Here is a 288,358-nt window from a genome sequence, read left to right as displayed (position 1 = left end):
TATCTGTCTGTGAATTACATTTTTTTTTTTTTTAAAGAATGAGTTGGTAAGGGAGTGGCTTTTTCCTGCACCCAGGAAAATGTGTCCTCCTTCTTGTGATTAACATGCAGCTGAGTGGAATTGCCTAGAGTGTTTCATTAGCAACACATACAGTAGTGTTTCAACACCACAGGGCTAATTGCCTGTCTAATTCAACTGCTTCAGGGAAATCTTGTTTTCTTCCTAAGCAAACCTGAAGATGAATAATAAAAATATTAATATTAATTTCTAAAATTAAAAAAAATCTATTTATTGACATTAGGGTAATGATTGTCTGATAGCCATAACTTCTTCCATACCTCTCAGTAAATGCCAAATCTTACCTCAGTAGCCTGTTTTTTCAAATGTTCCTCTAATAAGGAATAGACTCATACTAATCTCTTTTTTTTTTGAGATGGAGTTTTGCTCTTGTTGCCCAGGCTGGAGCGCAATGGCAAGATCTTGGCTCGCTGCAACCTCTGCCTCCTGGGTTCAAACGATTCTCCTGCCTCAGCCCCCCAAGTAGCTGGGATTACAGGCATGCACCACCATGCCTGGCTAACTTTGTATTTTTAGTAGTGACAGGGTTTCTCCATGTTGGTCAGGTTGGTCTCCAACTCCTGACCTCAGGTGATCTGCCCACCTCGGCCTCCCAAAGTGCTGGGATTACAGGCGTCAGCCACCGCGCCTGGCCTAAATCTCTTATCTAATAATAATAAAACCTAACTTTTGTTGAGCAATTAATATGTACTTTCACAAACACATGTGTATAGTATCTCATCTAATCCTCACTACTACTCTGTGAGGTAGGTACTGTCAATAATTCATTCTACAGGTGAGTAGATTGAGACACAAAGCGGCTAAATGACAGCTTGAGGTTACATAACCAATAAAAAATGGAGATGGAGAATATATTAAAAGCCAGATAGAGAGATGACTGTCACTTCGCAAGGAAGAAAAGCTTAGTCTTATAAAGCAAACAGAAAATGAAAGCGCTTCCTTTCTGCCAAATGAAGACTATAATGAATTTTTTCCTGAAAAATTATTTTAGAAAGCAGGAGTTGCACCAAAACATTATAAGTACTAAATTTGGAAGGGAGGGGAATTCCTTCAGGCAGTGACCTTTATTACTAAGGCTTGATTTGGAAATCAACTTTTTTTTTTTTTTGAGACGGAGTCTCGCTGTCGCCCAGGCTGGGGTGCAGTGGCGCGATTTCAGCTCACTGCAGGCTCCGCCCCACGGGGTTCACGCCATTCTCCTGCCTCAGCCTCCGGAGTAGCTGGGACCACAGGCGCTCGCCACCTCGCCCGGCTAATTTTTTGTATTTTTAGTAGAGACGGGGTTTCACCGTGTTAGCCAGGATGGTCTCAATCTCCTGACCTCGTGATCTGCCCACCTCGGCCTCCCAAAGTGCTGGGATTACAGGCGTGAGCCACCGCGCCCGGCCTGGAAGCCAACTTTTATAACTCAGTTAAAAACTGCTAAACCCAAGCACTTATATAATAGAAATGCTGACATGACCTTAATTCCAGAGGTGCAAAGGGTATAATTGAGTTTAAGAACAAAGCATCTTACCCATTAAGTCATTAAATAGATTGTAATAACCTGACACATTTGGTAAGTACTACATGAAAGTGATTAACAATGATATGCAAGTAAAATGAGCTTGCACTATTAGCTACTGTATTTTAGGTTGTGTTTGCCAAATATAACATTAAATTATAATACAGTCATTTAGAAAATGTTATGGTAGTATGTTTTAAATGTTCCTGAACATGATGCCAACATAGAGAGAGGGGCTGTTAGAATCTACAGAATATTGCCAAATGCTTATGTATTCAGAGAGCTTATATTTACAGTTTTTAGAATTAAACCTAATCAGAAATACACATCCTTTTTGACCCAAATTTCTGGAGTTCCTCAGGTGACATGGTACGTCCGGTTGAAGAGTGTATATAAGGATGCCAAGTAAATGCCAAAACTGGAACATTCCTCCACACAGTTATATATTTGGCACTAGAGAAAAAGCATCCAGATGTTTGGCATTATACGACTAAATGCCTAAATCCAAGTGAAATCATGAGTTAAACACACAGTCATGGAATTTAATCAATGTAGTCATCCAGTTGGGTTTATTCTAGCTCAAACAAAATAAAACAAAGCCAAAATTCTTCTCTTCATTTTCTTTTTTTTTTTTTTTTTTTTTGAGACAGAGTCTCGCTCTTTCACCCAGGCCAGAGTGCAGTGGCTCTATCTCGGCTCACTGCAAGCTCCGCCTCCCACGTTCACGCCATTCTTCTGCCTCAGCCTCCCAAGTAGCTGGGACTACAGGTGCCCACCACCGTGCCCGGCTAATTTTTTGTATTTTTAGTAGAGACGGGATTTCACCATGTTAGCCAGGATGATCTCGATCTCCTGACCTCATTCTCTTCATTTTCAAGGGCAGGGCTGAAGACCTGGATTTTCTATTTATATTGTCTCTCTATTTAATCTTACTGCTTATAGGATCAGTAGTGAAATGAAATGCACTAATCGTTTCAGTGCAACAGAGAATCTACTAGTGGAAAACGCGTTAGCCCTCAGAATTCCAACACTTATTTTGATTGGACCTCCTGCTTGTTTTATTTCCCTATGTAAATGCTAATATAGCAAATGCGAGTTAATACATAAATGAGAATACATCTAATAGCTTTTCCAGGTAAGAGCTGGTCACAATAATTGCAAATATATTCAAATGTTTTATTTTAGGTTTATGTGTAAGCAGTAAGCTATGGATATGAATATGTGCATATATGTTAAAACATATATAACTCAGCGACCTAAAAATTGCAAATTTCAAAAAAAAACTCACTGCATAGTAAAATAGATTTTTAAAAATCAAGGGCTTAAATTGAATATAAGTGACTCAATTAGTGTAGCAGATCATGGCAAAATGGCTCCTCTTTTTCCTACTCCTTACAATGTGTATATGCAGCTCTTCCCATCAAGATGTGAAATTCATTAGTCCTCATGCCCACCCCTTGAATCAGGCTGTCTTGTAGATTGCGTTGGTCACTACAATGTGGTGGACATGATGGGATCCCATTCATAGCCAAGGCCTCAAGAGGTGTTATACGCACTCACTCACTTGCTTCTCTTCCTTTGCCACGAGAACAGCTCTGGGCTAGCTGCTAAAGAATGAGAGACCACATGAAAGAGGGCCAAATCATCCCAGCTGGGGCCATCCTAGACCAGCCAGCACCACCCCACCCCCCGCTGACCCACCAGCTGATCACAGAAACATAAGCAAGACCAACTAACAATATCTGAGCCTGACGCAGACCAATGAACTCATCTGGCTGACTTGTAGGCTTATAAGAGAGAAATAATAAATGGTTGCTTTAAGTCAATAAGTTTAGAGGGTAGTTTCTTATGCCACAATAGATTACTGATACATTTAGTGTCAGACAATATTTTTATAGCAAAATAATGAAAATATCACAGTTATCTCTAATATTAATGATCCTTGAATTTACATACATTTAATATTTTTTAATGTACTGTCACAGACTTGGCCTGTAGGCAAGACAAATGTGATTATCCTCATTTTAAAGATGAGATAGGCCAGGCGCAGTGGCTCACGCCTGTAATCTCAGCACTTTGGGAGGTCGAGGCAGGTGGATCACGAGGTCAAGAGATCGAGACCATCCTGGCCAACATGGTGAAACCCCGTCTCTATTAAAAATACAAAAATTAACTTGGCGTGGTGCCACGCACCTGTAGTCCCAGCTACTCAGGAGGCTGAGGCAGGAGAATCGCTTGAATCCAGGAGGTGGAGCTTGCAGTGAGCCGAGATCGCGCCACTGCACTCCAGCCTGGCAACAGAGCAAGACTCCGTCTCAAAAAAAAAAAAAAAGAAAAGAAAAAAAATCTGCATCCTGGCCGGACGCAGTGGCTGACGCCTGTGATCCCAGCACTTTGGGAGGCTGAGGTGGGCGGATTACAAGATCAGGAGTTCAAGACCAGCCTGGCCAACATGGTGAAACCCCATCTCTACTAAAAATACAAAAATTAGCCAGGCATGGTGGCGGGTGCCTGTAATCCAAGCTACTTGGGAGACTGAGGCAGGAGAATCACTTGAACCCAGGAGGCGGAGGTTGCAGTCAGCCAAGATTGTGCCACTGCACTCCAGCCTGGCTGACAGAGCAAGATTCCGTCTCAAAAACAAACAAAAAATCTGCATCCTGGTACTGAGATAGCTAATAAAGCAAGCTCTGTCCCCACCACTAGGAAAACTAGGGTATCACTCCTCCAATAAACCCCCTAAAATCAAAAAAGAGAAAATCTCCTGAAATCCTACACATAATTTAATATTAATTGCTGTTGTTTTGTTGTTGCTGTTTTTGTTGTTGACTATCTTAGGCTTCCAAGGAAGGTGTTTACTTTCATTGAGAAGATAAGAGAGCAGGGGAAAAATTCACCTGTCTCACTTTGGTGCCAACCTTTAGGCTACTTAATAAACCAATTAAATTAAAGATTTAGAATGTACAAATCTTTACACCGAGATAACTACTGAGCAATCAATGATAATTAAAAAAATCAATTGGTCTTCTGTAGTAATTAAATTTGTCCACTTAGATATAATTGATATTGTTTGCAACTAATTATCCAAGAAAGGGCTCTGAGGGACTTTTTAGAGACTAGAGGAATTGAGCCAAAGAATCTTCCTAATTTGAAATTGGACTGAATGCCATGTTTTCTCAAAAACTGATTAAGTCTTCCCTAGAAACACAGTATTGAACAAACTGAAATACAGTCAGGAAATCAGTATTTCATTAGAGGCAGTTTAGCATAGTAGCTAGTACTCTGTGTGACCATGGGTGAATGACTTAATGTCTGTGTTTCAGTTCTCTCATCCATAAAATGGAGATAATAACTATATCTACTTCACAAGTTGTTGTAAGCACTAAGTTCATATTAGTAAAACATTTAGAACAGTGACTGCCTTGTAATAAGCCTCATGTTAATATCATTATTATTAGTTGTCTCTTGGCACTATTTTTAGAAAGAAGGATAAGATTGTCACCAATTACAAGTTCATTTTATTGTTTTATTCTCACTTGTACCTAATTCCTATAAGCATTTTATATTCAAGGGTGACTATACCACCCTTTCCCACATTATGAGATTCTACTGTTCTTGGGAAGAAAGAGGGCTAAAATAAGGACATGGGAAGTTCACATCGCTGCATGGAATATCTGGTTACAAGTTATTAAGCCATACCTCTTTCCATCTCATAAGCAATTCATTTCTCAGCACCAGAGGGGAAAAGTAATAATATAATAAAACACAGGATCATCTTATCACTAATGCTCAGCATTTGTATATTCACTTAAAAATGTGACAGAGCAATTTACTGCAGCCCTCAGGCAGCCTAAATGACATGTTAGCAAGTTATATGGATATGCTATTACCTATTTATTCTGATATTCCATGCAAAAATGTCAGGGAGATTCCTACTTAAGTACACTAAATTACTGACTCCTGGGGCTGGAAAATACACTAAGAAGCTATTAGCTATTGAACCCACCCCTCGATAAGAATCTATGGCCCGAATAAAGGCAAACCTTTCCAAATTCTGAAGAAAGCTATTAAACTATCCTCTGCATTAAGCTCCTCAGTCTTCCAGGAAATTCTTTTTAAGGTATTCTGGCTTCAGCTTAAGTACATGTGCATTTGTGCTGTCATTTGATGAAATGAAAACAGCTGGTGAACCTTCTGCCCCATGCAGCATTCCTTGAATTATCGTCTTAGTCCCAGACTTATATTTCCCAGTTTTAAGCAGACAGATTTATTTGAAAGTCATCCACTTATTCCATAACCTGTTTTTCCATGTGAGATTAAATTAAGAATATCCTGACTGGGTGTGGTGGCTCATGCCTGTAATCCCAGCGCTTTGGGAGGCTGAGACGGGCGGATCACGAGGTCGGGAGATGGAGACCATCCCAGCTAACACGGTGAAACCCCGTCTCTACTGAAAATACAAAAACTTAGACGGCCGTGGTGGCCAACACCTGTAGTCCCAGCCACTCAGGAGGCTGAGGCAGGAGAATCGCTTGAACACAGGAGGCGGAGGTTGCAGTGAGCCGAGATCGCACCACTGCACTCCAGCCTGCGCGACAGAGCGAGACTCCGTCACCAAAAAAAAAAAAGAAGAAAAGAAAAGAATATCCTATGCCCTTTCAGAAAACACAGGAATAATCAGTTGAGCTTTGCAGTCCAGATATGCCTTCTCCAGCCTTCTAAAATACCCATCAGTCAAATAAGGGTTAAGGAAAAAGAATAGCCCCGAAGTTAGACACTTCTCTATTGTTATTGCCAATGGTAGGTTAGGCTATTTAGCCAAAACTAAGAATATGAGCCAGAAGACCACCAGCAAATCATAGTACAGTTCATGACATATTGTAGATCCTAATAAATATAGAATTAAAAACTGTTTTAAAACAATAATAAAATAACAAATAAGTGTATGAATTACACTCAAATACAAGCGCTGGTTTTTACTTTTTTTTTATTTCATTTTTTATTTTATTTATTTATTTTTTTCTTGAGACGGAGTCTCGCTCTGTCGCCCAGGCCCGAGTGCAGTGGCGCAATGTCAGCTCACTGCAAGCTCCGCCTTCCTGTTCACGCCATTCTCCTGCCTGGGACTACAGGTAGTCTCCTGGGACTACAGGTGCCAGCCAGCAGGCCCGACTAATTTTTTGTATTTTTAGTAAAGACAGGGTTTCACCGTGTTAGTCAGGATGGTCTCGGTCACCTGACCTCGTGATCCGCCTGCCTCGGCCTCCTAAAGTGCTAAGATTACAGGCGTGAACCACGGCGCCCAGCATTTTTTTTTTTTTTTTTTTTTTTTGAGTTGGAGTCTCGCTCTGTCGCCAGGTTGGAGTGCAGTGGCACGATCTTGGCTCACTGCAACCTCTGCCTCCCGGATTCAAGCAATTCTCCTGCCTTAGCCTCCGGAGTAGCTGGGATTACAGGTGCCCGCCACCACGCCCGGCTGATTTTTGTATTTTTAGTAGAGGCAGGTTTCATTATGTTGGCCAGGATAGTCTCCATCTCTTGATCTCGTGATCTGCCCGCCTGGGCCTCCCAATGTGCTGGAATTACAGGCCTGAGCCACCGCGTCCGGCCTAATTTTTATTTATTTTATTTTATTTTTTATTTTTCTTGAGACAAAGTCTCACTCTATTGCTCAGGCTGGATTGCAGTGGAGCAATCATGGCTCACTGTAACCTTCTGGGTTCAAGCCATTCTCCTGCCTCAGCCTCCCAAGTAGCTGAGATTATAGGTGCACACCATCATGCCTGGCTGGGTTTTTTTGTTTTTGTTTTTGTATTTTTAGTAGAGACAGGGTTTCACCACGTTAGCCAGGTTGGTCTTGAACTCCTGAACTCAAGTGATCCACCCACCTCAGCCTCCCAAAGTGCTGGGATTACAGGCATGAGCCACTGTGCCCAGCCGAGCTCTGACATTTGTAAATCTACTTCTTAACTAAGGACTTCCAGTATAAAACAGTTGTGAATGCCTGATGTCTTTTTTTTTTTTTTTTCAGACGGAGTCTCGCTCTGTCGCCCAGGCTGGAGTGCAGTGGCGTGATCTTTGCTCACTGCAACCTCCACCTCCTGGGTTCAAGCGATTCTCCTGCCTCAGCCTCCTGAGTAGCTGGGATTACAGGCACACACCACCACACCCAGATAATTTTTGTGTTTTTAGTAGAGACAGGGTTTCACCATGTTGGTCAGGCTGGTCTCAAACTCCTGACCTCGTGATGCACCCGCCTCAGCCTCCCAAAGTTCTGGGATTACAGGTGTGAGCCACCTTGCCCGGCCACCCTGATGTCTTATATAAGAAATTAGATTTTGGCCAGGTGTAGTGGTTCATTCCTGTAATCCTAGCACTTTGGGAGGTCGTGATGAGAGGATTGCTTGAGAGCAGGAGTTAGAGACCAGCCTGGTCAACATAGCAAGACCCAATCTCTGAAAAAAAAAAATTTTTTTTAAGAAATTAGATTTTTATTTTTGACTTTAAGGGCTGGGCGCGATGGCTCATGCCTGTAATCCCAGGACTTTGGGAGGCTGAGGCAGATAGATCACCTGAGGTCAGGAGTGCAAGACCAGCCTGGCCAACATGGTGAAACCCCCGGGCGTGGTGGTTCGTGCCTGTAATCCCAGCTACTTGGGAGGCTGAGGCAATCTGCTTGAACCTGGGAGGCAGAGGTTGCAGTGAGCCGAGAGCACACCACAGCACTCCAGCCTGGGAGACAGAGCGAGACCTCATCTCAAAAAAAAAAAAAAAAAAGACATTAGGAAGCATCCATTTCGAAATGACAGACCAAGCACAGTACCACCACCACAATTTTTATCCCAATGTCACTAAAATTCCTATTTATTAATATACATTGTGCTAAAAAACAAGAAAAATGAACTAGTAACTGACAAGAAAGTTGAAAGAAATAGAGAAAAAAGGATAAGACTAATGGAGACTAATGGAGAAAACAGAAAATCTATAGCCCAAATCACCAAAAGGTAAGGAAAGAACTTTCCTAGCAAGCTCTGGAGAAGACCTAATTTGGACATCAAAATTGAGCTTTCAGACACTAATCAAGGCCATTAATTAAAAAATTTTTTTCAGAAAAATAAGGCAGGTTGGATCTCTTTTCCCACTTCCATAAAAGCAAAATATGTAAGAATAGCATCTGGTTTTTGTCCCAATAAAAAAAATCCCACAACTTTCAAGATATCACTCTACCTTTCTAAAGTAGAAAGGCAATTCAGGCAACAAAAAATATTTTTAAAAAATCTAGGCCTGGCGTGGTGGCTCACACCTGTAATCCCAGCACTTTGGCAGGCCGAGGTGGGCGGATCATGAGGTCAGGAGTTCAAGACCAGTCTGGCAAGCATACTGAAACCCCATCTCTATCAAAAATACAAAAAATCAGCTGGGTGTGGTGGCACGCACCTGTAATCCCAGCTACTTGGGAGGCTGAGGCAGGAGAATCACGTGAACCTGGAAGGCAGAGGTTGCAGTGAGCCGAGATCATGCCACTGCACTCCAGCCTGGGCAACAAAGCAAGACTCCGACTCAAAAAAAAAAAAAAAAGATGTTATTTGATGTTAATATATTAATGTTTTACATGCATATGAGAGTCTCATGGAAAAGGAAGTAACCCAAAGAAGCAGTGAGGCCTGAGAGCTTATATGCCATTTTAACAATGAACAACAAATTTGTGGAAAAGTGACAAGACAAAGAAAAAGAGCTCGGGTTTCTAGGGGTGGTAAATATACGCAGGAAAGTAAGTGGAAGATAACAGCTATTTTAGTGAGGTTTGTTTATGCAGATTCAAGCTGGTGCCATCTCTAGTGATAAGAGTCACCTCCTTCTGGTATGGGAGAGGGGTTGGGGGAAACCTTCACGAAGAGAAAATTTATTCCCTGCTTTTAGACAGAAAAGAGAAGGGTAGAGAGCTTTTCCTGTATGTGCTCTTTCTCAATTGCCTTCAGCTCAAAATCATCCTCACACCAAAGTGGCATATTTTGAGCTAGCGTGTTCTGATCCCCTTCAGAATCAACTCATCAACTCAACTCATGATTCCTTTCTTTCTTTTTTTTTTTTTTTGAGACGGAGTTTCACTCTTGTTGCCCACGCTGGAGTGCAATGGCGTGATCTCAGCTCACCGAAACCCTCGCCTCCTGGGTTCAAGCACTTCTCCTGTCTCAGCCTCCCGAGTAGCTGGGATTACAGGCATGTACCACTGCGCTTGGCTAATTTTGTATTTTTAGTAGAGATGGGGTTTTTCCACTTTAGTCAGGCTGGTCTCAAACTCCCAATCTCAGGTGATCCACCCGCCTCGGCCTCCCAAAGTGCTGGGATTACAGGCATAAGCCACCGTGCCTGGCCCATGATTCTTGAATCTGGTAAAAAAGAGAAGTAATCAACCATTTAACTTGTCCTTTTGTATTTGATACTTAAGTGCACCACTCAGATAGGCCCCTTCGCAACTGAGATGCTCGTTCAGTCCCCAGGAGCCTCCACTGCTAAAGTTCCTCAGCTGAGCCACTCCCAGGAATTGTTATTGGGTAAAGGGAGCTGTCTTACTCAAGATTACACCCTCAACCCAAGGGCAACCCACAGTGATTAGTCAATGCATGGGCGGGGTGGAGGGTATAAAGGCACAGCCTTAACTTTGAGGAGCTATCCCGGCTTTAAAGCTCACTGTAGGATTGTCTGGGTTCTTTAAAATTCCATCACAGTTCAACTTCTTTCTCACTCTGTCCCCCACTTTCCTCACTTTCTTACAGGTGTTGTTCCCTAGGGCTTCCTGCTTTAAACCTCTGACATGCAATTTTCATCTCAGAGTCTGTTCCCCTGGAAACTGAGCTATGATACTTTCCCACATGAAATACACCTCAGGGTAACAAAATAGTTGATGAGGGAAGATTCTCTCAAGAATAAATAGAGACTACTCTGGGCACACTGCCTATGGGTTATCCCTGCTCCACAAGGAGCAATACCAAAAAGGAAAATAATAATTAAAAAATAAATTTGTAATGAAAAAAGAATCAATAATGGCAGAGCACGGAGGCTCATGCCTGTAATCCCAGCACTTTGGAGGCCAAGGCTGGCGGATCAGTTGAGTCCAGGAGTTCAAGACCAGCCTGGCAACATAGCAAAACCCTGTCTCTACTAAACACACACACACACACACACACACATACACACACACACGAAAGAAAAAGAATAAATAGAGAAACAACGATATAAGAATAACACCACTGGCCGGGTGTGGTGGCTGGCTCACACCTGTAATCCCAGCACTTTCGGAGGCCGAGGTGGGTGGATCACGAGGTCAGCAGATCAAGACCATCCTGGCTAACACAGTGAAATCCCGTCTCTACTAAAACTACAAAAAATTAGCTAGGAGTGGTGACATGCACCTGTAGTCCCAGCTACTCAGGAGGCTGAGGCAGGAGAATCATTTGAACCCAGGAGGCAGAGGTTGCAGTGAGCTGAGATCATGCCACTGCACTCCAACCTGGGCGACAGAGCGAGACTCCGTGTCAAAAAAAAAAAAAAAAAAAAAAGAATAACACTACTTTGCAAATTTCTAATTACATACTCTAGGCAATGATCATCAGTGGCTGCTAATATCACAAAAAGAGAGACAGCTGGATATTATGTGCCTTCTGATGGAACTACACACCACCACCTAGAAGGTATTCTTGCAAAAAATTTTAACCTCAATCAGACTAAATCTCTAAATCCAGCTAAGAGTTTATAAGAGACACAAATATGCAGAGGATACAATCAGAAAAATCCAGAATATAAGAGACTCAACTGGACAACCAAATTTCTTCAACATATAGCTTGCAAGGGAAAAGAGAAAGGAGGGAAGGAGAAACCTATGAACAAATTACAAACAAAGGGACTTTATTTGGTTTGTGATTTTTTTAAAAAGCAAAAACTATTAAAAATTTTTTAGACAATCAGAAATTTGACCCCTCATTAGGTATTTGATAATATTAAAGAAATACCAGCCGCGCATGGTTCAAGCGATTCTCCTGCCTCAGCCTCCCAAGTAGCTGGGATTACAGGCGCCTGCCACCACATCCAGCTAATTTTGTATTTTTAGTACAGATGGGGTTTCACCATGTTGGCCAGGCTGGTGTTGAACTCCTGGCCTCAGGTGATCCGCCTGCCTCGGCCTCCTAAAGTGCTGGGATTACAGGTGTGAGCCATCATGCCTGGCCAACAATTAATAATTTTTTAGTGCAATTATTTCTCAAATATTTTTACTTGCTAAATCTGGCAACCCTACTTCAAATTCTTTTTCTTGTTTTTGTAGTTAATCATTTTTTGTTTTTTTTATCACAATTTGACTGCCTGCCCTAAAATGTTATCCATATGGTCCTTCATTAAGGCAGCTAATATTTATAACCTCTCATGTTAAGAAGCCGAGGGAGATTTCTAGTATTGTCACCTTAGAGATGGCAGTTCTGGCACAGGTATTTACTTTTGAGATCTCAAAATACCAGCAGAAAAATTATCCCCTAGAGAATGAGGAATCTGGAAAGTGTTTTTGACAGATCTACCACATTCTTATACCACAAATGCTGCCACGTTGTTCTCTCTCCTCCTTCCCTTTCCTTTGCAATAACACAAACTGTATTAATCAGCCAGATAATGGCAGTGGTGAGTGGAGTTGAGGAGAGTCTCTACTGTACTGACTGTGCTTACCCTCCCAGAGGTATGGCTTGAGGTGGGAAAAATGGAAACCAGAAAGTAGTCCCTTTAAAGATGACACATCTCTTCTATGTCTCCACAAAAGGGGACTCATATTTGTATTGTTTCAAAGCACTGTACTTTCCTACAGTTTGCTACTCAGAAAAGCTAGGAGAGGTTGAAGAGGTTAAACAACTGGCAAAAGTTTACACACCTGGCTGGATCTTATATTTCTGATTTGCTTCCCAGGATTCTTGGCACCATAATTTGGATAAGGTTGAGCTTTGGTAAAGTTAGAGAATCTATACACTGGAGTTCCTGTGAACTGACCACAGTTCCAGTCCCAGCTTTTAATCCTTCTAAGTAAGGGGCTCACTATGTACATAGCCTCAGACTCTCGGCTCATTCAATCACTCAGTACAGATTTCATGAACGTTGGACTAGCTATGAAGAAACAGAGATGGACAAAACAACAAAAGTCCTGTCTTCAGAGAGCTCACAGTTTAGGGGGAAACAGATAATTGAATATGTAATAACGACGAAATGTGATGAGTGTGGTGATAGGTGTCAGAACATACACTAAGAGTCTCTAACCTCTATGTTGAGGGCTCCCAGAGAAAGCAAAGTTTAAGCCTAGACCTCAAAGATGAATAAGAATGAGATAGGTGTAGAGAGAGTGAGCAGGCAGAAGAGTGTTCCAGGTAGTGGGAATGGTGTGCAAAGGCCTGGAGGAGAACAGAGGTAATGCAGGCATGGGATGAGACAGAGCAGAACTAAAATGCAGGGATGCATGAGACAGGTCAGTAATTTTGTGCCTCTTTTTGACATATCTTTGTGTGTGTGTGTGTGTGTGATGGAGTCTCGCTCTAACACCCAGGCTGGAGCGCAGTGGCAGGATCTCCGCTCACTGCAAGCTCCGCCTCCCACCTCCCAGGTTCAAGCCATTCTCCTGCCTCAGCCTCCCGAGTAGCTGGGACTACAGGCGCCTGCCACCACGCCTGGCTAATTTTTTGTATTTTTTTAGTAGAGACGGGGCTTCACCGTATTAGCCAGGATGGTCTCGATCTCCTGACCTTGTGATCCACCCGCCTCAGCCTCCCAAAGTGCTGGGATTACAGGTGCGAGCCACTGTGCCCGGCTCTTTTTGACATATCTTAAAAATATTTATTTAAAGGAAAGGTTTATTAAGTCTGGAGAAGATGTGAAATGTAGCGGAGAGAGTGCTGGTGGCTCCCCAGTGACTCCTTTGTGATCCTAAACAGTGGCATTTGCATGCCTTGGACCTAAATCTGTAAAGCAAATCAGCCAAACAAAAGGCCTGCACCTAAGAAGACCTGCCCTCCTTAGAAGCAGTTAAATGACCATTGATTGTGACTGAAGCAACTCCACGGGGTGCTTGTCCCCTCCTCCCAGTCACCACCCTAAGAAGCTTCTTTCTTTTTTTTTTTTTTCTGAGATAGAGTCTCACACTGTTGCCCGGGCTGGAGTGCAGTGGCGCAATCTCGGCTCACTGCAACCTCTGCCTCCCAGGTTCAAGCGATTCTCTTTGCCTTAACCTCCCAAGTAGCTGAGATTACAGGAGCCTGCCACCACCCCTGGCTAATTTTTTTGTATTTTTAGTAGAGATGGGGTTTCACTATGTTGGCCAGGCTGGTCTTGAACTCCTGACCTCGTGATCTGCCCACCTCGGCCTCCCAAAGTGTTGGGATTACAGGTGTGAGCCACCTCACCTGGTCGAAGCTTCATTATTTCTATCTCATTGTATTTATATTTTTTGTTTTAGCACTCTTCCTGACTGGCTGGCTTTCCCAAATTCTGACTTGGTGGGAGGGAGATATGAGGCTGAGGAACTGGCAGGGGCCAAGAGTGTGAAGTTCACACATAGCTCACTCACTGGGCTGAGTCTTCAGGCCCATGCACAAGAACACCTCTTGACTAATTGCTGATGTGGGAGCAGCAATGTGGAAAACAGCTGCAGTCCTCGAACCTCCTTAATGCCATACAGATCCTTGGTCCCATTCCTGACATAATTAAAATCAGAATTTCTAGGGATGGAATTTGGAATTTGTATTTTCAAATTTCTTTCTGGGTGAATCTGGTATTAAACAACTCTGGAGCTCACCAGACTCTGTTGTAAAAAGTACACATTTCAGAGTCACTAAAACCTCAATTCAAACTCTGGCTCCAGCATTTACCTGTGTGATCTTGGCAAGCGGTTTTTTGTTTCATTTTGTTTTGTTTTGCCTGAGCTTCAGTTACTCCAGTTGGAGGAGGAGGAGGAGCAGGAGGAGGAGGAGAAGAAGGAGGAGGAGGAGAAAAAGGAGGAGGAGGAGGAAGGGGAGGAAGAAATAACCTGGCAAGTGTTTTTTTATTTCATTTTGTTTTGTTTTACCTGAGCTTCAGTTACTCCAGTTGGAGGAGGAGGAGAAAGGGTGGCGGGGGGGAAGGAAGATATAACATGGCTAACTTCATATTATTAAAGGGTTAAATGAGATCATTAATAGCTAGTACTTGACCCAGTAGTCTATAATAGTAGTAGTCCCTATCTTACCTGACCTCACCTTCCCAGGATGCCAAGCTCAATTTTGGCACTAGCTCCTCCTGCAGCCCTACTTGCCCTCTGCTTTTATTTCCCAAGAACTTGTATTTTAACCTTTTTTCATCTTATAAGCAGCTTCTGTGGGGAATGACACAGACAGTGGTCACTGCCTGCTGAGAAGAGGGACTGAAATTGAAGCCATGAGAAAAGGAGTCTGTTTAAACATTTCCCACCCCTGTCTGAGGCCCCACCTCAGGCACGAAAATCTTCCCAAAGAGCTGGTCATCCCTCCTAGTGAATGGCTAAAGTTGCTGTAGGCTGATGAGGGTCAATTTGACTTTTTCTTGAACACCAGGCTCAGCACACAGAAATAGTTCTGAGGTAGTGGTGGCACATACACTGTGTTCCCCTAATGATTGGGGGAATCACTTCCAAGCACATCCATTCTTTATTTATCTATTTATTTATTTATTTATTTTATTTATTTATTTTTGAGACGGAGTCTCGCTCTGTCGCCCAGGCTGGAGTGCAGTGGCGCGATCTCGGCTCACTGCAAGCTCCACCTCCCGGGTTCATGCCATTCTCCTGCCTCAGCCTCCCAAGTAGCTGCGACTACAGGCTCCCACCACCACGCCCGGCTAATTTTTTTGTACTTTTAGTAGAGACGGGGTTTCATCGTGTTAGCCAGGATGGTCTCGATCTCCTGACCTCGGGATCCGCCCACCTCTGCCTTCCAAAGCGCTGGGATTACACGCGTGAGCTACAGCGCCGGGCCTACATCCATTCCTTACTAAGAAAAAAACTGTCTATGGAAACAAACATCAGAATTCCCTTTAAAGGCTGGGTGCAGTGGCTCACGCCTGTAATCCCAGCACTTTGGGAGGCTGAGGCGGGTGGATTGCCTGAGCTCAGGAGTTCATGACCAGCCTGGAGAACGTGGTGAAACCCTGTCTCTACTAAAAATACAAAAATTAGCTGGGCATGGTGGTGCATGCCTGTAATCCCAGCTACTTGGGAGGCTGAGGCAGGAGAATCACTTGAACCCGGGAGGCAGAGGTTGCAGTGAGCCGAGATCACGCTCCTGCACTCTAGCCTGGGCGACAGAGTAATCTCAAAAAAAAAAAAAATTAAAAATAAAACAAAAAATTCCGTTTAACATAAGTACTGGGATTGCTTAGCACATTTTTGTCAGAATAGAGAGTATTCAAACTTGTTTCCATTTTCCTCTAAACATCCTTATAACCTAAGCTAAAGCACATTGTTTTATTAAAAACAACATGTTTTCTGATGGTAAAATTGGTATGTGTTCATTAAACACAATTGAGAAAATAACAAATACACTATGTAAAGAAGAAAACTTAAACCATCTCTAATCTCCACCATGAAATAATAAAATTAACATTTTGATTTATTTCTTTCAAGTATTTTATATGCTTGAAAGAATATTTAGTAAAATTAGCATAATTCAATAGACAGTTTCTAAATCATGTTTTTTCACAGTATTATATTGTGAATCTTTAATATATTGCTAACAATTTTCAAAACTAAATTTTTAATGTTAACAGTACTCTAGCATATAAATATTCTATAATTTATTTCCCCGTTGTTGGACTTTTGAGGGTGTTTTTTTTTTTTCATTTTTTCTGCCATAAATATTAAGAGCTAAGTTTCTTGTTTACACTTTATCTTTGGGAAAACTGACTTAAAGAGGTTAAATGGCTTGCTGCAGGGCTGGAACTGGAATACAAATTCTATACTACAGTCTAATTCCCTTTTTCATAGACCACAATATTAATTTGTTGTAACACTATTAATCAATGCTTAGAGCATATTTGCCACTTCAATACATTTTGTTTCCTGGCCTTTATTTTATTTTTTTTTTATTCATTTTTTTGAGATGGAGTCTCGCTCTGTCACCCAGGCAGGAATGCAGTGGCACGATCTCAATTCACTGCAACATCCGCCTCCTGGGTTCAAGCAATTCTCTTGCCTCAGCCTCCCACATAGCTGGAATTACAGGCTGCACCACCATGCCCAGCTAATTTTTGTATTTTTAGTAGAGATGGGGTTTCACCATGTTGGCCAGTCCAGTCTCAAATGCCTGACCTCAGGTGATCCACCTGCCTCAGCCTCCCAAAGTGCTGGGATTACAGGCATGAGCCACCACACCTGACCCTGGCCTTTATTTTAAAAGTAAGCATTGGCTGGGCGCAGTGGCTCATGCCTGTAATCCCAACACTTTGGGAGGCAGAGGCAGGTGGATCACCTGAGGTCAGGCATTTGAGACTAGCCTGACCAACATGGTGAAACCCCATCTCTACTAAAAAAAATAAATAAATAAATAAATAAACTACAAAAAAAAGCCAGGCATGGTGGCGTGTACCTGTAATCTCAGCTACCTGGGAGGCTGAGGCAGGAAAATCGCTTGAACCTGGGAGGTGGAGGCTGCAGTGAGCTGAGATTGCACCACTGCACTCCAGCCTGGGCAACAAGAGTGAAACTCTGTCTCAAATAAATAAATAAATAATAAAAGCAAGCATTACCAAGAATGTGGGAGAATATGAGTGGAGTATATATGTGGTCCCAAAGCGGGGGGTAAGTGGGAGGGAGGAACCCCTGTAACTCCCATCTTCATTTCTGCCTCTTCTCATTGCACCAACTTCCCCAACTGAAACACCTTAGACTGATAATATCCTTTCCTGGTTTGATTCATAAAACAAAATAAAGTTTCTCCAGTGCTTGGCATATTCATCAAGACATCAGCCCCAGCATTTACATTTTAGTGCTTCCCTCCGTTTCTTTACTTGATTTCCAGTCTGTCTCTCCCCCTCTGTCTCTCTCTCTCTCTCTCTGTCTCTCTCTCTCTCACACACACACACACACGCAAGCTGATTGGTCTTTGATTTTCAGTAGAAATTGTTGGTATTTGTAGCTGTGCTTGATCACATAGGTGAAAAGATACACTTACAGAATAAGAACTACCCTATGACCGTCCTTCTTTCATGTTGCTTAAAGCTATACTTCAAAGGAATGCAGCACCACGTTAAGGAAAGACCCAGGCCTGAGGACCTAGAAGCCCAATTTCCAAGTTTTGGGGCTGAGCTCTGTTACTCACTTCAGTCTGATCTTGGACAAGTTTCTTGTCTTTGTGATCACATTCCATCTTTATTAGAGGATTTTGAGGATTACTTTTATTTCTGACATGAAATACTTTTAAACAGACTTGTTCCTCAGATGCTCTTTTAGAACATCTCTGAACCTTCTCAATTTAAAAAAATAACTTGTTTGAGGTGGCTTCTCTGTGTTCATCAAACATCTTTGCTTCCATTCCTTATATAGGTCCAACCCAAGAGACAACACCTGTAGGAGGGCCTCGTCCCACAGTTTTCTTGTCACCAGCACTGCTTTTGATCCAGCCAACTTGACTGGGATTTCTTTCCTGGGTTCTGTGCTTTAGAGGACCCTACTCTGGATCCCCTCTGGTACCCACTCTCCCCACAGAGTAATAGGTCTGTATGGCCAAGGGAATTGTTCCACCTGGAACCTTCTTCCCTCTTCTAAATAAAGTTCCCTTTACTCAGGAAACCCACAATTCCCTTGCTGTGAAGTCTGAACCTGCTTCCAGGGGTTGCTTGAGCTTCTGCCCCTCTCTTGTCTTTTTAGAGGTGGATTATACTGCCCAAAGTGTGGTCAAGGGGCAGCTGCGTATGGTGGTTGGAATTGTGGATAGAGCCTGGATATGTGGGGTAGAGTCTGAGCACTTACAAGTCTCTGTGAGGTCAGTATGGACAGAAGGGTCGGTGGTCCATTGGAGCAGGGTGAGAAACATCCATTCGCACATTCCCATTAAGCTCACAAATGTTGAGAATGAGCCTACTTGTGAGATACACAATTTTGCAAAGAGAGATATAGAGCAGTCAAGAAAAGTGGCTCTTCAAAGATTCTGTGAGTTACTTGTGGCCACATAGGAGGACCCCTCTGTCTGAAGTGAGTGGGCAGTAAAAAGAGGATGGCTCATCTTTGGCTCTAGCTAGATTAAAATTCTGGACACAAAGGTAATTTATAATTTCTTATCTGGACTTCATACTGCCAAGCTAGAGTCATGGTGTTATGCACACAAAGTATGATATTATATTAACAGTAATAATAATGACAATAGATTATTGAGCCCTAACGTCATTCCCATGCTGACATTATGTCTCTCTGTTTGTGTTGGTCCATTTTCTTTCAACTGCCCCTGCCCTCCACCATAAAGGTCATTAGGTAAAGCAAAGCAATCTCTTTAGGTTGATTTAGCCAACCTTCAGTTAACTAGTAAATCTGAGACCAGAGTTTTAATACATGGCCTATTAAAAAGCATGTAAATCACAAACCTCATTTAGCCATTTCTTACATCACAGTGTTTTTCAGGATTAAAAGTGGTGATTTTATAAATTTGGTTCTAAATTATATTATTATATTTCAAAAGGATCAAGATGGAAAAGTATGTGCTCTTTAAAATGGTTTCATTTGTAGTTCTGTTCAAGTCAAAAAATTAGCTTGGGAAAATACTACCCAGTCTACAAATTAGCTGGATGACTCTGAACAAGTTATTTACCCTCTTGAGAACTCAATTTCTTTAACTGTAAAATGAGGGGGTAAGATTAGATGGTCTCTAAGGTTCCTTCCAAATCTAAGGTTTTATGATGGTCTATGATTTTATAAGCAGTAATGCCTAGAGCTATTTAGCAGAGAAAATTGCAGAATGTAAAAACCTTTAGGTCTTAGCAAAGAAATGAAAAGACCATTCATCAGGAAATGGGGTCAAGTTAGAGAGCAAAGAGTGTAGTTGCCTGAGCAACTCAAGTTTGAAAAGAAATTATTACAGAGCTAAACACAGGCGTTTGCAGGCCAAGGAGAAAGAAAAGAAACAAGAGCTTCATATTTTCCTGATGCTGTCTTGGAAGAGAAATAATAAGATAGCTTTGCTTCACTTTCTGGAACAAGGTGAGAAATAAAAGAAACAAACAAATACATAAAATACCCAACTGTAAGTTGGCTACAGTTGTATCTGCTGTAGTATCTTTTCTTAGTATATTAATCATAGTCTAAAAGTTTGAAAGCTAACTGTCCATGGGTACATCAGTGGCTACCCACAGCATTCTAATTTTCCCTCCCTCTTTCAGCATCGAAATTCCCCATCTTAGATGGTTTGGGCTGCTGTAATAAAATACCATAAACTGGGTGGCTTATAAACAAAAGAAATGTATTTCTCACAATTCCAGAGGCAGAGAAGTCCAAGATCAACATACCAGCAGGTGCTGTTTCCGGTGAGCACCTGTTTTCTGGTTCATAGAGGGTGCCATCTGGCTAAGTCTTCACATGGTAGAAGAGGCAAGGACCTGTCTCTCTTGGGCCTCTTTTATAAGGACACTAAACTCTGTCCTCATGTCCTAATAGCTTCCCAAACGCTCCACTTCCCAACACCATCACCTTGAAGGTTGGGATTTCAACATATGAATGAGGAAGGGGGTAACACAAACATTTAGACCATAACATACTCCCTAAGTCCTACAATTTGGATTCAACGAGGTTGAAAGCCAGTGTCAAGCCCTCAAATCTTTTTAGTGATGATATGAGGAAATGAGACATTCAAGATTCTTGTGAAATTAAATCATGATGTACAGCCAACCAAACCACGTGTTTAACTCAAGACTATAGTCAAAATACTCCAGAGAATGTGGATGCCCCCCAGATGGAGTGACCCATTAGTCCTCCTTTAGAGGAAGTCAGGTACCGTACAGTTTGCCTTAGAAGTCTAACCATATTGAGAGAAAAAAATTTCACACCTGACTCCACATGCTTTGTAATTGATGAAAATACAGGAGATTGCAGGGATGGTGTAGGAAGAAAATAATAATAAAAGATATGTAAGGCCAGGTGCAATGGCCACGCCTGTAATCCCAGCACTTTGGGAGGCCAAGGCAGGTGGATCACAAGGTCAGGAGTTTGAGACCAGCCTGACCAACATTGTGAAACACTGTCTCTACTAAAAATTCAAAAATTAGCTGGGCGTGGTGGCACGCACCTGTAATCCCAGCTACTCGGGAGTCTGAGGCAGGAGAATCGCTTGAACCCAGGAGGCAGAGGTTGCAGTGAGCTGAGATTGTGCCACTGCACTCCAGCCTGGCAGCAGAGCAAGATTCCGTATCAAATAAAAATAAGAAAAAAGAAAAAGAAATATATAAAATCTCAGATCTGGATAATCAGCTCTTCAATAAATAAAATGTGGCATTATTTCTGACAGTTATAATATTAACATTTGAAAATATAGGATATAAATATATCTTGTCAATGAATTTTCTCTTATTTTCTATTCCTAAAATTTTCTGTTATGTTCAGAAAATCAAACATTTCCTGAGAATCCAGATAATTTTCTTTTTTTTCTTTTCTTTTTTTTTTTTTTTTTTTGAGATGGAGTCTTGCTCTGTCACCCAGGCTGAAGTGCAATGGCGCGATCTTGGTTGGCTCACTGCAACTTCTGCCTCCCGGGTTCGAACGATTCTTGGGTCTCAGCCTCCCATATTACAGGCACCTGCCACCACACCTGGCCAATTTTTGTATTTTTAGTAGAGACGGGGTTTTGCCATGTTGCCCAGGCTGGTCTTGAGCTCCTGACCTCAGGTGATCCACCCACCTTGGCCTCCCAAAGTGCTGGGATTACAGGCATGAGCCACATGTCTGGCCAGAATCCAGATAATTTTCATTGTACTTGTGGTTCCTAATCAATTTCTTTCTTTCTTTTTTTTTTTTGACAGAGTTTCTCTCTTGATGCCCAGGCTGGAGTGCAGTGGTGCAATCTTGCCTCATTGCAACCTCCACCGCCTAGGTTCAAGTGATTCTCCTGCCTCAGCCTCCCAAGTAGCTGGGATTGCAGGTATGCACTACCATGCCCGGCTAATTTTGTATTTTTAGTAGAGATGGGGTTTCACCATGTTGGTCAGGCTGGTCTCCTGACCTCAAGTGATCCACTCACCTTAGCCTCCCAAAGTGCTGGGATTACAGGTGCGGGCCACCATGCCCGGCCAGAATCCAGATAATTTTCACTGTACTTATGTGTCTTAATCAATTTCTTCTATGTGTTTTTACAAATCTTCTCTTCTTATTAGAATGTTTTGTTGAACACAAAGAATGTGCTAACAACTGTCTGGGAATCAGACACCCAGTATCTGTCCATTTTTTTTTAATGTAAATAAAATATCACCTCTTCTTCATCTTTTTTTTTTTTTTTTTTTTTGAGACAGAGTTTTGCTCTGGCTCTGTTGCCCAGGCTGGAGTGCAATGGTGCGATCTTGGCTCATTGCAACCTCCACCTCCAGGATTCAAGCGATTCTCCTGCCTCAGCCTCCCAAATAGCTGGGATTACAGGCATGTGCCACCACTCCCGGCTAAGTTTTTTTTGTATTTAGTAGAGACGGGGTTTCACCATCTTGGTCAGACTGGTCTCTAACTCCTGACCTCAAATGATCCATCTGCCTCGGCTTCCCAAAGTGCTAAGATTACAGGCGTGAGCCACTGCGCCGGGCCCCATAAAATATCACTTGTTATGAGAAGTTTAGACATCCAGAACAGACCACTGAAATATAGGGCTTCTGTGAGCACAAAGAAGCCTCTACAGTGGAGGGGCTGGTGAAGAGGAGGGATTTTCCCATGATATTTTGAGCAACTTCAGCTATATTTGAGTTTGGGAAGGTTTCAGAAACAACTGCTTCTTTAGGAGACTAGGAAGAACAACCACAGTGCCTATGCCATTGTATATTATTTTATTTAACAAACACCCACACAGCACTTATTATGTGCCAGACCCTGTAAGTGATTTACAAATATTAACTCTTGATTTTTCATAACAATCCTACACAGCAGGTGATATCATCTTCATTATCGTTATCTTCATTTTAACAGATGGAGCAACTGAGGCACAGAGAGGTTAAGTTCTTAGCTTAAGGCCCACAGCTAACAAGCAACAGATCCCAGGATATCTGGCTGCCGAGTCCATACTCCTAACCACCATGCTGTACTCCTCTAAGAGTAGGTCATATGTAAGGAGGGGTTGGGGGTTAGGAAATGTCTGGATGCCAGGTTCCTTTAGCATGTCACTTCTCCATTGTGGAGACATTGCTTTTAACTTCCGCCAACTTCTACCTCTTCAACCTGGGGATTGTTTCTCAGGTCTGTGCCTCTCAGACGTTCTTAGGAGAAAAGATATGATCCAATGAAGATCAAAGAAATTTAAAAGTAATCACCAGAATGACCTAGCTTAAGACACTGAGACTGGTGAGCTAAAGGTGAAAATAGCAAGATATTAGTGGTTTTGATTGGATCTGAATCCCCTTGGTTACTTTCATAATTTGCATAAAAATTAATAAAATGTTTTTGTTGCTGTATTTATAGGTCAACATGAATGACTTCTTTTTGGTTTAAGTGAGAAAAGATATTCGTTCCTACAAAATGTAACCTTAGCCAAGGACCTTAGAGAGTAAGGTTCTGTAAGTACTAATAGAAAGTAGCACAAGAGCCGGGCGCAGTGGCTCATGCCTGTAATCCCAGCACTTTTGGAGGCTGAGGCAGGCGGATCACGAGGTCAGGAGATCGAGACCATCCTGGTTAACACGGTGAAACCCCATCTCTACTAAAAATACAAAAAATTAGCCGGGCATGGTGGTGGGCACCTGTAGTCCCAGCTGCTTGGGAGGCTGAGGCAGGAGAATGGCATGAACCGGGGAGGCAGAGGTTGCAGTGAGCCGAGACGGCGCCACTGCACTCCAGCCTGGGTGACAAAGCAAGACTCCGTCTCAAAAAAAAAAAAGAAAAAAAAAGAAAGTAGCACAAGAAGGTTAATTTGAATGATCATTTGCCATTAAAAAAAAACGTAAAAGGAATCTATTTACCCATCAGTAAGGGAATGGCTAAAATTAAAGAACATCCATGCAATCAATGGAACCCAATCATTAAAACAAATAAGGGCTGAGCACAGCATCTCACATCTGTAATCCTAGTGCTTGGGAGGCCAAGGCAGAAGGACCCAGGAGTTTGAGGTTACAGTGAGCTATGACTGTGTCACCAGACTCTGAGTTAGGTGACAGAGCAAGACCCTGTCTCTAAAAAATAAAAAATAAAAATAAATAAGATCAATCTATACATACTTACCTGAAAAATATGTAAATGTATGTATGTAACACATTATTGTATGTAATACATACATACATATTAAAATTGTATACATGCATACACATTAAAATATGTATGTAACATACTTACCCGAAAAATATGTATGTAACATATTATTAAGTGAAAAAGAACATTCTCCTTAAATTTAAAAAATTAATAACTGATGGCTTAAATTTTAAAAAATTAAAAAATTTAAAAAAAAACCGGGCTGGGTGTGGTGGCTCACACCTGTAATCCCAGCACTTTGGGAGGCTGAGGTGGGTGGATCATGAGGTCAGGAGTTCAAGACCAGCCTGGTCAAGATGGTGAAACCCCATCTCTACTAAAAATACAAAAAATTAGCCGGGCGTGGTGGCAGGTGCCTGTAGTCCCAGCTACTCAGGAGGCTGAGGAAGGAGAATCATTTGAACCCGGAGGGTGGAGGTTGCAGTGAGCTGAGATCGTGCCACTGCACTCCAGCCTGGGTGACAGAGTGAAACTCCATCTCAAAAAAAAAAAAAAAACAAAAAACAAGGCCAGGTGCGGTGGCTCACACCTGTAATCCCAGCACTTTGGGAGGCCAAGGTGGGCATATCATCTGAGGTCGGGAGTTCAAGACCAGCCTGACCAACATGGTGAAACCCCATCTCTCCTAAAAATACAAAATTATCAGGGCATGGTGGTGCCCGCCTGTAATCCCAGCTACTTGGGATGCTGAGACAGGAGAATCACTTGAACCCAGGAGGCGAAGGTTGCAGTGAGCCGAGATCTCACCATTGCACTCCAGCCTGGGCAACAAGAGTGAAACTCTGTCTCAAAAATAAATAAATAAATAAAAATAAAAAAGAACGGCCAGGCGTGGTGGCTCACGCCTGTAATTTCAGCACTTTGGGAGGCCGAGGTGAGTGGATCACTTGAAGTCAGGAGTTCGAGAACAGCCTGGCCAACATGGTGAAACCCTGTCTCCACTAAAAATACAAAAATTAACCAGGTGTGGTGGTGGGTGCCTGTAATTCCAGCTACTTGGGAGGCTGAGGCAGGAGAATCACTTGAACTCGGGAGGCAGAGGTTGCAGTGAGCCTAGGTTGTGCCACTGCACTCCAGCCTGGGCCACAGAGTGAGAGTCTATCTTTAAAAAAAAAAAATTATCATAGCATTACACCATTTTTACAGAAAAAGCACCCAATAACATTTGTTTTTGAAGGTCTATAACACACAGGCATGTGGATATAAATAGAAAAAGTCTAAAAGAGTACATACAAACCTCTTAAGAGTAGTTATCTCTGGAGAATTACCTGAACAAGGCTGGTGATGGTGAAAAGGAAATAAATTTTCACTTTCCAGACTTCCTGTTTGTGGTAGGTAAGATTCACCAAGTGCATACAAGCTAAAGCACAAGCAAGCATATGGAAACCATTAAACAATTGGAGGGAGATTAAGAAATAATTAATTATAAATAAGCTGTGTATAAAATTTGACCAACTAACTCATGAGACAGATCATATAACCACTTAACGCACCAGTTATTTTATAATTATGCATAAATTATTCTGCTCGCTTTACCAGACTTCTATTCCATGATGCTATGAATTTTAGGGTTTTATTTTTATTAAAACTTGAAGAAGGGAGAAAAATGCCTTGCAAGGACTGTTAAGTCAATAGTCACTGCATTGGTCTTTTATTCCTCTATATTCTTTTTAGGAACTGACACAGATATTCATATGAACTATCACCATATTTCACACCATTAAAAACAACAACAACAACAACTTTAGTCCAGGCATGGTGGTTCACACCTGTAATCCCAGCACTTTGGGAGGCTGAAGCAGGCAGATCACTTGAGGCCAGGAGTTCGAGACCAGCTTGGGCAGTATGGTGAAACCCCATCTCTACTAAAAATACAAACATTAGCCAGGCGTGGTGGTGTAGGCACCTGTAATCCCAGCTACTCAGAAGGCTGAGGAAGGAGAATCACCTGAACCCGGGAGGGAGGCAGAGGTTGCAGCGAGCCAAGATCACACCATTGTACTCCAGCCTGGCAACAGAGTGAGACTCTGTCTCGAACAAAAAAAAAGGAGACAAATTAAATTTAGCAGAGTTTATTTGAGCAAAGCAGTGTGAGCAACAAGCTTTTATAGGCCAAACATAGAAGCAAAGTAGAAAAATCACCTGACTGGCTACAGTTAAGTGGCTGCCTTATTTGGGGATGGTCTGATCACTTGGCTGCCTATCATTGGCTGAAGCTTGGCTGTTACAAAATATACTCCTAAGTTAGGCCTTCCATTTGTTTTGCACCAAGTTAGGTTACAGTTTGTTAAGTATATAGGAACTCAAAGTACGGAGACAGCCTCAAGCTAGTGGCTCCTGCTTATTTAATTTAACATCACTGATCGAATGGCAGTGTGGTATGGTGAAAACAACATGACATAGCGTTAGGGGACCAGTCCAGATTCTTTTGCTGAGTCTCTGGGTAACTCCTGCTGCTTAATATCTGCAGGTTCCTATTTAATCCTATTTAATCTTAAAAATAAAATCTATGATTCAAGAAGCAAGAGAACAGTATCTCTTGGTGGACATGCATCTCAGATGCTGGCAAAAGCTTTGTTAATCAGCTTACTAAGCAGAGCTGAAGATGACATCTGAAAGAGTGTCCTCTCCCTGCCTCTAGTATGTGTTGCCTCTGCTTCCTCCATGATCCATTCAAGTTGGTCACACTGTGCAGTCATGGGAATCACTAGGGCCAGTCTCTCATACCTCTCCGCCTCCCCTCCTCTTTCTCCACGCTCAGGAATGAGAGAAATCCCAAACCCAGGACTTCCTGGGCTCTGTTGCCCAGGAGAGTCCAACCTGCACATTACAGCCAGCATGATCTTCCTAAAACATGTGTCTAATCATGTCATCCCAGTTTAAAATCCCTTATTACAATTCCTCACCATTTACAGCCAAGTCCATCCTCTTTGCTTGGCATAAAAGCCTTAATGCTGTGGCTCCAGTACACCTTTTCACCTCCTCTCTTGCCTTCGATATTGAACTGCTGCCAACTGCCTACCCCATTCCCCATGTGCAAAATCTTTGAGACATATAAAAATGTCTCCAGTTTACTATATGCAGGCACATATTCTCTTAGCAAAACTCCCAGAGGCCAGAGGTATTTCCAAATTCATAATTTTTTTCAGGTTTTTGACAAGTAACCCCATGCTTATATCATATAGTACACAACACCCAGCATGGTCTAAGACATCAATTCGTCATTACAAATATAAATATCTCTGCCAGAAACCTAAATATTCACATTAAGTGTGACACATTTGCAAATGACCTTAGGTCAGTTCAGGTCTGGTTTTGCACTTAGCCAGGTATCTTCCTTTGGCCCCTCTAGATCTATTTTCTATCCTTTTCCACCTGCTCTGTGCCATGGGAAACTGACCTATCTGGACTTCAGCTTCACCCTCTGTTGCCCTCAGGCTACTGTTGGAGTATAACCAACGAGGAGCCCATCAAGCTCCCCAGGAAGGTTGGGGTATTTCCCTTGCCTGAAGAACTTTCTGAGACTCACTGTTGCTCTTAGGCAGTCATCTTCCCATGACTCTTTCCTTCTGAGTTCTAAGAAGCACTCTCTCTTCTCATCTCATTGCATCTAGGAGTCATAACAGTTCTGTTCTTTCTAGTGCTAGGGTACTGTCTCACTTTCACACCACTATCCCTTGTGCCAACACTATCCCCCGTGGTTTTTTTTTTTTTTTCTTTTTTGAGACAGAGTCTTGCGCTGTCTGTCACCCAGGCTGGAGTACAGTGGCACAATCTCCGCTCACTGCAACCTCTGCCTCCCTGGTTCAAGCGATTCTCCTGCCTCAGCCTCCCATGTAGCTAAGGCCCCTGTCACCATGCCTGACTAATTTTTGTATTTTCAGTAGGGACGGGGTCTCACCATATTGGCCAGGCTAGTCTTGAACTCCTGATCTCAAGTGATCCACCCACCTCAGCCTCCCAAAGAGCTGGGATTACAGGTGTGAGCGCCCGCCACCCTTCCTGTGGTTTTTCTGCACCTCACCCACACCTGTATACAAAATCTCTTTATTAAGTCTTCTTCAAGTGATCCCAATTTGAGAATGCCACTGTGTCCTGATGGGTCCCCGACAAATGCAGCACACCCATGAGTTCAAATTGAGTCGGGTCTGGTTTTCCTGACAAATAGGTTAAGAAAAGCTTTCAGCTTTTTGAACTTTTGGGATTTCAGAATGAAAGATAAGATATTATGAATCCATACACTATACTGTCTTTTTCTTCTGTTTACACACACTGTTCTCTCCACTTGGAATGTCCTTCCTTTTCTTGTCCACCTGGCTAACTTTTATTTAGCCTTTAAACATCATCTGTCCAATGAACATCAAGGGTAAATTACCACGGACCAATCCTCTGTAGACAACCCACCATCCAACAGTCCTGGGCATGTGTAAATGCAACAGCCTTGGAAAACTTGTGTGAGAATGGGGCTTGGAGCCTCCACCTCTCGGTTCAAGCGATTCTCCTGCCTCAGCCTCCCAAGTAGCTGGGATTTACAGTCATGCACCACCACACCAAGTCCCGCTAATTCTTTTTTTTTTTTTTTTTGGGACAGAGTCTGACTCTGTCACCCAGGCTGGAGTGCAGTGGTGCTATCTCAGCTCATTGCAACCTCTGTCTCCCAGATTCAAGCAATTCTCCTGCCTCAGCCTCCAGAGTAGCTGAGATTACAGGCATGTGCCACCACGCCCGGCTAATTTTTTTTTGCATTTTCTTTTTAGTAGAGACGGGGTTTCACCATATTGGCCAGGCTGGTCTCGAACTCCTGACCTTGTGATCCACCTGCCTCGACCTCCCAAAGTGCTGGGATTACAGGCGTGAGCCACCGCACCCAGCTCATTCTTGTATTTTTAGTGGAGACGGGGTTTCACCATGTTGGCCAAGCTGGTCTCAAACTTTTGACCTCAAGAGATCCGCCTACCTCAGCCTCCCAAAGTGCTGGCATTACAGGCATCAGCCACTGCACCAGGCCCACATCACTTTTTAAGAATATTGGCTGGGTGCGGTGGCTCATGCCTGTAATCCCAGCATTTTGGGAGGCCGAGGCGGGTGGATCATGAGGTCAGGAGTTCGAGACCAATCTGGCCAACATGGTGAAATCCCATCTCTACTAAAAGTACAAAAATTAGCTGGGCCTGGTGGCATGCACTTGTAATCCCGGCTACTGGGGGACTGAGACAGGAGAATCACTTACACCCAGGAGGCAGAGGTTGCAGTGAGCCGAGATTGTGCCACTGCACTCCAGCCTGGGCGACAGAGTGAGACTCTGTTTAGAAAAAAAAAAAAAAAAAGAATATTATAATCACACCCCAGAAATGGGTTACCATGCACAGTGTGGAATACATAAAACTAAACAAGATTCATTGACAAATGTTTTCAAACTTTGTTGAACAATGAACCAAATTGTTAACTAAAATTTTAAATGCAGCTTCATTCGTTTTTTGCCATTTCCACTTTTCTTACTGTTTCTTCCCATTTTCAGTGGCTTGCTCTCCTGAGCAGGGACAGGAATTCCTGTCCTAAAGTTGGATGACAACTGGCTGGAACCATAAGATGTGTGCTGCGACAGAAACCAGAGCAGCTGGCAATCTGGGAACTGGAACTGTCTTCGTCGATTTTGAATATTTGGTCACCTTATCTGAGATTACACATAAACTCACTTTTTTTAAGTCTCTCTGAAGGCAGCTTTTATTGTGTAATTTAAAAATAATTTTTTTATGTTTTTTAATGATCTGGGTTAATTTTAAACAAGGATTTATGAAATGTGAGCTGGTGCCAGGAAAACATGGATGAATTGTTGCTTCCCTAGAGGAAATAGCGGTCTTTTAATAATAGATCGTAATAAAGTGTCTATATTTCTTTTAGGACTTAAAAAATAGACAAAGCAAAATATGGGTTAAGTAAGGTTTTGTGGTTTGTATGAAAACTAAATCGTACATGGCCTGAATAAGAAAAAAAAGTTCTAATTAGACTCTTGGTTCTAGCAAGTAGATACTCATTTAGATGTCCTTAAGAAAAGGTGTTAATTATATGAGTATCATATCATTTAGGATTAACATTGGCTATATGTGACAGACATCCAAAACAGTGGTGGCTTAAATTAGATAGTACTTATCTTTCTTGTAAAACTCCAGAGATAGGCAGTCCGGAACTGGCCTGGCTCCACGTCAATGGACCAGGATCCTTTTCTGCTGCAGACTACTAGGATTTCGGTCAATACATAGAAAATCTAGCCAATGGAAAGGAAAGGGGAGGATAAATGGAATTTCCCCTTCCTTTAAAGATGTGTCTAGGAAATCCCATACTCCACTTCCTCTGACAGCGCATTAAACAGAATATAATCAAATGGCAGAGCTTACCTGAATGGAAGGTTGAGCAGTGTAGTTCTCATACCAGAAATCTATGTCCCTGGCTAAAAAGTGAAAGGTTCCTTAGATAGGAAGATGGCAAAGACAGATATTGGAGAAAATGAGTAGTTCTTTTAAACTTAAAGAATTATCCATCCCATCTGATAAGCCATTAGGCTCAATTTCTGCAGCCTTTGCCTTTCCTTCTTAAATAGCCAGCCATCTCCTTGTTCTTTAATCTAGGGGTAAACAGAATTACAAAAAGAATTAGTCTTCTATGTTTACTTGACACTTTGCCCCTGTAGGGCACAGCCTGCCATGTCAGGACAGTTTGTGGATGGCTGGAGCTGGAACCAATTAAACCGTAACCACGAGCCTGGAAAACAAGGTCTAGTTAGGAATCAGGAAGAGAAAAACGAATGCTGCGGAAGCCATCAACAAATATCACAATGTCTAAGAGGCAGCTCTTAGTTAACATGTTCAAATCAGAATTCTTCATTTCTCTTCCAAATTGTACCTCAAAGTGCCCTACCACCCACCCAGTTGTTTAAGCCAAGAATTTAAGTGTAACAACTTTAGCCTCTTTTCCTTCACTCCTTATATTCAATCTGGACCAGTTACATAATTTGCAGGTCCAGTGAAAAATGAAAAAACACAGAGCTCCTTGTTAAAAAATTATTAAGAATTTCAAGACAGCAATAGTAGAGCATTAAACCAACTGTGGGGTCCTTCTAAGTGTGAGGCCCAGTGCAACTACATAGGAAGGCAGCCCTGCATCCAATATATATATCCATATGTTTTGCAAGTTCTACCTCTGTTACGGTAAATTTTGTGTGTCCACTTGACTGGGCCATGGTGTGCCTAGACTTTTGATCAAATATCATTCTGGATGTGTCTGTGAAGGTGGTTCTGGATGAGATTAACATGGGAATAGGTAGAGACAAAGTAAAGCAAATTGTGTTCCCTTAATGTGTGTCAGTCCCATCCAATCATTTGAAGGCCTGAATAGAACAAAAGGCTGACCTTCCTGTGAAACAGAAGGAACCCCTTCTGCCTGACCGTGCTGGGTCATTAGTCTTTTCCTACTTGCAGACTCAAACTGAAACATCAGCTCTTTTTGAGTCTTGAGCCAGGCGGCATTCAGACTGGGACTTTCACTGTCTGTTCTCTTGGTTCTCAAGCCTTCAGACTCAGGCTAGAACTGCACCATCAGCTATCCTGGGTCTTCAGCTTGCCAACTGCAGATCTTGAGCCTTCTTAGCCTCCATAATTGCATGAATCAATTCCTTATAATACTCTTTCTCTCTCTCCTTCCTTCCTTCATTCCTTTTCTTCTTCTTTTTTTTTTTTGAGACGGAGTTTCAAAAAAAACCTCCAGGCTGGAGTGCAATGTTGCAATCTCGGCTCACCGCAACCTCTGCCTCCCAGGTTCAAGTGATTCTCCTGCCTCAGCCTCCTGAGTAGCTGGGACTACAGGCATCTGCCACCACGCCTGGCTACTTTTGTATTTTTAGTAGAGAAGGGGTTTCTCTATGTTGGTCAGGCTGGTCTCGAACTCCCGACCTAAGGTGATCCACCCGACTCGGCCTCCCAAAGTGCTGGGATTACAGGCGTGAGCCACCGTGCCCAGCCCTTCCTTTCTTTCTTTCTTTTGTTCGTTCTTTCTTTCTTTTCTTTCTTTCTCTCTCTTCGCATATACCTATATATAGATATAAATATATATAGATAGATCAAATACATCCATTTTATACATACATATATATGTGTGTATATATATGTATATATGTGTGTATATATATGTGTGTGTATATATGTGTGTGTATATATATGTGTGTGTATATATGTGTGTATATATATATATATAAAACATCCTATTGGTTTATTTCTCTGGAAAACTCTAATACAACCTCCAAAACATTTCTTAAATTGGTACACTTCTCCCCATCTCCATGACAATGTCTCTGGATCTCTGGTTCTGGACTAAGTTCCCAGTACCTGCTTTCACTTTTGCCTCTTCTTCAATGGTGTTCAATGAGAGAAGAAAACCACAAGGATAGGCCGGGCGCAGTGGCTCACACCTGTAATCCCAGCACTTTGGGAGGCCGAGGCGGGCGGATTACCTGAGGTCAGGAGTTCAAGATCGGCCTGGGCAACACGGTGAAACCCAGTCTCTACTAAAAATACAAAATTAGCCGGGCGTGGTGACACGTGCCTATAATCCCAGCTACTCTGGAGGCTGAAGCAGGAGAATCGCTTGAACCTGGGAGGCAGAGGATGTGGTGAGCCGAGATCGCGCCATTGCACTCCAGCCTGGGCAACAAGAGTAAATCTCTGTCTCACCAAAAAAAAAAAAAAGCCACAAGGATGGAGATAGATAGATATATACATACACACACATATACATACATATGTAACAAAACAAATATATAAAAATCACGTTTTATGCATAAAAATGTAAATATATAATATATAACATTTTATAGAAAATCTATTTATGTATATAAATATATTTAAAATACAAATATTGATAAAATTTTAACTGTAAATTATATATAAATACACTTATATAAAATATAAATAAATTGATATATATATACACTTATTGTAGGACTTTGATCTTAGGAAACTGTGGGAGCTGATTAAACACTATATGTGCCTGGTGCCAGAGGTTGGGGCTGGTACTTAGAAGGGATGATGAATGCAAAGTGAGGACATAAGGATCAACTAGCATCTGGAAAGAGAAACATGATCCTACAAGGCAGACCTCTCAGTACCTCCAAGCTTCCACAGATACTCTAATGCTCTGCCCTTAGTCATGGAGCTAAACATGTTTCTGGCCCGGGACTTAGAGAAGCTAAAGGAGAACATCTGGCAGGAGTTGAAGGAACTGTGGGCTGGATGTTGCCCAAGGCCAGCAAGGTGAGTCAGCAGATTACAACAACATAGGTGAGCTGGGATGGGTGCCTGTGCCCTGTGCAGAAGTTTCAAGTGTAAAAACAAGCTACTGCTTCCTTCCCACCTTTCAAATACCATGCAAAATGCCTCCCATGAGGCTTGCTAATCCTGAGTCAGGTAGCAAAGGAAATTCTTGAAAAAAAATAAAAGGCCGGGCGCCGTGGCTCATGCTTGTAATCCCAGCATTTTGGGAGGCCAAGGCACGTGGATCTGGAGGTCAAGAGATCAAGACCATCCTGGCCAACATGGTGAAACTCTGTCTCTACTAAAAATACAAAAATTAGCTGGGCATTCTGGTGGGCGCTTGTAGTCCCAGCTACTCAGGAGGCTGAGGCAGGAGAATCGCTTGAACCAGGGAGGTGGAGGTTGCAGTGAGCCGAGATCACACCACTGCATTCCAGCCTGGTGACAGAGCGAGACTCCATCTCAAAAAAAAAACACACAAAAAAACAAAAAAACAAAAAAATCTCGGTTTAGCTAAACTGATACAATACAACCCCACACTCCTTCAACTAACTCCAACATGGCAGCAGTAGGGTTCATTTAAAAATACGAATCAGGCTGGGAAAGATGACTCTAGCCTGTAATTCTGGGAGGCCAAGGAGGGAGGATCACTTGAGGCCAGGAGTTCAAGATCAGCCTGTGCCACGCAGCAAAACCCCATCTCTACAAAAAAATTTAAAAACTAGCCATGTGTGGTGGGTGACATGTGCCTATAGTCTTAGAAACTCGGAGGCTGAGGCAGGAGGATCACTCGAGCTCAGAAGTTGGAGGCTGCAGTGAGCTATAATCACGCCACTGTACTCCACCCTGAACAACATAGCAAGACCTTGTTTCTAGAAAAAAAAATATATATATTTTACATGTATATATACCCACACACATAAATCAGACCACTTTTCTTTCCTAAAGTCTTCCAAATGCTTCCCATTGCATTTAGAATAAAATCTAAACTCTTTACTGTAGTTTACAACACTGCATAGGATCTGACCCCTACCACTTCTCAGAGCTCCTTGCATTTTGTACCACTTTCTCCTTGCCCACCATTCCTGAGCCATTGGCCTTCTTTTTTTTTTTTTTTTTTTTTTTTTGGAGAGGGAGTCTCGCTCTGTTGCTCAGGCTGGAGTGCAATAGCACGATCTTGGCTCACTGCAACCTCTGCCTCTCGGGTTCAAGTGATTCTCCTGCCTCAACCTCCCGAGTAGCTGGGATTACAGGCACCCGCCATCATGCTCAGCTAATTTTTTTTTGTTTTGTATTTTTGTAGAGACCAGGCTGGTCTTGAACTCCTGACCTCAGGTGATTGCACGCCTTGGCCTCCCAAAGTGCTGGGATTACAGGCTTGAGCCACCACGCCTGGCCGCCATTGGCCTTCTACCTGTTCTTCAGTCACTGAGGTGATTCCTGCCTGAGAGCCTTTGCACCAGCTGTAACATCTGCCTGCAACATTCTTCCCATTGATTGATCTTCAGGTCACCAGCTCTTTCTTTTTATTCAGATTTCAGCTTAAACATCATCTCCTCAGAGACCTTCCTCCCTGATCACTTAATCTAAAGAAGCCCACCATACCTCAATATTCTCTGTCACATCACTCTGTCTTAATAGTCGTTTTCACCATTAGAAATTATCTTATTTACTGTTTGCTTGTTTATTTTCTCTTTCCCACCACCATCACTATCAGAATGTAGGCTCTATAAGAACAAGGATTTTCTTGTTTCTCTGCTTGGCACATGATAGTGCTCAATAAATGTTTGTTGAGGCAACTGTAAACCAAAAACGAAATTCTAAGCCCCCCAACCAACTGACTGGATCCTTCATCTCTTAGCCAAGGGCATTCCAAAGTTAACCTCTAAACTAGTTAAGGCTATGATAGGAAGGGGGAGTTGGACATGCCTCATCATACTCTTCTCCCCCTGGAATTCAGGCACAGCTGACCAGCATTAACATTAAAACAGAGGCTTTAAGACTGACAAAACAGACTGTAGCAATAAGATACCAACATGACAGATGGTAGGTCCTGAAGAAAATAGAAGTATTTTACCCCCAAATATATTTCATTGATGTATTTTGAAATGGCCCTACAAAGTTGTCTCTTGTGGGGGAAATCTACATTCTGTAGAGAATCTACTTCCTTTTCTAGGTCTTTTCCCTGATCCAGGAGACGATTAACTAAGAGCATGACACCTTTCTAAGTCTGATAAGGAACATCTACAACAAGTTTGTTCAATCCACGCACCAAAACAGCTATGAATGTGGTCCAACACAAATTTGTAAACTTTCTTAAAACATTATGAGATTTCTTTGCAATTTTTATTTTTATTTTTGTTTTTTTTGAGAAGGAGTCTGGCTCTATTGCCTAGGCTAGAGTGCAGTGGCGCGATCTCGGTTCACTGCAACCTCCGCCTCCCGGGTTCAAGCGATTCTCCTGCCTCAGCCTCCCGAGTAGCTAGGACTACAGGCATGCACCACCATGCCCAGCTAATTTTGTATTTTTAGTAGAGACGAGGTTTCACTGTGTCAACCAGGCTGGTCTTGAACTCCTGACCTCAAGCAATCTGTCCATCTCGGCCTCCCAAAGTGCTGGGATTACAGGCATGAGCCACTGTGCTGGGCCTTGCAATTTTTTTTTTGTATATTCTATGTGTGACCCAAGGCAATTCTTCTTCCATTGTGGCCCAGGGAACCCAAAAGATTGAACACCCCTGATCTACAATGTATTCTCGCTAAAGCCTGCTTACCTGGAGGCTTCATCCACATAGTAAGAACCTCGGTCTCCACAATCCCTAATTCTAACCAAGATACTCCCTTCTATTAATTCCAGGTCTTTAGATAATAGCTTAACTCTTTCAACCAACTGCCAATCAGAAAATATTTGAATTCACCTATAACCTGGAAACCCCCACTCCGAGTTGTCCCACCTTTCCAGACAGAACCAGAACAATGTGCACCTGACATGTATTGCTTGATGTCTTATGTCTCCCTAAAACATATAAAACATGCTAGGCATGGTGGCTCACACCTGTAATCCCAGCACTTTGGGAGGCCGAGATGGGCGGATCACCTGAGGTCAGGAGTTCGAGACCAGCCTGGCTAACACAGAGAAACCTCGTCTCTACTAAAAATACAAAAAATTAGCCAGGCATGGTGGCGGGTGCCTGTAGTCCCAGTTACTCGGGAGGCTGAGGCAGGAGAACTGCTTGAACCTGGGAGGTGGAGGTTGCAGTGAGCCGAGATGGTGCCACTGCACTCCAGCCTGGGCGACAGAGCGAGACTCTGTCTCAAAAACAAACAAACAAACAAAAACCAAGCTGTAGCCTGACCATCTCGAGCACATGTTCTTAGGACCTGTTAAGACTGTATCTCGGGCCATTGTCAGTCATATTGGGGCTCAAGATGAATCTCTTCAAATATTTTACAGAGTTTGACTCTTTTCACTGGCAGAATGAAAAAAAAATTGGGTTGATATGAGTTTATAGGGCTGCCATAACAAAGTACCATAAAATGGGTGGTTTAAAATAACAGAAATTGGGCCAGGCATGGTGGCGTATGCCTGTAATCTCAGCACTTTGGGAGGCTGAGGCGGGTAGATCACTTGAGGCCAGCCTGGCCAACATGGTGAAACCCCATCTCTACTAAAACAAACAAACGAAAAAATAAGCCAGGTGTGGTGGCTCATGCTAGTAATACCAGCTACTCAGTAGGCTGAGGTAGGAGAACTGCTTGAACCTGGGAGGCAGAGGTTGTAGTGAGCCGAGACTGCACCACTGCACTCCAGCCTGGGGGACAGAGCAAGACTCTGTCTCAAAAAAAAAAGTAGGGCCAGGCGCAGTGGCTCACGCCTGTAATCCCAGCACTTTGGGAGGCCGAGTCGGGCGGATCACGAGGTCAGGAGATCGAGACCATTCTGGCTAACATGGAGAAACCTGGTCTCTACTAAAAACACAAAAAATTAGCCGGGTGTGGTGGTGGGCACCTGTAGTCCCAGCTACTCGGGAGGCCGAGGCAGCAGAATGGCGTGAACCCGGGAGGCGGAGCTTGCTGTGAGCTGAGATCACGCCACTGCACTCCAGCCTGGGCGACAGAGTGAGACTCCGTCTCAAAAAATAAATAAATAAATTAATTAATTAATTAAAATAAAATAACAGAAATTGGCAAGGTGCAGTGGCTCACACCTGTAATCTTGGTACTTTGGGGGCCGAGGCAAGCGGATCACCTGAGGTCGGGAGTTCGGGACCAACCTGACCAACATGGAGAAACCCCATCTTTACTAAAACTACGAAATTAGCCAGGCATGGTGGCACATGTCTGTAATCCCAGCTACTCCGGAGGCTGAGGCAAGAGAATTGTTTGAACCCGGGATGCTGAGGTTGTGGTGAGCCGAGATCGCACCATTGCACTCCAGCCTAGACAACAAGAGCAAAACTCCTTTAAAAAAAAAATCCACATCTACCATCTTCAAGTCATTCATGCGACCTCATTCCTCCTGGATGTCAGACAAGAATTTGGGTGCCATGAGTGCAGGTGCAAAAGGCTGTCACACTGACCCTCCACTGACCTGTTAACACTCAAGCTGTCCACAGACTGCAAAGCTAAAAGGGCACTGAAACACTCCTTCTGCAGCTCCATAGGTCACGGGCAACCCCCCAGCCACTGCCATGGGGGCTGCATGGAGTTTTGCTCCTGCTGGTGCCCAAAAATGCTCACGCCAGCTCCTGAAACTATGCATCTGTGCTTCCCCTCCAGCAAGGGGTAGAACACGGAGGGACCAAGTTAATTGAGTCTGCCCCTGCTGGCACCAAAGCGGCCAGCTGGTTCTAGTCCCTGTGTACTCCAGTTTCTGCCCATGAATGGGTCAGGGAAATATCCTGCTTTACATAAGGACAACAGTCATTGGATTTAGGGTTCATTCTAAAACCTAGATGATTTCACACTGAAAATCCTTAATTACATCTGCAAAGTCTCTTATCCAAATAAAGCCACATTCAAAGCTACTCAGGGTTAGAACTGGAACATATCTTTTTAAGGGACACAGGACAGATTTCAACTCATTACAGGGCGATTAAAGGTTTCTATCATGCTTGCTTCTTCAACTGAGACAGAGTCCCTTATATTATAAGGCTTATAGATTAGACTCTAAACTTGAAACTGCCTATTAAGACTACTAGTGAATGCTTTATGCCACAAGAAATACAGACATTTTTAGGTAATGAAGAAAGGAAGATTTTTCTGTTCCCCTAAAATATTAATATTACAGGGGCGTCACTGGGGGTGTGAACAATAATTAATAATTAATTGAATTAATTAATTCCAGAATTAGGAATTTATTTGATTGCAAACCTGTCAATGCACCTCTCAGGGTACGCTGAGTACCTGAATGCTTAACAATACTTGGCAATGTGATAAATTGCCTGGATTTGTAAGTAAAGTTTCTGACAATGTAACAGCTGGAAGGAGAAATGACCTTTGTTTTGCATTTGTGTTAACATTTAAGAGGCTTTAGAAACAAACCATTCTACATTGCTGTTGGGAAGCCATTTGGAAAAATCAGGCTTGTTGGAACAAGTTGCTATGGGAGGAACTTAAAGCAAAGCATTGCTGGATAAGCTCAAAACTTCCTGTGAAAACTTGAGATATCCTCCCCACCTCTTGTTCTTCAAGAAGTCATTAAAGGGGAGGGAGAGAGAAGACTGAATATTAAGAGAACTGTTCAGGCCGGGCGCAGTGGCTCACGCCTGTAATCCCAGCACTTTGGGAGGCCAAGGCAGGTGGATCACGAGGTCAAGAGTTGGAGACCAGTCTTGCCAACACGATGAAACCCCGTCTCTACTGAAAACACAGAAATTAGCCGGGCATGGTGGCGTGTGCCTGTAATCCCAGCTACTCGGGAGGCTGAGGCAGGAGAATTGGTTGAACCTGGGAGGCAGAGGTTGCAGTGAGCCGAGATTGCACCATTGCACTCCAGTCTGGGCGACACAGCGAGATACTGTCTCAAAAAAAACAAAAAACAAAACTGTTCAGTGTTAGAGGCACCAGTTCAGCCATACAGAGCTGTCAATGAGGAGGATTACCTTTAGCCACCTGAGTTCAGATTTCTAACTATTAAAACCCTTGATCATAAGGTAAGTAAGTTCTTACTTTGGGTCAGAGAACACAACAAAAAAGCCCGGAAACTTAAATAAAAATCATGCTTACCAAGTATTTACCTAATTGGGAAGCCAGAAGACATCAGTAACATCTCATATATTTACTCCTAGAATCTGGCAGACACCAGAGACAGACTTAAAGCCCACAACACTACTTGCAGATGGGGACTGAGAAAGGAGATGCTTAGTCTGTTCTGGCTTTTGTGAAGAAGGGCATTTTTTTTTTTTTTGGTAGACTCTACCTGTGAGAACTCTTATCACCGCCCTCCAGAAAGTAAGATCCAGAAACAGGAGAAAGTCACAATGTCAAGCTCACTTGACTCCATAAGCAAAAACCATCGTTTCTCCCACCCTCCTTGGTTGGCTCAGACCCTTGTCCTAAGAGTCAGAGTGAAAACACCTTTGCAAAAATTATAACTGAGAAAATTGTGACTGACCTAATCGACTCCATCTTCCTTTTAAACCTTCAAGTTGTGCTTGTTGATTCTTGGGTGTCGGCCCAACGAACTTTGGAAGGAACTTAGTTTATAGTTTAGCTTTGAAACAAAGACAATAAGAGCCCTTTCCCAAAATAAACACCCTTCCTGCCTGGGGGCTAGACTGCTTTTTTTTTTAAGGACTAACAAATTAGCTACAGGATTAGAAATTATGGTTTAGGAGTCATGCAGCTGGAGGTGGCAAGATTCTGAACCTCCTTAAATTGTTCCTGGGAATAACATCACTATTGTAGAACCTAAGATCAGTGCTTGACGTATTTTGCAGACCCCACACTTGATGGATCACCTGGCACCACCCAGATCAATAAACTGGCTCATCTGGTCTTGTGGCCTCCACCCAGGAAATGACTCAGTATAAGAGGACAGCTTCAACTCCCTATGAGTTCAGCTGTGAGTCAACCAGTCAGCACTCCCGATTCACTGCCCCTGCCCCAACCAAATTATCCTTAAAAACTCTGATCCCCGAATTCTCGGGGAGGTTGATTTGAGTAATAATAAAACTCCAGTCTCCTGTGCAACCAGTTCTGTGTGAATTAAACTCTTCGCTACTGCAATTCCCCTGTCTTGATAAATTAGCTCTGTCTAGGCAGTGGGCAAGGTGGACCCTTTGAGTGGTTACAAGGGGTGCATTCAGTGGGGTCGAGAGGTTGGTCCTGACTCTAAGGATGAACAATTATGGTCAAAACCCTATGGGGGATTTCTGCCTGCTTCCAGGTAACTCTGGAACCTCAGTACTACTGAATTCGAACTAACACATGGGAAGTGAGGAAGTGGGGCAGGAGTCGGGGTGTGGAACAATGCAATACCTAACCAGACCCAGAAATCCAATAGGTATTATCATCAATGGAGCTTTAGAGATTTCCAGCAATCCTTTAGGAGACTGGGGCTAGCCTGTGAGCTGTAGATGGTCCAACTGCCCTAAGTAAAATACAGTACAGCCGTATTGTGCTTCATCTTTTGATCTCAACTTATCCCCCACCCTCTCCCTGCTCCCAGCGCCCCCACTCCTACGCCACAATGCTCTCAGAAGTTGTGTAGCACAATGTACAAGAAGTTGCAAGTATTATTCTCAAGAAAGTACAGTATATGATGGGAAGGAGAGGGTTCTATTCACCAAAAATCATCTTAAGAAATAAGGATTTCTACTTTGGGAGGCCAAGGTGGGCAGATAACCTCAGGTCCGGAGTTCGAGACCAGCCTGACCAACATGGTGAAACCCCGTCTCTACTAAAAATACAAAATTAGCTGGGCATAATGGCGCATGCCTGTAATCCCAGCTAATCCGGAGGCTGAGGGAGGAGAATCGCTTGAACCTGGGAGGCAGAGGTTGCGGTGAGTCGAGATCACGCCATTGCAGTCCAGCCTGGGCAACAAGAGCAAAACTCCATTTCCAAAAAGAAAAAAAGAAAGAAAGAAGGATTTCTTTGTTGAAAAAAATTCTTTGACAGTTGCTTGGGGGTAGAAACTGACACCTGAGGGGTACAGATTTGGGTGGACTATCTGCAGAAGGCAAGCAGATGACTTTGTAGGTTGTTCCACAGAGGGAATGGGAGGAGGAGAAAGGAAAGATAAGAGAGATGGGATGGAACCAGGAGATGTGAGCTCCTTGCCAGCCTGTCACTTAGGGCAGGAGGCAGCTTTAACACCATTAAAAGTCAATTTCAAAAATGTCTGTTTTTTAGCCGGGTATGGTGGCTCATGCCTGTAATTCCAGCACTTTGGGAGGCCGAGGCAGGCGGATCACCTGAGGTCAGGAGTTTGAGACCAGCCTGGCTAACATGGTGAAACTACGTTTCTACTAAAAATACAAAAAAAAAAAAAAAAAAAAAAAAAAAAAAAAAAAAAAAAAAAAATTAGCCAGGCGTGGAGGCGCGTGCCTATAATCCCAGTTACTCGGGAGGCCGAGGCAGGAGAATCGCTTGAACCCAGGAGCCGGAGGGTGTAGTGAGCCGAGATCATGCCATTGCACTCCAGGTTGGGCAACAAGAGCAGAACTCCGTCTCAAAAAAAAAAAAAAAAAAAAAAAGTTTAAAAAAAGTCTATTTTTAAAATATTCCAAAAAACATACAAAATATCCTAAAATTATGGACTCCTTTCAAGTACAATTATTTTGGTAAAAGATGAAAGATTTATAGGATCTGAAGAGAAACTAGAGAATCAAGTACAATTATTTGGATAAAAGAAGAAGAAGAAAATTTTTAAAAAGAAAACATTTGCATATAACAACTTTCTGAGCTTCTTGTTAAGAACCTGGTGAGCAGTAGGTGCTCCAAATTATTTCCTGCATGAGTGACTCTCCTGCCACTCCCCTTTTCCCAACCTGTACTTCACACTCCAGCAACTACTTGTATTTCCTGTTTGCCATGCCTTTTCTCACTCTGTGTCTTTTGTGGTTGGAATATTCTCTGCCTATCTTTCCTTTCCCCACCCTCCTCCAAAAGCACACTCCCTTGTCCACTAAGCAAGTTGCTACTCATTTTTCTCCCTGCCTCCTACTGTCTCCCATGGGCAAGACAGTCTCTCATTTCCACCAGGTTTCAATTCAAAAATCACAGAACTAGGCTGAGTGCAGTGGCTCACGCCTGTAATCCCAGCACTTTGGGAGGCCGAGGTGGGCGAATCACCTGAGATCAGGAGCTCAAGACCAGCCTGGCCAACATGGTGCTAAAAATGCGAAATACTAAAAATGCGAAAATTAGCCGGGCATGACGGCAGGCACCTATAGTCCCAGCTACTTGGGAGGCTGAGGCAGGAGCATCACTTGAATGCAGAGGTTGCAGTGAGCTGAGATCGTGCCAATGCACTGCAGCCTGAGTGACAGAACAAGACTCTGTATTAAAAAAAAATCACAGAACTTCTCATTAAGGCCATCTCTGGCCATCTACTAAAATGCCAGCATCCCCACCCACACCCCCAAATCTTCACAGCCCTCTTCTGTGCTTTTTCTCCTCAGTTCTTACTAATATTTAACATATTATATATTTTAACTTATTTGATTTGTTGTCTGTCTCCCTCAGTAGAATATAAAATCTATGAAGACATGGATTTTTGACTTTTTGTCTGCCACTCTATCCGCCTTGCCTAGAACAGGATTTGATACACAGCAAGTGCTTAATATATGCAGAATGGATGGATGGATAGATGGCTGATTGAAGCTGCAGCTCAGGGACCATCGGCACCTGGAACTCCCAGGCAGATTTAGATGTTCTTTCCTCCTATATATATCTGCTCTTATCATATTGTGTTAATACTTGTTTGTATGTTATTTTCCCCTCTGGGCTAGAAACTAATTTAAGGTTCAGGGCCTAACTGCTTCATCTTTATATAATTAGAAGTGAATATTTAGAGCTTGGTACATGATATGTCGTTTCTTTTCTTCTTTTTTTTTTTTTGAGACAGAGTCTCGCTCTGTCGCCCAGGCTAGAGTGCAGTGGCACATCTTTTCTATTTTTATTATTACTTATTTATTTAAGACAGAGTCTTGCTCTGTCATCCAGGCTAGAGTGCAGTGGCACATCTTTTCTATTTTTATTATTACTTATTTATTTAAGACAGAGTCTTGCTCTGTCATCCAGGCTAGAGTGCAGTGGCATGAACATGGCTCACTGCAGCCTTGACCTCCTGGGCTAAAGCAATCCTCCCACCTCAGCCTCCTGAGTAGCTGGGACTACAGGCACGTGCCACCACTCCCGGGTAATTTTTCTATTTTTAGTAGAGACAGGGTTTCACAATGTTGGCCAGGCTGGTCTCGAACTCCTGACTTCATGATCTACCCGCCTAGGCCTCCCTAAGTGCTGGGATTACAGGTGTGAGCCACTGCGCCCGGTTAAATAACTAGTTATTTTAACTAGTAAGCTGCAGCATTAAGATACTAACTCAAACATATATCATGCACCCCTTTTATTTTTCATTCTCATACTATCTTTTCTTCACCCTGCCACCTCTGCCCTACCATGCTCTGTCCTGCCCCCACATTTTTTATTTATTCATAGTCTACCCACTACTGCTAGTTCAAATTTCACATATTCAATGAAATCTTCCTTGATTACTCTTATTCATGTTAATTTCTCTTTTTTTCCAGAAGGCTCCTGAGATAGCTCTCAGGGTAAATGGGGGAGGTTATGACATGGTGCATGTGGCCTTGGAGAATAGCCTATTCACGTCCTAACTGCTTTCACACTCTATTCAGACTCTCCATGCAAAGGCCAATTTGTTTTGCAGGTAATGGATAAAGAACGAATCTCACCCTCCAGTGGTCCCCAATTTCAGGTAGTGTTTTCTCATGATATGGATGTATCTCCTAAGGCTGATGTGGCTGATGATGGATGCAATTGTTTGCATTATTTGTCTGAGCTAAGTTTCCCAGGAATAGCTGCAGCATGGAGCAGATTTACAAGGGTTATCCGGACAAACACCATCTCCACTTTGGGATTAGCATTTAGGACACCAGAAGTCTTTCCTTTCCCTTCTCCACCCCTGCTTCTGTTGGAAGCCGACTTCAACCCCTCCCAAATCTGATTCCTTCAGGGTTCCTACATGAGAAGCAAAAGCTCATTTCCTATTCGCCATTTCCTCATGCTAACACATCCCAAACAGAGACTTTTTGTTGGCTCAACTGCTTTTATTTTTTTGGTAGTGGAAAATATATTAACATTAGAAACCATTGATTTTTGTTGTTGATGGTCCTCAGAAAGTAATGCAAAAAGTTGCTTAGAGTTAAAAAGTATGCCTGATAATCTGCTTTCATTTCCTCCTTTCTCAAGGTGATACAACTACAATCAGAACCTGCAAAAAATCCACAATAAATTCTTCTCTAATGCCTTTTGCACTTAAAATCTTTAGTAGATACCTTAGCATCTTATTCAGTAATAACGTGCCACCTTAGTCTGTAACTATATATTTGGTCTTCAACTGTGACTACATAAAATGCTGAAATATCTATAACTTGGGAAGTAGCAGTTATAAATGCAGGTCTGGTATCAGACAACCTGTGTTCAAATCGCACCTCTATCGTTTATTAACTGTGTGACATTAAGTTCCTTAACGTCTCTGATAGCCTCATTTTCCTCATCTTAAAATGGGATCCTATCATTTCATAAAGTTGTATTCAATATGAGTGATTAATAACGATAATAGTTCTTTGAAGGCCTATTACACTAGGAATTATGTTGAGCACTTCACACTCATTTTATCTAATTGTGAGAACAGGGCTTCGTACACTGTAGACAACCAAAACATACTGAATGACTGAGGCGGGGCTAATGAGGTCCGCAGCTGGCATGCCATTAGAGTCGCCGCGAATGGAGCTCAGTCATGTCTGCCCACAAAGCGCCTGCGCTTGACCTCTACGTTATATTTACTTTGGCAGTGTACAAAGTGGTGAGGGCAGTCCTAGCCCGGAGGGCCCCTAATACATTGTCGTCTTCTTATCCCCGGCCCTCTGCGTTAGAGAGGGCTGCCCCGAATCGGCTTTGAACGCTGACTCGCCCTTTTCCAGTCGGCCCTTGAACCCACTAGTCCGGGCTACCGCGTTTTCCTAACCGAGGTTTAGAGGTGAGATGGAAAATGTACGCGTCTTTATTCTATTCTCTCCCCCGCAATGACAGGGTGAATGGCGGCGGGGTTGGCGGCGCGTCTCTAGAGTCCCAGTCCCCGCGGGGCCGGCGGGCCGCGCGGAGGCGACAACGGCCCTGAAATTGGGGGGAGCTTGTTTCCAGCCGGACCGTGTCCCTGGGCGCGCCAGAGCGCCGCGCCTGCGCGCTCAGCCCGTTGCCGCGCCGGCCCTGCGGACGTGCGCGCGTTGCCTTCGCGGCACCTGGGCCTGAGGTGCGTGCCTCCCGCGCCCTCGCCAGCTCCAGATGCGTGAGGAGGACTTTAGAAACCCGACTGAGAAGTGGCGCGACCCCCAGGGAGCGTCGGACCTGCCTCAATACCGCCAAGGTGCCTGGGGACCCAAGAACGGGGGCTCCACAACCTCAGTTCCTGAGCTCCTTTTGCTTTCTCACTTCCCCACCTATTGAGTGCGTCTCACGCGGAGCAGAAATTTGAGAGGAAGGCGTAAAGGGATTTTTTTTTTTCTTGCTGTGGGTTGTATTACATATGGCGTTTTCAACTTGGCTGCAGCCAAAGCAGTTTTTACCCTTGCCCTTCCTTTCCTGGCGTGGGATTTTGTGGTTTCTGGACTCGGCTCGACCATTACGTGCTTATTATTGGTTGTGGGCCCTTAGAACGAGGACTGTGTGTCAGTGTCCTTTGTCCAGTGTAGTCCACTGGGAGGGAGAGGTGAGGGTTCAAGGCCAAGCGAATGGGCCCGGGGCGAGTGGGGCAGAAGCAGCCGCCGGAGGTTATTCCCCAACTGAAAGTTGTGTGTGTTTCTCTTAGGTCTTTCATTTCTTGTTCGCTTACTTTCGTGAAATCCTCACATCGTTTTAATGGTACTAGTCAAGACAAGAAAATCAACAGGCTTTCAGCCTTGAGGCAACATTGGATATTACTGAGGTCAGTTTTTACAGTTTTTACAGTCTTCACATAGAGTATCTTCTTGTCAGGATAAATTCTGGATTGAACTACTAAGCAGATTTACTATTCTTTTATTTCAGTTTAAGATAAGAAAAATTACAGTCTTTTTTATTTTTATGTTAACAAAAAAAAAAAATCGGTTGAAATGGGATTTGGAGCTCCATGAGTGCGTGAGGTGAGGATCCCTAACCTGACTCTCATAAACAGGAGATACGATCACCACTTGCCACTAATGGTTCTAACAATCTAGGGCTCCCAGTAAGTGCTTTTCCACGTGGTGGGAGGCAAGTGACAACAGTTATCCAATCTTAGTGCTAACAATGGATGATTAACGATAGCTCCTTTTTGGTACAGGAGCTGTAGGTAGCCAATCCCTGTTTTAATCAGAGGTGGTTGTGGTGTGTGATTTTTTCTTTTAGGCGTGTTCCACGAAAGCATTTATTAAAGGGAAGAAGAAACATACAAAAGGAATTGAATCTGGTTCTATACCAAAATCCTCTGTGTGATCATTCAGTCCTGACATTGGACAATTACCAGGCTTTGCCTGACTGGCCTCAAGGGCCAAGCTGCCCTCCCACACCATACTCGATATGGGCCAGTGCATTGCAGTTTTCTGGAGGGGGTTGCAGTCAAGGACTCGCCCTGCCCCTCCTGCTAGATATGCAAATCCCATAACTTCTTTCCTAGCCGGGGTACCTCCATTTGGAGGCCCTCCTAGGAAGGACCATGGCTAAGACACTTTTCTCCATTTTTGACCCAGCTTCTTTCACTCCTAGTACCTTCCCCTCCCTTTCCTATTCTAAAGTTCCATAAGAGGCGGGAGATTTCTGTTAGGGGCTCCTTTCAGTGAGAGGATTACCTCATATGCACTGCATCAACTGACCCTCACCCAGTGTCCTTGTATTTAGTAGACCACTGGGGAGCCAGTGCCTCTTTTTACCACTTGCTTGCAGTGTCACAGTGAATGAATAAAGGCTTGATTACTTTTGGTTTGACTCATTGTCCTGATTGACTGCCTTGGCACCTAATTGCTGCCAAGTTCTTTGCAGTTCACTGGATTCATGACTTAATTTTAATTATCATGACTGTTGCTCTGTATCGGCATGTTTAGAGATTTTGGAGCTTGTTCACCTGTAATTTCTCTAATTCAAGCTACTGAAAATGCATATTCATAGCACCAAGAGTTGATTGTTGGTTAACATTGATATCTGGGTTATATGATATATTTTACTACTATACTGGCTACAGTCAGATTATTTTATTTTGCATGGATTTATGTGGCATTTTCCATTTGGCCTGTAATTAGATGATTTTTATTTAAAATAAATATTTTGAAATAATATGGGTCAAGTGAAGAAAACCAGACACTTGCTTTCTTTAGTAATCTTGTCTCATACTATGGGCCCCTATCTTTCTCACCTTAATAGATCACTTGGCCACTTTGAATAAAGTGGTTGATTTGTTGTAGGTTCCTTTGTCTAGTATGAAGAGTCATGTTAAGAGCAGCTTTCATAAACTTTTTTACTTCTTCCTACAGAAGTTTCACAAAACAATATTTATCCTTGCTATTATAGTATGCAGTCTGATACATTCTACTATTATTTGTCCCCTATTTTTATTTATTTATTTATTTTTAAATTTTTTTTGAGAGTCTTGCTCTGTCTCCCAGGCTGGAGTGCAGTGGTGCGATCTTGGTGGCTCACTGCAACCTCTGTCTCCTGGGTTCAAGCAATTCTCCTGACTCAGCCTCCCAAGTAGCTGAGATTACAGGCATGTACCACCACACTCAGCTGATTTTTGTATTTTTAGTAGAGACAGGGTTTCACCATGTTGGCCAGGCTGGCCTCGAATTCCTGACCTCAGGTGATCCCCGCCTCGGCCTCACAAAGTGCTGGGATTACAGGCATGAGCCACTATGCCAGCCTCCGCTCTTATTTTAAATAACAAAGTGCTGATCATGATCTGCTAAGTTGAATTCACAATCCATTAATGAGTAATATCCTGCAGTTTGAAAAACACTGTGATAAAGTAACTAAAGATATTTGTTAAGTAATTTTTTTTTTTCTGTTTCTGATTCATATTGCTAAAGAACCACAGTGGGTATGTTTGTGATTTGGGGTTGAAGGTATCTTCTAGGAGAAAATAGTAACACTGTATTTGTTGGATGTTTGCCAGATCAGCTGACAAAAGAACTCCAGACTTTAGAACTCTCTGATCTAGAAGATACATTATATTGAAAGAGCTAGCACAGCTTTTAATTTTTTTTTGAAAAAATCTGACTCCTTTATTTAAGGGCAATGCCATAGTAAAGTAATAATGAAAAGAAAATTGGCTTCTCTGATAGAAGATAGAGTATAAGATAGTTATGAAAGTGCTTGCTAAATTTTTTTTTTTTTTTTTTTTTTTTTTTTTGAGACAGAGTCTCACTCTGTTGCCCAAGCTGGAGTGCAGTGGTGCAATCTTGGCTTAGTGCAACCTCCGCCTCCCCGGTTCAAGCAATTCTCGTGCTGCAGCCTCCCAAGTAGCTGGAATTAACAGATGTGCACTACCACGCCTGGCTAATTTTTGTATTTTTAGTCGAGACAGGGTTTCGCCACGTTGTTCAGGCAGGTCTTAAACTCCTGGCCTCATGTGATCTCCCTGCCTCGGCCTCCCAAAGTGCTGGGATTACAGGTGTGAGCCACTGCACTGGGCCAGTTTTTTAAATCTTTATATTAATGCTTAAGACCAAAATGACCCTTTTACTATATTGCCTGATGGGCAAAGCACACTCAACTTTCAATTACTTAGTCATAGATAACTATATAAGTAACCAGTTTGTCGATCTTATTACCTCTATGCTTGTCTTTTGGGAATTTCACAACAAAGTGAAAAGGAGAATTTTTTTTTTTTTGACACGGATTCTCACCCAGGCTGGGTTGCAATGGCACGATCTCGGCTCACTGTAACCTTTGCCTCCTGGTTTCAAGTGATTCTCCTGCCTCAGCCTCCTGAGTAGCTGGGATTACAGGTGTGCACTACCACACCCGGCTAATTTTTGTGTTATTACTAGAGACGGGGTTTCACCATGTTGGCCAGGCTGGTCTCAAAATTCCTGACCTCAGGTGATCCACCAGCCTCAGCCTCCCAAAGTGTGGGATTACAGGCGTGAGCCACGGCGCCGGGCGAGAAATTTTTAAAACCTGTTAATTTAGTCAGTGGGTTTATCTCTTATTGAGAAACGCTTAAAAATGTTACTAAGACGATAAGGATAACATTTTAAAATTTGATTAGCATTGAGCCAAATAGTTCCTTAGATTTATGTATTGCTTCACTGTTTTTTAGCACATTCATGTGCATTATCTCCATTGATTTTTGACAACAGCATGTGGTGGTAGACAATCCAGGAGACCTTTTCCCCATTTTACAGATAAGAACTCTGTATTTCCTTCTTCCTACCACCAAGATCATATAGTGGCAAATCCAGGACTAGAACCCAGGTCTTCTGTGAATTTTCTCCTAGTCCACACTGTCCTTGTTGGTCTAAAGAAGTAATTGAGAATAAGTCATGTTAAATTTGTGGCTAAGAAATCCAACTATGATAAGTGAAATGTTCTGTTCTAAGAGCATATTTACAATGTGCTATAATTGAATGCAAGTATATCTTATTTTTAGTATCATGTTTTAATTTGTTACCTTTCTAGCCCATTTTTTAAAATGATGGCAACTAAATACTGGCAAATCTACCTAATAATGAAATAGGAAAATTGGAATTAAATTATCTATTTCATGTTAAGAAATTCAGCCTAGTCCTCATTTAATGTAGCATCTCAATTAGAAAAATAGCTTAAAATTGTATTGATTTTTAGATATTTCTTTTAAAGACCCATATCTCTGTATGTATAAAATTAGTATTATTATTCTAAAGTATTACTTAAAATGATTATTAACTTGTAAACACTAAGTCCACATTCTCCTTTGCCTTTAATATCTTCAGCCAAAGAACAACTTAAGTTACTTTTCATATGAATGAATAAATTTAAAATTAATACTTTTTTTCCTTTAATTTTTAGACATCTGTGGAATTTAAGAACAGTATGGAGCTCATCAGAGTATATCATTGAAGAATATGATGGCTGAAAACAATTTAAAAATGCTAAAGATTCAACAGTGTGTGGTAGCCAACAAACTACCTAGAAACAGGCCATATGTTTGCAATATTTGCTTTAAGCACTTTGAAACACCATCAAAATTAGCTAGGCACTATCTCATTCATACTGGCCAAAAGCCATTTGAATGTGATGTGTGTCATAAAACCTTTAGACAACTAGTTCATTTGGAGAGGCATCAACTAACTCATAGTCTGCCTTTTAAATGTAGTATTTGTCAGCGCCACTTTAAAAATCTGAAGACATTTGTGAAGCACCAACAACTTCACAATGAAACCTATCAGAATAATGTTAAACAGGTCAGAAGATTGCTGGAGGCCAAGCAAGAAAAGTCAATGTATGGAGTGTATAATACTTTTACCACAGAGGAAAGATGGGCATTACACCCGTGCTCTAAGTCCGATCCCATGTATAGCATGAAAAGAAGAAAGAATATTCATGCATGTACAATCTGTGGCAAGATGTTTCCATCACAGTCAAAACTTGATAGGCATGTACTTATTCATACTGGTCAGAGGCCTTTTAAATGTGTCTTGTGTACTAAATCTTTTCGACAGTCAACTCACTTAAAAATCCACCAACTTACACATTCAGAAGAAAGACCTTTTCAATGTTGTTTTTGTCAAAAAGGATTTAAGATTCAAAGCAAACTTCTGAAGCATAAACAAATCCATACTAGGAATAAGGCTTTTCGGGCTCTTTTATTAAAGAAGAGGCGTACAGAATCTTGCCCCATGCCTAATAAGTTAAATGCAAATCAGGGTGGTTTTGAAAATGGTGAGATTGGTGAATCTGAGGAAAATAATCCACTCGATGTCCACTCAATTTATATTGTCCCTTTTCAATGTCCAAAGTGTGAAAAGTGTTTTGAATCAGAGCAGATTCTCAATGAACACAGCTGTTTTCCTGCTAGAGGTGGCAAAATTCCAAGCAGGTTCAAAAGAAGCTACAACTATAAAACCATTGTTAAAAAAATCTTGGCCAAGCTTAAACGTGCTAGGAGTAAAAAATTAGATAACTTTCAATCTGAGAAAAAAGTATTTAAAAAGAGTTTCTTGAGAAATTATGATCTTATTTCTGGTGAGCAGAGCTCTGAACAAACCCAGAGAACATTTGTGAGTTCTCTTGGCAAACATGGAACATATAAAACAACTGGCAATAGAAAGAAGAAAACATTGACTTTGCCATTTTCTTGGCAAAATATGGGAAAAAATTTGAAAGGCATCCTTACAACAGAAAACATATTAAGCATTGACAATTCAGTGAATAAGAAAGACTTGTCAATCTGTGGTTCATCAGGTGAGGAATTCTTTAATAACTGTGAGGTACTTCAGTGTGGTTTTTCAGTTCCAAGGGAAAACATACGTACTAGACATAAGATATGTCCTTGTGACAAATGTGAGAAGGTATTTCCTTCTATATCCAAACTAAAAAGACACTATTTAATTCATACTGGACAGAGGCCCTTTGGCTGTAATATTTGTGGGAAATCTTTTAGACAGTCAGCTCACTTAAAAAGACATGAACAGACTCATAATGAAAAGAGTCCTTATGCATCTCTTTGCCAAGTAGAATTTGGAAACTTCAACAATCTTTCTAATCATCCAGATAATAATGTTAACTATAATGCTTCTCAACAATGTCAGGCTCCTGGTGTTCAAAAATACGAGGTCTCAGAGTCAGATCAAATGTCAGGAGTTAAGGCAGAGTCACAGGATTTTATTCCTGGTAGCACCGGGCAACCCTGTCTTCCTAATGTACTTTTGGAATCAGAGCAAAGCAATCCTTTTTGCAGTTATTCAGAGCATCAGGAGAAAAATGATGTCTTCCTGTACCGATGCAGTGTTTGTGCTAAAAGTTTCCGATCTCCATCTAAACTGGAAAGACACTACCTAATTCATGCAGGGCAGAAACCATTTGAATGCTCAGTTTGTGGCAAAACATTCAGACAGGCTCCTCACTGGAAGAGACATCAACTTACTCACTTTAAAGAACGACCACAAGGGAAAGTGGTTGCCTTAGATTCGGTTATGTAAATTGTCGCAACCACTAACAATTGTGGTCTCTGGTGATCTTATTTTTAAAGCCTGTATTATTTAAAATGCGTTTTTATTGAAAGGCCTGCATTAAATTGAATGGTTTCACAGGCATTTGCTTGTCCTGCGTAGTAAGGAGGTAGAATACAGAAAATTAATACAATGTTTTAGAAACAGCCAAGTTAATTTTTAGAGGCAAGAACATGATTTGATGCTATAAAGTAGGCATTTTAATATTGTAAACATATGCTTTGGCTGTATTGAAAAATATAAATCCATGATGGCTGTACAAATAATTTAGCCTCATTCATTTTTTAAAGGAATTATTCCTTAAGACATGCCATCTCTTTTTAGATATACTCAAAAGACTGAGAGGCAAAACTTGGCTTTTAGCTGCAGCACATAGCCCTGTTATATTTGATTTATTTTACATTTCATATGAAAGCATAATTTTGTCCACATGTGACTCCAATTGCATTGGGAATTTTTTTTTTTTTTTGTAAATTTAAAAAACTACAGAGACACTAAAGGTGAAAATAGATGAGAAAATTATAGTATTTTCACTGGTCTTTTTTTTTTGAGATAGTCTCACTCTTTCGCCAGGCTAGAGTGCAGTGGCGCCCTCTAGGCTCACTGCAACTTCCGCATCCCGGATTCCAGCGATTCTCCTGCCTCAGCCTCCTGAGTAGCTGGGATTACAGGTGCCTGCCATCACGCCGGGCTAATTTTTGTATTTTTAGTAGAGACGGGGTTTCACCAAGTTGGCCAGGATGGTCTCGATCTCTTGACCTCGTGATTCGTCCGCCTCGGCCTCCCGAAGTGCTGGGATTACAGGCGTGAGCCACCGCACCCAATGGTCTTTTCAAAGCTATTTATTTTTAGGACTGTGGTAATTTCACCTTCAGGTGATAAGGATTTTTTTTTTTCTTCCAGCTAGTGCTATCTTTCTCAAAATAATTTAAAAGTAGGCAAGAGGCTAGGATGTACCTATATTTACCATGTTTACTTACCAGGAATATTTTCTAAGTGCCATAGTCTTTTTCATATGTATGAGTTTTATCTTTTCAGAGGAATAATTTCAAGTCATTTATTTGCTCGTTAATGATAGCAGTAGTCATAGACTTAAGACTATTCTAGAGATCTTCATCTCCATAAGACTTACATTTATTTTAGTAAACTTTTCTTTTTAATGCCTCTTTAATGGAGTGGTTCTGTTATTTAAGGCTGTTCTAAGTTTGATCAAATGGCAATGACTAGGTCTAGTTTTAGTTTTTATTTTTGCAAGAGTCTATTGCTAAAGAATTTCATTTTGATCCTTGTTAAATTTTTATTTTAATTAGTAAGGTAGTCATTCCTGTAGAGGGATAAGATGCTTGTAGAGTTGTGGGTATCATTCCAAATAGAACTGTTATGATTTGGAAAATATTCTTTACTACAAAGGACTTATTTCATAATGACAAATTGTCCTTCACATTTGCCTTTGTTTATAAAATCTTCAGGAATGACATTCTCTAGCAATAAAAGGAATGAACCGTTATGTTTCTAAGCTGAAAAGAGGAACAGGTGGGTAATTATCCTACCATACTTAAATATAGTGGAAAATCCTCTATTGAGAATGTGGATAAATGAACAATTGTAAGTTTTGCATCATAATTTGAGAACTTTCTTTTGACGGTGGGGAGGCGGGAGGGATAATAAGTGGGGGTGATCTGCTTGCTTCTTTTACCACAGGTGATTTTTAAGTAACTTGGGTTTAATTTACAGAGATGAAACATGACAGTCTGAGTAAAATACCCAGTGATGTAGAAGTGTGTCTGTTTATTATGTAGATACAGACATCCAGCAAAAACAGGAGAATCACATGCTTTAAAGAACACTCTCTTAGGTTTCCTTGAGATATGTTCCTCCAGTGCAAGCAAGATAATGGTTTACAGAATTTGCTTTACACAAAACTTTTCAAGAACTCATCTGTTACACAAAAGCAAGGAATAACTAGTTTATATTTTCCAATAGTGTTCAAGGTTTTCTCCTTAATATGTTTGAAATTACTGATTTTGGCATTTTTCTGAGCAATTTATGTAATTTTATTTGAAGAAAATGTTTTATATAATGTTTTTCCCAGCCTAAACAGGGAGAGTCCTAACTGTGTTGTGCTTGTATGATTATGAGACTTTATTTGCGTGATACTACTATACTTTATTTTTGACCCATGCCTTTTTAAGCTGTTTCATATTGAAAGTTGGAATATTGTAAAAATTTTGTCAAAGATGTACTGTAGTGCTATTTGAAGTACCTGTAACAAAACACAGTTGGCCCTCTGTATCCATGTACTCTGCATCTGTGGATTAAACCAATTGCAGATCAAAAATATTAGAAAAAATAATATAAAAATAATACAAATAAAAATACAGTATAGCAGTTATTTAAATAGCATTTACATTGCATTAGGTATTAGTCTAGGGATAAAGTATACAGGAGGATGTGCGTTGGTTATATACAAATATGTCATTTATGTAAGGGACTTGAGTATACTTGGATTTTTGGTATCTGTGGGTTGGGGGGATGGTCCAGGAACCAATACCCCATGGATACCAAGGGACAACTGTACTTATTTACCTTTATTGTCATTGCAAGCTTCTTATGGAAACTTTATAGGAATGAAAATATACATGTTAAGAAGATTAAACATTAGATAGTAGATGGTTTGTTGCATGCTAGAACTGCTAGTATTGTTGAATCAATTACTTTGGTTTCATGAAAAAATAAACGATAAATATCTTTAAAGAGAACTAGAAGAATTTTTTGCTTGAGAGATTCCAGGCTGTAGTATGATCATTTACTGAAGTAGTTTGATTGGCTGGCTAACTTAGAATTATTGTTTCTTGTTTTGTACTGCAATAGGGGTTATAATTGTAAGATAAAAATGTGTGTGTGTTTAAGGGAAGTAGGTGGTGGTTAAAATTCTTGAAAATTTTTCAGAATACTTTAAAAATAAAGTTTCAAGTTACACAGTTTGGCCTTTTTTTTCGGGGGGGGGGAATTACAAAATATTGGAGCCAAGGTACTGATTGTTGGATACTTTTGTAGGTCCACTCCAGTCTACCTTCTACACCAAATTTACATGGATATTTGATCATTTACCCTCTTGTTCATGTTACATTTCCATGCTGTTCCCTTCTGTGGAAAAAAAAATCCTTTGACAGCTCCCTGTCGCCTACAAAAGAATATGTTAACTCCATTGTGTGTTGTATGATCTACCTATTTATCTGTTTATCCTCCTTTTTGGCCTTTCTCTTCAGATTTGTACTAAAGAAATACAGAATTAGGAGCCGGGCACAGTGGCTCAAGCCTGTAATCACAGCACTTTGGGAGGCCGAGGTGGGAGGATTGCTTGAAGCCAGGAGTTTGAGACAGTCAACAAAGCAAGACCCCTGTCTCTAAAAAAAAAATTTTTTTTAAGCCAGGTGAGGTGGTGGCACACACCTGTGGTCTCAGCTGCTCTCAGAACACAGAGGCGGGAGGATCGCTTGAGCCCATGAATTGGAAGTTGAAGTGAGCTATGATCATGTCCCTGCACTCCAGCCTTCCACGCCTGGGTGACAGAGCAAGATCATCTCTTTAAAAAAAATTACATAGAATTGGTTTCTCCAATACATACTAGTATTGTTATTCTTTTTGCTTTCCATCGTGTCTATCTTGTGTCAACTTAAATTAGAAACAGACTCACAATCTGTTCAAAGAAATTTAGCTGAGTCAAGTTTCATTCCTTTTCCTTTTTTTCATGATTATGGGGGAAAACAAAAGTGCTTAAAACTGACTTGCAGAGAACACGGATTTCAATGTACATGTTATATAAGACAACCAATTAGAATTATATTTTTAGGATGCAGCAACAGTCTTTGAAATCTTTTACAAGAATCTTTGTTAGAAATAACATTTGCCAAGTACTGTTTTATGATGCAGAATGGTGTCTGTTTTTTTGAAGCTACAGGGAAGGAACATTTAATCCCTAACTTGTTGAGATTTCTCCTTATTGCCAGTTAGAAGGGCTTAGAATTTATGGGCTAATTCTATTAAGGGAATTCTATTAGCAGTAAGAGAAAAAAAAGGAAATGTAGCTGAAAAGTAATATAATGATGTTACATGAAATATAGAACATTAATATTTTGCATCTAAATTGGCAGTCTATTTGTTCTTTGAAGTTTGAACTTAAATACTACCTCCGGGAGCCTCTCTGATTTACCCAAGTTCTTCATCCCCTGTATTCCCCTTAATTTTTGTTTATAACTCTGTTGATCTTCCACTAGAAACTAGTGGTTTTCAAACTTTAGTGTGAATTGGGCTCGTTAAAAGCATAGATTGCTGGGCTGCAAGCTCAGAGTTCCTGATTCAGTGTCTTTTAGGACACCAAAATTTGCATTTAGTGACTAAGGTTAGCTGTTGTGAGACTATACTCTGAGATCCACTGAACTACATGCTTGTGGAAAGCAACAATGAATCTATATCATTTATAGTGAAGGCTTAATACTGTGGCAAACATTAGGTTCTCAAATATATGTTGAATGTATGAAGGAAGAAATTAATGAATGGAGCAATTATTACGAACCTTTTATGTTTTCCTTAAATCCACAATTTCACTTAGATCCTTTCAGAGGATGAATTTGCCTTCTACTGTGTTGTGATCAAAGCCTGTCCAACACGCCCTCTCTAAACTTGTCTTCACTCAAAACTTTATCTTTTTTCTGTTTCTCTTCGTCTGTCTCAGAATAATGTTCCTTCACCTTTCTGAAGCTAGCTTTTTTTCTTGCCCACTTCTGGGAACTTAATAGTCCCTTTTTCTGGTATCTAGTTTGTCTCTCTCCAGTTGTTCTTTCCCCTCCGCCTAAAAACAATTTCATGTGTTCCCTATTCAGTAATGGTGCTTTTGGCCGCAAGTGACAGAATACCTGACTCAAACTGCTTTAGCAATAAGGATCTTAATTGGCTTACATGACTTGAAAGTCTAGTGAATAAATAAGCTTCAGAGTTGTTGAATCACATTGTTGAACTGATTGTGCGTGCTTCTGTCTGCTCTACCTTTCACAATGGCACGGCTATTTTCTTGTGGTTTTAGGATGCTTTGTAATCAATACCTCATGCTCCCTTCACAGGGGGTAGGGGATGGCAGATAGTGAGAGAGCTAGAAACTCACACAAGACCAAGGGACAACTTTCCCAAAAGCCTATAACAAAACTCTCCTCTCATCTGTCAGAATTGCTTCACAAAACACATTTTTGTTTGTTGTTTTGTTTTTTGTTTTTAAGATGGAGTCTCTGTTTCGCAGGCTGGAGTGCAGTGGTGCGATCTCGGCTCACTGCAACCTCTGCCACCCGGGTTCAAGCTATTCTCCTGCCTCAGCCTCCCTGAGTAGCTGGGATTACAGGTGCGTGTCAGCACACCCAGCTAATTTTTGTATTTTTAGTAGAGATGGGGTTTCATCATGTTGGCCAGGCTGGTCTTGAACTCCTGACCTCAAGTGATCCACCGATCTCAGCCTTCTAAAGTGCTGGGATTACAGGTGTGAGCCACTGTGCCCGGCCCACATTTCTGAACCAATCACTGACAAGGATAACCTGGAACTGGGGCTGGAATTCACCTTCCTTTTAAGTACATGGTTTCCAGGGAGTGATATGGACTACTGGTCAAATTTGAAGTTGTGTTTAGAAAGAGAAATGAATGGATAAGCAATCTATGTTGTTCCCTGTACCTAGCTTAAAAAGGTGTGTTTGTGGGGACAAACAACTTTAGTTTTGTTATTCTGGATACTGTCACAATTGACTTTTTTTCTTTTATGGTAAGAACTATCGCAAATTTATCTTCCATCTACTTCCTTCATGGCCTTTTCACTCACTAACTTCTTAGCCCTTTATTATTGAATACATGTTTTCTTCACCATCCTTTGGGAGTTGCTCTCCCAGTGGCTATTGTAGTGGTCATTGTTGGTTGTAACCACATCTCCTTCTCCCTTCACTGTATATCAGCCAAGTAGTCAGGGTTAGACTGACCTAGTTGCAGCTCAGCCATGGGTCGTGATCAGTCTAAGGCTGTCAGAATACTCACATCTCCCTTGCCATGATGACTGTTCAGAAATAGGTAACCCAGGTGTAAGCCAGGGTAATTGGCTTGGGGGTGAGCACTGACCTAAGTTAATTCTATCAGAGCAAAACCATGTACTTACTTTAGTGATTCAGAAAGGATTAGTGGGTGTATAGAAGAAGCTCCCTCCATTTTGGTACAATGAGGGACACTCATCTGGTGATGAAATCAAAACACGGAGGGAATGGGGTAGGGGGGCAAAGAAAAGAATCACAGAGCAATGGAGCTGGAAACCTGATTCAACTGCCTGAAGCCTAAGTTATCACCCCTATAGATTTTATTACCCCTATAGATTTTACTTCCTGTTAACCAATTTGGAAGTAGATTTTCTTACAACATATCCCAATTAATAATGGTCACCAATGGTCTCCTAATTGCCAAGCTCATGGTCTTTTTGAAATTCTTGTCCTTTCAGATTTCTTTGAAGCATTTGACACTAGTGACAATCTTGTCATTTGAAACCCTTCTTTCTTGACTCCCTGGTTCCTTTGCTTTCTGTCTACAAAACACATTGTAGAAAGCTTGTAAAGACAAAACCATAAAATATACATAATTTTAGAATGTCCAAAACCATCAGTCAGAAACTTAGCTAAGAGAAGTTGATAAGAAAAGTAGATAGAGATGAGAGCAAGGGGGAGGGGAGATACTATGATACTACGTTTTGTCGTAAATCTGCTAGGTATTATAAATTAGAACCATTTACGTGTTAGATCAGTAGAAAGCTACATGTGATCTGTAGCTTATTGGTTTAATTTTTTTGGAGATGGAGTCGCACTCTGTCACCCAGGCTAGGGTGCAGTGGTGCGATCTTGGCTCACTGCAATCTGTGCCTCCCAGGTTCAAGCGATTCTCGTGCCTCAGCCTCCCTAATAGCTGGGATTACAGGTGTGTGCCACCATGCCCAGCTAATTTTTGTATTTTTAGTAGAGACGGGGTTTCACCATGTTGGTCAGGCTGGTCTCGAACTTGTGACCTCAGGTGCGCCGTCCACCTTGATCTCCCAAAGTGCTGGGATTACAGGCGTGAGCCACCACACCCGGCCCCTAATATTCTCTTGGCCACAAAATCATGAGATACATTATGAATTTAATAAACATATAAATTGGAAAATAAACTTTATCATCACCTGGCTGTCTCCCTACTACCTCAGACTCTCTATATAAAGGAATAATTTTTCCTTTTAAAAACCTACTCTACCCTCTGACTATTGTGCTTTATGGTTCCACTATTCTTTCAACTACTAAAGATTATTTCTCATTTTCTGTCTTTCCAGTGTCTTCCACATTTATTCCTTCCTTTTCATTTTGACTGTCAGAACCCACATTTAGTCCTTTTTATTTTAGCTTTAGATTTGCAGTAGTCTCCTAGCTGATATTCCCATCCCCATAGTACCTGCACCAACCCATTTGACATACCACTCAGAAGTCATCTTCCAAAAATAGATTTACAATCAGTGGTTTCCCATTGTCTTCCACAATCGTTATTGTGGAAGAGAGCTTCCCCTCCCTAGCTTTCAAGGCTTTCAACACATCAAGCCTTATTGCTGACTCCTGACATAGCCCTGCATGACCTGCTTCGGTGGCTTTATCTGTGCTGTAACTATAGCATAGTATAGAAATACAGTCCCTGTGGTTTTTGCTAGTCAAAATGTTATATGTCAAGATTCATCATAAAAGCCATCAGAATCTTATTATTCCTGTTTTACAGACACTGTGTTTGTAAATAAAATGTCAATAGATATTATACATTCAAAATCTGTTACGTTTAAAATTGTGATTATGCAAATTTTAATCGCTAGCACTCTAAACAAACTTTACACAATAACATATGGGGGAAAAGGACTTCACATTTAATCTCCATTCCTACAGGCTTTTGCTTTCACATTCATACTATTTTTGTTTTTATTGTTTTTTTGTTGTTGTTTTGAGATGGAGTTTCACTCTTGTTGCCCAGGCTGGAGTGCAATGGTGTAATCTCTGCTCACTGCAACCTCTGCCTTCTGGGTTCAAGTGATTCTGCTGCCTCAGCCTCCCAAGTAGCTGGGATTACAGGTGCACACCACCATGCCCAGCGAGTTTTTGTATTTTTAGTAGAGATGGGGGTTTCACCATGTTGGCCAGGCTGGTCTTGAACTCTTGACCTCAAGATGATCCACCCGCCTCAGCCTCCCAAAGTGCTGGGATTACAGGCGTGAGCCACTGTGCCTGGCCCACACTGTTTATTTTTTTATTTTTATTTTTATTTTTTTGAGATGGAGTCTTGCTCTGTTGCCCAGGCTGGAGTGCAGTGGCCCAGCCTCAGCTCACCGCAACCTCCGCCTCCCCGGTTCGAGCAATTCTCCTGCCTCAGACTTCTGAGCAGTTGGGACTACAGTTGCCCGCCACCACGCCCGGCTAATTTTTTGTATTTTTAGTAGAGACAGGGTTGTTAGCCAGGATGGTCTCAGTCTCCTGACCTCGTGATCTGCCCGCCTCGGCCTCCCAAAGTGCTGGGATTACAGGCGTGAGCCACTGCACCCGGCCTACACTGTTTATTTTTGAACATGTCATATATATTACAAAATTCTAAAGTTACAAAAGGGTATAAAATATGAAATAACTTTTCTCCCCTTCCTGTTGTTCCCTCCCCACAGTTCCTCCTTCTTGGAAACAACAGTGTTACCAGTTTCTTGCATGTGTTCATCCAGGGAGAGTTTAACTAGAGACATATGTTTAATTTATGTATGGATTTGGGAATGGTAGGGGTATGCATTGAAACTCAGTAATAAGAAACCAAGTTATTCAATTTAAAAAAGGACAAAAAATATGAATAGAGGCTTCCCCAAAGAAGATATATGAATAGCAAATAAGCACATGAAGAGGTGCTCAATTAGTCATTAGGGAAACGTAAATGAAAGTCACAACGCAATATATCACACACCTATTAAAATGACTAAAATTACGGGCTGGGCGCCCCCGGTGGCTCACGCCTGTAATCCCAGCACTTTGGGAGGCCGAGGCGGGCGGATCACTTGAGGTCAGGAGTTCGAGACCAGCCTGGACAACATGGTGAAAGCCCGTCTCTACTAAAAATACAAAAATTAGCCGGGTGTGGTGGCGTGCGCCTGTAATCCCAGCTACTCGGGAGGCTGAGACAGGAGAATTGCTTGAACTTGGGAGGTGGAGGTTGCAGTGTGCTGGGATTGGGCCACTGCACTCCAGCCTGGGAGACAGAGTGAGACTCCATCTCAAAATAAATATATAAATAAATAAATAAAGACTAAAATTAAAAGACTGTCCATATTCACATAGAGGGGACCAATGCACACTGGGGCCTTCCAGAGGGTTGGGTGGGTGGAGGGAGAGGATCAGAAAAAATAACTAATGTATACTGGGCTTAATACCTGAGTGATGAAATAATCTGTACAATGAACCCCTATGACACACCTTTACCTATGTAACAAACCTGCACATCCTGCACATGTACCTTTGAACTTAAAAATTAAAAAAAAAATTGTCCATATTAAGTGTTGGTGAGGTGGAGAACAAACTAGAATTATATGCTCCTGATGTGAATGTAAAATAGTACTACTTTAGAAAGATGGCAGTTTCTAAAAACTTAAACATACACTTGCCAGGTGCAATGGCTCATGCCTGTAATCCCAGCACTTTGGGAGGTCGAAGTGGGCAGATCACGAGCTTAGGAGTTCAAGACCAGCCTGACCAACATGGTGAAACCCCGTCTCTACTAAAAATACAAAAATTAGCCAGGTGTGGTGGCACATTGCCTGTAATCCCAGCTACTCAAGAGCCTGAGGCAGGAGAATCTCTTGATCCCAGGAGGCAGAGGTTGCAGTGAGCCGAGATCACGCCATTGCACTCCAGCCTGGGCGACAAGAGCAAGACTCCGTCTCAAAACAAACAACAAACACCTATCGTATAACCCAAATATTTCACTCCTAGGTATTTAAGAGCAAAGGAAGTATATGTCCACATGAAGACTTATACACAAATGCTCATAGCGGCTTTATTTGTAATAACTAAGAACTTGGAACAACTCAGATGTCTCTCAGCAGATGAATAGTTTATCAAACTGTGGTATATCAGTAAAATGGAACGAATGTTAAGCAATAAAAGGAATGAACTACTGATACATGCAACAACATGAATCCATCTCAAAATCATTTCGTTGAGTGAAAGAAGGCATGTACTGTATTATTTCATTTATATAAAATTCCATGAAAAGCAAACTATAGTGACAGAAAGCAGATCAGTGGTTGCCTGAAAAGTGGGTGGAAATAGTGAAAGGCACAGATTGCAAAAGTGCACGAGGAAACTTTTAGAGGCTTTGATATGCTCATTATCATGATTTTGGCAATAGTTTCACAAATGTACGTTCGTGTCAAAACGCATCGAATTTTACAACCTAAATGTGTGGGTTATTGTATGTCAATTATTTTTATTATTATTTTATTTTTATTTTTTGAGACGAGTCTCGCTCTGTCACCAAGCTGGAGTGCAATGGCGCAATCTCGGCTCACTGCAACCTTGGCCTCCCTGCTTCAAGCGATTCTCTTGAATCTGAGTAGCTGGAACTACAGGCGCGCGCCACCACGCCTGGCTAATTTTTTTGTTTTTTAGTAGAGACGGGGTCTCACCATGTTAGCCAGGCTGGTCTCGAACCCCTGACCTCAGGCAATCGGCCAGCTTCAGCCTCCCAAAATGCTGGGATTACAGGCGTGAGCCACCGCGCCTGGCTGGGTTATTGTATGTTAATTTTTACTTCCATAAAACTGTTAAGGCCGGTAATCCCAGCACTTCGGGAGGCCGAGGCAGGCGGATTACCTAAAAGTCGGGGAGTTCGAGACCAGCCTGACCAACACGGAGAAACCCTGTCTCTACTAAAAATACAAAAATTAGCTGTGCATGGTGGCGCATGCCTGTAATCCCAGCAACACGGGAGGCTGAGGCAGGAGAATCGCTTGAACCCGGGAGGCAGAGGTTGCTGTGAGCCGAGATTGCACCATTGCACTCCAGCCTGGGCAACAAGAGCAAAACTCCGTCTCAAAAAAAACAAAACTAAACTAAAACACTGTTAAGGGCAGTTAAAACCCAGCCCATATTCCCAGGCTGTTTTTTTTTGTTTGTTTGTTTTGTTTTGTTTTTTCTTTAGGGTTGAAAAAAAACTAAATCCCCATTCACCGCACACGGCACTCTTCACTAACCACGAGAAACCCCACCCAACACCATCCACCGGGTCCCTCCCTTGTCATCCTAATCCCGCCAGCGAGGTGTCTTCTCTCTGCCGCCCGCTAGAGAGCGCGTACAGAGGAGGTCAAAACTTTTGGCTCGCTAGCTCAGCCCCAACGCCTGCATGAACTTCCGGCTACACGCCATTCCGCTTCCCGGGGAACGCTTGGGCTGTTGTACGGGTTCCCTACGGGACTCTGAAGACTGAGGATATCCGGCCCAGAGCGTTTGTGCGGCGCGGAGTTAAGCGCCCCGGCAGTAACTTAGGGGAAGTGGACCAGGGTTGCCGCTGCCTAGAGCGGTCCTTTCGTTTCCACTGGAGTGGAGGGGAGAGTGCTGCCATGGCAGCCGCTGCGCAGCCCAAGAAGATCGTAGCCCCTACGGTGTCCCAGATTAATGCCGAGTTCGTGACCCAGGTGAGCTCGGGCGAGTCTGGTGTGTGTGAGTGGGTATGGACGTCGTGGCCCCGAGGTCTGGTGGTGGGTTTTTTTTTCAGGATTTAGGAGCACGGAGGAGGCATTCGTTTGTTAATTGATTCACACACGTCTTTTTACTGAGTATCAGCACCGTGCCGGCCACTATGCTAGGTGCTGCGCATACCGTTGGTGAAAGAAGCTGCCCTGCCTTGAGGAGCTCATGGTCCAAGGAAGACAGACACATGAAAAGAAAACTACTGTATGAGTTTTGCTGTGTTGGAGTTTGTCTCAGGAGCAATGGATTCAGAGAGGAGGGAACACCCCAATCTATCTGAGACTGGCAAGTAGGCTTCGCAGCAGAGTGATGCTGGACTGCCTCTTCAAGTAGGAGTAGGCTTTTTCCTGGTCCTTAGAGTGTCCTGAGTTTTTGAGCAGTGATGAGAAACTGACAAGACACCTCCAAATAGACCCATCTAAAAAGAGAGTAATTCTGTAGTTTGAGAGCGTTCATTTAGAATCTGTTTACTATCTTGCATTGTGAGCCACAGTTGGCTTTGGATAGGGAACCACAGTCCTGTGGTTGTCAGCATCATTCCTCATTCTTATTATTTGCGAATTGCGTAAGAGTGTAAGTAGTTCAATGTAGAAGTTATCATGCCCACCTGCTTCTTTATTCTTTATTCCTTGTCTCAACAGATTTGCCAGGGCAGAAGCCTAGGGAGTGATTTTGAATCCTCCCTTTCCCTTAGTCCCTACATTTCTACATTCTAAATATCTTTTGAATCTATCTGGTGTTCTACATCTCTGTCACCCTAAGCCTGGTTGCCATTGTTTTCTGCCTGGACCAAGGTATCATAATCTGTTATATTGTCCTTCCTCTTGCTCTCCTCTAGCCCATTCTTCATGTTGCTTTCCGAGTGATTTCATACAAGTGCAAATCTCATCATATCACTTGCCTTCTTAAAATCTCTTCCTTCCGGCCGGGCACAGTGGCTTACGCCTGTAATCCCAGCACTTTGGGAGGCCGAGGTGGGCCGATCACGAGGTCAGGAGATCCAGACCATCCTGGCTAACAAGGTGAAACCCCGTCTCTACTAAAAAAAAAAAAAAAAATTAGCCGGGCATAGTGGCGGGTGCCTGTGGTCCCAGCTACTCGGGAGGCTGAGGCAGGGGAATGGCGTGAACCCGGGAGGCGGAGCCTGCAGTGAGCAGAGATCGCGCCACTGCACTCCAGCCTGGGCAGCAGTGCGAGACTCCGTCTCAAAAAAAAAAAAAATATATCTTCCTTCGTTTCCTTCCTTTTCTTCTTTCAAGATAGGGTCTCACTATGTTGACCAGGCTCAAGTGATCCTTCCACCTCAGCCTCCCTTGTAGCTGGGACCACAGGGACTACACTAAGGCTGGCTGTCCTTAAAATCTTCAGCTGGGTGCGATGGCTCATGCCTGTAATTCCAGCACTTTGGGAGTCCGTGGCAGGTCGATCACCTGAGGTTGGGAGTTCAAGACCAGCCTGACCAACATGGAGAAACCCTGTCTCTACTAAAAATACAAAAGTCGGCAGGCTTGGTGGCACATGCCTGTAATCCCAGCTATTTGGGAGGCTGAGGCAGGAGAATTGCTTGAACCCGGGAGGCGGAGGTTGCAATGAGCCAAGATCGCACCATTGCACTCCAGCCTGGGCAACAAGAGCAAAACTCCGTCTAAAAACAAAACAAAAGAAAACAAAAAAAATCTTTAAAGAATTCTAATTACCCTTAGGTTAATGGCTGAAATCGTTCATAGTGTTGTGTGATTTGACCTGTGCTTATATCTTCAGTTTCCTCTTTTTCCTTTTCCTTTCTAACTCTGTGCCTTAGCTGTACAGAACTTCATTTATTTGAATGTGCCATGCTATCTTTCATCTCCTGGCCTTTCAACATTGTGTCCTCTGCTAGGAATCCTCATTTTTTTTCTCCCCACCTTCCTTTATTCATTCTCATCCTTCTACACTACTTTAGAGAGGCTTTTCTGACAACTTAAACGAGATTAGAGGTCTCTTTCCCCATATACCTGCATTTTTGCAGAAGTCATTTATTAGTTTACTTCTGTCATGGAACTCACATTTTAGAGGGAAGAACCAGATGAACAGTATAGTTTCATACACTGATAAATGCTATGAAGAAAATGAAACAGGGCTGTGACAGACCGGTTTGAGGTATATGAAAGACAGTCAGGAAAGTCCTCTCTGAGGTGACATTTGAGCTAACACCTGAATGCAAAGAAGGAGCCAGTTTTGAGAAGAGCAAGGAAATAGCAAGTACACACACTTTAAGGTGTGAATGTAAAGAAGGCCAGGGTGGGCCGGGTGCAGTGGCTTGTGGCTTGCAGTGGGATTACGCCTGTAATCCCAGCACTTTGGGAGGCCGAGGTGGACGGATCACCTGAGGTCGGGAGTTCGAGACCAGCCTGGCCAACATGGAGAAACCCTGTCTCTACTAAAAATACAAACTTAGCCAGACGTGGTGGTGCATGCCTGTAATCCCGGCTACTCAGGAGGCTGAGGCAGGAGAATCACTTGAACCCAGGAGGCAGAGGTTGCAGTGAGCTGAGATCACGCCATTGTACTTCAGCCTGGGCAACAAGAGCGAAACTCCATCTCAAAAAAAAAAAAAAAAAAAAAAAAAAGGCCAGGGTGACCTTGAAGGCAAAGATTACCTTTCTTTGCACTCTAGAAGAGCCTAAACCGTATCTGGCAAATATTGGACATTAATGTTTGTTCCCATGGCCCAAGATTGCTGAGAACCTTCCTTTCTCGCACTACATCTTAACGATCTGGCATATCTGTTCATTAATTCACTTATGTATTCATTTGACAAATACTCATGACATAGTGTGTGCCTAGTACAATACCAGGTGCTGGGAGTACATGGGGTATAAAACAGACATGTTCTCACAATCTAACACACAGTCTGTGGAAGGAGACTTTAGGAGACTTAAAGAACTCACTGTAGTTTAATGTGAGAAATGCCAGATTGGGGTATGAGGGAAGTGCTTTGAGAAAAGAGCATGAAATGATTACTTTGTTGAAGGAAAGAATGTCCAAGAATTTTCTCATTGAGAAAGTATCATTTGAGTTGGACTTTGAAATGTAGAGAGGAAAGTGGGGGAATTGGTTTTTTAGGTAGAGGGGATATCTTGGGCTTAGGTGTTTTCTTCTTTTTTCTTTTTAATTTAATTTCTGAGCGTCTGGCATACCTAGCCAGAAAAGGTACTTTTTAAATTATTTATTGAATGAATGAGATCAAGAGGTTAAAATTTAGTTTTAAGGAGATTAGAGATCTGAACTTTGTGACCTCACTTTTTTATACCATTATATTTTTATTTCATTTTTTGTCTTTCGGTAAGGTTTACTTTAAACAGTTTATACTGTCATAGCTGTACTAAGTCGAGAATGGAAAGTCTTTATTTTACATGAGACTAGAGAGTTTGAGGGAGGGCAGTGTGTGTATACTGCAAGATTGTGGTATTTGAGACATTACACGTTAGACCCCAAGGGAAAGGAGAAACTCAGAGAAGAGACGTGATAGTTGCTTAATAAATGTTTGCTAATCTTTAATCAAGTACAGATGTACAGTAAGCAGTTTACATCGGAAGATAGGATATACATTTTTATTTGTAATTTCCTGAGTCCATCATAACAGGTTAGACTCAATTCTCTTAATGGTATGATGTAAGAAGAAGATGGCTGAATTTATGATGCCCATAGGGAGCAGAATGAGGAAATGAGGACACCACAGAATAACGGGGTGAGGTGAAGATTTTCTATTGAGTTGGAGAGTGGTAATTTGGGAAGGTGTTATTTATTTATTTATTTATTTTATTATTATTATACTTTAAGTTTTAGGGTACATGTGCACAATGTGCAGGTTAGTTACATATGTATACATGTGCCATGCTGGTGTGCTGCACCCATTAACTCGTCATTTAGCATTAGGTATATCTCCTAATGCTATCCCTCCCCCCTCCCCCCTTATTTATTTATTTTTGAGACAGAGTCTTGCTCTGTCACCCAGGCTGGAGTGCAGTGGCTCGGTGTCGGCTCACTGCAGTCTCCACCTCCCAGGTTCAAGCGATTCTCCTGCCTCAGCTTCCTGAGTAGCTGGGATTATAGGTTCACACCACCACACCTGGCTAATTTTTGTGTTTTTAGTAGAGATGGGATTTCACCATTTTGGCCAGGCTGGTCTTGAACTGCTGACCTCAGGTGATCTGCCTGCCTCGGCCTCCGAAAGTGCTAAGATTACAGGCATGAGCCACCACGCCTGGCCAGAAGGTGTCATTTAAGTAGGAAGTTACTGTAATATTTTTAGAGGCTAGTCCTCAGGGCCAGTGTCCTAACTGCCTGGGAGGCTCTTTAAGTGTGTTGTATGTGTTCATCACTGAGCTGTAAAAGCAAAGAAAACACGTCCCATCTCCTAAGTATTCCAATTAAGTGAGAAGGAAAGATGGATAAGCAATCAAATATTTATAATATAGAAAGGTAAGATTACAAAGAGTTATATGCAAAATGAAGAGAAGGAGAAAGCAATTGTCACCATCAGGTAGTGTTGAGGACAGCCTCACAGAAGTAACATTTCAGATTTTGCTTCATTTGTCCATCCATTCATCCATCAGACTTTATTAGTGCCTCTGATATGCCAGACACTGCAGAGTAGTCACCTTTTTATAAATATATTGAGTCTTTGTGCTTGCCAGTTTTCTATTTTTAAAGAGATTATAATTGGGTTTTAAAACAAAACCCTATGAATAAGACTATGCTGTTTCTTTAAATATGTAGAGAGAGTTATATATTTGTTTAAATTTCACAATTTATAGGTCAAGCCTAATCTGCTGAAATATGCCAGCTCTTATATTCTCTGTAATAAGCAGCTGATAGACTACAATTTTTTTTTTTTAAGTTTTGTTATGGGTGTGAACTAATCATTTAAAGGCTCATCATTTTAGAAAGTATTCATGAAGATTTTGAGTATCATTTGTAATACTTGCTCAACTATTAACTAACTGTAATCTTGGGCAGATCACTTATTTTTTCTAGACCAGGGTTTCCTTATTGCTATGCTGAAGATGTTTGGCTCTGTGGTTATTAACTGAGCTGTATTGTTTCTCTAGGGGTGGTTGGAGAGGATTTTTTTGTTTGTTTATATCACAATGGCATGTTGTAGTGCAAAGCGCTACTGGCATTTAGTGGTTTGGGGTCAAGGATGCCAACTGGCCTGCATGCCTGTGTAGTCCCTTCAGATTTACTCTGTCCCCCAGTGCTGACCCCTTGTTAAGAAACAGCTTCTCACTAAATGATCTGTCTTCCAGCTCTACAATGGCAAGAATCTGGGACTTACTGTTTATACTGTTTACTTTTGCAGTTAGCATGTAAATACTGGGCTCCCCACATCAAGAAGAAATCACCTTTTGATATAAAGGTAAGTATTTTTGGCTTCAACATAATTCTTGAGAAGTTACACTCCTTTTAAAGGGTTATTTCAACAAAAGCTTTCCATAATTTTTTTAAAATTAAAAACAACCTAAGAATCTACAAAAAATACAATTTTTTGCTTATCAAACTTAGCAATTATTTATGTTAGGAAATTTGGAAGACATAGAAACTACACATAAGAAAATAATCACTACCTAGAGATAACCTCTTTTACCATTTTGTTGTATTTTCTTTAAGCCTTAAAAAAATGTGTATGTGGCTGGGCGCAGTGGCTCACGGCTGTAATCCCAGCACTTTGGGAGGCCAAGGCTGGTGGATCACAAGGTCAGGAGATCGAGACCATCCTGGCCAACATGGTGAAACCCCGTCTCTACTAAAAATACAAAAAAATTAGCCGGGCATGGTGGCGGGCGCCTGTAGTCCCAACTACTCGGGAGGCTGAGGCAGGAGAATGGCGTGAACCTGGGAGGCGGAGCGTGCAGTGAGCCGAGATTGCGCCACTGTACTCCAGCCTGGACGACAGAGCGAGACTCCGTCTCAAAAAAAAAAAAAAAAAGTGTATGTGTATAATTTACTTAACTGTTTTTCTGTTTATAGATTCTTAGGTTGTTTTTAATTTATCATTATTATAAATGATCATGTAATAAATATCTTTGTAAATATACAGAAATTTTTGTACAAGTTTTTGATAGTTCATTTAGGATTAAATCTGTTGTGTTATCTTGTTTTTAGAGTGGTGAATGAGGTAAAGGTCTATAATAAAGATGGAAGGAGCAGCAGTTGTATAGTGTAATAATTAAAGTCCAGTAATATTCAATAAGGGAATTGAACTTATTCAATTGAATAAGTCCAACTGAAGCAATTTAGAACAAATAATATGGCAAATTCCCAAATATAGGGTTAATTCTCATTGGAATAGGTTCTTAAAGAGAGGTCTAAGGCCAGGTGTGGTGGCTCATGCCTATTATCCTAGTGCTTTGGGAGACCAAGGAGGGAAGATCACCTGAAGCCAGGAGTTTGAGACTAGACTGGACAGTAGTGAGATCTCGCCTCTACAAAACAATTTAAAAAATTGGCTTGGTGCAGTGGCTCACACATGTAGTCTCAATTGCTCTGGAAGCTGAAGTGGGAGGTTGACTGAGCCCAGGAGTTTGAGGCTGCAGTGAGCTGTAATCAGGCCACTGCACTCCAGCCTGGGCAACAGAATGAGACCCTGTCCCTTGAAGAGAGTGAGGTCTTTAAATGAAATAGATGTTGACATATTGCATACCATTCAACAAGTAATGGAGACTCTTAAGCTCTGCCATTATAAATTTAATGGTGATGCTTTAGGCACTGTTGGTAAAACTGAACTTTTTACCCAAAATTTCTTACTTTATTTGAACTTAAATTCTTACGAATATATATTTGTTTTTGCCAGTAATCTTTTTCTTTTTTCTTTTTTTTTTTTTTTGAGATAGAGTCTCGCTCTTGTCGGCCAGTCTGGAGTGTAATAGCACGATCCTGGCTCACTGCAGCCTCCACCTCCTGGGTTCAAGCGATTCTTCTGCCTCAGCCTCCTGAGTAGCTGGGATTACAGACGCACGCCACCACGCCCTGCTAATTTTTGTATTTTTAGTAGAGACAGGGTTTTGCTATGTTGGCCAGGCTGGTCTCAAACTCCTAACTTCAGGTGATCTGCCCGCCTTGTCCTCCCAAAGTGGTGGGATTACAGGCTTGAGCCACCGCACCCGGCCAACCAGTAATCTTTATTTTATTATTTAATTTGAAATTTGATGAAAACAATAACAGCATTTCATCTAGATTGAACAAGACTTGTTTTCCTCATCACCTCCCTCCCTTTACCGCTCACAAATACTTATTTCACAAATATACTTGGAGCAGTTAAAAGATATTATAGGCTAGGCACCATGGCTCATGCCTGTAATCCCAGCACTTTGGGAGGCTGAGGTGGTAGATCACTTGACTTCAGGAGTTCAAGACCAACCTGGGCAACATGGTGAAACCCCATCTCTACCAAAAATACAAAAAATTAGCTGGGTATGGTGGTGTATGCCTGTGGTCCCAGCTATTTGGGAGGCTGAGGCTGGAGGATAGTTGAGCCTGGAAGGCGGAGGTTGCAATGAGCTGTGATTGCACTGCTACACTCCACCCTGGGTGACAGAGTGAGACCCCATCTCAAAAAAAAAAAAAAAAAGACATTATAGTTACCATACAATAATATTATATTATACCATGTTAAAGCACTTTATAATTTTACAGTAGTATTTTTTTTTTGCTATTATTAATGCTAGCACTACTACTGCTGCTATTGATAACTGTTACTGAAGGCTCACTGTGTGCCAGTATTTGTACTAATTGTTTATATGCCCTGTCTTATTTTATTTTCAGTAGCCCTGTGTGGTAGTTTGTGTTATTAGATCTGTTTTGTGGGTAAGGGAACTGAGCCTTGGAGAGGTCAGGCACTTGCCTAAGAGTTCCAGCCATCAGTAGTGAAGGCAGATGTTTTGAACCAGGCTTCCAATTCCAGAGTCTGAGTTCTTTTTTTCTTTTTTTTTGAGATGTACAATTCCAGAGTCAGAATTCCCTTTTTTTTTTTTTGAGATGGAGTCTCGCTCTGTCGCCAGGCTGGATGGAGTGCAGTGGCGTGATCTTGACTCACTGCAACCTCTGCCTCCCGGGTTCAAGTGATTCTCCTGCCTCAGCCTCCAAAGTAGTTGGGACTGCAGGCGTGTGCCACCACGCCCAGCTAATATTTGTATTTTTAGTAGAGACAGGGTTTCACCATGTTGGCCGGGATGGTCTTGATCTCTTGACCTCATGATCCACCCTCTTTGGCCTCCCAAAGTGCTCGGATTACAGGCGTGAGCCACCGTGCCTGGCCAGAGTCTGAATTCTTAAGTAGTAGACCATTCTGCCCACCCTCACTCAAATGAATGGAAATTCTGAAGCCCTATCATACTCATTTGGATAACGAGATTTAACAATTAGAATTTGTGTCTGTTATGTCTTCACACTTTTAACTTATTTTCTCTCTGGGTTTTGAAGGCACACAGTTATGACTCTTAAATGGAGTCTCATAGCATTTATACACTTTAAGTTTAAAAAAAATCCTGATCTTGTAAATTTTTATTTTCCCTAAAAATGTTTATAAGCACATCATTTTAATGAATCTAGGGCTCTGTTTTATTATTTATTTTTTCTACTTTGCTTTCACATTTTGAGAAATATGGGATTATTTAATTTCATATTTTGAGAAATATAATGGGATTATTTTAAATATCTCATTATTTCAATAGCAGTCATATTTGATGGCTTTCCTAAACCAACTTATTTTATATAATCTCACTCATTAAAAACTGTCAATTTAGGGTTGAAAAAAGTTGTTGAGATATTAAACATTTTTATATTTTTGATAACAGGTTATTGAAGATATATATGAAAAAGAGATTGTCAAATCAAGGTAGGAATGAATTTAAATTTTATACAATGTGATTGGGGTGGACCAAGTTGAATCTTGGCTGAACTTCTAAATGTGATCATAACTTGAACCTTTTTTTCTGTTTCAAATTGGTCGTCAGGGAAATGGTGACTAGAAAAACTTTAGGTGCTGAAGAGTCATAAATTATTTTTTGCCTTCTAACTTTTGGCTCAGATTAGAGGTATCAAATCCCATAGGGTTTATTTGGATTTAGATGGAATTTGAGAAAAAGTAAACATGAAGATTTTATTACTAGTATTTTCTTATTTCTGATTCACCTTTTAAAAATATTCTTAAAAAGTTATGAAAGTAAGACATTATTAAATTTACAATAATATAGTATACATATGTAATGTATAAAATGTATAATAATAAACACAGAAGTGATAAAAATTATTTTTGAGTAATATGCTGTAAGGGGTGAGTTTCAATAAATCATCTTTTCTGCCCCCAATCCCTGGTTCATATATATGGTTCATATACATCTGTTCTATTCCCCACCCCTTCACCTGTTTTTTCAAACAGAAAAGGGTTTGTACTCTACATGCTATTTTTCATCATGCTTCTTTTAAAAAATTTAACAATGCGTCTTAGGCATCTTTTCGTAAATGCACCTGCAGACATGTACGTCCAGTGAGTATTTTAAAAGGGTATTTGACTAAATGGGTCAAAGGCCATCTTTAGGATTTTGTTCTTTATTTGAAAAACAGTAGGAAGTAAGAAGAGTTGTAAGCACAGTGGTATTTGAAAAAGAGAATTTGGGTTTGTTTTTTTTTTTTTCTTTTTTTGAGACAGGGTTTCACCATGTTGGCCAGGCTAGTCTCAAACTCCTGGCCTCAAGTGATCCACCTGCCTTGGCCTTCCAAAGTGCGGGGATTACAGGCATTAGCCACTGCACCCAGCAAGAATTTGGATTTGGAGGGAGCAAGAGGCAGGGAATTAATTAGGTGAGCATTGTAGTCAGCTTCAAGATGTCATAGATTTGGCTTGTGTGGAAAGTTGGGAGAGGAATTGTCCATTTGAGAAAGACAGAGGTGGAGAGACTTGATGTTTGGATGTGGCAGACGTAGGAAAAGGAGGAATCAAAGATGATCCTAAAATTTTGTGCTTAAGTTGCTGAGTGATTAGTGACGCCATGACTGACTTTTGCCACATTGTTGGGGGTAGGATTGGGTGTAGATCATTATTTCACTTTTGGATATATTGAATTCTAGCTACTTAAGAGCTATGAAGATGGAGATATGGAATAAGCAGTTGGATATCCAGGTGCACAGCTCAAAAGAGATTGGGTTGGCTGGGCATGGTGGCTCATGCCTGTAATCCCAGCACCTTGGGAGGCCGACGTGGGTGGATCGTTCAAGCCCAGTAAGTAGTTCAGGACCAGCCTGAGCAACATGGCAAAACCCTGTGTCCAGAAAAAACACAAAAAATTAGCTGGACATGGTGGCGTATGGCTGTAGTCCCAGTTACTCAAGAGGATGAAGTGGGAGGATCACCTGAGCCCAGGAGGTTAAGGGTTCAGTGAGCCACAATTGTGCCGCTGCACTCTAGCCTGGGCGACAGAGTGAGACCCTGTCTCAAAACAAACAACAAAAAGAGACTGAGTTGAGCCTACTTTGTGTTAGCCACCATTTCGATGCTAACAGTACAACAGAAAAGAGGGGAGATACAGTCCCTGCTCTCCTGGAGCTTACATTCTAGTAGGTCAGACAGACGGACAGACAGATATCTATATATCTATGTCTATATATCTGTATGTACTGTAATGTCAGGAGATAGTAAATGCTGTGAATTAAAGTGTGGTTAGAGGATAGTGACAAGAGCTGGTATTTCAGAATAATTAGGCAAATTCTCTCTGAAAGTAGGACATTTGAGCAGATTTGTAACATATGGCCTGTTGGTCTGAAGGTGAGTATGAATGAAATTTCTTGAGAAAACTGAAGACTAGTGAGTGGATTAATTCTAGTATCATTTTTTCTTCTATATTAAGGTTATACTAATTTGAAAATTATTTTGAATCTTCAGAATAGATTTTCACTCCAGTGGAAAGTGATTGTTTATTTTTTCATTTAAACCCTTGCTATTAATATTTCTTCTTCAGAGGTGATTTTTTATAACAACCAAAAGCTGCTAATGATTTTTAAGCCATATACATTTGGCTACTTTTTGTGTGTAGCTCTCTTGTGTGTAGCCGAGATTGCGCCATTGCACAATGTGTGACAGACAGGGTTGCTCTGTTTCACCCAGGTTTGAGTGCAGTGGTGTGATCTCAGCTCATTGCAACCTCTGCCTCCTGGGCTCAAGTGATCCCCCAACCTTAGCCTCCCGAGTAGCTGGCACCACAGGCACAAACCACCATGCCCAGCTAATTCTTTTTGTATTTTTGGTAGAAACAGGGTTTCGCCATGTTGTCCAGACTGGTCTCACTCCTGAGCTCACGCAGTCTGCCCACTTTGACCTCCCAAAGTGCTGAGATTATAGGAATTAGCCACCACACCCAGCCCCTACGTTATTCTTTTTTTTTTTTTTGAGATGGAGTCTCGCTCTGTTGCCAGGCTGGAGTGCAGTGGCATGATCTCGGCTCACTGCAAGCTCCGCCTCCCGGGTCCACGCCGTTCCCCTGCCTCAGCCTCCCGAGTAGCTGGGACTACAGGCGCCCACCACCATGCCCGGCTAATTTTTTGTATTTTTAGTAGAGACAGGTTTCACCGTGTTAGCCAGGATGGTCTCGATCTCCTGACCTTGTAATCCGCTCGCCTCAGCCTCCCAAAGTGCTGGGATTACAGGCATGAGCCACTGCGCCCGGCCACCCCTATGTTATTCTTAGTTCTGAAAGAAGTAGCTGTCTTTGGCATGGCTAAGATTTATCTTGTCACTTTTAACAGTCGTTTTCTTATCTTGGACACGTTTATTATTATTATTATTATTTTTTATGTTTTTTTGAGACAGAGTTTCAATCTTGTTGCCCAGGCTGGAGTGCAATGGTGCAGTCTCGGCTCACCACAACCTCCACCTCCCAGGTTCAAGTGATTCTCCTGCCTCAGCCTCCCGAGTAGCAGGGATTACAGGCATGTGCCACCATGCCTGGCTAATTTTATATTTTTAGTAGAGATGGGGTTTCTCCATGTTTGTCAGGCTGGTCTCGAACTCCCGAACTCAGGTGATCCACTTGCCTCGGCCTCCCAAAGTGCTGGGATTACAAGTGTGAGCCACTACGCCTGGCCTACATTTTTTATTTCTAAGTACACTTCTGTAACACATAAACTATAGTATGTATTTAAAAATTTAACATGGTGAAACCCCATCTCTACTAAAAATACAAAAATCAGCTGGGTGTGGTGGCACGCATCTGTAATCCCAGCTACTGGGAGGCTGAGGCAGGAGAATCGCTTGAACCTGGGAGGTGGAGGTTGCAGTGAGCTGAAATTGTGCCACTGCACTACAGCCTGGGCACAGAGTGAGACTCCATCTGAAAAAAGAAAAAAAAAAATTTAAATGACCAGTTTTTTAGGCTAGGTCCTGAGGAAATTATTTTGCTGAGCTATGTGCTCATGGCATTTTCAGTATTGGGGGAATGGCTTGATGTAACAGCCATGTTACTGTATGGTACATTACACAATTGATTCATATTTGCTGTTCTTGCCATTATCAGATTTGGCAGGCTTATCTTAATGAATTATTAATCCAAGTTTGATTTTAAAAATATTTTTAAAATAATAGTTAAGTGCTTACTATGTGCCAGATTCTGCTGTAAGCACCTTGCATTCTGCTATAAGCATCTAGCTCACTTATTCCCACAACAACCCTGTAACACTATTATTATCCTCATTTTATGGATGAGGAAACTGAAGTAGATAGGTTAAATAACTTACCCAAGATGTTTCCCAGTATTTAGAGGCACACCAGGTATTGAATCCTGGTTCCCTGGTTCTTTTTTTTTTTTTTTCTGAGTTCTTACTGAATATTCTGCTCTGTTCTTTTATTTTTTTGAGATGGAGTTTCACCCTTATTGCTCCAGGCTGGAGTGCAGTGGCGCAATCTCAGCTCACTGCCACCTCCACCTCCTGGGTTTAAGCAATTCTCCTGCCTCAGCCTCCTGAGTAGCTGGGATTACAAGCATGTGCCACCATGCCCTGCAAATTTTTTGTAGTTTTAGTAGAGACAGGGTTTCACCATGTTGGCCAGGCTAGTCTTGAACTCCTGACCTCGGGTGATCCGCCCACCTCGGCCTCCCAAAGTGCCGGGATTACAGGTGTGAGCCACCGCGCCCGGCCTTGAATACTCTGTTCTTAAATAAGAGTTCTTTGCCTTCTAGAAACCTCTTAACTAGTACACTCTGGTATGATGTTTAATCCTGTTATGAACCAACTAAGTGGTTTTTATGCTTTCAAAAAGGGTGATTTACAGAGTAATTTACTTTTTCCAAAGTGTTTATTTTTATTTGAAATGTATGGACTCTTTTATTATGAAATGTAACCCAGAAAAGAGCATAAAACAAATGTATAGCCTTACGAATTATAGTAATAATTCATAACCACCACCTAGGCTGAAAAACTCCACGAACATTGTCAGTATTCCAGAAGCTCTCTGCTTGTTTCTTTTCTTTGTCATTATAATATGTAAGTATGCAAACAAGAACACTATAATTTTGGTTCTTTTTCAACTTTAAATAAATAAATAGAATCACACACTATGTACTCTTTTGTGGCTGGCTTCATTTTTTGTTTTTTGAGATGGAGTTTTGCTGTTGTCGCCAGACTGGAGTGCAGTGGCGTGATCTCGGCTCACTGCAACCTCCGTCTCCCAGCTTCAAACGATTCTCCTGTCTCAGCCTCCCAAGAAGTTGGGATTACAGGTGCCCGCCACCACGCCTGGCTAATTTTTTGTATTTTTAGTAGAGATGGGGTTTCGCCATGTTGGCCAGGCTGGACTTGAACTCCTGACCTCAGGTAATCTGCATGCCTCGGCCTCCCAAAGTGCTGGGATTACAGACGTGAGCCACTGTGCCTGGCGTAGCTGGCTTCTTTTGTTCACTGTTTTTACTTGTTGTTTTAATCATCTGCTTAACAGATCTGGAAGTAGGTAGCTCAGAAGTTAATAATGTCAAGGCCCTTGTCAATCTTGTCAAAAGGTTTTATTGATTTTTTCGGTATGGTTGTGGGGCTGCCACAGCTCCAGACCTCATATTTCACACAGTTGTCTCAAAAGAGGAAGTTGTTGGGGCAGGGGGTAATGTAATAGAAAAGAACTCTCATTTGTGTGGCCCCTTCTCTTTTTCTTATCATATTTAATGATACAGTAATAGATCCAGTTTATCGTACATAAATTATCCAACTTTGAAAGGATTTAATGAAATGCACGTTAAGTCCTTGGCACAGTGTCAAGCATAATGCATGCTCTCAGTAAATACTGGTAACTTAAAAAAATAACCATCCAAAAATCCTTCAGATTATTTATATTTGTGATTATTGTTTGTAACTTTTCATACTTATTTATTTATTTATTTATTCATTTTTTTGAGACAGAGTCTCACTCTGTCGCCTGGGCTGGAGTGCAGTGGCGCAATCTCAGCCCACTGCAACCTCAGCCTCCCAGGTTCAAGCAATTCTCCTGTCTCAGCCTCCTGAGTACCTGGAACTACAGGCACACGCCGCCACACCTGGCTAATTTTTTGTATTTTAGTAGAGATGGGGTTCCACCGTGTTGTCCATGCTGGTCTCGAACCCCTGAGCTCAGGCAATCCACCCTCCTTGGCCTCCCAAAATGTTAGGATTGCAGGCGTGAGCCACCGTGCCCGGCCTTCCATACTTATCTTTAAAATTCTTCTGACATGGTGTCTAGTTCACAGATCTGTTTTTTTATCTTATAAGTACACTTTCAGTTAAGCTGTTCACTTTATCTGTCTCAGAGAGTTCATTGGCAAAAGTATAAAACTCCAAATTTAATAAATACCACTGAGATTGCTAGAAGTGGAATTGAATGTTTTTCAGACTGCTTTTGCTTTATTTTGACATATCAAGAGTTATTTTTCAAGGCCAGGCATGGTGGCTCATGCCTGTAATCCCAGCACTTTGGGAGGCCGAGGTGGGAGTATTACTTGAGCCTAGGAGTTTGAAACCAGTCTGGGCAACATAGTGAGACTTCATCTCTACTAAAAATCAAAAAAATTAGCTGGACGTGGTAGCACGTGCCTGTAGTCCCAGCTACTTGAGAGGCGGAGGTGGGAGGATCGCTTGAGCCTGGGAGATTGAGACTACAGTGAGCTATGTTTGTGCCACTGTACTCTAGCCTGGGCAATAGAGCAAGCTCTGCCTCAGAAAAAAAAAAAAAAAAGACTTATTTTTCACTTGTCTAGTTATCATAAAGGAAAGTTGGCTGCTCTACCATTTTTATACATGAGGAAACTGAATTGCAGAATGTTTAAAAGACGTCGGGTGTGGTAGCTCACGTCTGTAATCCTAGCATTTTTGGAGGCTGAGGTGGGTGGATCACCTGAGCTCAGGAGTTCGAGACCAGCCTGGACAACATGGGGAAACTCCTATCTCTACTAAAAATACAAAACATTTGCCAGGTGTGGTGGCACGTGACTGTAATCCCAGCTACTCAAGAGTCTGAGGCACAAGAATTGCTTGAGCCTGGGAGGCGGAGGTTGCAGTGTACCAAGATCGTGCCACTGCACTCTAGTGTGGGCGATGGAGCAAGACTCTGTCTCAATAAAAAAGAAAAAAAGAAAAAAAAAGTTTAAAAGACATTGTCAAAGTAACACTGAGTCATTACTAGAACACTGGTATTCTATCTTATGAGCCAGGATTTTCTCTCTTTTATCATGAGGTCCTATTTGTGACTGAAGAAATTTAATGTAGAGTTTTGTGTATAGTGGGCAGTGAGTGAATTCTGTTGTCTAACATACAGTTAATTCAAGTGAAATGTCTGAAGTTGGAGATTTAGAGTGTGTCACTCAAGATGGCCTATCCACTCAGCATCTTGGCTGGCTGTAAAAGCCAGTACTTTGGCAGTATTCTGTCTTTTGCATAGTAAAAACCTTCATTTCATTCTCACTAAAGTTTTGTGACATTGCATGCTCAGTGAAACTAGGTAAGAGATCAGAAATCAGTGGAATAGGACTTTTGACAGAATAGTGGTTTCCTGGGGCATTATAAATTCATAATACATGTACTTTTAATTTTCAAAGCTGGAAACAGTTATCTAGTGACAGTGTTCTGATCTATTTCCAATATTATAAAATGATAAAGCTAAATTAGTGGCCATTTGTGTCTGCTTCGGGACAACGTAAGTATGTTTTGGACAAACATGACTATATCATTGTTTATTCATATAAAACAAAGTAATTCTATTTAAAAAAGACAGTATATTAAAGACAAATATCTGATATTTCCTCCACAATATTTTGGTGTTTTAAGCTCACTGTCAACACTAAGAAGCAAGTGAAACATCTGATTTTCACATTTGCAATATAGATGTGTCCTGCGTGCTTTTAGGAAGGCATGACTCTAGCAAAGTGTTTCCATTTGAGTATTAAATGAAAACATGTTGGTCAGTGCTTAAGAAGTTGAACTGACATTGGAAGTTGTGATCTGTTATTATGAATTTTGATAGGTGGGTAAATATGGAAACAAAACATCCCTAAATGCATTTGTGTTAATAACTCTGAAACATTTGTATTCTCTATTTTAAACATTTTATTTATTTTTATGTTTTCAGGTTTGCTATTAGAAAGATAATGCTCTTGGAATTTAGGTAAGTTATAAGGCATTCCGTTGATGAAAAAGATAATGTGATTTCAATTTTAGCTAAGTTTTCTGTGTTATTTCTGTGAGTGACTAAGAAAATCTAAATTTGTGAAGATTTATATTTCTGTGATTGGCTTATTTTGGAATATGTGTATGATAGCCTTTGTTTTCAAAGATGATGGCCCATTGTCAGAATAACTTGTATTTTGATTTGTTTCTTACTTGTTAAGCTAGCATGTGGTGAATAATTTCTGAACTCAAACTTGGTTTCTGTAGTGATCAGTTGAAATAAATTAGAGTGTGTTCTATAGCCACTTTTTTTCCCTGCCAAGCTAAAATGTTATCATCAAGGTAGCATTGTTCCAGTCTAGCTACTAGTAATGTAAATATTTCAGACAAAAGATAATGTATGATTTTTAGATTGCAAAGGTAGATTAGATTATGTTGCAACCAGATCTAGCCAGTATGCTGAAAATAAAAGCCAGGATTGTTGTTGATGATAGTTACATTGACCATTTCTCAAACAGAACACTAGTTTTGTGCTCACCACAGTGTTAAGCATTTTACATACAGAGTACTCACAACAATCCTGTGAAGTAAGTACTATCCTCTCTATTTACTGGAAACAGAAGCTGAGATCATAGAGGTTAAATACTTTGCTCTAAGTAATTGGCAGAGCTGGGATACCAATGTCTGATGCCAAAGCTCATGGTTTTCCACTTCTCTACACTTCCTTGACATCTGGTTTACATCAGAGGTCAGGGCCTCTGTGTTAATAATTGTTACTCCTACATACAAGATTTGATCCTTACAAAAAAAATGACATGAAGTAGATGGTCTTATCGTTTTTATAGAGGGAAATTGAAATTTATTATTATGAATTAACTAGTAAGTTGAGTGCCTCCTGTATCCTAAGGACTGTATTATTATTAAATGATCTTATTTAATCCTCACAACAACGCCAGTAAGATCTTCCTTATTTTGTAGGGGAGAAAACTGAGGCTAGAAACTGGACCCATCTGGCCCTGAGATAAATATGCTCTTTCCATCATATTGTGCCTCCTTTCAAGAAGACAGATTAAAATCAAGAGGCTACCAATATGCAATTAGAATTAACCAGAATTCTAGAGTCCAGAAGCCAAGAGAATTGCAGGAACTGAAGGAGAAAGCAACAAAACAGATTGAAAGCATCAATGACAGTGAAATTTTTTTTTTTTTTTTTAGACAGTCTCACTCTGTTGCTAGGCTGGAGTGCAGTGGCACGATCTCGGCTCACTGCAACCTCCACTTCCCAGGTAGAAGTGATTCTCCTGCCTCAGCCTCCTGAGTACCTGGGATTACAGGTGTGCGCCATCATGCCTGGCTAATTTTTGTATTTTTAGTAGAGACAGGGTTTCACCATGTTGGCCAGGATGTTCTCGATTTCTTGACCTTGTGATTGCCTGCCTCAGCTTCCTAAAGTGCTGGGATTACAGGCGTGAGCCACCGCACCCAGCTGACAGTGAAAAATTTTTAATAGCTGAAAAAGTCGGTTGTTACCTTTCAGGAACTCTTATTTAATTTTATGTGACAATATTGTTTTCCCTCAGCCAACTTCCAAACATAACCAGTCTAAAGTTTGTTGTAGAGAGTAATTGATGGTTTCTTGCTAAAGTGGAAAGTAAGATGGCATGGAGAAGGTAGCTGGATATAGGAAAGTGAACTGAGAAAAGGGTTTCCGTGGATGAAAATCATTAGAGGAAGGCATTATTTTATATCAATATTGTATAGAATTTGCTGCAGTTGCTGAAATAGGATCAGGAAGTTATTGAACAAATCCTTAAGTTTGAAGAAAAGAGATGTAGTTTGGAGTCAGCACCATACCTGTGTAATCAGGCAAATCATTGACTCTCATTACCTCAGTTTTCTCATCTAAGAGATTTTAAGATAGGTTTGGAATTTGCTGTGTAGTCAGATAACACCCAAGATAAGACTTTACTCTTAAAAACTGTGGCAAGCCAGTGACATCTGTGGGACATCTGGCAGAAACAGTTATAAAGATGCTCTGGAAGCATATGTATTCCAACTATATTGCAGAAAACTCTATAAATAAAACCTTGGTAAAGGTGAGTTTATACTCCCAAATTACAGAGCACATTAGGGTAATATTCTCTACTGTAAGCAAGAGTGAACAGCAGAGAACAAATATTTTCCCCTTGCCCCCACCACCAAGAACTTCAGATAATTAAATAATTGATACATACTGTCATTATGTTTAAAATTATTATTGGCATAAGAGAAGAAATATAATATGTGAGAAAGAAACAAGACACTAAAAATGGATAGACTTGGTGGAGGGAAATGGAGATAAAAAATCATTGAAATTTAAAAACTCAATTAGCAAAATAAATAACATGTTAGACGCAGCTAAAGAAGGAATTAATGAACTAGAAAATAGATCTGAGGGAATGAACTAGAAAATAGATCTGAGAGAATTAACTAGAAAATAGCAAAGAGGGCTGGGAGTGGTGGCTTATACCTGTCATCGGAGCACTTTGGGAGGCCAAGGCGGGTGGATCACAAGGTCAAGAGATCGAGACCATCCTGGCCAACATGGTGAAACCCTGTCTCTCCTAAAAATACAAAAATTAGTGGGCGTGGTGGCACATGCCTGTAATCTCAGCTACTCAGGAGGCTGAGGCAGGAGAACTGCTTGAACCCAGGAGGCAGAGGTTGCAGTGAGCCGGGATTATGCCACTGCACTCCAGCCTGGCAACAGAGTGAGACTCCGTCTCAAAAAAAAAAAAAGGAAAATAGCAAAGAGAAGTAAAAATGAAAAATACAAAAGGAAAATAAGATATGTGGAGGCTAGAATGAGGAGGCTTAGTAGGAGTTTCAGAAGTTTTTTTTTTTTTTAGTTTTGGAGATGGGGTCTCACTCTGTTGCCCACGTTGGAGTACAGTGGCACAATCATGGCTCACTACAACCTCAACCCCCTAGGCTCAAGTGATCCTCCTACCTCAGCCTCCTGAGTAGTTGGGACCACAGGTGTGCACCATCACACCTGGCTAGTGGCTTTTTTTTTTTTTTTTTAATAGAGATAAGGTCTCACTATGTTGCCCAGGCTGGTCTCAAACTCCTGGGCTCAAGCAGTCCACCCACTTTGGCCTCCCAAAGTACTGGGATTACAGGTGTCAGCCACCACACCTGGCCTTATTTTGTTTTAGAACTGGTATTTGTCAGGTATTTTTGGGTTTTCCTTTTTTTTTTTTTTTTTTTTTTGAGACGGAGTCTCACTGTTGCTAGGCTGTAGTGCAGTGGCGCGATCTCGGCTCACTGCAATCTCCGCCTCCCGGGTTCAAGTGATTCTCCTGCCTCAGCCTCCTGAGTAGCTGGGACTATAGGCACGTGCCACCATGCCCAGTTAATTTTTGTATTTTTAGTAGAGATGGGGTTTCACCATGTTGGCCAGGATGGTCTTGATCTCTTGACCTCATGATCTGCCTGCCTCGGCCTCCGAAAGTGCTGGGATTGCAGGCGTGAGCCACTGTGCCTGGCCAACTTTTACTTTAAGAAGAGCCTTAAAGTTAAAGGCCCAGTGCAGTGGCTCATGCCTGTAATCCCAGCACTTTGGGAGGCTGAGGTGGGTGGATCACCTGAGGTCGGGAGTTCAAGACCAGCCTGACCAACATGGAGAAACCTGGTCTCTACTAAAAATACAAAAAATTAGCTGGGCGTGGTGGCGCATTCTTGTAATCCCAGCTATTCAGGAGGCAGAGGCAGGAGAATCGCTTGAACCTGGGAGGTGGAGGTTGCTGTGAGCCGAGATCACGCCATTGCACCCCAGTCTGGGCCACAAGAGCAAAACTCTGTCTCAAAAAAACAAAAAAAAAGCCTTGAGTAAGGGAATATCCAGTGGTTTGGTGGTGATAATTATGTATGTTGGCAACGTTTGATACCTTTTTATTTGAATTTATAAGACTGTCATTCTCCAAAGCTGTATTTTCTATATATAAATTTGTAGCTGGTAGCAGTGACCTAGACTGCAGGTAAATTTGTGGAGGATTCCAAGTTTTCTTTTGTTTTTTTGAGACAGAGTCTAGCTCTATTGGCCAGGCTGGAGTGTAGTGGCGCAATCTCAGCTCACTGCATCCTCTTCTTCCCGGGTTCAAGTGATTCTCCTGCTTCAGCCCCCTGAGTAGCTGGGATTACAGGCATGTGCCACCATACCTAGCTAATTTTTGTATTTTTAATAGAGATGGGGTTTCACCATATCACAACTCCTGACCTCAACTCAGGAATTGACCTCCACCCGCCTGGGCCTCCCAAAGTGCTGGGATTACAGGCATGAGCTACCACACCCAGCCAAGGATTCCAAGTTATAAATAGAGATTTCCAAAATATTTTCAGAAAGTTGTAAATAATTATGCTTTTCTGGGTGAGTTGTGCATTACAGTGAGTGGTGGTAACTAATGAAGTATTCTATGCTTTTTACTCTTTACAGCCAGTATCTTGAAAATTATCTCTGGATGAATTATTCTCCTGAGGTATCCAGCAAGGCCTATTTAATGTCAATCTGCTGTATGGTGAATGAGAAGTTTAGAGAAAATGTGCCTGCATGGGAGGTAACTGATTTAAATTACTTCATAGCTTTCATACTGACCCACATAAGCCATTACAAAGTGGCAGAACTTTTACTGATAGTGGTGCTTTTAGAGCAGAACTTTACCCAGTAATAAAGCAAATATTGAGAAAAAGAATGGGTATGTGAAAGATATGTTTTCTTTTGGTTTCAATACTTTCTTCAAATGATTTAATAATTTACTATGAATTGAAAATTTATGAATGTGAGTTATTTTTCTGCTTTGTGTTTGAAACAAAGAATGGTATATGTTATAACAACTTACATCAGAAGCTGGCAAAATGGAAATTATATTAATAAGTACAAATAGGCTGAGTGCTGTCACTCATGCCTGTAATCCTGCACTTGGAAAGCTGAGGTGGGAGGATTGCTTGAAGCCAGGAGTTCAAGACCAGCCTGGGCAACAAAGCAAAAACTTGTTTCTTTTAAAAAAAAAAAAAAATTAGCCAGGCATGGTGGCATAAGTCTGTAGTCCCAGCTACTTGGGAGATTGAGGCAAGAGGACCACTTGAGCCCAGGAGTTCGAGGCTGCAATGAACTATGATTGCACCATAACACTCCAGCCTGGGTAACAGAGCGAGGCCTGTCTCTAAGAAGAAGAAAAAAAAGCTCAAGTATATAATGTTCAAATGAGATATTTTTCAGTGTCTTTTTTCACAAGAGGGAGTTTATATTTGTAGTTTTACATGAATAAAAAAAGTTACCAAAGTCAAGACAGATGCTTACATTATAATTTCAATGTTCTTTTGGTTTTTTTTTTGAGACTGAATTTCGCTCTTGTCATCCAGGCTGGAGTGCAAATGGCGTGATCTCAGCTCACTGCAACCTCTGCCTCCCAGGTTCCAGCAATTCTCCTGCCTCTGCCTCCCAAGAAGCTGGGATTACAGGTGCCCGCCACCATGCCCAGCTAATTGTTGTATTTTTAGTAGAGACGGGGTTTCACCATATTGGCGAGGCTGGTCTCAAACTCCTGACCTTAGGTGATCCACCCGCCTTGGCCTCCCAAAGTGCTGGGATTACAGGCATGAGTCACTGTGCCCGGCCTGTTCTTTTTGTCCTTGATTTGGGATCTATTTTTCCTTTTAGAAATTTCTAATGCACTGATGTTTCCTTTTTGTGCTGGTGCAATAGAAGCTTGATCAGTAGGGATCCAAAATCTTTGTTTTCTTTGCCCGCCATATAATGGTCACTTCATCAAGAGTTTCTTCTCTTCCAGTCAGACTTTTTTAAATGAAAAAAGGAATGGATGCCTGTCATCTGTTTTGAGTAAATCGTCTCCAAAGTGAAAAGGTGATAGAGTCTTTAAGATAAAACCATGGACACTTATCTCAAATATTCATTAAATGACTACCATCTCAGGGCACATTAGAGCTCAGGATAAACTATGGGTTTTTTGTCGCTATCAAGAGAGCCTAGGGGTTTCTTCAAGTTGCTTCAAGGTATTATAGAAATATAGAAAGGAAGAAGGAAAATTTTTTGAGCCAGGGAATAACCCGGTCAGTTTGCCTGTTATGAAGATCACTTTGGTGATTAGGCCTTGAAATAGAGAAATGATAATACAGATTTAGAGGATATACAGAGATGTAGAAGGTAGAATTGATTGAATTTGATAATCAGTTGAAGTAGCATTAGGAAAGGGTGTTATTTTTAATAATATTCCAGGCTTGGGCAAATGAATATAATATATGATGATACCATTTACCAAGATAGGTAATAGAGAGTGAGGAATAATTTGGAGGATACAAAACTGTTGAATTGAATTTGGACATATTCAGTTTAAATTGCCTTTGGAATATCTAGATTAAGTCATCTAGTAGAGGAATCTAAGGTTTGAGAGCTCAGAAGGGAAATCTGGACTGCAGATGTATATTTGGAATCATTGGTATTTAGTGGTTGAAGTAATAGGGGGAGAAGAATGAGGCTAGAACCCTAGGAATATTGTGGTTTAGATAATAGACAAAAGAAGAAGAGCCTTCAATATGGTGAAAAGGAGTTGAGGGTTAATAAGGGTCCATAGGACTTGACAGCCATACTGCTTCCGGAGAGCTTGTCTTATTAGAGAAGTGAATGAAAACAACTAGTGTAGACCACACGCTTGGAGCACTTGTCTGTGGCAGTAACTAGAAACAGAGGTAGGTCAAAGAGGCTTGAATATATTTACATTTTTTTACAAGTTAAGAGTAAACAGCTAATATAAAGCAGGAGGGGCTGTCCTTGAGATTAATTACAGTGTGAAAACTACAATTTTTGCTAAAGATGTAGTTTCTTTTGTTTAAATCAGAGAAATTGAAACACTTCAGATCCTTAATAAGAAAACAAAGCCTAAGCTAAATACAGGCATAATCCACAGAGGAAAAACTAAAGAAATTAAAGCCATTATTTTATTAGCTAAAGGTTTCTGCAGCTCTCTCATAGTCCTGTCAGAAACCTGTATTTGACTTGCCGTTAATTATAAGTAAGCACGTGATGCTTCTTTTATAGATATACAAATAACCCTTTTGTAATTATTTGGTTTTTTTAATAGACTGCTAAAAAGCCTACTAGGGCTTCTTTAAAGCTTAAGTGAGCAAGTGAATACAAAATGAATTTTTATTCTGTTTCTTTTCAGATTTTTAAGAAGAAGCCAGACCACTTCCCATTCTTTTTTAAACACATCTTGAAGGCGGCATTAGCTGAAACTGATGGTGAATTTTCACTTCATGAACAGACAGTCTTACTACTTTTTCTTGATCATTGCTTCAATAGTTTGGTACTTTTACTTTATATTTTGGGGTAATTTTCAAGTTTTCTTGTTCTTTTAGGTTGAGTTTAGATGAAATTACCTCTGTAGCCAGCTTTTCATCCATAATAGTGGGGAATAAGGATAATGCTAAAAGCTTGATTTCAGCCACTTATCAGTAAAACCATTTTATAAGTCTTTAAGATAAGATATGTTTTTATAAGATGTGTTCACTTTTTAATAGATTTGAACTTGATACTTAATTTTTTCTATCTAGACTCTTAAGAAAAATGATTATAAGAACTGAAACTCCAAAGGGAGAGCACAAAAATGAGAAACAGCAAGGAGACTGGTTAATATGGAATTGGAGTAATGAGATCTGTGCCACAAACTGCATATACATACAGGAATGTAGTTTCATTACTTTTCATCATGCCTCATGCATAGGCTGGTTAGTCAGCAGGAAAGTTGTATTTTGAATTGACTGATAAAGGCCAAGTGTATATGATCTTTGAAAATGTCTTGTGTGTGATACATTTTCATCCTTCATAAGATTATCTTCTAAAAAATTAAATATTTTCAGTAATATTTTATTTGAGCTTTCCTATGTGGTTAGCTGATAAATACACATTTATTTAGTGCCTCTGAATTGATAATTCACTTACACCCATGCGGGAGAATGCATGGAGTTCTTTCTTATTCTGAAGACTGAGTGTTAATAGATGGATGGTTATTACCTGTTTCCATGTACTGTCTCACATGGATCTTTTAAAGGCATAAAAAAAGATTTATGATGTCTGCACTGGATACCACTGTTATCTCTTTAACATTTATTTTATTTATTTATTTATTTTCTTTTGAACATAAACTCAAGATTTTATTGTCTTCATAATAAAAGATGACACTTAGAACTGGATCACTTGGCCCTTTCTCTTATCTCCTCCCAGTTCAAAATGCTTGCATCTTTTAATAGCCAGCATTCTCTTAGATCTACAGTTGGGCTCAGTGCACTCAAGCCTTAGCACAATCTTCTTTGTAGTTTTAGCCTTTTTCCGGAAAATCGGCTTAGTTTGCCCACCATAGCCACTCTGCTTCTGTCATAACGCCGCTTTCCCTGGGCATACAGAGAATCCTTGCCCTTCTTGTACTGTGTCACTTTATGGGGTTGGTGCTTGCCACACTTCTTACAGAAAGTCCGATGGGTTTTAGGGACGTTAACCATGCTTGCATGAGCGTTATTAGCACGGAAAGCCTCTTTAACATTGATTAAACTAAACAGAACAAATAGAAATATAAATAGATGTGTTTTTTTACTCAGAAACTAAACAGAAACAAGATTTTATTAGTATTAGTAATTTGGTGATAGTTTTAACCAACTTACCAAACTAGTTTATTATTGAAATGCTTTATCTTTTAAAATATGCAGTCAATTCCTATTTGAGGTAGTTATGTTTATTTTATAAAGTAGCTATGAACACTGAATGAGCTAATACTGAACCATTACTTCTTGGGTAAATACAGGGTTAGGTTCCTGCAAGCCTTGGTCATGACATTTTACAAACTATCAATACATAGCCTTATTTTATGAGTGTTTCTATTTAAAGACAGCTTATTTATTGTATATTGTTGATTCATTAACCATGAACTCACTGCCAACAGCACTGTAATTATGCCTGAACGAAGCTTATCTAACATACGTATTTACTCTGTAAGACATATCACAGCCTTCTTGCACCCATGAATATCAGACAGCACTTCAGCCTTGGGCTTGTTGCCATTTTAAACAGCAAAATCATCAAAAAGCACAAACATGCCAAAAAAAATAGTACTCAATAGACCACAAAAAGGATACTTGTTTCTTATAGTATGAGAGCTGAGAATGAAGCAGAGCGTCAGCTCAGTCTCACCTGAGAATGTGCACATCAGGCAACTCAGATTTTTGTTTGGGCCATCTGGATGACTGTGAAAGCACATGGGGTGTTGATTTTGGGGTTACAAATACATTTTTGTTAGTATATGAATTTGCAAATACAAAATCTGTAAATAATAAGGATGGAGACTTTTTTAAAGCATCGAACTTCTTAATATTAAAATATTAATTTGAACATATTTGTGGCATGTTTTCCCTCCAGGACTTAAAAAGCCAGTATACTTCTTATGTAAAGACTTAGGTAGAAATGCTTGTATGTTTATAAACTTGTTTTCTTCATGCCCTAAACAGGAGGTAGACTTGATACGAAGTCAAGTACAGCAGCTTATCTCCCTCCCAATGTGGATGGGCTTACAGCCGGTAAGTCTCTAATTTCAGAGTCTTATGAATGTATGTGTTATAATAAGTAGAACATGTGGTTTTAGAGTCTATAGCCTTAATCTGGATATACAACTGGTAGCTAAATACCCCTTTTCTTAGAAAAGCCACTTTGCATTAACTTTTCATAGATATAGTTTTTATTTTAAAGTTTTTATGTGCATTCGATGTTTAACTTAATTTTAGTAATATAAAATGAATAAGGTAGTATCTATTGAGCTTATAGAGAAAGGGGGTTAATTTAGCAAAGTATTGATGAGACTAAATGTAGACTTAAATTTTTTTTTCCTTGATTAGAGTATATATATAGCTGTAGGAGAAGATCTGGATCATACCTGATATTAATGACTTCCATTTTTCCATAAAGTCTTTATTAGGTAATATGTGCAGGTACCAAAGCCAAATTAATACATCTTAGGTAGTTTAGTTAAAACTATCAGATTTCAGTGTAATGCTTTATTCAGAATTTCATTTCCTGCACATGGGTGTTTCTGCATATACTCAGATATGCAGACTCATTCATAAGCACCAGTTGATGGGGATGAAAACATAAGGCACGTATAAATAATTAATACTAAGTTAAAAAGTGGCAAGTGCCGTAAGAGAGAATATGCTGATGTGGACATTTCCTTATTTACTTGTGATTGCTGTTTTTTGTGTATTGTTTCAGACTCATATTTTTCAAACCTCAGTGATTATGCGAAGTGTTGATGCATGTATTTTTCAGACTTAGCTCTAAGTTTTGAAATAAAAAAATTAATTGATTATTGAGCGTACAATCTTGATTTGTATTTTTATTAAGAAGAGCTAGAGTTGAATAATTTTTAAAAATATCGTTATTCACTTCTTAATTTTCAGGGTTTGTCATGTTATTTTCAGGTTTTATCGAATTGCTCTATTTTGTACTCATATATTAGAAAACTAGCAAATAGTTGATCTAATCCTTATCCTTGTAAACTTTGAGGTTACTGGTAATTTAATAACACATCTCTTCTTCAGGCACGATTGGAATTAGAATTAAAAAAGACACCTAAGCTAAGAAAATTCTGGAACTTGATTAAAAAGAATGATGAAAAGATGGATCCAGAAGCAAGAGAACAGTATGTTGGCAGAGCTTCATTTCATGTTGTCTTATTATGCTGGATTGTGGACCTTAGATGATGTTGACTGGTTTGTTGTTTCCCTTTATATAGTGCTGAGCACAAATAAATTATTATAATAAGTGCTTTTACCTAGACTGTCATTAAGAATATTTTTCACAGAGATCTAAAGCAGAAGCCAGAGCATCATGCTTTTCTTCTTTTCCTTCTTTCTGTGCTGCTAAGTATATATAGTTGACCCACTGTTTTTCTCCCTGCCTATTGTCCGTGTCCCTCATGGATGGTTCTCAATTTTCTGCACTATCTTCAGGCTATTAATATAACTTTTCTTTCTTTTTCTTACTCCTTCACTCTTTTTTTATTTTTTTGAGATGGAGTTTCGCTCTGGTTGCCCAGGCTGGAGTGCAATAGTGCGACCGTGGCTCACCGCAACCTCCACCTCCCGGATTCAAGCGATTTCTCTTGCCACAGCCTCTGAGTAGCAGGGATTACAGGCATGCGCCACCACGCCCGGCTAATTTTGTATTTTTAGTAGAGACGGGGTTTCTCCATGTTGGTCAGGCTGGTCTCGAACTCCCGACCTCAGGTGATCCTCCTGCCTCGGCCTCCTAAAGTGCTGAGATTACAGGCATGAGCCACCGCGCCCAGCCTAACTCTAAACTTCTTACAAGGCTTTCAGAAGCTTGCAGCTGTTTCTTGTGACTCTTGCAAATCACTGGACTACTCTAGTCATCGTTTCTTTAGCATTTCTTTCCTAAGTCCCTTTCCTCTTCACTACACTTAATTGAATATTAACCATATAAACACTCTTCCAGACCAACTACTTTAGATCATAGTGCTTTCATCTGAACTCCTAGACCACATGCTCTACGATTTTTTTTGAAACACCAGCTGTTTATGTAATGATTGGGATATGTATAGTAGTTGAGGACGTAGGTTCTACAATCAGACTTAGCTAGATTCCACACTCAATTGCTATATGACTTTGGGCAAGTTACTTCACCTCTAAGCCTCATTGTGAAATCTGGACAATAGTACCCATTTCCGAGGACTGTTATCAATATTAAATAAGATGTGAAGTGTTTAGCATAGCTCAGATCCTGGCAAAATGCGTGCTTAATTAATGTAAGGCAGTTTTATTAATCGCATACTGGCATGTATTACTCATTGTGTTTATAATATATGACTTGTTATTGCAAGTAGATTTTAGCCATTCCCCTTCTTTGTATTTCCAGCAGGACGGTTACACGCATTTACAGCTATACAATACTTGATACATGTCTGTTCATTAATGGATATATCTTAAAGTAATAATGAATAGAAAATTATTTTTTAAACATTTGATCTTTAGCTATTGTAATACTCTATTATACTTAATACTTAAACGTTAAAATATAGTATTGTTCATCTCATTTTAACTACATTAAATGTGAGATTTTTAATGGTAAGGGCAGACTATAAATGGAATTTTGAAACTTCTTTCTCCATCTGACTTGTAAATCACAAATGAAAATGTTTGGCTGGGAGCTGTGGCTCAGGCTGGGCGCCATGGCTCACGCCTGTAATCCCAGCACTTTGGGAGGCTGAGGCGGGTGGATCACAAGGTCAGGAGCTCAAGACCAGCCTGGCCAAGATGGTGGAACCCCATCTCTACTGAAAATACAAAAATTAGCCAGGCATGGTGGCAGGCGCCTGTCATCCCAGCTACTCGAGAGGCTGAGGCAAGAGAATTGCTTGAACCCGGGAGGCAGAGGTTGCAGTGAGCTGAAATCGTGCCACTGCACTCCAGCCTGGGCAACAGAGCGAGATTCCACCTCAAAAAATAAAAAAAAAAATGCTGAAAAAAGAAAACGTTCACGGTAAGAGAAGGAGGTGCTTGCTTAGGTGGCTTATTAGGTCAGTAATGTGACTCTCCTTTTCTTCATATAGCACTGTATTTACATAGAAAGAAGCTGTATATTCAAGTTATAGTCCCAGCTTCACAAAGAAATGAACAGTTGAACAGCATTGGAAAGCCGTGGTCAACATTTAAAATTTACTTTTGAAATGACTAGTTTTCAAAAATAATTGGTCAATGTTCTTTCTGATTTTAGGGCATATCAAGAGAGGAGATTTCTTTCACAACTCATCCAGAAGTTTATCTCTGTGCTGAAATCAGTCCCACTTTCCGGTAACTATCTTCTTTTTTACTCAGTGCATCTGTGAAATTATCGTATAGCTGCCCCTATGGTATTTACTCATCTCTAATCTAAAAACTGTTCTTGGAATGATTTTAAATTGTATTGGCAAAGTGTATGTCCTCTCCTTTTTAAATATATTACCAGTGTGAGTATTGGGACTGCCTTTAAGGGTTATTTTATTTTATTTTACTTATTTTTTGAGACAGAGTCTTGCTCTGTCACCCAGGCTGGAGTGCAATGGCATGATCTCGGCTCACTGCAACCTCCCCCACCAGGGTTCCAGTGATTCTCCTGCCTCAGCCTCCCAAGTAGCTGGGATTACAGGGATGCGCCACCATGCCCAATTAGTTTTGTATTTTTGGTAGAGATAGGGTTTCTCCATGTTGGCCAGGCTCGTCTCGAACTCCTGACCTCAAGTGATCCATCCACCTCAGCCTCTCAAAGTGCTGGGATTACAGGCGTGAGCCACCGCACCTGGCCTAAGGGTTATTTTAAAGGCACCAGTGTGGTTATTGAAATATTCCTTTATGTAGCAAATATTTTTATCACCTAATTACTAGATCTAGGTCCTGTCTAAGGTGCTGAGATACAGTTGTGAAGAGGAAAATTGCAGACCATATTTGCATGTTATTTATAATATGGTGCTGAATAGTGTTTTTAAGTCCTGTTGATACTGTTGGAGGAAAAAAGGAGAAATATTACTGAGATATGAGCTAAAAGACTAAATAGAAGGATTTTCCTCCATCATAGCTCCATTTATTGATTTAAAAAGTAAGTATATACTATATAGAGTATATACTATATTAAATTATAAAATATAATTAAAATATAATTGTTTAATTATTATTATTATTATTATTTTGAGACAGTGTCTCACTCTGTCAGCCAGGCTGGAGCGCAGTGGCACAATCTTGGCTCACTGCAACCTCCGTCTCCTGGGCTCAAGCAATTCTCCTGCCTCAGCCTCCTGAGTGGCTGGAGTTATAGGCGTGTGCCACCCCACCCAGCTAATTTTTGTATTTTTAGTAGAGACGGGGTTTTACCATGTTGGCCAGGCTGGTCTTGAACTCCTGACCTCAGGTAATCCACCTGCCTCGGCCTCCCAAAGCGCTGGGATTACAGGCGTGAGCCACCACGCTCGGCCAATTGTTTAATATTTTTAAATGGAATATAATCTAAGAACAGCTCTATAGGTATACCGTATCTATATTTTTGCATCAGAAAGTACAGCTTTTAAAAAAATACAATGGAATGAGTTATAAATGCTGACCCTCCAAGTAATATTTTAGAATTGAAAATCATAGCTACAATTAATTCAGTGAAGAGTTGACCAATGCTGTAAATCAGTTGTATCTGATTTGGGGCTCAGTACTACTACTAGCATTAGTATAAAGAAAACGTTTTGGCCGGGTGCAGTGGCTCATGCCTGTAATCCCAGCACTTTGGGAGGCTGAGGCGTGTGGATCACGAGGTCAGGAGATCGAGACCACAGTGAAACCCCGTTTCTACTAAAAAGACAAAAAATTAGCCGGGCGCAGTGGCGGGTGCCTGTAGTCCCAGCTACTCGGGAGGCTGAGGCAGGAGAATGGTGTGAACCCAGGAGGTGGAGCTTGCAGTGAGCTGAGATCGCGCCACTGCACTCCAGCCTGGGTGACAGAACGAGACTCCGTCTCAAAAAAAAACAATAAAGAAAGAAAACGTTTTATGCTTATAATCTTAAGTCTCTTAATGTTAGTATATCTAAATCTTTCCACTAAGTGCCTTCAAACCTGGAAAGAGGACTAAGATTGGGTTTTCTTGGCACAAAGAATAACATTGAGCGCTTTGAGCTACTAATGTCTGTAGAACTAATGTCTGTAATAAAAATTGATATCTCTAACTATGGAATGTTTATCTAGGGTCATCTAGGTTTCAAAAACAAGAACATAGGGCCTGCAGTAATTTAACAGCCTATAAACCACTTGCTGTTGACGCTATTGTTTATATACTGTCAGAAAACAACTTTTTTTTTTTTTTTTTTTTTTTTTTAAAGATGGAGTCTCATTTTGTCTCCCAGGCTGGAGTGCAGTGGCGCAATCTCAGCTCACTGCAACATCTGCCTCCTGGGTCCAAGTGATTCTCCTGCCTCAGCCTCCCAAGTAGCTGGTACTACAGGTGCTCACCACCATACTCGGCTAATTTTTGTATTCTTAGTAGAGATGGGGTTTCACCATGTTGGCCAGGCTGGTCTTGAACTCCTGACCTCAAGTGATCCACCCTCCTCGGCCTCCCAAAGTGCTGGGATTTCAGGTGTGAGCCACTGCGCCTGGCCAGAAAACATCATTTCTTAATCTTGAGTTTTTATCAAAATTTGTCAGCTTGCTGGCAAAGGAACTAACAGGATGATGACAGTAATTTGCCAGTTCAGAATGAGTATGAAGATAGATGGATTATGTAGTTAGGAAACAGAAGGCTAATTTTTTAAAGATTTTAAGAAGGACTGTAGTTTCCTTTTTAAAATAGGGTCATTAAAAACGGAATGCCCAGATGAGTTGTTGGAAATCTGTGTAGGATAGTCTGAGATGTTAAGATTGCTGTTAGAAGGGAAAAAAAGTTAACAGTATAGCTGAGACAAATGATAAGGATATATTTGTGTCTGAAATTGGGATAGCAAGGTTTCTACCTCAGGCAACATGCCCAGTAGGACCAGCTATCATAAAAAAACATGCAACTTTAGTCACCAGAGCACCATTCATTGTTTTCTAATTTTAAATAGGCCATTTCCAGTAATTTCCCAAGATGTAAATAAAGATACAGAATTCAGAATTTGCTCATTCTTTTAGTTTGGGAAAAAACAAGAACAAAAGATAGCAACAAAAGGTTGGTTTGAATGGATTTAATTTAAAAATTGCTCCTTTAAATTGTTATTTTAAATAACTGTATATGTATGTCTCAGAAAACCTGGGTTCCAGTTCTGACCAACCATTCTAGCTTTACACCTTTATCAGGTCATTTTCTCTGATCATGTTTCTCTACCTGGAAAATGAAGATCTAGAATAGATGCTCTCAAAGGTCTTTTCCAGCTAATAATTTCTATACTTCTGTTATTTCAGGGTTTGGATTATGGGCATATGCTAACTGAAAAAGTTTCAGTTAACATTTCTGTATATATTAATCACAAAAGTATTCACATTTCTTGCTTTACATTAAGCTTTCTGTTTTCCTGTACACTACAAATAAATAAATGGATTTTTATGTAAGCATTTGTAGGATGCCTTCTATAGGTCTAGCACTGGGTGTTAGTCACTGCTGCAAGTCTTTAAACTAAGTAGCAACAGGAAACCTAAAATTATCTTTGTTTTAATTGAAACCAACTTGACAGGATGGTTTTAGTTGGTAAAATGGTAGACCATTTCCTGGCATTAGAAAAAAAGCTTGTACTCTGAAAATATTTCATGCCCCAAGGTTGTAATTATTTAAAAACAAAAATAAATGTTTGTAAAAATAGTATATTATGCTCATAAATAGTATGTAATAAGCTAGTGATTTAAAAGGTATTTGTATTGTTCTTTGTGTCATTGGCATTCTAATGTTAAAGTAATACATGTACAGTGGAAAAAAATCATAAAAATTACCTCTCTAATTAGTTTTCAGTGCACTTTAAAGGTATGTGTGTGTACATATACGTATGTGTGTGTGTTTATACATACGAGAAAACTCTCAGAAGTTTAGAATGTAAAGACAATAAGAAAGTGGAGCAAAAACTGATATAAAACTGCCTTCTAGTTTTTGTATCTCTAAGTTTTTTCAAAATCTAATTTAATACAGATTTTTAAAGGTTAATACTTTTAAAATATCTTTGCAAACCTGATTTTTAAAATGTGCTTCTGACCCAAGCTAGATTTTTTAGTTTCTCATATTTGTAGAGCTAAGTATCAGGGTAAGGCCTTCCTTAAAAAAATATATATGTGAGATCCTCATTCTAAATCATAGTCCAATTCTGATGAATAAAAGACAAATGACTTTATTTAAGTTATTAAATAACTGCCAGTTTTGAGAAACAGCATGCAAAATGGCCTAGTAAGAAAATTCCATCATGCTTTCTCTCTTATGTCTAGAACCAGTCACTATGGACAAAGTTCATTACTGTGAAAGATTCATTGAACTTATGATTGATCTAGAGGTAAGAAATCTACAGTGACTTTTTTGTTATATAATCATTAGGGGGTCTAAGATTAAGCATATGACTATATGTGAAGTATTTTTTTCTTTTCCTTTTCTTTTCAATACATATGTATGTATTTATTATATATTTCAATTTCTCACATTGAGAGAAAGGAAAGGTATATATTTCCTTTCTCTCTAATTAAAATATATTAAAGGTAAATATGTATATATTTATTATATACATATGTATTATATAATAATACAATACATATTGGGCGCCCATGTATTGTATAATATATTATTGTATACAATATTTATTAATGTACATTAATATAGATTATGCATTAATAAAAAATTAATATACAATACAATAAAATACCATAAAAATACATTAATAAATAAGAAAAGAAAAATTCTTTTTCTTTTCCCTTTTCTTTTCTTTCCTTTTCTTTGAGATGGGGTCTTTCTCTGTCACCAAGGCTAGAATGCAGTGGCACTGTCTCGGCTCACTGCAGCCTCTGCCTCCCAGGCCTCAAGTGATCCTCCTGATCCACCTCAGACCCCTGAGCAGCTGAGACTACAGTTGGGCACCACCACGCCCGGCTAATTTTTGTGTGTTTTGTGGAGACGGGGTTTCACCATATTTCCCAGGTTGGTCTTGAACTCCTGGGCTCAAGCAGTCCTTCCACCTTGGCCTCCTAAGTGGGAGGATTGCTTGGGATTATAGGTGTGAGCCACCGTGCCTGGTCTATATGAAGTATTTCTTCATCACCTCAAACTGGTTTTACTTTGTACATGTTTCAAAGTGTCACTTAGAGAAGGAAGTCACGAGTAGTTAGTTGGCCCTTCAGGTTTTCAAATAACTGACTCATCTATCATGGGCCGTAGTTTGTAGAAAAAACATTACATAGTATAGTTATTAAACATGAGTCCAGCAGTGGCAATTCATTTTGTGTCATACTTCAATACCCCTCATACAGAGTTTTCTGTAGTGGATGAAGTCATGGGTTTATAATTGTCTCTTTAAATAATCTCACTTTTCTAAATGTGCCCAATGTTTGTGAAGAAAAATATAGCTGCTGTGTTCAATTTTTTAAAATGAAGATTCTTAAAAAAAAAAAAAAAGATTTCATACTCTTAGGTGCAGGATTTGCTGACAAATTCAGATACAGAATTGGGGTAGTTCAGATTGAATTGATTTCCTTTCCTTTCTCTCATTAATGTGAGAAATTGAAAGAATATCTGTTCCTTGTCTGGAGAAGTAAGGTGGTTTTTTGATATGAGTATTAGCATATTGGACTAGCAGTCATTGATGAGATCTTTCAAATTCTAGCGCTGCCGGTAACTAACTTCTAACTTCTGAGGATCTCAATAACTTCATCTATAAAATGAGGATATTTGATTAATTAGTGTTTTTCAAGCTATAGTGTAGGGGAACATGAGGAGAGGAAACAAAGACAGGAGTCTCCACGTAGGGATTTGTACTTCCTTTTTTCTCAGAGCAACTCCACTTTTAAACTTACACACGGTATATATTGGGATTTTACGTAGGATTTTATTGGAAAACTACTGGCCACGATGATCTGTGAGATTCCTTTAGTGCTAGATTTTCTTTCTTTCTTTTTTTTTTTTTTTTTCTGAGACAGAGTCTTGCTCTGTCGTCCAGGCTTGAGTGCAGTGGCACGATCTTGGTTCAAGACAACCTCTGCCTCCTGGGTTCAAGCAGTTCTCCCTGCCTCAGCCTCCCGAGTAGCTGGGATTACAGGCACCCGTCACCACACCCAGCTAGTTTTTGTATTCTTAGTAGAGATAGGGTTTTGCCCTGTTGGCCAGGCTAATCTTGAACTCCTGACCTCAGGTGATCCACCGTCCACGCCACGGCCTCCCAAAGTGCTGGGATTATAGGCATGAGCCACCGTGCCCGGCCTTTATTTTCAATTTTATCTTAAAAGTTCTTTTATCATCATTCTTGTTTTTAAAACCAAAAACATTGCCACTGGGTTTGTTTACAGCATGAACGGGACCTCTTGCATTGTATACAGTGTGTCTATTGGAAGGTTGGAGGGTACCTTGTATGTGATTAATACTTGTGAGTTAAATATCAGTAGATTTCACTTCTAACTGTGGAGAATAGATGCAAACTTACTGTTATGATGTTTGTTTTTCCCAGGCCCTGCTACCCACAAGGCGCTGGTTTAATACCATCCTGGATGACTCCCACCTTCTGGTTCACTGTTACCTTTCCAATCTTGTTCATAGAGAAGAGGATGGCCATCTTTTTTCCCAGGTGAATATTGATGTATCTGAACGTATTTATTGTTTTACTTTCTAAATTGCTCTTTTCTTTGCCACACAACTAGGAGTATCAGGGCATAACACAAATTCCTAGTTATTTTGAAGTCATGTCTTAATATATAAAATGAATGTATTCTTATATAGGTTGCCTCTAGTAATTATATAACTTTTTGTTAATTATGTATGATTTTTATTATTGGACTAAATTATGATTTGGGGAATACAGTCACACATGTTCACAAGTTTTGATTTTATGTGAAATATAGTAGCTGATGAGCATTAATTTTAAATGAACTAGACCCCAATACTATGACTCTTTCTATAAGATGATGGTGACAGATCGTTGATCATGTAGAAGTATACATGCTGCCTTGAATAAGGAAGCTGCAAATGCACTTAACTTTGTTGTCTTGGGTAGGAAGACACAGTATTTTACATTTCCTGTTATGTCATGCAGAAGAAAGCATTTCTTTTTTTGTTTTGTTTTGTTTTGTTTTGTTTATGGAGACACAGTTCGCTCTGTCACCCGGGCTGGAGTGCAGTGGCAGTGGCATGATCTTGGCTCACTGCAACCTCCGCCTCCTGGGTTCAAGTGATTCTCCTGCCTCAGTCTCCCCAGTAGCTGGAATTACAGGCATGCACCACCACGCCCGGGTAATGTTTTGTATTTTTAGTAGAGACAGGGTCTCACCATGTTGCCCAGGTGGTCTCACACTCCTGAACTAAGGCAATTTGCCCACCTCGGCCTCCCAAAATGCTAGGATTACAGGCGTAAACCACTGCACCCAGCAGAAGAAATCATTTTTAACAAACTTCTAATGCTATCTTTCAATGAGATCATAGTTAGAGATACAATTTTGGTATGTGTTTACATATCCCCTTTGTTCTTTTATATCTGGGAGCATTCCTCTTATTCTCTTTTTAAATTTCTATCTAGTGATTTGCCACATATATTAAAATATATTAAAATCTTAATATCTGATCTGCCATAGATTAGATCGAAAAATAATAAAGATTTGGGGTGAGTGCAGCCAGTAGGCTCTTTGATGCTGCTGCTACAGGGGAGACATCAGAGCCTCGTTAGCAAGAGAAACTAAGCCAAAGGACTTTGATGGCCATGGAGAAAAAAGAATAACTTAGCTTTCCCTATCTTAGTGTTTTTCCGTAAAAGAAGCAGCACAGCTGGGTGCGGTGGCTCACGCCTGTAATCCCAGCACTTTGGGAGGCCGAGGCGGGCGGATCATGAGGTCAGGAGATCGAGACCATTCTGGCTAACATGGTGAAACCCCGTCTCTACTAAAAATACAAAAAATTAGCCAGGCATGGTGGCGGGCGCCTGTGGTCCCAGCTACTCGGGAGGCTGAGGCAGGAGAATGGCGTGAACCCGGGAGGTGGAGCTTGCAGTGAGCCGAGATCGCACCACTGCACTCCAGCCTGGGTGACAGAGCGAGACTCCATCTCAGGAAAAAAAAAAAAAAAAAAAAAAGAAGTGGCATATAAAAAAGTATCTCCAATTATGAATTGCAAAACCTGTAGTAAGAGACCTCAGGAGTTCCCTCTTGTGCTATAGCTTTGTAAGTTTTCAGTGATGTAGATAGATAAGATAGATTTTGTTTGTTTGTTTCATTAAAATGCTGGGCTTCTTTAGATTACCTCCTTAATTTCTCTTAGGTATTGGGATTGCAGTATAAGTTTTTCTTTGCAGAAGTAGACCATGTATATGAAATAGACTTAACAATTTATTCACATACTTTATTTTCATGTAACTAAAACATTTTTAGTTGGATATGTTCTAAAATCTTTTTTGTAATGTTTACATTCCTGAGTTTTTCAGCACCTCTGAGAAACTGTATGAACCTGTTTATTATTTTAAACAGTATTGTGCTTTCTTGCCCTTATGTTCATATGATTTATACATTTAAATGTGTTTCTTCAGCTTTTGGATATGCTTAAATTCTATACTGGTTTTGAAATTAATGACCAAACTGGAAATGCTCTGACAGAGAATGAGATGACCACAATTCACTATGATAGAATTACTTCTTTACAGGTAATTAAAATACATTATAGACTTTATGTATGCTCCATAAGGTTTTATCATACTACAGTGTAGGTTTTGTATAGGTACAGATTGAAAACGATGTTAATTTAATAGTGTTTTTATATTCAACATTTTTAACATTTCTTTTTCCGATGAATTCTTGAAAAATAAGACTTTCTTTTATAACCTGTCTAAATTCTGTGAATCAATATACTGATATTTGCTACTCAGAAATGTTAGTTACTGGGCCAGTTTGGTGGATTTAAATATTAGCTCTGCTGTCAGTTTTATTTTATTAAAGAGTATTTCAACATATGGCAGGGGGTGTGTAACCATTTTGCACATTTTTAAGATGAACACATATGATGGGACTGAAATTTACCAATGTAGTTCAGATACGCCCAAAAAAGTATCTTCACTTGTTTTCTATTGCTGATCTTATCTTGTTCTTGAGCTCCAGTTTCTTTGATGGCAGAAAAGTTTTATTTGTCAGTTTAAAGTAATCCAGCTATTTCTGTTTAAAGTAATCCAGCTATTTCTGTTTTAAAGAGTCTTTTGTTGGGGGTAAAGATTCAGTTCAAACTCTTTTGTAATCAAGTTAGCTATCTCTTAAGAGATCTCTCTTCTCCAAAGCTGGAGGCATCATGCTACCTGACTTCAAACTATACTACAAGGCTACAGTAACCAAAACAGCTTGGTACTGGTACCAAAAACAGACATATAGACCAATGGAGCAGAACAGAGACCTCAAAAATAACACCACACATCTGCAACCATCTGATCTTTGACAAACCTGACAAAAGCAATGGGGAAAGGATCTCCTATTCAGTAAATGGTGCTGGGAAAACTAGCTAGCCACATGCAGAAAAGTGAAACTGGACCCCTTCCTTATAGCATATACAAAAATTAACTCAAGGTGGATTAAAGACTTAAAAGTAAAACCCAAAACCATAAAAACGCTAGAGGAAAACCTAGGCGATACCATTCAGGACATAGGCATGGGCAAAGACTTTATGACAAAAACGCCAAAAGCAATTGCAACAAAAGCCAAAATTGACAAATGGGATCTAATTAAACTAAAGAGCTTCTGCACAGCAGAAGAAACTGTCATCAGAGTGAACAGGCAACCTACAGAATGGGAGAAAATTTTTGCGATCTACCCATCTAACAAAGGTCTAATATCCAGAATTTATAAGGAACTTAAACATGTTTACAAGAAAAAACAACCCCATCAAAAAGTGGGCAATGGATCTGAACAGCCACTTCTCAAAAGAAGACATTTATGTGGCCAACGAACATATGAAGAAAAACTCAACATCACTGATCATCAGAAAAATGCAAATCAAAACCACAATGAGATACCATACCATCTCACACCAGTCAGAATGGCAATTATTAAAAACTCTGGAAACAATAGATGCTGGCAAGGCTGCAGAGAAATAGGAATGCTTTTACACTGTTGGTGGGAATGTCAATTAGTTCAACCATTGTGGAAGACAGTATGGTGATCCCTCAAGGATCTAGAATGAGAAATACCATTTGACCCAGCAATCCCATTACTGGGTATATACCCAAAAGAATATAAATCATTCTACTATAAAGACACATGCACATGTATGTTTATTGCAGCACTGTTTATAATATTAAAGACATGGAACCAACCCAAATCCCCATCAATGATAGACTGGATAAAGAAAATGTGGCACATATACACTATGGAATACTATGCAGCCATCAAAAGGAATGAGATCATGTCCTTTGTGGGGACATGGATGAAGCTGGAAGTCATCATCCTCAGCAAACTAACACAGGAACAAAAAAACCAAACACCGCATGTTCTCACTCATAAGCAGGAGCTGAACATTGAGAACACATGGACACAGAGAGGGGAACAACACACACCAGGACCTGTTGGGGTTGGGGGTTGAGGGGAGGGAACTTAGAGGACAGGTCAATAGGTGCAGCAAACCACCATGGCACATGTATACCTATGTAACAAACCTGCACATTTCCACATGTATCCCGTTTTTTTTTTTTTTAGAAGAAAAAATAAATAAATAATGGTGTAAAAATCGAAAAAAAAATCTCTGTTTTTCTTCTTTCCTACTAGGTATGTGGAGACACCAAAATAGCCTTATTGTTTCGGAAGAGGGATTAACTCAGATGTCTTTTCCTGCTTTTTTCAGAGCATTATTGTTTTTGTCCCGTCTCTGCCCTTGAAATAACCACAGCTGGTGTGGCATGTGGTCTATTGTATTGACATAGGCAAGGCATCATTATTGCTTCCAAGGAACTTGGCTATTTCCCCTGTTGAGGAGGCCCCAACTTTGCTTGATGGTACTAGCATTCCCCTGAGGACTGACTTGTTTATTTCCTTGTTTACACAGTTCATTCTCATGCTTGGGTTGCGGAGTCATTTTGCCATTGTGTGCAGTAATCTCATAATCCCATGGCAAGCTCACTCATGGCAACCTTGGCAACCTTCTGTGTCATCCACCCTGGAACACATGAAAACTTCCATATCTTTTCTGTGCCACATGGGCATCGAGGAAGACGAAGGATATTATTTCAATCACTCTGTTGTTAAATCCCAAGGAAGACTAGGGATATTATCTCAGTCACTCTGTTGCAATACTACTATTTCTATTTTCTTACAGCTTACCCTATGTTGGTTGAGAATGCTACCCTGTGAGGTCTTTTCCCAGAGTTCCAAACAAAAGCAAGGCACAAGCATAAGGTTTTTGGTCTCTCCTTCAAGTTCTCTCTACAGCCAGAGTTTCCCTTGGGACTTACTTTTTGTCTTGTTAGACCAGTTCTTGATAATCAAGTGTGTATTTGTTTTTTGCTCCTCTTCTATCAATAAAGCTAGCCTTTGTGGCTATTTTCGTATATATTGAAAATCCTTTTAGATGTCAAAAGCTGAACGCCAACTTTATGTTTTTTACATTTCTGCTATGACAGTTGTTGTTTTTTCTCTTTTTATTATATGCTTCTGTCTGATTAAGGTAGAGGTCACATAAAAGAAGCATATAAGAAAGAAATGTGTTAATATTTTTATAAAATATTTTCATTCTTAAATAGTAGATGTTTATATTAATATGTAGACATTAATTATTAATATTTTTTGCCATTATTTTCTAGAGAGCTGCTTTTGCACATTTTCCTGAACTCTATGATTTTGCCCTCTCAAATGTGGCAGAAGTAGATACTCGGGAGTCCTTGGTCAAGTTATTTGGACCTCTTAGGTAAGACAACGTGAAAAAAGTATATATTCTTTTTTTGTATCATGCTCCCTCAATTTTACTTTTCTTTATTGCTTTTAATCATTTTGCAGTACTTTAGGTAATATTACTTGTTATTTCACTCTTCATTGACGTCTACAACTAGTGCTTCTCTCCAGCAGTTTGGTGTCTTTGTCACTTATCCATGTTTGGTAAAGTTTCTATTTTTTATGACGTATACAATTTTGTTCGATCTTGAATTTTTCTTAGAGTAGAATATAAAGCTGGTCAATCTCATCAGTCATAAACGACATACAACAAAAACCAATAAGGATTCATTATGTTTGATATTAGAGGTGTGACTTAGGGAAATTTTTGCATGTTTAAAATGTATAAAATTAGTAATATCCTCTGGCACTTAGCTATCTGCTAATATACCCTTTTGAAATAGTAATAATAATGGCATACATTTATTTACTATGTGATAGACATTCTGTTAAGTGTGTAAACAACTCTGAAAACATTCATGCTAGAAGTAGGTACCATTTTACATATAAGGTATCTGAGGCATAGAATAGTTAAGTAATTTGCCTAGGTTACACAGCAAGTAAGTGGCAGAGATACAATTTAAACCCAGATAGTGTGATTTCCAAGCCCTAACTTTTAACTACTATACTGTATCATCTCCCAGCTCTTGGGAGAAATTTTATTTAGTTCCTTGACTGTTTAAAATGTAATAAACTGAGGTTGGTTTGGTTGTTCATTCTCATATGAGGATTTAATGTAATTAATAACACATAGATTCATTTCATTCTTTTAAATAACTACATAGAGTTCCATTAAACAGGACCAGCATACTATTTTTTTATTTTTTAATTTAATTTGATTTAATTTTTTTTTTTTTTGAGACAGAGTCTTGCTCTTTCGCCCAGGCTGGACTGCAGTGGCGCTATCTCGGCTCACTGCAAGCTCCACCTCCTGGGTTCACGCCATTCTCCTGCCTCAGCTTGCTGAGTAGCTGGGACTACAGGCGCCCGCCACCGCGCCCAGCTAATTTTTTGTATTTTTAGTAGAGACGGGGTTTCACCGTGTTAGCCAAGATGGTCTCGATCGCCTGACCTCGTGATGCGCCCGCTTCCGCCTCCCAAAGTGCTGGGATTGCAGGCGTGAGCCACCGCACCCGGCCTTATTTTTTTAAAAGTTAATCTCCTATTGGTGAATCTTTTTTTTTGTTGTTTTTTTTGAGACGGAGTCTTGCTCTGTTGCCCAGGCTGGAGTGCAGTGGTGCGATCTCAGCTCACTGCAACCTCCGCCTCCTGGGTTCAAGTGATTCTCCTGCCTCAGCCTCCCGAATAGCTGGGACTACAGGCACACGCCACCATGCCCAGCTAATTTTTGCATTTTTAGTAGAGATGGGGTTTCACCATGTTGGCCAGGCTGGTCTCAAACTCCTCACCTCAGGTGATCCTGCCTCGGCCTCCCAAAGAGCTGGGATTACAGGCATGAGCCACCGCGCCTGGCCTCCTATTGGTGAATCTTTAATTTTTAAGTTTTGGCTTTTACAAACAGTTCTGCAATGAGCATCCTTTTCGTACTGATTCGTAGAAGCAGAATGGCTGATTCAAACCGGGCATGTGTTTAAAATTTGTTACATATTGCTAAATTTCCTTCAGAAAAGACTGTATCAATTTACACTTAAACTAGCAGTGCATGAGGATTTATTTTTCTCCTTACTAATGCTGGGTAAATTGGACTTTAATTTTTGCTATTTTTATCTCATTTTACTTTGCATTTCCCCGATCTTATTTGGGAAATTAAGCATTTTTCTGTTTTTTTCTTGGCCATTTACGTTTCTTCTGTAACCTTCTTATTTTCCTTTGCTATTTTGCATTTCATTGCTTGTCATCTTACTGATTTTAAAGAACTTTTAATATTTTTGATCCTAATCCTTTGTCTAGTTTGTGTTGCATTTATTTTCTCTCAGTTTAACTTTGTTTGTAACATCTTTTGTCATTACAGATATTTTAAATTGTTAATGACAACTGTCATTCTTTTTAATAACTATATTAGATGCTTTATGTAGAAGTCCTTTTCACCCTAAGGTTATAAAATGTTTTCCTATATTTAAAAAATACTTTTATTCCCTTTTTTTTTTTTTTTTTTTTTTTACATTTAGCTTAGCTGCATAATTCATCTAGGGAATTTATTTTTGCCCATAGAACTCCTTTACACCCTTAAAAATTATTGAGGATCCCAAAGAACATTTATGTGTCTTATATTCATTATATTCACTATAGTGGAAATAAAAACTGGAAAGATTTTAAACATTTATTAATTCATTTAAAAATATCAATTGAGGCCGGCTGTGGTGGCTCATGTCTATAATCCCAGCACTTTGGGAGGCTGAGGTGGGCGGATCACCTGAGGTCGGGAGTTCAAGACCAGGCTGGCAAACATGGTGAAACCACATCTTACTAAAAATACAAAAATTAGCCACGTGTGGTGGTGCACGCCTGTAATCCCAGCTACTTGGGAGGCTGGGGCAAGTGAATGGCTTGAACATGGGAGGCGGAGGTTGCAGTGAGCCAAGATCATGCCACTGTACTCCAGCCTGGGCAACAGAGTGAGACTCTGTCTCAAAAAAAAAAAAGTATATTGGTTGAAATCTATTATATGTTAGCCATATGTATTGCTAATGAAAAACATATTCTCCACAATGAAAAAAATGCACCATTAAAAGAGTGTCATTGTTTTACACTTTTGTGACTGATTTAATTGAAGACAGATTTGCAGATCTGCTTCTGGATTCAGTTTGTTGTGAGATATTGTTTTGGTTGAAGTAAATTAAGAAAATTTGGCCTTACACAGAGGGAAGTGTATTTTGATAAGCTTTATCAAATAATTTGGGAATGTTCTCCTTTGATACTCTATGAAAACTTGACAAGTGGTAGTTTCTTTAAAAATTAGTTTCAGAGTAGAATCTGAAACCATGTAAGGAAGTCTGTACAATTAAAATGAATTAATTTGAAAAATTAGAAGCTAGGTCTTGCTTATGGATAAGAGGACCCAAGGTGTAAATCCTTCCCAAATTTATCTATAGATATATTTTAATTCCAATCATAATTCTAGCAGGATATTTTATAGAAATTGACAAACTTATTTTAAAAATAACATGGAAAGGCAAAGGAACTATAATAACCCAAACCATTTTGTAACAGAACAAAGTTGGAAGATTTCTACTAATTTCAAGACTTGCTATAAAGCTATAGTAATCAAGACATTATGGTATTGATAAATGGATAGATGTATAGATCAATGGAATAGAATAGAGTCCAGAAATAGACCATACCTATATGGTTAGTTGAGTTTTGACTAATGTGTCAAGGCAACTCAGTAGAGAAAGGATTTCATCAATGGTGCTGAAACAATTAGATATCCATATGCAAAGTATGAACCTTGACCCATACCTTGCATCATATACATAAATTAACTCAAAATGGATTATAGACCTAAATGTCAAAATTAAAACTTCTAGGAAATATGGGAGAAAATGTTTGTGATCGTGGTTTGTGCAAAGATTTCTATAGACACCAAAGCACAATCCATAATGGAAAAAAAAATGATGAATTGGACTTGATTAAAACTAAGAGACTTCTGCTCTTTGAAAGACATTGATAAGAGAATAAAAAAACAGGCTACAGCCTAGGAGAAAATATTGGCTAAATAGGTATTTGATGAAGGAATGGTATCCAGAAATCTCAGAACTCAATACAGTAGTCCCCTACTTTCTGCAGGGGATGTGTTCCAAGAACCCCAGTGGATGCCTGAAACTGTAGATTGTACTGAACCCTATATATACTGTGTTTTTACATGTAATGTAAAAACCTGTGATAAAGCTATGAAGTAGGCACAGTAAGAGATTAACAACAATAATAATAAGAGAACAGTTATAACAATATACTATAATAAAAGTTATGCTAATGTGGTCTCTCTCTCAAGATATCTTACTCTACTCTACTTAACTATTTCCAGACTCTGGTCAACCATGAGTAACTGATATTATGGAAAGTGAAACCACAGATAAGGGGGGACTCCTATAATAATAAAACAATTTACAGGTGACAAAAGATTTGAACAGACACTTGACCAAAGTAGGTAGATAGATGTCAATAAGCCCATGGAAAGGTGCTTAACATGTTTAGTCATTGGGGAAATACAAATTTAAACCATAAGAAGATACTACATACCTATTAGAATTTTTTTTTTTTTTTAAATTGATAAGGCCAGGCACAATGGTTCACGTCTGTGATTCCAGCACTTTAGGAGGCTGAGGCGGAAGGATCACTTGTCTACTAAAAAATCAAAACAATTAGCCAGGCGTGGTGGCACATGCTTGTAATCCCAGCTACTCAGGAGGCTGAGATAGGAGGATTGCTTGAGCCCAGGAGATCGAGGCTGCAGTGAGCTATGATCATGCCACTGTACTTCGGCCTGGACGACAGAGCAAGACCCTGTCTCAACAAAACCAAAAAAAAAAAAAAAAAAAAAAAAAACCCCAAAACGGATAATATTGACTCTTGGCAAGGATGTGGAGCAATTGGAATTCTCATAATTGCTGGTGGGAATTCAAAGTGGGATAGCCACTTTGGAAAAATTTGAGTTTTTTATAAAGGTAAACATGAACTTAACATTATGATCCAGTGTTTTCCACTTACAGATATATTCAAGAAAACTGAAAACTTATGTTTACACAAAAATATGTACAAAAATGAATATAGTTGCTTTATTCAAAATTGTCAAAAACTGGACTACACAAATATCCCTCAACTGTTGAATGAATAAACATACTGTGATACAGCCATATCATGAAATATTGCTCAGCAACATAAAGGAACCAACTACAGATAAATATGCAGTGTGGGTGAATCTCAAATGCTCAAATGCATTATGCTAAGTAAAAGCAGCCATTCAAAAGACTACCTACCTAAGACCAGGCATGGTGGCTCACACATGTAATCCCAGCACTTTGGGAGGCCAAGGCAGGCAGATCACTTGAGCTTAGGAGTTTGAGACCAGCCTGGGCAACATGGTGAAACCTCGTCTCTACCAAAAATACAAAAATTTAGCTGGATGTGGTGGTGGGCACCTGTGGTTCCACCTATTCGGGAGGCTGAGGTGGGAGGATTGCTTAAGCCTGGGAGGTGGAGGTGACAGTGAGCTGAGATCATGCCACTGCACTCCAGTCTGGGCGACAGAGTGAGACTTGTCTCAAAAAACAAACAAGAAAAAAGACTACCTAATGTGTGATTCCATTTATTTGACCTCCTGGAAAAGACAAAATTACAAATAGAAAACTGATTATGGTTGCTGGGCTGGGATGGAGAGGAGGATTTGCTATAAATTAGCATAAGGGATTTTGGGGAGGTGATGAAACCAGTTAAATAGTGGAAAGCTGTGAAGCTCATGGTGGCGAATACGTTTTCCAAAATTCTAATTTTTCACGTTCACGCGGAAGTTCAAATTTTATCATTGACAGCAAATACTGATAGTTGTTTTCCTTGAAATTATAGTCTTATTTCATTCAAAATTTGAAATTTGAAAAAAAAACTGGCCATTTGTCCAAGGCTGGTATAAACAGTTTGTCATTTTTTTTTTCTTTTTTGAGATGGAGTCTTGCTCTTTTGCCCAGGCTGGAGTGCAGTGGCACGATGTCGGCTCACCGCAACCTCTGCCTCCTGGGTTTAAGCGATTCTCCTGCCTCAGCCTCCTGAGTAGCTGGGACTACAGGCGCTCACCACCACGCCTGGCTAATTTTTGTATTTTTAGTAGAGACGGGGTTTCACCATGTTGTCCAGGTGGATCTCAAACTCCTGACCTTGTGATCCGCCCACCTCGGCCTCAAAGTACTGGGATTACAGGTGTGAGACACTGCACCCCGTCCAACAGTTCGTTGTTTTTTAAAGTAAAAGTTGTGTGCAAAATATGTACTTTCCATTTTGTCACAGAATTTGAAATAAAACGGGTGCTCGAGTCCAAATTTAATAGTATTAATTTTTTTTACTGCTTCATCAAGGACATTCTTAAATAAAACTGTGAAACAATGTCTTAGTATTATTATTTTTATTTTTGAGACGGAGTCTCGCTCTGTCGCCCAGGCTGGAGTATAGTGGCGCGATCTCGGCTCACTGCAAGCTCCGCCTCCCGGGTTCACGCCATTCTCCTGCCTCAGCCTCGCAAGTAGCTGGGACTACAGGCGCCCACTACCACGCCCGGCTAATTTTTCGTATTTTTAGTAAAGATGGGATTTCACTATGTTAGCCAGCATGGTCTCGATCTCCTGACTCCGGGATCCGCCTGCCTCGGCCTCCCAAAGGGCTGAGATTACAGTCCTGAGCCACCGTGCCCGGCCAGTATTAATATTTAAAAGTGTTCTTGGGGACTGCCCAGAAGGATCTTGGGTACAATGAGAGGTTTGCAGAAAATATTTTGAGAACCCTGCACTAAAGCCTTAATTTTCATTGCTGGTTTTTGATATTTGCTGCCCATGTCATAGTATTATATTTGTTTTTTAAGCTATTTGTAAAAATACATGTTTCAAAAATGAAGTGAAGTGAGTTACTATGAATGAAATATTGTTCTCTATTCTGCAGTTCAAACACACTCCACCAGGTGGCATCATACCTCTGCTTGTTGCCAACTCTTCCTAAAAATGAAGACACAACTTTTGATAAAGAATTTCTTCTAGAATTGCTGGTAAATATTAATGTTCTCTGAATTTTGCATGTGGTTTTCCCTGCCTTTTAAAGTCATTCTTAAAGATGTAGGTTCATATAGATTTTTTTGTGGGCCAAAGATTAGGTGGATAATTCCCATTTTGTTTTTGGAATTGTATTATCATTTGATTTTTTGTTTTCTCATCTTTTGAATTTCTTTACTCAAGTATTTTATCTCTTCAAACTACTTTCTGGATGAATAATTCTATTAGCAAGTATTTATATGCAAAATCACTTTTCATTGTCTCTTTCAATTCCTAAAAATTCCTGTGCTATTTTCTGACAATGTAAAACCTCTCATGAGTAAGGTTTTTGGAATTAATAACTCTGCAATAGAAAGAAATGAGGATTTTTTTCAGGAATTCTTTTTTTGTTTTTTTGTTTGTTTGTTTGTTTGATACCGAGTCTCTCTCTGTCGCCCAGGCTGGAGTGCAGTGGCGTGATCTCAGCTCACCGCAACCTCTGCCTCCCAGCTTCAAGTGATTCTCGTGCCTCATCCTCCCAAGTAGCTGGTATTACAGATGTGTGCCACCACTCCCAGCTAATTTTTGTATTTCGAGTAGAAGATAGTTTCACCACGTTGGCCAGGCTGGTCTTGAACTCATGGCCTCAAGTGATTGACCCACCTCAGCCTCCCAAAGTGTTGGGTTACAGGCATGAATCACCATGCCCAACCTGTTTTCAGGAATTCTAATGGAAAATAAGTTTGAGGATAACGTTGATCCTGTGCCTATTAAGGTCTCGTGGCTAGAATTTTATTCCTAAAATTTAAATAGATCCAACAAAAGAAAATAATTTTTAAAATGTATAGTGCTACAACATTATGTTTTGTTTCCTCCCTTTTCTAAAGGATTTCCCCAGGCTTTGGATTCTCCTAATATTCAATTTATGATTAAAAAGTTAAAACATACATATTGTTTAGATATCATGATTTTTTTTCTATAATTATACTATCTTCATTGAAGAGAATGTGATACGTTTTAAGAATATGTCATTTTAGCATTATTAGATAAACACTTCTTTTTCTTTTTCTTTTTTTTGAGATGGAGTCTCACTCTGTCCCCCAGGCTGGAGTGCAATGGCACAATCTCGGTTCACTGCAACTTCTGCCTCCTGGGTTCAAGCAATTCTCTTGCCTCAGCCTCTTGAGTAGCTGGGATTACAGGTGTGCGCCACCACGCCCAGCTAATTTTTGTATTTTTAGTAGAGACGGGGTTTCACCGTGTTGGTCAGGCTAGTCTTGAACTCCTCACCTCAGGTGATCCACCCACTTCAGCCTCCCAAAGTGCTGGGATTAAAGGCGTGAGCCACTGCACCCAGTGTAACACTTGTTTTCATATTTGAGATAGATTATTAATATTAAGGGTACACAGAGGTCATCATGGAAAGGAACATAAAGTGAGAAGACTAGGGTGATAGATTAATAAACTTTCCCAGATGGTATAGCTAGTTAGTATAAGGAATGAAAACTATAGTCCAAAACCTAGAGCTCCTATTTTTTCCTACATTGATTAATGCTAAGTGTCATGGTTTTTAAACCCTTGGCATGTGCCAGGGACTTTGACACTATTTCATAATATTTCATTGGAAACTTGAGATGTGTGGCACTTTATCTGTTTTAGTGAAAAGGAAACTAAGGTTAGGAAGGTTAAAGTAACGTGCCCGGCTTTTACAGTACTCATAAGTAGAGGAGCTGGGATTTGAGCTCAGGTCTGCCTGATTCCAAAGACCATCACCATTGGTTCGTTTCTCATCTTTGATCTATGGAGAAAATAGGAAAAGAAAAAAAAAATCTCTTGTTGAACTGCTATAATAACTTTTAGGCATGAAACTTCTTCCATAAATTATTTTGATTGAAAAAAGATACTTCTAACCTTCTGCATGAACTTGTTTCCTTTCTTTTAGGTATCTCGTCATGAACGTCGAATTTCTCAGATTCAGCAGTTGAACCAGATGCCTTTGTATCCAACTGAGAAAATTATATGGGATGAAAATATTGTCCCAACTGAGTACTATTCTGGAGAAGGTATGGTAAAGAAATATGGATTCAGCTGTACAATCAAACAATTTCAGATTTATCATATATAATTGGCAATTATAGACAATGTAGTTCAGTCCACTCTGTACATTAGGATAATTTCCTGGTGCCCAGAAGTTAACTTTAGAAGCTAGAAAAGATTTAGTATTTTGAATGCTTTAGCACTAAGGGTTTTTATTAAATTTAACTATACACATATCACCCTGTGAAAAATATGACCATAAAGCCCTAAGACTGTTTTGGTTTTTTTGTTTGTTAGTGTGAGACAGGGTCTTGCTCTGTCACCCAGGCTAGAGTGCAGTGCTGCAGTCTCAGCTCACTGCAGCCTCTGTCCCTGGGCTCAAGTAATCCTCCCACTTCAGCCTCCCGAGTACCTGGGACCACAGGCGTGCACCACCACACCCAGCTTTTTTTTTTTTTTTTTTTTTAGTAGAGACAAGGTCTCCCCATGTTGCTCAGGCTGGTCTCGAACTCCTGAGCTCAAGCGATCTGCCCACCTCAGCCTACCAAAGTGCTGGGATTACAGGTGTGAACCACTGCACCTGACCATAAGACTGTTTTCAAGGAGACCTGATAATGCATGAAGTATAGCCTTCATTTTGTCACTATGATAGGCTGTGTTTCATAGAGCTTTTGTTTTTCAAAGGCTTTTTTTTAGGGGCTCTTTTAAATTCTATGTAAAGCCAGGTAATGATCACCAAAAAAAAGACATTATCATTTATTGATAGTAAACCCTTAGTGTTGATCCAAAATGGTATTGCCTGGTTTGTTCACTTATTTCCCCAGATTTAGATCTAAACACTTTTCACTCATCCTCTGAGGATGAGAATTTGCCACAACTGAGTATATGCAAAAGTGCATTCAGATATACTTTGAAGGTATATTTCAAAAGAAATTTCAGGACATTTTTTGAACAATGGCATCATTAGTAGAAGAAATGTGACTGTTTTAAAGACATCACAAGTATAAGTATTGATATATTTACTTAAAATGGTTACTCTAAGACATATCCTAGAGCCATAACTCCGATAGACCCAGTGCACTAATATTGTGCTAGATTTCAGAACAAAGGCAGTCTTCATATCTTTTTATGTTCTTACAGTGGTTAATATGTTGCTTTCTCATGTCTAGGGATGCACACCTGGATGATAAAGCTATAAAGAAATTCAAGATAGTGATTGCTATAAAAGTCAGAAAATAGTTACTTTCAGGTAAAGGGAAGAAGCTGTAACCAGGAAAGGGCACATGGGAGGATTCTGGGATAGCTGACAAGGTGGTTACAGGTTTCATTAAAAAAAAGTCTTTTACTTTACTGGTACCTTCTATACATTCCTTTTTTTTTTTCTTTCTTTCTTTTTTTTTTTTTTCCTGCTGAAGAACTTGAGTTGTTTAATCGTAGAGTTCCCATAGTCTATAGATTTTTTCTGATTGAATACTCATGGTATGGTATGTTGCAGCATGTTCCTCTGTTCTTTATTTTTCTTGCAAATTAGTACCACCTTTTGCAAAGGCTTGATCAGGCTAAGGTTATCCTTGGCAAGATTCTTGGTGGTGGTGTGTTCTTTCATCAGGAGGCACATACTATCTACTTGTCTCTTTTTTTGTGCTGTTAGTAGCTATTGATACTTAACACTTAGATTTGTTAATTCAGTGAGTGTTGAAAAGTGGTGACATTTTAATTGTCATTTTTTTAAATAAAAATGTGCTATTGAAAGAAATTGAGTTAGATTACAAGTCAGAATTTACTAATATAAATAATGTTAAATTTTGTACATCAATATTTGTTGTATTTAAGTTTATTATTTTTTTGGTAGTATGGGCAACAATGATGAGACTATGACTTATCAGTAAAATGTGTTCTGGGATTTTTTAAAACCTTTTTGATATTGCAGCTCAGTAGTCACTTATTGTCTAAGAGAAATAGTGTTAAGTGAGAATAATGAAAAGGGGGAGTCTGGAATAACAGACAAACAATGTCTTGTCCTTAAAGTTTAGCCGGAAGGCAAGTTCAGAGCACAATAATAATCATTGGAGATTGATTTATGCAATGTAACATAATAATTCGGTGTTCATGCTAAATTTTGTCATGGGCTAAATTTATGGTAACATTATTCACTTCAGTATTTTGCCAAATATAAATTAGGTGATAAGGGAAGAAGTTTTAAACTACTTGAGACTGTTAGTACAAGTATCTTTAAATACTTTGAAGGAGTACTGTTTACATACAGATCACTCATATGCAGATTACATGTATTAATAAAACTCATCCTTCACCCCAATTCTCTCTCTTTTTTTAATTTGAGACGGAGTTTTGCTCTTGTTGCCCAGGCTGGAGTGCAAGGACATGATCTTGGCTTACTGCAACCTCTGCCTCCTGGGTTCAAGTGATTCTCCTGCCTCAGCCTCCTGAGTAGCTGGGATTACAGGCACCCACCATGACACTCAGCTAATATTTTGTATTTTTAGTAGAGATGGGGTTTCACTATGTTGGCCAGGCTGTCTCAAACTCCTGACCTCAGGTGATCCACCGGCCTCGGCTTCCCAAAGTGCTGGGATTACAGGCGTGAGCCACCGTGCCCGGCCTCACCCCTAATTCTTAATAGCCAACATTTATTAATCTGGTTTTAACATCTGTGTGAAAACAAAAATAAGTTGTTACCAGATATGCTGCATTTCAGGCATTCGTTAGATTCTTAGTTTTGAGGTGCCAGTTTTTTAATACAGAGAGCAAATGTCTGATTAAAAGAATAATTCAGGCTGGGCGCAGTGGCTCACGCCTGTAATCTCAGCACTTTGGGAGGCCGAGGTGGGCGGATCACGAGGTCAGGGGTTCAAGACCAGCCTGGCCAACATAGTGAAACCCTGTCTCTACTAAAAACACAAAAAATTAGCCAGGTGTGATGGCAGGTGCCTGTAATCCCAGCTATTCAGGAGGCTGAGGCAGGAGAATGGCTTGAACCTGGGAGGCAGAGGTTGCAGTGAGATGAGATTGTGCGGGCGACAGAGCGAAACTCCGTCTCAAAAAAAAAAAAAAAAAAAAAGAAGAGTTCAAATATGGATCTTTTTTTCCTTTTCAGGTTGTCTTGCTCTTCCCAAATTGAATTTGCAGTTTTTGACTCTTCATGACTACCTGCTAAGGAACTTTAACCTCTTCCGCTTAGAATCAACTTATGAAATTCGGCAGGACATTGAAGATAGTGTCAGCAGAATGAAGCCATGGTTAGTAAATTGGTTCCACCTGTAATGAAGAGACGCAAACAGTGACTGATAAACTTCTGTCAGAAACCTTATAAGTATATTTAGAAATAATATACTGGCACAAAAGTGCCCTCTAAAATAGGAGATATTTACTCTTTGAGACATTTTTAAATGTGAATTAACATACATCAAAATTGCTAAAATATAAATCACATATCTGGGTACTTGGGAATGGGAATGGGAGACTGGGGATAAGGGAGAAGAAGTCATCATGCTCAAGAAGGGAAAGGGGAAATGTAGACGGAGTAGGTCAGACCTTACTTAAAGGCCGATTGGAAGGCTAGGGGTTGGCCAAGCAGGCCCGTACTAGGTCAGGACAGTTTAAGTCCTGGAGGAAGCTTATGATAAAGGGGTGTTCCATTAATCCAGCTACTCATCACTGTTGCCACAGTATTCTCAGGCAGCCTCTCTAGGGGAATGGAGAGAGGATTAGGGCTGTTGCCTCACATTGCCTGGGGTTGTACATTAGAAAATCTTCTCTGTCTCTCTACCTATAGATTCTGTGGAAGAAAGTAAATCACCAGGATTTACTTTTAGGGCCAGTTGAGTTGGTCTTGTTATTTGAGGAATTCTTCTGCATAAACTCCACTTCCCACCTGCTAGCTCATGTCTGGAATTCCTTTAGCTAAGAAAAGTCTTTCATTCTGGTAATTGTAGCAGCTCTGCATTACAAGAATTTGTAAGGTTGATTTACTTTTATAGATGTGGCTGACTTTAGGCAAATGCTCTTCATTCACTATTTCATTCGAAGTATGAAATTGATAGATGTAAGTTATACATCACAAGTGATTATAAATGAGTAAAATACTATGAGATGGATTTTTATTACATTATATAATAGGACACCATGTATACATACACGATTATACTGCATTTTATGTGAAAAGCTGAACAGCTTTGGAATGTGAACTGATGCAGGTATCTTCCAGGCTTCTGCTTACTAATTATAGAGAGCTACCACAGACACTGTGATTATGATCTATTTTTTCACTTCTATGTTTTATTTCATAGAGAGTTCTATTTTTTAATTATTATGTGAAAAGTTATTCTGGGTGAGACTATAAAATACAACACAAAGCATTTTTGACTTAATAATCAGTTGAGTCAGTAGGCAGGCAAACACTGTGAAATTTGTATACCCACTGGCTGATCATTCCTGCCCACAGCTTTGCTGAAATTGTTGCCCATTGTTTGCACCCTGGGGGAGGGATTGATCAGAAAACTTCTTTACAATTTACGGTTACCTTGAGTTTATATGCTCAGATTCTGGGCCTAATTTTGGCCATTTTGCAAACTAGGGATTTATTAACTGGCAGTTCAACAAATAGAATTCATTTATATTTTACTTAAATGCCAAGTGCAACAAAAATACTTTGAGTTCTTTTGGTCTATTAATAAAAAAATTTTTTTTAATTATACCATTTTCTGGCTGGGGAAGAAAATGTCACTTTTTGGAGTTAATTCATTCACATTTGTAATAATAGATTTTTCTAAACTTACATTTTTAATGCCCATCATTGAAAATTATTAAAAATGTTGAAACCTGAAACAGGGCCAGGCTTCTGTTTCATATATCTTGAAGATGAAAACTAACAGAGGCATTTTTACTCATTACGTGGCTCCAATGACTATGTTTTCCGGGTGCTGAAGCCCACTAACCAGCAGTAAGAGAGGATGTGCTTAAGGGCCGGAGATCTATACTTTTTCATGCTTCAAGTAGATTTTATAAGAAGAGAAAGGGGTAAGGGGAGTAGATTAGTGGTTGCTTGGGTTTGGTAACAGGGATTGACTGCAACTGGACAAGAGGGATCTTTTTAAAGATGATGGAAATGTTCCACAACTGAATTTTGTGGTGATGGATGCACAACTCTGTAAATTTACTGAGAACTATGGACTTGTATATTTATAGTGGATAAATGTTATGGTAATGTAAATTATACTGCATTAAAGCTGTAAAAAATGGAGGAGGTGATAGCAAGTTGTTTCACAAGGGTTTAGCCACTAAGTAATTCCTTTTAGACATTGTCCCAATACTAACCAAGCCATTGATTGCAGAACTTTGTTTTTAATTAGTTTCTCTTTTTGATGTTATGAAGTTCTACAATTTTTTGTTGTGACATAAAGTCTTTACATAGGAGGCAGTTTATCTTTGTAGATATGTCGTATTCTGCAGTACTTCCTAACTTTGGAGTGTTGCTTCAGTTTTTATGTTACATATTTCCCAAATACAACTTTTTAATATAAAAACTAAAGACTAGTTAGACTGACATAAGAAGAAAGAATCGGCATTGGGATGTTAGTGGTTCTGGTTATTACAACTAGCTTGTTTTTTTTTCCTTCCAATCCATAGCAGCATCTTTTAAATGATTTAAATATGCTCTAAAGGAGGTTTTTGCATAGATATTATTTGTTTGCTTGTTTTTAATTTTTTTTGAAATTATAGCTTGTCCTAAAATGTATTTGAAACAGCTTATAGAAGTACTTAAAATATAGAAAATAAAATATTAACAATTGAAACGGTCTTTATGAAGAGGATAAAAGGATAACAATATAAAATAAAATTAAGTAAAGAGGTCCTTCAGAAATGAAAGAGAAATAAAGACAGAAAAACAGAAGAGAACAAAAACTGAGAGAGTTTATCACCACTAGACTGCTTTACAATAAATGCTAAGGGAAGTTCTCCAAGCTGAAATAAAAAGCTGCCAATTTGTAACATGAAGAGACCCTGAATAGCTAAAGCAATCTTGATCAAGAAGAACAAAGCTGGAGACATCATACTTCCTGATTTCAAATTATATTACAAAGCTACAGTGGTCAAAACAGTATGGTACTGGCATAAAAACACATAGACCAACAAAAGAGAACAGAAAGCCCAGAAGTAAACCCACACTTGTACAACCATTTAATCTTCGATGTATGTGCCAAGAGTATACAATGGGGAAAGGAAAATGGTCTTGGGAAAGCTGGATATCTACTTGTAAAAAAATTAAATAGGATCCCTATATTACATGATACACAAAAGCTAACTGAAGGTAGATTGAAGATTTTAACGTAAGACCTGAACCCATGAAACTCTGAGAAGAAAACATAGGGGAAAAGCTCCATAACATTGGTCTTGGCAGTGATTTTTGGGTGATACCAAAAGCACAGGGAACAAAAGCAAAATTAAGTAAGTAGTGACCACATCAAACTGAAAAGTTTCTGCACAGCAAAGGAAACAGTCAACAAAATGAAAAGGCAGCCTTATATAATGGAAGAAAATATTTGCAAACCATGTATCTGATTAGAAGTTAATATCCAAAATATGTAAGGAACTCATATTACTCAATAGCAGAAGACCAAATAACCCAATAAAAAATGGGTGAAGGACTTCAATACTATTTTTTGTAAGAAGACATACAAAAGACAGATAGATGAAAAGGTGTTCAACATCACTAATCATCAAGGGAATGCATATCAAAACCACAATGAGATATTCAAACCTCACACCTGTTAGAATGGCTGTTATCAAAAGTCAAAAGATAACAAGTGTTTACAAGGATGTGGAGAAAAGGGAACTCTTATACACTATTGGTGGGAATGTCAATTAGTACAGCCATTATGGAAAGCAGTATGAAGGTTCCTCAAAAAATTAAAAAACAGAGCTATCGCATGATCCAGCAAACCCACTTCTGAATGTTTATCCAAAGGAAATAAAATCACTATCCCAAAGAGATGTCTGCACTCTTGTGTTCATTGCAGCATTATTCACAATAACCAAGATGTGGAAACAACTTAAGGGCTGAATGGATAAAATGTGAAAATGTGGTGTGTGTGTACATACATAAAAACACACAATCACACAATGGGATATGATTCACCTTTTAAAAAGAAGGAAATCCTTTTTTTGACAACATGGAGAAACCCAGAGTACCTTATGCTAAATGTATTAAGCCAGATACAGATAGACAAAAACTGATGATCTCACTTTACATATGGAATCTAAGAAAGGCAAATTCATAGAAGCAGTAGAAGGGCAGTTATCAGGTTGTGGGTGGGGGAAATGGGGTCATATTGGTCAAAGGGTCTAAACTTTCAGTTACAAGATACATAAGTTTGGAGATCTAATGTAAAGCATAGTGACTATAATTAATGTTTTATGTACTTGAAACTTGCCAGGATTGATCTTAAGTATTCTTACCACACACACAAAAAATGATAACTGGGTTGGTAATGATATCACAGTGTATACATAGTTTAAAACATCACATTGTATTCCTTAACTATATACAATTTTTATTTATCAAATATACCTTAATAAAGCTGAAATAAAACTAAGTGTGCTGGATTATTTATTTCTTTGATAAAATGGCTTAGCCCCAGAATGCTCTTATGTACATAGGGTTAGCTTTTTTCTTAGGTACGGGAGGAGACGTTCCTCTACTTCTGTTTCTTTTCTGGACCATGTTTGCCTGTTTCATGCTATCATATCCCTGTTTCATGCTATCATATATACTTTGTATACTTTGAGAGATAAAGGTTTTTTTTTTTTTTTTTTTTTTTAGTTAAGAAATAACGGTTACTAATATTAGGACTTAAATACTAACTGAACAGTATTCCTACTTACTGGTTTTAACTTGTCTAAAAGTTGGGGATAGATTATTTTTTGTTTGAGTAATCATCCATTTCTTTGGTTTCAGGCAATCTGAATATGGCGGTGTAGTGTTTGGTGGTTGGGCGCGAATGGCCCAGCCCATTGTGGCTTTCACTGTTGTTGAAGTGGCCAAACCCAACATAGGTGAAAACTGGCCAACCCGAGTTCGTGCAGATGTTACCATAAATCTGAATGTCAGAGATCACATCAAAGATGAATGGGAAGGTAAGTTTGTATTTCAAAAAGTGACATTACCTTTTGCCTTGTTATGAACTTTCACTTAGAGCATTAACCAAGTACTTTTACTAAATGTTATCCTTTTAAGCTTTTATTAAGCTTTATCCTTGAAATTTGATTTAAAGAATAGCAAATTTTTTTCTAATTATTAGTTTAAAAAATACCAGGGATCATACAAGAATATTTAGGTATCTTAATATTTTAGTAAAAAATATAAAATTGCGTACATATCAAAGTTTTGAAAACTGAAGTTTGCAAAACCTAGAGGAGAGCATTTTAAGTCTTAAATTTAGCAAAATAATATTTATGGATTTGTGGGATCAATATAAAAGAATAAAAATATTAGTGTTCACCAAAGAGCAGGGAGAAAGCCCACATATAACATGCAAACATGCAGAGCAGTAAGGAAAATTGCTATTTTTCAAAAGATAAAAGTAGCCAAGGGTGAAAAAAATAGAAATGCATGCACTTTTTGGAAAATAAAAATTAGGCAAGCCTTAAAAAGAATGTGGGGGTGGGCAGGGCTATAGTCAAACAGTTCAGAAATAAATAATAGTTTGTTTGCACCTAAGGCAGAAAGGATAAAGAGTCAGTGAAATCAAATGTAGTCAAGGATATATAATAATTGCAAAGAAATTAAAGGAGTTATTCCTCCTATTTTTTGCTAGGCAAGAGTTTAAGGATTAGAGTTCCATGTCAAAATTAATTTGTTTTGGAGGCAGATATGTTCAAAATTACTAAGTCCAATAGAGTTAAAACATCAATAAGACCTCTGCCAGAAGTGACATATGAACTGATTTCTAATAGGCAGTTTTAGATTTTTCTCCCAGCTGTCCTGTGAGAGGTCTTACTTGATGCCCTGTTTTGAGAAACAGTAGTCAGTAGGTTTTACCTCTTTTTACCTTCTTGGCATGCCAGAAAGAAAGGGATAGTCCCTTAATGGATCTGTTTTCAGAAATTATTACTACCAGTGTAGCTGTTTATAATCATGGGAGCTATATCATTATCAAAGAATTCTGAAGGAATCCAGCAACAAAGCTAGCCAAATGTTTAACAAATGCCTACCATAGTGGGTATAGTTTGTGACAGATTGTTTTATAACCCTTGTATCCTTCAAAAGAGTTCCATCCTGGTATATTACTCATCTAGAATAATGTGCACCTTTATTATTGCTGAACCTCGAGAAAGCCATTAAGTTGCTGGAGAAGGTCTCATATTTATTATTCCTTGAAGCTTAAGGAGATATTAAACACTGTGGATAATAAACTGAGATAACTTACTGGGTACCCCCAGAAGTAGTAAATGGTTGGAATTTTGTTTATTTTAAAGGACTCTATAGGAATTTATAGATGAGAGGTCTGCATTTTGGTGTTAAGGAAAACAAAAGGATGTTTAAAAACAGGCCACTTCCCCCATCACTGACTGCTTTCAGAAGGACATGAGACAGTCTTTTTTTCTTTTAAACATCAGCCTCTGGTAGAATGAGAACTGGAATGGGTACATTTTGATGGGCAAGATAGGGCACAATAGGGTGTTTTGGGATGAGTGATAATCTGGGGTATGATGAAGAGAAAAGTGTTTTCTGGGAGGCCTGGGCCAAAAACCAGCCCCTATATTGATCACAGATAGGGTAGCCAAATAGAAAATGGGAGCAAAAAGGAGAGATTCTGTAAACAATTTTATATATATATATATATATAGATAGATAGATAGATAGATAGATAGATATATTTTTTTTTTTAGACAGAGTCTCACTCTGTCGCCCAGGCTGGAGTGAAATGGCACAATCTCAGCTCACTGCAGCCTCCACCTCCCGGGTTCAAACAATTCTCTGCCTCAGCCTCCCGAGTAGCTGGGATTACAGGCACCCGCCACCACGCCTGGCTAATTTTTTGTATTTTTAGTAGAGATGGGGTTTCACCAGGCCAGGCTGCTCTTGTGATCCACTGGCCTCAGCCTCCCAAAGTGCTGGGATTGCAGGTGTGAGCCACCGTGCCCAGCCGAATATTGTTTTATACAAGTAAATTTTAAAGATTATTAAACTAAATACCATAAAACATTCCTTTTGTCCCTTTGAAAAGGTGTGAACCTCAAGCCCTTTTCTTCTTCAATATTCTCATTTAAAGTTAAGGAAACAGAATTCATGAAATGGAAATGCCAGATTTGCTCCAGAAAGCACAGCTAGGATAGGGTGGATACAAATTGTTGCAAGGAGAGAGACAGTTGAGCTCATTGAAATATAGGATTTAAAAAAATGTGGATCTAAGATGTCCCAGAGTAAAGTGGTTTGTTTTAGGAAGGAACAAGAGGTCATCCCTCAGTGATGCCAAAAAGTAACTCCTATCTTGGGAGAGGATAAATGACTTCTTAGGACCACTTCTTTGGCTTTAAGACTTAGAAGTTTTAATGAGCTGTGCAGATCAGACGTCACACAGGTAGTACAACTCAGAGAGTAGAATGGTTCTCATTCATTCTCATTACTTCTCTTGCTGCTTTGCATAGAATTTATTGGGAAATAATTAAGTCAGTATTATGAATAGAGTTATTATTTCTACCTTTACCCATACTCTAACCAGTCCCCCAATTAAGACAAACCAAAATATTTTCAGTACTATTAGCCATATACCCACATTGTTGATTTGATTTCATTGTGTTTGTTGTTAACAAGGTTATGAGCAAGCAGACTGTTTACATTTACATTTATGTCATATAATGGCTAACAAAAACATCAGAAATGGAATGAAGATTAAGTGGTGTAGCATTACATGCTGTGAGGTCTAATTTTATAATCCTTGTCTTCCAGTTTCTCTACTTTTAATAGAGCTGGGAAGCCATTTGAGTTCATTATTGGGTCTAGTGACCAAGAAGTTGTGGACTTTGGCACAAGTCTCCTATTTCTTGACATTCACTTATAAAAATGTTCACGATTTGCCAACTGAAACTGTATATATTCAGCCATCTTTCTCAAGATCATATCTGTAAACAATACTTTTTTGCCTTGATGAATTATTCTTGAGTTGACCTGTTTTAGTGAAATACAATTAGGCTGTCTTTGGAATGACACTGATAGATAGTTTAAACTGATATTAAAAACCTGCTAAATATGCTATAGATGGATTATATGCCAGCCATATTTTTGGTTACTTATTAAGAATGTTAAAAATAAGAATGATGACGAACATCCAATTTTGGAGCTGTAGCATGACTTGGAGGGCTTATTCAGTAATATATTCTGGCATGAATGTTTCTAATTTTAATATAAAGAGGTTTTCATTTCAATTAATGCTATGAAATATTGAGTATTAAAGATTATAGAAAAGCCCATAATTGTGTTACAATGCGATAATAATCATTGGTCACTCATGGTATCTCTCTACCAAAGATAAGAGGTAGAGAAGCAAATAAGAATTTGCCTACAAAAAGACTGAAAACAATGAAATTCTAATAAATGAAAATGTCTTTATATTTTACCAGGTCTTCGTAAGCATGATGTATGCTTTTTAATTACCGTACGTCCCACAAAACCTTATGGCACTAAGTTTGACCGGAGGAGACCTTTTATTGAGCAGGTTGGCCTGGTTTATGTCAGAGGCTGTGAAATTCAGGGCATGCTGGATGATAAAGGACGTGTCATTGAAGATGGTATGGTGACCTATATTTTTGAAAGAGTATGTGTATAGAAGGATAAATTTCTTTGCCTTTTTCCCTTTTTTGCTTCTTAGGTAATATTTTTTAGTTGTTTTACCTACTAAGTTGACACAAAGGATTTTGTATCACATATGCGTAGGGTACCTACCATGCAGTTTTAGATGTAGGTAACATGGTTTCTCACTGTGTCACACAGGCTGGAGTTCAGTGGGCAATCTCGGCCCACTGCAACCTCTGCCTCCTGGGTTCATGCGATTCTCCAGCCTCAGCCCTGCTAGTAGCTGGGACCATAGGCATATGTGACCATGCCCGGTTAATTTTTGTAGTTTTTGGTAGAGATGGGGTTTCCCCATGTTGCCCAGGCTGGTCTCAAACTCCTGAGATCAAGCAGTCCACCTGCCTCGGCCTCCCAAAGTGCTGGGATTTACAGACATGAGCCACCACCACACCCAGCCAGTTTCAAAACTTCTGTGTTAGATATCGGAAAGGACAGGATCTTTTTCTTTTTCTCCCCCCGGGATGGAGTTTTGCTCTGTCAACCAGGCTGGAGTGCAGTGGCGCGATCTCGGCTCACTGCAACCTCTGCCTCCCAAGTTCAAGCAATTCTGCCTCAGCCACCTGAGTAGCTGGGATTACAGGTGCCTGCCACCGTGCCTGGCTAATTTTTGTATTTTTAGTAGAGACAGGGTTTCACCATGTTGGCCAGGCTGGTCTCGAACTCTGGGACAGGATCTTTTGAAATCATCTTTATTCAAAGCTTTTTAAAATATATAATACTTTATAATATTTTTTTTTTTTTAAGAAACACTCTAAATATTTCTTACAGTTGTCCAAGCTTTTTTGTGTTCAATGATATATTTTTTCTTCTTAAATTATACCTAATGCTAGATGACGAGTTGGTGGGTGCAGCGCACCAGCATGGCACATGTATACATATGTAACTTACCTGCACATTGCGCACATGTACCATAAAACCTAAAGTATAATAATAATAATAATAATAATAATAAAAGAAAAAAGAAAAAAAAAAATTTGACTATTTTAATTAATTGTAGTGGTGGTTCTTAACTGGGAACAATACTGTCCTGCGTTTGGAAATGCATAGTGATATTTAGGTTTTCAAATGACTGGGATAGAGGTGAGGAATGGCAGGCTCTTGGCATTAGGTAACTGTAAGCCAAGGATGCTGAACATCTGAACAGAACTAAAAGAAAGAATTATCTTGCATAAGATGCCAACTTTACCCCATTTAAAAATACTGCTTTACAAAATTAGTCAGTTATTTAATCTTTTATGTGTATCACTTATTACCCCTTTGAAATTCTTTCTTCTGTTGTCCTGACTTCCTTTATAATACTTATTATTAAATTGTAACTGCATACATGTCTAGTGCTTATTTTACAATTTGGTTGTTAAACTTCTTTTGCAACTTCAGTTTCTGCCATCTGTGGTTTAGAGATTATATCATTGCTAAACTGCTGATGATTAAATTATTTATCTCTAGAATAAGAGGAAATAGGAGAAGCGAGTGGAAAATGGATGGAATAAGCATAAGGCCACATAATGGAACCAAAGTTGGAGGCCTAAGACCCCCCTTTCCCCCCACCCCCCCCAAAAAAAGAGGAGATATGTCAGAGAGGAAAGAAAAGGCTCTGGGCTTTCAACCATTAGTATCCTACATTTCTGTGTATGTGAAATTTCTTTTCATGCTGGTTATACTAGGTATGGAATGTGGAAGGATGAGAAAAGTGATGAACCTCTGTCAAATTAAAGAGTAGAAAACTATGCCTTAAATTCTAAAATACATATATTTAATTAGAAAATATTTATTGAATACTTACTATATGTAAGGCAGTAGTGGGAGCTATGAGTGACAAAAGTAAAGATAAGTTCTTTGACTTCTAAGTGCTCCTATTTTAGTTGAGTGTGTGTACAAATTATTGCAAGTCATGGCATTGCATTGTAAACATCACATGACTGCTATGGAAGGAAATAGTAGGAATTTAGAGAAAGAAGAAAATACTTTCAGCGTCTTAGAATTTGAAGTGGGTGAGTGGAGGGCATTCTAGTTTGGGAAGAATGGTTGGAGTTAAGCCTGAACCATCTACTCACCATTTCTAGAAAAGAAATACTGTTAACTTACTTTGATATTTAAAAAATATATATTTTATTTAACAAACTTTTTCAAATTGTCCAGGACCTGAACCCAGACCCAATCTTAGAGGAGAATCAAGGACATTTAGAGTGTTTTTGGATCCAAACCAGTATCAACAAGATATGACCAATACTATACAAAATGGAGCAGAGGATGTGTATGAAACTTTTAATATAATAATGAGGAGAAAACCAAAGGAAAATAACTTTAAGGTAATTTGGGTGTATGTAACTAAAAGTACTATGTCATAATTTAAGTAACTTTTATGACATAAATACAAAGATATTTGGTTAGAGGAAGATTTGTTAAGAAAAAAATAATGACTGCTTTTATTTTTACTGTAAGCAGTCCTCTTAAACTTTTAACATTGATGAAATATAAAAATTTAAAGAAATTGATTTGTTAAATCTATTTTGTCTTTTGAGGAGTTTAAAAACTGAAAATATAGATGAATCCAGGTGTTATGCTAAAGGTCCACCTCCTTTTCTGCTTTTTTTATATTAGGTACTCAGTTAATGCCCTATTATGAAGTGAAGAAAACTTGCTTACTTGTTTACTGGGGCTTCTTTTTTGAATCAAAAGTAGGTATACTTCCAGGTCACTTTAAGAATACAGATATGGAACCTCAAGGCTCTGAATTACTATATGATATAATATATTTTTACTCATTAGTAGGAAAGGGAGGTTTGGTGGCTCAAAGTTCTACTTTCAGAATAACTGTGGGGAGAAGAGTTTTAGTAAAGAATAGTTTTTAAAAACCATTATTTGAAACTATATTATAAAACTTAAACATTGAACAATTCTAGCATTTGATAATATGTAGCTTTTGCAGAAAGAGTGCCTTTCTTTTCTCTTTCTCCCGAAGTGCAGTACTTCTTAGACATTCCTATCACTTTATTACTTTTATGTAACCCTGTTGTTGTGATTTTTTAAAATCTTTTGAAGAGCAGAACTTGTTCTTCATCTCTCCCTGTTGTTGAACACAAATGGAGATATCCTTGATTTCTCTTTGTCTCATATTCTACTTCTAATCTATAAGTCTGATTAGCTCATCACCTCTGCCGATGCCACGTCCAAGACACCTTTGTCTCTCACATCCCTGCCTCCTTTCTTGTCTATTCCTCCCCTTACACATATCCACATAATGGCTGAATAATCCTTTTAAAATGTGAAGTATACCTTCATTTGATACCCCCACTTAACATTCTTTAATGGTTTCCCATCACATTAGAAAGTTCCTACCATAATCCAAAAGGCTCTCTCATTATCTGTCTTCTGGCTTCCTCTCCAACATCATTTTCTAACACTTTTTCCTTATTCACTCCATGTCAGTCACACTGCCCTTTTTGCTGTTTTTTTAAAATAATCCAAGACTTTTCACATGGTGTTCCTTTCACTTAGGTAATTATCCCCAGGTGTTTACATAGTTCATTTCCTCACCTGACATGGGCAACTCTTTTTCAATGTCACCTCCTAAGAGAAGCCTTCCCTGGCAACCTTACCTAAAGTAGCATCTTCCCTTCTCATCATTCTCTACCCTATTACCTTTATTTTTCATCAGAGCCTTTATCATAACTGATGATTATACATTTGTTACATATCTGAATTCTTCATTAGAAAGCAATGAAGCAAGCAAGTCTATGAGGACAGGGTTTTTGTTTTGTCTGCCAGCGTATCCTTAGCACCTAGAACTGTGCCTGTTATATAGTATGTTCTTAATAAACATCTATTGAGTGATCGAAGGATGGAGAAATCTAAGAGTTTCCAAGTTTTATAGTACCTATGACTGTCACAGTTGGTCAGTTTTCAGTAAATAAATCTCAGTTACTTCACTGCAAACTAAAACACTGTTTTCTTATATTCATTTGTTTGACTGTTTAGTGCCTACTGTAAGTCTGATATTGTGCTAAGATGAAGCTTATGAAGATGAATCAGACACAACTTATACCTTTAGAGAAGCTAGAAATATAGACAGATGCCTACCATGAACAGTTAGAAGGTGCCAAAAGCCATAAAAAGGCTGTGGATAAAAGTGTCCTGAAAGTTCAAAGGAGGCATTTAGTTTCTGATCCAAGAAAGAGGGGGAATGATTAACTTGCCTATGTTTAGGAAAAAAAGAATGCTCTCTTGGTTTCTTTCGTGTTTCATTATGTACCTGTGTAGCATCTCTCACTTACTGCCTTTTCTCTTTTCCAGTTTGTACAACCTATCCTAATCTGGATACTTTATTTTTTGCCTAGACAGTTATAATAGCCTCCTCTTTGTCTACCCTTGAGTCTCCTCATAGCCAGTCACCTGTTTTTCATGTTTCCTCCTACTGTGTGACACTGATCATTTTACTCTCCTTCTCAGAACATTTCTTTGACTTTCTATTCATGATGAAATAAATCAAAGCTCCTTCACAAATCTTTTACTTGAGTTCAATAAAAATGCCACTTTCCTCCATGAAACCTTTCCTAATGTTAAGTGTCCCCTGCATCCATCTCTCTCATTTACTGTGAACTTTGTTCCCACTGTATTTTGTAACATTCTTTACTATTTACCACATTCTGCTGCTTTGTGTTACAGTTAAGGACATATTTTATCTTGCTACTAAAACTGTAATTTCCTTAGAGGGCAGAGCCCTGATTTTATTCATCATTGTTACGTGAATATACTCATTTGGGTATTCATTCATTCACCCGTTCCGTATTTAAACTGTTCTAGATCCCTACTCTTGTCGGAATTATACTTTAGTAGGGATTAAACAAATGATAGTAGGGATAGTAGGGATAAAACAAATAACCAAGTACCTGAACAAGAGAATTTCAGGTACTGATAAGTGTAAGAACATAAAGCAAGGCAACGTGATTAAGGGTATGATTAACATATACTATCTTATTGTTTTCAAAAGTTGTATAACAGTTATGATTTAAAAATTGTCAGTTTGGTTATTTTAGTCTTTGAAATTAATAGCCTAGCCTCCAAATTTCTATATGTGAGATAGATCACTTTGTTGAAATGATTTTTGGAAAGTCTAAGAATTTCCCTTGGCTTTTTGTAATTACTTTTGACAGCATATATGCTAACTACTATAATGACCTTTTGTTGTAGTCCTGATTCTTTCCTTCTGAATTTTTATTTGATATTTCCTTTATTTTTATCATTTTGTTCACTTTATTTTTTATTTCTTCTCACAGTCCTAATTTTAATATTTCTAAGTTGTGATGTTTCATCACAATTGAAGTATACATTAATGTTCTTCTGGTTGTGCGTGATTTTAGCATTAAAGAACTATGGAATATAAAGAGGGAAAAATTCCAGGAGTTTCTGAGAGGAAGTATTTTCTTTAAGGGTTTGTTCTATATTGTTTTTTTGCTGCTGTGTCGACCTGAGTCTGGTTTTCATCCTATTCAATAGGAGTCAAATGGTAAATTTATTTATGTCATTCTGTCTAAGCGAACTCTTAACGGATAAACTGTTCTTGCTAAGTTTGGTCTTTTGTTTAACTCAGTGTGTGGTATCAGCTGAAAATATAGCTGTTGATTCAGTCTAGCCAAGCACCTGTCAGCCAGCGGAAAATAGCTTCTTGCTCTGAAACACTCGGGAATTCTGGATTAGTGCAGCCAGCTCTGCATTCCAGTAAGTGCAAATGTTTGAGATGTCTTACTGACACAATCTTTTTTTGTCCTTTTACTGACAGGCTGTGCTGGAGACTATTCGGAACCTGATGAATACTGATTGTGTGGTACCTGACTGGCTGCACGATATCATTTTAGGTTATGGGGACCCAAGTAGCGCACATTATTCGAAAATGCCCAATCAGATTGCCACCCTTGATTTCAATGATACATTTCTCTCCATTGAGCATTTAAAAGCCAGCTTCCCTGGTCATAATGTTAAAGTAACTGTAGAAGACCCTGCTCTACAAATACCCCCTTTCAGGTAAAGTCAGAACTGGGTACGCTCCTCTCCAGCATTCTGTAGTCAATGTACGTTATGCCATCAGGATTACTAGCTAAAGTGAGTTTTGAGTACTATATTTGGATTTTGTTTTTGCAGTCTCTACCTTCACCATACAATCACTGGGATAACTTTATTATATTTGAATCTATTTCTTAGTGCAGAAGCTGTTTTAAGACCACAATAAAAGTAGTCTAATACCTAATAAGGGATCAATAAATACTTATTGACTGAAGAGAACTATCTAAATATATTTATAGCATTTGACTAAAATATGTCTTTGCAGTTATGCATAATCTGGTATGTTTTTCAACTAATGCAGCTGTGTGATGTTGAACTTTGTTTTTAGGGAAAAAATCTTTTTTTCTTTTAACTTTGCGTGCTTTCACAAATTTGAAATGTTCACAATATAGCTGGGTACAATGGCTCATGCATGTAATCCCAGTGACTTCAGAGGCTAAGGCGGGAGGACTGCTTGAGGCCAGGAATTCAAAACCAGCCTGGGCAACATAGTGAGACCCCATCTCTAAAAAAATTCAAAAAAGTAGCTGGGCATGGTGGCACACACCTGTAATTTCAGGAACTCAGGAGGCTGAGGCAGGAGGATTGCGTGAACCCAGGAGTTTAAGGCTGCAGTAAGCTATGGTTGTGCCACTGTACTCCAGCCTGGGTGACAGAGGAAGACCTCATCTCTAAATAAATAAAATAAATACAGTAGTCATATTTAATCTTAAATTAGGTCTGGTCTTAAAATTTAAGTGAAAACAGAACAAAGTACCTGAAATAATTGGTTGTTATTCCCTGAATTCCTTCATATGGATTAGTGGTAAGGCACTGAGTATACCTATGGGTGGTAGCCCACAGATTACTTTCTTAGCTAGAAATTAGAAAACACACAGCTTTCAACTGTATATCTATATATAAAATAATAGGCCAGGTGTGGTGGCTCATGCCTGTAATCCCAACACTTTGGGAGGCGAAGTTGGGAGGATTGCTTGAGGCCAGGAATTCCAGACCACCCTGGGCAACTGAGACCTCATCTCTATTAAAAAAAAAAAAAAAAAAAAAAAAAAATTAGCAAGATTTGGTATGTGCCTACAGTCCCAGCTATTCAGGAAGCTGAGGTGGGAGGATCACGTGAACCCAGGAGTGTGAGGCTGCGGTGAGCTATGATCACACCACTGCACTCTAGCCTGGGAGACAGAGCGAGACTGTATCCCAAAATAATAATTAATTCTACATTTTAAATATACATATCCTTTATACACCCAAACCTAGTCTTCCTCCATACTTTCCTAATCCTATTTATGGCAAAGACATTTTTCTACTCCTCCATCTTGAAATCTCAGCATTATTTTTGAATCTTTTTACTCCCATAAAACTCCTGCTATATCTCAGAGATTCTGCCTTGAGGATAGTTTTTTGTTTGTTTGTTTGTTTTGTTTTGTTTTTTTTTTTTTGAGATGGAGTCTCGCTCTGTCGCCCAGGCTGGAGTGCAGTGGTGCGGTCTCTGCTCACTGCAAGCTCCGACTCCCGGGTTCACGCCATTCTCCTGCCTCAGCCTCCGGAGTAGCTGGGACTGCAGGCGCCCGCCACCACGCCTGGCAAATTTTTTTTTTGTATTTTTAGTAGAGACGGGGTTTCACCGTGTTAGCCAGGATGGTCTCGATCTCCTGACCTTGTGATCCACCCACCTCGGCCTCCCAAAGTGCTGGGATTACAGGCGTGAGCCACTGCGCCCGGCCAAGGATAGTTTTTTTGCTCTGTCGCCCAGGCTGGAGTGCGGTGGCGCCATCTTGGCTCACTGCAAACTGCCTCCCGGCTTCATGCCATTCTCCTGCCTCAGCCTCCTTAGTAGCTGAGACTACAGGCGCCCGCCACCACGCCCGGCTAATTTTTTGTGTTTTTAGTAGAGATGGGGTTTCACCGTGTTAGCCAGGATGGTCTCGATCTCCTGACCTCGTGATCCACCCGCCTCGGCCTCCCAAAGTGCTGGGATCACAGGCGTGAGCCAACGCGCCTAGCCGAGCATAGTTTTTTCATGTGCCATTTGTACTGCTCCCTCTTTAGGCCCTCAGCACTCTTTATGATAGCAAAATCTTTCCTCCCTATCTCACCTCACTAGAATCCACTACATGGTTTACTGCTAGAGCTATTCACTGCCTAGCTAAAAAGCTGGTTGCTCCTATTTCTTACCAAAATAAGTGCTGACCACCTAGCCTCATTGGCTGTTAGCATTCTTTGGTGTTATCTATTTTTTTAGACTGTGAAAGACAACTGGAAAAAGTACACATAGAGAATGAATTTTTTAGTTCAATTTTAGGGAGTTCATTGACTTCCCTGAGGTATCTGTGGGGAGTTACCTCCTAATCCCAGGTTATGACCCTCTGCCTTAAAAGCTTCATATTCTAGATGTGTCATTACAAGGTTCCTGTCATAACAAGGCTTCTGTCTCTTCAGCCTTATTTTTCTCTACCCTACGCCCAGGCGAAATACGCTGCTTATACTTGGCCTCTGCTGTTGCTTCTTTCTTCCAGGAATGTCTTCTCTTCCCATCTTTGAATGTCTAAATTCTTTGAGACTCATCTTAGATGCCATCTGTCCCATGAAATTTTTTTCTGATTAAATGAAGGACAGACAATGAATAAAACACTTTACAATGCACATGACATAGTATTTAATGTTTCTTTAAATTCTCCCTTAATTCTCCGTTAACTGGGTGACTTTTTTAAATTTGAAAACTCCCAACACACGTTAGTGCTTGTAACTCGACCATTTTCAGAGTTTACATACAGATAGTGAGTTCCTTTAAGCCAGAAATGTTTCTTACTCCTCTGATTATCGTGCATACAATGTCATGCACCAGATAGGTACTCAGTAAATACTTGTTAATTGTAAAAATGAACAGAAGTTTTGGTCTTGTAGGATAACTTTTCCGGTAAGAAGTGGAAAAGGGAAGAAAAGGAAAGATGTGGATGTGGACGATGAAGACACCGAGGAGGCAAAAACCTTAATTGTTGAGCCCCATGTTATTCCTAATAGGGGTCCTTATCCTTATAATCAACCCAAACGGTAATTTTACTACCTATTATAATTGTAATAATGAATAATAGTTTGCCATTTCAACTGGATTAGGAATGTTTTTAAATTTTCTGTTTCTTTTAAAACTCCACAAAACTCCTGTTTCTGAACCCTCTTTCTTTCTATTCTGTCAGTCAGCTGAATAACTGACATTTTAGGCCATTCTGTAGTCATAATATTTCAAAAAGAAACATTTTCAGGTACTATGAGAAATAAATGTTAGAGGCTACCTTAATTTGAGCAAAGGGTTCTTACTTCGTGAGCCTGTGTTACGTATAGCAGTAGCCCTAATGCGTGTGTGCCATAACTAGTAAATTGGCATTATATTTAGTATTAGAATGGGAACTAGAACTTTGGGACTCCAAATGAGGTCTAGGATGGGCTAAGTACTGAAAAATAACTATGATTCCATTTTAATTGTCTGTGTTGGGTAGAGGTGAAGGGAATCATTCAGAAGAGATTGAGAGAACTGGGGTAAATACAGAGCAGATATTTAGACCACTGGTGATTGTTGTCTAAATTTGTATTATACAAAGCATCATTTATCTCTACCAACTTTTTATTTACTCTTATTTGCAGTAATACGATTCAGTTCACTCATACACAGATAGAAGCCATCCGTGCTGGAATGCAGCCTGGGCTGACTATGGTAAGAGAATTGTTACACCTGTTTGTTTGTTTGTTTGTTTTCTGAGACGGAGTTTCGCTCTTGTTGCCCACGCCGGAGTGCAGTGGCGCGATCTCAGCTCACTGCAGCCTCCACCTCCCAGGTTCAAGTGATTCTTCTGCCTCAGCCTCCCAAGTAGCTGAGATTACAGGTACCCGCCACCATGCCTGGCTAATTTTTTGTATTTTTAGTAGAGACAGGGTTTTGCCATGTTGGCCAGTCTGGTCTCGAACTCTTGACCGCAGGTGATCCACCTGCCTCGGCCTCCCAATGTGTTGGGATTACAGGCGTGAGCCACCGCACTGAGCCACACCTTTTTTTTTTTTTTTTTTTAAACATAGATTAAGACTAGAAGTAAGTAACAGATTTTAGAATGTGTTCTATTTCAAGTACAGCAACCCTGCTGAATTTAAGTGTTTACAAGTAAGTGTAGGTTCTTATACATTTAGAGATCTTGCTGCTCGCTTCAGTGTTCATAAAGGTTTATTAGAACATGACTGCCCATTTTTTAAAAGTTTTGTTTTTTTTTTAATTGACATGATTGTACATATTTATGGGGTATGATGTGATGTTTTGATGACTGTATACATTGTGTAATGATCAAATCAGGGTAATTAGCAAATATATCATCCACTCGTTTTCTGCATTGCTTATGGCCACTTTTGCGCTGCAATGGCAGAGATTAGTACTTGCAACAGAGATTGCTTAGCCTGCAAAGCCGAAAATGCTTCCTGTCTGGCTCTTTACAGAAAGAGTCTGCTGACAACTGATTTAGAAGTGTGTTTAATTTTTAAGTATTTGGAGGTTTCCCTGTAATCTTCCAGTTATTGATTTCTGGTCAAAGTCTATTTTGGTCAGAGAATGTATTGTATGATTTTAATTTTTTGGTTTTTGCTTTTTAAATTTGTTAAAATTTGTTTTATGGCCCAGCATATGATCTCTCTTGGTGACTATTTCATGTGCACTTGAAAAGAATTTGTGTTCTGTTGTTTTGGAGTAGGTTGTCCTATAAATGTCAATTAGATCCATTTTGTTGATGTTATTATTTAATTTTTCTCTATCATTGTTGATTTTCTGTTTTGTTGATTACTGAAAGCAGACTGTTGAAGTCTCTCACTATAATTATGAATTTGTCTGTTTCTCCTTTAGTTCTGTCAATTTTTGCTTAATGTATTTTGAAGCTTCATGGATAAGTGCTTCACACCTTTAGGGTTGTTATGTTGTCTTGGTGAATTGGCCCCATTTATTATTATGTAATGTCTGTCTTCATTGATGGAAGTTTTCTTTGCTCTGAACTCTACTTTATCTGATATTAATATTGTTACTGCAGCTTTCTTTTAAGTTGTGTTTGCACAATATTTCTTTTTCTGTCATTTTACTTCTACTTGTCGTTATATTTGAGGTGAGTTTCTTATAAACAGCATATACTTTAGGTATGTTGCTTTATCCATTCTGAGAGTCTCTGTCTTTTAACTTGCATGTTTAGACTATTCACATTTAATGCAAATTAAAGGACACATTTGGATTTAGGCCTATCATTTTTTATTTATTTTCTATTTGTTCCCTTTATTTTGTATTCTTCTGTTTCCCTTTTCATGCCTTCCGTTGTGTTATTTGAATAGTTTTGAGTATTATGTTTTTATTTGTTTTTTATATATATATATATATATATATATATATATATTTTTTTTTTTTTTTTTGAGACAGTCTTACTTTGTAGCCCAGGCTGAAGTGTAGTGGCACCATCTTAGCTCACTGCAACCTCTGCTTTCCAAGTGATTCTTGTGCCTCAGCCACCTGAGTAGCTGGGATTACAAGTGTGCACCACCACGGCCAGCTGATATTTTTGTATTTTTAGTAGAGAATTGGGTTTCACTATGTTGGCTAGGCTGGTCTTGAACTCCTGGCCTCAAGTGATCTGCCTGCCTCAGCCTCCCAAAGTGCTGAGATTACAGGTGTGAGCCACTGCGCCTGGCCTATCATATTCTTTCATTGTATTTTTGGGCGTAGTATTTTCTTAGTGGCTGCTTTAGGGATTTGCAATATATTTAACTTTTCATAGCCTACTTACAATCAGTATTATGTCACTTCAGGTTGATTGGCAAATACTCCCATAAAGTTTCCTTTACTTTCCTTCCCCTTTTATATTGTAGTTGTTTCATGTGCTACATCTAAATACATTAAGATACCATCAGATAGTATTAGAATTTTTGCTTTCAACTGTATACGTATTTTAAAGAACTCTAGAGGAAAAAAATAGCCTCTTATTATATTTGCCATTTATTCCACATTCCAGATATTCCAAGTTTCCTCTGGTAGCATTTTCTGTCTGAAGAACTTTAAAAAAAAAAACAAAACAACAACACTTTTTATAACATATCTACTAGATATGAGTTAGTTTTGTTTTTCTTCATGCAAGAATGTCTCTAATTCATCTTCTTAAAAGATATTTTACCTGGACATAGAATTGTGGGTTGATAGTTCTTCCTTTTAGCACTTTAAATGTTATTACGCTTCCTTCTGACTTCCATGTTTTCTGATGACAAATCCAAAGTCATTTTAAACGTCTTTTTGTAATATGTAATGCATCATTTTTCTGTGGTTGCTATCAGGATTTTTTTTTTCTTTGCTTTTTGTTTTTAACCATTTAATTGTGGTATATCTGGGCTTGGGTTTCTTTGGGGTTATTCTGTTGGGGTTCACTGAGCTGCTTGAATCTGTAGATTTATGTCTTTTGCCATATTTAGGAAATTTTCAGCCATGATTTTTCTAAAATTTTGTCTATGCCATACTCTTTTTCCTTTCCTTCTTAGAATTTGTTGACATGAGTGTTAGACTTGTTAATGTTGTTCTATAGATTCATGAGTCTCTATTTTTTTAATCTTTTTTTCTGTTATTCAGGTTTTGTAGCTTACTGATCTATCTCAAAGTTCACCAACTCTTCTTCTATCCTGTTCATTCTGTTATTGGGCCCATCTACTGAATTTGTTAATTTTATCTTTCAGGTCTGTACTTCACGTTTCCTAACAATGTGTGATAACTGTGATGACTTAGTAGTTTGCTATGTGTTCATCTTCCTTTTAGGTTGTGGGCCCACCTGGTACAGGCAAAACAGATGTGGCAGTTCAGATCATATCCAACATCTACCACAACTTCCCAGAACAGAGAACTCTAATTGTTACTCATTCCAATCAGGTAAATGACTCTGTGTGTGTGTGTGTGTGTGTGTGTGTGTGTGTGTGTGTGTGTGCGCGCGCACGCGCGCGTGTGTGCATGTGCATGCACGTGGGTATGCAGGTTAGGGGTTGAGGGGGAGGTAAGTGTGGGGGAGGTAAGTGTGGGACACAAGTTCCTCTTCAAGAAATCTAGTTTAATTATTCTTTGTTCTCCATTTTTCCAAGCCTGGCCTACCTGTTCCCTAATATATTCTGGCATGCCTAAGTCTCAGCTGGTTTGTGGCTCACATTCCTTATTTGGGAATGCATTAGCTCCTGGTTTCCCGTGAGGACCCCCTCTTCTCTCTTGCTTCCCCATGACGCGGTGACCATAATTAGAAAAGCTTAAGTTTTAGCCAGTCGGAGTAGTTTATATTGTGCGGTCTTACTCCAGCCAATGGGGAAAGGACACAGATATAGGGGCTGCATTAGGGATAAAAACCCTTCTCTCCTTTGTTCAGTGTGCTCTTGCGAACGTGACTGATGCAGGTAGCACCCACCTGTGAAGTAAATTGCCTTGCTGAGAAAACTTTTTGTCTGAGTGCTTGTTCTTCCTTGCAGCATTGAGCACTTGTTCCTAACATAAGGAAGGAGCAGAGGATTCATGAAATGAATGTATTAATAGATGATTTCTCCTTGTATGAAAATCTGATCGTAGGTACCACAAAATATCAGGGAAGGCTAATTGGTATAGATGGTCCCTGACTTTTGGTTCGACTTTTATTCTGACCTGTAATATTTTGACTTTATGATGGTGTGAAAGCAATATGAATTCAGCAGAAATTGTACTTCAAGTACCCATACAACCATTCTGTTTGTCACTCTTATTTCGCTATTCAATAAATTATATGAGATAGTCAACATTTCAGTATAAAATAGGCACATTGTGTTAGATGATTTTGCCCAGGTATAGGCTAATATATGTGTTCTGAGCATGTTTTACAAAGGCTAGGCTAAGCTATGGTGTTCAGTAGGTTAGGTGTGTTAAATGTGTTTTCAATTTAGGATATTTTCAACTTATGATAGGTTTATTGGAATGTAACCCCATACTAAGTTGAGGAGTATCTGCTATTGAGCTACTCTTGGATTATCACTGCTTATGATGAGATGACATTGAGAGATATATAAAAGCAATCTTTTATTTCTACTGGAGAGGGTCATAATGTGAAAAAGCTAAGACTATTTGGATATATGGTTAGATATTTGGATTAAATTAAATTGCCATTTTTTCCTTCTACACTAAACTAGAACTTTACTTTGAGATTATAAGCATTAACCCTTACTGGGAGTATTTTTCTTCGTTTAGTAGAATGAATATTCTTGAAAGACTAAGGTCTAAAGTGCATTGATACTGGATTAAATTTCAAATCCATGTGAAATGTACACCTGTATTACATGAAGGGACTGTATTCTACGTTAGTCATTCTGCAGCTGTCAGAAATGAGGGAAGAACAAGTAACATTTATTAGATCTGGTATAAAATGAGACAGGCAACTCTGAGAACATCCTGAAGCGCATTATGAAATTTGCATGGTGGTCAAAACCTCTGAAAGTTTTTTCTCGGAGTTTATGTTAACAGTGGTGACTTCAGTTGACCAGTCTTAAAAAGAGTTGGTATACACAGAAGCACTGTGTTTTTGGAATGCCAAATATCAGTTATTCTGGTGATCATTAACTTTTAATTTGTAAAGTTTTAAAAATAATACTATTCAGTTCATTTGCCTGACATATTTTTATATATTTTGAAGTTTATAAGTAGTAAACTTATCCAATATACTGAATATATGTTATACATAATTACATAATAACATATTACATAATATATTGGACATAACATGTCTAATATACTGAATTTGTGGGAGTTGAAGGGGGATCAATTTGGACTTTGTCTTGATAGAAGAAACAAATTATGAAAAGAAGGTTTTTTCTTCTGTTTATAAAATTTGTTTTGTAATATACCTATTGTAAATTCTTAGAATGAACAGAATAATTCATCTGTTGTTTTAACATATTTTTTCTGTTTTGTCATACCTTGATAGGGCTTTCTACAGTTATCCTCTACTTTATGATTGATTTGTATAGCACAATCATTGAAAAGATTAATTTGCAAAAATAGACACATAATTCACTGCTTGCTAAACACCTGCCTTGGTTTTTTGAAATTCAAGTCATTTCCCTTGATGCCCATCAAATTGATTGTTTTCCTTCAGTTAACTGTTTTGTTTGCCAGATCTTCATTTGCATGTATAATTCAAGTAGTTCTCCAAAATCACTCTAATTCACAATGAAATCATGTAGTTTTTTCTGGGATTATAGTGTGCAAGTTTGTGGGGTTTTTGTTTTTTTGTTTTTACTTTTACTCAATCTATGTGGTTCTTGAGTTTGAATAGTGAAGGTTTGGATAGTGAGTAACACCATATAATCTGCTCTGTTGGATGCTGAGTTTTGGATGATGAGTACCAAGAGTTTGGATAGTGGGGGATTTTTCTGAAAATTTGTGTTAAATCTCTTCAGTTTCAGAGCTCAGATTGCTAGAGTTTTGATGGTAAAGGATATCTGTATGTACATTATATAACCTAGGTGTTTATAAGACTGGATGTTGACTTCACAGGCAGGGTTGGACTAGTGAAAGTGAGATGTTTGAATGGCGGCTCATTTTTAAATAGTACCTTAATTAGTGAGTCTTTCCATACTGTGAAACTTTTGCCTTTCTGTAAAACCTTGTAACTGCAGAAGTTCAGATAATGAATACTAGGAATTGAGGGAACCCTAATTATGAACATTTCATAGATACAAAGTAGTGACTTTTAAATGACTTTCGTCAGAATAGTTTGCAATAAATGAGTGCTCTGCTCTTTATTATATTGAGAACATTAGACTTTCAGACTAAGATTTGAAAGATGCAATTTATGTTTCCACCTTCTGGTCCTCTTAATGTATTCTACCTACACCCTCACTGCCTTCTTATTGTCTTTCTCCAACTGCAAAAACTTTTTCAGTTCTCTGCAACCCAAGGAAATGCTGTTGAATGAAATGAAACTCAGTGTGGTTGTTTATTTTAGGAATTGTTACAACTTGGAAGAAATAGTATCTGAGCCAATGCCTTTCTCGTTTCATAAATTAAAAGCAGATGTTTAATGGGTGGATGGTTTTATGGTTTCTAGTTATCCATACAGCCAAGTAGACATAGATGGCAATATCAGAAATCAATATAAATACTATTTGGTTAAATTATAAATGGCCTAATATAAGGCTGATTTCCTTCTGTGTTTCAACTTTGATTCTTTCTAAATGTTAGTTTTTGCTACGTTTAAAGGTGCCATCACCCTTCTTGGTTTATTCTCTAGGCCCTAAACCAGTTGTTTGAGAAAATCATGGCATTAGACATTGATGAGCGCCACCTACTGCGTCTTGGTCATGGAGAAGAAGAGCTGGAGACAGAGAAAGATTTCAGCAGGTGAGCAAATGGGAGTGAGTAACAGTGTAAAAAAGGATTTTTTATTTTCTTTTCATTTCTTTTATTAAAGAAGAAGAAAGCAATGAATACTGAAACTTAATTCTGAAAGGTTCTAACTTAACTTACTAAGACTATATGTTGACCTAGAAATCTGGTCATGATGTCCCTCAGTTCTAATTGTGTATGGTTATGCCATTTTGTCTTCAAATATACAATTATATTAATGAAGAGAATGATCTTGTTAATCTTTTTAAAATTGCAGGTTGCCTTTTGCTTTCTATTTATTGAGGTAATTTTTAATGCTGCCAATAAACTGTACAACTTTAAATGATTCCTTTTTCACATCTTATTCAGGCATTTAATTTGCATATATTTTAGGTACCAATTAGGAGTTTGATTTATTTATTGAAATAGAAATTATGGGAGGCTGATGCAGGAGAATCGCTGGAACCCGGGAGGCAGAGGTTGCAGTGAGCCGAGATTGTGCCATTACACTCCAGCCTGGCGACAGAGCCAGACTCTGTCTCAAAAAAAAAAAAAAGGAAATGCAAATTAGTGATTAATGATAATATAAGCTTTGGGGTTATAAGTATAACTTCAGATACTTCTTGCCAGTTTGGCTGGACTTTGATATTACATACTGTAAAGACTAAAACTTTACAAGTCGGATTTCTTCTGCCATTAGTATTTTAATTTTTTTCCTTCAAAGTTGCTTCATAATGTCTCATTTTATTTATATTTAAATCCATTTTTAAAGCTCAATTTTAGATAATAAGCACAATTAACAGCTGGACATATTTAATGTCCTTTGGCTATTAAACATGATCTTTGACAAATTGATCGTAGACATTAAAAGAATTTTAAATTATTATGTGCGTCTATTTTGAGTTCTTGTATTATAGAGCTTACCAAACACTTAGCTTCTAAAATGTCACTATGTTGCAGAGGGGCAAAGAACAACATGCCATAAGTTATTTAGGGCTCTATATTCTTAATTTCAGATTAGCCAGTAATACTTTTGAATTCATCCCATAGGTATTTCCTCATTTTAAAGCCAACTTACAAAGGTAGGTTAGACTCTAAAATCTAATAATTCAGAATTCAGTGAACACGAAAGTGCTAATAGAATGTTTGACTATAATTACAATTATATTGAAGTAAAATTTATAGTTTTTAAAGAATATTAGAATGGGGTAGAATTTTTATGATGATTTCAGGTACCACCAAATTTGTTAGAAAAAAACAGACTTTTTTATTCTGACACATAACTTAGATACTGTTAGTTTGCATATTTGATTGGACTTTTTTTTTTCTCTTACAATTAAAAAGAAAAACGACTTTTGTTTCACAATAAAAGTAATATCACTTTCTCTGAAGAAAAAATTGTAAAATCTGGTGAAGTTGTAGAGAAGGAGTGGTTATCCATAATTACACTATCCTAAAACAACTTTTTGCTAGTTTTTTCTGTAATGCTGTTATTTGTAATTTTTATGTTGCTTTTTTTGTTTATTTTGAGACAGAGTTTCACTTTGTTGCCCAGGCTGGAGTGCAGTGGCACCATCTCAGCTCACTGCAACCTCCGCTTCCTGGATTCAAGCAATTTTCCTGCCTCAGCCTTCTGAGTAGCTGGGATTACAGGTACCCGCCACCATGCCTGGCTGATTTTTTTGTATTTTAGTAGAGATGGAGTTTCACCATGTTGCCCAGGCTGGTCTCAAACTCCTGAGCTCAGGCAATCCATCCATCTTGGCCTCCCAAAGTGCTAGGATTACAGGTGTGTGCCACCGCGCCCAGCCTTATGTTGCTTTTTAAAAATAATTCTTTATCTTTTAAATGTAATAATGTACTAATTGAGCAGATAGTACATAGAATTTAATTGTACTGTATATTTCTTTTATTTATTTATTTATTTAGACAGAGTCTCACTGTGTCACCCAGGCTGGAGTGTAGTGGTGTGATCTCAGTTCACTGTAACCTCTGCCTCCTGGGTTCAAGGGATTCTCATGCCTCAGCCTCCTGAGTAGCTGGGACTACAGGCACCCACCACCACACCCGGCTAATTTTTGTATTTTTAGTAGAGACGGGGTTTTGCCAGGTTGGCCAGGCTAGTCTTGAACTCCTGACCTCAAGTGATCTGCCTGCCTCGGCCTCCCAAAGTGCTGGGATTACAGGCGTGAGCCATCGTGCCCAGCCTGTCTATTGCTTTTTAAGTTTAACATTACTTCACAAGAACTTTGGCATTTTATTAACAGAGTCTGTAAGCATTCCTGATTTTTTTCTCATTAACAAAGTGTTCATTGTAGATAAAAGTTTATAGATAAGCAAGCAGAAAAAAGTTATCTGCCATATGTTTATATCCTTCCAAGTTGAAAAATTCTTCAAACATAGATCATGTTTTAGATCTCTTTTTAATTCTTAATCATCCCTTGTTACCTCAAATGTGAATCTCTGAACTACAGACAGCTAGGAACATGACTTCTTATGTTGAGTCTTTAAACATGGGAACAACAGTGACGAATTAAATTATTTTAGTCTTATTTTAAGCATTAAAGAGTTATGGGAGACCCTTTGCTGTTGTGGTGTTGTGAAAAGAATGTGCATGGAATTTGCGATCTAATTCTGGTTCCACTACTTTCTTCCCTGTGGGTTTTCGGACAAGGTACTCTCCAAACTTTAGTTTTCTTACTGATTCAGCAAACATTATGAACCTGCTAGGTTTGGGTGCCAAGCTATGTATTGGGATATGTAGATGACAGAGATAATCGAAAACGTTTAAAAATTACTTTTCAGAGCCTTTAGATCTAATCTACTTTTATGTAGTGTAAAATAGTGCTGTTTGAAGCAGCCAATTTCTGAACTTACATGTTCTTGGTCTGTGATGAAATGAACTAGCACCAGAATGCACTGTCCTGCTTTCTTCTTTGTGAAAGTGTCTTGTTGTGAGAGGAAAGATTGAGAGCTGAACTAAATGGTGTATTTAGTGATGTAGTTGATTTTCCCTCCTCCTAGACCAGTAACACCCTTGCAGATCAATGCTGTTCCATAGAGTATACTCTAAGTAGCTTTTTTTTCTTTCTTTTTTTTGAGACAGAGTCTTGCTTTGTTGCCCAGGCTGGAGTGCAGCGGCGCCATCTCGGCTCACTGCAAGCTCCGCCTCCCGGGTTCACGCCGTTCTCTTGCCTCAGCCTCCTGAATAGCTGGGACTACAGGCGCCCGCTACCATGCCCGGCTAATTTTTTTGTATTTTTATTAGAGACAGGGTTTCACCATGTTAGCCACGATGGCCTCTATCTAACCTCATGATCCGCCCCCCTCAGCCTCTCGAAGTGTTGGGATTACAGGTGTGAACCTCCGTGCCCCGCCTACTCTAAATAGCTTTTGTGTAAAGTAACCCAAGAACTACCACCAATAGTTAAATAGAAGCCATATCTTCTAGTTTTTTTTCCCTTTCTTTGCTATTATGATTTTCTTGAATTTTGCTGATTGTTTCCTTCAAAGTCTCTTTATTACAGTTTTGTCATTTTGCCTAATTGAAATGTCTAGGTATGGAAGAGTTAATTATGTTCTGGCTCGAAGAATAGAACTTTTAGAAGAAGTCAAACGATTGCAAAAGAGTCTAGGGGTTCCAGGAGATGCCTCATATACCTGTGAAACTGCAGGCTATTTCTTCTTATACCAGGTAAGATATTAAGGGTTTTTGAATCATACTTCATCATAATATGAATGAACCCCAGTCGGAAGCTGGAATGAGTTCTTGTGATCCTTCATGAAAGCTTATTTTTTTGAGTAGTTTAGAGTATATGATATTGCAAATGCTATATTTATGAATGTTAAGTATATTTTGTATTATCTTCAGTTTTCTTTGCTAAATAACTTTGCTTGATGACTCATTCTGTGAAAGACCAGCGTTGCTACTTTTTACATTTTTTTCTTTCTATTGACAAAGTTCTAGTCACTCTTTTTTCTTTTTTTACTGTAGAAATACAACTAAATAAATATTCTAGCTAGCCAGTGGCAACAAAGTACAGTTAACTTTTATTGTATACATTAATCAACTAATGAAGGAAAACATTCTTCTTTCAAATTTCCAGAAATAAATTATGTCTTACAACTAATTGCACAGTGGGTCTTGAAGTTAAAGGCTTCTGACTTCAATATAAAGATGTACTTTTACTTTTGTTAGGGTTAATTTTGGAAGTGTGAAAACCAATGAGAAATAGCCAGATAAAGTGAATAAAACTAAACTTTAATAGTCAGTTGGATTACTAATAATTTTAAATGGACTAGGACATAATTGGCTAATGAAGATTTTTGTATAACTTTATTTGTTCTCTTTGTTCTAATGCCAATTATGTATTTTAAATTATAATATTGTAAGCTCATTGTAAGTGGATATCAAAACCAGTTAAGTCCATTCAAAATGAGCAGCTGTCATGGTTTCTTGTGAAGCAGGGAAAATACATAATATAGTGTACATTAGATTCAGGACTGTTTAGGACTTGCATAAAGAAGTAAAGATCATGCTTAAATGCTTTTTTGACACAAAATTACTTGGCTTTCAGTGAAATAATGTTTAAAATTGGGAAAAATAACATACAAATTATGAAGGTTTATGTAATAAATTTGGGAAAAATGAACTTGAGGCTTCACAGTGTAAATTGGCAATTTTCAACATTTAAGAATCATATCGGGAAAGTTGTTTACGAGTCAAATTCCCTAGCCCTTGTTCCTATAGCTTCTCATTCAATAGAGGTGGAATCCAGGAATCCACATTTTTATTTAGCTCCTCAGATATTTTGCCTAAGGACTACACTTTTGAGAAACACTGAAATTATAACAAAAAAAGATCTGGGAGAGTTATAGAAATTGAAGTTACATAGTAACTGGCTGGTAGATGCATAGCTAACATTATACAAAATAATTGAACTATAATCACAAAAGTCATAAGATAAGCTTTCAAATATACACGCAGCTTAATCAGACGTTCTTTATGAATGATCTAAAAATCTGACAGAAGGGTTGACAAGTGCTAAATTGATTAAAAAGCTGCTAAAACTGAACTTACCATATATGGAGAGGAACAGAGATGAAAAAAGTGAGAAATTTCTTTGTCCAGAGAGCTTTCTTTCCTTTACGTTTCTTTTAAGCGTTAGTAATAAACTATCTTGAGTTATGTGGAGAATCTGAACTGCCTGAGTTAGAGTTCCATGAGATGATGTTAAGGCTCTTTCCAGTTTGTAGAGATTTGTTATTAAAGAGCCTTTTTTTCTCCAAAGACAAGGTTACTTTTATAACAGAAGAGCCATCTGTCAGTTACAGGAATGAAGAATAGTTATATTGGATCAAAGATTGAATTTCTTTTTCTTCTTTTTCACCTAGCAGATCTTATTTTTATAAGATTTATTTATTTTATGCTTTAAAACATCATAATTAGCTGGCAGTTAACCTCAAGTCCTCCTTTTTTCTACAGGTAATGTCTCGCTGGGAAGAGTATATCAGCAAAGTGAAAAATAAAGGTAGTACATTGCCAGATGTTACGGAAGTCTCCACTTTCTTCCCTTTCCATGAATACTTTGCAAATGCTCCTCAACCCATTTTTAAAGGAAGATCTTATGAAGAAGACATGGAAATTGCTGAAGGATGTTTCAGGCATATTAAGAAAATCTTTACTCAGCTTGAGGTAAGGATTCTCAAGTTCTTTGAACTTCCCTTTAATGGTTTTTAATTTAGTTTTTTTTTCTTTTTGAAGTAAATGTGAAATATTCAAATCTTTTTTTTTTTTTTTTGAGACGGAGTCTTGCCCTGTCGCCCAGGCTGGAGTACAGTGGCACAATCTTGGCTCACTGCAACCTCCACCTCCCAGGTTCAGGCGATTCTCCTGCCTCAGCCTCTGAGCAGCTGGGATTACAGGTGCACACCACCATGCCCAGCTAATTTTTGTATTTTTAGTAGAGACAGGGTTTCACCATGTTAGCCAGGCTAGTCTCGAACTCCTGACCTCAAGTTATCTGCTCGCCTCTGCCTCCCAAAGTGCTGGGATTACAGGTGTGAGCCACCACACCTGGCCCAAAATATTCAAATCTTAGAAATTAGATTAATTTTAAGTAAGATATAAATTGGATCTTTATTCTGGCTTTCCTGATGTAAAGGTCTTAGTATTTTTGAGAAAGGAATGCTTCCATCAAGAAATTCAATAATGGTTCTTTGAATTGGAATTTGAGACTGCCATGTGGCCATTCTAAGTCCTGTGTGCCTCTTGATCAGTAAAATAGTGGGGTTGCTGTAGTAGCCAGGATGATTGATTCTGATTATTAAAGTGAAATGAGTCATAGCTGCACAATGGGAACAGAGAATATGTCTGGAACCCAGTGCCCCCTGGATATGTCTCCTAGTTTTTGCCACATCATTGCAGGATCATCATTGCAAAAATAGATAGCAAATATCATTGAAAAATTACAGCGGTCCTATAAAGGGATCATATTCAGGCTCAGACTCCTCAGTAAGAAAATTTAAGATTACACTTTCAGGTAGAAAGGTAGAAAGGTCAGGGACATTGTTTCTTGTCTTTGTATCTTTTAGATGTGATTACATACCTACTTATTAGAACAGTATCAGATATGTAGTATATGTTCAGTAAATATTGAAATGTATATGGGTAGGTGGATGGATGGTAGGTACAGAATAATAAATGTAAAGTATTATGTTTATGGTTACATAAACACAAAGTAAAAGGATAAAAACATACTCAATTCATAATAATAGCTGCCTTGGGAGGGCGTAGGCAGAAGGTTATACAGGGTACCTCACCTATATTTGTAATATTTTAATTATTTAAAAAACAAAATGTTTTTTGTTTTTCCATACCCTTTTCTGTTCTGTTGGGGATCCTCTGCCATGGTTGATGTTCTGGCTTATCCTTGCAGGTTTAATTTCCCAGCTTCCTATGTCAGCTGACTTCTTGCTTAGTATAGCCGATGAGAGAGTGCCAGGGTATTTCTTCATCAGTTCCCTCTGCCTTGGATTTCATCTCTTTCATGATTCCAGTTTCTGCTGGAAAAACTTGTGGTTCCAGCTTTTTTTGTGTGACTACAGTCCCTGGGCTCTGATAACACCACCTCCTACCTTTATTCTTTCTAGTCTAGGGATGATAGTGACTGCTGCTGTCTCTAATTTCTATGTTACATTACCTTTATAGTTCCTCTATCACTTGTATAACCAGTTTCTTGCTAAAATTCCCTTTGATATGAATACTTGAAATCGTTTCTGTTTTCCTGGAGGGACGTTGAGTAATACAGGTACAATGATCATTGAATTTTATTCAGTATTCTTGTTTATATTGTACATATTTTACCTTACATACAAAAAAGCTTGAATTATAACTTTTATATCAGCTATTATTTAAACTCAATTAGTACCCAAATCATAATGGACAGAATTATAATTCATTAGGCTTAGTTTATAATATATTTATGTTAATTTCTCAGGAATTAAGTCTGATTGGATTGTATGGTTATGTGCAAAACTCCGTTTTCCTAAAATTATCTTTCATTGCTCCTCATTTCCATAGGAATTCAGAGCCTCTGAATTGCTTCGAAGTGGACTGGACAGATCTAAATACCTTTTAGTGAAAGAAGCCAAAATTATTGCTATGACCTGTACTCATGCTGCCTTAAAACGACATGACTTGGTCAAGCTAGGTTTCAAGGTAAAGACTTATGGTAGTTTTTTTTTTTTTTTTTTTTTTTTAAGATTATCAGAGATTGGCTCACTTCTTATTGAAGTTCATATTTATAATTACCTTAAAATGTTTCTTTTATAAGTGGATAATAATATCCCATGTTTATGTGATTAGTGAACTCTGAATCTAATTTTTCTAAATCTACTTATTAGTAATATGTCCATTAGGTAACGTTATAACCATATGGTTGTCTGACCAAATTCTCATACTTGTTAAGGTTTTGTTTTTACTGAGTATCACTTATTTAAAAATCTCCAAATAAAGCTTATGAAAAAAAACCTAAAATTCACCTAATTAAAAAAAAGTAATAATAAAGATATCTCCAAACAGAAGTAAAAGCTATAAAAAGAACGTTTCAAAATGGTTTTCAGCTAGGTGTGGTGGCTCATTCCTGTAATCCCAGCACTTTGGGAGGCCAAGGTGGGTGGACCACTTGAGGTCAGGAGTTTGAGACCAGCCTGGCCAGCATGGTGAAACCCTCTGTCTATTAAAAATACAAAAATTAGCCGAGCATGGTGGTATGCGCCTGTAATCCCAGCTCCTTGGGAAGCTGAGGCAGGAGAATCGCTTGAACCCAGGAGGCAGAGGTTGCAGTGAGCCGAGATTGTGCCCCTGCCCTCCAGCCTGGGTGACAGAGTAAGACTCCATCTCAAAACAAAAACAAACAAAAAAACAAAGTGGTTTTCATCTATTAGACATCTGTATGCTTAGATTATTCACATATTAAACATATAACAATTCCAGTTATTTGTGTACTTAGCAAATGAAAAGCCTTTCATATAAGGATATGGAATACTCTTATTTAGACTGCAAAATGAGATATTAAAATGGTTTCATCATATGATGAAAACAGGAGGACAAAATAGCCTGTTAATCTGTGACTTATTTGAAGTGGAATGTAATGATTGAGCAGTAAATTTGAATTTGCAAATTTTTTGTGACTTTGCTAGTGATACTGATCTGAACTTAGATTTTAACACAGTCATTTAACTTTCCTGCAACTGGGTTTGTCTGTTGTTTAAAACAGAGTTCTGTATACGGGTTTGAATTAAAAATTAGTAATTCACTTGTTGATTAAAGTAACTGACAATTTTAAAATGTTGCGAGCTCACTGAAAGATAGGCACTAAATAAATTCAAGGTGATGAAATTGTTATCTTGGATGCAAGGTTCCTCAGCTGCAAGGTAGGACACATACGACAATTTATTAAAAGGTAGTGTGAACGTACCCTAGTGGTGTGAACTTACCCTTTTGCAAATTATTAGTGAGAATTTTTCACCTAAATATTTTGTTCTTGGGGCTGATATATAAAATATACTTTGATATTAAATCATAGCTTAATAAAAAGGGAAAATAATGCAACCATAATTAACATTTTTTGCTTTCATGGAGCTTTTGCCTGTGTTCTAAAGAATACTACTTATCAAATTTTCAGTAGTCATTTTCTACATTTAAATCGTGCTACATGTCAAAGGATAGTTAGCATGAGTGCTAATAGGTTTTCTATATTTTTGATTTTGAAGTTTTATTTTTGTCACACTTAAGAGTTTTAAAAACCTTGTAGGTCCACTTAACAAAAAAAGGCAGTCCTCCACTCCGCTCATCCGTCCCATTTATCCAATCCTTCAACTCTTTTAGATTTTGTCCTTTTCATCTATATCAGTCAAGAATGGTAAATTTCCATTTTAGGCATTGTCTTTTGATTCTGTGCTGACCCAAAGGACAAATAGACACACATTCATGCATGTGTGCATGCACTTTTCCCTCCTTAATGCTCCCAATATAGTTATGTCATAACTTTGGTTTGCTCACTTTGGGGTGTTTACATCATTATTAACACATGAACACTTTCACATCCAAGCAGGGGGAATATACACCATGATTAGTTTTCCTTTCATGCACAATTTTTTTTTCTTTCTGGAATTAATGATTTTCACCTTGTTTGTTTAGTTTTCTGTTTTTACCGCCAATTCAACCCAAAACTGTGTTTAGTTTTTAAATATTTTCTTAGTACCTTTAGACACATCACATACACGTTTTTGGAGATCTCTCTCCTAGATATTCCTGACCTATTTCAGTTCACATTGCATCCATTCTGAGCCTTTGCCTTTCTCATATGTCAGATTCTGTGTTTTGGGCATTCCGTGTCTTTCTCTTCCGTATTTTAGTAGAATACATCCTCCAGTATCTTTCATGTGAAAGGATGCATAGGAGATAATATTTTTAAGACTTTCCATGTCCAAAAACTATTTTTAATCTACTCTCACATTTAATTATTATGGCTAGGTATAGATTTCTAGATTGGAAATAATTTTTCTTCAGAATTCTGAAGAATTGTTCCGTTTTCTCTGTCTTCCAGCGTAGCTGTTCAGAAGCCCAAAGCTGTGATTTTAAATGTATTTTGTTTTACATTTTTGTTCTGTCAGGAAGCCCTACAATCTTTTCTTTGTCCCTAGAGTTCTGAAATTTCAGTGATATGTCTTAGGGATACGAAGGCAGAAAGAGGACTCTTGCTTTCCTGGGTCCCTGGGTTGTGGGAGATGGATAGAGAAAGAGAGCCAGACTTCTCCACATTCAGTTTTGTACACAGACTTTTGACATAATTCCCACTTTCTGTATGGTGCTCATTTCTGATCCCACCCTCTTAACTCTGCCTGCTTTCTCCAAGTTCCAAGATCCTCTCCAGACACTAAACCTGTCGTCTATTGGGGGTGAGAGAGGAGGGACATTTCGTTTGGTTCCTTGAAGTGGGGAAGTCTAATTGCCTCTTTAAACCATTCCTATTGTTATCAAGCAAAAGGGGCTCACTGCTCGGTGCACTAGAAGCCAATACTCTAACACCAGGTTTTTGAGGAAAAAAAAGCTTCTATTACAAGTTGACTCATGAGAAGAACATAGTCAAGCTCAAATCTATGTCCCTATGCTGGCTTTAAGGCAGTAATTTTATTAGAAAAGGTATAGGGGGTGGATTCTGGGATTAGTAAGTGATTGGTGGAAGGAAAGGGGTCTGGAAAGTCTTCAAGCATGTGCAGTTCTCTCTTCATGCTACCTCTTGGATGGCATGTGTAGATTCTAGAGGAGTTAACATGAAACATGGTAGAAATTTGGGTTGTGATATAAGCAAGCTCATTCCGTGCTCACTTTAGTTGGCTATATTGGTTCCAGCCAGTTTCAGCCAGTTTTATTATCTTAGAAGCAAAGGAAGTTTCAGCTTTGCAGCAAGTTGTTTCTTTTCTTATCTATCATCCTGTAAACTCAAGAATTTCTGTTAGTTGCTGGTTTCTTTAACTCTTTGGGATACAATTTCACTGTATAATGTCAAGTGTTATTTTAGGGGGTTTCCAGAGATACCGGTGATCATTATGTGTTCAGTTCATCACCTTTTAACAGAAGTCTATCACTTGTTTCAATTTGTATTTTGTTGAAGCCTATTTTTTTTTTTTTTTTTTTTTTTTTGAGACAGAGCTTTGCTCTGTTGCCCAGGCTAGAGTGCAGTGGCGCCATCTCAGCTCACTTCAACCTCCATCTCCTGGGTTCAAGTGATTCTCCTGCCTCAGCCTCCCAAGTAGCTAGGATTACAGGTGCCCACCACCAGGCCCAGCTAATTTTTGTATTTTTAGTAGAGACAGTGTTTTACCACGTTGGCCAGGTTGGTCTCAAACTCCTGACCTCAAGTGATCCAGCCTCGGCCTCCCAAAGTGCTGGGATTACAGGCATGAGCCACTGTACCTGGCCCCAATTTTTTACAAACACGAAGTTAAATATTAATTCTAATTTGCTTGTCTGTTTTCAGGGATTGTTAATTCAATGTTGATCATCTTAAACCCGTTTCGAGTTGTAGAAATTGTAGAAGGAAATGTATCAGAATGATAACAAAAATGAACAATGATAATCATCATCATTTGTTGAGCGTCAGCTATGTACCAAGTTCTGTGTTTACAAAGTTCTATGTTTACAATGATTTATTTCTCTTCTTCACAACTAGATCTTTTTATGAGCTATGTCTTTTTTTTTTTTTTTTTTGAGACAGTCTCATTCTTTTTCCCAGGTTGGAGTGCAGTGGCGTGATCTCGGCTCACTGCAACCTCTGCCTCTTGGGTTCAAGCACTTCTAGTGCCTCATCTTCTGAGTAGCTGAGATTACAGGCATGTGCCACCACACCCAACCAACTTACTGTATTTTTAGTAAAGACGGGGTTTCACCATGTTGGCCAGGCTGGTCTCGAACTCCTGAGCTCAAGGGATCCACCTGCCTTGGCCTCCCAGAGTTCTGGGATTACAGCTGTGAGCCACCACGCCCAGCCAAGATATCTCCATTTTATAGTTGAGAAAGTGTGAGTCAAGAGAGATATTACCTTAGAGTCACAGGTAATCAGTTACAGAGCTAGTATTAAAACATGGTTTTCTAAGAATTTAAAGTCTGTTGTGCCCTGACCCTATCCTAGCAGCTATAATCCACTAAAGAACCATAGAACTGGTAACGGTGGCTGTAGAACTTAGGAATCCTTTGAAAGTTCACAAAGACTAGCTCCTAGCCTGGTCCCTGGCCTGGAGCATCAAGTGCCAACCCAACATGTAATATGTTGGTAGAAATTAGTAAGGGTTGAATGAATGATCTGACTAATAGATGCATGGAGCAAGTAGCTAAAGTAGTGATAATTTTGCTTTGGAATTAAAATCTCCCTTTTAAAAAGCAAAATCTATAAATATGTTTTTATAAGTAAAATTGCATTATATTTTCAGAATTTATTTTCAGAAAGCAGTCTTTTTAAGCTATCTCCTTTTGAGTTGCTCCCACTCTGTTTTGCATATTATACGTGTTATCTTGAGAGTCTACACAGGGACTTCTTAGAAAGTGTGAGAGTTTGAATTCCTCCTTCTGTTCAGCTCCCACAAAAATGACCTAATCATTATAATAGGGAAATGCCTACACCTTCAAGTAGTTTCGATAACAGTCCAGAATTGAACCATAACTTTAAAAGAGGAGAGTTAATCAAACATTCAGAGTAAATACACTCTCCCCATCTCCCACCTCCCTGGAAAATAAAATAATGGGAGAAATCTTTAAAAACAGAAAGCAACAGAACTCTAATGTGTACTTAGATTCAAGAAGAAGGTCTTGTACCAAAACAGGAAGATGTCATACTAAGTAGCGATCAGAATTAAAAGTGAAGAGGAAAGACAAAACATATTGAGAATAGATCTAAATGAGAATTGGACAGATAGAAGCGTAGTAATTATCAAAGAAAGAATGAAATTGTCTCATGTTTTAGAAAGACTTGATTTTTCATTCTTTTACAGATGTGTAATATCTAACATTACTGGGAACTGGGCTATGGAAAAGATACAGACATTAAACAAGTAAATATACAGATATAATTACAAATTGTGAAGGTCTGCAAGACAAAAGAATAGTACTTCAGTGCTTTGAGATCAGTTTTAGATTGGGAGGTCAGAGAAGGCCTAGATAAAGTGGCTTTTAAGCTGATATTTTAAGGATGAGAAAGAACCAACTAGAGTAAAAGTGAAGAGAATAGCATGTGCAAAGGGCCTGAGGCAGGAAAGGTTTTGCCATTTCGGACAAACTGAAATAGGTAATTGTGGCTGAAGCTTAGTGAGTAAGGAGAAAGATAAAGTACAAGAGGAAGTCGGACTAGATTGAATATAGGTTCTTGGTAAATACATCCTTGCTGGCAATATTAAGGGATTTTTTTCCCTAAAACAGTGGTGTGAAGGATTTGAAATAAGGAGTTGTGTAAGTGCCTTAGAGGAGTCAAGACAGGAAGAGGAGGAACTAGTAAGGAGTTTGCTATCCATAGTCATAGTGGTGGCTTGGATTTTTAGAGTGGTAGTGCTGGTAGAAATAAAGAAAAATGAATAGACTCAAGAGTTTTGAAGGTAAAATTGACGTGCTCTGGTGATGGATTGAATGCCCAGGGGTGAGACTGAAGTGAATTGTTGTAATGGGTAGGATTCACGTAGGAAAAAAAATTATCCCAAAATGCTACCAGAGTAAGAGTACCAGAGGGAACGACCTCATATATAATTATAAATTGATGCTTTCTGATGTAGAAATAAAGAACTAAATTGAAAAGAACCAAATTGGCATTTGCAATTCAAGAAATGATATACAGGATCTCTTCAATGTAAAGTTGTATATTTAGGCGACTTTCCTGAAGTCAAATACTTGAACTGGAAATGCAGAGGCATAATGATAAATAAGACCATGAAGTTTCTGTTTGAATAATGTGTATGTTGTTATTTTTATCTGTCTGAATAATTTGTATGTCGTTTTTATCTGAAATTATTTGGGGTTTTTTTGATGATTATGTTTATGATGGTAGTTGTTTGGCTTTTAAGCTGTCTTTATGACAAGCTTTCCTCTTTCTTTCTCAGTATGACAACATTTTGATGGAAGAGGCTGCTCAGATTCTGGAGATAGAAACTTTTATCCCTCTTCTTCTACAGGTAAGAAATAAAAGATCTGAGGCAAAGACAATAGAATTCTAAGAATGCTGAGGACAGCATCAGAAAGTTGTACAGTTTGGGTGTGCTGATTGCCGTAGTTATGTATTTTCCTTAACTTCATTATGTTTGGTATTCTATTTTAAGCCTGTAAACTTTCTTGAATCTATTCACTGGCTATTTAGTACTTGTTTTGCTTCCAGAAGTACTATGTAAAAATTCATAGTTTATTTCTGTAGTTTTGAAAAGATTTAGTAATTTTAATCAAGAAAATTACATTGTTGTGCAGTTTGGTGGGAAGATGAGCTGTTTCTTTGTTTATTTTGTTGTAATTGTTTGTAGAATTATTTTTTCATATTCACTGAATGCGTTGCTTTTCTTTATGCCTAAGTTTTTGAGCTAAATTGTGCTATTTAAGAATGTTTTTTACTGTACAATATTCTTTACTATTGAAGCATTAAAAACAAAATGTGAAATTCCCAACTTAAGGATAGAGACCACTCTAATATGCAGATAAATTGAGTTCCAAAAGTTGTTTTTATAAGTGAAGCTACTTGGAACTTGGAATGTATTCTATCAGATATGTTTCAAGGAACTAGGAGACATATAGAGTAGGAAATTGAAGTAGTAGTGTAGATAATTAAAGAAGGTAGTTTTTACTGCTTTGGTGGGTTCAGAATTGGTCCTCAGCTAATTGCGAAACATGTTTATTTCGCATCTTTCCATTTCTTTTCTTGGGCTTCTGTTTCCTTCTGTGTGCTCGTTACCTAATGCTGACCTAATCCTTCCAGCCCTCTTTGGATTACCCTGCCTATTAAAGTAGGGTAATTCCATGCTTGCCTTGTAAATACCTCCATTCTCCCTCACCCACTGTCACCCAGGAATAATAACGTCCAAATTGGTTCACAAATTGTTCTGTAAATTTGCTAGACTCCTCTTTGTGGAGCTGGTAAAGATTAGTAATTTGTAAGATAAGGAAGCTGTTTGATGAAGAGTGAGTCTCTCGGGTAATAAATTGGAGACGAGAGGATAATAGAGTATTTTGCCATTTCCTTACTTTTCATTTCTAGAATCCTCAGGATGGATTTAGCCGACTAAAACGATGGATTATGATTGGGGATCATCACCAGTTACCTCCAGTTATTAAGAACATGGCCTTTCAAAAGTACTCAAACATGGAGCAGTCTCTCTTCACTCGCTTTGTTCGCGTTGGAGTTCCAACTGTTGACCTTGATGCTCAAGGGAGAGCCAGAGCAAGGTAAGAGACAGGAAAAAAAATCATTCCCATTTAAGGACATTTGTTCCATGATCCAAGTGTTTGTGAATAGCTTTTGTGTAGACTATTAGCATTCCTGGCTATCTAGGAACTTGGGTATCCATAAATCCAAAAGCACTTTTGTCGACTTCTGCAAGAGATATGAATAGACCAAATAATTTATTTCCTTCATTTCATTCATTAAGATTAATTTAAGTAACTTACAATCTAATGGCTTATTTTCATTGTCCCTTCTCCTTTCTTCGTGTCCCTAAAAGATATACAGTTAATATAATTTTAAAATCTAAAAAAAAAAAGTGAACAAGAGGAGAACACACCAATTCTTACTTCATAAAGGATGCAGGCCCCATCTCATAGTTACCCCCAAATGTCCTCAATTTTTAGTCTTCCTTGATTTTTTAATTTAAGGGATAAAGATAGCATTGACCTCAGAAAGCGTAATAGAACTCTCATTTTCGTAGTACCTTCAGTCTTCTGACCCTTGGTTACTTGAAGTAGGGAAGTTAAGGTTGAAAGAGCATTATTGCTTAAAAGATGAGCCAAAATGGCTTACATGAAAATTTAAAAGAAGCACAGAAACAGAAACCTCCTTACGTATATTAAAAGAGATTTTACACTGCTAATATTTTCTGTTTGTGGGGGATTTGTCTTTGGAAAGCTTGTGCAACCTCTACAACTGGCGATACAAGAATCTAGGAAACTTACCCCATGTGCAGCTCTTGCCAGAGTTTAGTACAGCAAATGCTGGCTTACTGTATGACTTCCAGCTCATTAATGTTGAAGATTTTCAAGGAGTGGGAGAATCTGAACCTAATCCTTACTTCTATCAGGTAAGAAAAAATAGGAAGCTTGTAAGTTTATTTTGCATTTGCTGGCTGACATATGCCTAAATCAGTGATACTTAACCATTTGGCCATTGAGAAAAGGAAAGTTGGAACTCCACCTTACACATAGCATACGAAAAATCGATTTCAGATTGATTAAAAATACATGCACTAAAGAAACTATAAACAAACTAGAAACTACTAGAAGAAAATATTAATGAATATATAGTGTTGGAGTAAGAAAGGTCTTCCTAAGCTTGTTACAAAAGCAGAAATCATAAAGAAAAATATTGATTGGAGAAAAGATTTATTTTCAGTATTTAAAATTTATTTCAATATTTAACAAACAAGTTGAATTCTGAATATATTTATAGAACTCATAAATTGTTTTAAAAAACAAGACTAATAGGAAAATATGAATATGCAATTCATATTTTATAACAAGTATAAATCACTGAATCACATTTTCACTTCTTTAACAATGCTCAGTGTTGGGATAGGTTTGGGGAAACTTTATTCTCATACAATGCTAGTAGGAAAATAATTTGGTGGACAAATTGTCAGCATGTATTAAAAGCAATGTTCTCACTTCTAGGAATTTATCCTAAAAAAATAATTGGGCAAGTTTGCAAAGAGTTGTATGCTTCATGTTCATCACTGCAAATTATTTTGGAAATGAGAAACAACCTAAATATCTGTCCGTAGGGATTAATTGCATTATTACATATTCCATATAAAAGAAATACTAGATAGCCACTAATAATGATAACATTGTATTTACTAACAGGAAGAATGTTTATGCTATATTAAGTGGAAAAAAGTTGCAAAGTATATCTATAGTATCTCATTTTAAAAAGGAGCTGCAATACATACATATAGAAGTACGTGCAGATAATCTATACAGAATGACCTGGCAGCATATACATCAAAATATAGTCTTTGGTTGATAGCATTTAGGGTTATTTAAATTTTTTTCTTTTTTTCTGTCTCTCTTTACAGCAAAATATCCAATATAGGTTGTTATATAAATTAGAGATCTTGAGTTATTCATGAAAAAGCATCATTTATCATCAGCTTAAATGTGTATGCGTAGATCTAACTCATGCAGATCTTATTGTCCCTCCAAATATTTGGTTATATTAAATCAAGTTACTCTATTTGTGTACTTAATGCCTGAGAACAGATGTGACCTTTAAATGATAACTTTAAAAATATTAGAACCCAGTTCAAATCAGTGATGTTTCCTAATAGCCACCTTAGAAATTAATTATTCTATCAGTAATCAACTGATGTTTTCATTACATAATTTTTTTTGGAATTTCTTCTTTGTGTCAGTTTCATTGCCTGAGTCATAATGTAGTATTGATTGAAACATTTTTATCCAGATTTGTTACCTGTTTTTCTTACTAATTAAGCCTAACTCTAGATGAGTTTTTAGCGATTCAAGAAATAAATATATTTTCAGATGATGATTTGCCACTATTAAATATATTTCTGAAGAGTTGAAAACACTGTCCCCCAAAATAAGAGTACTGTGCATTTAAGTGATAACATTTGAAGAGTTAGTGTTGAGAGGGAAAGACTAGGTGGATAAATTAATAAAAGTCACTAATTTGAAGGTGACTTGACTCATTTGGAGCGAGTTCTAAAATGTTTGGTCACAATACAGTTCATGTTGTTTTATTGTTAATGCTTCATGTCTAACCTTTGGGCAAAGTACCAAATTGGGCAATGTTAAAGAACTAGAAAACTTAAATGAGCTTGTAACTCAAGCTGTGTGTCACAAAGAACCAGAATATAAATGATATTTCTAGAAGTCTTCCAGTAATCTTTCTGTTGCCTTTGCATGAAATCCAGCTTTCCTTTTTTTTTTTAATATTGTGTTTATATTCTTATTTTACTTTCTTCTTTCATCTAGTACTTTGGATTTAGTCTCTACTGAACTGGACCAAACAGCTTTGTGTGTGGTTCCTCACCTTTAAGTTGAATAAGCCTTAGTTTTAAGCTCCTTACTAGTCTGTAATTTAACAGTAAACCAGACTGACCAATTTGAGGTCACATCCTCATCCCACCTAAAGTGGTCTAGTAGAAGTGACAACCATTATGCAGAGAACAGAAACAAAGCATACAAAAAACATTAAGAAACATGAGGAAGGAGGAAAAGCATTGTGCAAAAATTGAGTCAATTATAATACTGCTAGGTGTATATGCTATTAAACTGGGTATTGTATTGGCTTCTAGTTACTTTGTTCCTTTATAGTTTTGTGTCTCTGTGTAACTACAGTTGTGGCACATTGTATAGAATTTTTTTTTTTTTTTTTTTTTTTTTTGGAGATGAGGTCTCACTTTTGTCACCAGGCTGGAGTGCAGAGGCGCGATTGCAGCTCGCCACAACCTCCGCCTCCCAAGCTTGAGCGATTCCCCCACCTCAGTCTCCAGAGTAGCTGAGACTATAGGCATGCACCACCATGCCCAGCTAATTTTTGTATTTTTATTAGAGACAGGATTTCACCATGTTGTCCAGGCTGGTCTCAAACTCCTGGACTCAAGCGATCTGTCTGCCTAGGCCTCCCAAAGTGCTGGGATTACAGATGTGAGCTACCATGCCTGGCCAGAGTAGTATTAATCTATAATGTGATTGTTATGGTCTTAGGAATATTAAGCCTTTAAGTTGGTAAGTTTTATTTTAGGATTGTTCGATGTATTGCAAATTAAAAGTTTTTATCACTGTTAATGTAGCATAAAATTATCCCTCAGTTTTATGAAAGGTACTCATTTATCCAAGTTACTAAGTCTTCACTTCTTGCAGTGTGCAAAGTGAACAAGTTGTGCTTATCTAGATGAGATATTTTCTCTATAAAATTGAAACAAAAGCAAATAAATGCACAATCTGATTATGTTTGCATTACAGAATCTTGGAGAGGCAGAATATGTAGTAGCACTTTTTATGTACATGTGTTTACTTGGTTACCCTGCTGACAAAATCAGTATTCTAACAACATATAATGGCCAAAAGCATCTTATTCGCGACATCATCAATAGACGATGTGGAAACAATCCATTGATTGGAAGACCAAACAAGGTACTTTTATAATTATAATATGTTCTCTTATTCATCATTTTGGCAAGATGGAAAGGTTTATATTGTTCTACTTTGTCTCTTTGCTATCTCCTTTTAAGATATTTGAGAAAATGAAATAATGGGAACTATAAATAACTGACAGTCTTGCTGGTTTGATGTGACTTTCTATTTCACCCGCATAAAAGATATTTATTGATGGTAACAGAAATGTTTCTGAAACTTTTTGTTCATAAAATGATATATAACAAAATTACATTATAATATGTGTACTGTTACAAGGAGTATGTTTGTTTTGCTTTGCAGAGGTATAATTTAGACTGCTTTTTACTGTGTATAGGAGGAAGTTGTCTTGGGAATAAGGGAAGATTGTAAAATGTATTCAGACCTTGGGATTTAAAAAATATATATTTTTTTATATAATGAAAAATGCATAATATCAAATAAAATGATTCTTTCATTAATGAAGGGTTGAATACATTAGAAAAAACATAAAGATAATACTAATGATAAAATTAGGATTTTAGCTGTGAACATGGCTATGTAAAAGCTCACCTTTTTTGGAAATTATGCAAAAGTAACAGGAAAATGAGAGAAAGAGGGGACAAACTATTTTTATAGACTATCTGGGCAGTAGCAGAAGAAAAGAGGGCCTTTTGTTATGAAAACCATCCAGCCTTCAGAAAACAGCCTTGCTCACCCCATCTTCATGTCTCCCACATAGCTAATCTAAGAAACTTACTTATTCAGTGATGAATAGTATAAAGGGAACTAGCACAAGCTCAATTTATAGGAAAAAATGAAGAACAGCAAAACATAGATAGGATACATGCTCCAGAAAACATGTTGGCCTGGAAAAGATGAAATTTTCAAATATACATTTTGCTGTAAATTGGAAAATACTTAATGAAGTACCCATATCTTTGAGGAAAAGCTACAAAGCAGAGAAATGTAAGAACTCAGAAAGAGATGAAATGTAAGCTGGAAGAAAATAAAATCAGAGGAATCAAAACAAAATCAAAAGGAATACAGGGAAGAATAGACACTGTGCAGAATACTTCATAAGGAATAGAGTGAAACTGAGAAACTAATAATTTTGCAAGTTTAGAAATAGAAAGACCTCAATATTTGAGTCCTTTTACAGAAAGTCTTACTCAAATAATAAGGAAAGTTACTTTCTCTCATAACAAGATGGAAATAGGATGGTTCCAAGGTTGGGTTACAGGGTAGCTCAATGATGTTATTCTGCCCTGCCAATGTCAGTGTGTGAGCCCAGTTCTCCACATGGTCGGAGTGGCAACAGAATTCCCAGGTATAATATCCACACATAACAACAAAGGACTTATATCCAGAATATATGAACTCCTATAAAAGTTATTACTAAATAAGGCAGACCAATACAAAATGGGCAAATGACTTGAACAGACAATTAACGTAGGAAGATCTACAGGTAGCCAATACGTCATGAAAAAGTGCTTACCATCATTAGTTGTCAAGGAAATAGAAATTAAAACTACAATGATATACCACTACCTACCCAAAAGAATGGGTAAAATGATGAAGATTGACATTATGACACGTGTTGGCAAAGATGTACAACTGAAACTCTAGAACTGGAACATTGCTGGTGAATGTGTGAAGTGGGATAGCAGTTTTGGAAAAGTTTGACAGTTTCTTATAAAGTATGCACTTCCTGTACAGCTCAGCAATTTCACTCCTACGTATTTATTCAAGAGCAATGTAAACATGTCCACAAAAATATTTGTACATGAATATTTATTGCAGCTTTATGCAAGATAGCTTCAAACTAGAAACAGGCCAAATTTTCATTAAAAGGTGAGTGGATAAACTGTGGTATATTCATTCAGTGAAAGAATACTCAGAAAGGTATGAATTTCTCATGTACACATACATGAATATATCTCAGAAACATGCTGATTGAAAGAAACAGGACACAAAAGAATATATCCCTTTTATGCTATTTTTATGTAATTCTAGAACTGGCAAAAAATAATCTGTAGTGACAGAAAGTAAATCAGTGGTTGCCTGGGACTGGGGTGTGCAGATTTGACCAAAATGGGGCCTGAGGTGATGGACATTTTTATTGTGGTAGTGGTCACATGGGAAAATGTGTTGTCAAAATTTATCAAATTGTACACTTGAACACATTTTATTGTGTATAAACTATACCTCCATGTAGTTGACTTAAAAAGTGTTTTGTAAACTTCCTAAAGATAGACTATAAATTACAGTATCTGCAGGGTAAGCAATAAACTTTTTGTTGAGTTGATGAAAAGATAAATGCCTGAGTTGCCAGTATTAGTGACCGAAACCTTTCTGAACTTCCCTGTTTGTACATACACTTTTTCTTTTCCTTTTTTTTAAGAAACAGGGTCTTACTCTGTTACCCAGGCTGGAGTGTAGTGTCATGATCTCAACTCACTGCAACCTCCACCTCCTGGGCTCAAGCAGTCCTCCCAACTTAGCCTTCTGAGTAGCTGGAACTACAGGCACATGCCACCATGCTCAGCTAATTTTTGTATGATTTGTAGAGATGGGATTTCACCACATTGCCCAGGCTGGTCTTTAACTCCTGGGCTCAAGCGATCTGCCCACCTTGGCCTCCCATGTACATATATTTTCAAACTGAACAGAAAGTACAATGAAGATTATTTGTTTTTTTCTTTGATGGAGGAATGCTGTAGACATTTACTAGTGATATGTTAAGTAATAAATAAGCATACTAAGTTATATTGCTGAGCATCAAACTGGGATACCAGTTAATAAGCTAGACACAGTCCTTGCTTTCATGAAGTTTTGCAGTCTAATGGGAGAAGACTGTTAATTCCAAAAATAGTTATTTAGTTATCAGCAAAGGTAAAGACAAGTGCTGTAAGTGTGAATAACATAAGGATGTAGTTTGATGTGGTTAGTATGGTTTATTTAATAATGTTCATTAACTTGTTCTTGGAATTTCAAGCCTATGATCATGTTTCTTTTGGGATTATTTTAAGGATAAGATGTTTGTTTCTAGCACATTATTTAAATGATCTCTAGCGTTTTTTGGCTTTTGCAAATGCACCATATTTTCCATTTTTTATTTCTAGGTGACAACTGTTGATAGATTTCAAGGTCAACAGAATGATTATATTCTTCTTTCTCTGGTACGAACCAGGGCAGTGGGCCATCTGAGGTACGTAGGAAAAAACTTCCATAATATTTATTGAACTTTTCTATGTACTTCAATTTTGAAATTCTGTGGCTAAGTGTTCTAAATATTTTTTAAGTTTAAACTATAATTACTAGGCAACTTTTGCTGCTTTTTGTTGGAATGTAACATCAAATTCCTTGTAGTAACTATTGTCATTGCTGCTGGATTTTTTTACTCTTAAATGTTTTAGTAATTTTAACAGTTTTACTCTTTAGTAACACTCAGAGATAGCGTTTTATCATAAAATCTTAATCTGTCCTGTATCTGTTAGAAACTTAATATCAGAAATTAAAGGAGATAAAGAAGTAAAAAGTCTTCAGAATAAATTTTCATTGTATAATATGTTTTCTCATTTTTTGTCATACACAATCTTGCAGCCTTAGTGTTAGAGGATAAAGGAGCCATTTGTTCTCCCTGGATTAAGAATTGTCAAAACAAACAGTAATCTACTTTTATCATTTATTATGATGTATTTATGTGCTAGAGATTTATGGAAATAATATCTTCTTATTATAAAGCATCCATTTAGTTTTATGTAAACCTTCATCTCATATGACATACTAACAAAACTAAAGAGAGTTTATTTTATTACTTTATTGGATAGACATAAAAAGAAAATTCTCCAAGCTCTCATAATATTGTCATTAAGATCTATTTGGAGCCTAACCCAGTGATCAGGTTTCATGAAATTGATAACTTTTATGTAAGGGTGAGTAAAGATGTAATGTTTTAAAAAATTGTTTCGCGTTCTAAAATAGTTTGTTTTTGCATATTAAGTGTCAAGCCAATATTTACAGACTTAACTTTTTAAAAAAGCAATTCCTTCTTCTCATTGAGATGTATAACTACCATCTGAATGGGCTGTCACTATGGTTTACATAATTAACATCTCAAAAACTTACAGTATGAATATATGAATACTCCTTCTGCCCCCTTCCTCTCCCTACCTTTTTTCTTAACTCTGTGGTACTTGGTCTTCAAATTCCAGTGACTTTAGTTCTTTGCTGCCCTATGCCTAATTTTTCTGTAAACTTAGAAAAAAAAGAAAGATTTTGAGGATAAAATGCTTATGAATGAAGGGTTAAAAGAAAACCTGATTTCAGTATTGTCTTGAACATCAAAATTTTCTAGCAAAAATACCTTTATCCCAATAAGTTAAATTTATTTGTATTTGCCAAAATTTTCCTTTGAAACTCCAACTTCTTCATGGGGGATAGTGTTGGTGGTGGTTGTGCATAGAGGGGATATGTCAGTTCATTATTTATGATTCCAGTTACCCAGGTAGCTTAGCCTAGGTATCTTAGCTAGAATTTCATCAAACTTTTAATAAAAATTTGTGATTTTTAGAAAGCTAATCTTTCATATCCTTCCTTTTATATATAGGCAAGAAACTATTTCTGTTTCAGGATACCAAGGAAACCTACTTCCTGCCATATCTCATTTTTTTCAATAACATTATTGAGTTGTAATTTGCGTATACAATTTATCTATTTAAAGTGTACAATTCAATGATTTTTTTATATATTAACAGCTATGCAGTTATCTCTACAATCAATTTGAGAACATTTTCATCACTGTAGCAGGAAACCCTGTACTTAGCAATTACTTCCCTCCCCTCTCCCCCAAACCCTTGGCAACCACTAATTTACTTTTTATCTCTGTAGATTTGCCTATTTTGGACACTTAATATAAATGGAATCATATAATATGTGGTCTTTTGTTACTGGCTTCTGTCACTTAACATATGTTCAAGGTTCATTGTTGTAGAATGTATCAGTGCTTCATTCCTTTTCATTGCCGAATAGTATTCCATTGTGTGGCTGTGTCACATTTTATTTATCCATTCATCAATTGGACATTGGGTTTTTTCCACTTTGTGGCTATTAGAATGAATAATGCTGCTATGAATATGCATATACAATTTTTATGTGAACACTTGTTTTTCTTTCACTTGGATATAGACCTAAGAGTAGAATTTCTGGGTCATATGGTAACTCTGTATTTAGCATTTTAGGGAACTGTTAGACCGTTTTCCAAGTGCCTGCCTTATTTCTTTTGCTCACACCTTTTTTTCAGCCAGGGTGGACTAATTGGGTGATTGGGTTGGAGCCAGCTTCAGTTCCAGAGGCCTGTTTTAGGACAATGTGGAGTTGTTTAGTAGCCAGAGTAGTGGGACAGTTCTGGTCCCTTTTCCAGCATTCATTGTTCTTGTACCGAACTGATTTGGACAGCCTAGCTACCAATAGAAATGCGTGTAACCTGTTCTGAGCCAAGTAATGAGGCTGCAGCTTTCCTCTGTTGTTTCCTCATAGGGGTTCTATCAGAGTGTTGGCATTGTTGTTTAACAGTGCTTTTCCTATCCAGCCATCTTCTGGGGACTAAGAAAGAATGTTTAGTCCACATTGCCCTGCTTTCAAGACATAATTCCAAGGAACTCTGCCTACTCATGTTACTATCCTTTGTTTTTTTGCCTGGTAGTTTGTTATGTTCATAGTATTTGGTCATTCATTTAACAAACATTTTCAGATCCATCCATTGTTTGTCAGTGTGCTAGATTCTTAATATTTAGTAATAGATCTAACATCCATGATCTCTGCCCTTGAGGAGTTTAGGGTCTAGTGACAGATTCATTAATATATCCTTGGAAGATACCTACATTTGAATCTGCAGAAAATTTTTAGTTCAAATCTCCTCATGTACAATGGAGATCATACTTACAAAAGCCACTTTACTGTACTATAGCACTGAAGGCTGGGGAAAAGTTTTCTCAGAGACCATACGGTGGTCATTGCAATAGTGCTGTATCTGTGCCCTGTCTAGAGATAGGGCCTTCTGGATGTAAGAGGTCACCATGCAACAGTTTGTCACCTGCTTCCACTACTAACCCTTTTTCTGCCTAACAACATTAAATTCCACTATAATTTTATTTATAATATTTGTGTGAGAACTTATGCTAGGTATTTCTAGCAGTGTACCTTCAGTTACCAGTGTTGGAACCACCCAACTGTAGCATGACCCCTTGGGGTTCTAAGGAAATGTGGTGAAAATAATAATTTGGCTGACAGTAACTTAGAAAATAATATTTCCTTCATGAATCCAGTGTGTCACAAATGTAGAGATTCCTCAAAGTTTCTGTAAAGGAGTATGTCTTTTCCTTCTACCTAAATGAGCATGTCTTAATTTTGTTTGTTGCTGGGGGAAGGGTACCTATCCCTGCTCTGTCCCCTCACACACATACACATAACACAAGAATATAAGTGATAGTATATGCTGGTGTCACACTGTACCTCCTTAAGGTACATAGACTAGACCTGTGTACCTCCTTAAAACCATAGACTAGACCATAAAAAAACACCATAGAAAATGAGGCCGAATTAGAGATACTCCCCAAATACCTTGCATTACACAAAGAAAAGCTATTAGATAAATATTCCAATTCCTGGTTCTCTCTGTCTCTCTGAATGTTACAGAGAACAATCTCTGTAACATTAGATCTCTTTCACACTCTTTCACACTTTCTTTCAGAGATTGGAGGTGATTCTCCCAGGCTTTATTATTCTTCATGAAAGTCTTCTCTTTTTCAGAGTACTCAAAAATTTAAATAGCCATCTAAAAACATCTCAAGTAAAAAATCTGTCCTCTGCATTTGAAACCAAAATTATTTTTTCTCACTAAAACACATTTTATCTAATAGTGAGATGAAATTACATTAGCCCTGTTTACATTTATTTGATTCAAACCTTTTTTTAAAAAACTTAGATTCTTTTAAAAAAATAGATTAAAGAAAAATGACATCATTCATCAGATAGCCAGCTACATGTGTAGTTTGATCATTCAGTTTAACTGTTTTTATCACTGTTGATATGAATATTGAGTACCTATTATAGGCCAGGCATTGAATCTAAATAGTAAAATAAATTCGTGGATAAGACATGTTATAGGCTGACTGTCCCTTATCTGAAGTTTCAGATTTTGAATTTTCACATTAGGGATGCTCAACTTGTATTGTTTTGTAACATCATCCTATATTTCCATATGTACTTATTATTGTAAATAAGTATAAAACAGTGTGGTAAGAGTTATCTAGGAAGTAAAATTTTACCTTGATGGAGCCTGGGATTTTGGTAGGTGAAGTGGAAGAAGAGCTAGTTCGGATTGACTCAATGACAGTGATACAGTAAATCAGTAACTGACAATTGAACTATACAGTAATATTAATATATTACTTAGACCTTTTTAATAAGTGCATTGGTTATTTTGTGATCCTCCTCCTCAAAAAACCAACGAGAGGTTAGTAATAAAGCCTTAACTTTTGTTTGGTTTATTAGTCACGTAACATTGATTAACTTCTATTAAGTTTTTAAGAAGCTTAACTTTTTATTGCCGGGGCTTAACAGGACTATCTAATGAAATATGTGAAAAAAAAAAAAAAAGCTGCTTAAATGTTAATAATCTTGAAGTGTGCTAATTATTTTGTTTATTTCCCAAAGGGATGTCCGTCGCTTGGTAGTGGCCATGTCTAGAGCCAGACTTGGACTTTATATCTTTGCCAGAGTATCCCTCTTCCAAAACTGTTTTGAACTGACTCCAGCTTTCAGTCAGCTCACAGCTCGCCCCCTTCATTTGCATATAATTCCAACAGAACCTTTCCCAACTACTAGAAAGGTAGGACTTCTTTCTTCATTTTATAAAACAGCATTCCTCAGAGTGGGAAATTGGAATTTTCTTATAGGTGACTACATTAGCTTGGAACATTATTATAGATAATTTAGTCCCTGTTTTAGAGTGTGCTGCACTGAGGAAATGAGTTAGATTTTCTATATAAAAATGATATCGGTAGGGCGCAGTGGCTTATGCCTGTAATCCCAGCACTTTGGGAGGCCGAGGTAGGAGGATTGCTTGAGCCCAGGAGTTTGAGACCAGCCTGGGCAACATAGCGAGACCTCATCTCTATAAAAAATAAATAACTAAAAATTAAAAATAATAATGTCAGACAACATTTAGTAGCTACCATGTATTAGGCAGGCAGTTCTTTACATACAGTATCTCATTTTCATCTCAGTAAAAACAGCCTATTAGGTTATTAGATTATTTTATTAACCCCATTTTACAAATGGAGAAACTTAGGGTCAGAGAAGCTAAGTAGTTTGGCCATGCATCTAGCAGATAGAGGATCCAAGATCTGAAAAGCCAGGAGGTCTTTTCGAATAACATCCCAGAGTTCATGTTATTTATCATTATACTGTACTGTTTGTCTTCAGTTTTGTAAGGAGAACTTAACTACTCACTTGGAAATAGAGCAATAAATAGTTGAGTTCTTAAGAAGCTTACATTTTGGGGAAATGGGGGAGGAGAGAGCACATATATTTAAAGAAAAGATAGAGAAATACTACTCCCTCTTATCCCCCCTTCTTTCTCCCCTTTTCCTAGCACCTTCCCTCCATAGATAACCAGTCTCTTTAGTTTCTCATTTATCCTTATATTCCTTTTGTATAAAGGAGAAGAGATATGTTTATTTTTATATTATTTTCCTTCTTACGTGAAGGTTATTATACTATAGACTTTTGGGCTTTGCTTTTTTATTTAATGAATTGTCCTGGAGGGGGGTCCATTGGATTTTAAATAACATTATTTTAGATGTTCACAGTATGCATCTTCCCTCCACCCCTCTAAAAAAAACTTAAGTCTTGTGTGTTTAATAATAATAGGTACTTTTTTAAAAACTGCCTTTTTATTTACTTATTTTTGAAGAAATGCTGCTGTGGAGAAATAGGAAAATGGTGGCGAGAGATCATGGGGTGGTAGGGTCACATAAAGCCTCAAGTGTCAGGCCCAAGTCTAGACACAATCCTATTATATCTGAGTTTCTCAATCTTTTGTGGGCTAGTAAACAGGCACATTCCTGACAAGAGGTCTGGGACAGAGCCTAGGTGTCATCATGTGTAACAAGCTCCCCAGGTGCTTTCTATGTAAGGGCTACACATCACACCTGAAGAAATCTGGAGTGCAGGTCAGACAATATCACTGAACAGAAGGTATTTCGGAAACCCATGCTTTAGATAACACTCATGAGTTCAAGGCCCTGGGGAGGTTAGGGCTGAGAACATCTCCCCATCTTCTCCTCAAGAGATAGTGAGGGGCGGAGAGTGCTGCGTCTCAAGGAAAGGCAGCTCTTGGCAAGACTCCAGAAAAGAAGCTAACAAACAAAAACTCTTCCATGTTCCTAGTCATAATAGCATGGCAGTATTTGTACATACGAGTTCTGACCATTGCAGAAAATGACCATTAATCAAAAGAATACCTGCTTAGATGGAATGCTGCCATCCTGCTTACTTCTGAGAAATGTTGTTTAATTTACTAAATTATTTCTAACTTCATACTCTTTAAATAATTTGTCACTTTAAGATTGAATGCTCCTTTTTTGGGGTATGTTTTTTACCTTAATGGTTTTCTAAATTGTTCCTATCATAAGAAAGGATAAGACTTTATAAACATTTTATTAATAACTATAAATAGGAAAGTCATTAATCTCTATTTTAGGGTGGTTTAAAAAGAAGTACAAATTCTGTATTTTCTTGATTTGCTTTACCGCCTTACCTACACTTACAGAGCAGTGTTTCTTAGATTGTTGTCAGAAGCTACAGAAGAATCAGCTCATTCCACCCAGACCTTCTGAATCCGAATCTATAGGGGCTGGAGCCTAGGTACCTGCAATCTAACAGTCTACCCCAGATGATTCTGATAGACACCAAAATTTTAAAAAGAGCGTTTGAATATTCACCCTCTTGACTCATAGTATATGTGTTAAATAAAAAGTAAATGTTGGCCTCTTATTTTTTAGAAAAATGTAAGTAGGACAAAGAATGTTAATATTTTCATTCTGAATTATCTTATGAACTGTCTTTGGAGCATACACGGTCTTAGAAACTGCTGTTTCAGACTGTGTTGACTTTTCTCTCTAGTCAAATAATTACTTATCTCGTACTAATTCTTTTATATTAGATAGTAGACTAAAACCCATACTTCACTTACCAGCCCAAAATTATATTAAAAGCTGGCAACTCTTAGCTCTTCTAGTCTCTAACCTTTCTAAATTTCAATGGAATCACTATTCTTCATGAATTTTTTTTTTTTTTAAATAATCTTTTTTTAATGGGAGTCACGTGGCCAGCAGGCAGAGTGTGCTGACCTGGGCCCCCTTTTTATTAATTCTATTTAAGTCTTTTTTTTTTAACATTCATGAAGTCTTCATTGGACTCTTCACACTTGCATTTTATGTCCTCTTACTATTAGGTCTTCCAGACCCTAATTGTGCTTATTCATAAGATTAAGAAATGGGTTTATGTTGAAGTGTTACCTTCTAGGGTTGTTTTACTAGATACTTAACGTTCTTTTTTCCTTCTTCTAGAATGGAGAGAGACCATCTCACGAAGTACAAATAATAAAAAATATGCTCCAGATGGCAAACTTTGTATACAACATGTACATGCATTTGATACAGACTACACATCATTATCATCAGGTGAGTTTCTCAAAATTGACTTTTATTTTTCTTGCTGTAGAAATAATTTTCTTTTCTTCAGAATAAATCTTTAAAGTACCTAATTCCTTGTGGGAAATCAGCTAAACTAAAGCAGGCTATTATTATTTATGTAACATTCGTATTTTTAAAACATCTTTATATAGTTAGAATTCCACATACAATAAAGTCCACAAACTTAAAGTGTGAAATTTTATATGTTCTGGCATAGGCATTTACCTGTGAAGCCATCAGCACAGCCAAGATAAAGAGCATATCCATTAGCCCAAGAGTTTTCCCTTGTGCCCATTTGTAATCCCTCCTTGCCCTTCACCAGTCCCCTTTTTACCTTCCCAGGCAGCCAAGGATCTGCTTTCTGTCATGATAGGTTTGCTTCTATTTTCTAGATTTTTATATAAATGGAAGCATACAGTATGTATTCTTATTTTTTCTGGCTACTGTTGCTTATACAAGTCTTTGTACTTTATCTTGGGTAGATACCTAAGAGTGGAATGGCTGAATTTATGTTAAGAATGTGTTTAACTTTTTAAGAAGCTACCAACCTGTTTTTCAAAGTGGTTGAACCACTTTACACTCTCAGCAGCAGTGTGAGAGTTCTAGTTGCTACACCTCCTCACCCTCACTTGATATGGTATGTCTTTTTAAAATTTTGGCAGTTCTAATAGATATACAGTGATCTCAATCTGGTTTTAGTTTTCATTTCCCTAAGGACTGATGATGAGCATCTTTTCATGTGGTCATTTGCCATCTGTATATCTTTGGGGATGTGTCTGCTCAGGTTTCCTGCTCATTTTTTTATTAGGTTGTATATTTTATTAAGTTTCGAGAGGTTTTTATTTATTCTTGCTACAAGTCCTTTATCTGATATGTATTTTACAAATATTTTCTCCCATTCTGGCTTGTTTATTTATTTTGTAAGTGTCTTTCAAAGAGCAAAAGTTTTAAATTATGATGAAGTTCAATGTATCAAAGTGTTCTTTTATGATTCATGCTTTTTATATCCTAAAAATACATAGCCTAACTCAGAGTTACAAAGATTTTTTCTAGAAGTTGCATAGTTTTAGGTTGGATACTTAGGTATGATGCATTTTGAGTTAATTTTTATATGATACAGGTAGGACTGAGTTTTATTCATTTGTCTGTGGATATGCAGTTGTTTCAGCACCACTTCCCTAATAGGCAATTTTTTTCTTTGTTGATTTGCTTGTCATCTTAGTCAAAATATCAATTGACTATATATGTGAGAGTCTAATTCTGGGCTTTCTATTCTGTTCCATTGTTCTGTATATCCGTCCCTTTGCCATGACTGTACTACCTTGATTATAGTAGCTTTACAGTCAGTCTGGAAATTAGATAACATTAAGTCCTTTAGCTTTGTTCTTCATTTTAGAAATTGTCTTAGCTATCCCAGTTCCTTTGCTTTTCTATATACATTTTAGAATCAGCAGGTCAGTTTCTACCCCCAAAAGCATGCTGCAGTTTTTAAAAGGATATTTTGAAGAGGAGGATTGTTTAGAATCCATTTGGGGAGATTAACATCTTCACATATTAAGTCTTCCTATCCATGAATAAGATCTCTCGTTTATTTAGATCTTCTTTAAATTCTCATCAGGATTTTGTAGTTTTCAACATACAAACCTTACACATATTTTGTTAACATTTTGCTAAGTATTTTTCTTTTTCTTTTTCTTTCTTTTTTTTTGCTGCTATCGTGCACGGTACTTTTTAAAAATCTTAAAGTCCAGGTGCAATGGCTCATGCCTGTAATCCCAGCACTTTGGGAGGCTGAGGTGGGTGGATCACCTGCGGTCAGGAGTTCGAGCCCAGCCTGGCCAACATGGTGAAACCCCATCTCTACTAAAAATACAAAAATTAGCAAGGCATGGTGGTACATGTCTGTAATCCCAGCTAGTTGGGAGGCTGAGGCAGGAGAATCGCTTGAACCTGGGAGACGGAGGTTGCAGTGAGCCGAGATGGCACCACTGCACTCCAGCCTGGGCGACAGAGTGAGACTCTGTCTCAATCAATCAATCAATCAATCAATCAATTCATTCATTCAATTTCCAGCATTGTAAGCAGAGTCCCTGATGAGAAAGCCACTAGACTGCCATGGGGCAAAGGGCAAGCTAAGCAGCATATAGAGTTGCTCCAGTTTTCTGGTTGAATGGAACAGAAACCTTGTTCCTTGCTGCTCCCTTCTCCCATGGCTTTGCCTTAAGGCCAGGCTCCCCTCTACCTCTCACAGGGCTCTTTTTCTTTTTTTTGAGATGGAATCTCTCTCTGTCGCCCAGGCTGGAGTGCAGTGACACAGTCTCAACTCACTGCAACCTCCAACTCTCAGGGTCAAGTGATTCTCCTGCCTCAGCATCCTGAGTAGATGGGATTACAGGCTCCTGCCACCACGCTCAGCTAGTTTTTGTGTTTTTAGTAGAGACGGGGTTTCACCATGTTGGCCAGGCTGGTCTCGAACTCCTGGCCTCAAGTGATCCGCCTGCCTTGGCCTCCCAAAGTGCTGGGAATGCCACCATGAGCCACCGCACCCAGCTCACAGGGCTCTTTGATTAAAGTTGACCCTTTCTTGAGTTAGTTTTATAATCAGTCCTGATCAGTCACTGTTTTTTGCAGAAATGTTGACAGCAAAGTCTGTTGCTTAAAAATCTAATAGCTTTTCATGGTTGTTTTCCTCTCTGAGGATTTTATATGTATTTTGATTATCAGTATATGACATCTGTGTAGGCATATTCCTTGGTGTTAGCAGAACCTAGACCATTGTCATCAGAGGTGTTAAATCTGTAATATAAAATGGTCAGCACTGTTTTGGAGAACTCTAGAATGGTAATGTGAGAGCTTAGCTTTATAAGCTGTTTTTCATATTGGTATTGTCTTTTTTTTTTTTTTTTAATTAGACTTTATTACAACTACCACCTGCTATGGTAGAAGAAGGTGAGGAAGTTCAAAATCAAGAAACAGAATTGGAAACAGAAGAAGAGGCCATGACTATTCAAGCTGACATCATACCCAGTCCAACAGACACCAGCTGCAGTCAAGAAACTCCAGCCTTTCAAACTGACACCCCCCCTAGTGAGACAGAAGCCAGTTCCAATCCAGAAGCCATCCCTGCTTTATCTGAGACCACCCCTACTATGGCAGGAGTTGTATCTGCACCAGCAGAGGCTAACACACCTCAGGATGCCACATCTGCCCCACAAGAGACCAAGTAGCCAAACTGTAGTCCTTCTAAAGGAGGACATGGCATTCAAAAAGTCTGAGTAAAGTTATTTTTTGTATTTTATATTTGCTTCTGCCATTTTACTGTCACTAATTAATGTTCAGTTCTTACATTTGTTAACTGATTTCAGTGTCTTGAATATTTTTTTTAAATTATGTGTATGAACAATTCTAGTTTCATTTGTTCAATCAGAAGAGCAAATAACCATTCCTTTCATGTTTTGATCACCGAGTATGTCTGTAATCATACCTACATTAAAATCATTTTCTATAGAATATATAATATATACTTCATATTTTTAGTGAACTTCTCTAAAGAAGAGGACAGAATATACCGGACTTAACCATGAATACCCTTGAGTGTCCAAATTGGGAAGGAACTTGTTTCTTTTGTTATACTATCAAATGCTTAAATTCTGTTTCCTTTTTTCTTAACCTTTCTTTGCTGTCTTTATGTCAAGATATTATTAGCAGTAAGATACAGGTTTCTCCAGTCTATCAAACTGGTTACATGCATTTCCTTCTCTCAAATCTTAGAATGCCTTAGAATCACCTAAGATGTCTGTTTATTCTTGAGGCACACCTCAGACTGAATGAGTCAGAATCTCAGGATTAGAGCCCAGGAATCTATATTTTAGGAGGTTCTCCACACCACTAATGTTTGGGTTGCTGGCAGAGTGGCATCAGCCAAGGCTGGTGAGGCTGAGCCAGGATTTGTCATCAGCTAAATAGGAAGACTCTGCCAAATCGATCTGGGCAAGAAGCAGGATCCTGAGTCTGGGCAACGAGAGTCAGAGAACTGAACTCCTGTGTGCAGGATAGAATTTTCCCATGGCAGAAATTCTGAGTTTTCTGCCTTATTTTTCTTGGGATAACCAGCTACAAGGAGACCTTCAGGTAAAATGTGGTTCAAATATGGGAAGGCAGAGGTACCTGGGACCTTGCTACTGAAGTATGATTTGTGAACCAACAGCATCAACATCATATTGAAGTTTGTTATTTATAGAAATGCAGAAGTTTGGGCTCTGCTCCAAACCTATTAAATCTAAATCTACATTGCAACGAAGTCCCCAGGTGATTCACAGGCACTTTGTAGTTTGAGAAGCACTGTACTAAGATTACTGTGTTGTCTTCACATGAATGAGGTTATAATGGTAGAATTACCAGTGAATGTGACTAATGTTTTCTGACAAGGGACCTCTGCTTATAAGGTCCCTGGGCATGGTGCCCAGAACTGGAAAAAAAAAAAAAAAAAAAAAGAAAGGAAATGTTTATATGTATGTGTAGAGGGGAAAATTGCCCACTAGTTCTCTATTTCCCATTTTGATCATCTGCTAGAGTATCTAAAGGGGAGCATTTCCCCCAGAGTGTCTCCTCTAGTGCATCCACCTATGGGCCTGGCCACGTCCAAGGAATCTTTGAAGAAACAAGCAAGAACTGCACACTACCATTGAAATCCTTCTGGTCCTGACATTGTGAAGGAATGATTGCTTCATAAGGAAATTAAACCCAGAAAGTCAAGTCAGTTATATTTTTGAGTAACTAGTGTTTGCTCAACTCTACCAGGCTGTGTTGAATATGGTCCAGACTCTCATTTTATGATGTATCCTACTGCATCAGGATATTTGTGTCAATGTCAGGTGACGAGGGGAAATGAAAGTGATGAGACGATGAGAGGAGTGAAATACCAAGGACGCGATACTAGGAAACCCAGGTCTGTTTGTTATCAGAGTAAGGATCAAGCCAGATAGCCTGTTATGTAATTTCTCTGATAAAAGATTCTGAAAGCAGGTGCTGTGGGCATCTGTATGGGGAATCGCACTCATAGAATTATTTTCATTTGTAAATATATGGTATCAGGCCAAGCAAGGGAAAGAAGCTTTACTGCATTACCATCTTTCCTGGAAAAGATTGATTTTTCTCTCTCCCTTAGGGGATATGAGGTATGATACCTGCAACCAAAATAAGCTGGCTGTTAAGCGCTCTCTCCTTAACTATTTTCCAAGCAATGTACATCACTCTTGCCTAGATGAGTGACCATACTTTTTTCTTTGCTGCTTGGTTTTTCTGTCACTAAAAAGCAAAGTTAGGTGGAAGATGGATGGGTAAGTCCTTTGTCCTTGTCAAAAGAATTTAAAAAGGGTAAAGGTGGTGGGATTTGAAAAAAGGCGGTGGGATTTGAATTCTTTTAAACTGTTTATTCATTGGAAAGGCAAGTGAGTGGCAGTTGACTGTAGAATCTTGGGAATTTTTGAAGGAATTTAAGAGCTCTACTTATTTTAAATAATGAGGAAACAATCAGAGAGACTTAACCAGGGTGGCAACTATGGAAGAATGGGGTAGAATCCAAGTCTACAGTTCTACAGCACTGCATTGTTTTATTTTTTCAATCAAGCACACATGAGGGATTGCTTAATAAATTCAAGAGTTTTCTATATAGTTTTGGGATTACTACAGACACAGGTACTCTAGCCATGTGACTATTTCAGATTAGTGTTCCCATTGCTCTCCATCCTATTTTTCATATCTAAATGTGTCATGATTTTAGAATCTTTTTAAAGAAAACCAAAAAGAGGCATGCCCAAAAGAATGAGCATGAAATGAAGCAATTCAAGTATTTAGAATTTCTTTTTTTTTTTTCCAAAATGCTGAGTTAAGAAAGTTCATTGCCAACAGTTGAGAATAAATAGCTCTATTGAATTAGGCAAATGAATGAGAAGATTTAAACATTATCAAGACTCCTGAAGTTGGTGTAATAAAAGTTGAGATGTTTTGCTAGATGCTGAGAGAAAAGGCATAAATAGGCCATTTGTGCTCCTGTAAACAAATGAAATTTTGTAATGATGAAGAGACAGCATGATATTGTAAAACACACTTTGGACTCATGCAGACCTGGCTCAGAATTGTACCTAATTTGCTTATCAGCATTTGGTTTGACCTTAGACAAATTTTATAACCTCTCTAACCCCATTTTCTTTATCTGTAAATAAAGGAAAAAGATCTGTTTGGATTTGGGGCAGGAGAGTTGTCTGTTTTATGGGGTAATGTTTATGAAAATAATCTATCACCTAGGTACTTAGTAAATACCAGTTTCTGTCTCTGTTTTTCTTCAAAGCTTTGTTGACAATGTAGGATATTGCCAACTAATCCTTTGACTTGAGTGCTTAGCCATGCCCCAATCCAGGGAGCATGAAGGATGATCAAGAAGGGGACACCTAGTGGCAGCTGACCTTTGAGGATCTATCTAGGATCAGGTTACTGATTTGGGACCTCTGAATCAGTACATCATAACATCGAGAGTGATCTCTGCCAAAATTAAAATTCTGGCAGAACAGTATAAGCAGAAGGAAGACACTAGGTCTTTCTGAAATATGGAGCTGATAACTTCTGTCAGTTCTGAATTCTGTACTGTCCCACCCCCAAATCATCTATATTGTTGCATGTACTTAGCTTTGTGCCTTGAATTGCTATTTCCTTTTTATCTTGCACTCACATGGTATTTTTAGAGATGTTTCTTCAATCAAAACAAGATAAAGATTAAAAAAAAAAAACAAAAACAGTGACCCTTTTGCATAAGCCAGAAGAGCAGTGCCTTGCTTCCTGTGAAAAATGCTTGGCAGTTAGCCTGTGTAATTATTTAGCAATCATGTTAATAGATGTTTAAGAATAATGGAACTGGAGCTGTACTGAGCCAAGGATGGAAATGAAGACATGTGAGACTATTTTTTCTTCATCCACCGATACTCTTCAGTTACAAGGATTTAATTTAAAAGGGTTTTAATTAAATGGAATCCAGAAGCTTTGGACGCTCCAGTTTTTCTTCTTAGAGAAACCCTAGCTCAGTTTCCTGGAGCTTCACTCAGAATGCAGCATGGTACTCCGGACTGACAGTGTGCCAGCTTTATTCACTTATCTCTCTACCTTTCGGCTTACATTTATTTCAGGGCTGGCTGACATTTTGAGCTTATGTACAAAGATGGCCGATACCATTATTTTTCAACATATATTACAGAAAATACTACTCTTGAAAAATACTCTGAGAAATATGTTCTATGGTCAGATAAGTTTGGGAAACTGAATTATTGTTCCTCCTTTGCAGAGTCACAATGCACTGTTAGCTAATTAAAGACTCTCAGATGTCCCACTGGAAAGAATCATGTTTAGCTTTGTTTAACCTAGCGTTTCCCAAACTTATTACAGCATAAAACTTTTTTTTTTTTTTTTTTTTTAAATAGGTAGCTATTTCGTTAGAACACAGTTTGGGAAACTTGTTTTGTTTTGTTTTAATAAGATACCTTAGGTAGCTATTTCCTTAGAACACGAGCTGGGTGCGGTGGCTCACGCCTGTAATCCCAGCACTTTGGGAGGCCCAGGTGGGCGGATCACCTGAGGTCAGGAGATCGAGACCATCCTGCCCAACATGGCGAAACCCCGTCTCTACTAAAAATACAAAACTTAGCCAGGTGTGGTGGCAGACGCCTGTAGTCCTAGCTACTCTGGAGGCTGAGGCAGGAGAATCACTTGAACTCGGGATGGGGAGGTTGCAGTGAGCTGAGATGGTGCCACCGCACTCCAGCCTGGGCTACGAGCATCCATCAAAAAAAAAAAAACAAAAAAAACAAAAAAACATACCTTAGGTAGCTATTTCCTTAGAACACAGTTTGGGAATCAATATCTTTACATTGGCTAGAACTGTGAATCGCCCTTTAAAGATAAAGCCCCAAAATACATTTTTTTTTCCCTACAGGTAACCAGAGGGTGAAGTAACATAGCTGAAGAGGAAACCAGAAGTGAAGTGATTTGTACAAAATGTCATAGTGTAATTTATTGAGTGTCATGTGGTATTCATCGCAACATCCTGAAAATGCAAATGAATAAAAGTTTGGTCAATGTACCATGACATTCCTTCATGTGAACCTCCTAAGAAAAGGTCACTGAGCATTCTCTGTTTACATTTTAATTTTAGACTCCAGAATTTCACACTAAGTTTTTCTTCTCATTTCTTATGCAGTAAAAGAAGAGTTCATATTTCCAATGTGTCTTGCTTTCTCTTCTTTAGTTTTTGTTTCCTTAAAAAGTTTAAATTCCAAAAAGAGAAAAGGATTACTTAGCATAACCAATAGAGGTGGTCTGGAAATAATAAAAGAAAATTAAGGCAAATATAAAACATGAAGACAGTTTCCTCTCATAAGAATGTTTAACACACAAGGACCCCAGCAGTTGCCTTGCATTAAGCATATTGAATTCTTTCTTGATCTCCAGAATAACTGTCCCCACAATTCTCTTCCCCTCCACTTTTGACTTAACATTGTGCACTCTCTCTATTATACTTATCTCTGTGTTGCAATCTAAGTTCAAGAACCTCAAAGGTAGCTGCTTCTCTTTGAAAAATGCCTGGTTTAATATAAAAAGCTCTTTTAAGAAGCTGAATTTATTGACATTTTTCAAAAAACAGTTCTGGATGGGAAGTGATCCTTTTCTACTTTAGTTCACTGGTTCATTTGGGTCATTTTTGATTGGTTGGTTGGTTGGTTGGTTTTTTCCATCTGGTTTCTAGTTCAGTTGTCCACAAAGTGAACTAAAAGTGTTCACTGTTACTGTATTTTTATTACCCTTTTGCTTCCAGTGCTAGTTTCTTCTAATCTCAGACTGCCACGAGAATAGCTTGCAATAGGAGTAGACCTTGTTAATTTGCATGCGATTTCGTTGGTTGACTACTTTTCACAGAAATGAATTGAATTCAATATAATAAAACTTTTGAAGATATTTATGAAACTAATATTTTTATATTAACAGACTATTGATCTCGGCTCACTGCAGCCTCCACCCCGCCAGGTTCAAGTGATTCTCCTGTCTCAGCCTCCCGAGTAGCTGGGATTAGAGGCATGTGCCACCACACCCGGCTAATTAACAGACTATTGAATGCCAACTCTGTGCCAGGCAGCAATGCCAAAAGCAACTCTAGTACTTTATAGATGAGAACACCAAGGCGTTGGGTGATTTGCCTGGGACACCACAATTAATTGAACAGGGACTAGAACCATCATATAACTTAGGCAAATTTCTTACCGTGCTGCTCTTTAAACTTCTTTGCTTGAGACACATTAAAGAACAGAACAACACCAACTGTGCATGAGTAAGACAAGCCTACTAAATAATTTCTCTTATGGTCAATATACCAAAGAGACTGGTTTGCCAAAATCAGGGCAGAAAATAAAAGAATGTCCCAATGTTTACAATATTTATTCTTACAGGAGAAAGACAAATTAGTATTTGTTTTGTTTTGAAAAAGGAATGAGAAACACATAATAGAAAAGGACTCTAGTAAGTAATACTGTATGCCTCAAAATGCTAATTATCCTAAAGTCATTGTATATTTAAGCAGAAGCAGAACATGTTAAGTAATAATAGTTTTAAAAGTGTGATTTCTGAGTGTGTTACCTTGACTCTTAGCTTCTCAGGAAAAGTGACCGGGACCTGGTGTCTGCTCCTGTTGCCTTTGCCTCTTAATCCCTAGCCACTATGTGTGAGCACATCTCCATCCACGTTGGCCGGGTTGATGGCCAGATTGATAATCCCTGCTCAGAGCTCTGCGGCCTGGAACACGGCATGCAGCCTGATGGCCAAATGCCAAGTGACAAGAGCACTGGGGGAGATGACTCCTTTGACATCTTTGGTGAGACAGGTGCTGGCAAGCATAAGCCCAGGGCAGTGTTTGTAGACCTGCAGCCCACATTCATTGACAAAGTTCACGTTGCCATCTACCACTAGCTCTTCCACCCTGAGCAGCTCATCACAGGCAAGGAAGATGCTGCCAATAACTATGCCCAAGGGCACTATACTATTGGCAAGGAGATCACTGTCTTCATGTTGGACCAAATTCTCAAGCTGGCCAACCAGTGCACAAGTCTTCAGGGCTTCTTCGTTTTCCATAGCTTTGGTTGGAGAAATGGTTCTGGGTTCACTTCCCTGCTGATAGAATGTCTCTGTGTTCATTATGGCGAGAAGTCAAAGTTGGAGTTCATTTACTCAGTGTCCCAGGTTTCCACAGCTGTAGTTGAGCCCTGTAACTCCATTCTCACCACCCACACTACCCTGGAGCACTCTGAGTGTGCCTTTGTGGTAGACATCTGTCATAGAAACCTCAATATTGATTGCTCAACCTACACTAACTTTAACTGCCTTATTCATCAGATTATGCCCTCTATCACTGCTTCCCTTAGAGCTGATGGCTCCCTGAATGCTGATGTGACAGAATTCCAGACCAACTTGGTGCCTATCCCCACGTCCACTTTTTTCTGGCCACATATGCCCCTGTTATCTCTGCTGAGAAAGTCTATCATGAACAGCTTTCTGTAGCAGACATCATCAATGCTTGATTTGAGCCAGCCAGCCACATGATGAAATGTGACCTTCGCCATGGCAAATGATGGCTTCCTGCCTGTTGCACTGTGGTGACACCATAAAGATGTCAATGCTGCTGTTACCACCATAAAGACCAAGCACAATATCCAGTTTGTGGATTGGTGTCCCACTGGTTTCAAGGTTGGCATTTATTACCAGCTTCCCATGGTAGTACCTGGTGGAGACCTGGCCAAGATACAGAGAGCTGTGTGCATGCTGAGCAATACCACAGGCTTTGCTGAGGCCTGGGCTCACCTGGACCACAAGTTTTGACCTGGTGTATGCCAACCATGCCTTTGTTCACTGGTACATTCGTGAGGGGGCATAGAAGAAGGGTTTTCTGAGGCCCAATGAGGACATGGCTGCCATTGGGAAAGTTTATGAGGAGGTTGGTATAGATTCTGTTAAAGGAGAGGGAGAGAAAGAGGAGAGAAATATTAATTATCCATTCCTTCCAGCCCTGCAACATGTCTTACTCCCAGAATTTAAGCTTCAACAGCTTCAACATTAATTGACAGGCATCAGAGTTTTCTGGTTAGATTGTTTACACTCAGTGGAGATCAATGTTCCATATGTACCTGTAAGATTTTTCCATCATGTCTGAAAGTAAAGGCTTTAAGATTAAAAAAAAAAAAAAAAAAAAACAAGGAGATTTCAAATAAACGGCAAATAGGATTTACCAAGACTTACATTTTAAATCATTATACATCAGCTGGGTCAGCCTTCTGATTACGCTTCCTATCACAAAACCAGCATTAATGCATTTGGGAGCTGAAAATAACATCCATGTGAGTTAAAGTTCCCAGGAGTAAAAGTCTATTTGTAAAATAAACCAAGATAGTCTTGTGTAATTACAGAAATAAATTGTGGTAAGTTTTTTCAAGGCTATCATTGTAAATCTTGATCTAGTTGAACTCTTATTAAAGGAATGGGTTCATTTGAGCAAGTGGAGAATGGGTCTGCAGAAATACAGTCCTACCTTGGGGAAAAAGTCATGAATGTCAACTGTGATATCTCAGGAATTAAATTGGTCAGGTGGATCTCTTAACTTGCCAATGTACTATTAATAATGGGCATTATTAAGTGAAATTGTTGGTTCTTGTCTAGAGTTAACAATGACTAGAATCAACTTCTCTTGCTCTGGCTAGTCTGAAAGATAGATTGCAAGTCAAATGAATGCAAAGATCTCTGACATCAGCCTCAGTGCTCTGATAACAGATTAAAGGTATCAGCTATGAGGAGTTCCTTAATTAGCAGGACCTGGCATGAAGCAGGACATGCTATATATCAGTAGGCATTCTGGGATCCTGAAGGATATATTTAATATGTTTTGTGACACATATACGTTTATTTTTTGAAAACAATGACAATAGGAGAGTGTCTTTTTTCTAGTCTAGCCAAAGGTTTGTCAATTTTATTTATCTTTCCCAAAAAACCAACTTTTCTTTTTGTTGGTCTGTATTGTTTATTGTTTTTTAGTCTCAATTTCATTTATTTCTGCTCTAACCTTTATTGTTTCTTCTACTAATTTTGGATTTGGCTTTGGCTTGTTCTTGCTTTTCTAGTTCCTTGAGGTGCATAATTGGGTTATCCACCTTTTTGATACAGGTGTTTATTGCTATAAACTTCCCTCTTAGTACTACTTCTGCTGTATCCCATAGATTTTGGTGTGTTGTATTTCCATTTCCATTTGTTTCAAGACATTTTAAATTTCCTTCTTAAAGTCTTTATTGACCCATGGGTTGTTCAAAGGCATGTTGTTTAGTTTCCATGTGTTTGTGAAGTTTCTGAAGTTCCTCTTGTTATTGATGTCTAGTTTTATTCCATTGTGGTCAGAAAAGATACTTGATATGATTTCTTTATTATTATTATTATTATACTTTAAGTTTTAGGGTACATGTTCACAATGTGCAGGTTAGTTACATATGTATACATGTGCCATGCTGGTGTGCTGCACCCATTAACTCGCCATTTAGCATTAGGTATATCTTCTAATGCTATCCCTCCCCGCTCCCCCCACCCCACAACGGTCCCCAGAGTGTGATGTTCTCCTTCCTGTGTCCATGTGTTCTCATTGTTCAGTTCCCATCTATGAGTGAGAACATGCGGTGTTTGGTTTTTTGTCCTTGCAATAGTTTACTGAGAATGATGATTTCCAATTTCATCCATGTCCCTATAAAGGACATGAACTCATCATTTTTTATGGCTGCATAGTATTCCATGGTGTATATGTGCTACATTTTCTTAATCCAGTCTATCATTGTTGGACATTTGGGTTGGTTCCAAGTCTTTGCTATTGTGAATAGTGCTGCAATAAACGTACATGCGCATGTGTCTTTATAGCAGCATGATTTATAGTCCTTTGGGTGTATACCCAGATACTTGATACGACTTCTACTTTTTTTAATTTGTTCAAAGTTGTTTCGTGCCATAAGATGTAATCTATTCTAAATCATGTTCCATGAAAAGAAGGTACATCCTGCAGCAACTGGGTGAAATGTCTGTAAATGTCAGTTAGACCTATTAGATCTCATATATAGTTTAACCCTGGTGTTTCTTTATTGATCTTCTGTCTAGATAATCTGTCCATCACTGAGAGTGGAGTGTTAAAGTCCCCATATTATTATTGTATTGGAGTCTATTTCTGCCTTCAAATCTATTAATGTTTGCTTTATATGCTTGGAAGCTTTTGTGTTTGATGCATAGATATTTATAATTGTTATATCCTCTTGCTGAATTGACCCTTTAATAGTTAGTGACCTTCTTTGTCTCTTTTAACAGTCTTGATTTGTAGTCTATTTTGTCTGATACAAGTATAGCTACTCCCTTTTTTTGTTGTTTCTAGTTGCATGAAATATCTTTTTCCACTCTTTTACTTTCAATCTATATGTGTCTTTGTAGGTGAAATGGTTTTCTTGTAAACAGCATATAGTTGGGGCTTCTTTGTCCATTCAGCCACTCTTTGACTTTTAATTGAAGAATTTTGTCCATTAACATTCATTATCATTATTGATATATAAGGACTTACTACTGTTGCCTATTTTCTGATTGTTTTGTAATTCCTGGCCTGTATGCTTTCCGTTGAGAAGTTTGTTGCCAGATGAATTGGAGCTCCTTGATATGTTACTTGTTTCCTTTCTCTTCTTTTATGATTCTCTCTTTGTCCTTGACCTTTGAGAGTTTGATTATTATATGCCTTGGGGTACTCTTATTTGGGTCAAATATGTTTGATGTTCTCTGACCTTCCTGTCCTTGAATATTTATGTCTTTCTCAAGTTTTTACAAGTTTTGTTATTTCTTTGAATAAACTTTCTACCCTTTGCTCTTGCTCAACTCCCTCTTGAATATCAAAATTCTTAGATTTGATCTTTTGAAGTAATTTTCCTTATTTTGTAGGTGATCTTTATTACTTTTCATTCATTTTTCTTTTGTCTCCTCTGAGTATTTTCAAATAGCCTATCTTCAATCTCTGATTCTTTCCTCCACTTAATCCATTCTACTGTTGAGAGCTTATAACAAATTGTTCAGTTTAGCAAATAAATTTCTCAGTTTGAAAAATTTCTATTCTTTTTTTGTGTTATTTCAATCTCTTTATTAAATATTTCTGATAAATTTCTGAATTGCTTTTCTGTGTTAGCTTAGAAATCACTGAGTTTCCTTAAGCCACTATTTTGAGTTCTTGGTTAAAAAGTTCATATATCGCCTTCTTGCCTTGCTTTTCTTTTTTTCTTTTACTTTAAGTTCTGGGATACGTGTGCTGAACGTGCAGGTTTGTTACATAGATATACATGTGCCATGGTGGTTTGCTGCACCTATCAACCCTCCATCTAGGTTTTAAGCTCTGCATGCATTAGGTATCTGTCCTAATGCTCTCTCTGCATGCATTAGGCATTTGTCCTAATGCCTTCTTGCTAAGGTCAGTCACTGATTCCTTGCTTTGTTTGTTTGGGGAGATCATGGTTCCCTGTTTGCTGCTGTTTCTTGTGGATGTATATCTATGTCTTTGCATTGAAAGATTAGTTTCTATTCCGGCCTTCTCTGCCTAACTTGTTTTGGTTTTTATTGCATATATTTGGTTAGAGGTTCTTTACTGCTAGGTCACTGCCTCCTTTTCAGCTCTAGGTGGTGCCTTAAGCCCAGGTTTCACCTTACACTCCGAGCACAGCTCTTCCTGAATAGGAGAGGTTCCAAAGGGAATGTCCTGGCATTGCAGGAAGGCCGGCTAGGGGTTTTTGCTCAGGGGATCTGTGGGATGGATCTCCTACAGCATGGTGCTGCTGAACAGCCACTCTGATTTGGCATCTCCTTTGGCAGAGTTACGGAGCAGAGCTTCCAGGGCTGGGGATTGTAATCCCATCTTCCCCTTTTGTCTCTGCCTGTCCTCAGGGATATTTCTCTCTTCAGGCACTCAAGATACTTTCTACAGGTTAAGAGAGGGACAGGTCTCCCACCAGGAAACCCAGCCTCATGGGAAAACTGATTGTCCACATCAATCTCACTTTCTCCAATATGGAAACAAGTGAGGCCGGGCGCGGTGGCTCACGCCTGTAATCCCAGCACTGTGGGAGGCTGAGGTCGGCAGATCACAAGGTCAGAGATCGAGACCATCCTGGCTAACACGGTGAAACCCCGTCTCTACTAAAAATACAAAAGTTAGCTGGATGTGGTGGCGGGCGCCTGCAGTCCCAGCTACTCGGGAGGCTGAGGCAGGAGAATTGCTTGAACCTGGGAGGCAGAGGTTGCAGTGAGCTGAGATCCTGCCACTGCACTCCATCCTGGCGACAGAGCAAGACTCCATCTCAAAAAAAAAAAAAAAAAAAAAAGAGAAAAGAAAAAAGAAACGAGTGACCAAGTGAGTTGGGGGAAAATTTTCTGTGGACTTGGTGCCCAGTAGAAAGGGGAGTCTTATTTTCTTACAGTCTTATCAGTGTTTTTCTACTCCTCTGTGACCCCAGGAACCATCTGTCTTCATACTTGAGTTCTAAAATACTTCTCGTGATAATCTTGGTGCTGTATATTTGTTTTTGGTTTTCTACAAGAAGGAATAAGAACAGCTTGCTTCGACACTGCCACTTTGAAACCAGAAGTCAGACTGGCTGATCTTTAAGGTCCCATCTTCTATCACAATTAGTTTTGCCTGTTTTTGATCTTTATATAAGTTGAATCATTTGTGTTTGCCTTCTCAAATACACTTCTCTGAATGATGTGAGGTAGGGTTCAGCAGATTAACTGAGTACTATTTATTCAAAAGACCATCCTACAGTGCACTGCACTACAATGTAGTAACATCTTTGTCATAAATCAAGTGATTATATATGTGTGGGTCTGTTTCTGTAATTTCTTTTGTTTCTTTCATATATATTTCATCTCTTGTGCCAACATTTCACTGTTTTAATTACTGTAACTTATAATAAGTTTTGATTAACTTTTGTATATCCTTTAGCTATATTCTTCAAGATTATTGGCAATTTTTAGTCCTTGCATAAATTCTAGAATTATTTTGTCAATTCCACAAAAAAACTTACTAGACTTTTATTGGGATTACACTAAATCTATAGATCAATTTTGGGAAAATTGGCATCTTACAACCTAGGAATATGGTAACTCTTTCCATTTACTTAGGCCTTCTTAAATTCAATAATGTTTTATAGTTTTTTGTATAAAGATCATGGTCATTTTTTGTTGAATTTATTCCTAGGTATTTATTTATACTAGTGTAAGTGATACTTTCTAAAATTACATTTCTAGTTGTGTGTTACTAATATATAGAAATACATCTTTGTATGTTGCACTGGTATTTAGCAATCTCAGTGAATTCATCTATTTCTTATAATTTGACGATGGATTATTTTCGTTCTCTACATACATAATTATGTCATCTGTGAATACAAAAGTTTTTTTCTTCAATCTTTATACTTTTAATTTCCTTTTCTACCTGTATGCCTTTCATTTTCTTTTTTGCCCTTATTGTCCTTTTGAAGGCCTCCTGTACAATGTTGAATAGAGGTAGTCAGAACAAGTATCTTTGTTTCTTCCCAGTTTTAGGGGTAAGCTTTCAATATTTCACGACTAAGTATAGTGTTTGCTATAGGTTTTTGCATATACTCTGTATCAGGTTTTAAGAATTTCTTTCTATTCCTAGCTTGCTAGGTGTTTCTTTTTTAATCATTAATGTATACTGAATTCTAACAAATGCTTTTTTTATATCTATCAAAATGATCATATACTTTCCTTTATTTATTTATTTTTATTTTCCTTTAAGTTCTGGGATACGTGTGCTGAACGTGCAGGTTTGTTACGTAGGTATACATGTGCCATAGTGGTTTGTTGCACCCATCAACCCGTCATCTAGGTTTTAAGCTCCACATGCATTAGGTATTTGTCCTAATGCTCTCTCTCTCCAATCATATGCTTTTCTTTATTTTGCTAATGTGGTGGATTACATTGATTTATTTTTTCTATTGATTGAATTTTTTCTAATTAGGGCCATAAGTTGCTACTCTTCACATGCCTGGTAATTTTTCATTGGATGTTAGACATTACAAATGCTGTGTTGTTGGATGTTTGGATTTTGTTGTCTTCCTTTAAAGAGTGTTGAGGTTTGTTTTGGCAGGCAGTTACAGGTGGATTAGATCTACCTTTCTGATGTTTGTTTTTAAGCTTTGTTACACAGGTGTAGAGTACCTTTACTCTAGGGCTAACTTAGCTCTATTACCAAGCTATGACCCTTCTCTGGCCCCTGTTGGATGCCCCAGGTTTTCAATGAAGTATTTCTACTTGGGTTGATATAAATTAAAACCTTTTCTATTGTATGAGCTCTAGGAATTGTTTAGTAGAGCTCCCAGGCAGTTGTCCTTTGACCTCATGAAGTTTCACCCCATGCATGTACAGATTAGTATTCAGCCAAGACTCAAGGGGACCCCTCTTTAGATTTCTGGATCCCTTTCTTTGTGTAACTTCCTCCTTTTAGTTACTCTGCCTTACAAATTCTAGCCAGCACAGTCTTCCCAAGTTTCTGTCTCTTGAATTCAGTGAGACTGATGGGCTTCTATTTAGGTTCCCCCTAGGTAAAGGCAAACTGTGCTGCTCTTCAAAAATTGCCTGTAGGCGAAAGCCAGGGCAATCACAGGGCTAACCTTTTTTCTTTTCTTCCTCTCCAGGATGACGAAACTATGCTGCCTGTTGGTCAATGTCTGAAAATAGTTGCTTCATATATTTCATATATTTTGTCTACTTTTACTTGATTATAGTGGGATGTAACGGGATGAGCAGAAGTAGAAGTTGACTTTGTTTTTTTTTTCAAATATTAAATTAAACTTACAATCCAAATCTTTTTTTATAAGTACTATATTACGTTTGCTAGTATTTTATTTAGCATTCTTGCATTTATGTTTATGAGAAAGATTGGTCTATCAGAATAATAATTATTATTATTGTACCATACTTGTTAGGTTAAATATCAAGATTAGAGTGACTTCATAAACTGAATTGGGATGTACTTTTTTTTTTTTTTTTTTTGAGACGAGGTCTCATTCTGTGGTCCAGGCTGGAGAGCAATGGTGCAATTTTGGCTCACTGCAACCTCCACCTCCTGGGATCAAGTGATCCTCCCACATCAGCCTCCCCAGTAGCTGGGACTACAGGTGCACACCACCATGCCTGGCTAATTTTTGTATTTTTTGTAGAGACAGAGTTTCACCATGTTGCCCAGGCTGGTCTCAAACTCCTGGACTCAAGAAGTCTGCCTACCTTGGCCTCCCAAAGTGCTAGGATTACAGGCAGCAGGGTGTTTTTGTTTTTGTTTTTTGTTTTTTGAGTGCTCTATTTTTATTTACTGGAAGTGTTTTTTGTAACTGATATTATTTCTTATTTAAACACTTGGAAAAATTCAACAGTGAAACAATCTAAGGCTAGATTTCTTTGTGGGAAGATTTTAAATTTCAGATTCAATGTATTTATCAATGTAAGACTACACTATTTCTTCTTGTGTTGGTTTTGGTAAGTTGTGTTATCTTAGGAATTTGTCCATTATAAAGCTGAATTTTCAGATTTATATTGGGAAAAGTAATATATAATATGTTCATAGCACAGCTTTAGCTATATCCCACACATGCTGTATCACATTTTCATTAACATTCTGTTCAAAATGTTTTCTAATTTCCATTGTGATTTCGTTTTTAACCTATGTTTTTTCATTTTCACTGAAAATGTTTTAGAACATTAATGGAGATGATGGTTGCACAACATCGGGAATGCACTAAATGCCACTAAATTGTTCACTTAAAATGAAAAATTTTAAATTTCATGTTATTATTCACTTTAAATTGGTTAGTTTTATGTGAGTTTCACCTCAACAAAAAATACTTTTTAAGAAGTGGGCTGCGTGCAGTGGCTCACGCCTGTAATCCCAGCACTCCGGGAGGCTGAGGTGGGTGCATCACCTGAGGTCAAGAGTTCGAGACCAGCCCAGCCAACATGGTGAAACCCCATCTCTACTAAAAATACAAAAATTTGTTGGGCGTGGTGGCACATGCCTGTAATCCCAGCTAGTTGGGAGGCTGAGGCAGGAGAATCGCTTGAACCCGGGAGGCGGAGGTTGCAGTGAGCCAAGATCACGCCATTGCACTCCAGCCTAGGTGACAGAGCAAGGCTCTGTCTCAAAAAAAAAAAAAAAAAAAAAAAAGTGGATTATTTAATTTCTAAGCATTTGGGCATTTTTCTTCTTTTTGTTATTAATTTCTAGCTTCGGCTGCATGCAGTGGCTCATGCTTATAATCCTAGCACTTTGGGAGGCTGAGGTGGGCAGACTGAGCCCAGGAGTTTGAAACCAGCCTGGGCAACATGGCAAAAGTTTGTCTCTGCAAAAAATGAAAGAAATTAGCCAGGCATGGTGGCACATACCTGTAGTCCCAGCTACTTGGGAGGCTGAGGTAGGAGGATCACCTGAATCCAGGAAGGTCGAGGCTGCTGTGAGCCATGATGGTGCCACTGCACTCTAGCCTAGGCGACAGAGGGAGAGACCCTGTCTCTAAAAAAAAAAAAAAATTCTAGCTTCTCTGCTGCAGTCAGAGAACCTAGCCTGTATTACGATAATCCTTTTAAATTTTTCATGACTTTTCCAGTACCTGTTCCACGTACACTTGAAAAGATTGTGCTGTATATTCTATAGTACTTAGGTATATATAAAAATTTGGCCGAGTTTGTTAATCATTTTGTTCAAATCCCTTATACTCCCTCATGTTTCGTGGGTTTTTTTTCTGTCTGCTTGTTCTATCGGTTATTGTTTCATGGGTTTTTTTTCTGTCTGCTTGTTCTATCAGTTACTGTGAAATGTGTGTTTTTAAAAAAATTCAGTGTAATTACAGGTTTATTTCTATTTTTAGTTCCATCAAATTTGCCTTGTGTATTTTGAGGCTGTGTTATTAAAAGCATACAAACAAAATTATACCTTCCTGATGGATAGTCTTTATTATTATTATTATTTACAACTGTCTGTCTTTAACTCTCAATATGCTTCTCATTTTAAAATCTACTTTGTCTTATATTAGTATAGCTTCACCAGCCTTCTTTTGGTTGCTTTTTGAATGGCATACTTTTTCCACTCTTACATAACCTTCTTGTGTCTTTGTATTTAGGATTTTTCTGTTGTAAGCAACATATTGTTGGGCTTGGGATTTGATTGTACCTACTTACAAGCTAATAAGTTATGCATTGCTGGCAGAAGGCATAAGACTCCTGGGTGATAAGCAGAAGGCTCACTGAGCACAGTAAGTAGCATGAGTGTCAGCATGTTTGCCTCTGTCAGTTCCTCCTCCCCAAGCCCTACAGAGGCAATGTGGAGGGTCCAGCTGAAGGCCTGAGTGCTCAGTGGATTGTGTTACAGGAGAGAAATAATGGGCAATGCACCACTTTTATAGCAAGCATCAAACAAGCCTGCTCTTTGTCCCAGAAGGAGACGTAACCTCATCCCTCAAGGTTACTTGCTGCAAACTCAACCCTATGGAGAAATGGCCTGAGAAAAGAGCAGCCTTGTGTTGGCACACCCTACAGGAGCCTGGAGGGGTACTCTATGATGATGAGCTGATTTCTTCCACTTTGACATTCTGTCATATTTTGCTTGATGTATTTCAAGACTATGTTATTCGATATATACAAATTTAGAATTGTATTCCTGGTAGATGGGCCTTTTCATCAATAGCAAATGTCCTTAACTCTAGTAATGGTTTTTGACTTAAAGTGTACCTTGTCTTACATGACAATATAACTACCCCACTTGTCTTTTGGTTAGATTTTTCATGGCATAGGTATTCTCATCCTCTTGCTTGATCTTTCTGTTTCTTTATATTTAAGGATTTTTTGTAAGCAACATATATAATTAGTCAAGCTATCTTTGTCTTTTAATTAGAGTATGTTTGAATTTTATGTAATTACTGGTGTATTTTGATTTACTTTAACTGTTTTATTTCTCCATGTTTTATGTTCCTTTTTCTCATCTTTCTTGCCTTCTTTTGGATATATAAAGGAATTTTAATTATTCCATTTTCTCCATTCTATTAGTTTGTTAGTAATTCATTCTTTCACCAGTGAGCCTGAAGATTACAGCAGGCATTGTGGCTTATTGCAGTCTACTAAGAATGGATACTTATTTCACTTCCCAGATGATGCTGCCGATGCTAAGACCTTATAAAACAACTACCTTGGCCACTGCTTTGTGCAATTGTTGTATAGAGATTTTTCTACCTTTTTTTTTTTTTAGACAAAGTTTTGCTCTTGTCGCCCAGGCTGGAGTGCAGTGGCACGATCTCGGCTGGCCGCAACCTCCGCCTCTCCAGTTCAAGTGATCCTCCTGCCTTAGCCTCCCAAGTAGCTGGGATTACAGGCACTCACCACCAAGCCCAGCTAATTTTTAGTATTTAGTAGAGACAGGGTTTCACCATGTTGGTCAGGCTGGTCTGGAACTCCTGACCTCAGGTGATCCACCCACCTCAGCCTCCCAAAGTGCTGGGATTACAGGCATGAGCCACTACACCCGGCTCATGGCTGTAATTTTCCTACCTTGCAATCAAAACATTATTATTGTTTTATAAGCTAATATTCATTTAGATTCACCCTTTCCAGTGCTCTTCATTCCTTCCTACCATTTTGTGCTTCCTTCTGGATAATTTTCTTTCTTTATGAAGAATTAAAGCTTTTAAATGTTTCCTTTCGTGCAAATGTGCTGCTGACGAATTCTCTGTCTGGAGATGTCTTTTTTTCACCTTTAATTTTGAAGGGTATATTCACTATGTATAGAAGTCTAGATTGTCAATTATTTAAGCACTTAAAAAATTGTCAGTTTATTGTCTTATGCCTCTGTCTGTCATTGGAAAAGTCAGCTCTCAGTCTTTTTCTGCTCCTTTGAAGATAATGTCTCTTTTCTCTTGCAGCTCTTTAAAATGTTTGTGTTTGAATTTTTTTTTTTTTTTTTTTTTTTTTTTTTACAGAGTCTCACTCTGTCTTGCAGGCTGGAGTGCAGTGGCACAATCTCAGCTCACTGCAACCTCTGCCTCCCCAGTTCAAGCGGTTCTCCTGCCTCAGCCTCCCAACAAATAGCTGGGATTACAGGCCTGTGCCACCACATCTGGCTAACTTTTTATTTTTTAGTAGAGATGGGATTCCGCCATGTTGCCAGGCTGGTCTCAAATTCCTGGCCTCAAGTGATCTGCCTGCCTCGGCCTCCTAAAGTGCTGGGATTACAGGTGTGAGCCACTATGCCCGGCCTGTCTTTGATTTTCCTCAGTTTGCCTAGAAGGTGCCTAGATGCAGTCTGTGTATTTTCGTCTCACTTTTCTTCCAGCACACCAATCCCCTCTTCAGCTCTGCTCTGCTTGCTATTAAACCCATCTACTGAGTTCTAATTTTAGTTGTACTTTTCATCTTCGTAATTTTCATTCTATTCTCTTTTAACAAATTCCAATTCTTTGAGCAAACTCTTGTCACCAATTTTCTTGAGCATATTGATTACAGTTATTTTAGTGTGCCCAATTACTCCAGTATCTGGAGTTGTCTGTTGTCAGATTTTTCTTTCAGTCCTGTATCTTGCTATGCCTGACAATTCTTTAATGAATGCCTGACATTCTATCTGAATCATTGCACAGGCTCTGGATGATGTTTTCTCCCTCCAGACAGGATTTACCTTCTTCTTTTGCAAGGAGCCAGAGGCAGATCATGCCAATCCATTTGGGACCATGCTCCCTCCCTGGCTGGTTTGCTGTCTTTGAGAAGGTCCATCTAGCTCTGGCTCACCCTCTTCCTAAGATGTACCCTTGTAAAGATCCCAGCTAGGGGCCTGGGATATTTTTCAGGTCCTCCTTGACAAGTTCTGAACTCAAGTTTTGTCTCCATAACATTATGAGACTGCCTGAAACCCTACTTTGCCTTGCACCCACTTTCTGTTTGACTTTCGAGCCTCTTGTACAATTTAATCAGAAAATAACTTGAAAACTGATGCTGATGTTGGCCTCACATTTTTGCACCCCTCTTCTCTCTGGCTTCTTGATTTTCTACAAGTCCTAATTGCCTTGGCAATTTCCAACTTTAATTTTTATCTTCTTAGACACATCAAATTGTCTAAAACTGCTTTAAAATCACCATTATACTTATGAGAAAACTTCACTAAGCCACATTTGTCCAAAGCCACAAAATTAGTAAGTGAGAGAACTGGGATTAGAGCTTTGACTCCAAAGTCTGTCATTATCTCGGCTACTTCAAAATATAGCCATTTTGTTGTGTTTACCTAGAAGGGTCTGGCTCAGAGTTGGGTTTTATTGTCTATGATGATATTAGAAAAGTTGCTTTATGATATTGAGAGTACAGTAAGATCATAAACCTACTTTCCTCTCTATTAAATGGAGATGGAGATGATAAACTCTTTAGTCAGTGTTTTGCTAATAAAGCCATAAGTTGTTTCATGCAGTTCCTCTTTGGTTTAGTCACCATGGTTGTTAATTTATTTACATCATTATTATTTAAATTTATTTAAGAATGATGTAATATTTAGTTACATCATTTTTATTTAAACATTTTTTAGTTCCTTGTGGATCCAAGGTCAGAGAAATCTTCATTTGCATTTATTCCTAATTTGTACCTAATTTGTGTATTTAATTTAGAACATAATAAGGATACATGCTCATGATCATGTTATCATTTATTGCAGGAAGAGTCTGTTCTCCTCTCGCACAAGAAGAAAAACCAAACAGACACTATTTCAACTTAGCAGGACATAGAGTTGTACCATTGCCTCTTGTTAGCCCTGCTTATATAATTCAGAAGAAGAGCACTTGCCACTGTTGAACAGACTTCTTCACAGAGGGCCTGGGTGTGCAGCACCCTGCCAAGTTTCCTATTAGTTATGGAGAAAAGCCATTTGTATTCTGAAATTGCAAATCAGCCAGGCAATCACCACACAGAAATAGCCCCCATGAAAATAAAGCAGTGCTATATTTGAAGCCTTAATCATGTGTATTTATAGACCTGAGTTTAGTTCTATTTGGAAAATTTCACATTATACAGTAACATTGTGATTACCAACATACTCAAAGGGTGAGGGGATGGGATGTTTGATCCACTTAAATTTTCTGAGTAATGAGGAGTTAGTCACAAAGAATTTTTTTGTCCACTCACTAGTGAATGCCTTTCAAAAATTGCTTTAGTCAGCTCAGAGGAGATCAGAAAGCCAGCTATGAGGTATTCTGAGTGGGAGAAGTAGGGAAGTGTGTTCTCGACAGATTCGTCATTGATACTTAAATACCCACCATGAAAGATTCAGTCTTATAGCTTAGGACCCTGTTCCACATTAAAATGAAAATTACTTGGGTTGGCTAACATTGCACATATTAGTGTTTTAGGACTTAGTATTAATAAGTGTATCAGGACACTTCCTGGGAGAAGATTTGAAAAGATAGAAGGTACTAGAAGGCCTTGGGTACCCGGGGTGAGAGAGCAGCGTTGACTGTTTCCCAAGTCTGCTCCGGGCCAGGCCTGTCAGCACACAGTCTTCCCTTCTTCGATGAACACGTGTCACTGATATTGATCAGCTGACCTACAACCAGCATTTTATTGGACCCCCTCAAACTCAGCACACTCAGAACGACTCATCATCTTCCTCACCCCTCACATCTGCTTTGCAACGCTCACTGTCTCCTCACCTCCTACTATTCATGCTTACGAGGAAAGGCACCAATGAACGAACATTGCAGGAGGTGAGGGAGGGAGACATTTGGAGACCTAGAGCAAGAGTATTCCAGGCAGAGGGAATGGCACCTTGAGGGCCCTGACACAGGACCTGGCCCAGGGTGTTCAAGGTGAATGAAGGGAGCAGTGGCAAGAGAGGAGGCCAGACAGGAGCTCTGTAGACAGCATTTTCTACTGTTCAAATAAGAAAACTTCGAGTTGTCCTTGTCTTCTTTCTCTGCCTCTATCCCCTCACTCAGTCTTTCCTCAAGTGCTCTGAAACATTCCTCAAAATTGTGACCTCCTCTCCATTCCCACTGCTACCACAATCAGTTCCTCCCAGCTGCTTTCCCTGACTTTGGCTTTTCCCTCCCAAATCTGTCCTCCATTTTGCTGCTACAGTTAGCCTCTCCAATCACGTAGCTCATCATGTTATTCCCCTCTTCAGCATCCTCAACGGCTCCCCATTATCTATGCTAGCACTTTCCAATCGGACTTTCTGCAAAGACGGAAATGTTCTGGAATCTGTGCGGTTCAGTGTCCACATGCGCATTTGAAATGTGGCTAGCGAGACTGAGAAATTAAATTTTAAATTTTATTTTAATTTTAGATAATTTAAATGGTTGCACGTAGCTAGTGGCTACATATGGCATTGAACAGCCCAGCACTGATATCATTTTTAATCTTTTGGAAAAGCCAGGTTTCCTTTCGAGACTCTAATGAGAGGTTCATTTTCCCTTAAAACTTCAGCTACAATACTTTTGCACGTATTCTAATGGTTTGTGAATCTATGGAGCCCATCTCTGTATCTGCAGTTAGGAACCTCTGGCCTAGAAGGTAATGTCTAAGCCCATTTTGGGGGCTCAAGACGGCACTTGGAAAATGTCCTCTGTCTTAAGCTAGATTCTATGAGCTGATTGTTCTGAGTGACAGGAAGCAGACTATTTGGAGGAATTAATGATGATCAGGAAAGGAAGACAGGGACCAGTCCCAGCAGGGCAGTATTACATGTCAGGTTGCACAGCATCTGGAGTCAAGGAGAGCAAGAAGACATTGGAAAATGTAATGGGGCAAGGCAACATCGTATGCCCTACCAGCTGCAAAAGAAGCGAGGTGGTTGTGCCGGTGCTGGGACACAATAGTCAACCCAGAGGGATCAGGCTGGAAGATGTTGGCCTCATTTCATGTGCTCTGTGCTGCCATCATGCTGTGCACATCCCTCCCTGGTCCCCAAATCCAGGATGTTTCCATATGGTTGTTCACATGGCTTCTTTTGCTAAAAAGTCCTTTCTTGCTGGCCTAGCAAACTCCTTCTACAAGGTCAAATTCATCCCCTCTGTGAAGATTTTCCCACCTCCCTTTCTTATGAAATCAGTCACTCCTCAGCTGTGCTCTCCCATGGCTGCCTCTCTCAGCCTTCCAGCCGCCCAGTGTGGATTAGTAGTTTTGGAGTCAGATGGACCTAACTCAAAAATAACTGAAGTAGCTCTGCCACTTGCTAACTGGGTGATCGTTGACCACATTGCTATAGTTCCCTCATCTGTATGATTGGGGTCATGATAGCATCTGTGAAGAGTTGTTATAAAGACTAAATATGTTGAGATATGGGAATTGACCAGTATAATGCAAGACATATAGTTGGACTCAATAAATAGTAGCTGTCATTACCATTTTTATTACTGTTATCATCTGGCTGGTAGCATTATCGCATGATGGTACAGTTAGTTGCTTGTGGATGTTCTTGTCTCCCACACAAGACTGCATTCAAGAGTAGCTTTCCTGTTTGAAGCAGCTTAGAAACCACTTGATATGAACAAGAGGCATATGCCTTGGTTTGCTTGTCCAAAAAGTTTCAGATATTATTTATTTGGCCGAAAATTTTTAGGATGCCCTTGCCAGGCATCGCACCCTTCCATTGGATAGAACCATAGTATAATAAATAGGGACCAGCATTTCACCTGCTTTGTGTGGTTTGAAATGTTCTAAAAGGTCTGGTCAAACATGTTCCTTCTCAGTCCCGGCATTGTCCAAATCCTCTGCTTTTGGCACACATTGATTTAGCAGACCAGTGCTGGAGAACAGCACGCTGAGGGAGGAAGATACAGAACAGGCATAGCCTGAGTGGGGAAAAGACCTGAGATGCCGCTGTTGCTATTGCTGCTGATAATGATGCTGAAGGTAATCGTGATGGTGATCATGATGGTGATGACGATGGTGAAGGTGAGGGTGAGGGTGGTGATAATGATGAGGATGAGGGTGGTGGTGAGGGTGATGGTGATGATGATGATGGTGATGGAGATGGTAATGATGGAGATGGTGATGATGGTGAGGGTGATGATGACAGTGATGGTGTTGGTAGTTGTGATTATGATGGTGATTGTGGTAGTGATGATGATGGTGGTTGTGACAATGATGTAATGATGGTGATGGTGATGATGATGGTGATGATTATGGTGATGGTGGTGGTGGTGATGTTGACGATTGTAATGGTGATGATATTTACTGAGCACTGATGCATCAGATACTGTGATATGTGTTTTATACAAATGATTACATTTGATGCAAACCCCATGGTACTATAATATTTTCTGTTATGCAAATGAGGAAATTGAAGCTTAACTTTCTTAAGGAAATTAAGAAACATGCCCAAGTTTTACATAGCTGGTAAGTGGTGGAAGCAGGATTTGTACTGGGATATTTGAGTACAGGGCCTGTATTTTGACTGGCTCATGCATGGAAGTGCTGCCCAGAAGGGTGGACTCTGGGTTTAGTGGAACAGGAGAGGCTGGTATGTGCCACTAGGAAATAAGACAGAGGCTCTGGGGATGTGGAGAAGGACCTGCTGAGACCATCGGTTGCACAGAATTTATTTTTGTCTATTACTGAAATACATGTGATGGTGAGCTGGCTCATTCTGGCCTCTTAAATGAGTGAAAGCCCTCACTTGGGTTTTGGAAATGTTTTTCTGGTGGACAGTGGTGCATTGACAGATCCTCAAATGTCACTGCTGGGCAAACAACATCTATCCTTTGGCACCACTGGCAGCATCAATGATGGACGAAATTTATTAATGTAGCATCCATGGTGCTCTTAAGACGTGGCTGCTTTTATTAGTAAAACATATAATGGGTCCACTTACATTCGTTATGAAGGAAAAATAAAAATAATTTCTCCTTGATCCTTTTGTATTTATTATTTTTTCAGAAATGACTAGAGTCTTGGCTTCAAAAAAGGATGAATGACTGCTTGGTGCTGACTCACCACTCAGCTGTGACTGCCTCTGGCCAAGAGGGAGGCTCAGGCAGGCATCTGCACAGTAGCTGCCTACCGTTAAGGTAGTGCTTGCTGGACTGTGACTGCTCAAAAGCCTCTCTTGCTTCTGACTCATGGCCTGGACTCTTCCATGGGTTCCTGTCTGCTTCTTATCAACGTTCACTGCAACCTTCCCTAGTCATAGGTTTCAAGCTTCTCCCTGCCCTCCCCAAATCCATTCCAGTCCCCTTGTCTTCACTGGCCTGTTTTCTCCTCCACTTACCATTACTCAATGGGGTAGAGAGTCAATTCTCACCTCTCTTTTCCTTTTCACTTTCACCGAGGCCCAGATGAAATGTTTTCCTCCTTCTTCTTGAGTAGAGAAGGTATTCAATAGCATTGTAGACTGAGAAGCCAGGAGGCACAAAGTCTGAATCCCAGCAGCCTTGATTTGATCAGATTTTTAAGGGCCATGCCAGCTCCAAGATGCTGTGATTAAATCTTGCCTGGAGCATTGAACAAAGAAAAACTTTGCCACTGTGGGGTCACTAAGACATCTAAAATCTGACCACTTGGAGGAAGGAAGTGTGGATATTGACAGAAATGTTTACATGTGGTGGGGAGCCATAAGAAAGCTTTTGAGCTAAGGCCACCTTCTTGGTGTGGTGGCCTAACTGTCCTAGGAGGTTGTCCTTTTCATTTCTTTTCAAGCCTGGGAAGCTAGCATGGCCCCACTTAACAACTCAGCAGGGGAAGTTTACCAATCATGTATCCATTTGTGTGGAGCATCTGAAGGATGCTGGCCATCCTGCAGCTGTATATGTTGCTTGGGTTTGGCATTAATCATTACCTAGTGAGCGCCAAACTCTCACTCACCTGAATGTGGCAATGTGCACAGACAAATCCATTTTTTTTCTTTTTTTTTGAGTCTCGCTCTGTCATCCAGGCTGGAGTGCGTTAGAGCGATCTTGGCTCACTGCAACCTCTGCCTCCCAGGTTCAAGTGATTCTCCTGCCTCAGCTTCCCGAGTAGCTGGGACTATAGGCACATGCCACCATGCCCAGCTAATTTTTGTACTTTTAGTGGAGACAGGGTTTCGCCATGTTAGCCAGGCTGGTCTCAAACTCCTGATTTCAGGTAATCCACCCGCCTCGGCCTCCCACAGTGCTGGGATTACAGGCGTGAGCCACTATGCTTGGCCCAAAATCTTAAAGATAGGAAATTTATGCTTGGGTATCTTTGCTTTTCCCAGGCATTTAAAATTATTTATTTATTCATTCATTCATTACCATATCTGGAGAGCCAGAGAAATGCAAAAACGTTGGTAGACTGCTGTCATCACCACCATCTCTAGAAAAGGTAAGAGGAAACAAATCTAAGGGTTGCCTGTGCTTGGGGGGTATTGCTCAAGATACTTTTGCCCATAGTTTGAGGTATTAGATTTAAGTCTTTAATCTAAATTTATTTGATTTTTGTATAAGGTGAGAGATAGGGATCCAGTTTCATTCTTCTGAATATGGATATCCAGTTTTCCCAGCATCAATTATTGAAGAGACTGTCTTTTCCCCAATGTACATTCTTGGCAACTTTGTCAAAAATGAGTTCACTGTAGGTATGTGGATTTGTTTCTGGGTTCTCTATTCTGTTCCATTGGTCTATGTGTCTGTTTTTATGTCAGTACCATGCTGTTTTGGTTACCATCGTCTGCAGTATACTTTGAAGTCAGGTAACATGATTCCTCCAGTTTTCTTCCTTTTACTCAGGATAGCTTTGGCTATTCTAGTTTTGTTTTTTTTTTTTTTTTTTTGATTCCATATATGTTTTAGGACTTTTTTCTATTTCTATGCAGAGTGTCATTGGTATTTTGATAGAGATTACATTGAGACTGTATATTGCTTTAGGTAGTATGGATATCTAAACAATAGTGATTCTTCCTATCCATGAACATGGAATATCTTTCCATTTCTTTGTGCCCTCTTCAATTTCTTTCATCAGTGTTTTATAGTTTTAATTGTAGAGATCTTTCCACTTCTTTGGTTAATTCCTAGGTATTTAATTTTGTTTGTAGCGATTGTAAATGGGATAGCTTTTTAAATTTCTTTTTCAGATTGTTCTCTGTTGGCATATAGAAATGCTACTGATTTTTGTATGTTGATTTTTAGGCTTTTCCAAATATAAGATCATGTCATCTGCAAAAAAGGATAATTTGAGTTCTTTCTTTCCAATTTGGATGCACTTTATTTCTTCTCTTGTCTGATTGCTCTAGCTAAGACTTCCAGTAGTATGTTAAATAACAATGGTGAGAGTGGGCATCCTTATCGTGTTCCAGATCGAAGAGGCTTTCCATTTTTCCCTATTCAGTATGATACTAACTGTGAGTCTGTCATATATGGCCTTAACTATGTTGAGGTATGTTCCTTCTATACCTTTTTTGAGGGTTTTTATCATGAAGGGATGTTGGACTTTATCAAATGCTTTTTCAGCATCAATTGAAATTATCATCTGGTTTTGCCCTCCATTCTGTTGATAATGATGTATCACATTGTTTGATTTGCATTTGTTGAACTGTTCTTGCATCCCTGGGATAAATCTCACTTGGTCATGATGAATGATCTTTTTAATGTGTTGTTGAATTTGGTTTGCTAGTATTTTGTTGAGAATTTTTCCATTACTATTCATCAGGAAGACTGGTCTGTAGTTTTCTTTTTTGATGTATCTCTGTCTGGTTGTGGCATGAGGATAATACTAGCCTCCAAGAATGAGTTTGGAAGTATGTGACCTAACATACTTTGTTAGCTTTGTGACCTAACATATGGCCTATTCTTGAGAATGGTCCATATACTGAGGAGAAAAATATGTATTCTGCAGCCATTAGATAAAATGTTCTGTAAATATCTACTAGGTTCATTTGTTCTATAGTGAAGATTAAGTCCAACGTTTCTTTGTTGATTTTCTGTCTGGGACATCTGTCCAATGCTGAGAAGTGGGGTGCTGAAATCTCCAACTCTTATTATATTTGGATCTATCTCTCTCTTTAATAATATTTGCTTTATATATCTGGGTACTCCAGTGTTGAGTGCGTACCAATAGCTTTTTAAAGAGGCAGAAGATGGGACCAATACCAGAATCCTCTCCATTCCCTTTAAAGTACAGTATAATGGGAGTTGCCATGCTCAGAAAAATCTTTTTCTCATTATCTTTACATTTCATCAGAATTGAACAACCCTTTCAGGCTTATTTATATATAGATATCTAAATCTTTCCACCCCACTATGGTCAGAATATTAGCGTTCCCTCCACCAAATTCATATATTGAAACTTAATCCTCAATGAAGTAATATTAAGACATGGGGCCTTAGGTAGGTGATTAGGTCATGAGGGCTCTGCTGTCATGAATGGGACTAGTGCCCTTATAAATTAGGTTGAAGACAGCACCCTAGCCCCTTCAGCCAAGAATGCAGCAAGGGGCATCATCTATGAATCTATGAGTGAGTCTTCTATAGACACTGAATCAGCTGGTGTCTTCATCTTGGACTTCCCAACCTCCAGAAATGTGAGAAATATATTTCTATCATTTATAAATTACTCAGTGTACAGCACTTTGTTATAGCAGCCTGAACGGGCTGAAACATACCCTATTGTTGAAAAATTTGCAAAAAAAATCAACAAAACACAGAAAACAGCCATCCCCTTCTCCTCCCTTATCCTCTTACAGAATTCTGCCTTAACAGGACCCATTTTTATCAGTATCTGTTGTTCCCATATAATTCTCCTGCACAGCAATGTTCTCCACTCCATAATAGGTGAAGCTTTTTTTTTTTTTTTTTTTTGAGACAGAGTCTTGCTCTGTCGCCCAGGCTGGAGTGCAGTGGCACGATCTCGGCTCACTGCAAGCTCCACCTCCTGGGTTCACGCCATTCTTCTGCCTCAGCCTCCTGAGTAGCTGGGACTACAGGCGCCTGCCACCACGCCTGGCTAATTTTTTCTATTTTTTAGTAGAGACGGGGTTTCACCATGTTAGCCAGGATGGTCTCGATCTCCTGACCTCGTGATCCGCCCGCCTTGGCCTCCCAAAGTGCTGGGATTACAGGCGTAAGCCACCGCTCCCAGCCTTAGGTGAATCTTTTTTTAAGGACACAAAAATTCTCTTGTACCCTGTGATATTGGTGAACTGGATGTTTTAAACCCACTGATAGTGTTTCCCATACTGAAACTCTAGGTTAGGCCATTACTAAGTGGGGTTTAAACCAATTCAAGTTGGCTTAACATTCAAAAATGAACCAATTATCATCAACATAGTTCCCCACATTAACAGAAAAAAGGAGAAAAAATATGTGATCATCTCGACAAATGCAGAAAAATGTTTATCAAATTTCAATGCCCATTTTTGGTTAAAAACTCTCAGCAGTCTAGGAATAAAAGAAAACTTCCTCAATCTAATAAAAAGCAGCTACAAAAAAAATTACAGGTAATATCATGCTTAATTATAAAATAATGAATGCTTTACCCATAAGATGAGAAAAAAGGCAAGAATGTCTGTGCTCACAATTTCTATTCAACAATGTCAGGACAGTCATAGCCAGTGCAATGGGAGAGGAGGAAATAAAAGGCATATTTATCAGAAAAACGTAAGTAAAACTGTCTTTATTTGCAGATGACATGATCATCTACATAGAAAATCATGAAGAATCTACAAAAAGTCTATGCAATCAAAATAATTTAGCACATTTTTAGGATAAAACTCAATATACAAAATTAAAATTTATTTCCATAAACTAGCAGTCAAAAATTATGTTAAAATTTACATTTACAACACCATCAAAATTATAAAAAGAGAAGAATAAGTGTAATAAAAGGTAAGCAAGATCTCTACTAACCTAACACTATAAAACATTGCTGAGAAAAATGAACAAATACCTAAATAAATTGAATGACATACCGTGTTCGTGGATTGAAAGACTTCATAATTGTTGAGATGCCAGTTCACCCCAAGTCTATTCAAATATTCAGTGCAAATCCAAATAAAATCCAATCACACTTTAAAAATTTTTTTCTTAAAAAATATTTTAATAGAGACGCGATCTCCCTATGTTGCCCAGGTGAGTCTCAAACTCATGGGCTCAAGGGATCCTCCTACCTCAGCCTCCCAAAGTGCTGGGATTGCAGGCATGAGCCACTGCACCCATCCCAGACTGTTTCTTTGTAAGAAATTGGAAAACTGATCCAAATGCTATTAGAGATCCAAAGAATCTAAAATAGCCAAAAAATTTTGAAATAAACAAAGTTGGGTGACATATTACTTGATTTCAATACTTTCTGCAAAGCTGCACTAATCAAGACTAGAATATTGGCAAAATTACAGCAAAGTATGTTAATACAACAGACTAGAGTCCAGAATAAACCCAGATATATATAGCCCAGTGATTTTTGGCAATAGGACCAAGGCAATTCAATGGCAATTCAATTCAATTAAAAGAATAAGTCTTTTTAGCCAACAGAATAACTGGATAAATCTATAAACCTTGATTCTTCACTTTATACCTAACAGAAAAATTAGTTTGAGATTGATCGTAGACCTAAACATAAAATCTAAAGCCATAAAGCTTTTAGAAGAAAATGAAAGAATATTTTCATGTCCTTGAGGTAATCACAGATTTCTTAGACAAGACACAAAAAGCATGAAGTAGAGAAAAATGATACATTGTCTTTCATCAAATTAAAAACTACTTACTAAAAGACACCATTAAGAAAATAAAAAGCCAAGCCAAGAATAGGAGAAAACATTTGAAGTATTTATATTTGCTAAAGGGTGTACAGTTGAAATATACAAAGAATTCTTACAAATCAGGCTGGGCAAGGTGGCTTACTCCTGTTATCTCAGCAATTTGGGAGGCCATGACAGGAGGACAGCTTGAGGCCGGGAGTTCAAGACAAGCCCGGGCAACACAGTGAGACCCCATCTCTTAAACAAAAAATTAGCCAGGCATGGTGGATCATGCCTGTAGTCCCACTTACTCAGGAGGCTGAGGCAGGAGGATCACTTGAGCCCAGGAGTTGGAGGCTGCAGTGAGCTTTGACTGTGCCACTGCACTCCAGCCTGGGCAATGGAGTGAGACCCTGTCTCTTAAAAAAAATTCTTACAAATCAATAACAAAAAGACAATCCAATTTTTTAAATGGATGAAAGACTTGAATAGACACCTCACAAAGGAAGACATACAGTAGTCACTTGAGCATATTCTGAGAACAGAAAAAAATTCTCAGAATTATTAGTCATTAAGGAAATACAATTAAAAATGAGAAAATTTTATACCCCATAGAACAGCTAAAATTACATATTTATTATAAGATAACATCAAATATTGGTGAAGTTGTGGATCAACTAGAACTATCACACATCGCTGATGAGACTGTAGATTGCTTCAAAAACTTTGGAAAACATTTTGGTAGTTTCTTAAAAAGTTAAACATTAAAAAAATATATAATTTTTTAAAAAAGTTAAACATATACCTACTCTGTTACCCAACAATTCTACTTTTAGGCGTTTACCCAAAAGAAATGAAAACAAAAAAGACTTGTGCAAGAATGTGTATAGCATTTTTATTCGTAATAGTAAAAAATAAGAAATAACCAAATGTCTATCCAGTGGACCAAGTATTCCATTTATATACAAGGCATCATTACTCAGCAGTAAATAAGAATGAATTACCGAAGCACAACCCCGTGTTTGAATTTCCAAAAATACATTATGTTGAGTCAAAGAAGTCATACACTAAAGAATACAAAAATACATTTAAGAAAATTTTTTAGAAATGGGAATCTTGGTATGTTGCCCAGGCTGGTCTTGAACTCCTGGCCTCAAGTAATCCTCTCACCTCAACCTCACCAAGTAGCTGGGATTATAGGTGTGAACCTCCGTGCCTGACAGAATACATACATTGTGATGCTATTTACATAAAATTGGGGAAGACAATGATAAGAATATATAGTGGTAGGAATCAGAACAATAATTGCCTGTGGGTGTAGAAATGGACTGGAAGGGGATCTGAGGGAGATTTCTGGGGGTGATGGAGATGTTCCATATCATGATTGGGGGTATGAGTTATATGGGTGTGTACATTTTTCAAAAATCATCAATTTACATACTTAAAATCTGTGCATATCAGATTTGTAATTCTAAGGTAAAATTTACAGAATTTTAAGCCAACACAAAGGGAAAAAAATTACTCAATCCCTTAGGTTATTATATAAGTATTTTCTAGAACAGCTGCTCCATCAGAACACATTCTTCCCTCTCAGATTTTCAGTTCCCTCTTTCTTCCTAGCATCTGCAAATTTCTTTTTCTTACAGAGACTTCCATAAACTTATAAAAAACATGTACTGCTTTATTTGATCTGGACTTTTTAGTTGTTTATCATGAGATAGTTTAAGATTATTCTAGTAAACCAGAAGTCTTTACCTTCTCTAATGATTTTGTCCATGGTATCTCTTGCCTTGTACTTGAAAAGTATACACACACATACATGTAAAAAAGTCCATTTTTCTTCAGCAGCTTTAAGATTTCTGTCTTGGGTTAAAACCTGTGCTTTAAAACCACCATCCAAAATCTGTTAGTGGACAAGCCGGGCTATATATCAGGAATACCTAAAGATAGTTAACTATTATCAGTTGAGTCTCTCTCAATCCTATACCTGAATGTTGCTAACATGCTGCCCAGTATAGAATTGAAAAAGAAAGCAGGAAACACTGTCATGAAAAACAACATATCCTTTGGGAGGCTGACAGATGGCTATGTCATCTTCTATTCTTGTTTATCTTCTATCTTCTGCCTTATATTTTTCTCCTGTGGTTAGGAGCCATGTTTAACTTTCCTCAAAATGTCACATCTAACCTGTTTACTTTATTGAGTTCTAGAAAGTGACTGATCCTAAATAATTAAAATTAGATGAATCAACATAAAAAGAATCCAGTTTCATTTGTAATGTGATTCAAAAGCCTCTAACCACAATGAAAATCAAAGTTAGGATTGCCACTGCTATTTAAACGTAGCTATCTTGTGCAAATGTGATGTTTAGAAGTTCTTTATCTACTTTGGGAATTTCCTAAAGTAAATTTAAACTTCCCATGATATTGTCACGCTGAAATTCTCATTGGCACTGAAATATTTAAAGAAGGGAAAATGGCACCCAAACCGTGAGAATTATATCACTTATGTGAGAAGTGTGCTTCTACTAATGGCATGTGATAATCAGGATGTGAGATCGAAATATATTTACTGTGTTTTCCCACATTGATAATGATGATGATGATGATGATGATGTGTGTTGGTTGGAGGAAGAGAATGAGAGAGAGAGAGAAAGAGAAAGGAAGGGAAGGAGAGAGGGACATACACTGAAATATATATAGGTATACTTATGAGAAAAAATGGTGTATATGTATATGTATTTTATGAGAAAGTTTTACTTCCTATATTCTAAGATGTACCTTTCCTCTCTATTTTAACATTTACAACTATATATGTGCTTTATAGAATGACCTATTTTTCCCCAAATATCTGTTATTGAATCAACAGTATGTTTCACAAATGATAACCTCCAAATCATGGAAGTACTGTGTTGTCACATAGAGAATTGGGACTTTTGGAGGATGGGTGGCATACTGGTGTGCATTTCATCAGTGACCCATAGGTTTTTATCTAGTAAACAAGTGGGGAATTATTCACAGAATTAACATTTTCTGTTTGTCAGGTTGTATTTTCTGGGGACAACTTTAAACATGCTTAGATAATCCAACACCAGAAAATACAAATACGAGAAATATTTATTTTAATTAAAACATACCTTAAATACAGCTGAATTGGTTTGGCCAAAGTGTCAAAAAAAAAAAAAAAGATGTGCTAAATAGACAAAAATGTGACCATTTGTATGGCATTCCAAGATACATAAATTGAATGTCCCTAAGAGAAACATTGAAGGGTAGAAACAAGGAAACACATTTTAAAACCTGGGAAACTTGAAGAATAAATCTTCCATCTTTTATTCAGTCTGTCAAAGTATCATATACAGTGTCTTGCACATAGCTGATATCCAAATACTTTATGATTGCAAATATTTATTTTATTTTTTATTTTATTTTAAGTTCTGGGATACGTGTGCTGAACGTGCAGGTTTGTTACATAGGTATACATGTGCCATGGTGGTTTGCTGCACCTATCAACCTGTCATCTAGGTTTTAAGCTCTGCTTGCATTAGGTATTTGTCCTAGTGTTCTCCCTCCCCTTTACCCCTACCCCCTGCAAATATTTACTTAGTGAAGCGTATTTACCTGTCAACAGACGAGAATAATTTCAGTTTTTCCATGAAAAAAAAATCAATGTGCAATGCTAATGACTTGTCTGATGCAGGTATGATGAGATGTGCTTCCTAAAATGTTCCCTTCATGCTAGTGGCCACTACACTAAAGTGGAGATACAGCCGAAAATTTGGAAATGTATGCATGTGGAGAGATGTATTTGTGAAACCTGACTTGATCCATTATCTCAAGATTAATTTCTCTCTAGTTAGAAAAGGCTAATAACTAAGCTGCTGAAATCATGCACCATGCCACACGTTGTTTTTGTTTTAGAGACAGGATCTCATTCTGCAGCCCAGATTGGAGAGTAGTGGCATGATTCTAGCTCACTGCAGACTTGAACTTCTGGGCTCAAGTGATCCTCCTGCCTTGGCTTCCTAGAGCGTTGGGATTATAGGCATGAATCACCGTACCTGGCCACACATTGTTTTTACACTTGATCTTAGCCAAAAGGCCAAGAAGCGATCACACATCGTTTTTTAATACCAACTTCATAAGTTGATTCAGTAAAGTGACAATAGGACAATAGAAAATAAAAACTGATTAAAATGAAGTATAGGCAATTTGAAAACGTTAACTCCAAATTGAAAATATAACCAGTAGAACGTAGGTGGTGGCTTTTCTTATCTCAATTTTTAGCACTAACTGCCCAAAATATCTACCAAAATTAGCATATCAGAAATAAGACCATATGTTAAAATGACATAACTTGAGACCTCAGTGCTTTATATATAAATGTGGGAGCTTTTTACCGTAATGACAAATAGAAGAAAAAATGGGATGTTAAATTTCCAAAAGTGAGCTAACTGACTAGATACAGCCATTTTAACTAGTCTGTGGGTTGCGAAGTTGTGAATTCTCCGGTTCTGTTCAGTTCAATTCAATTCACTCAGCTCCTCCCACATATTCAAACTTTCTAATAGGAGGTAACTACTAGCTTTGATTTCTTCCCTACTTCCCCATAATTTTTTTGGTTTTGTGGTTTTGTGGTTTTGTTTTATACCTCAAATATTAAAAAAAAGTCAGAAATACATCTGATTATTTTGGAAAAAAATAGATTTCTAATAGATAATTCAAAGTCACATGTTTTATCAAAATTTGTCTTTTTGCCAGCACTATAATCTGTATTATGAATATATTTCCTTTATCTTTAACCTGGCTTGGTGGCTTACAGCATATTCTCTAGAAACAGTGTGTGTCTTTCTCTTTCCTTTTATCCCTAACCAAACGTTCTTTGTTGTATGGGAATCCACCTGACCACAGGTTTCCATATCAACTTAAATATCTTTTTAAAAATGCACTGCTGTTCACCTCAGACTACTTTCAACATACTTCCTCCCACCACATCCATGATGTCTAAGAGATCATTCCAAATTCATTTAATTTATTGTCCATGAATTTGGATGTAAATGAATACTGCTTGAGAACAAACAGGTTACTCAGAGCTGGCTATAACAAGGGAGCCAGCCACCATCACTGGCATTTGGCAGAGACTCAGAGGCAGGCAGGGGAGTGGGAAAGTTTTATAGTGAAAAAAGGAAATTTCAGGTACGCTCTGCTTGGAGGTTGTTGGCATGAGGAAGCCAGAGGTAGGCTAACTAGAAGCACGGCTTCTTATGTGATTGGTTCAGAAAGCATATTTGGCTTTCTCTGGCTGGTCCTGAGTTGGAAGCAGGGATAAAAGAGGAGGGAATCTGACAGTCATTGACCAAGTCCTGACCTTTCTGGGAGGATTGCTAGAGGTTGAGGTTTTGCTTGCTGCAGAGCTTGAGCGTCAGAGTTCTATTGACATATGTGGTCTGACCATTTTTTATTTGTATATTCAATCTCTCAAATGTCAAAAATGTGATGTAATAGCTGTTTGGACCAGACCCAGGGATGGCTGGGAACTGGGTAAATTCACTGGCACACAGCATAAGAGTTGGGCCAGCTAATTGAGCATCCTGATGTCTGGCAGCCAAATCTAAATAGACAATGGACAAAATGACATGGAAAGTAGATGGAATGACCCTAAAGACTTCCTTCAACTGTAAGCCCTGCAAGATTCTGTGAGATAATTGTTGGGAAAGGCCATCACGTGCATGCAGTCCTGAGATGTCTGCCTGGACACATAAGCATGAGCTTTGGGCCTGGAGCACTTCTTTACTGAGAGTTTAAAGAGCCCTCACAGCTGTGCTGGACTTATCACCTTGTGTGGGAACACCTCCCTTTTCACTCAATACGGACTCCTGTGTTTGCCTAAGCTGGTGTATCATTTGGTACCTGGCCGACCACACTACGATATCTATTCCCAACATGGAGAGAGCTGAGTCCTCTGCTTGCAGCATGAGGGGAGTGTGTGCAGATACTCACCCCGCATCAGCTGCTGGCCATGGGGGAGTGATGCCCACTGTTGAAACTGATCTTGCTCTGTCTCTTCTCTGTGTGAGCAAAGCATTGTTCTATCCAGTGCCTGCATGAGGCTGGTGTTTTTGGTGACCTCAAACCATGGAATGGGCTGACATCCTGGGACCATTGCTCCTGGTGGAGTGCACTCCTCCTCTGAAGGTCTGGAAATGATAACAGGTGTCATTTGCTTGATAGTTGTCATCAAAGAAATCTGGCTTCAGAAAGAGGGGACCCAGGCATGAGAATATGATTCAGGAGGAGGATTTAAACCCCAGTTTTCAGAATACTAGCAGTATTCTGAACTAAGTATCCAGTAACTTAGGAGGATAAGAACCCGTATTGGATCTGGGGTATAAAGTTCTAAGAATCAAGGCAGAATCCAAGTACTATTAATAGAACAAGGACCCGCTTGATGCTGAGCCACTCTAAACTCCTTCTGATTAGAAATTAAACAAGCCGTAAGCCAATTTATTGAGATTGTGCTGCCTGGCAGATACCATCACAAGCCTTGACCTCTGCCATTAGACCCAGTGCTCACCTTCCTGCAAGAGACCGTTGGGATTGCATTATTCATGCCGTTCTTCCTCCTGGAACTCCACCCTTTCTCCCTGCAGACACACCCTTGCCTCTTTCCAGAGTGTTCCTGCACCTCCAGGGGCATCCTCCAGCTCCCCGTTTCCCTCTGCCCTCTTCTTCAATGTCTTCTCCCTCCTCTTGCCCTTGGCCTTAGCTCAGTCGGGTGTCTCCCCAAGGTCTTTTCCCACCAGCCCTTCTGAGGGGCACATACTCCTTCTCTCACACTCCCCAGAGTCCTTTTTCTCCACTTGTCACCATTGCTGCCCCTTCCTTTCAGAACAAAGCTCCTCCTTTGAAGCTTAGGCCTCTTAGCTATAGCACCTTCTGTGCTGCCTTTAAACCCACCTTCCACTGTTTAAATCTTTTGATATCTTTCCATTTCTCTTAAGATAAATACTAACATCCTTAATGAGGTCTTGTGAGGCCCTAAGTGAGCTGGCCCTGGCCAACAGCATTGACTGAGGATAAATAAATTCCCAGAATTCATATGCCTTTATGTCACAGAGAGTTTATTTTTAACCTAAATGAACATGCCCCCTACCTCTAGGTGCAGAGAGCTCCGCCTCAGGTTCATGGGCCATATACTCATTTATCCAACAAATATTTATCAGGTGCATATCTCTCACAGGATGCTGAGGTAGACAATGGGGATGTGGCAATAAAACAAGCAGATGTGCTCCTTGCCCCTCAAGGAGTTAAGACTCTGTCCGAGTGGTGCTCAAATTTCAGGATGCATCAGAATGACATGAAGGCTGCTTAAAACCCTCCATGCTGGGCCCCACATCCAGAGTGTGGGATTCAGTAGGTCTGGAGGAGTTACATCCCTGACAATTTCCCAGGAGATTCTGATGCTCTTGGTCCAGGTACCATGTACTTTGAGAACTCTTGCTTCGGCAGAGCACACAAGTAAAACATAACTCATTACATATTATATTATCATTAAAAATTACATTATTTATAATAAATCTTGAGAAGCAAGGGGTACAACCGCCTAGGTTAGCAAAGGCTGTCTTTGAGCTCAGTCTTAGAACTGGGGTAGAACAGAATGGAATAAACAGAAGAGAGAAGAATATCATTCCAGGCAGAGGATCTTCGTGAAGGGTGGGAGAGTTGATGCATTTTGGGAATTGAAACGAGGCCTTGGCTGGAGGACAGAAAAAGAGTAAGAACTTGGTCTCACATAAAGTTGGACTCTTTTATCTTTCTTTACCAATCTACTTAAATCACAAGGGGAAGGGAGAAACGGAAGGAAGCCCAAGAGAATGGGAGCAGAGGCCCATGAAGGAGAGAAAATGCATCCAGAGCAGGAAATTTGCCAACAACCTCAGGAATTCCACTCACATGGCGGAGGGGACTGGGCAGAGGGGATAATCAAGAGGAGATAGTGTGGGTTGAGTCTTGAGACACCCCCCACATGCAGTGTTTCATTTCATCCTCACAAATGCCCTGTAAGATGGGTACTATTATTCCTATTTTGCCCACGAGGGAATCAAGATGCAGACAGTTTACATAATTTTTTGTTTTTTTTTTTTGAGACAGAGTCTGGCTCTGTTGCCCAGGCTGGAATCCAGTGGCATGATCTTGGCTCACCGCAACTTCTGCCTCCTGGGTTCAAGTGATTCTGCTGCCTCAGCCTCCCAAGTAGCTGGGATTACAGGCTCCCGCTAATTTATTATTTATTTATTTTTTATTTTTAGTAGAGATGGGGTTTCGCCATGTTGGCAAGGCTGGTCTCAACCTCCTGGCGTCAGGTGATCTGCCCGCCTCGGCCTCCCTAAGTGCTGGGATTACAGGTGTGAGCCACTGCGCCCTGCCCTACATAATTTTCTTAAAGCTACGCAGTTTTACTCTGTGCTAGGCACTGTATTAAGTGCTTTCCATGAGCTATTTTTTCAAACCCTATAACTGCTTGAGTTTGACACCACTATTCCCCTTTTACGAGGAAAGAGTCTTAGAGAGGCAAAATAACTGATTCAAACAGAAGAGGTGAAGGTGGGATTTGAACTCATTCAGGACTTTCTCAAAAGACCCAAATTCTGGGCTCTTAACACTCTTCTGCCTCACATGCTGAAGCGGGATGGATTGGGTTTACCCACAGTTGCTGGCTTTTTCAATGACACACACTGGAGAGGAAGAAAGAGAAGTACATAGCATAGAGAAAAGAGGGTCAATCAGGGAAGGACTTAGAAAGCAACAGGGACAATGAGACACCAGATGGCACTGATTGACATTTATGAATGCTGTTCCCCTGAGGTGACCTATGTAGAGCTCCATACCTGGCTCAAAGCAGAGGGGAAAAGGGAAAAAAGAGTCATAGCCTCTGTTCTTGAAGATTCAAGGGAAGATGTAAATAGCTATTATGTGCATGCAAACACAAACGGAAAAGTGACACTATATAAATAGACCAAATTAAAAATGCATAAGAGCTAAGGGCATTGCTAAAACTGGATTGAGGACCTGGAGACAGGGGCGTTAGCCAGGGAAGTGAGTATGAGCTTGAAATTGCGGTTGGTTATCGGGAAAGCAGGTGCAGATGGGAGGAATGTTTTAAAGATACTGCTAGTGTAGACCTTGGACCAGCAGCACACATATCATCTCAGAGCTTGTTAAAAATGCCTAACTCTCAGCATCCTGACCTCCCTCCTAAATTAGGATCTACATTTTATCAAGGTCCCCAGGTAATTGTACATACATTGAAGTTAATCAAGCACTGATGGAGTATGCAAAAGAGATGAGTTCTTGCCTCTTGTTAAGCAAGCACAAGAAATATCCCAGAATGCTAAGGAACCAAACATTTGCTGAGGAGAGAAGAGGCTCTTTAATGCTTCTTTTTGTGCTTCCCTAACATTACCTGGTCCTGCTAGAATATTGGACTTCGTAATCGATAAAAGGTGAGCCCCAACACGTGGAACCATAGAACAGGTAGTTAGCATCCTAAAGGTCTAACGTGAGTGATTTAAGGATACTTCAGCTGGCTGATCCTGATTGTCTTGACCCTGTTTTCAAGCTCAAAATCCCTATAAAGGCCAGGGAATGGAGGCCTGTAGGAACAGTGGTCTGAGAAATGAGAAGATTGCACAATGCAGCACAGGTAACCCAGAGAGCCTGCTCCTGTGGATCAGTTGTTTCATATTTCAAGATGGTAGTAGCTTGAAATTGGCCATGGTGGAATTACGTACACCAGAGAAATCAGCCAACAATACCAATGAAGGCTTTATTTTTTTCAGAGAGCCAGCTTACCAGCACGCAACTGTGGAAAACTAGACAAGTCAGAGGAAAGCCTTGGAGTTAGTGTGTATAAAGTATGGAAGCAGAAATTCAGGAAAGGAAGGAAGGGACAAGAGAAGTCTTAGAAAAGATGCTATTAGACAACTTGGGCAATATAGTGAAAGCTTGTCTCTACAAAAAAAAAAAAATCAAAAATAAAATTAGCCAAGTGTGATGGCACACACCTGTGGCCCCAGCCACTTGGGAGGCTAAGATGGGAGGATTGCTTAAGCCTGGGAAGTGGAGGCTGTGGTGAGCCAAGATTGTGCCACTGCACTCCAGCCCGTGTGACACTGGGTGACACCTTGTCTCCAAAAAAAAAAAAAAAAAAAAAAAAAACAAACTGCTACTAGAGATAACATGTTCCAAGCTCTTGGGAGTGACTTGGATTCATCCATTAACCTAATTTCTAAAACTTCTTTTCACAGGCCTGTCTCAGGAGTGGAAGTTCATTGAATCGAAGGTTTGAAGAGAATGGAAAAGATGTGAAATAATACAGAAATTTAATCATGGGCTGACTGGAGAAACATAGAAAGATGAGTGGGCAGCTGTTGTTCTATGGGTAAAATGTCCTCCTCAGTCCTCATCAACTCAGCTATCTGCCTGGAGAAGGTGGATGATGGGTTGAGCTAGGGTTGGAGCTTTTTGTCAGTCACATGGATATTGTCTTTATTATTAGGTTTGTACTCAAACCAGCCTTTTCTGGTGTCTTAGATTTACCCTTGTGCTTCTGATATTATCATTACTTCTGGTTAAAAAGCAAGTTTTTGATTAAGAAGTGAGTCATTGGAAAGCATCTCTGTCTCAATTACTGTTAAGTGCATTTAATAAGCTATATTCCTGAAGTTCTCCCCTTCAGCCAGGCCACTTTTCTTAGTTTTCATTGAAAAAATCTTGAACTTTTCCATCTCTGTGGCTTTGCTCTTTTTCCGCCTCTTATTTGGGATGCCATTCCCTTTTCTATGCTATTGGTCAACTCTACCCAGACCTCAAGGCCAAATACTACCTATTCCAGGAAGCCTTCCCTGATTACTCCAGCCTTGTAGTAACCCCTTTCTCCATTCAAAACTTTGCCTGGACAAAATTTTTGGGGGATTGTGCCCTATACTTTTTTCAAATGAATATTAGGGAGTGGACCATCCATTGCAGAATTTCAGCTATCAAGAATTTAAACACCCAACAATTGCCTGCAGGAGGGCACTTGATAAAAATAATACACACTTCCTCTTCACAAATCTTCTCTCCACTCTCAGGTTCCCTGGCAGTCTTCTAAGTATGCCCCCTCTGTACCAGTTAGCATTCTGCTCTTTGTTGTCCCAAAACTAGACATTGTGACAATTGCAATGGCACCTGTGGCCCTCCTTTCATCGTGGCAGCTAGCTCAAGCCAGCAACTTACTTTGGTTCCAATCAGAATCTTTGCCTTTAGATAATCAAATTGCACAAAACCTAATGGAAATAACCAATGGTAATCTGCATACACAATACAACAGGAATAGGCTTACCCTTACTGGGGTAAGGGGAAAAGTAAATGTCCTGATAATTTTTAATAAGTCTCTAATTAGTTGAACAGAAAGAGATATAGTTTAAAGAACTGGAGAGAAGGCAGTAGGACAAATATTCCCAGAGATGCTTCCCGCCATTCTATGCTACCCACAGCAGCACAGCTGGGTGGAAGGGTGGCCGGGTAATGTGCACATTTTTCTTATGTGTGGGGGGCTTTTTCCTTGCAGGGAGGACTTTTTGTCACCAGGTGCATCAGGCAGTGTTCTGACTATATTTGATCACACAGGGACATGAACAGATCACTGGAAGAACTTCTAATTATAAACATAGTGTTTACTTTCCTGACCTTGTGTCATCAGACTTTTTTTTCATTTATATGAAACAGGAGACATCAGCTTTGAAGACTTGTTGACACTTTAATGAAAAGAAATGTGGTCGTGAGTTGGTTGCTTTTTATTTCTGTTTCCATGAATTCCCTAAATCAAACATCTTAAACGCACATTGGAGGTGAGATTCACATCCTACTTTCTACCAGAGAAAATCCATAAATTAGCACAGGATAGGAATCTGGCCCTGACTATGCAGGCAGGGCACAGTGACAAGTTCAGCATAGGTCTCACACTCTCACGATTGTTCCCTGCTTTGTTTGGCCAAAGTTAAGTTGTTTTCCATTGTATTGGCGCAATGTGGTACGTAGTCAGTCCACTGAAGCCCAGGGTAGAAGCTGCATAGCTGCGTATCCTCCCTCTTCTTCTGCCAACTCACACATATCCTAATTTATTTTTTTCAGTGTTACTCAGCAGAATGTGGAGATGATTTGTCACAGGATAAGAATTTTTTCTCAGTTTATTGCTCAGAAGATGTATTATACAATCCTTTGGTGGTTTTTTAAGACTGTGAAAGCAGTAAGTTGAAAATAAGCAATAGCAAAGATGACTAAACTCTTTGTTTGTTCTCCCCCCTCATCCAAACACTCTCAGTAATCAAAATATGGAATAAACCTTCCTTTGGAACAGATAAAAACAAAATTCTTTAAAACCATTTTATTTTTCTTAGCATCAATCCATTACAATTATAATTCATTTGTAGGCTGTAGATAAATGTTGTGGTTCTTGGCCTTTGGAAGTCTGAATTTCAAAAGGAGAGAGAAGATAAGCATGAAGAAGATATTAAAGACACCTGGCTGAAGCTCATGTGTTTATGAGCTCCAATATATACAGAATGGGCAACCTGCATATGCTTAGAAGATGGGAGCTGGGGAAAGCAGTGACTGGCTAGGGGGTGTTGGCCCAGGAAGGAGTTTATTCTTGTGCTGGGAGTCAGGTGGCGGTGTGCTGGAAAGATTTTTTTTTTTTTTTTTCCTGAAAGGGAATGCCTAAAGAGATTAGAAGAAAAGGAGAAACATGATTTGGCAAGAAAGATTAGAGATTATATTCTTGGAAGAGTCCTAAACTGTATGACTGGGGAGGGAGAAAGAGAAAGAGAGAAAAGAAACTATAACAATTTTAGCCATTCTACTGGGTCTCGTAATTTTATTTGCATTTCTCTCTTACTGTTGAGATTGGATGTCTTTTCATACATTTATTGGCTGCATACATAGCCTCTTTTGTGTAGTGCTTATTTGCATCTTTCATCCATTTTTATATTGGCTTGTCTGCCTTTTTCTCATTGATTTATAGGAATTCCTATTTAACCTGGATCTAAGCCCCTTATTGGATAAATGTATTGTAAATATTTTCTTCCATAAGTTTGTTTATCTTTTCAACCTCTTAATAGAATCTTTGTTGAGGCAAAGACGTTGTTGTCCAATTTATCATTATCCTGTGGTTAGTGTTTTTTGTTTAAGAAATCTTTGCTTATCTCAAAGTAATCAATGCATTATTCAATGTTATATTCTAGGAATTTGATTTTTAAACTTGCCCATTTAGATCTATGATTCACTTAGAATTGATTTTTGTAGATGGTGTGAGATGGAGTCTTTATTCATTTTTCTTATATGGTTATCCAATTGATTCAGCACAATTTATTGAAAAGGCCATGATTTCTTCAATATTATTTGGGGTGACATTTGGTAAAACCAAGTATACATATACGTGCGGGTCATTTTCTGGACTCTATTTGTCTTACCTTGCACCAATACAACACTGTCTTAATTATTATAGCTTCCTAATAAATCTTGATATTCAGTAGTTGAAGTCTTTCAGCTTTGTTGCTCTTTAAGGTTACTGTACTTATTCATGGACTTTTGTATTTCTATATAATTTTAAAATCAGCATTTTGATTTACAAACCCACACAGCTGGCAATTTGATGGCTTCGCATTGCATTTAAAAATTAATTTAGGTTAGATTGACCTCTTTATAATGTTAAATCTTTTGACTCAATAGAGTTAAAAGAGATATGTTCATGAAACGGAAAGAAATGACATATCTTTCCATTTGTGAGCTCAACTGGTCACGTTATATTCTCCTCTACATATTGCTGTATTCCATTCACTAACATTTTGTTTAGGATTATTGCATCTATGTTCAAGAGAGATTAGCTTACATTTTTCTGTCTTTTAATAGTCTTGTTAGGTTTTGATATAAATGTTATGCTGTCCTCATGAAAAGAGTTGGGAAATTTCCCCCCTTTTTTCTCTTCTCCAGAACAGTTTGTGTAATGTTGATGTTATTTACTTCTTAAATGTTTTGTTAGATTTACTAAGGAAGCTAATGGATGTAGAGACTTCTTTTTGTGGGAACTATTTGTATTATATATTCAGTTTATATAATAGATATGAAATTATTCAGCTTCTATTTATTGTCGTGTCGGTTTTGGTAAATTGGGTTTTTGTAGAATTTTTCCCTTTCATCAGCATCTTTACAGATCTTGATATAAAATTGTTTATAATATCTTATTTGTTAAATATCTGAAGGGAATAATGTCCCTTTTTCATATCTGATATTGGTAACATATGCTTTCTCTCTCTTTTTAAATCAGTTTTACTATAAGTTTATAAACTTTATTAGCTTTTTTTTTTTCAATAAACACTACTCCAACAGAGAACATTATTAGCTTTTGTTGAAAGAACAACCTTTAGGCTTTGTTGCTTTTATTTATTTATTTATTTTCTATTTTACTAATTTCTGCCCTTATTTTTATTGTTTCTTTTCTTTGGCTTTCTTAGCTCTTAATTTTTATCCCCTAATTTACTGAGAAAGATTTTTTGTTTATTCATTTGCAATCTTCACTTTTTTTCTAATATATGTGTTTAAGGCTTAGCCACATCCCATAAGTTTTGAGATGTTATATTTTCTCCATTTGGTTTGAAACATTTTCTTATTTCCACTGTAATGTCACCCATATGCCATGGATTATATTGCAAACATCTGGGAGTGTTCTAACTATCTCTTTTGTTATTGTTAGAAAAAAATACTCCATATAATTTCAGTTTTTTGACATTCGTTGATACATGCTTTATAGTCCACTGTATCATTATGCTTTGCTAGTATTCGCTGGACATTTGAAATGCATGTGTATTTTGTTGGATACAGAGTATTCTGTGTGTCCTTTAGGTGGAATCTTGTGAATATTTGACCCTGTCTTGTGATTCAACTCTTCTATAGCCTCATAGTTTTTTTTTTTTTTAATCTTCTGGTTTTGCTTGTAGATTTTTAGATTGCTTCTTTAATTTCTGTCAGATTTTCTTTACACTTTTGAGGCATTTTATTAGATGCATACAAATTTACTACTTTTATATCTTCCTGTTAGACTGGCACTTTTATCATTACAAACTGTTCTTCTTAGTTTCCAGCAATGCTTCCTGTCTTAAAGTTTACTTTGTCTGATATTATTATAATCACACCAGCTTTCTTTGGTTCACGTTTGCAGAATATGCCTCTATCTCTCATTGTTTCAACTTTTTTGTACCTTTATATTTTAGGTGTGCATTATATAATTGAACTTTTAACTCCAGTCTAACAATCTCTCTCTTTTAATTAAAATATTAGTTCATTCATATTTATGTAGTTATTATAATATTAGGTTTATATCTACTATCTTGTGTTTATCTATCCAACCTGTTTTAAATTAATTTTTCATTTCTTTGGGATTAACTAGTTTTATTACTTCACTTTTCCTCATGTTAGTTGTTAGATACACGTTACTTTGCTAAGCTTTTGATGTTATCTTAGATAACACAATTTGTATACTTGCTTTATTATAGTCTAATATCAATTGGTCCTTTTACTGCTTCCCAGAGAATGCCAGCACCTTTGAACACTTTAGCTCCTCTTATCACTGTGCCTGACTTTTGTGCTAGAAGATGTTACTATGTTGCCGTTGGCTTCCGCCTTGTTGAGAAGCCATTCTCATTGTTATTACCACTTATTTGATAAAAATATATCTTTTTCTTTGGCTGCTTACAAGATTTTCTTTTTTTCTCTCATTTTCAGCACTTTCCTACGATGTGCCTAGTCCAATTTTCTTTGCGTTTACTCAGTTTAAGGTTTGTAGAACTTTGGACTTGTGAATTAAAGTCTTTCTTCACTTTAGAAGAATACTTTTCTTTTTGAGATGAAGTCTTGCTGTGTTGCCCAGGCTGGAGTGCAGTGGCATGATCTCAGCTCACTGCAATCTCTGCCTCCCAAGTTCAAGTGATTCTCCTGCCTCAGCCTCCCAGGTAGCTGGGACTACTGGTGTATACCACCACACCTGGCTAATTTTTGTATTTTTAGTAGTGAGGGGGTTTCACCATGTTGGCTAGGCTGGTCTCAAACTCCTGATCTCAGTAATCCACCCATCTCAGCCTCCCAAAGTGGTAGGATTACAGGCATGAGCCATGGCGCCCAGCCACTTTAGTAGAATTCTTGATCATTATCTATTCAAATATTGCTTTTGTCATATTCTCTTCTCCCTCTCCTTTTTGAGCTCCAAATGCATGTGTACTAACATTTTCACCATATTCCATTTGCCTTTTAGCTCTTTACTGTATTTCTTTTGCTCTCTAAGCTTTAGTCTGGATATAGTCTAGTACCTTAAAGCTCACTAATCCTCTTTTCAACTGTGTCAACATGCTTTTAAATTCATCTACTAAGTTATTCATTTGCATAATATTTTTAGTTTAAGAATTTCATGTGAGTCTCCTTAATGGATGATTCTTTGATGAAATTACCTATTTGCCATTTATTGTCTTGAACATAGTAATCATTAAAAAAACCCATAACTTTTGTGTATTCGGATCTCCTGCTGGTCTCTTTCCATTGTCTATTTTTTTAACTGTGATTTTTCAGTGATTTGATCTGGCCAAGTACTTTTTTTGTTACTTGACAGATATTATGTATGAAAAACTATAGCAATGATTTGAGGCTCTGTACAAGGTTATCCTCCTCCAGGGGATATTTACTTTTGATTTTGACAGACAGGGTACTGCCAATCACTTCCAACTAGCCTGAGATTGAGCTGACTCAAAGTCTGTTTGCCGTCAGTCTGTCTTTACTCCTAAGATATAGCCCTTTGTGGATCACAGCTGAAGGACTGGTCTTTTACCACGGACACTCTTCCTCAGCAGGCCCTATACTCCAATTCTTTCTCTCCCACCCCAGCCCCATGAGACTGCTTACGCTGCTGCTCAGTTCCTGAGCTTTTGCTGCCACTTTTTTCTCAGCTTCTGCTCTACTTGGGTGTCTCTCACTCTTTCTCTTTCTGTCTCTCTCTCTCTCTCCCCTACAAATTGGCAAATGCCACAAGGGAAAAAGCAGCAACAAATATTGGACTCAACTCTTTGCTTCCCCTCTCTCAGCCATGTTAGCCCCTAAAGTTGTCCCTCCTTTGATAATGTGTCTGTGTTTTCAAAGAACTTGTTTAAAAAAAGTTTACTCAACTTTTCCAGTTGTACTGGGTGGTAACATGCCAGTCCATCATAGCCAGAGTGGAAACTTTTGTCGTTGACATTTAAGTGCTCATTGACAACACTGAATCAGAGGAATTCCTCCAATAGGAATGGTTTCCTGTAAAACTTCACAGTGTCCTATCTCTGTTGAGTCTGAAAATAAATAAATAAATATATAACTGAGTTTACTGTGTCAGTAAATTCTACATTAAAAAAGTCTTAATTACTCAGCTGTTTAAATTGAGGAAGTACAATGGGAAGGTCAGAGATACAGCTATAATTTAATTTTATCTCTAAAATGAAATTATTTGCTTATTTTATTTGTCAAGTTGGGTTCTTGAGCCACTGTAGCAACTGTAGCAGCACGAGCCACAGACAAAACCCCTCAGACATCAAGATGGGGAAGGGAGTGGCTTTAATCAGCTGGGAGCGTCGGCAGGCTAGCGTCTTAAAATCCGAGCTTGCCAGGTGCTGAACCTCTGTCCCTTTTAAGGGCTCACAACTCTAAGGGGGTCCGCATGAGACAGTCGTGATCGATTGAGCAAGCCAGGGGTACGTGACAGGGGCTGCAAGCACCTGTGGTCCGAGTGAAACACAACAGAATGGGAGGTTTCACAATGTCCTTCCATACAATGTCTGGAATCTATAGATAACATCAGTTGCTAGATCAGGGGTCGAATTTTAACTACCAGGCTTAGGTCAGGCAGGCCCAGGCCTGGTTTTGGGTCTGGTTCCTAGGCACCGGGCTACCTGCCTTTAGTTTCACTTCTCTTTCCTTTTCTGAGTATAAAACAACATAAAACAATATGAGAGGGTCTCTCTCTTCCCTCACCACCACATATCATAATGTTTTTGATTTTAAGCCAGATTATTATTTTATTTGCCTACTTACGAAAGCTTAAAGGATAGGTTTTATTTTCTCAAACTGTAGGCAATTCTACTTGAGCTACTCAAAATAGTGTATTCTAAATTCATAAAAAATAACATTGAGAAAAACACTAGATCAGTCTGAGAAATACGAAAAGAATGATTACTAAATATGTTTAATTTATAGGCATGTGACTCAGACTACAGCTGGGAAACCAGCTCTCCTTGGGAACTTATTTAAAATCTCAGATTCTGTAGCCCTGCCCCCAAGAGATTGTGGTTCCAAAGATTTGAGGTAGGGAGTTTCCAAATGATTTCTTTGTAGGTAATCTCAAGACACACTTGGAGAAACACTGGTTTAGAGAACTGAGGTTAGATTTAATTATAGCAATTCCCCATATCTACTGCGTTCTATTTGTGTTTCATGAAAACAAGGAAATGAAGTTTTAAGAATTTCATTACATTTAATTCTTAATATAATCACTATCCATAGTAGCTCATATTTGTTGCACTAGTATAGTATAATAGTGAAGTATATGGGCTTTGGATTCAGATTGCCTGGGTTCAGATTCTAAGCCAGTCCTAACTACCTGTGTGACTCGGGCAAGTTACTTAACCCAACTTCCCAGCTTCCTCATCCGTGAAACAGGAGAAATAATACTTCACAGGGTTAGCTGGGGATTAAATTATTATAATGTACGTAGTGTGTTTATCAGTGATAAAAGCACTTTTAAAATATTAAGTATTTGCTGGGCATGGTGGCTCATGCCTGTAATCCCAGCACTTTGGGAGGCTGAGGTGGGGAGATCACTTGAGGCCAGGAGTTGGAGACCAGCCTGGCCAACATAGTGAAACCCCATCTCTACTAAAAGTACAAAAATTAGCTGGGCATGGTGGTGCACACCTGTAATCCCAGCTACTCAGGAGTCTGAGGCACAAGAATCACTTGAACCTGGAAGGTGGAGGTTGCAGTGAGTGGAGACTGCGTCACTGCACTCCAGCCTCAAAAAAAAAAAAAAATATTGCAACCACCTTGTGAGTAGCTGCCATAATTTTCTTGTTTTACTCATGGGGAAATTAGGTCTAGAAAGTTTGAGTAAATTATTCAAGTTCATGTAGCTGGAATGCAGCAGAGGCTGCATGAGGCTCAGGCTGTTAATAAGCCTATGTGTTGGGTCCTACTCTATACTTTTTCCATGATCCAAATGTCCCCAGCACCCACCCCACATGGTGGGTACAAATGTCATCTCAATAAATACTTAACCCAAGTCAGTACCATTCAGAATGTGTTCCACAGACCTTCAGCATCAGCATCATCTGGGAGCTTCACAGAAATACAGATTCTCATGCCTCACTCCAGACCTACGGAATCAGAAACTCTAGGGATGCACTCAGTAATTTACTGCTTACCAAGCCCTCCAAGTGACTCTGATGTAAGTTTAAGTTGGAGAGCCCTAGGCTTAGATCAATGGTTCTCAACGTTGACTGAACCTTAGAATTTCCTGGGAAACTAAAAACTTCCCCAAATGCTCAAATGCACCCAGACCAATTAAATCAGAATTGATAGAGCTAAGATCCAGGAATCAGTTCCCAAGTGATTCCAATGTGTGTGAGATTCAGAAGAACTGCCCCATATTCTTTTGCCTGATAACCCCTCTCTGTGAAACTGAGTGGCATTGGTCCCCTCCCCATCTCTCACATAACTTCCGCCTTGTTCCACAGCTCCGGGATTCCCTAGGGGTATCTCTCAGATGCTGAGGGTAAAGTATGGACTATGACTGCAGCCTCCACTGCCATGTCCCGTCCACTCTGGCCATCACTGGCACAGCCTTTGCACTTATCCCTGGACGCCAACATTGAGGCCCACAGATGCCTTCTCCTGGTGCTGAATCATTCACTGCTCAGTTGCAGATCTGAACCAGGGCAGGAAGCTTAACTCCCTATCCTCTAAGTCCTACTTCTCTGAATGCTCCAGAAAAGGCCCTAGGCCAGGAGAGTTTAGTGGGACAGCTCTGTTTGTTTACAAGACAGGCCTTTGTTTCAAGATGTTCACAAACACTCTTGAAGTAGCTATTCTGGGATGTTTTAGATGCTATTAGTTAGAAGTGTCACTCTCCTCCAGTCTTCAGGTCCTGTGGCCAGTCTGTTCATTGTGCCAGATTCCACTTGAAGTAGCTGTAAATTCTCCTTCTGGGGATCTTCCATTATGCCACAGTTTTCCGATAGTCATCAGCCCCTGATTCATCAAACATGCTTGCGTACACTGGAATCTCCTCAGCCTCAATGGCACTGACACCACATGCCAGACGTATTACTGGACTAGCCAATGTGCTTTCTCTAAATATAGAGAATAGGATACACTTAGCACTGCCATTTAAATTTCACCTATGATCACCTAAGCATAAGAACAAATTCATTCAGAATCGACTTGATTGAAAAACTGAAATTAGTAGATTTTTCACACACTTTATATTTAATCGCCAAAACTTTTATATTTTGAGATAATTGTAGATTCACATGCAGTTATAATAAAACAATCCAGAGAGCCCATATACCCTTCATCTTGTTTTCTCCCGTGGTAACATCTGGTCTAACTAGAGTACCATATTACAACTAGGAAATTGACATTGATACAATGCATCAAGTGTATTCAGATAGCACCACTTTTACATGGACTCAGTTGTGTGTCTGTGTGTGTGTTTGTGTGCGTATTTAGTAATAAGCAATTTCATCACACACATAGATGCATATGGTCACTACAATTCAGTACAGTTCCGACCCAAGGATCCCTCACACCACCTTTTTATAGCCACAGCTGCGTCCCTTCCTTTCCATTTCCTGAAGCCCTGGCTATCATTAATCTGTAATTTTGTCATCTTGAGCATATGATACAAATGAAGTCATACAGTATGTTGTTTGTATGGTTTTCTTAGTACTTGCTCTAGGTATTACAATATACAAAGATATCATCATTGTCCAGTCTACCAGTAACAACATTTTGCCACATCTAGTAGAATACAGAGACCTTCTTCCATTTAGATCCCTTTACCCTCCCAGTTTCTTAAAGATGATTGTTGTAAGTATTGGTTCTACCAAGATTAGGACCATGTCAGATGCATATTGTAATTTTTGCCTTAACCAACAAATGTGATTTAAGAAACTTGTGAGAAAGACAGTTTATTATATTTACCCCTATTTTTTTTCTTTTACCAATTCCAATATTCTTTCCTTTTTGAAGTGTTAAGCCTTCTGCTATTTCCTTTAGCCATTTTTCTAAATAATAGATTTGCTACCAACGAGTTTTCTTAGCTTTTGTTCATCTAAGAATGTCTTTATTTCCCCTTCACTCCTGACAGACATTTTTGCCAGAAACAGAATTTGAGGTTTACAGTTCTGTTCTTTCAGTGCTTGAAAAATGTGCCACTTTATTCTGGCCTCCATGGTTTCAGAAGAGAAATCTGTCCTCATTTGCATTGGTGTTTTCCTATAAGTAAAGTATTGTTTCTCTCTGGCTGCTTTCAAGATTTTTCTTTGCCTTTCATTTTCAGACTTTTAATGATGATAAGTCTTAATGTGGATTCCTTTGGAATTATTTTATTTGAGATTCTTTAAGCTTCTTAAACCTCTATATTTCTTTCACCAAATGCAGGAATTTTTCAGCCATTATTTCTTTGAATACTTTTTTCAGTCCCACTTTCTCTCTCCTGAAAATCCAATGGTACAAATGTTAGCTCTTTTGTTATTGTCTCACAGGTCCCTGAGACTCTGTTTATGGTTTTTGTTCATTTGTTTGTTTTTGTTTTTTGAGACAGGGTCTTGCTCTGTCACTCAGACTGTAGTGCAGTGGTATGATCTTGGCTCACTGCAACCTCTGCCTCCTAGGCTCAAGCAATCCTCCCCCCTCAGCCTCCCAAGTAGCTGGGACTACAGGCATGTGTGACCACGCCTGGCTAATTTCTTGTATTTTTTGTAGAGATGGGTTTCCACATGTTTCCCAGGCTGGTCTTAAATTCCTGAGCTCAAGCAATCCACCCACCTCTACCACCCAAAACGTTGGAACTGCAGACATGAGCCACCACACCTGGCCTCTGAGACTGTTTTTATTTTTTTCAGTCCACACTTTTCTCTGTTCAGCTGGAGTAAAATCAGTTGACCCGTCCTCAAGTTCACTGATTCTATTCTCTGTCATCTTCACTGTATTATTGAGCCCATTCTTTAAGTTTTTTATTTAGCTTATTGTATTTTTCACTTCTGTAATTTCCATTTGATTCTTTTTTATAACTTCTATTTCTTTGCTGAGATTTTCTCAGTATTTTTTGCGTTTGTTTCAAGAGAATTTGTGATTGCTTATTGAAGTATTTTTATGATGGTTGCTTTGAAATTCTTGTCAGATAATTCCAGCATCTAATTCATCTTGATGTTGGTATCTGTCAATTGTCTTTTCTCATTCATGTTGCGATTTTCAATTGTATCCTGACGGTTTTTATATTATATTCTGGATCATATTTAATCTTCTTTTATTAGCAGGCAGCCCCCTGTTGAGATATTGAAGACTAGGTGGATGTGTATGTTTAGCTTCCTGACACCATCCTGGCAAAAATGGAGTGCTGACTCATACTGTCTCACTGCAGTGGGGTGGGTGGGAGGAAGCTCAGCTCCCCATTTGGCCCCACTGACACCTTCCCAGTGAAAGAGAGGCACTGACTCCTACCATCTCCTGGCCTCCAAATGGGAATGAAAACTCAGCTGTTGCAGGAAGTAAGGGACCCCGAATGGAGGCACCGGCTGGAGCCACAGCAGAGGAACATAAATTGTGAAGATTTCATTTTAATATGGATATTTATCAGTTCCCAAATAATACTTTTATAATTTCTTATGCTTGTCTTTACTTTAATATCTTAATCCTGTTATTTTCGTAAGCTGAGGATGTACGTCACCTCAGGACCACTGTGATAATTGTGTTAACTGTACAAATTGATTGTAAAACATATGTGTTTGAACAACATGAAATCAGTGCACCTTGAAAAAGAACAGAATAACAGCGATTTTTAGGGAACAAGGGAAGACAACCATAAGCTCTGACTGCCTGCTGGGTCGGGCAAAAAGAGCCATATTTTTCTTCTTGCAGAGAGCCTATAAATGGACGTGCAAGTAGGGAAGATATCACTAAATTCTTTTCCTAGCAAGGAGTATTAATATTAATACCCTGGGGAAGAAATGCATTACTGGGGGGAGATCTATAAACGGCTGCTCTGGAAATGTCTGTCCTAGGCAGTTGAGATAAGGACTGAGATACGCCCTGGTCTCCTGCAGTACCCTCAGGCTTACTAGGGTGGGGAAAAACCCGGCCCTGGTAAATTTGTGGTCAGACCGGTTCTCTACTCTCGATCCCTGTTTCCTGTTGTTTAAGATGTTTATCAAGACAATACGTGCATAGCTGAACATAGACCCTTATCAGTGGTTCTGCTTTGCCTTTGTCCTCTTCCCTCAGAAGCATGTGATCTTTGTTCTGCTTTTTGCCCTTTGAAGCATGTGATCTTTGTACCTACTCCCTGTTTTACACCCCCTCCCCTTTTGAAACCCTTAATAAAAAACTTGCTGGTTTGAGCCTCAGGTGGGCGTCACGGTCCTACCGATATGTGAGGTCACGCCCAGCGGCCCAGCTGTAAAATTTCTCTCTTTGTACTCTTTCTCTTTATTTCTCAGCTGGCCAACACTTATGGAAAATAGAAAACCCATGTTGAAATATTGGGGGCGGGTTCCTCTGATACTCAGCTTTCTGCTGGGCTCTATTGTTACCAGGGAGTGGGGAAGGAGGGGGCTAACACACACAGCTTTGTGGCTTTAGGGTAGCTGCAGAAGGTCAGCTTCTCAATGGTGCTGCTGAAACCCGGGTGGTGGCGGGGGGCATGGAGGGAAGTAGATGGGCAATGAGAATCCACATCCCACCCCCTCATTTTGCCTGGTTGATTCTGGGTGAGGGTGGGAGTGGGGACCAGAGTGCCCATTACTTCTATTTTGCACATCATTGTACAGTTTCATTGCTGCTGGGTGGGGGTTAGAGTTTCAGTTTGCTGCTGCTCCTTGCTGACTCTAGCCTGGTGGGAGAATAGGAGCACTGGCCGCTTCTGCTGGCAGGAAAGGAAAGACTAGCTCCCTGATCAGTCCTACCAATACCACGGGACAAGTGAGTCAGAGCACCACCATCTGTTGCCACAGAGACTGGGGATGGGGAGGAAGATCAGCTCTCAACTCCATCTCACTGAAACTGTGGAGAAGGGAATATAATTTTCCCATTAGTACTTGGCAAGAGTAGGGCAGGTATTACCAAAAAGGCTTCCTATTGCAAGGGCACCAGCTTCTTGGTCCTTTGACTAGGAGGAACAGACTTTTCTTAGAGCTTATTTTGTCTGGGCCTGTTGGCAGCTCTAGGTTGGAGGCATCTGCAACACCCTGTCTGGGATATATGAGAGGTAATAACGAAACTTATAGAGCTTACCAGCAGCTTGTTTCTCAAGTCCCCAAATTCCTAGGCAGTCCACCTTGTTTCCTCCTTTGAGCTTCCCTAGGTGTGTTTGTTGTGTTATGGCCACAGTTGTAAGAGGGAGCATCTGCAAGAAATGGAGTGCTCCATCTTGACTGGAACCAGAAGCATGATCTATACTTGATTTTTAAAAGAAATAAATAGATAACAGGTATGTTGATACTAACAGTGAATTCATTTAAGCAGCTTTCCAGGATATTATAATTTTGTCTGGCCCAATAGTCTACATCTGTCACATATGTTATGCTATAGTGTGTGACAAAAATTAGTTTTCCAAAGGAGAATATTCTGGAAATAACTTCACAGTATCAAAGAAAATTAAATGATCTTCTCTGTAGTTTTGTGTGGGCATATCAAGATGAACTTAATTCTCTGAACAATGGTAGTTTTCAACTTAACTAGAAACCAAATTCCTAACCAATTTGGCTAAAAGAAATTTTATTACATCTAAAAAAATTTGGAACAGAGTTAGATTATAGACCAAATATGAAGACAGTTTTAAAAATAACAGTGCTGGTGAAAAAGAGCCTTAATACTCAGAGATGCAATGTCTTTCTTAAAGTATGTGAACATTATTACATAGACAACTCCCCTGGGAAAATGAGGCAAAAATATGCTTGACTTTCAGCAGGAGGATGTTACATTAGATTGTATTATTTCTTTCTTTAATAGATAAAATTAATATATGCTTCTGGAAAAATATTCAAATAATCCCTAAGTAAAAAATGGAAACTGTAATAATTCCTTCCTCCCTTAATCTTCAGTACTCTTCCCACGGTTAAGAGTTTTGGTTTGTTTGGTTAGATTTTTTTGAAATAGGCTTCAGTAGTCAAAGATTTATGTAAACAGAAGAACTTGAAATCATTCACTCCCTAAAGACTTCGAAAACCAATCACGGCAAATGACTTAGGAAAAGTAGGGAAGAGCTTTCTCTTGGGTCTGTTCCAGCTTTCAATTCGTGAAGAATAAGATGTGGCTACCCTTTAAAATATACACACAAACACACACATTTCACATACTTTTCATCTGAAAGGACCAGTTCAGTGCACCTTCAGCAGTGTGCTTATTTCTGACTTTACTTGGAACCCGGAAGTTGTCTTCTTGGAAGTACAGCATGTGGTACACAGTGAGCATTCAGTGAGTATCTGTTGAACGAACTGTAATTATTTTAAGAGGGAACAACATATTTTTGTCTTCCTCATAAACAACATGATTCAGGTAGAAAATAATGCAAAAGCTTACAGACATAATCTATTCATCAGCTAGCCCTCACAGACTCAGCTCAAAATCCATAAACTATGAAGTCTTGCCCAAGGACCCTCATGAGAAGGGCTCGCTCCCTTTTTCCAGCCCCTCAGCCGTTGTTTAATACCCTTTTGTGCTGCTTAGCACAGATCTTTGTGGTGGATTGTTGGGTTTAGGTATTATCTAATAGAATGAAAACATTCTCTTGGTGTGCATACACCATCTCATGCACTCTAATATTTCCCACTGTTCCTGGCACAATGCCTTGCATAGAGAAGGCATTCAATAAATATTGATTGAATGAAGAAATTGAATAAACCACATCTTGATTTCAAGGGAGCACCAATTTAGCCACCAAATTGGCTTTTTCCTTTTGTTCATATCTACATTTGTATGATAAGCATCACTATTTTGATTATATTTAGTTAGAAAGTGTGATGTTTCAAATCAAAGAGTTTATTCATCTGTAATATTTTGCTAAGTTGTTTGCAAAATGAGAGACTTGGGACACATTTGAATTTCTACAGTGACAGCAAGCCTTGAATCTCCCAAAGAAATTATTTGAAACCCTTTGTTCAAAATCAGTCGCTGAGATCTGAATGTCTTCTTGGTTAATGCTGAGAATTTAAATAGCGTTCAGGGAGACCAGGAGGGTAAAAGATACTTCACTGGAAATGACACATGCTCTAAGAATAGAGCATTATATTTTCCTATCATGCCACATTTCTTTGTAAAGGTATATTCATTTCACACTTTCAGTGTGGTGATTATGAGATGTTATCTGGACCATTTACATTCACAAATATCTGAGAAAACAGAGAACATCTGTTCATTCTTAGCTGCTGCCTGATACCAGCCTTAAGGTTTTTAAACCCTGTTTATGTGATTGTGACTGAATCAGATGATTTGGAAAGATGTACTCAATCTATCCTTGTGACATTGCAATGAAATAAATGTAGGAAACAGAAACGATAAACCTTTCATTCATGACTGATTCTCTCAGATACACACAAACATATTCCAGGTGAGAAAGTAGGCAAATTTAACATTTAACCTTTCACATTTAGTCAAAATAAGAGTTAGTTTCCAGATAGATCAAGGAAAAATCTGACTACATAAAGATGTAAATTATGGAATAATATTTTAGGGTTTGATATTTAGGCCTGAGGTGTGCACACTTTTAGAAGGACCCAGAACACTGGGGCTGTTCTAATACATAAGGCTTTCTGCCTCATGGGATCACTTTTGCCCTTTCCCTTATCATTTTTGGGGCCCACATCCCTGAGTTGGACAAAATAAACTCAGTGTAAAGTTTTGCACTGCCAGGTATGAAAGCAAAGCCTGAGCCCCTTGTACCTGCATTTGTCTGTGCTTCTGATTTAGCATTTTCAGTTTTCTATTCAGACAGAAATGAGAGGGAAGAGGTGTAGGCCACTCCCCCATCACCCTCTTTCTACCCTCATCCCTCTCTCCTCCGGCCCGCCCACTACCTTGAGTCAGCAGCTTAGTGATACGATCCTTGGGTGGACACCAGAAATGTTCAATTATGCCAGTCTAAGAGATCAGCTCAAATTAAAGCTTCAGGGCTCTCCCTCTGAAACTTCAAGAGAGGGGCTCTGGACTCCTTATCATCATTGAACAGGGAACACAGGAAGAAGATGGCTACATACATTGGTGAAGGAATGAGCCCAGTGTGAATCTTTTGTGAAAACTATAAGTAGTGTGCTGTAATATTAAATTCACTAGAATCTCTCACTGGAAAATTGCATGTTTAAAGAGAGTTTGCAAAAACGTTAACTCAATAGAGAGTGTTTTGCTTGTTCATCCTTAAAGAATGTTCTCACCTTAGGGTTACCCAACCGTTGCAGGTATTTCTTTGATGATGTAGTATTTTACTCTGTTCTGTCCTTTGGGTCATGCTCAAGGTTGTTCTGATCACTTTTCAAGGCCCACAGCATAGTTTAATGGCTGATTATTTTCTCTTCTCAGTCCTCAAAGACTGGCTCTTCTCTCTGGAATATCATAAGCCATAGGCCTACTTATTTGGATGGTTGCCAGCATTCACGCACAAGTAACGGCTTAAGAAGGCTTTTCAGTTGTTTTCATTTTGTACGTACAAGTTCTGTAGGTACACAGTGCTAGCTTTAGACAAAGCCTTTGTTATTATTATTTTTAATTTATGAAATTAAATAAGAGGTAGTTAAGATGAACTGGTTATCTGTAGTCTTAATTAAGAACAATTTTGATCATAAAATAGCTGTAAAGATGTTTTTCTAAAAGAAGTGCTTTCAGACTCTCCACATGAAGACAAAGCCTTCAGCAATGTATTCATATGGTTTAGTTTTATGTTTGTGATAGACCAGTTTTTAAACTACAAGTTTGAAACAGTTCAACAGCTGACTTGGAAACTAGAACCCACCCTCTGAAATATGTAAGTGGGATATATACAGATGGTATAATCCCAAGGGCAGAGCCTGCTCTGAGTTTGACATTCTTTAGTTCCAGCTGTTGACTAGAGATAATTTACTTTATAATAGTAGGACCAAGAAATGCTTTTAATGCAAATTCCTTGCATTGCATGTCTCTCTTTGAAGGACAAGTGGACATTCTTGCAGACTACCAGAATAGGAGGCTGTTTGTCTTTTCTCAGCCCAGCAGCTATGAGCAGATATGGAAGCCAAGGCCTTATGAATTTTATGCCACATTTAGTTTTATTTTAGAGAGGTTACAATATACAGCTTTACAAACTCCCCTAGACACATGATTTTCTTTGTACTTTTCTGTTCACTGTTTTTCCTAGTTTATCACAATAAACACATACTATATTAAAAATGAGGGAAATATTATTTTAGATTGCCAGTTATACTTACCACGTTAAGAGGAAAATCAAAATAACATTATAGTTTACAGGTAATGGGGTTTTTTTCATTAAGCAATATATGCTATTTATTTATTTATTTATTTATTTATGTTTGAGTCAAGGTCTTGCTTTGTCGCTCAGGCTGCAGTGCAGTGGTGTGATCACAGCTCACTGCAGCCTGGACATCCCAAACTCAAGCAATCCTTCCACCTTAGCCTCTGGAGTAGCTAGGACCACAGGCATGCACCACCATGCCCAGCTAATTATGTATTTTTGTAGAGATGGGGGTTTTGTCATGTTGCCCAGACTGGTCTTGAACTCCTGGATTCAAGCGATCCACCTGCCTCGGCCTCCAAAAGTGCTGGGATTACAGGCATGACCCACCACACCTGGCCTATGCTTTCACTGGGATGGAAAAAACTACAGATATATACCCAAGTCATGGTGGACTCTTAGCTACAATGGCCATCCCAATTGTAATTTCAAATGTTCTCTCCATTGTTCCTATAAATTGATTCTTATCTATCTATTCATTCATTCTTTGTTTTGTCCCACACAAGATTTATGCCAGCTTACAAAGATAGAGAGAAAAATGAAAACTAAAAGTAGAAGAAAAATAAAAATAAAAAATAGAGATGGGTGTGTAAAACAGATCAAAATGACCTATAATTGCTGTAACAATTGGGCCACATATATGGTTCTCTAAAATTTTTCTTAGCCAAAACCAAAAGTGAAACCTCAGCTGGTCACTAGATTCAGGGAACACAAATCAAAACAAACTAGTTGGTTGGTAGATGTGCTTCTGCCCTTGGTACTGGAGTCAGACAGGGAATTCTCCCAAGGAGGCTTATAAAGAAGATTTTGTCCTACGATGAACATCCATGAAAACATCCTTACAATGTCCTTACAATAGAGATGGTGACCTACTCTTACACAGCCCCTCAACATAGGCTGGTGACATCATATCAAAGAACAGTTGTGGCTGGGCACGGTGGCTCACACCTATAATCCCAGCACTTTGGGAGACCAAGGCAACTGGATCACCTGAGCTCAGGGGTTAGAGACCAGCCTGGGCAACATGGGGAAACCCTGTCTCTATATACAAAAAATTAAAAACAAAACAAACAAAAACAGAGAATAGTTGGGTAAAAATGGATTCTACAACTGGAAGTCTGCCCAGCTTCATCTAGAAACTGACCATGTTGACCATATACACATAGAAAGTGGCAGGATAGTGCCAGCCTCTAGGAAATTCTCAGGAAATGTCAACGATCAGTGTTACCATCACCAATATTGTGTGTCATTTGAGTGCCTGATCTTTGCTGGGGAAGAGATGGGCTCTACATGATGCAGGTGAGTGAAAGCGGCCTGCAGGAGGTTTTCCGAGCTCACAGCTCTTACTACTGATGCAGGTCTCCCAGCCCTTCTGCTTGCAGGTCAGGCTTAGATCAGACATTGTCATGGTTGGGCTCTCCAGGAAAGATGGATTTGCTCCAGGTAATACTTGAAACACTGAAACCCCATAAATAAAGTCACTGCCAGTGTGCAGAGCAAGTCAAATCTGAGCTAAGAGCAGTACCTTCCAAGCAGAAACCCATGGGCGTGAGCATTTCATTCTTGACAGACAAACTCCTTTTAAGGAATTTAAAAGGCTATCTAGAAATCCTCTCTGACTCTTTCCCCCTGACTTCACCAGGATAGAGGAGAGTGAAAATGTGGTCTTTGGTCTGAGTGCGGTGGCTCACGCCTGTAATCTCAACACTTTGGGAGGCTGAGACGGGCAGATCACTTGGGGCCAGGAGCTCGAGACCAGCCTAGCCAGCATGGTGAAACCCCGTCTCTACTAAAAATACAAAAATTAGCCTGGCATGTCGATGCGTGCCTGTATTCCCAGCTACTCGGGAGGCTGAGACAGGAGAATCACTTGAAACTTGCAGTGAGCTCAGATTGCCCCACTGCACTCCAGCCTGGGGGACACAGCAACAGTCTGTCTCAAAAAAAAAAAAAAAAAAAAAAAAATGTGGTCACCAGGATCCACAGAAGCATCTCCCTTCTATGTTCCCTTCTATGTTCTCCCTCCCCCATACCCCTTCCTCCTTCCCCTGTCCTCCTTTTCTGAATCTTATTAAATGGTTCATTACAGTTGGTCCCATCATGTTAGAAGACAGTGACGGCTGGGACCTGCCAAGAACAGAATCCATCTGGGGCCAAATACTCTCTGCCTGGGTTAATCCCCTTGGTGGTTGCATATAAAACACAGAGAAGTATGCTGTGAAGATTAGCCATGCCTCATATATTGGATTCTGAACACCAGGATGTGTGGGGGTCTGCAGCCCTCACCATCACGTCACTTTGTCCTTTCAATGAAAACTGAAACCCAGCTCCAGCCAGAGGGCAGTGGGGGTGAACAAATGTGTAGGCAAAGAAAATGGGAATGTTTAGGAAGGCTAGATCCTCCCGGCTGGTCTGATCTAAACCGAGGCTCTCCCTCCCCCAGCACACAGAATGCAGGAGGGACAGGAGGGGATGGGGAGGGCTCATGGGGAGGAATTAAGTGTGGCTCTGTCTGTTTCTGGCTTCTCTGTAAATACTGTGACACCTCCGAATGGAGGAACAGCTGAGATAAGTGACTGCTAATCCCCCAGTGCCGGGGAGGAGGCTGGGCCGCTCCCTTCCAGATCCCAGCAGATGGTGGATGAAACAGACTTCCCCCGAGGCAAGGGCAGTGGGAACTGTCCCACCTTCTGTTCCTTCAGTTTGCCCTGCACGTCTCCCTCATGGCCAGTCCACGCCGAGAAGGGCTTCGCTGGCCCTCGAGAGCCCTGGGGACCCGCCCCAGCTCTGCCATCCCACTGGGATCTACAAGGTCAGCCAACCTGGACTCCAGCCGGCACTGGCAGCTTGGGCAGCATCCAGCAAAGCTCTGTGGGCTTCAGAGAGAACAGCCAAGCAGTGCGGCTAAGTTTTTCACTCTGCAGAGAAACGTACCTAGGGGAGAAGGGTGAGGGCTCATTTAAAATGCAGATTCAATCTTCCAGGGTGGAACCCAGGAATCTGAATTTCTATTAGGCAGGCTAGGTAATTTGGCTGGAGGCGGTTCTAGCATCACATTCTGAGAAACAGCAGACCAAGTATATGTGAAGGTATTTTTGGTGGTGGTTGGGAATAGGGCTTAAAATCAGGTGCCTGAGTTTGAACTGTCACTCTACCATTTGCTCACCTGTATGACCTCAGACAAAAAAGGCTCAGTGGTTCCCTACCTCATAGGATGAAACCAGTCTTTCTCGAACTGCAGGAAGCACAATTTAGTCACAATTAGCAATAAAAAAAAAAAAACAACACTGGGAGACTGCACAACAACATGAATGCACTGAACACTTTTGAACTGTGTATTCCTAAATGGTTAAGATAGTAAATTTGATATATGCATATTTTACCATAATAAAAAAAATCTAGAATGTACCGAAGAGGAGATGTCATTTTTTTCTTCTTTGTTTTGTAATTTTTTTTTGTTTTGAGATGTCATTTTTATATGCTTAAAAAGCCAATCTCAATTTTCAAATTAAGTGGATCCGTAAACAGTTGTTTAAATAAAACTCAGTCATGAAATCTTACTTTCCTGTTGGTTTACATTTTAAAATATATAAAATACAGTTCAAAGTTTTTAAAATGTGGAAATCAAGACCGGGCTTGGTAGCTCATGCCTGTAATCCCAGCACTTTGGGAAGCTGAGGCTGGCAGATCACTTGAGCCCAGGAGCTTGAGACCAGCTTAGGCAACATAGTGAAACCCCATCTCTTCAAAAAATACAAAAATTAGTTGGGTGTGTTGGCATGTGCCTGTAGTCCCAGCTGTTTGGGAGGGTGAGGTGGGAGGATCAGCTAAGGTGGGAGAATTGGCTAAGGTGGGAGGGTCACCTGAGCCTGGGAGGTCGAGGCTGCAGTGAGCCCTGATTATACCACTGCGCCTGATTATACCTGATTATACCTGGGGAACAGAGGGAGACCCTGTCTGAAGCAAACAAACAAACACATAAAAATAAAATAAAATAAAATATGGAAATCGAGCAGTAATACAAATAGTAAATATCAAACAATCATAAATCTTTAAGAAATAAGCATTCTTTCTTGTTACACACATAAAACATATGAAAATACACTGTTCTGAGTGTTAGGCAATGAAATTGAGTGGAATAGGCAACATATTTTTCAAACATTTTAAGGGTGAATATTGTTTCACAAAACTGCTGTGAGTCCTTCACTGTTCTACCTGCCTCCCACTAGAGCCAATGGTCCTGAGATGAGGGGGCTAGAAGTGGCCTCCTAGGCCCCCGAAGCCTGTGCAAAGGACTGAGGTCAATAATCATGGTTTTCCATTCCTGAGAGTCTTTGCACCTATAGCAGTGATAGTGGGAGTCTCTCACCAGCCACTCCCATGTAGAAACTCTTTCTCTCACACAAATGTTCATACACTTCAGTTCTGCTCTACTTTTAAAAACGAAAAACACTTCCTGGGGAAGGCTTTCTCGGAAACTCTTTCAGACTCCCCTTCCCTTTTTGTGACTATCCTGCTGATACCTCTTCTTCCTTCCCAGTTTGTGCCATAGCTGTCTGACTTTTCTGTAATTGCCACGGAGGATGAGTCCTGCTCTGTTTTATTTATCACTGAATCCTTAACTAGCACAGTTCTTGTCCTGCAAAGATTTGCTGAATCAATGAAGAATGAAATCAACCTGATTCTTTAAAAGGCAGAGCTACTACTGCCTCCAAAAGTATCATTATTACACATACAATTTGCTTTGTATCTTCCATATTAATTATAGCATTTGTTTCTAATTATTACAACACACAATAACTTCTGCAAGAAGTGTTATGGTATCACTTTTGAGAGGGAAAACTTGGGGCTTGGGAAGGTTAAGTGTCTTGCTCAAGACCAAACAGATAGTAAGTAGTAAGTGATAAAGGCAGCATTTGAGCCCAGGTCTGTCTGGCTCTGACACCAGTGCCATTTCTCCTTTTCCTTGGTTTTTCTATATTTTCATGAGACAAGGCAGTTCTACTCTTGGCATCCTGTCAATAAACATTTTCACTGTAAAATGCCTGCTGTGCTGCACAGAGTAATCTCAGCCAGGTCTCTTACCCGGCCCCACCACACAGCTGCTGTCACGTTTCTTCTCCAGACCAACCCAAACATGGTTGGGGAGTTCAGAGGGGAGGACCCAGCATTCCCCAGTCAGGACAAGTATCTAATCAGCAGACCTCCTCAGCATATCAGCCCAAGACCACTCTAGAGAGAGATGCCAGTGCCCAGTTTTCTATTTTTAACTGGTGTGAACTGGAGGAAAAACACAAGCATTAAAAATCAAAGCTCCAGTCAAGAACTGAGAATGCAGGGCACCCCAGGGCAAACTAGTGATCTGTGTCCTTCTTACATCTCCCTCTTCCTTCCCCCTCTCCTCTTTTTATGTCATTTTTCTTTTTCCTTCTCTGAAGTTCAAGATCCTGCAAAATCTGTTTTCCACAGAGGAGTTGATATCTGTCATTTATGCCAATGCTTCTCACACTTTAATGTACGTACCAAGCAAATGAGGATCTTGCTGAAAAGCGGATTGGGATGGCGCTTGAGACTGCACTTCTAGCTCATTTCCAGGTTATAACAATACTGCTTGTCCACGGGCTGCACTTTGAGTAGCAAGGATTGGTGTATTCCTATAGTTTAAGTTGCTGCTAGGTTCTCCATCAAAGTATTTGCCTTTCAGTCTTGTCTCCACCTGGAATGAGGGCCTCTGCCCCCAGTTTAAAGACGCTCATCTCCCCACCGTCAAGTGGGCAAGCTGCTTTTGGCATTTGTTCCTTTATTCACTTTGGCAGCAGGGGATCCTTTTCTGGCCTGGAGATCAGAGTCTGAATTTGAGCAAAACCCGGCAGCATGGATGATGGCTACCCAATAACTGGGCTGGGGTAAACCTGGTCCCTTCTCCAGCAAGACTTGGCCAAGCTCTCACAGAAACCCTTTTCTGCCTCTTGCCTGGCCAGACCCTGATCCATGCATGGGTTGGAACTCGAGTGGCCTTGGTTAATCTCAGCTTTCTGACCTAGATGAGCCCAGCCCCAGCTCTCTGAGTAAAGCCATTTAGGCTGGCGGGGACTAGACCAGAAGGGTGCCCTGTCCCGGGTGCCCCTTTTGCAGCCACTCAGATGTGCTGCTGTGGTGTCCTTTGTGCTGGTGGCAGCCCTGGAAGATGAGAAGCTGCTGTTGCTCCCCTGCTGCCCTGGCCCAGCTGTCAGGACCCCTCAGCAGAGGGCAGGGCGCCAAGCCTTCCCACTGCATGTGGCTTATTGTCCCCAAGGCTGGCAGGGCTGCGGAGGACCGAATCCACAGCCCATCCAAGGAGCACCCACACCCCAGAAAGGGGGAGGGGTGGGCTGGCGTCACTTAGTCTTCCCCTGCCCCCTACCCTTCAGCGCCTGCCCCTCCCCAGCTCCCTATTTGGCCATCCCCCTGACTGCCCCCTCCTCTTCCTTACATGGTCTGGGGGCTCCCTGGCTGATCCTCTCCTCTGCCCTTGGCTCCATGAATGGCTTCGGCAGTCCTAGCGGGTGCGAAGGGGACCAAATAAGGCAAGGTGGCAGACCGGGCCCCCCACCCCTGCCCCCGGCTGCTCCAACTGACCCTGTCCATCAGCGTCCTATAAAGCGGCCCTCCTGGAGCCAGCCACCCAGAGCCCGCCGCCGCCGGAGCCGAGCCGACCCGCCCCGCCGACGGTGAGTCAGCGCCCGGCCCTCCGCGCTCACTCCTCGCCAGGTCCGAGGGCCGCGCCGGACACCAGCCCCGCGCCGCCACCTGGCCAGCCCGGCCCGCGTTCAGCCAAGGCCCCAGCTCCTGGCGCTCTGCGACTGCCTTTTTTTTTTTTTTTTTTTAAAGCCCACACTTTTTGATTTGGTTCTAACTTGTTTTGTCCTGGGCGTCGGTCCTCGCAGGACCTCGCAGGGGCTCTAAGAAGGGGAATTTTGTAGCTCCCCACGGGGCTTTTGGGTCCCTACTCTCGTGCGCTTTCCCCTCCATCTGGGGCACAGGCATGGCGACATGGACAGGGCTGGAGATCCAGTTCCCAGTTCATGAAAAGGAAGAAAGTTAAAGGGCTGGGGAGGACTAAGGGGCTGGGTTTCCAGGGTCCCTCCTTGCACCTGGCACCCTAGGTGGAACTCCTGGCCAGGGAGCCTGGGTGGATTCCTCTGCCCTTCTCTGTCCCCAGCCTCCTCCGCGGCTTCTTCTCTCCCTTTTATGATTCGAGGGGAATGGAGGTGGCAGGAGTGTTCCCCGCCTAACCCCCTGTCCAGTCCCCACAACTCCCTTCTGCTCTGTCCTGTCCTCTGGGTGCGGAGAAGGCCAGGTGCACAGGCAGCTGAGCGTGGTCCGCCCTCCCCTCCTCAACCTGCAGAACCCCCTGAAGCTGTGCCAAGATGTGTGACGACGAGGAGACCACCGCCCTGGTGTGCGACAACGGCTCTGGGCTGGTGAAGGCCGGCTTTGCGGGCGATGACGCGCCCCGCGCTGTCTTCCCGTCCATCGTGGGCCGCCCGCGGCACCAGGTAAACTTCCCGCCGAGCCCCCAGTCCCACTCGGGACCCCTTCAGTCCAGCGATCTAGGAAATGGCTCTCACCTGACCCTCTTGTTCGATGAACTCTTTAGGCCCAATTAAGAAAAGGCTGATTGACTTCAAATCCAAGCCAAGGCAAGCAATACCCCACAAAACCCCAACATACTGAGAAATGTACACCTGAGTGGCAGGCCTTTAAAAGGGTCCCACTCCCTGGTGTGAAAGCCACGAGCTTCTCTCCACTCATGGCCTTTTGGTCTTTTAGTCTTTAGTGTCTTCTCTGCCTTATGCACTTCTTTTTCTTCCTTGTCCTCCGTTTTCAGTCCTGTTTAAAACTTCTAACAATATCACCTCTCCCAATCAACCAGGATCCAATCCACATTCCTCTCTCATGTTCGCAGCCAGTTTACAGGGTTCCCCAAAGGTGTAATCTATCTCCTTCCTGGCTGTTGCATTTTTAGAAGCCAGGCGTGACAGAGACAGCAAGTGCCATGGTGATAGTGACATACCACCTCGTTTATTAAAAGACATGCCATGCTCTCTGGGTTTGTCACAGGCCTGGCCAGACAGGCTGCCAAGGAGGAGAGCTTAGTCCTCAGAGCTGGTGAATGACTCCAGGACAGCTCTGGACAGGCTGAATTTCACTGTTAGAGTGAGGATGGCATATCAGCCCATCATTATGTGTTCACTTGAATGTCAAAATCTTTTTCTTAGGAGAAATACAATGTGTCATTAATTCAGTCATTCCAAAATGCAGTCATCTATATTCCAGTTGACATGGGTGATGAGCTTAATAATTTAATGAAGGCATATGATATTTTTAAGGTGAGGTGAGGCTCTGCTTCTTCAGTGAAATAGCTTCATTCTCTCCTGAGTTATATTCTCAACAATAAAATTATACATCTTTGGGGGAGTGGGGATAAGGTAGAAGATTGATTTTTAAATAATTCTTCTAAATTGGGGTAAAATCCCATTGCTTGTTATTTCTGGTATTTAAATATGTTCCTTGATTTGGGCAGTTAGATGTAAATGGACAAGACACTGATTATATTCCTGACATGGTGAGAGCATGATTTTCTTATTTTTTCTTCCCATAGGGAGTTATGGTGGGTATGGGTCAGAAGGACTCCTACGTAGGTGATGAAGCCCAGAGCAAGAGAGGCATCCTGACCCTGAAGTACCCCATCGAGCATGGTATCATCACCAACTGGGATGACATGGAGAAGATCTGGCACCACACCTTCTACAACGAGCTCCGTGTGGCTCCCGAGGAGCACCCCACGCTGCTCACAGAGGCCCCGCTGAACCCCAAGGCCAACCGGGAGAAGATGACTCAGATCATGTTTGAGACCTTCAATGTCCCTGCCATGTATGTGGCCATCCAGGCAGTGCTATCCCTGTATGCTTCTGGCCGTACCACAGGTATGCTGGGCTCTGGGGACAGTTACTGATGAATCACATTCCCAAGTCACCGACCTTGCTGTGAATCAGATCCCCCAGTTGAAAACAGGATAATCCCTTTCCTCCCATTCCCTAGCAAGGTCTGTGCTAAGAGAAAGAGGTAACAGTAGTGCCCTGAGGTTAGTTTCAGAGCACAGTTATTGTTGGAGCTGATAGCTTGTGCAGATAGGTCCTTCCCTTATTTAAAGCTCAGCACAGTGTAGCAACTTGGAATGCAGCAGTCATTATTATGTGTTTAAACCATCACATCACCTGGGCAAGCATCCCCAAGGAGAATACATTCCCTACAGGGTCTGAGTCAAAAGAGAGAGAAACGTATAAGTTCAATAGGAGCAAAGAAAAACACACTTGGGTGCTTACATAATGTGCTCATGGCTGATAAGAAAGATGGTCATTTGAAAGTGTCCTCGGGAATTTTTTCTACTATAATAGTTAAAAGGATGAGCTGCAGTTTGCTTCAGATTTAGTATTCATGATGCTCATTTTTATTCTTTGTGTGTAAGGAATCTAATTTTATCTGGATCAATGCCCATTGCTAGCATCTCTTAGCCAAGATTGGAAGCAGGCTTTGCCATGGCTAAAGCAGTGGTGTTGTCCTCAGGAATTTACCTTGTTCTTGTCTACTTCCCCTGGCAGGCATTGTTCTGGACTCTGGGGATGGTGTAACTCACAATGTCCCCATCTATGAGGGCTACGCTTTGCCCCATGCCATCATGCGTCTGGATCTGGCTGGTAGGGACCTCACTGACTACCTCATGAAGATCCTCACTGAGCGTGGCTACTCCTTTGTCACCACTGGTGAGTGTGTGTGTGTCTCATCTGCCACAGTGTGGGTCTGCTTTCCTCCTCCCTCACTGAATCCGTCTACCTCCCTATAATTGACTTCTTGCTTCAGAGCATGACTGTGATACTCTTTATTTCTGCAGCTGAACGTGAAATTGTCCGTGACATTAAAGAGAAGCTGTGCTATGTCGCCCTGGATTTTGAGAATGAGATGGCCACAGCTGCCTCTTCCTCCTCCCTGGAGAAGAGCTATGAACTGCCTGATGGCCAAGTCATCACTATTGGCAATGAGCGCTTCCGCTGTCCCGAGACGCTCTTCCAGCCCTCCTTCATTGGTGAGTTGTAGGGTCTGGTGCAGAGGCACGATTTTCCCTGGAAATCTTAGGGTCTCCCAGAGTAAAATCTAGAAGGCTCAAGAAGCCCTTGAGTTAAAAGAAGTCATAGTTTGGATTGCCACACAGCTCAACCTCAAGTCCGGATGGCTCTTTAAAGGGAAAGTCTATGTTCTGTTCTAGTGATATAATAAAGGATGACACACTGAGTTCATCTCAAAATAAAGGATGACACAGAGTAGTAACTGAATATCACGTATCTGCAGGAAAAGGGCTATTTCAAAGAGCTGACTTATTCCAGTAAGTTTCACTACCAAGTAGCTGGATTTTCCAAGTTACTCATCATTAAATGCAGTAACATTCCTACTCATATTAATAACTGGGCACTTATATGTCAACAAATATCCTTCCTAAGCAATGCTTTCCATGCGGAACTTTGTCAGGATCTGATTTAAGTCCATAAACAAAAATTACATTCATTTTAGTTTAAACGTGTATCTTTTCCTTTTCCAATACATCTTCATACATCTGAGAGTTTCAGGAGGTGTTTACTCGAAGCAGATGCTAAGCACAGTTGCTCCTTTCTTGGCATTGTATTGTGGATTAACTGTGAGGCACCCGTTCCACCCTGCAGTGTGTCTTATAGGGGAACATATGTTTCAGAGACAAATGGTGACAGCTCCCCTACACAAAGAAGTTCTGTTCTCTTCCCTCTACCTTGACCTGAATGCACTGTGATGTGTGTGTGTGTGTGTGTGTGTGTGTGTGTGTGTGTGTGTGACTTGTTCCTAGGTATGGAATCTGCTGGCATCCATGAAACAACTTACAATAGCATCATGAAGTGTGACATTGATATCCGCAAGGACCTGTATGCCAACAATGTCTTATCTGGAGGCACCACTATGTACCCTGGTATTGCTGATCGTATGCAGAAGGAAATCACTGCTCTGGCTCCTAGCACCATGAAGATTAAGGTAAAGAACTTTTGTGAGTGGGAGATCCAAGGCAAGTCTTGGTATTCTAAGCAGAACTACATTCCTAATTCCTTTTCCCTCATACTCAGTTTCTTGTCTCCTACAAACTTTACCTGTTAGCTTTTCTACCACTTTTTCTGATTTTCTTAACACTTTTCCCAAGATAGGTAAACTTCCAAAATGCTTTTAAGCAGTGAATAAAAATAAATCTTTGACAAAAAAAAAAGACACACACACACGCAACAAAATCTTTGAATACATTTTTAAAGCCCCCAACTTTTTGGCTAGGCTCCACTATACATTTAGCTTGTTGCCAAATTATACTCTAGATAAGTGGAGAAATTCCATTTTAATAATAGAATATATCTTTAATAATATAAATGATGAAATAGGGGTGAGTTCATATAACTTGATTGGCCACATTATTTTGTGGTATGACATATCCCACATTATAGCGAATTAATATCTAATGTTTTTTTCTGTGAATCCTCCCAATGTGTTATTTGCTCCCTTGCTTGGAACTTCAGAGTTCACTGGAAGTTTTTGTTTTCTTTCTGCAGATTATTGCTCCCCCTGAGCGTAAATACTCTGTCTGGATTGGGGGCTCCATCCTGGCCTCTCTGTCCACCTTTCAGCAAATGTGGATTAGCAAGCAAGAGTACGATGAGGCAGGCCCATCCATTGTCCACCGCAAATGCTTCTAAGGTGCCTTGTCTCTCCATTTACCTTCCAGTCAGGATGATGGTATTATGTTTCTTGGAGTCTTCTGAACCACCTTCCCTCATCTTTCATCAATCATTGTACAGTTTGTTTACACACGTGCAATTTGTTTGTGCTTCTAATATTTATTGCTTTATAAATAAACCAGACCAGGACTTGCAACCTATAAAAGCCTCTCGTTTGTTTTTGGGGTAGGTGTGGGGTGGGGCAGGTGTTTGCTTTGACACCCTGAGCATTGTGAGAGTTCAGTACCACAAGGTTCATCCAGATGAATTAATATGACAGTTAGCTGGGAGTTATAATACTAACTTTTGATTTCATATTTTGAGACAGAATCATGAATATATTTCATACCTGAAAAGGAGATTAAGGTTTAGTTCCATATAAGTAAGAAATGAAATTGAATAAGACAGTTCTCTAGAATTAGTTGCTGCAGATGACACTGAAAATTGTTTTAACATAGGTTCCAGATGTTTTTATAACCTTGCAGAAAATACACATATATTGATAATGACAAAGTCAAAGATTATTATAAATAAATTGGCTTAACTTTTCAATTCTTTGAACTCTTCAATTGTCTTCCTGGGGGCTATGAAAGAAACATGAAGGTTAGCTGACAGTTGGGCCAGCCATGTCCCATTGCAAATACCCTCTAAACGTATCAAGACCATTGTGTGTGTGCAAAACAAATGTGAGGAAGCAGGAGCCAAACACTTCTGCCTGATCAGTGACTAACTTGCGAGACAGAAGCCTTCAATCTCTTCATTTCTTTGAAATCTTGAGATCTTGGGTTGAGTGAACTGAAGGCTGCGAGGTCCTGAGGAAGCAAGGGGAGGCGAGAGACACAGTATTTGCTTTGCTCCGTGCAGAGCTCTCTGCAAAGTATGGTGGGAAGGCTGCTAGGGGCAGTGTTGAAAAGAATTGAATGTGTTCCATCCTCGAGGAGTTCACACACCTACACATAATTCCCCAGTGCGTGTGGGCCTGGAAGCTTTAAGGAGATGTATGTGGATCTGGGTCTTAAAGAATGGTCAGGAATTAGGGAGGTGAGAAGAGCAGAGAGGACATCTCAGCAGAAGGAAGTGTGGCAGAAGCCAGGATACAAGACATGGGGCAGGCTGATAGGTGCTGATAAATTTTAGAAAATCCATTGGTACAGGTAGATTTCAACTAGCTTGCAGAAGCCTTATACATTTTTGTTTTCAAATTAATTGCCAGTGAACTGTTAGCATTCACACAAGTGTTTGAATAGACTTAATTGAGCTTTATTGATGAGGATTCAAGACACAGAGATTAAGCAACTGGTGCAATGTTATAAACTTTATTTGTGGAATATGCAAGACAGGAACTCAGATTTTCTGACATCTACTCTGATGGTGTCTCTAAAATAATCTTTCTAACTTTATAGTTTATCAAGGGTAACCCCATTCTATCACATGTCTTTTGAGAATTTGGGTTCAATATTTGGAGTACTCTGGACTCATCAGACATCTTTAATAAATTGTAATACATTGCCACTGTCACTCAAGGTCATATGTGTGTCTTTATGCCCATTCATACCAAAAATATCTTTGGATCCCTGACTCTGGGTTGGGCATAGTATTAAGGGCAGGGGACACAAAGATGTATGAGAGCACATTTTCTGTGAATAAAAAGCTTAGAGTTTGGAGTTCTGTATCTAGCATATTCAAATGGAAGGCCTTCTATGCAATAAAGGCTAAATAATACATCAATTTGGTGGCATTTTATTTAGATAAGGTGCAAACATTATTGTAGATATGCACCCTGCCCCCACCACCCCATTGTATCCTATAGCACAGTTGAACTGGTTTAAAAGCCGTGCCTGGGGAGGTATGATTTCACTAGTTTTTGTGTCTCTTTCTTCTCCTCTGTATAATTGAGTGCATAAATATTATGAATTGTATCCTCTGAACACAGTATTAATGCTTTAACTGCAGATGATTGGTATCACCTCTGGTTCTTTCCATTTGTGATTAGAAATGGAGAGGATATTTTTATTTCTATGTAAAAGTAGAAGCTTTAAGAATCAGCTTCTGATATTTGTATCAGAAGAGGTAAGCACCCAGATTCTTGTTGAATTCTGAGGTCTTCTCATCTCTGCTTGATTATAGCGTATCAAGTATTAGAACAATTGAATCTTAAAAATTGTGCTTAAGGAAGGTACTAAGACAAAAGTGTTTGCTTAAGGTAAATCTTCATATGTATACAATAACTGAGATGTGGATAGTGCCTATGTCTTTGGTTAAAGTGCAATAAACAAAGAACTATATAAATTATATTTCTTCTTAATTTATAATAAAGTATTGTTTGTAGTTTCTAATACCTCCACATACCATTTCTTCATTTATTTTGACCAAACAATGGCCATTATGTAGATGTGTTTAAATATTTAAGAGAGTACAGTGGAGAGAAAAGAAATATATTACTGAAGAAAATAAAATATTTAGAGGGGTAGGGCTGACTTACTGTATCCAGAGATAAAATGTGAACAATGTGACTGGGTCTCCACCTTTCTTTCCAGTTCTCCCATAGAATTTATTACAGTCTGAATTGTGTTCCCTCAAAACTCATATGAAGCCCTAACTCCCAATATGACTGTATTTGCAGACAAGGCCTTTAAGGAAGTAATGAAGGTTAAATGAAGTCATAAGTGTGGGGCCCTAAACCAATAAGACTGGTGTTCTTCTAAGAGGGAGAAGAGATACCAGGAGTACAAGCACAGAGGAAAAGCCACGTGACGGCAGAGCCAGAAGGCGACCCATCTGTAAGCTGAGGAAAGAAGCCTGCTGACACCTTGATCTTAGACATCCAGCCTCCAGAACTGTGAGAAGTAAATGTCTGTTGTTTAAGCTACTGATATGGTTTGGCTGTGTCCTCACCCAAATCTCATCTTGAATTGTAGTTCCCATAACCCCCACATGTCGTGGAGGGACCCAGTGGGAGGTAATTGAATCATGGGGGTGATTACCCTCATGCTGTTCTCATGATAGTAAGTGAGTGCTCATGAGATCTGATAGCTTCATAAGGGGCTTTCCCCCCCTTTTCTTGGCACTTTTCCTTCCGGCCACCATGTGGAGAAGGACATGTTTGCTTCCACTTCCACCATGATTGTAAGTTTCCTGAGGCCTCCCCAGCCATGCTGAACTGTGAGTCAATTAAACCTCTTTCCTTTATAAATTGCCCAATCTCAGGTATGTCTTTATTAGCAGCATGAAAACAGACTAATACAGCCACCCAAGTCTATGGTATTCTGTTATGGCAGCCTTGGCAGACTAATATAGGATTTCTCCACCATCCTATAGGTAATATAGGATTTACCAACTTAGCAGCCTCTGAGACAAAAGAATACCTTCCCATGTAGTACTGGCAGAAGTCCCAGGAAAGTGTCTGAGCCTGGTCAGGCTTAGGAACCGAGTCATACCATTCTTACCGCAGGGGCTGATCAATACTATTTAGCAGGGGCAGGGTGATTCTCCAAAGGAAGAGGACAAAATAGTGCAAACACCATACCCAGTGAGCTAGAGGAGGAGAAAATTCTGGTGGCTTGTAGGGGAAGAACTGATTGTTGGATGGCCCCCACCTTCCAGCTCAGGAGTTTTGATTTGACAGGTCCTGAGAAGGACTTGAGAAGAGCAATGACTTCATGCAAACAAAACTAGGAAGCAAGACTGAGAACCTTTGGATAATATATTCCAGTGTGGCCTCAGGACCCAGGAACCCAGTGATCTCTATATGATCAGACTATCTGGATTTTTAAAAGGAAATAATAAGTCAGATTCATTTTATGGTTAATATGATATAAATGCTATAAATATGTACCAGGAACTAATAGGGAGGGAAAAAATGTAGGTCTTTTAGGCCTAAAACAGCAAAAGTTGTCTATGTTAACCTTAAGGTCTTCCAGGCTCATTATACAAGAAATCTCTCTTCCAGGCAGAGCTTCTCTGGCTGTTGCTATGGTAACTAAACTCATGGTAGGAAGACATCCAAAACAAAGCTCCTGGAGAGGTTGCAAAAGTACACCTCTGGTCACTGATGAACTTGATATTTGAAAACTTTCTTTGAAGTTCATTCATTAGCCCTGGGTGCAGTAGATACAAGAAAGGTTGATCGGAGGATAAAGAGCACAGTTCAACTATAGTTCTCTGAGTTCTTGTGGTTCTGGGCCCCCTCCCCTCCCTGGCTGAGGCTGGAAGTGAAGGGGAGCTGGTTCAGCTGAGAGTTAAGTAGGGGTGGCCTGCATGTCCTTCAGCATTATTGTCTGCTTATTTTCCTGCATTGTTTTACTGTAACTTCCATGGAAGTCAGGACTAAAGAGGGGAGACAGAAAGAAAAATGCCCCAAGGGAAGGCTGAAGTAAAGCATAATTAAAACAGGGCTTAAATAGTAGATGAGAAGCAAACTCTAGAGTCAATCGTAAGCAAGGAATTGGGTCAACAGGGTAAGTGTTTAACACAGGAAGATGACTTGGGGAACTTTGGAACTATTACTGCAAGTGGCCTGGAGGCATCATGGAGGTCAGGATATGATAAAACAGGCATCATGTAGGAAATTTAAGAGCAAATCTGCCTTAGGCGAAATAGTGAAATTTTCCTAAGGCCTCTTGAACTCTAGGATGTACACTTTAGACTTCTTTTCCAGTGTCTTCCACTAAATGCTGGCCATCTCGGACATTCTCCCTGTCACTCCAGTCACAAATTGAAACTTACCTGTTGTATTAGTCCATTCTCACATTGTTATAAAGAAATACCTGAGACTGGCTATTTTATAAAGAAAAGATACTTGATTGGCTCATGGTTCTGCAGGCTGTAAAAAAAGCGTAGTAGTTTCTGCTTCTGAGGAGGCCTCAGGAAGCTTCCAATCATGACAGAAGGCAAAGGGGGAGTGAGGCATCTCACATGGTGGGAGCAGGAGCTAGGGGCAGGGAGGTGCCACACACTTTTAAATGACCAGATCTCATGAGAACTCAGTCACTAACATGAGGACAGTACCAAGGGGATGGTATCAAACCATTCATGAGAAATTCGCCTCCATGATCAAATCACCTCCCACCAGGCCCTCCAACATGAGGGATTACAATTCAACATAAGATTTGGTGGGGACACAGATCCAAACCATATCATCCATCTTTTACCTGCATCTTTCAAAGAGCAGACTGTGCCAATTAAGCAATCTCTTACCCAAACTATGTTCCCAAAGGAACGCTCAAACAGATCTCCCTGCCAGAGAACACAAGTATAATTTAACAAAAGCTTTCTACATATAGTTTCTTATTAGACTAGCCCAAAGGATTGATGTTGCATGGGCTTTGGGTCAAAAAGATTTGCGTTTAAATACCAGTTCTGCCACTGATGAGTTGAGTGGTCTTTAAGTAAATCACCTAGCTTCTTCAGGAAAGAAGGGCTAACTAAAATCATGTTCTCAGAGTTGTCATGAGAATGGAACAAAATGTGCTTAAGACACTCAGCACCATGCCCAGTATGAGCTGAATTATTCAATTAAGTTTACTTTCCTTCCCTTCCCATTTCCTTCTTTTTAGCATGAACTTTGGAGGCTGGGTTGGGAGGTGATGGAGAGGGGCAGAGGTGGGCTATGGAAGTCTTTTCAAATCACATTGTTATGGTTTCTCTATATTGAGTTTCTCTTGAGAATAGGAAAAATGAAGGAATAGAAAGCTCAGTGGGAAGAAAAAAATTAAAGGGCATTTATAACAGGATGTGAAGGAAGGCAAAGAGGAACACAAAGTCTCTTTCTTGGAGACCTGGAAGACAAATTACAGAGAGTCGTGGTGTGGGCAGGAGGAGCAGCAGCTATGTGTGTGCATATGAGTGGGTGCTCCCACACATAATACAGGTGAGAACAATCAACAGAGGGTTGGGCTGATGGCCATGTGAAAAGGATCTGCCTGCTGTTTTTCTGTGCTCTTCAACTCCCACTATTCTCCCCATCCCCTTCTCATCCACATTCAAGAGCCTGGCCTTTCCTCTCTTCCCTTTGTATATATGGAATCAGCATAGATGGACAAGTAGATTCACTATTGTCTAAGTAAGTTGACATGAGAGAATTTGATTCCACAAGCCAAGACTTCCAATTAACTCGTTTTCCTGCCAGCTGGATCTGTACAGGAGCAGGCACTTAGGGAGAAACACTGTCCCTGCTCCTACTCACACTCAACTTCCTGGCTTTGTGCCATGCCTCTGCCTCGTGGAATTTCTTTTGTGTTTTTAGGGATTTGGGCTTCATGTTCTTTGGCTCTAGATCCTGGTCAATGCTCTTAGTCTCAAGGAACAGAACTCTCCTCAAACTAGGGAGTTAAGTTAGGAAGGGAGTTTATTAAAGAGATATAGAGGAACTCCTAAAATCTGAAGATATAAAGTAGAGTTAGACTTCATAGGAAATGGGAATTTAGAACTGCAAAACCATCAGAACAGCAGGCATTCTGCATTCTCTATCTCTTCAGTTCTCCCTTATAAATGAACTGTACCCATCTCTCCCACACAGATTTACTCATGTAACTCCTCCTGAAGGAATGGCCCCAGGCAGACAAGTTTGTTTCATGCATGGCCCCAGGTCTAATGGAACCAGAGGGGAATATGTCTGGCATGAGGACTTGTATATCTAAGGACCAGCAACCAATCGACATTTTTTCCTCTCTTTAGCTGGAACTAAGAAGCACAGGTGGTGCTGTTAGTTGTTTGTGGTCTCTGGAACTGACACATAGCAGATGGTGGCCAAGATGGGTTGAGAAAGCAAAGAAGGCAAAAAGTTGCCAAGAGAAATAAGAATATGGAGCTGCTACAGCTCAGGGAAAAAAACATGAGTGCCTGAACACACCTCTTGGGTAAGGGTTGTGTGTGTGTGTGATAAGTTTTTCCTGTATTATGCAGGCGTTTTGGTGGAACATCACCCACTATATAGTATATCTGTTTTCCTTTAACTCTGGGAAGTATTAGAAACATATTTAAACTAAAGTTTGAATTGAGAGCAGCCTATGTGATCACACCTACTGGAGGATCTGCATTACACTTCAAATGAATGAAATGACTAGGTAGGATTTTAGACATCTTCAAACAAGTGGGAAGGATTAGGGTACAGTGGGTAAGGGCTGTCATCTAAAAGACCACCAGGATGGCTATATAGTAGAAAGGAGAGCTTTATTGTAGATGTCAGTTTGCAAACCAGGAAGAAATAGTCTCCAGTCTGGACCAAAGGTACTCTGTCTTTGAGGAAGGAAAGGGCAGGTTGGGTTTTATGACTCACACAGTCCATATTACACAACCATGTCATACATATTTAGCAGGTGTGTGGGGAAGCTATCTATATTTATGAAGGATCCAAGATATGCACAATAGGTAAACATATATGTAACATACATCCCATGTTCACTTTGGGGCAGGGTTTTAGCATTAAAATGAAGGGAAATTTGGCTATTTACACCAAAAGTGAACTACAGGACACAAAGAGAGTTTGCATATAACCTTTATATACTGGCTGAAACTGGCTTATGGTATTCAGTCGAAGAGAATGTTTATAAGGCAGGTCCTCTGCCCAGTCAGAGTTGTAGTGATCTGGGTTGTAAATCAGAGTTAGGAGGGGGTCTGATAGCTCTTATTATTAGGGAGTTTAGCAAGCTGTGGCCAAATTCTACCAGATCAGACTGAAACTATTCCCAGAAATGGAGGAAGAGGGACTCCTCCCTAACTCATTCTATGAAGCCAGCACCACCCTGATACCAAAATCTGGCAAAGACACAAAAAACAATAAAACTACAGGCCAGTATCCCCACTAAACATTGGTGCAAAAATCCTCAGCAAAATACTACCAAATCCAACAGCACATCAAAAAGTTAATTCACCATGATCAAGTAGGCTTCATTCTTGGGATGCAAAGTTGGTTCAACATAGGCAAATCAATAAATATGATTCACTACATACACAGAATTAAAATAAAAAATCATATGATCATCTCAATAGATACAAAAAAAGCTTTCAGTAAAATATAACATTCCTTCATGATTAAAAACCCTCCAGAAACTAGGCACTGAAGGAACACACCTCAAAATACTAAGAGCCATCAAGGACAAACCCACAGCCATTGTCATACTGAATGGGCAAAAACTGAAAGCATTCCCCTTGAGAACTAGAACAAGACAAGGATGCCTACTTTCACAACTCCTATTATTCAACATAGTACTGGAAGTCTTAGCCAGAGCAATCAGGCAACAGAAAGAAATAAAAGACATCCAAATAGGAAAAGAAGAAGCTAAAAGATCTCTCTTCATAGCTGGTATGATTCTATACCTCAAAAACCCTGACGACTCCACCAAAAGGCTCCCGGAACTGATAAAGAACTTCAGTAAAGTTTCAGGATATAAACTCAATGTACAAAAATCAGTATCATTTCTACACACCAATAACAGCCAGGCCAAGAGCCAAATCAAGAATACAATCCCATGTACAATGGTCACAAAAATTTAAAATACCTAGAAATACATCTAACCAAGGAGAAGAAAGCTTTCTAAAAGGAGAACTACAAAACACTACTGAAAGAAATCACAGATTACACAAACAAATGGAAAACATTCCATGCTCATGGATTGGAAGAATCAATATTGTTATCATACTACCCAAAGCAATCTACAGATTCAATGCCATTCCTATCAAACCACCAATGCCATTTTTTCACAGAAAGAGAAAACACTATTCTAAAATTCATGTGGAACCAAAAAAGATCCTGAACAGCCAAAGCAATCCTAAGCAAAAAGAACAAAGCTAGAGGCATCACATTACTGGGCTTCAAATTATAGTATAAGGCTACAGTAACCAAAACAGCATGGTACTGGTAAAAAATAAACAGACACATAGGGCAATGGAACACAATGGAGAACCCATAAATAAAGCTGTACACCTAAGCCACCTGATCTTTGACAAAGTTGACTAAAATAAGCAATAGGAAAAGGACTCCCTATTCAATAAATGGTGCTGGGATAGCTGGCTAGTCATGTGCAGAAGAATAAAACTGGACCTATACCTTTCACCATATATAAAAATTAACTCAAGATGGATTAAAGATTTAAGGATTTAAATGTAGGACCTCAACATATAAATATCCTAGAGGAAAACCTAGGAAACATCATTCTGGACATTAGCCTTGGGAAATAATTTATGACTGAGTCCTCAAAAGCAATAGCAACAAAAACAAAAATGATGAGTAGGACCTAATTACATTAAAGAGTTTCTGCACAGCAAAAGAAACTATCAACAGAGTAAACAGACAACCTACCAGATAGGAGAAAATATTCTCAAACTATGCATCCAACATCTATATTCTAATATCTAGAATATAGAAGGAACTTAAACAATTGAAGAAGTAAAAAACAAATAACCCTATTAAAAATGGGCAAAAGACATGAACAGACACTTCTCAAAAGAAGGCACACAAGCAGTCAACAAACATATGAAAAAATGCTCAACATCACTAATCATCAGAGAAATACAAATCAAAATCATAATGAGATACCATTTCACACCAGTCAGAATGGCTATTAGTAAAAAGTCAAAAGTTACACATGCTGGCGGGGCTTCAGAGAAAAGGGAGCACTTGTACACTGCTGGTGGGAATGTATATTAGTTCAGTCACTGCGGAAAGAACTTAAAACAGAACTACCATTTGATCTACCAATCTTATTACTAGGTATATATCCAAAAGAAAATATATCATTCTACCAAAAGGACACACGCATGCATATGTTCATCACAGAACTATTCACAATAGCAAAGACATGGAATCAAACCAGATGTCCATCAGTGACAGGTTTGATAAAGAAAATGTGGCACATATAAATCATGGAATACTACTCATCCATAAAAAAGAATGAGATAATGTCCTTTGCAGCAACATGGATGCAGCTGGAGGCCATTATCCTAAGTGAATTAACGCAGGAACAGAAAATCAAATACTGCATGTTCTCAATGACATTGTGTACTCATAGACATAAGGATGGCAACAAAAGACACTAGGAACTACTAGAAGGGAGAGGGAGAGAGAGAGGAGGGATCATTTGAAAAACAATCAGGTACTATGTTCACAACCTGAGTGACAGGATTAATTGTACCCCAAATCTCAGCACCACACAATATACCAAAGTAACAAACCTGCATATGTATCCCCTGAATCTAAAATAAAAGTTGACATTATATTTTTAAAAAGTAACATAGATTGTTAGAATTCAGAAATGAAATCTCATTTAGAAAGTAGAGAACAGATAAAAATAATGTTTAAACATATAGTAAAATTTTCATATACATAAAATTATATAAATAATTTATATGTTTATATTTACATGTAAAATGTATATACTTATAAATTTATATAAATAAAACAATACTCTATAATCATTAATATTACTATATTTAAATATATTTATATACTTATATATAATATATAGTATACATTGTACATACACATGTGTGTATGTGTGTGTGTGATGTGCAAGAACTTGAAAGACAAGTGTGGAAATTTGGATTTGATATGAGAGAATATGTGCTTTTACTCAAGAATTGATGACACTTCCTGAGAAGAGAAGTGGCCCACTGGAATGATGTTTAAAGAAGGCGAATTCCAGCATTTATGTCCAGAATGGTTTAGTTAGTGGAGATCCTTACGGAACAATGTAGTCCAAGAGCAACTAGACAATTTAGGTAGCACAAACTCTAAAGGCCAAGAATGTAGAGCCAGATTCTTCTTTGTCTTCCAAAGGAGAAATTGATCTAAATCGTTTTATGAAGCAAGAAAGTGTGACTATATGATACAGGGTTTAAAGAGCTCCATTGGTAATTACCATGGCCTTACACCACAGGGCCTAATCAAGAAATCTAAACTGGCTTTCTGAATTCTCACTTTAGAAAGCACTTTTCACACCATTTGAGTCTCCTTTGAAATTGAAGGAACTTATTTTAAAACTGTGTAACTCTTACAATAAAGAGTAGCCAGATTCCCTTTTATATCCATTACCCTAGAGTGTCAATTCCATTGTGTTATAATAACTGGTTTGATTTTAATATATAAAAGGGAGCTCCATCATTGAAACATAGTATAAGGATCCTAGTTTTTAAAAAGAAAACTGTAGGTTGGTAGGGATGGAGTATCCATCAGAAGGAACTTGATGAGTATTTGTTCTAAGTATACATCTTAATAGGAAGATATAAAAAATAAAAATATATGTATATCCAAACTGGAAGAGAGTGAAGCATGATACAAAGACTTTAAAAATCAATTGCAGGGCCAGGCATGGTGGCTCATATTGGCTCATGCCTGTAATCCCACTACTTTGGGAGGCCGAGCTGAGAAGATCATTTGAGTCCAGAAGTTCAAGACCAGCCTGGGCAACATAGTGAGACCTTGCCTCACCTCTACAAAAATAAAAAATAAAAAAATTGGCCAGGCATGGTGGGGCATGCCTGTGGTCTCAGCTACAGGAGGCTGAGGTGGGAGGATCCCTTGAGCCTGTGTGGTGGAGGTTGCGGTTAGCCAAGATTACACCACTGCACTCCATCCTGGACTACAGAGTGAGACCTTGCATAAAAAAAAAAAACTAACAAATAAATAAAATAAAAAATAAAAAAAATTCACTTCAATAGTCAAAGGTTGGACTGAAGTTTCCATCAACCCGGGTCTACGCAGAATTAGAGTAACCAGAGGCCCCTGCAGAGATGAAGCATGAATGAAAAATAAATTGCTGTTATATTAATCACTGAGATTGTGTTTGTTACCACTGTGTGACCTAGCCTATTCTCACTATTATCCTCAGCTTTAGATATTCACCTCTCCAAGATTTCACTTTTTGTTAGGGCCCTTAGGTTATTTTACGCCAGCTGAATAATACATTTAAAATAATAAATGTGATCAGGTGTAGTGGCTCACGCCTGTAATCTCAGCACTTTGGGAGGTGGGCAGATTACTTGAGGTCAGGAGTTCGGACCAGCCTGGCCAATATGGCGAAACTCCATTTCCACTAAAAATAAAAAAATTAGCCAGACATGGTGGCACGTGCCTGTAATCCCAGCTACGCTCAAGGGAGCCTGAGGCAGGAGGATCACTTGAACCCGGGAGGCGGAGGTTGCAGTGATCCAGGATCGCACCACTGCACTCCAGCCTGGCGAGAGAGCAAGACTCCATCTCAAAACCGAAACCAAAAACAAAACCCAAAAATTAGCCAGGCATGGTGAGTGTGCCTGTAATCCCAGCTACTTGGGAGGCTGAGGCAGGAGAATGCTTGAACCCAGGAGGCGGAAGTTGCAGTGAGCCAAGATCATGCCATTGCACTCCAACCTGGGCGACAGAATGAGACTCTGTCTCAAAAAAAAAAAAATAATAATAATAATAAAGTTACCCAGAATTTTTATTTCACTTGAGAGGGTTCTTCAATGTATCCAAAGTGCCATGCTATCAAAAATAGAAGTCTCTTACTGGGTAAGGTTATTCCATTTTTTGGAGGGAGGGGAGTTTAATTTTCCTTTGGCATATGAATGAAATAGAAAATACATTTAAATTTTCTCTAGTTACATTTTGTAGCTTCAACATATATGATGCTAAGAAAGTCAAAATGAAGGATTTTTTTTCCCGTGTACTTTGCTTTAGTCCATGGCTAGAGTTCACATCCTAACCTGGCTCATCAGAGAATTATATTACCTTTAAAACTTCAAAAAAATTAAGATATAATTTACACACTATACAATTCACTCATTTAGAGCATACAATTCAATTGTTTTTGGTATATTCACAGATAGATGTAACCTACCATGAGCACAGTCAATTTTAGAACATTTTTATCAACCCCCCAAAAAAACTTTGTATTCTTTAGCTAATACTCTCCTGTTCCCCTACCTAGAAGGACTTTGGTGGGATGGTCTGGTTGCATATACCTTCTTTCCAGGGAAGAGTAAAAATACCACTTTCGTTTTAATAAACATGGTGGCTTTTGTCTTCCATTGCAAGGAAAATAATCAGAGCCTTTGCCTATGTGATTCCACATTGAGCTCCTTCCTCCTGTCAAAAGACAAAATTTGAACAAATTGAGTTTAGTGATAGAATTGGCTTTTATTAGTAATTCATGAATCAGGCAGCACCCTATCTATGAAATTTAAAGGTGCTCTGATGAGCTGAGCAGAGGAGGTGAGCTTTATAGGCAGAAAAGGCTGAAGAAAGCAGAAACAAGGAACACAACACAGATCAGTCATTTCAAAGCTACTTTCTTTATGGGGTTAAAGCAGAGGAGACTTTCTTATCACGCCAGCTGAAGTTGACAGGGCACCTTTGGACTGCTTGCTGTGAATCTCCTGTTTTCTTGAAAAACAGGCCTGTTTGAAAGTTCAGTGATTACATAGCACCCAGCACAAGTGACTTACTCCATTCTGGTTTGGGCTGGTGTCGGGGCCTAGCACAGAAGTTCAGTCCAAAACAACAGTGTCCCATAAATTTTATTTCATACTCCTTCTAACAGAGAATCTTATTTGCCAGAAAAGACTTCTCAAGACATCTCATCTAAGATGACCTCAACTCCACCGCACTATGTTATCTGGGTTTGTCTCCTTCATAGCATGTGTCACATAATTTTCTGTGAGTGTTTATACTTTATCGAGGTGTAATTTATACACAATAAAATGTGTTCATTATAAGTATGCAATTCAATTAGTTTTGACAAATATATATAATTTCCATCCCAATCAAAATACAGTACATTTTAAATCACCCCCCATATTGCCTCCTGATCCTCCAAATTCAATCTTCTGTACCTTAACCCCGGACAATCCTCTATCATTTTAGATGAGTCTCGTCTGCTCTGGCATTTCATATTAACCATAATTCAAGCTATTTGATTGCTTATCTAGTTTGTTTTTGTCTCTACTACTGGCCTTTTTTTCACACCATGGTTTTCTAGCACAAAGTGTCTAGCACAGAGCCAGGCAGTGCCAGAGTGAACGAATCCAAAATCATTCTATTTATCAGCTTTGATTTTAACAATGAAGGCACCTATATATTTGAAGGGAACAGTGAGGACTTTATTGTGAGGGTTAACACACAGGAATCTCTTATGTCTGCCTTCTTTGCCCTCACCTTTGTCATCACAACAGTGTCAAAAACAGCCTTGAATGAGAAAGGATGTCATGACAGGGGTCACACTCTTTTACCTTTGGGCACAATGTGTCATCATTTTAAACAAACATGTTGAAATAGTCTGATTTAATTGTAACATTTTAAAACTTTGATCTTTCAACTTAGTAGGATAAAGATGTTTCTAACGGCATCTTGCAAATCATACTCTTGATAACGGGACAGGAGATCAACTCAAAGCACATCCCACTTCTGAAAACACACTCAAGATGCTTGTGTTCTTCCAGCAATGTCATGGCAGCCCTGTTAATTTTGATAAAAGATTTCTCTTACTATAATATCATCAAACCTTGAATGATATCTATAACTGCTTTTCTCCAAAAGTGTTTGAAGCCTGTGAACTGGCACGTGTCTTTCATGCCTTGGGGAGGGAGGGCTCAGTTGGGCATGCCTCCTTCACAGGTGGAGAAGCTGAAGTGGAGGCGACCCCGGTACGAAGTGATTTTCCTCGCTTCCTTTGCACGCCTTCATTTCCGGCATGGCGGTCTGTGCATTCCCCTTCAGCTGAAGTTCTAAATCTCTTTTTCTCTCAACTATCTAGGACACATGAGAATTAACCTACTCATGTAGATTACAGGGCCCAGCCCTCATTAACCTTAATATTGAAAGAAATACAGCTTTTGCAGTTGGAGAAGTGGAAATGCCCTTTCACTCAGCACAAATACCAACATTCCCACGAGCTGAGGAGATGGGCTTTTTAGGGAGTAGTTCATCCAACACAAGCCTTTGTTTCTAGTCAGTGAAAATTTCACATATATAATACCTCTGGATTTGTGGATCCCTTTTTAAAGCATTTAAAAATGACATCCCTGAGGTTCTTTTATAGTAGATCTAAGTGCTGTCTGTTCTGTATTTTCTTTACGTCTTTTGAATGAATAATTTGGTCCTGAAATTCTCATCTTCCTCCCTAGCAGGTACTGGATTGCTACTTGTTGAAGGACTGAACAGCTGACACTTCATTCTTAAACACTGAAGTCGAATGAACTCTAGACCTTTTCTTTTCCAGGGATCAGGCTCTCTGTTTGTGCCCTGCTTTTCTAGTCTGATCTTTGCTTTAATGGGATTTAAGTGCTGAGTGAATCTCAGCCACGTCTTTATCCCTCCTCTTTGGTAGGTGTTGCTTTTGTCAATGACATTGGGTTTAGGGGGAGACTCACCCTATGGGTGGTGAGAAATAAATGTCTGTTGCAGAAGCCACCAGTCATGGTATTTTATTATGGCAGCTCAAGAAGACTAATGTTCTCACTTCCACTGAATTGTTTTCTTTATTCTTCTCATCTCCCATTTTCATTCTCAACTAGCATGGAAGTTGTACATTCTATTTCTATTCTTCTAGTGCTTGCTCTTAAGCACTTAATATATGTTTAACTCAACACAATCTAAAGTTAACTTCTCTGCTCTTTCTGTTATGATAGTCTTGTATTTATTCTCACTTCACTCACATTAGATACTTACAATAGATTCTTTTTGAAAGAAGGTTACCTTTCTTTCCTCATAATTTTTTTCCTCACATCCCACTCTGGCTTTAATTATTTTCTTGACTGACAGCTCTGTGTAATTATTTCAGTGACGGTCTATGAGTAGAAAACCCTTTCCTTCTTTGTCTCAAAAAAGAATCTTTATTTTACCCCCCCTCTTGCATATAGTTGGGTATCTTGGCATAGGAAAATAACTGCAAGGCAGTGCTTATATCTGAGTAGAGAGACTACTGGTAGTTTTCCTTATTTATGTGCATATTCTAATTTTTCTATGCTGAATATTATTTGGATAATTTAAATTTGGAAAATTTAAAAGCTGCACAACAAAATGTGATAAGACATGAATACTTTGATCACTGGCTCATCGAATCAGTGCCAAATCCTCATATATTTTGATTATGTTTCCACAAAATTTTCTTCAAGAGAACCATGGAAGGTGATGCTGTTGCCATGGCACCATAAAAGTAGTCCCCTTAGATGTTCAAATGGAGGAGTCACATCGTTCTGGGCTCAGGTTTCAGCTCCTCTGGGTTGCATTTATTCGCACTACTTCAATGCAAATGTGCCTTTAATCCTGCTTTCTCTCCTTCCCAGTGGTGGAATGTAGTATCTGCCTTCATGTAAGACTTGAAGCTGGAGTGTGAAAGAATCTTAGCTGGCACCCACTGTACCTGGGAAGTATGGCTACATCCCCTCTCTGCTTTCAAAGCAGATTTCTTTTTTTTCAACATGAGTTGATGCTTCAGTTGGCATTGCAAGCAGCATCTGTTCATGGGATGGAAACCCAGAGCGTAATCCAGGTCTCCTCCAGATTCACCAGCTTTCAAAGGACCATAGTGAAAATCAAATTTCTAAGGAGAGATCACAGCCAGTGACATTGAGCTAAAGTCATTTTTCCAGCTGCTCAGGGAGCTGGTCAGCTGGAGAAATCTGAATTCTCTTCACACAGAACTCAGTGAGTCAATTAGCACACTGCTATTTTATTTTTAGCAGATTGTGTTTGGATTCTTATTTTCTCTTGGGTTTTGGTTAAAACAGTTTTTTCTCTGCTCCTATTACACTGAATCCTGCAGCTGATAGGAGCTCCAAATTAACCTCTGATATTTGTAATCAGTAGATTTCTTTAAGAGAAAAAAGCAACCAAATCACTCCTGACATTGAAATCCATCTGGTAACATGCACCTCCAAACTGGCCACGAGAGATTCAACAGAATGCAGACATTTTACCCTGTGTGTGGCAGGTGTTCAGTATAGATGCATTGTTTTCATTTGATGATGGGCTTATTGTATTTAGGATTTCCTTTTTGGAAAACACCAGTAGATGCTCAACATGAAAAATAAAATTGTGGGACCTCCATATAACAGATGGAGAAGAGAGCACATGCATTTGCTCTCATTCCCTTCAGAAACCTCACTATTATGGTAGCAAATACATTTTTTTAAGAAGCCATAAATCTATAAGAGCAAACAGAATAGAAAGCTGGAAGGCAGATAGATGAGTGATAATGACTTAGCAGGCAGCTGTAGAAAAAGCTGAGATACAGTCTGTTTCATACAACAGAAATCTGCCAGTCCCAAAGGTTCAGGAACTGGGGCTGAAGAGGAGGTAAGGATGTAACTAAAAACAGGAGGATTGTTTGAAAGTCTGTTGAGGAAGAAATTCAAGTTCTACATCCCCTTCACCACTCCATGTAGACAATTAATTGCCTTTCCTCCACCACAATAGAAAACTAGATGTTTAGCCTCTGGAGAGGGCTTCTGGACTGGGAAAACACTGGCCAGAGTTGATGGTGAGGAGACAGTATTGTAACAGAGTGATTAAGTGACTTTTATATACGGACTATTGAAACCACCAGCCCATTTCTCTCTCCAGGCTTCTAGAATGGTGTGAGCCAAGGCTATAGCCTCTAGGCAGGAGACTGGTAGGTTCTTGCCTGCAAAAATTTAATCTGCCCAGAAGAAAGATAAAGGGGTGACTTAACTCAATGACCCATTGTGATATTCTACACTTGGGTTTCTCAACAAAATCTAGTGACCTTTTGGGCAGCATCACTCTTTGTTATGAGGGCTGTCCTGCGCATTGTAAAATATTTAGCAGCATGCCTGGCCTCTACCCACCAGATGCCAGTACTATCTCCCAGAGTTGTGAAAATCACCAGTGTCTTGCCTGCTGTCGAGAACCATAGCCCTATATTGCCCATAGTTGGTAGGTCCGTCTTGTGCTCTCAGATTTCCTATCAGTTTCTTAGTGCTTTATTCATTCCTAAACATGAGTTGACAACCAAAAGTCAGCAGATATCTGAAGAAAAGAGCCTCTAACGTGAAATACAGAGATCAAAATAAACATTTAAAAAAGTTTAGAGGAAAGACAGACTATAAAAGGAGATGAGAACGTCAAATATTATAATTATTATCCTGAGAGCGAGGAAAGACAATACAAACAAACTCTCAGAAATTAAAAATGTGACCATAGATATTTTAAAAATGCAACAAACGAAAAACAAGAAAAAGCTGAGGAAATCTCTCAGAAAGCAGAACACAGAGATGGAGGATTAAAGGAAGATAAAAATTAGAGGATGATACCAGAAGGACCAAGATTCAAGTGATACCTTCTAGAAGGAAAGAACAGAGTAAATGGAGGTGTTGGTTAGAAGTAAATCAGCAACAAATAATTCAACAACTTTTCCTGGAACTGACGGGCATCAGTTTTGTTGTGGTGGTGGTGGTGGTGGTGGTGGTGGTTGTTTAATTAAAGGGCCCCCTTCGTATCTAGCACAGTAGAGGAAGCAAAGATTCACACCAAGCAAAGCATACTATCGTGAGATTTTTAGAATACTGAGGTCAAAGAAAAGATCTCAAAAGCTTTAAAAGAAAAAGTTGCATACACTATTTCAAAAATCAGAATGACTTTGTTTTCAGATGTAACACTGGAAGTTAGAAGACAGTGGAGGAAAGCCTTTAAAATTCTGAAGGAAATGATTATGTAACAGTAGATTGAATTCACTTGCAGATGTGAGAGGTCTTTAAAATGTTCCTCCCATGGACCCTTTCTCAAAAAGCCACCAGAGGAAGTGCTTCACCAAAACAAGAGAGAATATCAAGAAAAAATAAATTACACAGAAACTCAATCAGGCCAGTTTGAAGAAGTCGGAATGTTGCAAAAGATATTTCTCCATGAACATGTAACTGGTAGAACATGATGTATTCAAATATTTTGAGAGGTGATTGAGGCAACAGAGGAAAATTTGGGGTTTGAAGTAGTGATAAGTCCTTAGAAAACCAAGCATACACACAAACAGAAATTTTCATACCAGGGAGAACAGAATTTTGCACAGGAAAGAAAAGAATTATGGAATATAACACTACTAAGTTGTGAACACTGTTTATATAGCTACCATAATATAAACTCTATCTGTTCAACAAATTATATTGTACCGTAGTTATTTTAGGAAGATGGTAGAACCAGAAAGCTGAGGTATGTGGTGGGGCAGGATAGTGCTGATAGAGATAAACACAGAATCCACTTCTTCCATGTGGGCAAGTGAGACTGTGGCTAGTACTTGATATCTCTTGTGGGGCCATACCTGTGTACATGTGCACAGATCCTATTGTATGGATATGGGTTTACACTATACATTCATCTCATGGTTTAATACTGTATGAAACAAGTATTGGCTGAAGCATTAGATTTGTGTCGTGGTTCTTGGCTTAACCATTTTCTTGCTGCATGATTTGAGCAGGTCATTTAATCTCTCTAAGCCTCAGGTTGATCACAAGTAAAATGGGAAATTTTATTCAGTCCACAAACAGTCATTGAGCATTTCCCATGGGTTCTGTGGAAAGACAGCTAGGACATACACTTCTAGACTTCAAGTTCAAGGAGGGAGGCAGACCAGGGAGCTGATGGGATATGACCAGGGTGCTGAGGGAGCACAAAGGAGGAACGGAGACCAACATTTATTGAGCACTTACAATGTGCCGGGAAATATGTCATGTGATGCTCCCAGAAATCCAGTGATACTACTGGCCTTTTAGTGGAGGATGCCGATGCCCAGAAAAGTTAAGTAATTTAACTTGAGTTGTACAGCTAGAAACAAGCGGCAGAGCAGAATTTAGGCCCAAATCTTTCATGATCCCATTAAATTACCTCTTCAAAAACAAGTGCCCTCCCATGGACATACAGAGTAGAAGAGCAGATATTGTAGACTCCAAAAAATGGGAGAGTAGTAGGGGGGTGAAGGTGAATGATGGAATACTACCCATTGAGTACAGTGTTTACTGTTTGGGTGCTGGTTACACTAAAAACTCACACTTCACTATGCAGTATATCCATGTAACACAACTGCACTTGTACCTAAGTCTATACAAATAAAAAATTCCAAACAATAACATGTGGCCCCATAAGGGGCACCAAGCCTAAAGAAGAAGAGGAAGGGTCAGAAAGGATTTCTGCAGAAGGCTGTGCCTGAGGGGAGGGTTAGTGAATGGATTCTGCTGGTCATGGAAAAACCGGGACATGAAATCTCTCACTCCTGGACTGGCAACCTACGGCTGCTTTATTCATAAAGCTTCACTTAGCAAATATTTGAGTGTCTATTACATGCAGGGCCTATGCTAGGTACTGAAGGAAATAAAAGTAAAACCAAAGCAGAACGGAACAAAACAAAAGCAATTCCTGCTCTGGATAGGCTTATAGTCTATTGGTGAGGACGTTTATTATATGGCATGGAAAATTACATGATGGAAGGAGAACCTGACACAAATACACAGGGATGTGGTGGGGTGGGAGCAAAGGAGTCTCCCTAGATAGCTACCTGGCCTGAGCCTGGAGGAAGAAGTAGGGGTTAGGAGAAGGCTAAAGAATAGGCTTCCTAGGCAGAGGGCACAGCACATGTGGTGCCCTGAGGCATACTACCAGTGTGAATTTGGGAAACTGTGGCTAGTTCAGTGACTGAAACTTAGGTGCTCAAGGAGGAGCTGTAAAAGATGAATCTGAAGAGATAAACAAGAGCCAGTTTATGTAAGGCCAAACTGCTAAAGACATGGAAAGTTTTATATTAATGGTGAACCATAAATAGGAGAGAAAGGACTGGACTTTCAATGCAGGACAATCACTCTGCAGCACAAAGGGTGCACGGGAGTGAGACTGGGAGCAGGGAGGCCTGTGGGGAGGCAAATGAATTATTCAGGGAAGAAAGGATAAGTGACCTGAATGAGGGCAGTGACAGAGATGAAGACAGGCAGGTGGATTTGAGAGTGCCACAGAGGTGCTTAGTTCCTGCTAAGATTTCTGACCAAATTCCCCTGACAAAGAACTGGTCTGGAACTTGTGAGAGCAGGGACAACCTATCTGCAGCACCATTTTGTCCACAGTTGCCCTCATTCATGCCATAGCTCCCCCCTGAGGCTACAGCAGGAAAGGAGGCTTGAGGTCAATGAACTGGAGCCAGCCTGTGGGAAAGGTGAGGAAGGGGCATTCCTTGCAGAGGGAATAGCATGTGTTTTGGGGAACTGCACAAAGACCCCTATGGCTGGAATGTAAGGAGTATGTGGCAAGAGGACAGGTAATTAGGCTGGAAAGGTAGGTACAGGCCAGATCTTCAGCAACTTTCTTTATCGGCTTGCTAATGAGTCTGACCTTTCCAGAAGGCTGTAGGAACCACTGATGAAATGCAAATAAGTTGGCCAGATTTCATTATAGAAAGACCATTCCATTAGCAGTATGAAGGATGTTTAGAAGATAAATAGGGAGGCTATGTTGAAAGGCTTGGGACAAATAAGTTATAAGAGAAGAGAGCAATGAGAATGCTTTTAGAGATATTTAGGGGATAAACAGGTCATAAAGACTTCATATATGGGTGAGGAAGTAGGAGTGGACCTCCAGATTTCTAGCTTGAGCAATTAGGTTATATTTTGTGCAATCAGGCTGGCATAAAAATAAACTAAATAAGGATGGGTGTATATCAGTTAGAGTTCCAGCAGGGAACACATGACTCACTCAGCTGTGATTTTTGAAGAAACTTTTCAATCAAGGAACTTTCTATAGATGTGTGGGCAGGTTTAAGGGAATCAACAAAGAATACTGAGATACCCAAGGTCTAGCAACAGTAGGAAGCTTTTACTAGCCACAGGTTCACAGGGACAAGAGAAAGAAATAGAACTACCTGAATGCTGTGAGACCTGGGCCCATGGAAGAAACTGAAACTAGTCACAAAGAGATGGAGCCAGAACTTCAAGAAACAGGGAGGAGTAAATGCCTGACCTTGCGCCTCTTCCACCTGTCAATCTTCTGCCAGGACTTCCACTTAGCCAAACTCAAACACAAACCCAAAGTTGCAGTCTGTAAAGGTCAGCCTCCCAGGACACAGAGCAGGGCTGAGAATGGCAGAGAATGGATCTGGGGGACGACAGAATAGGAGAGAATTGTGGAAGAAAATAATGAGTCCTGTTATCAATATTTTGGCTTCTAGGCATCTGTGGGGCAATCATGTGGAGCTCAGCAGAGTTCTGGGCCGCAGATAGATAATTGGGCACCAATGTCCAGTTTGATGATGACCTATGTTTCATACTCAAAGATTGTTGGGGAGATTAGACATGATATTAGTGCTTTAAAAAGTGCTCTGGATTAATAGGCATTGAATGACCCTCAGAGAGATTGCAGTAGTTCTTGCAGTTTATACAGCTAACTAGTAGTAGCTTGAGTATTTATTTCTCCAGTAGTTGGCAAGATGTATAAAATTATATGGAAGAGAGGGACAAACAAACAAACAAAACCTGTCTTCTTCGCATAGATTAAACCTATTAAATATCTGTTACACTTAGCACATACGTATCTAAACTTTTTGCTTTAGGTAATTTATTTTTCTCATACAAGTTTCTTGAAGTTTTAAAGACTGTACTAAATGATAAATATCAATTATGTATAATACTTAAGAACATAGTTCCAAGATCTTCTAAATAAAATAAGATATTCTTATAGAAATAACACATCAATAATTAAATAAGTTTTTCCAGGGGAAAAAAGTGCTCTGGAAATGCTAAGATACTAAGATATGAAGCAAACATAAGGTGGTGATATTGTTAGTAATACTATTCTTAGGAAACACACTTTGAATGAAAGGTAAACCTATCCTGTATGATCTGTCCATTCATCAAAAAAGCCTGCGTGGACTCCCGCCCCATCTCATCAACATGCATAAAGCTTGATGGTGTGCATAACCACACACTTCAAAGCAGCCCCTCTTGAGTACCATTTGGAAGGTCATGTACATATTACAGCATGCTAACTCTGCATAGAACATTTTAGGAACTCATCCGCTGTTCTTTCTGGAGCTGGCAAACATGTTTATAAATATCCTCAGTAAAGGCAAACTCATTATTTGAAGGGGAATTTGATTTTGTAAATAACCGAAAGTCACTGGCTATTTAGTGGTCAACACAAGAAAACCTCCCAACTTGTAAGTTGGAGAACCTGAATCCCAGCTCAGAGTTGGCGAGAAATTCCACATGATACAGGGGAAAATCATTTTGTCTCCTTTTAAATCAGACTCATTAAAATATGTATTTTCAGAATCCAATAATGAAAAATAATTGGATAATGAAGCTGGCACAAACAACTTACAGTAAAAAAATTGGGTGTGATTTTTCAAGTAATGAGGATTTTCTTACGTACTAACAAGGGGCCCTGAAGACAGTTTCCAAAGAAGAGTCTCAGAAATTGAGTCATCTCACCAAATTTGGAGAACACCTATATATTCTTAAGGAGACAGCTTTTATTTTGTTCTGTTCAGGATTTGTTTATAAATAGCAGTATTGATCTCCTTAGTCCTATTTGATGATTGTGTCATCTATAAGTAATTTTATTCAAAAGGAATGACCAAAATCTCTGGAAATTCCCAGACATGAATGTCTCAACACGATCTTTATCCTCCAACAAACCCCACCTTCTACCTAGACTTGGCCCTGGCCTTGACTGAACTGTAGAGCTCAGGCAAAACCTGGGTTTCTAAGGGAAAAAAAGGTGCACAGAAGCCCTGGCCTTCCTAATTGGGGAGCCCACTCTTAACTGCCTCGTTAAAGTTGCTAGATACCAGGGGACTGCCTTCCACAATGTGTTTACTGCACCCAGAGAAAAACATGTTTGAAAAAGGCATTGCAATCAGTAATTGCCACTTAAGATTCAACTAATCATGAAGGTATTTATGTTGACCATTATAATCAGGCCTATTTATTTCCTACATAATTACGATGCTTGACGATGGCTCTGAGGAGTCATCTCTCTTATTTACCTGGCAGCAGACAAGGCTAAATCCTCGAGGTGTTTCTAGTCCTCAAGGGAAGGAAGCTAAGTGCATATGGGTGTTACATGCATATCTTATTTTATTACACTTTGCAGACACTGTGCTTAATACAAATTGAAGGTTTGCGGCAACCCTGCATCAAGCAAGTCTAGTGGTGTCATATTTCCAACAGCATGTGCACACTTCGCGTCTCTATATTACATTTTGGAAATTTGCATAATTATTTCAAATGTTTTCATTATTAGCATATGTTATGGTGATCCACGATCAATCGTCTTCGATGTTACTATTACAATTGTTTTGGGGCACCATGAACTATGCCCACACATGCCCATATGTGAACGTAATCTATAAACGTGTGTGTTCTGACTGCTCCACTAACCAACCCTTCCCTCATCTCTCTCCTTCTCTTTGGGACTTCTATTCCCTGAGATACAAGAATATTGAAATTCGGTCAGTTAATAATCCTGCAGTGGCCTTTAAGTGTTCAAGTGAAAGGATGAGTCATACATCTCTCACTTTAAATCAAAAGCTAGAAATAATTAAGCTTAGTGAGGAAGGCATGTTGAAAGCTGAGACAGGCCAAAAGTTAGGCCTCTTGCTCCAAACAGCCAGGTTGTGAAAGCAAACGAAAAGTTCTTGGGGCTGGGTAAGGTGGCTCACGTCTGTAATCCTAGCACTTTGGGAGGCCGAGGTGGGTGGATCACAAGGTCAGGAGATCGAGACCATCCTGGCTAAAACAGTGAAACCCCATTTCTAATAAAAATACAAAAAATTAGCCAAGCATGGTGGCACGTGCCTGTAGTCCCAGCTACTCAGGAGGCTGAGGCAGGAGATCGCTTGAACCCAGGAGGCGGAGGCTGCAGTGAGCCGAGATTGCGCCACTGCACTCCAGCCTGGGTGACAGAGTGAGACTCTCTCTCTGCCCCACCCCACAAAAAAAAAGTTCTTGAAGGAAATTATAAGTGCTATTCCGAGGAACATAAGAATGATAAGAAAGTAAAACAGCTTTATTGCTAACATGAAGTAACTTTTAGTGGTCTGGATAGAAGATCAAGCCACAACATTCTTTCAAGCCAAAACCTAATCTAGAGCAAGGTCCTAACTCTTTTCAATTCTATGAAGGCTAAGAGAGGTGAGAAAGCTGCAGAAGAAAAGTTAGAAGCCAGCAAAGATTGGTTCATTACATTTAAGAAAAGAAACGATTTCCATAACGTAAAAGTGCAAGGAGAAGCAGAAAGTGTTGATGTAGAAGCTGCAGCACATTATCCAGAAGATCTAGTTAAGATCTTTGATGAAGGTAGCTACACTAAACCACATATTTTAAATGTAGACATAACAGCCTTCTGTTGGAAGAAGATGCCATGTAGGACTTTTATAGCTAGAGAGAAGTCAGTGCCTAGCTTCAAAGCTTCAAAGGACAGACTATCTTGTTAAGGTCTAATGTAGCTGGTGACTTTAAGTTGAAACCAATGCTTATTTATCATTCCAACAATTCTAGGCCCACTAAGAATTATGACAAATTTACTCTGCTTATGCTCTGTAAATGGAAAAACAAAGCCTGGATGACTGAACATCAGTTTATAGCATGGTTTGCTGAAAATTTCAAGCCCACTGTTGAGATCAGTAGATCTAACAACAACAACAACAACAACAACAATGAAAACAAATAAAACTAATTCCTCTCAAAATATTACTGCTCATTGACATGTGTTTAGTCACCCAAGACCTCTGATAGAGATATACAAGGAGACTAATGTTTTCATGTCTGCTAACACAACATCCATTCTGTACCCCGTGAATCAAAGAATAATTTTGACTTTGAAGTCATACTATGTAAGAAATACATTTCATAAGACAATAGCTGTCTTAGACAGTGATTCCTCTGATGGATCTGGGCAAAGTAAATTGAAAACCTTTCTGCAATGGATTCATCATTCTAGATGGTATTGAGAGCATTCATGATTCATGGGAGGTGGTCAAAATTTTAACATGAACAGGAGTTTAGGAAAAGTTGACCTCAACCCTCATAAATGACTTCAAGGAGTTCAATACTTCAGTGGAGAAATTAACTGCAGACGTGGTAGAAATAGAAGAGAACTAGAATTAGAAGTAGAGCCTAAAGATGCAACTGAATTGAAGCAATTACATGATACAATTTGAAAAGATGTGGAGTTGCTTCTTATGAATGAACAAAGCAAGCAGTTTCTTGAGATGGAATCTACTCCTGGTGAAGATGCTGTGAACATTGTTGAAATGACAACAAAGAATTCAGACTATGACATAAGCTTAGTTGATAAAGTAGTGGCAGGGTTTGAGGGGGTTGACTTCAATTTTGAAAGATGTTCTACTGTGGGTAAAATGCTGTCAGTATTGCATGTCATAGATAAATCTTTTGTGAAATGAAAAGTTAATAGATGCAGCAAACATCACTTTTTTTGTTTGTTTGTTTTTTGTTTTTGAGATGGAGTCTCACTCTGCCACCCAGGCTGGAGTACAGTGGCATGATCTCGGCTCACTGCAACCTCCGCCTCCCGGGTTCAAGTGATTCTCCTGCCTCAGCCTCCCCAGTAGGTGGGATTAGAGGCGTGAGCCACCATACCCGGCTAATTTTTGTATTTTTAGTAGAGACACGGTTTTTCCATGTTGGCCAGGCTGGTTTTGAACTCCTGACCTCAGGTGATCCTCCCACCCCGGTCTCCCAAAGTGCTGGGATTACAGGTGTGAGCCACCCCAAGCCTGGCCTTTTGTCTTATTTTAAAAATTACCACAGCCTTCCCAACCTTTGGCAACCACCACCTTGATCAGTAAGTAGCCATCAACATCGAGGCAAGATCCTCTACCAGCAGAAAAATTATGACTGGCCGAAGGCTTGGATGATTATTAGCATTTTTAGCAATAAAGAATTTTTGAATTAAATATCCATGGTTTTTTAGACACAATGTTATTGCACACTTAAGAGACTACAATATAGTGTAAACATAAAGTGATTTTTTGTTTGTTTGTTTTGTTTTGTTTTGTTTTTGAGACAGGGTGTCACTCTGTTGTCCAGGATGGAGTGCAGTGATATGATCACGGCACACTGCAGCCTCAAACTCTGGGGCTCAAGTGATTCTCCCACCTTAGCCTCCTGAGTAGCTGGGAATATAGGCACACGCCACCAAGCCCAGGTATTTTTAAATTTTTTGTAGCAACAGGGTCTCCCAGTGTTGCCCAAGCTGGTCTCAGATTCCTGGGCTCAAGCAATTCTCCCGTCTCGGCCCCCTAAAGCACTGGGATTACAGGAGTGAGCCACTGTGTCCAGCCTAAACATAACGTTTATATGCACCGGAAAACCAAAAATTTATGTGACTCACTTTATTGCGCTATTTGCTTTATTGCAGTGCTCTGGACACAAACGATCTCTGAGGTGTGCTTGAACTTGAGTATAACCAATCAGCAATGTTAGTATTGTCACTAGGTTTCTTGCATGCACTCTTGCCAACCTCCTCCAATCTATTCTAACTGTAATGCAAATAGATTGAACTTTAAGAAACAAATATCATGTCACTTCCCTCTTACATAACTTCAAATGCTGCACATTACTCTTAGGAAAAATGCCAATGTCTCTATCTTAGCCTATATGGCCCTGCCTGTCTCTCCAGCCTTGTCTCAAACTTCTTTCTCCTTTGCTGTGAACCAGCCAGAGAGACCTTGCAGTTCTTTGATTGTGCAACTCTTTCCTACCACAGGGCCTGTTTACTGCCGTTCCTCCCGCTCAGAAAGCTCTTTTTCCACCTCTTTCATCTGGCTTCCTCTTCCTTTAGAGCTCAGCTGAAGATTCCCTTTCAGTCCCTAACCCTTCCCCAGAAAGTAGGTCAGCCCCTCCCTGCCCCATTCTGCACTCAGGGCTGCGCATCTCAGAGCTATCTACAGTAGTTACTTACCACAGTTTTAAAATTACACTTTACTACTTTAGATTACTTGGTTAATTAATGTTTGATTAAATAGTCTATGCCTCTCTTGCTAGATTTTAAACTCCATGAGGTCAGGGACCATGCTGTTTTGTTTACTGCTATATCTCCCTGGCACATAGTAAGCAAAGAATAAATCTTCATTCAACAAATGAATGAATGAGAGGGCTAAGATTCTGTATCTGTAAAGATTAAATATTAATGGGCTGGAAGAATTTGGTTGCAGCAGTGCATGTGCACACACAGTAGATATCCATGCACATCTATCAGTTTTTTAGATGTGTACTCCAGAAGGGTAGAGGTGTAAGAGATAATGTGACTAGTTGATAAAGAGAGAATACCATGCTATTAACTCATTCATCCATTTTTTATTCATATTTGTTCATTCAAGTGTCACAAGAAGGAAAATTTGTTTTTATTTGAACAGCTGGCACTATAATTTTCCTTAGGAAGAGAATTGTCTTGGTTGCAACAATAACAAAAAAGGCTGTGGAAAGTATTTGGGTTAAGAAGTTAGTCCTTCCCCCACACCATTCGCTGTACCACCAAGCAATGACAGATTAATACCAGTCTAGACATGTAGTTTTTCTGATCATCTGACTTGTTGTAGAGATAAAGTTTAGCCAAATTAGAGAAAAAAGTGACTAGCTCGGCTCTTAGTGGATTCCTCCTCTGTATCAGTTGTCACAACTTGGTCATTATCATGAACTATACAACAGACATTTTTAAATGGAGGCCACTAACAAGTATCTGGCTCAGGAAATTCTATGCTTTTGATTGAAATATCTATTCTATAGACCCCAGACAGCAGTACTGAAATTGTATTGTAAGCAATAACACATCTGGTTTATACTCTTACCTTAATGGAAGACCATCCCACTTCTGCATAAAATAGAAAAATGTAATTATTGACATCATGACAGAAACGGGGATGCTGGAGCACAAAATCCATGGACCGTTCTTCTTGTGCTCTGAATAAAAGATGTAATCGGATGCAATCATTTCATTAATACACACATGGCCCCGTAATGGGAATACAGAGGACCAGATGGCCAGGAGTAGACTGAGATGAAATGAGATGGGTGTTTGCAGTTTAGCAACTAACTACTTAGCCTGTATGGATTATATTAAGTACATACAGAACCACATGAACACATTTTCAGAATGAAATTTTGACTTTGTGTCCAGAAGCACCATCCCCAGCATGAGGAAAAAGCCCTACAAGGCTGTTATGCCTGAGTAGTGGGTAGCATATATTATTGCATTAGTGCTCAAACGTGACTGCATATTGAAATCACCTGGAGAGTTTTAAAAATATATATTAAAGCATAGATCTCACCTCCAGAAATGCTGAGTTAATTGGTCGGGGTACAGCTTAGGCACTGGGATTTTTCAAAGCTCCCCATGTGATTCTATGGTGTAGTAAAGTTTAAGAATCATTGCATTTGTGTAATTTCTGTATTTCCACAAGTAGGAGCACTTTGTTGATCAATAAAAGAAGCAAGTGCTTGTGTGGTGTCATTTGGGAGGGCTCATAACACTACACTCTTGCCCCCAAACAGCTATTCTCTCCTTATGCATAGTGTTTGGAAAACTACCTAGGAAATTTCATTTCTTTGGATGAAGGCTTTGCAACTTAAATGAGGATAATTCTTCTGAGAAGGATAATACATTAAGTGGTTATCGGTTATTAACACTCTGGTGTGTGCTCGTTTATCGGATTACTTTCCTTTATGGTGGTGGAGTGACATGCAGGGACTGCGTGAAGCACAATGGTGGGAGGCTCTAAGGTCAATAGGATATGAATTCAAGGTAAGTTCCAGGAGAGAGTTAACCAAGGCAGTCTATAGTCAAGGTGGAATGATGAGTATATACCAAAAAGAGACAGTGTGAGAATCTGAAGGTCAGAGATGACTGAACCAGATCACATGGGCAAGTTGGAGTCCATGCTCATGACAAACCCTTGGCTGAGCATGAGATGAGTGATAAGTGAGTGGTAGCTCCTTTCCAGCCTCACCTCAGCTGCAGAAACAAGAGGCTTCTCACGCTAGATTTGAATGTTGGTGCCTAAGAGTTGATCAGAAGGCAAGTAGTTGATAAGAACTAGAAAAATACAAAAGCCTCTGTGCTGAGTAATGCCTGAGCCCCCAGAGTCCCAGCAAAAACAGAAATTAGCTGAATTTCAGGAAGTCAAGATATCAGGCAACCAGGGGAGTCCACGTACAATTATGAGCGCAAGAAGGAACCTTGAATGTAAGCTTCAGATCTTAGAGAAGGTTCTTTTGGGATGAATACCAATTCCTCACAATAATCTTGGCACCAGGATGGATCCAACTTTTAGCCCTTGTAGCAGTACACTCTGATGTGGAAGAAGAGCAGGAAGGGCACATGTGGGAAAAGAAATATATTCTCCCAGCTTAACAATTCTGTCAAGGGCAGATCCTACCGATGTGCATTTCCCCTGCAATTTCCTCATCTCTTTCATACAGACTAGAAAGGCACTCAGCAGGAAGCCCTGCTATATCCTGCCTTGCTGGGCCTCTGGCTGGACAGAAACAATGAGAGTGAAGGGAAGGGTGCCTAGACACCAGGCAGGCAGGCTCTTCTGCACTGTAGCTGAATGCTATTCATGGGAATAGCACTGACTTCAAAGAAATCTGTTTGTGCAGGTTTAATGAGCCCCCCTGGGAAGCTCCTGATGTGAATGGGAATCACTACTTGATATAAAAGTGAAAGATCATGTGTCAGCAGGGATGATTTGATTCTTAATGCAGTGTTAATTTATTTGCTGTGATTTCACACATCTGCTTTGGCCACAATACCATATTACATTAATCCCTGAGATATTATTACACATAGGTATATTCTCTATATACAAGGTAGTCGGGGAATGGGGGAATTTGTATATGTATTTTTTTTAAAAGGATATATACTCTTTTATTCAAAGAACTAGCAGGGAGAAGACTTTAGATTTCCCTACCATTTGGATACATAATCTCTTGGGCCTAAGACATGATTTGACATTTGGGTCCATGAGATGGCAAAATAATTTTGAAGATAGCAGATTCTGGAGAATCTTAGACCACAAAGCAAGCCACTATATTTAGGGCTACTTAAGATTGGTACGTTGGACAGCTTTACTCTCTTTGGAAACATTACTTCATAAATTTTGTCTGAACAGCAAAAACAAGTGTTTTCCTAAACATTTGAACTGAGGCTTATACATAGGGAAGGACACACGAAAGAAAACAAGAGAAAAACCACTTTGCAGCAAAGAAAAATAGATTCCATCTACCTCTTATGTTCTTTTGAGTCTCCCAAGACAGGTTGGGGTTGCCCCTTAAGAAGACAATTTGATAGTTTCATTAGGAAACAGATGTACGTAGGCCACTGGGGGAGATAAAGCTCGGTTAATCCTAGCTGTCTGTGAATGAAATGTAGGAGAGTTCAACACAGAGATCAATTCCAAATCGAATGCAGTCCCTCCCACGCCACACTAATTTCAGGAGGCTACAGATGCTGGTCCTTCCCAGGGCAGATGTATCCAGGACTGAGCTCAGCTCGCTGGGGTTGCCTCTCTGATGCTGCAGCCCAAGCCTTACCTGCTCAGCAGCATTCCCCTGGTTAGTTCAGCGGGTGTCTGGATTGCAGTAGTGAGAAAAGAATGGAAGTGAAGGCAGGGGGCTGGTGGTTAGCAAGAAGGCTTTCTACTGAGGGGTCCAGGCTATCCTAAGTGTGTAGGAACTTTCACTTCACAAAGGGAGCCCCTTTCTCCTTTCTGAATTGAATATTACTTGTGATTGTGGAGGACACCCAGGACCCACTTCTCCTCAGGAAAAGTGCAGTTCTGCCAGGCTGAGGGGAATAGAGAGTCAGAATAGCTGACCTTCTCTTTCAACAAATGATTGAGTTTAAAGACGCTATGAAAAGAACCATGACATATGAGCATGCTCTCCGCTCTCTAGGAATTTACAGTCCAGTAGAATAGAGGTCAGTAGATTAATGTTCATTCTTACAACATATACAAAGCTCCTATGAGGTTTCATTTACAAAACATTTGAAGCTGCAAAGCTGAAAGGTTCACCTGGGAGTCTGCGGTTGAGAAGAGAATGAAATTTTGAGCACATATAAGGATAAGAACAAATCCAGACACCCCTATGCAGTAAATGGAATCATTGTTAGTAACTCTACATTCTCTCCTGTATTATAACACTCAACCACACCCTTTGCTCCATGCCTTTGCAGTTTTCCCCACTAGATGTGGAGAATATTTCCCTGCTCTGTTAATGGAAAATACTATTTGGTAAGACATAGATTTGCAAGGTCAACAATCTAGGTATTTTTTTCCTCTAAATGTTTGGAGGTCAGCATGTTCCCACTTTAATTCCCCTTTTCTTCTTCAAATATCACATTTTTTTCATACTTTTAAATAATTTTGATCTTCTCTAGGATTCTGAATACCACATTCTTTATAGCTTTTCCTTTGCTACCCATATGATATTAGGCAAGCTATCTAAGCTTTGGGTCAGTTTTAACATCTATGAAACAAATGGATGATAGATTTCCTCATCCCTAGGATTCGTTCCTGCCCTAATAGTCATGGAACTAAAAGTTCTCAGGTTTTTATTGTTATTGGAGCCGTGGAGGAGAACCCGTTAATAACACAGCTACCTCAATCTTGTTTCCATAGATTTCAATTTAGCAGAATTGGGGTGGGATTGCAGCATCTGTATTTTTAATGAAGATCCCCAGACAGTCTGTTGTGCAGCAAAGTTTATTCTATGAGCATTCTATGAATTTCATTGTTTTTCATCCAAAACTATTACTTTAATAAACAGAATGGCTTTTAAATAAGATGTAATGGAAAGAACTTCCCAGCTGCCTTAAATGGGGGTTTTCAATCAGAGGAGAGTTGAGATAATCAGAATCTATCAAGAAGATACAATGCCCTGAGGAAACTGAGAGATGCCCGGATCCACAGAGAACCATTTCACATTTAACGCACAGTTAATGCACATTTGTTTTATCAGAACAAATTATTAATTGAAAATGGAGTTGACTGGACTTGAAGGAGGAAGTACAATGTAGTAAGTGTGAAATTTATGAGTGGTTATTAAAAATAAAAATGGTTATTTCTGAAGTGTGGTGGTGAGACTAAGATTTTTATTTAAAAGTAGCCTACACAGTCCAACAGATGAGTTTAAAATATAGGTTCTATATATATGTGTCTTTGTGCATTTATACACCTATGTTGTTTACACATGTTTATATGTGGAATCTATATGGCATATTAAAGTATATTTCAAAATAATACACAAATGATCAACAATTCAGTCATAGCGTAGTGTCTGAAAATTGCATTTCCTGCAGTCTATGTTCTTAGGATTGTAATCTTTAACGGTTTGGGAAAGCCAACACATAAAATGACAATTTTGAGTTGTGCAGCCTATTTTGGGACATTTAAAGATGTTAAACAGATTTCCCTTTGGACTTACTCATTCACTTCTTGGCTAAGATCATTTACTATAAGAGAGTCTGCCAGACAAGGAGGGAATACAGGGACCTAGGGCCAAGGGGAGTAGAAGGGAAACCTGGGAAAACACACCAAGTGTGGGCTAGGGGATCACCATTCCATCTGGAAGCTAACTGGATAATAGGGTATCCATTCATCCTCACCCTTGAACCTCCTCGGTGTTCAGAAGGAAACTAATAAATCACTTTATCCCTCTCTCCATTGTTAGTGGACTCTTTTACTCCTTTGCAGTGAAAGGCTGCTTTCTTGGGGTAAAGGTGTCAACCCTAGCAGAGGATTTCAGTGATCTTTCTGGCGGCGAAGCTTAGACTGTGTGTTTAAACATCATTTTATGAAGAAGTACACTGTGAGTGGACTGAGGGCCATGCCCTGGACCTTTCTTCCCAGTCCCTGGGCCACCAACTACCCAACCACCTCGGTTGTTCCAGAAGTGAAGGCTCACCATGGTGTGGCTTATGTAATACACATACGTGCTGTGATCCCTGTGGATAATTAAGGCTAGGTCCCTTTATATGCCTAGGACAAGTCCCTTTATACGCCTAGGACAAGTTAGCAACCCTTTCAAGGTCGTGTTTTCAAAAGGATGACAACTACTTTCCCACTGGACTTTTGGTACATTTACATCAAACACTCCCAGCTACAGTGTCTCCTAATACTGACCCCTGGGCTAATTAGCAGCTTAGTGAGATTGTTTCAATTTTTCAGCGACCAGTTAAGTAGTTGCTCTAGACAGAACTGACAACACAATGTGAATTTTAAAAACCGGGATCTGCTGGTTGAGGGGAGAAAGCCAAACCCAGTAAGGAAAGTGGGGGCAGGGCGAGGCTGTGAGTGGCTCTGTTTCTGCTAGCAGAATACTGGGTCTTAAATTCAGATTAAATCACAGTTTACCTGACGAGTACCCCGCCCCCCTTCCCATTAGTAAAATAATAACAATAATTTAAAAAGAGCCGAGCATCTGGGTTAGTGCAAGGGGAAGCGAGACCTTTAACCATGGCCACCCCACTCGCTCTTTGCGAGGCACCTGTTAGATGCGCTCGTGTACCCTGACCCCTATACCGAGAGACAGCTCCACACCTGCATTTACCCTTCAGCCTAAATGGATTCCCATCAAGCCTTTCTCACTTCACTGTCGGATCCACAGAGGCACCGAACCGCAGCCACTCTGCAGAAGCACTCTCAGCCACTCTGTCCCCTAAGGGAGATTTAAAAGTGGTCGCCCCCACTCGCCCTCCCTCAGCCAGCATCTCCATCTAGGGAAGGAATTTCAGTTGTCTCCCGGAGGCAAAAAGCGAAAAGGTTAGGGATGCACCGAGAGAAGAGAAGATACCTACTCACTCCCCTCCCCACTCACCCACGCGTCCGCTCCCGGCTCCCCCTCCGCCTGCTTGGGTCTGGCGGTCAGGTGAGGTTACCTGGGCTCCCCGAGAAGCCCCGAGGGGCGCTGCAGTCCTTCTTTTCGAAATCGCCCCGCTCCCCGCCGGGCCCCCAGGACTCTTGCCCCTCTCCCCCCGCGCGCGTCCCCGGCCCCTCGGGCTCCGACGCGCAGCGACAGCCGCACGGCGCGCTCTGCTCCCCTCCGCCGACCTGGCGTGACGCAGGCGGAGACTACTTAAGGGCGGATTAGAGGCGGCGGCCGCGGATCCCCGAGCCCAGCATTCGGCTCCGCGCGCTCGGCCCTGGCCTCGCAGGCTGCCGCGCCGGAGCGCCAGGTGCCCGCCGAAGTAGCAGGAACAGAGCCGGTGTCCGGACCTTCCCCTGGCCCCCAACCTGCGGCGGAGAGCGGCGCTGAGACCTCTCCTGGGCGGGCGAGCGCTCGAGGACCTGCAGGCTGCCACCCCGCCCCGCCCCTCGTCCCGGCGTCCGCGGGATCCAGACCCGAACCCCGGACGGCGCCCGAGGTTCGTGCCCTTTCTCTGGACCGCGCCAACTGCCCCATCGGTCGGGACGCGCTTGGATTTCTTTCCCCATTTCTTCTCTTTTAAGTACAATAAAAGGAAAGGGGGATTCGAGGATTTTTTTAAAAATTACTTCTTTAATTGGGAGGCAATTCACTCCCATTCTGGAGGTGCGGCCCGGGGAGGGGCCAGGAGCGGGAACGTGCCCGGTGCTGCCCAGCCTTTGTCTGCTGCCTCCGGATGCACAGCGATGGGGGAATGGACCATCTTGGAGAGGCTGCTAGAAGCCGCGGTGCAGCAGCACTCCACTATGATCGGGAGGTAAGGGCGCCAAGCCGGCGGTCAGCGGTCCCCGTCGGGCGGCCCCGGGGAGTCCCTTCTCACACCTGGACTGAGTCTCCCGCTCCAATCCCCAGTCCGTCCTCTGCCTCCTCCCCATCGTCCTAGGTCAAGGCTCTGGTGTTCCCGGCGATGAGGGATTACCCGACGCCCCGCGATGCCCCCCTCCTCTAGCTACTCCTGACCAGCTGCCCATCCCTTCCCCATCAAGCACCACTGGGGCTTCACTCTTCCCACATCAGAAAAGGAGCCGCTGGCTCAGTCTTGGTCCCTCCACTCTCCAGAGTCAGAGCCAATCTCCGTTCGGTTCCCTAAATAGAATCTACAAAGAAGGCAGGATTGCATTTGGACAGAGAAGGGCAAATGGGGAGATGGATTTGCTCTTCAGAGCAGATGCCTCTTTTCTCAACAAATAATTACTAAACCAAACTTATTTGGCCGTGTAAACTTACCAAGCCTACACACCCAATTGCCATTTTTGTGTCTGTATCTATATCTATGTCTCTACCTAGCTTTATATATATATATATGAGTTCAATATATGTGAATATATATTCATAGCCATCTGCTTATATAAAGCATTAAATTTAATATTCATGTTGAGAATAAACTAAATATACACATGGAGTAGTTATATACACACCCTGTGTGTAGACCTCGAAGCATGCACCGTCTGTAAAGGTATTCGGTGTGCATTTTCCATATCCAGAGTGGTGTGTTTTGTGTTTCTATACATTCTATATAGAGAGATGAAATCTATCTGTTGCAAGTAGACTATGTCCAGTGTATGGAGATGTCTGTACCTAGGATCTCTATAATATGAAATGTTCCCAGCCTACCAGCACTCAGCAGAAAAGGAAGAGAAAAAAAGCTTTCCCAGATTCCCAGTTCAGTACCAGCCCGGGATGGACAGCTCCCCAGTCAAAAGACTGGTAAACACCAGCAAAGGGAAGGGAGGAGCAGGGGTTTCCTGTCAGTGACGCAGCCCGTGAGAACCTCTCTCCCTCCCTCTTCCTCTGCTCAGGATCCTGTTGACTGTGGTGGTGATCTTCCGGATCCTCATTGTGGCCATTGTGGGGGAGACGGTGTACGATGATGAGCAGACCATGTTTGTGTGCAACACCCTGCAGCCCGGCTGTAACCAGGCCTGCTATGACCGGGCCTTCCCCATCTCCCACATACGTTACTGGGTCTTCCAGATCATAATGGTGTGTACCCCCAGTCTTTGCTTCATCACCTACTCTGTGCACCAGTCCGCCAAGCAGCGAGAACGCCGCTACTCTACTGTCTTCCTAGCCCTGGACAGAGACCCCCCTGAGTCCATAGGAGGTCCTGGAGGAACTGGGGGTGGGGGCAGTGGTGGGGGCAAACGAGAAGATAAGAAGTTGCAAAATGCTATTGTCAATGGGGTGCTGCAGAACACAGAGAACACCAGTAAGGAGACAGAGCCAGATTGTTTAGAGGTTAAGGAGCTGACTCCACACCCATCAGGGCTACGCACTGCATCAAAATCCAAGCTCAGAAGGCAGGAAGGCATCTCCCGCTTCTACATTATCCAAGTGGTGTTCCGAAATGCCCTGGAAATTGGGTTCCTGGTGGGCCAATATTTTCTCTATGGCTTTAGTGTCCCAGGGTTGTATGAGTGTAACCGCTACCCCTGCATCAAGGAGGTGGAATGTTATGTGTCCCGGCCAACTGAGAAGACTGTCTTTCTAGTGTTCATGTTTGCTGTAAGTGGCATCTGTGTTGTGCTCAACCTGGCTGAACTCAACCACCTGGGATGGCGCAAGATCAAGCTGGCTGTGCGAGGGGCTCAGGCCAAGAGAAAGTCAATCTATGAGATTCGTAACAAGGACCTGCCAAGGGTCAGTGTTCCCAATTTTGGCAGGACTCAGTCCAGTGACTCTGCCTATGTGTGAGAGGGCAGGTTTCATGAAGGTCTGGGAGATGGCAAGGAGCCCCAAGGCAGATGACTGCTCAGAGGTGGCTGTATCCACCCTCATTTATGTGACCCTCACCATTAAGATGTAGGATAAGACTGGATAAAAGAAGATTTTGCACCAATGGGAGAGGAGGAAAAGTGGAACCATTTTCACATATCACCTAATTGGTTCTACAGAGACAATTGGGTAGAGTGATGAAATGGATCAATTAGACTTCTTTGGGCCCTTTCTGTTTATGGCCCAGCCCGATCCTGATAACACTGAACTTGCGCAGCTACCAAGTAGGACTTAGCCCTGCTGAGCTCTTTATTCTGGTGAACGGTGTGAGTTGAGTACTTCATTGATATAAAATTTGTGACCTATCTCAACCCATACCTTTATCCTGAGCCATGGGACAAACATCCTTGAGGCACCCTTCATGTATCTCCCCCGCCAGCATGCCCCTTTCCCTCAATCCAGAATAGCATGCCAGCTTTTTTTTTTTTTTTTTTTTTTCAGAATCTGGCCTTACATTAGACCTAATATGGTTTATTTGCAAACTTAGAGGGAATTACATGGGGTGCTTATTGGAGAACGGCCATGGCAGAGGTTTTCATTAGAGCCCCATCTGACTGGCCCTTAGTCATGATGAAAACCTTAGGAATGTCTCAATATTTCCAGTTTTCTAACTCAAACTGCACTGGTGCTGTTTACTAGGGATGGGGGATGGGTGGGAGGGAGGGAACTGCAATATGCAACTACAACACTTTTGTGAGATTGTTGTTGCACTGTTAGGCACATGGTTACGAGCTTCAGGATATTTCTGCCTTCCAGCTTGCGGACTTTGGTTAACATTAAAAAGATTTTTTTTGGTTAATATCAAGAGTGTCTACCTGAGCCGCAGCATTTGTAACTGGTGTATCCCACTCATTTTCTTACATAGTTTTGTTGTGCAACACAGCTTCACGGTCATTTTGCCATTATTTGAATTTACCTGTGTGCTTACACCAGAGACCTTAATCATCCCATGTCAATCCTGATTTATTATTTTTTCAGTTACTTTTTGAAACACCACACACATACACACACACATACAAAATTACTGGCTTAAAAGACCTGGAACTAAACACCATTGGCTAACATGTGTTTACGGTGACTTATTTGAGACATATACCAAAGGTTCAAAAACCTATTGCATTGGACTGTCAATATGTTTCCTTCTTTTTGCTCTTATTTATTTAAGTGCCATACTGTACCTTTCATATCCACTGTGTATTTAGTTAAAATATTGGCCAAGAGAAATATCTGGGTAATGTGCTTTTATGAAGCCCTTTGTTCCCTTTGAATTATCATTATCATTTTTGATTTAGATATGGACATGGTGTAACACACAACTAAGGATTTGTTTAAAATAAAGTTCTTGCCTTTTTTTGTAAAATGGGAAGAGTCTTCAGTTTTTGATTGGGGGTGTATTTATTTAAATGCATGATCAAAAATGTTATAACAGCAAAACATTGGGGGTAGGAAGTAAGTGATGGTTGAATAATATTTGAGGAATGACCAATAAAATTCAATCAGCCACTAACAGATGAAGAGAGACTTTTCATGGATATTTTCTTCCAAATCAATGTTTTATGAATGTTCATAAGGGAGTGGTGAGATATGCAAATCGTATTATTTATTAACTCCTTTCCATTTCAGCTCAAAACTTTCCTCACTTGTCTATTTCTTATAACACAAATGTCAATACTACATCATAATAGCCCATTCCAGGAGTGGAATTTTTTTTTCTTTCCACCACATTTTTTTTTCCTGCCATGGATTAATCATTACACTTGGCAGGCATGCTGTTCTTTCCATGATCTCTTCAGGGTCTGATGCTTAACACAATGCCAACCCGGTAGTCAAGCAGATCTCTCTAGACCAGCGCTGCCAGTAGAACTTTCTGTAATGATGGGGATTTCTTCTATTCATGCTGCCCAATGTGGCAACAGCTAGCCACATGTGACTACTGAGCTCTTAAAACATGGCTAGTGCAAGTCAAGAACAGAATTTCCAATTTTATTTAATTAATTTAAATAGCCATGTATGGTTAGTTGCTACTCTATTACACAGCACAGTTCTAGACTTTTAATCAATCATTTCTTAGTGGGTTCTTCAAAGGAGATTGATCCTTTACTTACATGTCATAAGACATTACTTTTTAGCCACAACATTTTACTTTCATTTTTGGTATTTTCTGCCTACATGTGGTCCCATTATTTCAGCGGGCTAGTGTTCTTTCTCACTTCTTTAGTGCTACTCACCTTCTAATTCCAATGAGCACTTGGCTTGAACATTGCGAAGCAACATGGGGTTTCCTGGGCGATTGCTTTTCAAACACGATTGTTGCATCTCAACTATGGCAGCACAGATGCCAACTTTAGAATGAAAATATGTTCATTTCAATCTATAGGTTTCTATCTGCAGTATAAGTAAGCAGTTGAAGAAGATTATCCTTGAGTAAAGAAACAGATCCTCCTCCGTTTTGTGTTTGGTAAGCTAAAAATGTTTTCAGACGTCTCCCAGAGATGGAGGAAGAGTGTTGCTTGAGAGCTCTTAGCATATGCTTGGGTGTGAAAGAAACAGGAATCTGTGTGGAAAACAAGGTCTGTTGTATTTATGCCTTGATGTAGGATTAAAAGAACTGTAGTGTTTCCTGGTAGAAATGCATCCCATATGAGTGGGGTTGATCTATTTCAGTTCTGTGATGTTTCCCAACACCTACACATGGCAAAATTATTAATTCAATTGTCAGAAATGGAGAAGAAAACACTTTCTTTCAGAGTATAGAGTCTTCCCTCAGAATGACCATTGGTGTCGGTCTTTTGCTTTCTATGTAATAAAGGAAATACACTGATGATTTTATGGTTCACATAGCTATGTGATAGATGTGACCTTAATTTGTATTTTGTGAGAGAACATCACTGATATAGCCTCTTAAATTTAAGAGACATTTGGTGAATTGCAGGCCCTCTTGGCCTGTGCACAGCTACATGTGAGCGCATGTGTGTGCATGTGTGCATGTATGTGTGTACACTGGTTAAGTAGTGGGTGGCAGTGCATCAAATTGGTTTAAAAGTTTGGAGAATAGCGTGGAGAAACTGAAGTTGCTTAACCTGAAGAAAGAAAAGCTGAAAGGGCAGAATTTGTAATTTGTAAGTGCTTAAATATTTAAAGGGTAAAAAATATGAAGGATAGT

General features: G+C 39.6%; 4 protein-coding genes, 2 long non-coding RNA genes and 2 pseudogenes across 7 annotated transcripts; 5 read left to right on the top strand and 3 right to left on the bottom strand.

The window, feature by feature from the left end:
* Nucleotides 1-22,483: 22,483 nt before the first annotated feature.
* On the bottom strand, nucleotides 22,484-26,551 carry LOC129050468 (uncharacterized). Its single transcript, XR_008514096.1, has 4 exons — nucleotides 25,981-26,551; nucleotides 25,802-25,894; nucleotides 25,301-25,392; nucleotides 22,484-23,047 (listed from the first exon to the last, which is right to left on the bottom strand). It is a non-coding gene; the product is annotated as an uncharacterized LOC129050468 (long non-coding RNA).
* Nucleotides 26,552-44,093: 17,542 nt separating this feature from the next.
* On the top strand, nucleotides 44,094-55,724 carry ZNF770 (zinc finger protein 770). Its single transcript, XM_002825265.5, has 3 exons — nucleotides 44,094-45,950; nucleotides 46,392-46,508; nucleotides 50,582-55,724. Exon 3 carries the CDS (start codon nucleotides 50,638-50,640, stop codon nucleotides 52,711-52,713), a length of 2,076 nt encoding a protein of 691 aa, XP_002825311.1. The 5' UTR covers nucleotides 44,094-45,950; nucleotides 46,392-46,508; nucleotides 50,582-50,637; the 3' UTR covers nucleotides 52,714-55,724.
* Nucleotides 55,725-64,002: 8,278 nt separating this feature from the next.
* On the top strand, nucleotides 64,003-176,567 carry AQR (aquarius intron-binding spliceosomal factor). Its single transcript, XM_024232417.3, has 35 exons — nucleotides 64,003-64,492; nucleotides 69,892-69,948; nucleotides 73,385-73,425; nucleotides 81,166-81,201; nucleotides 85,678-85,798; nucleotides 88,424-88,564; nucleotides 90,756-90,824; nucleotides 91,842-91,942; nucleotides 94,036-94,112; nucleotides 98,220-98,284; nucleotides 100,439-100,555; nucleotides 102,500-102,613; nucleotides 105,746-105,849; nucleotides 112,476-112,578; nucleotides 114,504-114,624; nucleotides 117,714-117,855; nucleotides 122,574-122,752; nucleotides 126,239-126,406; nucleotides 128,610-128,779; nucleotides 132,250-132,491; nucleotides 135,435-135,581; nucleotides 136,170-136,239; nucleotides 139,342-139,452; nucleotides 142,820-142,929; nucleotides 146,473-146,608; nucleotides 148,400-148,609; nucleotides 150,497-150,634; nucleotides 157,063-157,134; nucleotides 158,202-158,389; nucleotides 159,066-159,237; nucleotides 162,143-162,313; nucleotides 165,418-165,503; nucleotides 170,012-170,186; nucleotides 172,930-173,043; nucleotides 175,968-176,567. The coding sequence occupies exons 1-35, from the start codon at nucleotides 64,418-64,420 to the stop codon at nucleotides 176,280-176,282; spliced, it is 4,458 nt and encodes a 1,485-aa protein (XP_024088185.1). The 5' UTR covers nucleotides 64,003-64,417; the 3' UTR covers nucleotides 176,283-176,567.
* Nucleotides 89,416-89,767, bottom strand: LOC103892482 (large ribosomal subunit protein eL42-like; annotated as a pseudogene).
* Nucleotides 176,568-176,599: 32 nt separating the features above from the next.
* On the top strand, nucleotides 176,600-183,966 carry LOC100444660 (tubulin alpha chain-like; annotated as a pseudogene).
* Nucleotides 183,967-224,896: 40,930 nt separating this feature from the next.
* LOC100937380 (uncharacterized) lies at nucleotides 224,897-282,511 on the bottom strand. The gene is made up of 3 exons (XR_656689.3): nucleotides 282,374-282,511; nucleotides 260,408-260,569; nucleotides 224,897-227,318 (listed from the first exon to the last, which is right to left on the bottom strand). It is a non-coding gene; the product is annotated as an uncharacterized LOC100937380 (long non-coding RNA).
* On the top strand, nucleotides 242,169-247,672 carry LOC100442237 (actin, alpha cardiac muscle 1). Its single transcript, XM_002825263.6, has 7 exons — nucleotides 242,169-242,394; nucleotides 243,072-243,222; nucleotides 244,329-244,653; nucleotides 245,329-245,490; nucleotides 245,619-245,810; nucleotides 246,600-246,781; nucleotides 247,342-247,672. Exons 2-7 carry the CDS (start codon nucleotides 243,094-243,096, stop codon nucleotides 247,483-247,485), a joined length of 1,134 nt encoding a protein of 377 aa, XP_002825309.2. The 5' UTR covers nucleotides 242,169-242,394; nucleotides 243,072-243,093; the 3' UTR covers nucleotides 247,486-247,672.
* On the top strand, nucleotides 282,509-286,876 carry GJD2 (gap junction protein delta 2). 2 transcript variants are annotated; one of them, XM_002825262.5, is made up of 2 exons: nucleotides 282,509-283,177; nucleotides 284,220-286,876. In XM_002825262.5, exons 1-2 carry the CDS (start codon nucleotides 283,107-283,109, stop codon nucleotides 285,112-285,114), a joined length of 966 nt encoding a protein of 321 aa, XP_002825308.1. In that variant the 5' UTR covers nucleotides 282,509-283,106; the 3' UTR covers nucleotides 285,115-286,876. The 2 variants fall into 2 exon arrangements, with proteins under 2 accessions (XP_002825308.1, XP_054388559.1); XM_054532584.2 differs by having other exon boundaries at nucleotides 282,509-282,859; nucleotides 284,220-285,837.
* The last annotated feature ends 1,482 nt before the right edge of the window (nucleotides 286,877-288,358 follow it).

This window comes from Pongo abelii, chromosome 16 (genome assembly GCF_028885655.2).
Source record: "Pongo abelii isolate AG06213 chromosome 16, NHGRI_mPonAbe1-v2.0_pri, whole genome shotgun sequence".
Taxonomy (NCBI): domain Eukaryota; kingdom Metazoa; phylum Chordata; class Mammalia; order Primates; family Hominidae; genus Pongo; species Pongo abelii.
The sequence above is the reverse complement of the archived record's forward strand: the minus strand, read 5'-3'. Positions and strand labels throughout refer to the sequence as shown.

Coding starts and splice junctions, on each gene's coding strand:
- ZNF770 (XM_002825265.5), top strand. CDS start 50,638: ATGATGGCTGAAAACAATTTAAAAATGCTAAAGATTCAACAGTGTGTG.
- AQR (XM_024232417.3), top strand. CDS start 64,418: ATGGCAGCCGCTGCGCAGCCCAAGAAGATCGTAGCCCCTACGGTGTCC. Junction 94,113..98,219: donor GAAATCAGTCCCACTTTCCG/GTAACTATCTTC, acceptor TCTTATGTCTAG/AACCAGTCACTATGGACAAA. Junction 158,390..159,065: donor CAAGGGAGAGCCAGAGCAAG/GTAAGAGACAGG, acceptor GTCTTTGGAAAG/CTTGTGCAACCTCTACAACT.
- LOC100442237 (XM_002825263.6), top strand. CDS start 243,094: ATGTGTGACGACGAGGAGACCACCGCCCTGGTGTGCGACAACGGCTCT. Junction 245,811..246,599: donor CTTCCAGCCCTCCTTCATTG/GTGAGTTGTAGG, acceptor ACTTGTTCCTAG/GTATGGAATCTGCTGGCATC. Junction 246,782..247,341: donor CTAGCACCATGAAGATTAAG/GTAAAGAACTTT, acceptor TTCTTTCTGCAG/ATTATTGCTCCCCCTGAGCG.
- GJD2 (XM_002825262.5), top strand. CDS start 283,107: ATGGGGGAATGGACCATCTTGGAGAGGCTGCTAGAAGCCGCGGTGCAG. Junction 283,178..284,219: donor CACTCCACTATGATCGGGAG/GTAAGGGCGCCA, acceptor TCCTCTGCTCAG/GATCCTGTTGACTGTGGTGG.